Source organism: Microcaecilia unicolor, chromosome 2 (genome assembly GCF_901765095.1).
Source record: "Microcaecilia unicolor chromosome 2, aMicUni1.1, whole genome shotgun sequence".
Taxonomy (NCBI): Eukaryota; Metazoa; Chordata; class Amphibia; order Gymnophiona; family Siphonopidae; genus Microcaecilia; species Microcaecilia unicolor.
In genome coordinates this window covers 628,328,833-628,612,746 of record NC_044032.1, presented here as the reverse complement: position 1 = coordinate 628,612,746, position 283,914 = coordinate 628,328,833, and the positions used below count along the sequence as shown (strand labels likewise).

Sequence of the window (283,914 nt, the reverse complement as noted above, 5' to 3'; positions counted from 1 at the left end):
TAGTCTTAACGGATGGTTGCTGTAAGCCATTTGAAATCCTGACTGTTTAAAAAAAAAAAAATCAGTAAGATTGCCATATGGAGAGAAACAAATCAGAGCACAAAGTGTTCAAGTCCTCATCTTGTTTGGAAGAATGTTTCTATTTAGTGAATCTTAGGGGTCCTTTTACTAAGGCGCTGCGATTTGCATGCGCTCTAACCAATTTCTTGCGTGGCTGAAAAATGGCCACAGTTAGTATATATTTTTTAATGGCCACCCACTAGTTTCCCCATTAATGCATGGCCATTACCAGTGGAAGCCCTTACTGTCACCTGTTTAGGAGGCAGCAAGGGCTTCTGAACTACTCCTGCGCTAATTGGGTAGCACATGGTAATGTGCTTGTGCTACCCGATTAGCACAGGCACTCCTACTCTCCGGCCCCAGGCATGCCTTCCACGGCAAAAAAATCTTTTTTAGCGCAGGAGTAGCGCGCACTGTTGTCCGAACTACTGTGGGACGCCTCTGCGTGTCCTGTGGGTAGTGTCTTTTTACCATGCGGTAGGCCTACCGCACCTTAATGAAAGGGCCCCTTAATAGGGAATCAGGGATTGCTGATTTTTCTTCAGCAGCAAGCTCTCTTTGCCTAAAAGTTCTTATTGTCTCATTCTTCAGCTCAGCTTTGTGACGAGAAAAAGTGGAATTTACTTAGAAGGGAGGAGAGAGAACATATGGTTCAAACAGGGAGGGGGTGGGAGCGCCTTACGAGCAGTTGTGTGAAATTGTTCTGAAATGCAGTATGCTAACTATAGTAGATCTTGGCAGAGCACCATTTGTCTGTTGCTCTGCTTGGTTGACCCTACCTATGCTAATAAGTGTTTGTTGACTTGTTTGGTATCTGTCTTTACTAGCCTTTGAGCCCGTAAAAACGGGCTATTATAGGAAGAGGGGTTGAAAGGCCCGCCCCCGCCGCCGAGTTCGCCGCTGCCCCCCCCCCACACCGATCCGTCACCACCCACCTTCCACCCGGCCGGGCCCTCGCTCCGCTATTGAAACAGCGAGGGTCCGGGAACGCAGCACTGAGCTCTGCTGAGCTGCCGACGTCGGCCTTCGTTCTTCTTCTCTGCCTGTCCCGCCCTCGTGTGACGTAACGTCGTCGAGGGTGGGACAGAGGTAGAGAAGAAGAACGAAGGGCGATGTCGGCAGCTCAGCAGAGCTCAGTGCTGCGTTCCCGGACCCTCGCTGTTTTAATAGTGGAGCAAGGGCCTGACCGGGTAGAAGGTGGGTGGCGGAGCGGCGGCGACTCGGGTGGGGGGAGCGTTAGACGGCGGTGTCCCTCCCTCAGAAATGCGCAGTACAGACCCTCTGTGTTCCGCCCCCCGTCATCACGTATTGACGCGGGGGCGGGGCAGAGAAGGTCTCTACTGCGCATTTGCGAGTGAGTACGGTCACTCGCCGTTTATATGTTTGATATTAATTTTGAGTAGTTACTGTCCCTGCTGTTGAATTTGTTTCTATTGCTTATGTAATTTGCAAGTTAACCGTACAAGCTTGACTACCTGTAGGAAATCACTAAGAAATTGATGCTAAGCCAGCCTATATCCAGTGCTGGGAAACTTCCTCAGATTTTATCTATTAAACTACCTATGAATGTGTCACAGCCTGGCTGCTGTCTCATGTTTTTGTACTCTCTCTGTAAATTGGCTTTGCTGTCTCTTCCCTTTTAAAATGTTACTTTGTATATGTGACAATCCATGGTATCCTTGAAAATGATTTTTCTTGGACTTCTAAATTTGTCAGGATTAGGCCTATAGTAAAGATAAGGTTTGTTTGCGTTTTAAAATGTTAATACGCAAAAGCAATTGTATGTTTAAATTGGTGGTATTTACTACTAATCCTTAAGGGTAACAAACTGGTATAGTTCAGATTGTCCACAATGAGTAGTCATCAAATATTTTATTATTATTAATTTAAAACAATTATTCACAAGTCCAACACTTGCTTAAGAAACATGGCAGAATTAATAAACTTGAAATTAATATTAATGACTACAAATAATCAAACTCTTTCTTAGACCACTATATAAAGGGGGAGTGGATGCAGCACATCAAGAGAATACCCAAGCACAATAATTTCCATTTAATGAAAATGATTAAAGTCTCAAAAGATGATACCGTTCTGTAGTTTAGAAGGAAAACGGCCTCACAGATCCCCTAGATTATAACTATCGGAGCTTAAACGGGTCTAAAAAGATCCTCTGTTCATCGTTGGCCAAAAAACCTTCTATATATTGTGTGATGTTTAATTATATCTATCACACATTAATATATATGTAATGCTAAATTTCACTCATGGTTAAGCGTTACTGCTGCGTTAATCTACAGGGTAATGCAAAATATGGTATTGAAAGAACACTTACCTTTCAAACCGCCAGCTGCCAGCACTAGGAGGTTCTTCAATTTGTTTCTCTCTATCGCACCAAGCCAACTATGGCCAGCGTTTCGTCAAGCTGCTTCAGGGTCTTGGTAGTGGGATTGTTTCTGTAAGCACAAAAAGAAGAACTGTATTCATGCAGTCTAAATATCCATAGTGCTTTACTAATATGAGTCTCAAAATCACTGTACTGGAAACGGTCTCTAGTCCTATCGTATCTTGCCGGTGCTCAGCGCTGGAATGCTACAAAACGGCTCTCATTTTATGTAATGGGTGACGTCAGACGCCAGTGTTCAATACAACTAATCAGTCGAAAGAATGACCGGTCTGTTTAAAGGGAATCAAATCTGCTATGTAGACATGTGAATATCAAAAGAAGTGGCACCATTCTATGCGTGAATTAAGGCCATTCGGTTCTAAAGAATGTAATCAAAAAATCCATTTCTGTTCAAACTGTAACAGAGTCCAACGTGCATCCTCTCCTCTAAGAGAACATCGCACCGCTTGCAAAATGGCACATCTCAAGTCTTCAAAATTATGTTGCTTCAATTTGCAGTGTGCTACTAGCGGTAGTCCAATTTTGTCCAGATGTATGGCACTCTTGTGCTCAGTTAAACGGATTGTTAATTTTCGAGACGTCTGACCTACATCAATAGAATACATGAACCAATTAAAATAATAAGTAAAGGGCTTAGACTGAACTAACAGCCCTTAAATAGGTATAAACCATCACTCTGTAGAGTTCTGCTGGAGATCTTAACATCTAGGAATGCCCTCCATTTGTTCCCAAAGATAGCAAACTAGACATTTACATGGGTATGCCAGCAGGAATGAGGCACCCAATGTTAGTGTCTATCCTCATCACCAGAAAAAGTTTCCTTCTATCTAGTGTGGATTTAGCTACGTCAGGGTAGAACTAAACTTTTCGCTCACAGAACAAAACCAGTGAATTACAACCCCCCCCCCCCCCCCCCCCCCCCCCACACACACACACGTTCTAAGTACAACATTTAGGTCCTGTTCAAAGACAAAAGATACCAAAAATGTCCCTCAGTCAGTCACTTCAGGTAAAGAATTTTTCAGAATAGCTGATAAATTGTTTAGATCTTCTCCATCTTGCCGAACCTGACCAGCATCAGCAGGAACTTCCCCTGATAATCTTGAGGCAACAGGTATATAATAAACCTTATTCAAAGGTGGAATAGATGAAGAGGGGTATCAATATTTCCATAAGACACTAAGAATTCCACAGGGGATAAACCAGTGAACCTGGGAAAATTCAGAACTCAGAAGATTTAATCCTTGTTAATTTTCCACTTAAGCTTCTGATTATATAAGGGTGTTATCTTTAACAATTAAACCAACTGATCCCTTTAACTCCTTAATAACTGTTTATATTGGACATGCAGGTTATGAACCATAAAATAACTTTGCAACAGTAACTGAGAATTATGAGCACAGCTATGCCTCTGTGAACAGGCTATGAACAGGTTAAGAATCACTGAGAAGCTAAATCATAAGAAATTATACAGAACGTGAGTCTCATGTCAGCTTGCTCCTTCTGTTGGAGACACAGGCAGATATGGAGTCATAACAAAGATATGTGTGGCAAGAAAATAATGTAGTGTAAGAGGGAAATTTTGCTGTTGACCATGGAAGCAGATAATGAAGGAGACATAACTTTAGTTGCTGTGAAGGTGGTTTTTGCAAAGTAGGATAACCTTAATGACCTTATTATAAACAAATATGTTATGAAGAACTTTGCTTCTGTAAAGATAGAATTTGCTAGAATGGGCTGGAATATGAGAGAAATGCTGACTTTGTACTTCCAATACTAGCCTATGAGAGAAAAGAGTATAAAAGGAGAGTTATGGAGAGAGGCAACCAGAGAGCTAATGTCAGAGGTCACGTTTGTGTCCCGGTTGCTGTCTCATATGAGAATTATATTATGTATTCTAATTGTATGCCTGATTGGTAAGTGTAATAAACAAATTACTGATTATTCTCATATTACAATAGCCTTCTATGTCTTTCTGTCTTTCCACCTGGTGGTGTTAGGACCATATTCCTTGAAGTTACAGGTAACTAGTACCTTTATACCTGGGAGAGGGCAGAAAGATAAACATTTCCCCTTCAGTCTGTTGAATAGATCTTAAATACTCCTGCTTGTTTGACCCTAAAGTAGTAGAAAGCACATCCACCTTGCATACCAACAGTGCTGTATGTTGAGCAGATTTAGCCATGGTGATAGATAGCATCTGTAGAATCTTCCATATATTATCCAGAGTCACCACCGATTCATCCACAGGAGCCGAATCTTGAAGTGCTCTCAAATCCTGCAGATTGATATTTGCCTCTTTGGGCCTAACACTGCCTTCGGGGTTCTCTTCCTTTTTTGCTGAGAATCTGTTTCGTTTGCATATTGATTATCTTTGAAAAGCAGTCCTGGTTATGGCACTCAAAAGCACTGTAGTGAATACCCTTATCCCAAATGGTTCATAAATAACAAAAAAAACAATGGGTAACGTCAGACCTAGAGGATTCTCAAAGTGTAGTCCCAATATTCTTTGGGATTCTTTATGGGATAGTTGATGATTACTCCCTTGAGATGATGGCAACTTATTTATTTATATATTTGTTGCATTTTTATCCCACATTTTCCCACCTATTTGCAGGCTCAATGTGGCTTACATAGTACCGTGATGGATGCGTAGGTTGATTTATAATTTAGTCCTTTGCAGCTTGGGTAGTGAAGATTTAGGTATGTGCATGTTGTCCTTTTTGTGTTTCTGGTTGGTAAGTCTATGAGGTCTGCCATGTATACCGGGGTCTCCCCATTAATAATTTTATGGACTAGGGTGCATATTTTGAACGCTATTCATTCTTTGATTGGGAGCCAGTGCAATTTTTCTCGTAGGGTTTGGCGCTTTCGAATCTCATTTTACCAAATATGAGTCTGGCTGCAGTGTCTTGGGCAGTTTGGAGTTTCTTTATGATTTGCATTACAGTAGTCAGGTGACTTAGTACCATTGATTGCACCAAGCTGCGGAATATTTGAGTTTCCACATTGATTGGAACATTTTCTTTGTTGTAGTTTTCGCTTGACTTTCTAGCGTGAGGTTTCGGTCGATTGTGACTCCGAGAATTTTCAGGCTTTCTGAAACAGGGTGTAGTCTGGGGTGTTTATATTGGTGGGTTTCTTTGTATTGTATTGGGATGATAGGATGCGGCAGTGTGTTTTTTCGGTGTTGAGTTTTAGTTGAAATGCATCTGCCCATGAGTTCATGATTTGCAAGCTGAGTTTGATTTCATTTATTTCTGTTAGATCATGTTTGAATGGGATGTATATCGTGACATCATCTGCGTAGATGTATGGGTTAAGGCTCTGATTGGATTGGGATTTGGCAGTAGGGTCATCATTAGGTAGGTCATCACAGGGTCGGTGATAACGGTGATCCTTGGGGTGCTCCACATTCTGGTTTCCATGGTGATATGTTCGAATTTGATATCACTTGGTATGTTCTTGTGGTTAGGAATCCGTTGATCCAACTAAGTACACTTCCACCGATCCCGAAGTATTCTAGGATGTTTTGTAGTATTTTATGGTTTACCATGTCGAACACACTAGGCATGTCGAATTGTAGGAGACGTATGCTTTTGCCAGTTGCAATTTCTTGTTTGAATTTAGTTAGGAGGGTAATGAGTACTGTTTCGGTTTTGTGGTTGGAGCTAAATCCTGATTGTGATTCATGTAATATTGAGTATTTGTTTAAGTAGTTGGTAAGTTGTTTGGTTACCATGCTTTCCATCAGTTTGACTACCAGAGGGATAGATGCTACCGGGCGGTAATTGGTGATTTCATTTGCTTTTTTTCTTTGTATCTTTGGGTATTGGGGTGAGTAGTATGTTGCCTTTGTCCTTAGGAAAGAGTTCATGTTGTAACATGTAGTTTAGGTGTAGTGTGAGGTCTGCTATAAAGCGTTGAGGGGCAGATTTTATTAGGTAGTTGGGGCATGTGTCCAGTTTACAGTGGGTCTTGGCGAACCTGTTAATTGCTTGAGTGACGATTTCATCGGTAAGTAGAGCGAAGTTTGCCCACATTCGGTCTGCTGGGTATTCACCGAGGGTTGGATCGAGACAGTCAATGAATTTTTCGATGTCAGTGGAGTTCTGTGGTAATGTGTTGCTTAGGTTTATTATTTTCTCGTTGAAGTATTTATCAAGTTTGTCTGCAGATGGGGTGTCTGTGTTGTTTGTGGTAACCAATGTGGTATCTAGTAATTTGTTTACGAGTTGATATAGTTTGTTCGTGTCTTTGTAGTCTGGCCCTATTTTGGTTTTGTAGTAGGACCTTTTGGTTTGTCTTATTGCATATTTGTATTTTCTTTGCATTTGTTTCCATGCATTGAGTGTATGTACATCTTCTATTTTTTTCCATGCTCATTCAAGTCTCCTAGCTTGTGTTTTTAATTCTAACCTGAATGCTGCTGACAGGAATTGGCTGTCATGATTGGAGAAACAGCAGCCCAGTAGAGATTATTTATCATAGAAGCAACCCATATTTCATGACTAGCTCTAGGACAAATTGCACCCTGGGCAAAATTTGTTCTGGCTTGGGTTCTATTGTGTTAGCTGCTACTTCTGTCCAACCACCCACCTAGGCCTAGCTGACTTGCTCACTGCTGACCCTATGGCCCTATTGAATATAGACCTTTTGGGTTTTCTATATTGTATTACCCATATTTAAACTCTTGAGGCAGGCATCTTGCCGAAACATAGTACCATGTCGAGTCTTACATGGAATAAAAGTTTTCATTGATTGAACATACTTCGCCCTTCTGTGGTTCTTGGACGTGTCTTGTTGGTCACACTGCTCCCTCCTCCTCCCTGCTAAATTGTGGTCATTATGTCTCCTGCCATACTGTTCCTCCTAGCTCAGCCTGCTTTGCTGGGTGCTATTTCTCCTGCCCTGGTGCTCTTGTTCTTTACCAACAATGAGCAATGTTAGCTCAGAGCTTGCTATGTTAGATGCCACTTGTTCCTTCTCCAGTGTTCCCACTCCTTGGTCACTGAGGAATGTTCTATTCTCTAAGGACACCCTGCTTGAAGGGTTGTGGCACTTAAGACAGCAGCAATTCTAAGATTCTGGGCCGGAAACACCTGCAACGTTAACATAGAAGATGATTGTAAGGATTTGTTTGTTATATGTGTAAGTGAGCTCCCATGCCTTATCCACTGTACATACGTTTTCAACAATAGTGGTTCTGTGTACCCATCCAAAGTTCCTTCCCAGCTACTCAGTGGCTGCCAATCAAGGCTAGACTAATCTTCAAAGCTAGCATTATCATCTACAAAATTCTAATTGGCATGACGCTAGAATTTATGCTAGATATGATCGAACTATCCCCAAGAAACACAGGCCCAGAAACTAGAGGCTACCTACTTCACCTACTCAACTGCAAAAACATAATATACAAATCTATATGTATAGCTGAATTTAGTTAACTTGGTTCTAAATGGTGGAACTCAATACCAAGGATCACAAGTAGCATCACCAAGTATCTCCAGGTCAGAAAAGAACTGAAAACTCACCTCTTCAAAAAATTCTACAACTAAAGAACCAACCGTCAAAGAACTTTCCGCTTCCTATCTATAAACCCCCACTTCTAGTTGTCTTTTAATTGTTAATCACTTTCTAACTGTAAAAGTGGATGAGTGGCCTAGTGGTTAGGGTGGTGGACTTTGGTTCTGGGGAACTGAGGAACTGAGTTCGATTCCCACTTCAGACACAGGCAGCTCCTTGTGACTCTGGGCAAGTCACTTAACCCTCCATTGCCCCATGTAAGCCGCATTGAGCCTGCCATGAGTGGGAAAGCGTGGGGTACAAATGTAACAAAAAAAAAACAAACAGTATTTAGTTTTCTACCAGAAGACAATTGTAAACACTTATTGTAATCTAAGATCAGAATGTAAATTGTAAACCACTTTGAACTGAAACTTGTTTTTGGATAATAGTGGGATACAATGATGCATGCCTAAATAAATAAATCTTCACCCAATGCAACTTACATAAAAGTGGAGAAGCTTCCTGAAATTTATCCAACTTAAAAATCAGCCTAGCTGATGTATTCTATAAAAAGGGCATTATTTTTTTTTTAAGTTCACATTAATGGTACTATACAAAGAATTGCAGTAATCAAGATGTGGGGTTAAAATCTGCCTGAGCAACAGCCTGAATATTCTCAGGACTCAAAGATGATCTTATAACTCTCAATTTACATAAAGTTAAAAAAGAATTTTCATACAAGCTCATTATGTAACTCAAAAGACAGTCTGGAGTCTAAAATTACCCCCAAATCTTTAGGTCTGTCCTCAAACTCAAGAATCTCTCCAGAGGACAGAGTAATAATAACTGATGCAACCTTCTGTATGCCACCAAGCTAATTTAGTTTTCTGCTTATTTAATTTTTAATTTGCATGAAGTCTTTATTGTCAAATTAAAGAATCAGTACAGAGTGAAATAGGAAAGCATTATACACAAGTACATAATCTAAAGCGCTAAAAGAGAGGCCAGAAAATAGTATTCCAAACTGCAAAGAACAGCATAATAGAACTTCATTGTTTTATAAACTTTTCAGATTTCCCCCAGAATCCCTCCTCCCATCTTCCCCCCAGCCTATTCCGACCACCCAACCTCCAAGGTTCCAGTCACTGTCCTCAGTTGTACTAAATATGATTTAGGAAAGGCTCCCAGATCGCATGCCACCTGCAAGTTTGGTTACGCCGCTCTGCTAGGAGCCGCTCCATCTCACAAACATACCTTAATTTAGAAAGCCATCTCGCTATTGGAGGAGTCTTAGACACTTTCCAACAGGTGGCAATTACAATCCTAGCTGCACTTGTTGCATACCTCGTCAATATCTGCTGATCATGTGAAAGGCTTGCCTCTTTAACCGAGAACAAGAAAAAGGCAGGGCTCCAAGGGATAGGGCATCCCAGCCATTTCTGTAACCAACTCTGGATGGATTTCCAGAATGCCCGTATCTTTGCACACGCCCACCATATATGCCCCATAGTGCCCTTAACCCCACAGCCCCTCCTGCTTATTTAATTTAAGGAAATTAGACTTTGTCCAATTTTCCACCGTATCTATACAATTCCTCACTTTGAGAAGAGTCTCTTGTAAAGTGTTATGTTCGGGGCGTGGAACAACTATATCATCTGCATAAGTAAGTGAAAAAAATATCTCTGCCAGATATTTATTTGTTACATTTGTATCCCACATTTCCCCACTTATTTGCAGGCTCATAAAAACATTAAAAAGTTGTGGGGACAAGAGGAGAACCCTGTGGCACCCCACAGGAAGATAACCAACTCTTTGATTCTTTTCTACTTTTAATTGCACTATATGTATGATTTTTTTCAAAAAAGCAGCAAACCAGTCAAAAACCCTGCCCGTAATACCCATTTCATTCAACTGATAAAGCAGCACAGAGTGGGCCATGGCATCAAATGTCACTGAGATGTCAAATTGTAATAAAGTGATGCTCCTTGTTGCTAATGATTTCCTTACCTCTTGTCACTAAAGGTTTCTCTATTACAAAACAGACGGAAACCATGTTGAGTTGTATGTAGGCTAATAGATGTACCTTATCTGGAAAATTATTTTATTCATAGTGATAGTTACTTCAGGTCACAGAGTAAAAGTTAATTCCCAGGCCTTATCCACTGTACATACTTTTTCAACAATAGTGGTTCTGTGTACCCATCCAAAGTTCCTTCTCAGCTACTCAGTGGTCATGCCACTATTTTTTTTCCAGATCTCATACTAACAAAGGTGAAAGTGTGTTGCACACTTTGGTCCACTTCAGATAAAAGGCCAAAGTCCATAGAAATCCCTGATTTATGGACACGTACTATAGTTCGGCCCATTCTGAAGAAGCCCACCCTTGATCCGACTATACTCAGTCATTACTGCCCTGTCTTCAACCTCTGTTTTATGTCCAAAAGTACTATAAAAAAATTAATCAACTTACACCCTTCTTTGAAAAAAAATACTAGCTTTTCATCCCCTTCAATCTGGATTTTGATCCAACTATAGCACGGAAATAGTTATGACTGCACTCATCAGCGAACTACATTCTCACTTACTTCAACAATAACACTGTTCTAGCTCTCGGTAGATTTCTCTGCAACTTTCAACCTGGTTAATCACTCTCTTTTGCTCGCCCATCTGTCCTCTCTAGGTGTCTTGGGTACAGTTCTCTCTTGGGAAACTTCTTTTTTAACTCACCACTCTTATCAAGTCATGATAGATAATACTTCTTCTGAAAAAAAGGATTTCAAGCGGGGGGAGGGGGGAGCGCCGCCCCAGGGTTCTCCCTCCCCCCTCCCAGGGTTCCATTCTATCCTTTCTTCTTTTTAACCTCTTTTTGAGTCATCTTGCTGCTCTCATTCATTCATTCATTCTTTTGATATTTCAGTGTATTTCTATGCAGATGCTGTCCTCCTCCTATATCCTACCTCTCCGTCCTCTTCTTTGGCTCCACTTCAGGTTTGCCTTGCGTCAGTTGCCAATTGGATCAGGGAACATCAGTTGGTGTTAAATACTGATAAAACAGTTGCATGCTGGTTCTCTGGTGCCCCTCTGCCACCTTCATCCCCTGTCACTCTTTTTGGTACAGCTATCACCCCAGTACCTAGTTTCCGATATTTAGGGGGTCATTCTTGACTCCTTTCTCTCTTTTCTACCTCACATTTCACATCTCACAAAAATTAGTTTTCTGGTTTTTCGTCAACTTAGGTCTATCCAACATCTCTTTGATACTTCGAACTTCCATGCACTAATCCTTGTCTTTTTCACATTGTGCCTTCATTATTGCAACATTATTTATACTGGTCTTCCAAACCCCACACTGCAGAAATTGCGATCATTACAAAACACGGCTATTAGGTTATTATGTAAGGCTCACCGGTTAGACCATACTTTCCCCATTGTTTAAAAAATATCAAAGGCTTCCTGTTGAACAATGGGTTACTTATAAAGTTGCATTACTTAACTTTCAAGGCTTTTCGTACTGGTGTTTTTATCTTTCTTGCCTTACCATTCCTTACTGTCCCACTAGGTCCCTCCATTCAATAAATGACCATAGGTTGGTATTATCTTTCCAAGATTAGCTTACCTAGAATTTACACTGTGCAGGGCATTTTTTATTTCTTTCTCCACACACTTGGAACAGTTTACCCTTCTCTTTACCCAGCAACAGTTCTTTTCAGAGCTTTAAAGTGGAATTAAAACCTGGCTTTTCCCACAAGCTTTCGGTGAGAGTAGCTAACTTGAGAATCCCCTGCGACACTATCTTTTCTTCCCTACTTTTGCCTGCCCTTCTATGCCCATTTCTACTCCTCCTTTTGTAATTGCCTCTTTGTTTTTAAGGATATTATCTCCTCTATGTTCTATTTGAGTTTTTTCTCTTCATCCTCTGATGTGTCTGTATTGCTTTCCTATATTTTAATGGCATTCTTTTCCGTTCTCTGTTCCACACTGTGGGTGGCTAGGCATTTTGTGACATGGCTAAAAAAAGTTTGTCTTCGCTCTTCAGTTTGTCTTGTTACATCTGGGTAAGTGTATATCTTTTTCCCAAAAATGAAACTTGGGCATTACGAAAGAATAACTTCATCACAGCATTTAAATCTTAACTCGAAAACAAACAAGACTAACAATGTAGCCTGTTCAGAAGTTTTCTCAAAAGATTATGCCAGGATTTCAGATATACTTAGCCTAGAATGGGTGGCAGAGCTGGTGGTTGGGAGGCGGGGCTAGTGATGGGCAGACTTATACGGTCTGTGCCGGGGCTGGTGGTTGGGCGGCGGGGATAGTGCTGGGAAGACTTATACGGTCTGTGCCAGAGCCGGTGGTGGGAGGCAGGGATAGTGCTGGGCAGACATATACGGTCTGTGCCAGAGCTCGTGGTGGGAGGCGGGACTAGTGCTGGGCAGACTTATACGGTTTGTGCCGGGGCTGGTGGTTGGGCGGCGGGGATAGTGCTGTGTAGACTTATAGGGTCTGTGCCAGAGCTGGTGGTTGGGAGGCGGGGTTGGTGGTTGGGAGGCGGGGATAGTGCTGGGCAGACTTATACGGTCTGTGCCAGAGCCGGTGGTGGGAGGCAGGGATAGTGCTGGGCAGACTTATAGGGTCTGTGCCAGAGCTGGTGGTGGGAGGCGGGGTTGGTGGTTGGGAGGCGGGGATAGGGCTGGCCAGACTTATACGGTCTGTGCACTGAAGAGGACAGTACAAATAAAAAAAGTAGCACATATGAATTTATCTTCTTGGGCAGACTGAATGGACCGTGCAGGTCTTTTTCTGCCATCATCTACTATGTTACTTAATAGATGATTTTTGGCTCTCAAAGCCCTGTACCTAGAATTTCTTCTAACAATTGTTTTAACAGGAATACAATAAGTCTGATTCAAAGGAGGAATTGTCTCAGGGGTTAATTTTAATATTTCAACAAGGTCTTTTTAAAAAGCATCCAAAGGGGATATGCCAAGGGCCTTAGGAAAATTCAACAGATGAAGATTAAGCCTGCAATTGCAGTTTTCTATTTGCTCTAGCTTTCTATGTAACATTTTGCCTTTAACAGTGGTAGTTGTCAAGTTCTGTAATGATTTCACCTCTTCCTTAACTCCAGAGATTTACGTAGTAAATTCCGCCTTCATCCATTTGCAGACTTACAAGCATAGATATTTCTTGAGTTGATTTAGCAACTGTTATGTCCAACTTCTGAAGAGCATTCCAAATACCCTCAAGAGAGTCACCACCACAGGCTTGCCACTCTGAACTACAGGAGAACCTCCACTCCTATTACTTGCTGGACCCTGAGAAATGGTAACTTCGCCCCCCCGAGCAAGGCCTCGCTTCCAGTAATTCCTTACCATTGAGGTAGTGATTCTGACCACCGCCTTCCTCTTGGTATGGGGCATTACGGTAGCAGGAAACAGAGACCTCAGCAGGCATGAACACAAAAGAAATGCCACTTCAGTTTTTGTCTTCACGTTTCTATTTCTAATTTGTAATCCCTTGTTCTGTATCAATGAACCTAAGAGTTGTCCTAGGTTCCAAGGGTCCATCTAGCCCAGTATTCTGTTTCTAACAGAGGCCAGTCTAGGTCAAAAGTACCCAGTAGAGTAGCAAGATTCCATGATATTTCACCCCAGGGATAAGTATTAGCTTACGCAGACGACCTGTTATTAGGCCTGACAGCACCGCGAACATCTTGGGGGTCATTGACAGAGGCACTTCAGACCTATGGGCAGGTGTTGGGGTTTACATTGAACATGAGGAAATCTCAGGTACTTCCAGTAGAAGAGGGGGGGGGGGGGGGCGGTAGCAGTGGGGATTTGGGAGGTCAGGTGTCTTGGACTGAGGGTCCCATTAAATATTTGGGGGTGAAGATCCAAAAGAATCTAAAAATGTTGTATGATTGTAATGTGACCCCGCTCCTGCAGGACACGATTAGAATGTTGCGGCTCTGGACTGCGCAACCCCTATCACTGCTCGGCAGAATACATCTGCTTAATATGATGCTCGTTCCCAAATGGATATATCTTTTTCAAATGCTTCCTCTGTTTTTGAGAACCAGAGATGAGAGAGCACTTTACAGAGCAGCGCAGTCCTTTTTGTGGAGGAGGAGGGCAGCCCAGGGTGACAGTTGCTGTCCTTCAGAAGCCGAGAGCACATGGAGGCCTGGGTTTGCTTAAAATGTGCGATATCTGACGGTCGCATGCGCTATGAGAGACATTAATGACTGGTACAGAGGAGCAACTGACTTTTCGGCGACAACGCTAGAACTTGCATGTCTGGGACCCAGTCATTTCAGTTGGCAGATCCACTCCATACCAAAACGTAGTCCTGGGGGGGGGGGGGGCTTGGAACCTCCCAGTTCCTCAAAACAGTGAGGGCAGCCCGGCGGTGGCTATTTAAACGTCATAAATTCTCCGCAGCAAGCACACCATATTTGGCCCTGCAACATAACCCAGACTTCCCACCGGGTACGGATTCAGCAGGGTTTGCGCGTTGGCGTACAAAAGGACTGAGCTACTTGTATCATATATTAAAGGAAGATGGACAGCTGCACAAGTTTGTAGACCTACGGGAAAAAATTTGGTTTGCCACAGACGGACTACTTTGCTTATTTGCAATCGCATCATTATGTGAGGAGCCTGGGTTGGGAGAACTTAAGCGAGGATGTACAGGAGACTCTCCAAGAGGCACTTATTCTGGAAGCACAAGCACACGTACCTCTGAAATATCATCATGAGTTTTTTAATTGTCAACAATTTTTTATTAATGACTGCATAAAGAATACACACATATAATTTCAATGTTATAACATTCAGTTAGAAAAGGTTGTCTACAACACGTATATAGTACTTCACACCATCATCAATCTTTTCAATTCTATACTCCCTCCTCCCCTTATCTCATAGGTAACATTTGAACTACCCGGCCTTTAAAAACTAAATGTTCAACTTTTGAAAAATAACAGGCCTTACCCAATAAAGCTTTTTCAAATTTAAACCATTTACTGTGACCTATCATTTATCTTCTATCTGACCTCTTATAATGTATTATGTATTTATTGCAGCTAATTTATCATAACCTTATTCAGGCAACAATTTCAGCCTTACCAAGTGCAAAACAAATGTAGAACCATAACCCAGTATAGGCCTATTGCCTTTCCCTTTCAACCACCACTCAACAGAACATTATATGGTATAGTGTTAAGTGAACCTACCCTGTGATCCTTATCCATACCCCCTCTCTCCCTTCCCAGTGTCTCCCCTACCTGCATTCCCCTTACTTCCCAGCAAGTGTGTGTATTTAGTTATTAATCCAGAAGTATGTACCTTTATTTATTACTCTATTCATAATGTATTAAGTATAAGGCTCCGTCCTCTCTCAGATAATGTGTCCAACATAGACCCCCAACAGCTTAAGAAAACGTTTTTTTGCGGCGGCATGAACCCTTTGCTTCTCTTGCTTCCCATGTCATTAGCAGGTGTATCTGATTACGCCAATGCCAATATTCAGGGGGCTTATCCAATGTCCTGGATTGTAGAATACATTTTTTCGCTACTAAGCGAAGCTTACAACATAGCAATGTTTCATCTGTGGTTAGTCCCCGAAATGCCCCTGGGCGGACCAGTATCAATTGTAGGGGAGTACCCACTATTTTACGTGATATTAATGAAGTCAAAAAATTGTTTGATTTTCTCCCCTAATTGGAATTTAAGTGCCTCTCCATCCAAGGATTGAACATAATGCTTTATCTGGCCATAACCAAAAATATCCCCCAAATCACCTTCTACATTGGAGCTGTCTTAGAGGCTTAATTTTCCCTTCAGTATACCCACCCCCATCCTCCCACCCTGTCAGACTGTCATAGTAATGCTTGAATGTTTTCACTTATATACACTGTCAGCTAGCACATTTGCTTATTTCCGATCTGACGAAGAAGGGCAACCTTCGAAAGCTAATCAAGAAATGTATTAAGTTATGTCCAATAAAAAAAGGTATCATCTTATTTTCTTTTCCATGTTTTATTTTGTTTGATTTCTATTGATAACCCTTCAGTATCTAAAATTGTCTTCAGACATGTGAGCCCCTTTCTTGCCCATTGCCTAAAAACCGGGTTTTCCATCCTGGGCGTGAACATGGGATTCCCTCTTATGGTCAACAGTTCTGACGTACTCGGCGTGCCCCCCCCCCCCCCAATTTCTTCCCCAAAATTCTCATCATAAGTTTTTTAAAGAGACCACGGAAGATCTCAACTACGAACTTTATGTATCCAGTTGGTTGGAAGATCTGGTGGTGCAGGTATCCGGGGCACAGCTAAAGACATGCTTATTGGATACCCAGTCATGGGCACAAGATGTGCAACTATGGGAACTGCAGTTTAAATTTTTATTGTGGTTATAAAGGGCACCGACATGGGCATTTAAGGCAAAATGTAGGGCCTCGGATGAATGTGCCAAATTTGGCAGACCCAGGGCGACGCTGGGCCACATGTTCTGGCATTGCCCTATAATCGCTGATTTCTGGCTTCGGGTGTTTGCCCGAGTGTCGTCCATGTGGGCATGCAAGATCATCCCAGCACCGTTATTGTTGTTGGATAGTTTTCAAATAACAAAGCCCCTAGCACCAGGCCTGATTGGATTTTTGAAAGGAACTGTCCTGATGGGAAAGAAAACAATCCTCCTCAGCTGGTTAGATTCAGCAGTGGTTCCCCCATTGCTCTGGAGAGCACAGATGATAACATTCTTGACAATGGAACGAATGGCAATGAAAAACATAACTTCAGAAAAAGGAATTCGCTTCCAGAGGGTTTGGGAACGGTTTTGGGCCACACTGACTCCGATGGCACGGAGCTGTATCCTGAACCAATAAACCCAGGTCCTCCAGCTCATTGCTGTTTGTATATGGGAAGGAGGGGAGGGAGGAAGGTAGAAGGTAGGGAGGGTTAGGGGGAGTTAGATAGGATGTTGGGGAGGGGATGGCTGAAAATGTATGATGATGATAAACATTACCATTTGTTTGTATTGCATTTTGAATTTGGTTGTCATCAATAAAAAAGATTTCAACATAAAATTAATATCGCTAAACACTTAGAATACATTGTTCCCTCAAATCCTCTTCCTTCTGCAATGGTCTGGCACAACATATTTGCCTTAGGCTCCCAGAAGTGGCTTCACAGATGCTCTATTGATCATGGTAGCAAGTCAAGTCTCTGCTGCCACTTCTCTGATAGAAGCAAAAAAAAAAACAAAAACAAAAATGTCACTGTCCTGAAAATATCAAATACACATTTCTGAATAATTTTGAATATACAAAGACGTTTTGTTTTACTTGGCTGCTAGATGATGCAGGATTTAGAAAGTGTCTTACAAGGATACTGCAAAAGCTGTGGTCAAACTATCTTAATTCAGGATATTGATTGGGGGGGGGGGGGGGGGGGGAGGTCCCAGAAGCACCACATTCTGATGTGGTGGTGTTGGGACTTCCAAAGAAAAGAGAAAACAACCCCCTAGTCGAAAAAGCAAAATCAAAATACAACCAAAAAGAAGTGGGTAGACCAGTGGTTCCAACAAAGGATATTTATTAAAAGATACAGTAAAATAAGAAAGACAACGCAGTCTGCATTTCAGCACCACAGGGATCCTGCATCAGGAGTCAAAACAATTTCTGTAAAATAACAAAAACATCAAAACATCTTGGTAATAATAAATAATACTTAAACAATAAATAAGTGAGTAAATGAATGAATAAGTAAATAAATAAGACCATTGCAAGAACATAAAACAAATGAGTGTACACACAAACATTAACATGAGAAATAAATGTATACATTTGTACAAATAAAATATGTAAATATGAACTAATAAAATAGATGACATACCAATGAATGTTATGAGTCCAGAAATGCTGAGCACAATGTCCAGTAAACAAATAATACTACATCTATTGCATGAGACAAACATGTTGAGCAATAAATGAGCAATAATAAATGGCATACAAATAAAAAAAAAAAACTTTAAAAGGAAAGTGCAGTATGTCTGAATTAGGGAAGCCAGTGGAAGCAGTGTGCATATGAGAGCTGAATCCTGTGCAGAAGGAATGAATCCTCAGGAGCTTAGTCAATATCGGGAGGAGGGGCTGGTGGTTGGGAGGTGGGGATAGTGCTGGGCAGACTTATACGGCCTGTGCCCTGAAGAACACAGGTACAAATCAAAGTAGGGTATACACAAAATTAGCACATATGAGTTATCTTGTTGGGCAGACTGGATGGACCGTGCAGGTCTTTTTCTGCCGTCATCTACTATGTTACTATGAATAAACATACAGATCTGCACTCAAAGGAAAAACATTAAAAAGGGTATATAAAATATAGGCCTAGGTGGTGGGTAGGCATCAAGTGTTCTCCCCTTCACCCACCACAAAAAAAAATCTCAGCTGGTGGGAAAACGCTTCTTTCCACCTTAGTAGTCTACAGCAGGCATGCGCTGAAAACTGAGCATGTGCAGGTGCCAGTATCGTGGAGAATAGTGTTTTCATTACCATCAGGGGGAAGTCTTCAGCTGGCAGAGCTTGGGATCCCCACAAGCTACCGCTAAACGTGTGCTACTGTTGTGTGGGCCCCGGCCCACCCAGGCTCACCTGTGGCTACGCCACTGCTACTGTCCAACTTACTTACAACACTTGCCATTATGAAAAATCCTCAGAACTAGCCGTACACATCTTATTCTATTCTGCCTCAATATCCAATCATTGGCATTGTTGAGTGGACCTGATATACTGTAGCAGCTAAGTTCCTTTGCATTAAATAATCTCAAAAAGTTTTTTTTTTTTTTTAAAGTGTAATAACAAGTTGCATGAAAAAATGTTAAAAAATAGTTTACATGAGATATTCACTGTATCTGCTCGATTCCTAAGGAGATTTTTTTTATGCCAATGATTGAACATAGAGGCATCCTATATAATAAAACGCACCACCAACATTCTGAAGCTGACTGCACAGCTGAGGCATTCCTGCTCTCTGTATCCATCTCCTGAATTGACATCACGTACTTCTGGGTTCGTCACAAGCAGAAGTGACCAATCACATGAGGTTTCTCGGCTTCAGAATGTTGGAGGTGCATTCTATTAAATAGGATTGGTCAGTTCCTTGAAGCACAGCCAGAGCTCAGCGTCCTGCACAGTAACGCTCAGACACCAGAGAGAGAGGGGGGGCCTGACACCAGAGAGAGGGAGAGAGGGGGGCCTGACACCAGAGGGGGGGGGAGGTATCTCTGTCACACACACACTCTCTCTCACAATGTCTTTCTCTCTCTCACTCTCACACACTGTCTCTCACACACTCTATGTCTCACACTGTATCACATTCACTCTTATGTGTCACACAGTCACTCACACACTCTCTTGGTCTCATACACTCAGTCTCACAGAGAGTCTGTGACTCACACACACTCTCTCTCTTGCACACACTGTATCTGTTCGAAACACACTCTCTCTCTATCACACTGTGTCTCACATATGCACTTGCACACACTCTCATTCTCACACACACACACTCTCTCTCTCACAGACACACTCGCACCCACACTCTCTCTCTCTCACACACACACTTGCACATTCACTCTCTCTCTCACACACAGTCACTCTCACATACACTCTCTCAAACATACACACTCCGAGGAAAACCTTGCTAGCGCCCGTTTCATTTGTGTCAGAAACGGGCCTATTTTACTAGTAATAGAATAAGATGCCTATGACTAGTTCTGAGGCTTTTTCCTCCCTGGAATAAAGGTTTCCTTTCAGCAGAGTCTTCATTATTTGGAAGTTGAGGATATTTTGATTTTTTTGTTTTGTTTTAGTCTTTCTTTCCCTTAATTAGATTGTGGTTGTATAAAATACTTGCATTTAAACACCTAAACTCTAGTAGTTAGGCTGGCGTAAGTGTTCACGCCTAGAGTTAAGCCCGCAACTTAAGCTAGTATTCTACAAATGGCAGTTCCGTGTGGAACTGCTTTTATAGAATTTGCACTTAGCACACAGTATTCCAGCGCTTTATTTTGGGTGCCATTTACTGAATCTATCTCTGGAAATTGCAGATAATACATGGAATTCCTTTTCCAGTGACTGGACAAGAGGTGAGGACTTTGTTGAAGTCAGAATGATTGAATATTTTAACACCCAACAGAAAGGGCTTAACAAGGATCTGGGGTTCCTAGCCCATTATAAACCATAAAGCTGTATGTCTCTGTTGATCACCCTCCCCTCACCTATCCACACCCATCCTGTTAGAATATCAATGATATGCTTTGATGTCTCCATGCATACCTCCTACCCACCCCCATCCTCCCACCCTGTCAGACTGTCATAGTAATGCTTGAATGTTTTCACTTATATACACTGTCAGCTAGCACATTTGCTTATTTCCGATCTGAGGAAGAAGGGCAACCTTCGAAAGCTAATCAAGAAATGTATTAAGTTATGTCCAATAAAAAAGGTATCATCTTATTTTCTTTTCCATGTTTTATTTTGTTTGATTTCTATTGATAACCTTAAGAGTGGACTAAGACGGCTACCACACTCCTCTATTGAAGTTTATGAAAAGGAATTTTTAGTTTGGATCCCTGTCCTGCTATTTCCCTAACAGAAAAGTCAGAAACCCTCTGTAATTGGGTAACAAGATTTGTGAATCAATCAAGGTGACTACCCAATAGAAATGGGTAGGATAGTCCCTCTAAGCAAAGATGTAAGAAGTAGCTTGGATGTCACAGACTGCATTAATTACTGACCACTTGCCAATCTGCCTACACTTCCAAAAATAATTGAAGGAATAACAGCAACACAATTACAAGAATATTTAAATAAATATGATATATTGGATCAAAGACAAGCAAGTTTTAGACAAGCATTCAGCACAGAAACAGTTTTGACTGCAATATTAACTGAATTAACAATGTTAATGGATAGGGGAATACAAGCACTTATACATAGTAACATAGTAGATGATGGCAGAAAAAGACCTGCACGGTCCATCCAGTCTGCCCAACAAGACAACTCATGTGTGCTACTTTTGTGTATACCCTACTTTGATTTGTACCTGTGCTCTTCAGGGCACAGACCGTATAAGTCTGCCCAGCACTATCCCTGCCTCCCAACCACCAGCCCCGCCTCCCACCACCGGCTCTGGCACAGACCATATAAGTCTGCCCAGCACTATCCCTGCCTCCCAACCACCAGTCCTGCTTCCCACCACCGGCTCTGGCACAGACCGTATAAGTCTGCCCAGCACTATCCTCGCCTCCCAACCACCAGCCCCGCCTCCCAACCACCGGCTCTGGCACAGACCGTATAAGTCTGCCCAGCACTATCTCTGCCTCCCAACCTCCAGTCCCGCCTCACACCACTGGCTCTGGCACAGACTGTATAAGTCTGCCCAGCACTATCCCCGCCTCCCACCACCGGCTCTGGCACAGACCGTATAAGTCTGCCCAGCACTATCTCTGCCTCCCAACCTCCAGTCCCGCCTCACACCACTGGCTCTGGCACAGACTGTATAAGTCTGCCCAGCACTATCCCCGCCTCCCACCACCGGCTCTGGCACAGACCGTATAAGTCTGCCCAGCACTATCTCTGCCTCCCAACCTCCAGTCCCGCCTCCCACCACTGGCTCTGGCACAGACTGTATAAGTCTGCCCAGCACTATCCCCGCCTCCCACCACCGGCTCTGGCACAGACCGTATAAGTCTGCCCAGCACTATCCCTGGCTCCCACCACCAGCTCTGGCACAGACCATATAAGTCTGCCCAGCGCTATCTCTGCCTCCCAACCTCCAGTCCCGCCTCCCACCACTGGCTCTGGCACAGACCATATAAGTCTGGCCCGCACTATCCCCGCCTTCCAACCTCCAGCCCCGCCTCCCACTACCGGCTCTGCTATCCAATCTCGGTTAAGCTCCTGACGATCCTGTCCTTCTGAACAGGATTCCTTTATGTTTATCCCACGCATGTTTGAATTCCGTTACCGTTTTCATCTCCACCACCTCCCGCGGGAGGGCATTCCAAGCATCCACCACTCTCTCCGTGAAGAAATACTTCCTGACATTTTTCTTGAGTCTGCCCCCCTTTAATCTCATTTTATGTCCTCTCGTTTTACCGCCTTCGTATCTCCGGAAAAGGTTCATTTGCGGATTAATACCTTTCAAATATTTGAACGTCTGTATCATATCACCCCTGTTTCTCCTTTCACTTGTCATGCAATCAGCCTTGTCTGAAGTATTTGAATTAGCAGGACACGGAATATTATTGGATTGAATGGGTAATATCGAACAATAGGAGAGATGTTGAATTGGTTTATAGGATTTCAGAATATGCAGCTTCAAATAACAAATCACAAGATTGGCCTATATAAGCTGGAGTGCCCCAAGGCTCCAAATTATCTTTTATTTTATTCAATCTCGCTCTTAGGCTAGGTCTTAGAATCATATAATCTAATGTATTATTTTTATGCCAATGATATATTGATTAATTTCTTAGTAAGGAAAATACTGGGGGGAGACAAGGTCAAGATGGCAGCTTGTCCAAGTGTTCTTTTCCCACCATATCTGCTTCTGCTTGCTCCAGGGTTTCAAAGGTGCGCCATGCCCCTTCCCTCATAATTTTCAGAGTGGCCAGGTTATTGTAAGACGAACCTCGCTCCCTGCGACACCAGCTTAGTACACAAGGGAGAAAATCTCCGTCTCTTTTCCTGGACAGATGCCGAGTAATCTTGAAAATTTTTTATTTGTATTCCATCATATGTTAGGGATCCTTTTTTCTGCCGGTAGCCTCTCAGGATTTCCAATTTATGAATATAATTATGAACCTTTATCACCACCATACGTGACTTCTGTTTATTTTCATGTGGTCGTCCCACTCTATGCGCTCTTTCTAGGCGTAGTCGTCCTTTACTGACCGATAGTGCCAATTCTGTGGACAACCAGTGTTCAAATTCCGTTGATAATAAGCCCTCTGCTATTGTCTCCGGCAGTCCTATAAGGCGAAGATTACTGCACCTTGATCTATTCTCTAGATCCTCCAGCTTCTGGGCTTGATGTCGCAATTGCTGGGTAAGCTTCTCTATGATCGTTGCCGTTCCCGGGGCTGAGTCCTCCAAGGCTGACACTCGATGTTCTAATTCTCCTGCTCTTCTCGTTTCAGCCAACAATGTTTCCATACTGGTCATCTGATTCGAAAGCTGTTGAAACTTCTGTTCTAGTGCTTGCCCTATTGCCTTTGTGAGCTGTGCTAATTGCTGTTCAGTTAACTCCGCAGTCTCTTGCTGCCCGTCCACCATCTTTGTCTCCGCCAGTCGCGCTTTTTCTGGGACTTTCCTGTCATCTCCCCACTTAAAGTTTGAATATATCTGTCCATGCAGGTTATTGTAGCCTTGAAGCTCAAAAAATATCTCCTTGACGGTCTCCTTCGGGCGATAATTTAGGTAGAGAGAGTGGGACCCCCAGAGAGGAGAAACTCACGTCTTCTTCCCCTCACTGCATCACGTGATCTCCACGATATTAATTTTAAAAAAGTGTTACTTTCATACATTTAAAGTTCAGGTTCAAAATATTGCAAATTTCTTCTGTTCATGTGACTTATGATCAGAACTGTGGATAACATGGTTTTGGTGGCTTCATTCTAGCTGTTCTACATCAAAGTTATTATAGGAGTTGGGTGGTTTTTTTTTTGTATGGGGTTCTATACCTCATTTGTTCATAAAACAAAGGGCCTAGTGTTGTAATGTGAAATAAGATTGTGGCCTTATTGCCTAAAGGCTACTGGTAATACAGACACATAGGAGACCTGGCTTTTGTTCTTTGTGCTGGCAGGGTCTGAGAATGCTATGCAAGTAGCATTTACAATCCTTACTACTTAGCAGAAGGGAAGGAAATCTAACTATGGCACAATGCTGACCCCTATGGGCGGGATTCAGGATGCAAGTGGCTTTGCAACTAGAAGAACAAAAACAAAAAAATCCCCAAATCACTGGTTATTATTCCAATAATGCTATAAAAAAAAAAACAGGACAAATGCTACAAAATACTCCTGAAAGAAAAACAGATTTTGTAGCATTTCTCCTGGGTTTTTTTTATAGCATCGCTTTGCAATAGCACATTTATTTCTGTGAGACTTGAATGTGCATGTTTTTACAAATTAAGATTTAAGATAGGATTTCAGATACTTTTTGAAATGTTAGCATTTCCTTAAAATCACATTAAAAGACCTGAGCAACTTATGAGGCAAATAATTTTTACTGGAAATAAATACACACACATATGTTGCAGGCAACTGCCAAATAAATTAAAAATAATTAGCATGACTGTTTTACATGTCTCCGTCATGTTAAGTCAGTTCTATGTGTTATAAAAATGAACATGTCTATATCTATATATGTCTGTATCTAGATACATAGGGCCCCCTTTTATGAAGCTGCGGCAAGAGGGGGGGGGGTCTGCGATGGCGTCTGTGTGTTTTTGACGTGCGCCGAGGCCCCCTTTTTACCGCAGTGGGTAAAAGGCAGGTCTTTGGGGTTTTTTCAGGAAATGGCCGTACGGCAAGTGAAGCACTTGCCACATGGCCATTTTAGGGAGTATCACTTACTGCCACCCATTGAGGCCTTGCCCTGGGCCCGGCCCAGTCTCTCAGCAGCCCTGACTGGCAGTTCTGTGCACTGCCAGGTGAAAAGTCTCTGGTGTGATAAGTTCCAGCTTCTGCTCCCTCAGTCAGCTGTCGATGCTTTGGAGATGGTTTTCACAGCCCTGGTGGAAGCAGGGAAGAAGTGGTGTGTGATTCTTGATAAGGGCTCCTGCGCTAATCCAGCAGTAACTGGCAGCACGCAGCACTGCCCGATTACCGCCAGGTACATACCAGTGCTACAACAATAAAAATATTTTTGTAGAGCTGGATATGATGCTCACTGGGGGTGGAAACTATCGCTAGGCTGCTGTGGTAGCCCAGTGATACTTCCTTTTTAGCGAGTGGCAAGCCCCATTGGGCTTACCGCTGCTTTGTAAAAAGACCCCCATAATTTTTTATATAATAGGATGGAGATATTGGCTCACTAGCAGCATAGCCGCCGAGAGGGGGGCAGGGGGGACAAAATTCCCCGGGCCTCCAAGGGGGGCCCGGCGCCGCAGTCCCACCCCCCTCCGTCGTCGACCGTCTGTCACTGGGCCAGGCCCCCTGCATTGAAATCACAGTGCCTCTCACCTCCATGTGAAAGCGCTGCAGGCAGCAGATCGCCTCCCTTCGGGCCTCCTTCCCTCCCTGTGTCCAGCCCTCGTCTGATGTAACTTCCGCGAGGGCGGGACACAGGGAGGGAAGGAGGCCCGAAGGGAGACGATCTGCTGCTGCCTGCAGCGCTTTCACACGGAGGTGAGAGGCGCTGTGATTTCAATGCAGGGGGCACGGCCCGGTGGCGGACAGAGGGGGCCGGATGGAGGGGGGAGTGGTGGCAGCGACCTTGAGGGGCGGAGGGGGGAGCGATGGCAGCGGCAACCTTGAGGGGGTGCGAAGGGGGGAGTGAAGGTGGCAGCGGTGACCTCAGGGGGGGCAGGGGGGCCCCGGGCCCAGCCCAGTCTCTCAGCGGCCCTGACTGGCAGTTCTGTGCACTGCCAGGTGAAAAGTCTCTGGTGTGATTAAGTTCCAGCTTCTGCTCCCTCAGTCAGCTAGCGATGCTGTGGAGATGGTTTTCACAGCCCTGGTGGAAGCAGGGAAGAAGTTGTGGGTGATTCTTGGTGACCAGCTTCAGCTCCCACGATTGTAAAGCTCAGGGAAGAACCTTAGGCAAGTGTACAAGTTAAAGAATTGTCAAAGCAATGGCTCATTTTCTTTATGTTGGAGATATGGATATAAAATAGGGAAACGTTCATGGAGAGTTGCCAATGAGGGTTCATAGCGCCAGGATCTCAGGTGTGAACTAGAGGCAAAGGAGCACAAGAAAATGTCCTAATAAAAAATGAATCACAGTGTATAAAGTGCAACCTGCAACCAATGAATACCTCATTTCTGATCCTGATAATAAATCCTGGCCAACACTGATTTTTTTTTCTTTCTGGATGGAATCCTGGCCCTCCTTACAATCCTACAGAAGAGTGAGCAGTGGATAATACCCTGATACTAAATTCTCAGATAGCTTCCTGCTATTGACACAACTCATCGTGTGTCTTTTCCCCCGCTAGATTTGCTAGGGCTATTGCATTTTCTCTGTTTTTTTTTTTTTTGTTACATTTGTACCCCACGCTTTCCCACTCATGGCAGGCTCAATGCGGCTTACATATTGTATACAGGTACTTATTTGTACCTGGGGCAATGGAGGGTTAAGTGACTTGCCCAGAGTCACAAACCATTTTGCCTTTCTTCTTTTCTACTACATATTGCGCCAGAGGTAGGAAAGGTGCTTTTGCACCCTTATACAAAGCATTGGAATAAAGTCTCTGTGAGGACTTCGGTGCTGTCCCTGAGAATCAGGTGGTAAATGTCATGTTTTCTCTCGACATCATCACTGCCCTCTTCAGCTGTTCATAGGAGACGAACATCACGACATTCCAGGATCCCAGGCGGAGGAAGGAAGGCACAAAGCTGCAAGAAAGAAACGTACAATGCAGTCCTGGTATGGGTGCTGGTGAAGAAAGAGTTCGTCAGTAGCGGCATAGCCATGGGGGGGGGGGGGGGGGGGGGGGGGGGGGGCTTGGAGGCCTGCCTCTCGCCCCCACCCCCCTACACTTTTGGATCAGGCTCCCTCCACAACTGGTGTACCCATTGAATGTGAAAAATAGCAAAAGGAGGGAAAAGCCACCCTGACAAAAATAATGATTATTAATTTTATCTCTAAATGACTTTGAAAAAAAGTGTCCAGTAAATAATAGGCACATAATAATCATGAAAGAATAAGGGTGACAGGAAGGCATCAGGCCATTGGACCTCTTACAGCCCCAGCTGTTCAAAATCCCAGCTTTATGTCCTGTCAATCACCTGCCTCCACTGTACTCGGTTAAACCAGGGGCGTATCTGCGTGGGGCCACAGGGTCCTGGGCCCCCGCAGATTTCGCCCTGGACCCCCCTACTGCCGCCGTGGGTACCTTTGCTGGTGGGGGACCCCAACCCCCACCAGCCGAAGTCCGCTTCCTCCTGCCGCTGCGAGTTTTTTTAAGTTAATCGGGATTCGTCCTCCGTCACTCTGTGCTGCTGTTCAAAGAAGCTGCTAGCTGAATGCAGTTTCGGACTGAGTCTGACGTCGCTGCTGCACGTTGTACGTGCAGGACGTCAGACTCATGTACAACGTGCAGCAGCGACGTCAGACTCAGTCCGAAACTGCATTCAGCTAGCAGCTTCTTTGAACAGCAGCACAGAGTGACGGAGGACGAATCCCGATGAAGAACTTAAAAAAACTCGCAGCAGCAGGAGGAAGCGGACCTCGGCTGGTGGGGGTTGGGGTCCCCCACCAGCAAAAGTACCCACGGCAGCGGCGGCGGGGGGGGGGGGGGGGGGTGGGAAGGGGGGGGGCGGCGGGGGGGGGGGGCTATAATGTGCCCCCTCACTCTGGCTTCGGCCCCCGCTACCGCCGACTTTCAGATACGCCCCTGGGTTAAACAAACCATAAAATTTTATTTACATGTTTATGTTTCGTTCTTCATTTTCTATAATAAATCCTTGACTTAAACTAAGAGCCCTGTTTACTAAGCCGTGCTAGCGTTTATAGTGTATGCTAAAAATTAACATGCGCTAATGCTACAGACACCCATAGCAGGGGCGTAGCCACGGGTGGGCCTGGACGGGCCCAGGCCCAGCCAGTTTCCCTCCAGGCCCACCCAGCCCCGGGTGTCAGCAGGTGGGGAGGGGGGTGCTCTGCTGGCGCTGCAGTCCCCACCTGCCTACCAGCTCCACGATCGATGAGCAGATGACCCTCGTCTTCCATCCGGCATCGAGTCTTAAAAAAAAAAAAAAAGCCCGGAGAAACGCCTCGCGTCTGCTGTGCACTGCTGTAAAGCAAGCAGCAAATCGTCTCGTCGGTCCTTCCTTCACTGTGTCCCGCCCTCTGATGTAACTTCCTATTTCCGCAAGGGCGGGCACAGTGAAGGAAGGACCGACGAGACGATTTGCTGCTTGCTTTACAGCAGTGCACAGCAGACGCGAGGCGTTTCTCCGGGCTTTTTTTTTTTTTTAAGACTCGATGCCGGATGGAAGACGAGGGTCGTCTGCTCGTCGATCATGGAGCTGGTAGGCAGGTGGGGACTGGGTCGTGCAGGGGGGCTCAGATGGGATGGTGGGGTGGGGTGGGGAGGGGTTCAAATTTATAGTATTTAACTTTTAAAGTTCATGGGGGGGGGGGGGGGGGTAGAGAAGGGAAGAAGAAATGCATGCCCACCCAACCTACCCACTGGCCCACCCAAAAATCACATTCTGGCTACGCCACTGACCCATAGGCCTTTAGGATTCCAACACATATTTGTTTGAAAGCAAATGAAACATTTATTCTGCACTGTAGGAGATGGAAGTGCCTGCTATTGGATTCAGAAATGAGAGACTGGAAGAGGTAAATTGAATGGATTTGTGCTTAACCCAACACCCATCCTGTGGATGCTTACCTTCTTCTGAACCAATACAATAAGCAGGGTTAATACTGCAGCTGGGCAAACCTTTGGGCCTGAGGATCACAGTGGGAGCAATGATTGAGTTGGGGGCTGTGTGACGGGAAGAGTGAAAGGAGGTAGGTGTCCCAGGACTTTTGAGAAGGCGGGTGGCAGGGAGGGCAAAATTCCCTAGGCCCGGGCTGTCAACAGGGGCCTGGCGCCGGGGTCTCTCTCTCTCTCTCTCTTTCCTGCTCCTGACGGGACCCAGGTGATCATGTCCCGACAGGAGCAGGAGAGAGAAAACTCCAGCGCCAGGCTCCCCTTGGAGGCTGGGGAGGACCTGGAGGAACAGACACAGGAGGCTGCTCTTCTTCACAGTCTGCTGCATTGCCTTCCCCATGTGGCTGCTTTTGCCCTCAGGCCATGCATGCACGACCTGAGAGAAAAAGCAGCCGCAGGGGGAGGCCACACGGCAGAAGGAAGAAGAGCAACATTGGAGAATGAACTCCTGCTGGTGGGGCCTTGGGATCCCCACCAGCCAAAGTACTTAAGAGTTACAGCAGGCGGGTGGCAGCAGCTATCAGGGAGGGTGGGGTGGCGGCAGCAACAGCAGCGATCGGGGGCGCTGGGGCGGAGACAGCAGTAGCAATTGGGAGGGCGGCCGCGGCAACACCGATGATCCCAGGGGGGCCCAGTGGTGACAGCGACGACAATAATCCTGGGGGGGGGGGGGGGGGCGTGGCAGCCTTGCCCTGGGCCCGGATTAGTCTCTCGGTGGCCCTGAGGTGCCCGATACTGGAGAAGGAATTGGAAGTGTGCAAGCCTGTGAAAAAGGAAGAAGAAAGGTGAGACCAGATGCTAAGGGAGAAGGCAGGAGCATGCAGACTTGGGAAGAGGGAAAGAGAAGCAGGGGGCAGGGGAAGGATGCAGCAGAGTGGGTGCTGGGCAGAAAAAGAAATGGAGAGTTATTAGTAGCAATGAATAAGAACAGGAAAGGAGAAGGAGGAGCAGAGAGAAGATAAAGAAAAGGACTGGAGGAATAGGCAAGAGAGCTATAAGATGTGGAAAAAGCTAAAGAGGTGTGAGAAGATACTAAATGGAATCTGAAGAGAGAGGGAGAAAACCATGGAGACAAAAATGTTATGTGTATAACAGTGGTGCTGGATTTGGAAGAAAATGGAGGGGAAAGGGCAATGGGGGAAGGGAATTGCTACTGGGCAATGGGCAGAGGCAGAGGGATACTGGGAAGGGGTGGGAGGCTATGCCAGAGCCACCACTGCCGAAGGAAGGAGCACCATGCCAGAGCTGTAGCTGTTGGTAAGAGGGAACAGTGCTGGGGCCACCAGTGGCAGGTCAGTTAAAGGAGGAGGGGAGGCAGTGGTGTGCTGGAGCAGGCTCTCACAGGCTCTCAAGAGCCGGTTGTTAAGTTTTTAAGAATTTTGGGAGCCGGTTGTTAAGGTAGGGCCCTCCATGGCTACTTTAACAACTGGCTCCCAAAATGTGGGCTTGGGCCCCCCTGCTGAATTCTTTTTTACTTTGCTGGTGGGGATGCTGAGCCCTGCCAGCCAAGTAAATAGACTGCTGCTGCTCCCCGCTCCTTGTTTCCAGCTCTGAGCAGCAGGCTGGGATTTCTCGAGCATGTGTGAGAAGTTCCAGCATGCTGCTCAGAGCAAGACGTTGGGAGTGGTGGCAGTCCATTTATTGGCTGCCAGCAAAGGTATGCCTAGCGTGCCCCCACAAAGGGAGGGAGGAGAGAGAGAGGCAAGTGTTGCCCCCCCCCCCTGGCCACCCCTGGCCCTTCCAACTGCAGAGCTGGCTACGTCCAGAGAAAGAGCCTGTTGTTAAAAATTTACCAGCACACCCCTGAGGGGAGGGGCACAAAGATGAAGAGTTGTCTAGGGCACTTAATACCTTTTTAAACTTAATCAAGTGTCCCCTCTGGTGAAGCACTTGCAAAACTAGAATGCCATGTGTCCTCCTGGGTTTGCGTGGGTCTCTTAAGGGGTCAGGTTGCATCCAGTAACTATCCTTACCCTTTGTAAAAAGCAGTTGGTCCTTCCTTGGTCAACATGCTCCATGCACAATTCACGGCACTTCTGTATTGCTCTGGGGGAGAATTCATGTACCTGGTCTTCACTACATCTACAGGAGATGCTACCACCGTGGTGCAGAATCCAGCTCCAAAAGCTGACACGAAGTGGCAGGGCAAGTTATCTACAAATCACAAACAGAACAGCTTCTCAGGGTATGTTGTTTAAGAATGTAATCTTTGAGTTAACATTGGACTCATTCAGTGCTTTCATATTGGAGGCCAATCAGATTACATGAGCCTGACTGTTCCATGAATGACGTCACATGACCTTATAACGGCTGTACTAATCCTATGGATTGGTCTCTTTGTGTGAATTGTAAAATGCCACTCATTTCATTGATACCCACTACTCCATCTTTATTTCGGGATGAGCTTTACCTTTCTTGGGAACTTTAACAAATTAGCCACACCAGATGAAACAGAGAGAAATAGTTTTCCCAGTATTCATAAGACTGTACAATAGTGAGTAATGTCAATGCATGTCAAAATTGTGGAGTATAAGAATTGGATATTCATATTATTTCTCATCTATCATGACTTAGCATCTGTTCTACACTGCATGATTCATTTGCAGTAATATTTAGTTCTTGCTCAAGTGCTGTACGAATTCTAGCAATTCCCACTTGGAGTTCAGTTTTTCTTTCATGTCAACACCGGAGAAAATATTTCTTCACTCAACATGTAATTAAACTCTGGAATTCATTGCCAGATAATGTGGTAAAAAGCAGTTAGCTTAGCAGTGTTTAAAAAAAAGGTTTGGATAATTTCATAAAAGAAAATTCCATAAGCCATTATTAAGATGGAGTTGGGAAAATCCACTGCTTATTTTTAGGACAAGCGGCATAAAACCTGTTTAACTGTTCTGGGATTTTGGCCACGGTTGATGGACCTTTTTTTCTGTCTCAGTATGGCGATGCTTATGTTCTTATGTACTATCCAATGGAGATGCTTGCCTTGTCCAGTGAGTTCAGACCTTCTTTGTAGCAACATGGTCAAATTAAATGTTTGCATTTGAGTCGTTACTTTTATAAAACTATGAATTCATTGATTGGCACGATATATATTTCATTTATAAATAATTGCAAGCATGTGATTCAAGCATATATCATCCAATGGAAGCCCTAAATCTGCAGCACAGCTTAAGACAAGATCATTTATTTTAAAGCACATGGATCACCTGTCATTAGCTTGTATTGCAGAAGCGCCTCCTTTATTAGATCATAGGTTACTAGCTCAGCGCAATTGACGATGGCATTTCTTGTCACATTAGGTAGCGTTCCTACAAGAAAAGCAAACACATTTGTGTGCTATTATATTTCAGATAGATTTAATAAGCATTTTTAAAAATATATTTTATTTTGCAACTGTCAGTGAAACACAAAAATAGAACATTTACATCAAGAGAAAGTAGAACCATAAAAACATGAGTTAATTCACTCCAAAAAGAAAGCAATGAGAAACAGGGAAAAATACCAACATCTCAAGATACAGGACCTTGTCTGGAAGTAGTGGCATAGGTGCACGAGTATTTCTCTTAACTAGAGTGAATATGTAATAAGCAAAACACGGGCCTTCTTTCATGTCTTAATATAAAGACCCAAAGAAAAACAAATAGGAGGAACTATTTTTTCACTCAAAGAATAGTTAAGCTCTGGAACTCTTTGCTGGAGAATGTGGTAACATCGGTTAGCGTATCTGGGTTTAAAAAAATGTTGTGACAAAATCCTGGAGGAAAAGTCCATAGTGTGTTATTGAGACAGACATGGGGGAAGCCAGGGCTGGCCCAAGGCAAGATGCCGTCTGAAGCGGAGCTTACATGCCGCTCCCGCCCGAGCCAAAATGCTGCCCCCCCCCCCCAAGGCATTTTACCTCGTCACAGTAACGTTCCACACCCGGCAGCGGCAGTGATTCCCATATGCTGCCCTGCCGCAGCCAGCACCCGCCTCTTCCCTTTACTCCGGCTGCCTGAGCAAAACAGGAAATAACTTCAGGCAGCTGCAGTAAAGGGAAGAGGCGGGTCCCGGCGGCAGCAGGGCAGCGTATGGGAATCTCTGCCACTGCCGGGTTTGGAACGGCACCGTGACGAAGTAAAACGCCACGAAGCTGCTCCCCCCCCCCCCGAGATGCCACTCTTGAAGAGTGCCGCCTAAGGCCCCCGCCTCAGGTGGCCTAATGGTCGGGCCACCCTGGGGGAAGTCACTGCTTGTCCTAGGATTGGTAGCATGGAATATTGCTACTATTTGGGTTTCTGTCAGATACTGCTGTTTAAGTGAACAAAAGCAATGTTTTTTTTCTAAATTAATCCAGCTAGTGTGTGATCATCTATGTGAAATGCCTAAAAGGTTGTCCATTTTATAAAAATAACATAGATGCCTGCCTATGTGCTTTTATAACTTAGGCTGTCAGAACTATCCCTACCATTGCACAAACGCTCATTCAAATTTACACTTACTATGCAGCAGTGTTTCCTCCAAGCTATGTGTGTATGTGCACCAGGGGCATAGCTGTTATGGGGCCACGGGGGCCTGGGCCCCTGTAGATTTGCCCCTGCACCCCCCCTGCCGGCGACCCTCTCAACCCCCCCATCCGCCGCCAACCCACCGCCTGCTACCTTTGCTGGCGGGGTCCCCAACCCCCGCCAGCCGAAGTCTTCTTCCTTCATTTGGTTTCTCAGTCTGACGTCCTACACGTTGTACGTGCAGGACGCCAGACTGAGAAACCAAACAAAGGAAGAAGACTTTGGCTGGTGGGGGTTGGGGTCCCCCGCCAGCAAAGGTAGGCGATGACGACGGCGGGCGGGGGGTTGAGAGAGTCGTCGGCAGGGGGGGGGGGTTAAAGTTGTTGGAGGTGGCGGCAATGGCAGGGGGGGGGGGGGGGTTGGTGGCGGGGGGGGGGGGGGGGCGGGGCTAAAATGTGCCGGTACATCAAGCTCCATCTCTAGCTGTCTTCAAATCTAAGCTAAAAGCCCACCTTTTTTATGCTGCTTTTAACTCCTAACCCTTATTCACTTTGTTCAGAACCCTTATTTTATCATCCTCACTTTAATATTCCCTTATCTCTTGTTTGTCCTGTTTGTCTGTCCTAATTAGATTGTAAGCTCTGTCGAGCAGGGACTGTCCCTTCATGTTCAAGTGTACAGCGCTGTGTACGTCTAGTAGCTCTATAGAAATTACAAGTAGTAGTAGTAGTATTTGAGATTCCGGAATCTTGCTGCTCTTTGTCCTTATCCCTTATTTGTTCTGTTTGTCTGTCCTAATTAGATTAAGCTCTGTCGAGCAGGGACTGTCTCTTCATGTTCAAGTGTACGGCGCTGCGTACGTCTAGTAGCGCTTTAGAAATGATAAGTAGTAAGTAGTAGTAAATTTGTGCAGTTAGCTATGCGAGTGCCAGCACTGAATATTGCCAGCACCCGCATATCTGTGGGCTCCTCCCAACCTCCACACCCTGTACCGCCCTTTACCCACCCACTTTAAATGTTCACTGGCACCGCCTGGTTAAAGTACCACTGAATATTGGCGGTTGGCTGGCCCCAAATAATTTCCTGCCTGTTTAGGCCCCGGTGCTCTAAGCTCCGGCACATGCCAGCCCCATACCACGAGAACAGCGTAGAAACATAACCCTCCAATGCTCAAAGCTATGGCATTCATAAGTGTGCTGTAAGAGCAAAAGCAAGGGGGAGCAATGTGCTTGGTGCATGCGCAGACAAATTTTGCAGTAAGTGCAGGCTCTTGTGCGCATGTACCAGGCAAACCCGAAAGCGAGGCACATATTGGCGCTGCTCTTCTATGCCTTTAAATATAAGCTTCTCAAATTATTTTCACTTGAAAGACTTTTATTTAAGCGCAGAAAAAAAGGTGCCACCCTTTCGCTTTTGCTTGGACTCCCACACATTTGTTTTCAGTACTGGCGCTTACAGGCTTGCATGAGCTTCCTTCCACTTCCAAAACCGGCAGATTTTAAAGAGAAAAATCACAAAAAACTCGCTCTTTAAACCCCCGAATTCCAGCTCCGAGCTGGTGTTATTTTTTCAGTGATAAGAGCAGGGTTTGCTTATGCACTATTCTCTGAACATTGGGAGAAAATAACAAATGACCTCATTTATATGCATTTGATTACATTTAAATACAATTTGATGCTGTTCCCTGTGGTAGAGCTGGTGTTAGGTTTTGAGCATTGGGCCCTTCAATTGCTTTGAATATTGGGCCCTAAGTGTATGGAAGTGCAGTTACACGAATAACTGCTTAAGTGCAGTTACACGAATAACTACAAATTAGCGCAAATTAGCGCCAATTAACGCTACTTAAGGGCTATTGTTGGTAAGGCCAGTTAGCACCTAATTTAAGTTAGAAAACAAAAAGGCAGGCGATCCGCCCAATCCAACGTGGAAGATAAAACCAAGAAGCAGATCTTGTAAAACAACATAGTCCTTTATTCAATAAAAAGCTCCCAGTTTATCAATCATCTGTGCCCGACATGGCCATGTTTCATCAGAAATATTGACTGCGTCAGATGCAGAACAACTAAAAACAAACATACAAAAATCCATACATTTACAAATATGAAGATCATCTTAGATATGTAGATAAAAAGGTAGATAAAACATGGAGAAACTCAATCATAAACCAACTATACAAAACTTTACCAAGGCATAAAAAAGGGCAAATAAAGAACGTCAACATAAAAACCACCATGTAAAAACCACTTATCTCAGACCTCATTGCACTAAAGTCCCGTTAAAGCACTGATCGCTATTTCCAAGTTGGTAAAAATTACCGAGTTGGAAATGGCCAACGATGCTCAGAAGAAACGGATGCAAATGAGCTGCTCCCAAAAAGAGCAAGCAGCTCAGTAGTGGGGGAGCAATCGGTCTGCTGAGCATGTGCAGAACAGCCAATCGCTGAGGGTGGCTTCTCTGTGCCCGCTACAGATGTCTTTCATACACACAGACAAGGTTTCATACACACGGAATTGTTTTCCACAATTTCTGACTCATAGGTCCAGAAACAGCTCATCTGTCTTCCACTAGTTTTAGAGGGGACAATCAAATTCCCTTTCCTTAATCCCCAGATCTCCGGTTGCAAATGCAAATGGATGGACGGAGCACTCCCAAAGGGTTTTAAAGGAAAGGATGGGGGACGAATGTTCTTGCTTGAAACCCTAAATAACCCAGATGCAAAGTCAAATGGAGGAGAATTCTGGCCAGTTTTGGACCTGAGGATACTGCCGCGACAGTGGAAAGGCATTTTAAATAACAGATGCAGCTGAGATGCTCTTTTCGAGTTGCAGCAAGCAGTATCTGTGCTTGAGCTCCATGGCTCTGCCTGTCTGATCCCTGCGGAAATGGAAAAGGAGACCTTCTCTATAGAGCGCTCTTAGCTAAATGGTAGAAAGTTACCACGGTTAGCTGCAAAAACAGAGGACAGGCAGGCTTTGCAACTTCACAATGGCTGGACGGTTCGCAGCTCTCCACAGCCAGCCAGGCAGTACCGACAGCTCCTGACCACACGTTAAAAATTCATCGCTTGGGGAGGCAGTCCTTTCTGTGCATCATTAGGAAAACGGCTATGCATTACTCAGAATGCACATTTGAATGGTAATTAGCTCATTTAAATAGCTTAGCATGCAATTATCGTTAGCTGCTACTGTGACAGGAAAAGAGTCCGCAGTAAAAAAACGCACTTAGCTGGATCGTTAATTTTTGTGCATCTGGGCCTCAGTATAATACCAACTAAAAGTGAATGGGGGAGAGGAGACAGAGAGGCTTACCCAACTGATGTAAAATAGCAAACTTCACCTAGTCTGGTACAGAGAGCAAAACGAGATAGACATTGTCTAGTAAAAAAGGAAATGTTTCCATGTTTAAAAACACATAACTGCTAAAGGAACATCTGAAAAATAGAAAAGTTGTTTTTATGTTGCTGTTATTTATTTGCCCTTTTTAATGCCTTGGTAAAGTTTTGTATAGTTGGTTTATGATTGAGTTCCTTCATGTTTTATCTACCTTTTTATCCACATATCTAAGATGATCTTCAAGTTTGTAAATGTATGAATTTTTGTGTGTTTGTTTTTAGTTGTTCTGCCCCTAATGCAGCCAATATTTCTGGTGAAACATGGCCATGTCGGGCACAGATGATTGATAAACTGGGAGCTTTTTACTAAATAAAAGACTGTCAACTGGATGCACTAACTCCACGGAAAAAGCCTTTCCCTTCCCGATCCCTTAGCGATTCAGAAAAAAACAGGAATGCATGAAGGAAATCGCATGCAAATGAGCTGCTCGCTGTTAGCTCATTTGCACGCGATTTCCTTCCTAGGGAGGGGAAGCCAGTCGGCCAGCTGAGTATGCGCAGCGCAGCCAAGCATTATGCGTGGCTGCTCTGCGCATGCCAAAGACGGCTTCATACACGCAGACAAGCTGCGTGTATAATAGCCGTCTACAACCTCCAATAAATTGCCGTCTTTGGCATTGTGCAGCAGAGGGAGAGAGCAGGACCCTGGAAAGAGAGAGAACTAAACGATCCAATGGAGACCCAGGTCTCTCTCTCAGCCAATCACTGTGCATTTAGATGACACCAGTGACAGCTAAACACGCTGTGATTGGCAGGCACTTCTACTTTTTTTTTTATGCAAGAAGCATAACACTAAAAAGAAGTGCTTGCCAATCACAGTGCGTTTAGCTGCCACTGCTAACTAGACACGCTGTGATTGGCTGAGAGAGACCTGGATCTCCCTCAATCTTTGCAGTTATCTTAAACGCGCTGTGATTGGCTAAAGTCTTCCTCGATCTTTGCAGTTCTCTCTTTCCAGGGTCCCGCTGTTCTCTCCTGTTGCACAATGCCAAAGACGGCTTCATACACACAGACAAGCTGCCTGTATAATAGCTGTCTGCAGCCTCCAATAAATTGCCACAGAAGTGCTTCTTGCACCCACAACAGCTCACAGTAGCCACAGCCAGGCATTAACGAGAGGTGCAGACCTCCCGTTAGGTTTTCCACGGTAAAGGTAGGGACTGCTTTTGTGCATGGGGTTGGAAAACGGCTGTGCATCTGCTTTGCATGCACATTATAATACTAATTAGCTCATTATAGTAACATAACATGGTAACATAGTAGATGACGGCAGAAAAAGACCTGCACGATCCATCCAGTCTGCCCAACGCATTCTGTTTTCATTAGCTGCTACCGTGACAGGAAAATGGCTTGGAGGACCCTTTTGTACATGTCTCGTTTTACTACTTGCTCGCTAGACTGGCTAGAACTGGTTTAAAAACCATGTTGGTGGCTCCTTAGGTTTAGTGCATCTGGCCCTGTGGTTTTTTTTTTTTTACAAGATCTGCCTCTTGGTTTTATCTTCCTAATTTAAGTTAGGCACACAACTGATACTATTCTTTAAATTTGTGTGCCCCAATTTGTGCACTAGTTGGAAATTTGGATGCACAACTTTTTAGGATCTGGCCCTATGTGACTTAATTTTGTATATTCTGTGCTCCAAGCAAGTACTCGATTCTACACACCTTTCCAGAGCCCCCTTACGCCTTCTTCAGTGGCGATGGTTTTGTAAGCATGGAGCGTCCCGTCATATCTCTTTTTCATCCCTTGAAGATTAGTCTGTGCTTGCAACCTGACTTTCACCACATCTGTCGGCTGTGCCACAGTTACTGCCAGCGCTCCTGTGGTGCACCCAGCTAGGATCCTGCTTCCAATGCCAGCATCTGTCCAGAAAAAGTGCAAATACTTATTTTTAAAATTGCATTTCTGTGCATTGCATTTCTTTAGCTAAAATTAAGGTCCTCGAACTAGTCCGTAGGACACATCCAACCAGTCAGGTTTTCAGTATTGCCACAAGCAATATGCAGGCATAAGATAGACATAAACCCAACTGATTGGGTGTGTTCTAAGGACGGGTTTAGAACCACTAGTGTAAGATGATGCTATCTTTAAAAAAAAAAAAGATCTTTTTAAGATTATGAAAGAAGGTATATAAAATAATGAGTGGAGTGGAACAGGTGGATGTGAAGCGTCTTTTCACGCTTTCCAAAAATACTAGGACTAGGGGGCATGCGATGAAACTACAGTGTAGTAAATTTAAAACAAATCGGAGAAAACTTTTCTTCACCCAACGGGTAATTAAACTCTGGAATTCGTTGCCGGAGAATGTGGTAAAGGCGGTTAGCTTAGCAGAGTTTTAAAAGGGGTTAGACAGTTTCCTAAAGGACAAGTCCATAAACCACTACTAAATGGACTTGGGAAAATCCACAATTCCAGGAATAACATGTATAGAATGTTTGTACGTTTGGGAAGCTCGCCAGGTGCCCTTGGCCTGGATTGGCCGCTGTTGTGGACAGGATGCTGGGCTCGATGGACCCTTGGTCTTTTCCAAGTGTGGCATTACTTATGTACTTATCTACCAAAATTGTCAACAACATAATCGTTACAAAATAAAGTAATTAGTTACATATGTCCAAAACTTCACGGAGTCCTCGTTTGCATTCTACCAAATTCTAGAAATGGTGCCTTATGCATGCTAACTAGTGGCACTAATTGGCTTTAATTAGAATTTATATGCACTACTTTCTAGGTGTATTCTACAACATGATGTATATACACTCTAATGCACACAGCTGAAAAGAGGACATGGCCATGGCATGAAATGGGTGGGTCATGGGCATTTCAAAAAACCTGTGTTCACTATTATGGAATACACCTGATCTGTGCCTAACTTAGGTGCAGGTATTTAGGCCTGGTTTTAGGTGGACTAAATGGGTGCACCTAAATTTTAATCGTAAGAACAGCCACTAAGCATATTCTATAAGCAATGCCTAACTTTAGGCATAGTTCATAGAATTGCACTAAGCATGTGATTTTTCGGCACTGATTTTTAAGGCACCATGTGTAGAATTTGGCCCATTGTGTGTCAATATAACATTAAACAGATTTTTGTTTCAGTTTTGTTAAAAAGAATAAACCTTAGATGATATACTTTTCACAATCACATTTGTATTTTAAGTCTAAGAACTGTTCTAAGTTAATTGTATCTTTATTAAAAAGTTCTATACCACTTATGCCAATAACCAATTATGTGTTCAAAGTGGTTTACACACACACACACACACACACACACACACACACACACACAAAATTCAAGCAATAATCACATACAATACAATAAATTAAATCAATCATCAATAATGATAGCACAAGTCTTTACCTCAACAAATTATTTAAATAATCCAGCGCCCCACTGCTAAGCTATTTAGCATCAAAAAGGTATTTTTTAAAAACTTCTTTTTAAATTGTTGTAGATTTTCAACTTGAAATCTTTAGGGAGAGCATTCCACCAGGTGGGTGCTATTATTGAAAACATTTTAGATCTCAACTGCACTCCTTTTATCTCAAAAGGGTTTTCTAACAAGAAATTTTGACTTGATCTCAAATCACTTCCTGGACCATATTTACGCAACCTGTTAACGGTAACCTTGAGTAACATAATTTAAGGCCTTGAAAGTCAATACTGGGAGCCAAAGAATTTCTCTTAAAGGGGGGATACACTATCATGCTTTGAGTGACCCTAAAGAAATCAAGCTACTGCATTCTGTACTAATTGTACCTGTTTAGCCAACATATTGGGCAAGCCTAACACAACAGCATTACAGTAATCCAATGCTGATAAGTATAAGAGAAACAACACTAGTCACAACAGTTCATAATAATTTTTAATTTGTTTCTGTGTACCAGAGCCAGCGCAAAGAGTATAAGTATCCTTAACAAACATTCGTCATTCAATTAGCATTCATGGTCCTGCTACCTCCCCCCCCCCCCAATGAACCTTATCACCCAACACCACTTTCCCCCCCCTTCATGTCTTTGAAGGCGTAAATAAACATGTTAATAAAGGTGAGCTGGTTGACATAGAGGGGCATAATTGAAAGGGGCACCCAAGCTTTCCTGAGGATGTCCTTGCAGGATGTCCTGGCAAAGGGGCGGGAAAACCCGTATTATCAAAACAAGATGGGTGTCCATCTTTCGTTTCGATAATATGGTCGGGGACCCCCAAATCGCGAAATTTAGGTCGACCTTAGAGATGGTCATCCTTAGAGATGGTTGTCCTCGATTTTCGGTGATAATGGAAACCGAGGACGCCCATCTCAGAAACGACCAAATCCAAGCCATTTGGTCATGGGAGGAGCCAGCATTCGTAGTGCACTGGTCCACCTGACATGCCAAGACACCAACCGGGCACCCTAGGGGGCACTGCAGTGGACTTCAGAAATTGCTCCCAGGTGCATAGCTCCCTTACCTTGTATGCTGAGCCCCCCAAAACCCACTCCCCACAACTGTACACCACTACCATAGCCCTAAGGGGTGAAGGGGGGCACCTATATGTGGGTACAATGGGTTTCTGGTGAGTTTTGAAGGGCTCACAGTTACCACCACAAGTGTAACAGGTAGGGGGAGATAGGCCTGGGTCCGCCTGCCTGAAGTGCACTGCACCCACTAAAACTGCTCCAGGGACCTGCATACTGCTGTAATGGAGCTGGGTATGATATTTGAGGCTGGCATAGAGGCTGGAAAAAATATGATGTTAGTGACCACTGGGGGAGTAAGGGGAGATCATCCCCAATTCCCTCTGGTGCTCATCTGGTCATTTAGGGCACATTTTTGTGGCTTGGTCGTAAGAAAAAAAAGGACCAGGTAAAGTCGTCCAAGTGTTTGTCAGGGACGCCCTTCTTTTTTCCATTATCAGTTGAGAATGCCCATGTGTTAGGCACGCCCCGGTCCCGCCTTCGCTACGCCTCCGACACGCCCCCCATGAACTTTGGTCGTCCCTGCAACGGAAATCAGTTGAGGACGCCCAAAATTGGCATTCGATTATGCCGATTTGGGCGACCCTGTGAGAAGGACGCCCATCTTCCGATTTGTGTCAAAAGATGGGCGTCCTTCTCTTTCGAAAATAAACCTGATAGTGTGTCTAGAAAGATCTTCAGAAAGCTTTTGACAAAGTTCCTCAAGAAAGACTCCTGAGAAAATTAAAGAGTCATGGGATAGGAAACAATGTTCTGTCGTGGATTAGGAATTGGTTATTGGGCATAAAAAAAGAGAGTAGGGTTAAATGGCCATTTTTGTCAACGGAGGAGGGTTAATAGTGGAGTTGCTGCAGAGATCCGTACTGGGACCGGTGCTATTTAACACATTTATAAATGGTCTGAAAATCAGAATGACAAGTAAGGTGATTAAGGGGCCCTTTTACTAAGCCATGGCAGGGGCGTAGCTAGACAGCAGGTTTTGGGTGGGCCTAGACAAGACGTGGGTGGGCACCAAGTGTTCTACCCCCTCCCCCACCAACTTAAAAATATATCCCAGCTGGCGGAAAAACACTGCTCTCCACCTTGGCAGCCTGCCGCAGGCATGCGCCGAAAACTGAGCACGCGCAGGTGCCAGCTTAGGAAGCTCAGACTGCTGAAGTGGAGAGCAATTTTTTCAGCACCATCAGGGGGAGGTCTTCAACTGGCAGAGCTTGGGATCCCCACCAGCTACCACTAAATGAGTGCTGCTGTTAAGTGGGGCCGAGTCCAGGCCCACCTGTGGCTACGCCACTGAGCCATGGTAGAGCTACCATGCTGGGACAGTGCGGGAGCCCAGCGGTAGTTCTGATTTTGGCCTGTGCAGTTTCCTGTGGTAGAAAATCATTTTCTATTTTCTACTGCAGGGACGTTCCCAGCAGTAACTGGCCGCATCACCACATCGTCGCACACTGCCCAATTACTGCACGAGTGATGCATCAGCCCTTACAGCCAAAGTTGCCAGGTCTGCGGGTTTCCCGCCCAATTGGGCGGATTTCCGTGACCGGTTGTGGGCAATTTTTGCTGGCTGTGAGCTGCGGGAATTTGGGCGGCTTTTAAAAAGCCGGTGTGCGGATTTGGGCGCTTTTCTGGGGCTTCTATTGGTCCAATTTGGTCCAATAGAAGCCCCGCAGAGGCTGGGTTAATGATGTCGGGGGCAGGGTTAGTGACGTCGGCGGCTACATCGGGGGCGGGGTTAGTGACGTCGGCAGCTACATTGGGGCGGGGTTAAAGACATCAGAGGCGGGGTTGATTATGTCAGGGCGGGGTTTAAATTTGTGCGGGTTTTGGGCGGGGAAAATTTTTTCAATCTGGCAACCCTGCTTACAGCCTACTCAGGCTCAGCTCAGGCAGTAAATAGCCACATACTAATTTTAATATTAGCGCACGGCCATCTACTGCCCCATTTTGTAAAAGGCCTTTTCCACACCGTGTCAAAAAGTGACCCAGGGTGCCTCAAAACTAACGCAGGCCACTTTTCACCGTGGCTTAGTAAAAGAGTCCCTAAAGTTGCAGATGATACAAAATTATTGAAAGTTGTTAAAAACACAAGCAGACTGTGAAAAATTGCAGGAAGACCTTAGGAAACTGGAAGACTAGGTATCCCAATGGCAGATAAAATTTAACGTGAACAAATGCAAAATGATGCACATTGAGAAGAATAATCCAAATCATAATTACCTGATGCCAGGGTGCACCTTGGAAGTCAGCACCCAAAAGAAAAATAAAGATCTAGGTGCCATTGTAGACAATATGCTGAAATCTTCTGCTCAGTGTGCAGTGGCGGCCAAAGAACGCAAACAGGATGCTAGGAATTATTAGGAAAGGGATGCAAAATAAGAGCAAGAATATTATAATGCTCTGTATCACTCCATGGTGCAACCTCACCTTGAGTTCCGGTTGCCATATCTCAAAAATGATATAGCAGAATTAGAAAAGGTTCAAAGAAGAGCGACCAATATGATAAAGGGGATGGAACTCCTCCCATATGAACAAAGGCTAAAGAGATGGCTTGGAAAAGAGATGGCTGAGGGGGGATATGATTGAAGTCTACAAAATCCTTAGTGCTGTAGAATGAGTAAAAGTGAATGAATATTTTACTCTTTCGAAAAGTACAAAGACTAGGGGATACTCAATGAAGTTACATGGAAATACTTTTAAAACAAATAGGAGGAAGTATTTTTTCACTCAATGAGTAGTTAAGCTCTGGAACTCATTCCCAGAGGATGTGGTAACAGTGGTTAGCGTATCTGGGTTTAAAAAAGGTTTGGACAAGATTCTGGAGGAAATGTCCATAGTCTTCTATTGAGATAGACATGGGGGAAGCCACTGCTTGCCCTGGGATTGGTAGCTTGGAATGTTGCTAATCTTTGGGATTCTGGAATGTTGCCACTCTGAGATTCTACATGGAATGTTGCTACTATTGGGGTTTCTGCCAGGTACTTGTGACCTGGACTGGCCACTATTGGAAACAGAATACTGAGCTAGATGGACCATTGGTCTGACCCATTATGGCTATTCTTATGTTCTCCCTGCAAGCATTCTTGGACATCATATTTTAAAATATTTGTACATAAAGAGGGCATCTCTAAAAGATTTATATCCAGATAAATGGCTATTTGAAAAATTCCCAACATCCCAGTTCCTAAAATTATACATTGATGCTTCTTTGGGTATTTGTACCTATTGAAACCTATTCTTTTGCTTTGACTGCAATTGTTCTTTGTCACCCCTTAGAAACTGTCACCCTAGATGACCATCTAGTCTACCCAATGATTCAGCCAGCCCTGCTGCAAGCTATTATCACTATATATAGCTATAACAGGATTTAAAACAGGGAGTCTAGGGGTTCGTTTTCAAAGCACTTAGACTTACAAAATTTTAGAGGTTACTACGTAACTTCATAAGTCTAAGTGCTTTGAAAATATGCCTCAAATTGTTTGTGCTAGAGGGTTTTCTTATTGACTTACTCTCTTTCCCACGGGTGTAAAATAGTTTGACTGTGTCGTAAAGTCCAATGCGGATGGAGGCAAAGCTCATTTGTCTCTGAAGTCCAGCCACCAGCCCGTTGTACAGGCTCTTGGGTCCTTCTGTCTGTATGATGGTGGTAATGGTCCCAAAGACCCCCTTGTACTTGATGGTTTTTAGAGCTCCGTGCACTGTCGATTCACCTTGAACCTAAGATTCACCCAGCAAGAGAGAGAGATAGGAATTCAAACAAACCCTCACAAAGAACAACCATATCTCAAACAATTATCACCTAAATTGGTTATTACTCTGTTTACCATTAACTTTCTCTTTGCTTCATGTACAATTTCTCATTCATAATAGATTTTCTAAATGTTAAACATCCACAGCCATCCCAGTATGTTTATAATACTGTATTGTAAAATTGGATTCATATAACAAATTACTTTCTTATCATTATTCTGTGTTATGTATCTTATACTGTTTATTGTAAGCCACATTGAACTCAAACTTGTTTGGGATAATGTGGGATATAAATGTCACAAATAAATAAATAAATAAATAAATGTGTGATTTAGTGTCAATAAAAGCAGAAACTGACAGAGAGAACCTTATGCCACGTGCTACCTTAGTTGTTGCTTATTCATGTATTTTTAGAGGATTTTAGATTATTTATGAATATGACAAAACCCAGACGAATCGCCTCTTTACATACAGTTCTGTGGGCAAAGGAAAACTTCTCAACTAAAATGGTTCTGATTTTCTGGGGCCCTTTTACCAAGCCACAGTAGGGCTACTGTGTGGCTAGTGTGTGGCAAAACAGCTCTACTGCTCAGGCACCCAGCGATAGTTCTGAGTTTGCTTTGTGCTGTCTCCCGTGCTAGAAAATAATTTTTACTTTCTAGCAGGGGGGCGGGAATTAGGCATTCCCGGTGGTAATCAGGAGCGTGGGCACATTGCCATCCACTGCCCAAATACCATTGGGATAGCTAGCGCATGAGCCCTTACCACCTCTTAAATAGGTGGCATTAAGGGCTCAGGAAGTAAATGGCCGCAAGCTAATTTTGATATTTGCGCATGGCCATTAACAACGTCAAAACAAAAAATGTCTTTTTCCCGCTGCAGTAAAAAGTGGCCTCGGATCATAGCAATTCCATGCGTCAACACCATTGGTCAAAGCACAAAACATATTTATTTCTTTTACAACATCTGTATCAATCCAAGTGTAAGGGTCTGAAGTACAAATCAATGCATGCATCTACCTTTTCCTATACGAGCACGCAGCTCTGGAACGCGCTGCCACGTAACCTGAAAACGGTCTATGAATTGACCAACTTCCGCAAACTATTGAAAACTTATCTCTTCGACAAGATATATCACAAAGTTCAACATGTGTAACTGTATAATCTTTAAAACTTCCAGAACTGTCTTATAATGTCTTTTTGCTTTAACACTATCATGTATTTCGCCATCATGTAACACAAAACCCTCTGTAAACTAATTGTATATTTACTTCTATTTCCAGTATCCATGATGAATTGTAAGCCACATTGCGCCTGCAAAGAGGTGGGATAATGTGGGATACAAATGCAATAAATCAATCAATCAATCAATCAATCATATATTAACTAATTTTTTATGTTTTAAGCAGCAGTACTTAGTAATCATTATTACATGTCTTCTGTTCAATTTGATTTTATTCATTATTTATTCAATTAATATTGTTTTATTTGACCATTGGTTTTACGTTACTCATATTTGCTTTTATACTTTTATATATTTGTAATTTTTGTTTCTCTAGAATTATTGATTTGACCCCTGATGCAGGCATTGTGATGCGCCGAAACACGGACCGTGTCGGGTCCCTGAATATCTGCATCAATAAAGTAGTTTTTGATTACATCTCCACAGTTGGAGTCGTCCTTTGACAGTCTCTACTTTCTCCTGTTTGGCCAACACTACCATTGGCCACTTTGTACCACCACTTGGTAAAAGAGCTCCTCTATGTTCAAAGACAGGACCAGGCTTTCCTGCACATGGGGTAGATATTCAGAATTAAACCTCCACCCCACCTTGACTTTTTTTTTCAATTTGAGCTTGATTTAGTAATGAGGGTGGGGGGAAGGACTGCTTGGAACAGAGGTTCTCCTCAGGACCTGCTGAGGCCAGGTGATATGTCATCTAAATCATGAATAAGCCCAATGCAATCCTATGTGAACAGTAAAATAATTTTGATTTTAAACACAAAGATTGCTCAATCCATGAACGAAGGACATGTGAACACTTGCGGGAGGTGGTGGAGATGAAAATGGTAATGGAATTCAAACATGCGTGGGATAAACACAAAGGAATCCTGTTTAGAAGGAATGGTTCCGTGGAATCTTAGTGGAGATTGGGTGGCAATGCCGGTAATTGGAAACAAAACGGGAGCTGGGCAGACTTCTACGGTCTGCGCCCTGATCGTGACTGAATAGATAGGGATGGGCTGGAGTGTAAATTTTAAGGGGCTTTGATGTTAGCCCCACCATACTGTATGATGTTAACCACACCATACTGCTCTCTTCCCATCGCACAAAATCTAAAAATTCTTGGAGTGACTATCGATCAAAACCTCACACTTGATACTCATGTGAAGAATACAACGAAGAGAATGTTCCACTCGATGTGGAAACTCAAAAGAGTAAAACCTTTCTTCCCGAGACATATCTTCCGCACCCTGGTACAGTCAATGGTAATAAGTCACCTGGACTACTGTAATGTACTATATGCCGGCTGCAAAGAACAAACTAGCAAAAAACTCTAAACAGCCCAGAACACAGCTGCCAGACTCATATTTGGAAAAAATAAATATGAAAGTGCTAAACCCTTAAGAGAGAAACTCCATTGGCTCCCACTCAAAGAATGTGTCGAGTTCAAGATCTGCACGATAGTATACAAAATTATACACGCAGACGCCCCATGCTAAACCTTGTGGACCTGCCTCCCAGAAACGCGGTAAGATCATCCCGCAAATATCTCAATCTGCACTTCCCCAGCTGCAAAGCACTGAAATACAAACTGACACATGCCACCACCTTTTCCTACTTGAGCACGCAGATGTGGAATGATCTACCTACAGACCTGAAAGCTATTAACGAAGTAACTAACTTCCGCAAATCTCTGAAAACTCATCTCTTCCAAAAGGCCTACAAGGAAAATACATAGCCTACAAACCACTTCAACAAATCACACAATTACCACAGCTCACCTCTAACTTACCTAACACTTCCCTGTCTATCCTCCCCTACCCAATCTTTAAACAGCAAGAATTGTAATTATCATCATGAAACGACTATGCTTATCTTCTCTTACCAACATTCAAACTATAAGAAATGTTCCTGTTAACACGAATTGATTATGTCATAACCAAACTCTGTAAGCCACTTTGAGCCTACAAATAGGTGGAAAAAGGTGGGATACAAATGCAATAAATAAATAAATAAATAAACTTAGTACAAGAACAGTACTGGGCAGACTTCTACGGTCTGTGCCCTGAGAATAGCAAGGGCAAATCAAACTCGGGTAAATATAAAGTATCACATACCATGTAAAATAGGTTTATCTTGTTGGGCAGACTGGATGGACTGTACAGATCTTTATCTGCAAAAGTGGAGAGGAGGAGTAGCCTAGTGGTTACTGCAGTGGACTTTGATCCTGGGGAACTGAGTTCAATTCCCAGAGTTCAAGTCCCATTGCAGCTCCTTGTGACTCTGGACAAGTCACTTAACCCTCCATTGCCCCTGGTACAAAATAAGTACCTGAATATATGTAAACCACTTTAAATGTAGTTGCAAAACTGAAAGGCAGTATATCAAGTCCCATTTCCCTTTCAAAAAGGAAAACACTTGTAAAATCCTGGCAGCAAGATAAAGGGATGTGCAGAGACAAAATATCTTTTTGTTCATTTACAGATTTTTAAAGTTTTTTTCTCCAATTATTGGTTAATTTTATAGTTCCTTCCAGACCCTTATTTTAATAAGAATAAAAATAATAATAAATTAACATGAGAGCTTTTTAACGAGCACAAATCAAATGTATACACTTTAATTTTCGGTTAATGAGCCTTAAATCCATTTTTACATGCGCTACATTTTTTTAAGGCGTGCTAACCAATACACATTCCTAGTTTGTAAAGCCCTTCAGTGTAACAGCATGCACACCTGTAATCGGACTTTTGCTGTGTCCAGTGGGAACGTGATGAGATCGGCAATACAGGCAGCAGTCCCAGCACTGAGAAATTTTACTCCTGGAGTGGGAGGGATGTCGGAGGGCTTCAGTCCTACCATCTCTGTAGTAAAGATCAGTTCAGATCCCCAAGTAGCTCTAAAAGACGGGGTAGGAGATGTGATAAAGATGATAAAGGATGAGAACTGCATATGCAAACAGCATGCATGACTACAATAAAAGAACAGAGACATGCCAGTATTATAATGAAAAGTAAAGTATTCTACCTGCACTCAACCCTCACCTTCCCCAGATCTCTGGAGAAAGATACTGTGCAAACAAAGATAACAATAAAATATTGGAGATTGCCTTTAACTATGAAAGAACTTCTGTTCTGAACGAACAGCCCTGCTAGTTTTAAAAACTATACACTTACACTTCCAGGATTCAAATCACAGCACTATGTAGTTCATCAGGGCTGTTCCTTATCCGCTTCACTCCATTCTCCCTTTAAGCTAAGAGAACAGCTGATCTGCTGTCCTGTCATATTATAGAGCACAGGTTAGCTGTGACGTCACAAGGTCTGGCTCGCTCCAAAAGTCAAGCCGCAGCCTGGGGCTACCGCACAAATCCAGAGGCCCCGCCCCCGCTAAAGGACTCCGCCTCTTTTAAAGGGCACGCCCCAGCGTGAAACCTCAGGATGCCGTAGCTTTTTCCCGTCTCCCTCCTTTCAGTAGACTCTACCTGAGTTTTCAGTTGCTGTATATGATACCCGCAGGCTCAGCCGCTTGCCATAGAGCCCCGCCCTTTATTATAAACGCAGAGGAACGGTTCTGGGTCCTTGTGGATCTCTTTTCTGGATAGCTAAGTTAGCATCCCTTACCCTAGCGCACAAGGGGTATTGAGAAAGCTTAGGCGCTTGCCTGGGGTACGTAGAGTGGGAGCTGTGAATAACATATTTTCCCGAGTCTGAAAAGTGATCTAGAAACTTGCAGGGATGTAGCCAGTTAACATGGGAGGAACGTTAGGCATAGAGGCTGAGTAGTGTTTGGTATACTCCTAACTAATGCCTTAGATTGCACTTGATAAGGGATTTCTAAAAGTAAAACAGTCTGTCCTGCACCCTTAGGGAAACCTTGGAAGCACTGACATTTTTATGTCTCATCATTTTTTATTGAAGGTATATATGCATATGGTCACAATATAAGTAAACAACATATATCATTGTGAGATTAAATCCAAACAGATGTTTCCATAGAAAGAGCCAATTAAACAATTTTCTCCCCATACACCCCAACTTTACTCCTCCTCTCCCCCTACTTTAGTTCCCCTCCCCCTGCAGCAAGTTCCTTTTAAATAACATAATAACAACTCCCCTCTCCCTCCCATACCCTCTCAATCCCCTCCCGGTCCCCACCTTCCAATTCCCCCCTCCACCTCCCCCCCTCCTGCCTCCCCAACAACTCCCCTCTTCTTCCCATACCCTCTCAATCCCCTCCCAGTCCCCACCTTCCAATTCCCCCCTCCACCTCCCCCCCTGCCTCCCCATGAGCCCCAAGGGTTTATCTGATAGTCCAAGTCCCCTCTCCCTCCCTCCCGATGAGATGAGGAATCCAAGTTACAGGTGCCCCTTCTCACTAGGGCTGGATCAGGTTAAGAACAAGACTTCGACCTCGAGGACATAAATGTTGTAGGTTGGAGTTCCAAATTTGTATACATCGATTTTTACGTTTAGGAGACCCCTGTACGTCCCATGCTTCCCATGTTACTAATAAATATACACGGTTTCTCCAATGCCAAAAGGATGGTGCCTCCCGTGACGTCCAATATTGTAAAATGCATTTCCGTGCTACCAGGCACAACTTACGACATAAAAGGCTATCAGGTTTCAACAGCGGATAGAAAGCCTGCGGTTTATCCAAAACAAGTTGTTCTGACGAGCCTTGTATTATTACCCCCAACTATTTGATCAAAAACAACTTTATTTGTTTCCAAAAATCCCGTATAGGTGGGCATAACCAAAAAGCATGACCAAAAGAATGTGGAACCTGTCCACATTTAGTGCATACATTGCATTCCCTTCAGTCCCATGTGCCAACTGCCCCCTCGTCATATAAGCCCAGAGTACCACCCTGTACCCGCACTCTCTCAGATTTTCATCTGATGTTAATGTCAGAATATTCCGGAAGGTGGCTTCTACATCCCAGTTCACCAAAGAGATTCCTAACTCCCTTCCCAGCGCGCCTTCAGAGCGGAATAGTCTCTGGGTGATTCTCTCTTAGAGATTTATGGAGTCCTTGAACCAACAGGACTCCCTCTAATATCTCTTGAAAAAAACTGATGAACCCGACCTCCCATTTTAAGACATAGTTGCAATTTATCCAAGGATGCTACATAATGCTTTATCTGTGCATAAGCGAACCGACTCCCTCATGTGACCCTTATCCAAGTTTGTAACTCCACATAGGAGAGCAACTCTCCCTCACCATTCAGCAGATGCTCCAATAGCACAATTCCTTTTTGTTCCCAGATTCTAAACACTGAGTTCTCCAGTCCTGGCTCAAATGCCACATTTCCCCTAATGGACAACTGATCGGACACCAGAGGACAGCCCCCCCCCCCAACTTTGTCACTAGTATTCTCCACATCTCATGCCTGGGTTTAAGCAACACGCAAGAGCGCAAGTGCTTAGGCAACTGATTAGCAGGATGGTGTAATAATGAAAAAAAATTATAAGGAGCAAAAAAGGCATGTTCTAATTCTATTGGTGTGAATTTTTGTGATCTACCAAACCATTCCCCCAAGTGACGCATGAGACACGCCTGATTATATAAGGCCAAGTTGGGCAAACCCAACCCCCCTCCCTTCCTACTCCCTAACATGACCCTAAACCACAACTTTGGTTTCTTGCCTGCCCATCAAAAATGACTAAACAGCGTATAAAGAACGCCCAGATTTTTACGAAGCACCCGTAAGGGCAATGTTTGCAAAACATAAAGCCATTGCGGGAATAGAACCATTCTCAGTAGGCAAATCCTACCCGTTAAGGATATCGGTAACTCCTTCCAGTTATTTAACTGATTTTTAGTTGTCCGCATAAGCTCTGCTATGTTAAGTGGATACAAGCGTTGGACTTCCATAGATAGTCTTATGCCCAAATATTTAAATGAGTCCTTCGCCCACCATAAAGGAAAAGTCCGACCCCATCCCTGTTTTACTTGCGGAGAGGAGGCCCTCTGATTTTATCAAATTTAATCTAAAACCTGCATAGTCTCCATATTCTCCAAATGTATCCACCTGGCCCTATCAAAAGCTTTTTCTGCATCAAAACTGATGAGTATTGACGGGAACCATAACCTTTAATGCCTCCCCATTCTCCCTCCTATTACAACAAAAGTACCTTATACCAGCTCCCCATCCCCCAACTCCCCTTAACAGAGAAAATGTTAGAAATAATAATAATAATAATAAAACGAAGAAAAATAAAATACATTCCAACCTCTCTACATTCATGCCTTACAATAGCCTTGCAGATTACTCCTCCCTTGTTTCTATGATACTTTCCTCTGCTTTGTGGTAGCATTGCACCTTCTCTTTGTGCTCTCTGTAGTCCAGCGAGACCGCTATTCTTAATTTTCAACACAGTTCACCTCGCTTATTTCCTCACATTGGTGTATTGTATTAAACGATATAGTCAGTCATTTTGGCCCGTCTTGTGATGGTTCAACTACAGTCCTCTTTTTTCAAGTTGCGCCATTAGTTCCCACGCTATTTCCACCGACTCATATATCTTTGTCGCCCCTTGTAGGTAACTTTAAGAGTGGCCGGGTACATCAGTGCGAAACGAACCTTCATAGAAAACAATTTTGAGCAAATAGGAGCAAAAGTCTTAAGCTTCGCTGCTACAATGGAAGAGTAATCCTGGAAACACAGGACTTTTTTATTGTCATAGTTCAAAGTCTTACCCGATCTAATACGCTGCAAGATAGCTTGCTTATGGGCAAAGTTCAGCACCCGCAAAATTACCGCTCTTGGTCTGGGTGCATTAGTGTATTGTGCTCCCACTCAATGTGCTCGCTCCACGCGTAACGGCCCAGGGCCATCTTGCAGTTGTAGTTCTCTAGTGAGCCAGCCCTCGTCTTCCATTTGTCTTCCCCTACTCTTCTTTTTACTCATGTTTCTCGCTGTCATTCTGCCGTCCAATACCTCAACTCGGGTGCAACTATGTCCCACTGGGTTTTTAATCAAAAATTAGTACAACTGAGGAAGCCGATTCGCTGTACAGACTCAGAGGGAGAATTCAGGGGTCGGAGAAGCTCTCACCAGCGGCTTCTCACGACCATGGCGTCACATGACCGACCACACTGACATTTTTAAAAGAAGTTGCATTATCCCATAACGTAAACTTTACCATTATAGTAGACTTGAGTCTGGTCAACCTCTCAACAAACATCACAGTATCCTGGAAAATAATTACTGCAGAGGGACATATACCTCAACTTTACTTTATAAGAAATATAAACATTTAACAAAATTGAGATTAACATATATACCCAACTGGGCATTTAAAAGTCTGTCCTTTAATGATGCCGCATGTTCAGGAATCATAGCCATATAAATATGCACACACCAGAACAGGCATCTATACACACAATGCAAAAGTAAACAACAGAGTACATCCAAATCTTAATTTTTATTTTCTCATTTCCACCTTCCAAAATTCTAGACAGCAAATGTACAGATTAGCAGGACCCAAAGCAGTCTTAAACAAGTAGTCAGAAACAACACAGTTTATACCTAATTGTTCAATCACCCTTAAGGTTCACCTTTGGGTTTAAAACAAAGCTTGTTCAATCACCCTTAATGTTCACTTTTGGGATAAACGAATTAAAACAAAGTTTAAAGCAAATACCCTTAATATGTAATACTTGCTAGCAATAATGAAACAGTGATGGAATATTCTCATAGCAAGCAGTCTGAGCCAACAGATTTATTTTTCACTGAACATAATTAACTTTGTATGCACTTGGTGGCCAACAGTGTGCTGAACTGGACAATGTTGCCACATTCAGACTGACTCTGCACAGATTTTCTGCATGAAGGAAGCCCTTCCCTCATTATTCAATACCTCTCTGTGAAATAGTAGTAATAAAAAGGCAAGTGCATTTTCATAATATATCTCTGCAATCCACAAAACAAAAGGAGCAAGTACCCACATGCCATCGTTTTCTTTTGATGTAGGCAGAGGAAATAAAGATGTTAAATGCTCCCAGGTCTCAACCTAATTAATGTATTTTTTTAAAATTGTACTTATAAACAGTAAGTCTGATTGTTAAGCACCTGATACTCATAACATGATGTCTGTTTTGGCGGTCCTTCACTTGGTGAAAACACCCCTGCACGAATACAAGTGGTCCCTATAACCAGCCCCTACAAATGACACAATGATTTACAATTTAGAACTAATTACTCTATACTTCCCCTGTGTAAATCCGCATGCTACAAAGTTGGCACATTTGAAAATATAAGCAAAATCAAATAAAAATGTTACCAACAATAAAGGAAAACAACATGGATAGAGCAGCTCATAAGTTTGCTTGCTTTGTTTTGGGTGAACTGGGATAACCGACAGCTGTGCGGCGGAGAGGGAAAGGGAGATCAACCTAATTGGCTTCAGCTTTTTGACGTCTCCTGTTCTTGCTCTGTGCACCAATGTTCTTCTTCAGTTTTCTGGGTCAATGGCAGCGTCAGTGAGGTGGCCCTGGAAGCTCTCCCTCTGTTGCAGCGTCCCACCTAGGAGGGACAGGAAATTGTAGCAGAGGGTAAGTTTCCAGGCCACCGAAGGCAGCCCAGAAAATTGAAGGAAAGTGGTGCAGAGAGCAGGACAGAGATGCAGGGAGCAGAAGAGCAGCCAGTAGTGCCTAAAACATAGGCACTTGACTGGCCATCAGGGTTGGGGGGCCTGAGGCTGGAATGGGGGGGGGGGCTGGGCCCCCAAAGCTACCTGTAGCTATACCACTGCCAAGGAGATGAAAGGAGAGGAGACTGTCCAGCAGTGTAACAAACAGAGACAAAGAAATCAGATACTAGGGTGTCCGAGAGTCAATCCATTTAGGAGATCCTACCAGTGAGGAGCAAGGGGATCATGAGAGAGTGTAGCTTGTGAATGCAAGATGAAGGATATATTTTCATCTCCTGAGAAATCTACATTAATTCACTTTGTTTTTATCTATTGAAGAAATTGAGCCAGTTTGAGGCTGAGTCCAATTGAAGGAGTGGCCAGTTCAAATCCCACGGCTGCTCCTTGTGATCTTGGGTAAGTCACTTAAGCCTCCATCGCCTCAGGTACAAACTTAGATTGTGAGCCCTCCAGGAACAGAGAAATACCCAGTGTACCTGAATGTAACTCACCTTGAGCTAATACTGAACAGGTGTGAGCAAAATCCTAAATAAATAAATAAACCCCTGTGCAGCAGAATGGACTGGCAGCTCACCTCCAGAGTAGCCCCAAAATTCGTGAGGCCATAGGAGAGGAACTGCATATGTAAAAATGAATTCTAAGTCGTCTTATATTAATTTGCAAATAAAACTTGGATTCTGTAGGTCATCTGGCATCAACAGAACAGTAAGTTGGTAGGGAGATAATAACATACGACAGATTTTGTATTAATGTTGTCTGATGTACATCTCAGGTACACAATGATGCATGAGATCAAAGGCTAAGTACAGTTCCATCCACTCAGAAGGTGGGGCTAACTGCAGGAATTCTGGAACTATAGGGCTGGCTGATGATAAAAAAATGTTGGCCCAGATTTTTATTACAAGCCAGCTGGAATAAGTTATAGAGCAACTGCAAGAACCCACGTTTAGTTATAGTTTAGCTGGGAAAGTTTTGCAGGTTTTCTCAATTCAGTCCTCAGGAATCCCAAGCCAGTCTGGCTTTGAAGATATTCAGGATGGATACATATAAGATAGATTTGCATACAATGGAGTCAGTGCAGGAAAATTTACCTCATGCATATTTTCTGTGACTATCTTGAAAACCAGACTGGCTGGGAGTTCCCCCGAGGACTGGGTTGAGAAACTTTGCCCTAGGGTATTCTCATTTCTTAAACAGTCAGTGCTGTAAGCTCATTCAAATCCATTAACATACCGTTAAACTTATAATATATAAAAAACAACAAGGCAAACGATCTGCAAAATCCAATATGGAAAAAGAAGCCAGCAGATCAATATAACATCAGAAAGATTTTATTGAAGATACCGTATGTAAACAAATTGCCCAACACAGGCCGTGTTTCGCCCACCAAGGGCTGCGTCAGGGGCTAATTTGAAACCTTCTGAAAGGAGCAACTCTAAAAATGGAAAACTTGTGGTGTATAATAGATTGGAAAAAACCAGCTCATACAGCAGATGCCTAAAATGATGTGACTCTTAACACAACGCAAGCAGATGCACTGCTGTCAAACCTGGAAACACGGCCTGTGTCGGGCAATTTGTTTACATACGGTATCTTCAATAAAATCTTTCTGATGTTATATTGATCTGCTGGCTTCTTTTTTCCAAACTTATAATCTCTTCCAGCATTTTCTCTCCTGAGCCCCATTCCCAAAATGACCTAAACATGTCAGCCCCTTGGCGGCTCAGGTGACCCTTGGCTAGAAGGGAAACTTTTTTGTGAAGCTGACCTCTTCTGAACCAGGAGTACCTTCCTTACAAAACATGAGTCAAAGCAACTAGTCATACCACAGAATGACAGTAAAAGCCAAAACAAAAAAAAGGGGTAATTTCATCTTTTGAACTGCCAAGTGAATCTGAAAGGTTTTAACCTGGAGCTGCTGTTTCAGTATGACTGCTACATATGTTTGTTCCAACCAATACAGAGAGAGAATCTTCTCTAGGTGCGGAGCAGTCCCTCCTCCCTTCCTCCCATGTTCCTCCTCTTCTCCCTGGTATTCTACCTCTAAGCTATCACAGGTCCTTAACAGTATCAGTCCCCCTTGTCCTTCTCCAGCTTTGCGGCCTTGGAGGCACGTCTGGCTGACAACCAATCACAGGGGAGGCTGGTACCAGGTCCATGGTGCTATGGGGAGGAGCTCCAGGAAGAGACTGGGAGGCTGGACTGGGGTGTGTATGAGGTACACAAGATAAACAAGTCTTAATAAGTTACTCATCTTATCTTAACCCAGGATTTGCTCTTGGAAATAGAGTGCAGAATGATTGGGAAACGAATAGCTGTTTCAACCTTATTTATATTGTCTACCCCTTTACATATTTTTTATGACCAGTAGGTACAGTAGAAACTTATTACTCCGAGATCCATGATACAAATATATTGAGTAAAAGTTCTACATAATACAATATTTGTATTTGTATAATGTGAACGGTGAGTTTTCTGATTTAGGGACTGACATTATCCAAAACACTCAAACAATCCACAAAAAATGACAAATGACTAGGTTTACAGGGAAAAAGCCTCAAAGAGCTTCGAGATCAAACATCAATCCCACGGAGCTTAAGCAGAAACAATGGTCTTCTCTTCATCATAGGCAAAAAAAACCCTGATGCCACAGATCTGAAAAAACTTTATTTTCTGTGGTCAGAAGACAAATTTAAGAAAAATTTGTGCTATTTTAAAGAAGTAATATGTCTTCTGTACGTAGATCACCACTGGAGCATACCACGCTATCCAATATACACTTATTACACTTATCTTTGTTGAGTAATGTTCATTGGATGCTGCTCTCTGCTCTCCGCTGTGCGGTCCTTCACTTGCTGCCCTGAGCAGACAGTGGCCAGCGTTTCGCTGCTTCTTCAGGGTTTCAGGCTGCAAATAGGACACTCGCACAGCTCTCCACGGCAGCGTACTACCTGGCATCAGGGTTTTTTGCCTATGATGAAGAGAAGACCATTGTGTCTGCTTAAGCTCCGTGGGATTGATGTTTGATCTCAGAGCTCTTTAAGGCTTTTTCCATGTAAGCATAGTCATTTGTCATGGGATTGTTTTGGATATTATTGAGCTTCCACACCACATGCTTAGTTCTTTAGTTGGCACTGACATTATGCCATGCATCACTTTTATTTTCTAACTAGAATGGTCAATTTGACTTTGTACAATGAATAAAATGAAGTGGCTCTCTGGTGAATATTTTTTTGTTACATTTGTACCCCATGCTTTCCCACTCATGGCAGGCTCAATGCGGCTTACATGGGGCAATGGAGGGTTAAGTGACTTGCCCAGAATCACAAGGAGCTGCCTGTGCCTGAAGTGGGAATCAAACTCAGTTCCCCAGGACCAAAGTCCACCACCCTAACCACTAGGCCACTCCTCCGCTCTGTTGCAGAGTCATGCGTTTAGGGTGCTGAAATCTAAGGAAGCAAAAACTGATGGGGAAAGGAGGATGAGGTACAGATGTACATCAGACAGACAAGGAGGTATGCAACGTTACCAAAAGTAACTGATTCTCTTGTTGCTTGTGGCCTTCTTTCCTTGGCTTGTTGATTTATTGGATGGTTGGGTGACATCCTTGGGAGGGAGGAAAGTTTATGCAGAGATTGTTGACAGCACATCATTTTATAGTTATTGGGTTTGCGGTGGGGGTGGGTGGGGGGGAGGAGGATTTATTTTCATTTGGAGCTTTTGTGTATTTTCATTAGCTTGTGTTTTTCATTATGTCTTCAATAAAGTTTTCCAACTGTAAAAAAAAAAAGTTCAATAAGCCAGTGGAGATAGCCAAAAGAAATGCCAATGCCCCTGGGCACCTGCAGCAGGGGCTCACCATAAGCTTTAGTTTGATATAGCATTGGACAGGAGGACCTTAGAGGGCAAATATGTGGAAGAACGAACTGCTGTGTCACCGTATTTTTGAATGGTCTTCAACGTGTTGAGGTGGAAGGAGGTTGGGGAAGAGGAGGCTGGAGAGGTTAAGGGAGAGTCCATAGCGAGATGCTTTACAACCTGGAGAAAGAGGCTAATTCGGTGCCCTCACCCAATCATGCAATCGTTTAATATTCTTCATAAAATTAAACAATATTACAAATGCACTTCAGCAAATCAGCAGGAGACTATCAAAAACATTTTGGGCTAAATTCTATACATGGCATTTGAAAAATCCACCCGGGAAAAAAATACACCTAGGCGTATTCTGTAAAGTACGCCTAAGTTGTATAGAATAGGCTTAAATTTCCATGCAGTATATAGAATACGCCGAGTGCATCTCCATGTGACCAAATTTGGTTGTGTTCATTTAGATTATGTTTTACTTGGTGTAAATCCCAACGCCTACATTAGGGGCAGAGCAGGTGTATTCTATAATAATGCACATAGATTTTAGAAACACCCATTCCAAACCCTAACTATGCAACTTGGACTTAACACGCACCATGCCACAGAATATGCTTAGCGAATTCTGCGCATAAATCGTAATTAATGCCAATTAGTGCTGATAATGCTTATTATGCATCCAATTTCTCCGTTATGGGCAGCAAGCTCTGGAACGCCTTACCAAGACCGATTCGAATAGTCAATGACCACTTACCCTTCCGGAAGCTGCTAAAAACTTACCTCTTCAAGCGAGCCTACACAAATGACTTGACTTAAATCAGAAATCCACCTGCGCTACCCGGATTTGACTATATGACTGAACCTGAAATATGCTTCCTCATTTACCCTTTTTGTACTCATCCCTCTTCCAATCATCATTATGCATTCTTCCTTAATTAACAACACACTATCCAATTTACACCCTCTTCCCACTCCCTACCTCTATCACCTTCCTCCCTTACCCATCTTACTTACCCACTTTTTATTGTCCTCCTCTTTATATACTACTAGTAAAAAAGGCCCGTTTCTTAATGCAATGAAACGGGCGCTAGCAATGTAATGAGTTCCTGCCATTAATGTTTCCACGGTTGTATTCTGAATATAATTGTTGTTTACATGTGTAAGATTTTTTATTTTTTTTATTTTTTATTTATAAATTAAATACATTTACATTTATGCAATATAACATAAATCCAGATAACAGAAAAAATATATCAAAATAGGAAATAGGTAACCAGGAAAATTTCCAATTATTTAGTCCACAATAATAGATCCAAGATCTAGGTAATATTTATGCTCAATATAAAGAAAGAAAACATGAGCTGAAGGAGCTGTTGAGATCACAGCCGGGTATAAGCACTTGCAATCCTAAACTATTGCAGCATTATTCTTTAGAGGTAATAAATTCAGTCAATTTCCCTGGATCAAAGAAACTATAATTCGTGGAATTAAAAGAAACATAACATTTACAAGGAAATCTTAACATAAAAGTCCCTCCAACTCGAAGAACTCTCTCTTTTAACAAAAGAAAATGTTTTCTTCTTCTTTGAGTGTCTCTAGAAAGATCTGGAAAAATCTGCACTTTTGATCCAAGGAAGGGAGAATTCATGTGGCGGAAGTAAAGCTTGAATATATTATTGCGGTCAAGTTGCAGAGCAAATGTGACCAACAGTGTTGTTCTCTCTGTAATAACCTCCATGGAGTTCTCTAAAAAGTCAGTTAGATTTAAAGCAACTTGTGATTCATTTGGTAATTCTCTCCCCCCCCCCCCGGTACCAGAGATATATTGTAACCTGGTAATAGGTGGGAAACCCTCAACAGGGACTCCCAATATTTCTCTAACATACTTTTTTAACATCTCTAGAGCTGGAATGAGAGGAGATTTGGGAAAATTTAGAAAACACAGATTATTACCTCTAATCTGGTTCTCTAGATATTCTATCTTGCGCTGTTGGAGGTTACTATCTTTAATTAACATTAAGGTTGAGGAATTAACTGATTTCAAGTCCTTATCAAAAACTTCCATCTTGTTTGTTTGCTCTGCAAGTTTGTTTGTCACCCCTACTTGGGCCTGTTTTAGTTCAGCCACTTCTCCCCTTAAAGTACCTGAGATTTGCTGCAAGGTGTTGTTCACAGCTTGAATTGCTTCCCATACTGTTTCCAGTGTAACAGACGTTGGATTTCTCAAAACCTAAGGAAGGCACGCCTGAGCTTCTCTCCGACAGAAAACCTGCCTGGCTTGGTGTTCCCTCTGGCGTCGACGAGGCTGCGGGGTCTCCACATTCAGCCGCAGGGGTCCGACTTCCGGGTTCTGCGCGCTGTTCACTCGCTGCCGGTCTTTCCATTCCTGGTCTTGGGGGCGCTGTTAATGAAGGAGGGCTCAACGAGACTCCTTCGGTGCTTTGGTCAGAAAGATCTTCCGGACCACCCGAAGTGACCGCTCCAGTTCCCCGCGTTCGCAGTCCCGATTCCTCGAGTGTCATCTGGCGCGGGAGTGGGATTCACCCTGCCTGTGGAGGTAGACGAATTGGGTTTCCCTTTCCTCTTCCCCATTACGGGTCCATGGAACTCGAATGTGCAGCGTTTCACCGGGGAAAGGAGCCTGCTTCACGCACATCAGCTCAAGACGCCATCTTGGATCAGTCACGCAGAATGTGTAAGATTTCTTTGTATACTTTTTTTTTTTTTTTTTTTGTGTAAACTGTGCTACAATGTGGTAAAAGTTTTCCTTGCTCAGGCCCTTCGATCAGTTTAACAATCACATCACAAGAGGTCCTTACTCGTGAGAATGCAACATACAGTTGCCTATGTGAGAGACAGAGTGACAGTGTGTTTTACAGACAGTGTAAGAGAGAGATACACAGAGTGACTGAGTGTGTGTGTGTGTGATGTCTGTGTGGGTGTGTGTGTGTGTGTTTGAGTGACAAAGTGATTAAATGTTTGTCTTCCCTTCCGTTCTGTGCACTTGCCTCCACTGATGTTCCTACCTCCCTGTATATGATTGTTTGTTAGAGATTCAATCCACTCCACTTCCCTCCTCCAAGTTCCGTTCTGTCTGATTGGTTCTTCGTTGACAGTGAGAGCCAATGAAATGCTGAACTACAGACTTACGAACCCTACACTGCCACAGTGCCACAGAGTCAGCTTCAGAATGTTGGAGGTGCTATTTATTATATAGGATATTCAGCTGTTTTCCATTTTATGTTATCTTGTAAACCTGTACACTCCCGGGGGGGGGGGGGGGGTGCGCAGTGGCGATCCACCCCAAGTTGCAGCCGACCTAGGAACGCCACTGCGAAGGTGCGCTAGCATTTTTTGGCGCATGCTAAAATTTAGTATGCGCTAACCTCGTAGACACCCACAGGAATATTATAGGCGTCTACAAGGTTAGCATGCTAATCCTTAGCATGCACTAAAAATGCTAACGTGCCTCTAGCATGGCTTAGTAAACAGGTTTCAGCAGGTGTAAGTCAAAAGTCAAATTCGGGAACTGGCACTAAGTGCGATTCTATAAAGAATTCGTTGCCGGAGAACGTAGTGAAGGCGGTTAGCTTGGCAGAGTTTAAAAGGGGGTTGGATGGTTTCCTAAAGGACAAGTCCATAGACCGCTACTAAATGGACTTGGGAAAAATCCACAATTTCGGGAATAACATGTATAAAATGTTTGTACGTTTGGGAAGCTTGCCAGGTGCCCTTGGCCTGGATTGGCCGCTGTCGGGGACAGGATGCTGGGCTCGATGGACCTTTGGTCTTTTCCCAGTATGGCATTACTTATGTACTTATATGCACTGATTTTTTTCTGGTGCCAATTTTAGAGTAGAATTTAGAGAATTCCACCCCTTAGAGGCCATTTTATAAGCCATGGTAGGCTCTGTGTGTGCGCAACGTGCACCCAAATGAGACTAGCGCCAGGTCAGCGCGCCCTCCTGGCGGTAATTTCAGATTTGGCACATGCCCATAATGCATGGATGAAATATTTATATTTCCTCCAACACAGGCCAGTTCAGGTTCTAATTGGCACTTGGCGTGCGCCGACTGGTCACTGCATGTGTAGCACATGAGTCTTTACCGCTAGATCGATGGGTGGCATTTAAGGGATCAGGCCGGTTTTGGGCATGGCCTGGTTTCATTTTTACCGCAGGCCCTTTTCCTGTCCTATTAAAAAAAAAAGTCACTTTTTTTGTAGATGTGGTAAAAACTGGCCTGGCGCACACCCAATACACGCGCCTACACTACCGCAAGCCACTTTTTACCGTGACTCAGTAAAAGGATCTCTTAGTCTTTTTCTGCCATCGTCTAGTTTGTTTCTGTGTAACCAACTACAAGTCAGCTGCAATGAAATACTAAAGTCTGAGGTAAAAGTTGTTCGTAGAAAGCTCATTTCCAGAAGAGTATTCCTAAGATAAATATATGGCCTGAATGCATTTCCTTCTCTCGTAACATAGTAACATAGTAGATGACGGCAGAAAAAGACCTGCATGGTCCATCCAGTCTGCCCAAGATAAACTCATATGTGTATACCTTACCTTGAATTTGTACCTTACCTTGAATTTGTACCTGTCTTTTTCAGGGCACAGACCATATAAGTCTGCCCAGCAGTATTTCCCGCCTCCCAACCACCAGTCCCGCCTCCCATCACCGGCTCTGGTACAGACCGTATAAGTCTGCCCTCCCCTATCCTAGCCTCCCAACCAACAACCCCTCTTCCCCCCACCTGCTCCGCCACCCAATTTCAGCTAAGCTTCTGAGGATCCATTCCTTCTGCATAGGATTCCTTTATGCATATCCCACGCATGTTTGAATTCCGTTACCGTTTTCATCTCCACCACCTCCCACGGGAGGGCATTCCAAGCGTCCACCACCCTCTCTGTGAAAAAATACTTCCTGACATCTTTCCTGAGTCTGCCCCCCTTCAATCTCATTTCATGTCCTCTCGTTCTACCGCCTTCCCATCTCCGGAAAAGATTGGTTTGCGGATTAATACCTTTCAAATAGTTGAACGTCTGTATCATAATCATGGTTCTATAATCTTAGAACAGGGCTGCTGAGAGACTGGACTGGGCCCAGCCCCCCCCCCCCCCCCCCCCCGAGGTCGTCATCATCGTCGCTCCCCTCCATCCACCACCGGGCCGGGCCCCCCTGAATTCAAATCATAGCGCCTCACCTCGACCTCACTCTGTGTGAAAGAAGCGCAGCAGAGACAGTCTGCAGATCACCTCCCTTTGGGCCTTCCCTCCCTGTGTCCCGCCCTTGCGCAAGTTACGTCAGACTAGGGCGGGACACAGGGAGGGAAGGCCTGAAGGGAGGCGATCTGCAGACTGCCGCTGGTGTGCTTCTTTCAAATGGAGCAAGGTCGAGGTGAGGCGCTATGATTTGAATTCAGGGGGGGCCCCGCCCGGTGGTGGACGGAGGGGGACGGGTGGAGGGGACTGCGGCGCCGGACCCCCCTTGGAGGCCTGGGCCTGGGGAATTTTGCCCCCCCCCCGCCTCCCCCCTCTTGGCGGCCCTGTCTTAGAATCTGAGGACAGACAGACAGTACCCTTATGCCTTACTTGAATCTTAGAATAACACAGTAACTTTCTTAAAATTATAAAACCTACGTCCATTTCTTGAATATTGGGCAACAATATTTCTGTACAGTACATAAAAACAGAACAAATCTTAAACACAATTCTGCTTCAAATATCTTAAGATGTGTGCCATTACCTTAATAGTAAAAATTGTCAGTGTGAATACAGTTACCTTGTTTTCTTTTGTCTGTATTAGTTTTGCAGTATTGAAAGAGTTAAAACTTTTCACCTTCCGTTGTGCTAAATCAGATGCCATGATTGGCAAGGCCTAATGGTAACTGTATGCATCTAATCAATTCCGTTTTCACTTATTAGAAGCTATAAAGATATGGAAGAGGTGTGTCATGGACTGTACAGTGTTTTGCTTGCACCTCTGACCACATCAGCAGATAATTCTGCTGTTCTGATGTTCCCGTTCTCTCATGATTTAAACCCTGAACTCTGGTTTATGATGAGCTTGGTGGATTATATCAGAAGCATGCCCTGCTGGTTCTTACCTTTCCCCCTGTTTCTTGGAGAAGTGATTGCTCTGTATCAGTTCAAGGATCTCAGGGTTTATCAGATGTGGAGCCTGGCTGCTCCCGTCTATGGTGTGTGTGTGAAGGGCAGAGACTAAAATAGAACAGTCTCTCTTAATACATAAGGATGACTTCTTTTTAGGTTGATTTCCAATTAACATAAGCAAGCCTACTAGTTTTGGTTCATCTCCAGATGAAAAAGAAAAAAGGAACTTTAAAGTTCTATAGTTTCTTCTGCCAAGGTTAGCAATTGCAGGGCCCTGTGCAGACCAGTTCAGTGGGGTCCCCCCACCTGCACCCGCCCCCTCACCTGCGCCCGTGCCCCCACCCACACCTGCGCCCCCTGCCCGTGCCTCCACACCCCCTGCCTGCACTCCCCAGCCCGCGCCTCCTCGCCCCCTGCCTGCCACCATAAGCCATAATTTATCAGAGTTTAAAAGGAGGTTTAGAGTTCTCTGAACCCCACCTTGATGTGCATGTTTCAGTAGAGAGCGGCAGACAACGGCAGCGATTTTCATATCCCTTCAGCTGCCGAGCCCAGAGCCTCCTCGCTGCTAAATCCCGCCCTTGTGGAAGCAGGAAGTGACATCAAATGGGGGCGGGATGCAGCAGCAGCAAGGAGACTGAGTTCGGCAGCTGACGGGATATGAAAATTGCTGCCTCTGCCTGATGCTCTCTACTGAAATGTGGATGAACATTAAGGTACAGAGCAGGGAGGAGTTCCGAGGCAGGAGGATAGATGTGCTAGAGATGCAGGGACCCTAGGAGTGTGGGCTCCTGTGCGACGGCCCCTGTCACCCCTGCCACGATAGGAATGATATATTACGTCTCTACTTCCGCCATTTACAAGAGCAATGTTTTGGATCTACTATTTGTATATTTCCTGATCTATCTATCTATAGGTTTCTATGGAACTTTGGAAGGCTAAGTGCTTTGAAAATATGCCCAACAGAGGCACAGGAAAGAGTTCTTGGCTTTTAAGACAAGAATCCTGTCCCTGGGTGCTACCTTCTGAAATTTCCTGCTAAATGTTGTTTAACGTTTTTGGTAAAAATGATGTCTTCCTTGATCCAAAACAGTTGCAAGACTTTTTTTTTTTTGGGGGGGGGGCATGGGGAATTGGAAAGGGTGGGGACTGCTCCTCCTAGTTAGCACGAACTGGCTGTAGAATCTGTAGTCTTATTTATTTATTTATTTGCTGCATTTGTATCCCACATTTTCCCACCTATTTGCAGGCTCAATGTGGCTCACATTAAGTACATAAGTAGTGCCATACTGGGAAAGACCAAAGGTCCATCTAGCCCAGCATCCTGTCACCGACAGTGGCCAATCCAGGTCAAGGGCACCTGGCACGCTCCCCAAACGTAAAAACATTCCAGACAAGTTATACCTAAAAATGCGGAATTTTTCCAAGTCCATTTAATAGCGGTCTATGGACTTGTCCTTTAGGAATCTATCTAACCCCAATGTGGCCGCGCAGGCTTCTGCTTCTGTGAGTCTGACGTCTTGCACGTACGTGCAGGACGTCAGACTCACAGAAACAGAAGCCTACGCAGCCTTCTACATGGAATGTTGCTAGTGGAATAGCAACATTCCATGTAGAATCTCCAATAGTAGCAACATTAGTACATAAGTACATAAGTACATAAGTAGTGCCATACTGGGAAAGACCAAAGGTCCATCTAGCCCAGCATCCTGTCACCGACAGTGGCCAATCCAGGTCAAGGGCACCTGGCACGCTCCCCAAACGTAAAAACATTCCAGACAAGTTATACCTAAAAATGCGGAATTTTTCCAAGTCCATTTAATAGCGGTCTATGGACTTGTCCTTAGGAATCTATCTAACCCCTTTTTAAACTCCGTCAAGCTAACCGCCCGTACCACGTTCTCCGGCAACGAATTCCAGAGTCTAATTACACGTTGGGTGAAGAAAACTTTTCTCCGATTCGTTTTAAATTTACCACACTGTAGCTTCAACTCATGCCCTCTAGTCCTAGTATTTTTGGATAGCGTGAACAGTCGCTTCACATCCACCCGATCCATTCCACTCATTATTTTATACACTTCTATCATATCTCCCCTCAGCCGTCTCTTCTCCAAGCTGAAAAGCCCTAGCCTTCTCAGCCTCTCTTCATAGGAAAGTCGTCCCATCCCCACTATCATTTTCGTCGCCCTTCGCTGTACCTTTTCCAATTCTACTATATCTTTTTTGAGATACGGAGACCAGTACTGAACACAATACTCGAGGTGCGGTCGCACCATGGAGCGATACAACGGCATTATAACATCCGCACACCTGGACTCCATACCCTTCCTAATAACACCCAACATTCTATTCGCTTTCCTAGCCGCAGCAGCACACTATGCCGCAATTGCGCAATGCCGCAATGGCGATCACCATTAATGGAATGAGAAATTCAGAGTATTGTTACAATTAAGGTGCATTAAAAATATCAGGTAGAGCAGAAGTAAATAAATAAATAATTCATATTGGTAAATGAGATCAAGGTCAAGGTATAACATCTAATAATAATAATGTGATTAAAGTAACCAAATTATATTATATATGCTCTATCCTTTAGCAGTTTCTTACTTTTTCCTTTCTTTGTATTTCTTGTTTGGCCCTGCCTTTATATTGTGGACTAAGAAGCTTGAGCTGTTTTCCTAATATGTTATTTGAAATGATTATTTTGTGTTTCCAATTTTCAAGTAAGATTACTTGGGGGCATGTAAGGGCCTACGCGTGTCCAGCATGCGCCAAATTGGCATTACCGCCCAGCTATCAAGTGCCCCGGGTGGTAATTCTGAATTTGGCGTGTGTGCCAAAAATACGCGGTAGAAAATATTTTCTATTTTCTACTGTGTGGTGCTGACCCGGCGGTAAATGGCAGTGGGCAGGCGCTGCATACCTACCACCCGGGTAGTAAGTGAGACCTTACTGCTAAGTCAATGGGTGGCAGTAAGGTCTCAGGCCCAAAATGGATGCACACTGGTTTTTATTTTAGAAACATGACGGCAGATAAAGGCCATATGACCCATCCAGTCTGCCCATCCTCTGTAACCCCCAATTCTACCTGTTCCTAAGCGATCCCACATGCTTATCCCATGCCTTTTTAAATTCTGGAACAGTCCTAGAATCCACCACCTCCACCGGGAGGCCATTCCATGCCTCCACCACCCTTTCTGTGAAATAATACTTCCTTAGGTTACTCCTAAGCCTATTCCCTCTTAACTTTGTTGTATGCCCCCTCATACCAGAGCTCTCCTTCATTTGGAAAAGGCTCTCTTCATGTACATAAATGCCCTTGAGATATTTAAACGTTTCTATCATGTCTCCTCTCTCCCTCCTCTCTTCCAGCGTATACATGTTGAGGTTCATAAGCTTCTCCCTATAATTTTTGCATTCAAGACCGCTTACTAATTTCGTAGCTGCCCTCTGGACTGACTCCATCCTGTTTATATCTTTCTGTCGGTGCGGTCTCCAGAACTGCACGCAGTACTCCAAATGAGGCCTCACCAGAGACTTATACAATGGCACTATCACCTCCTTTTTCTGCTGGTCATGCCTCCCTTTATGCACCCAAGCATCCTTCTGGCTTTGGCCGTCATTTTTTCTTCCTGTTTGAAAGGTTTAAGGTCGTCAGACACAATCACCCCCAAGTCCCGCTCTTCCTTCGCACACTGAAGCACTACACCCCCTATACTGTACTGTTCCCTCGGATTCTTGCGACCCAAGTGCATGACCCTGCATTTTTTGGGATTAAACCTTAGTTGCCAAATATCGGAGGATTCCTCCAGCTTCACTAGGTCCTTCCTCATGTCATTCACACCCTCCAGGGTGTCCACCCTGTTGCAGAGTTTAGTATCATCCGCAAAGAGACAAACCTTACCAGACAGCCCTTCCGCAATGTCGCTCACAAAGACGTTAAAAAGAGCCAGCCCCAGGACTGATCCCTGCGGTACTCCACTGACGACCTCCTTTTCTTCAGAGCAAGCTCCATTTACCATCACCCTCTGTCTCCTACCATTCAACCAATTTTTTACCTAATCAGTTACTCTAGGTCCCACACTGAGGGCACTCAATTTATCAGTCGCCTGTGCGGAACCATGCCAAAGGCTTTGCTGAAATCCAAGTATGTCACATCAAGCACCCCTCCCACATCTTATAATATCTGCTTGTTATGCTACTATCATATTTTATCATTATCATCCTACCCAAGATCCTTCTGTAATTCTAAATGTCTATTTTCTTATATATTTCCACCATTCATGATGCATTGTAAGCCACATTGAGCCTGTAAAGAGGTGGGAAAATGTGGGATACAAATGCAATAAATAAATAAATAAACTGTTTGGTCACCCCGTCGAAGAAGACAGTCAGATTCGTCTGACACGACCTGCCACTAGTGAAGCCATGCTGCCTCGGGTCCCGCATTCCATGTAGTTGAAGAAATCTTACAATCCTCCTCTTTAGAAGCGCTTCCATTAGCTTACTCACTACTGAGGTCAGACTGACAGGTCTGTAATTCCCAACCTCCTCCTTACTTCCACTCTTGTGCAAAGGAACCACATCCGCCCTTCTCCAGTCCACCGGGACCACTCCACTCCAGTTTCTAATATGTTATATCTAATATGCTCAAACCTGCACCTGCTATTGATGTGGGTACTTTTTCTATCAAAATCTGCAAGCATACTTTTGGAAATCCAAAATATTTGTGTAAGCGCACTGTTGGCCCCAATCTCACCTCCCACAACACCTCCTTGGTATGCATGTACATTTACATATGTATTAGCTGTACAGTGATGGTTTTCACCTAGCCAGTTAGAGTTTTAGGATATCCAAAATGAATATGAATGAGATAGATGTACATAAAAATGCAGATATCTCGTGTGTTTTCATAGTGGATATCCTGAAAATTTGACTGGCTGGATATAACTCAAGGTGTGGGTTGAGAACTCCTTCTGTACACCAATTAGTGTATCTGTTGGGCAATTTTGAAAAGTCCCATTTCTTCACAAAACGTTCTGTTTTATGTACAGAAATGCCTTTCTAAATTGCCTCTGAAGGCCGTATTTACTAAAATATGGCAAGATTTTGCAGTTACCATGATGTTAATTGCTAATATTAACTCACATCAGTTATTGGGGGGTATTGCCAACAGTTTCCAGATCAGTTAATGCAGAAGGTGAAATTTGTTCTTACCATCTAATTTTGGTTCCTTGATTCCTGCTGACCAGTTCATATGAATGGGCTATACCCCCCTACCTGCAGGTGGAGGCAGAGAACACTGAGCTTTTAGTGATGTCATCACAAGTATGAAGTGTGGTGCAGCCCTGAAACTTGCCAGTATCCTATTGATGAAGCAGATCTGCGTTACAAGACGTATGAGGGGAGAATTGCGGACCTGAACAGGTATACTCTGGAGGAAAGGAGAAACAGGGGTGATATGATACAGACGTTCAAATATTTGAAAGGTATTAATCCGCAAACGAATCTTTTCGGGAGATGCGAAGGCGGTAGAATGAGAGGACATGAAATGAGATTGAAGGGGGGGGGGGGGGGCAGACTCAAGAAAAATGTCAGGAAGTACTTTTTCACGAAGAGAGTGGTGGATGCTTGGAATGCTCTCCCGCGGGAGGTGGTGGAGATGAAAACGGTAACAGAATTCAAACATGCATGGGATAAACATAAAGGAATACTGTTCAGAAGGAATGGATCCTTGGGAGCTTAGCCAAGTTTAGGTGGCAGAGCCGATGGTGGGAGGTGGGGCTGGTGGTTGGGAGGCGGAGATAGTGCTGGGCAGACTTATACGGTCTGTGCCAGAGCTGGTGGTGGGAGGCGGGGCTGGTGGTTGGGAGGCGGGGATAGTGCTGGGCAGACTTATACGGTCTGTGCCAGAGCTGGTGGTGGGAGGCGGGGCTGGTGATTGGGAGGCGGGGATAGTGCTGGGCAGACTTATACGGTCTGTGCCAGAGCCGGTGGTGGGAGGCGGGGCTGGTGGTTGGGAGGCGGAGATAGTGCTGGGCAGACTTATACGGTCTGTGCCAGAGCTGGTGGTGGGAGGTGGGACTGGTAGTTGGGAGGCGGGAATGGTGGTGGCCAGACTTATACGGTCTGTGCCAGAACCGGTGGTGGGAGGCGGGGCTGGTGGTTGGGAGGCAGGGATAGTGCTGGTACAAATACAGGTACAAATAAAAAGTAGCACATATGAATTTATCTTGTTGGGCAGACTGGATGGACCATGCAGGTCTTTTTCTGCCGTCATCTACTATGTTACTATGTAACACTTGAAAAGTATTACAATTCAGTATAAGAAATATGTATCAACTTCTTTAGTCAAAGCTAAAGCATAAACAAGAAGCAATAGCAGAGGGAAGAGCACTGGAGCAGCACAATATAATGCAGCCCCACAATGCAGCCATAGTATGCAGTTCTACCTTACTGCGCTGCAAAATGCCACCTGTATCACGTCAAACTGCAGCTTTACAGGTCTATACCAACATGCAACCTCAAGGCACAGCCTCAAGTGCAATGTTAAATACAGCAGGAGACTCCCACTTGGAGATCGCTATTAGGAACGCCACAAGGTCATCTGAGAAGCCAATTGTAACCGAGAAAGTCTAACCATAGTTTTCCCAGGTGAATCTTGGACTGGTCTGGAAGGACTCAAAGAAAGGAACTTAGCAGGTAAGCACAAGTTTTACCTTCCTTATTATCCTGCTAGATCCACCCAGATAAGTGGGACATACTCAAGGGATTCTGGTTTGAAGACTAGGCCTTAACACTCCCTTGTGCTCTCTGACCTAGAAGATTTTTATTTTGACAGAAGAGTTAAAAAAGGTTCAGAGAAGGTTCAGAAAAGGGTGACAAAAATGATAAAGGGGATGGGACGACTTCCCTATGAGGAAAGGCTGAAGCGTCTAGGGCTCTTCAGCTTGGAGAAAAGACGGCTGAGGGGAGATATGATAGAGGTCTATAGAATAATGAGTGGAGTGGAATGGGTAGACGTGAATCGTTTGTTTACTCTTTCCAAAAATACTAGGACTAAGGGGCATGTGATGAAGCTATAAAGTAGTAAATTTAAAATGAATCGGAGAAAATCTTTCTTCATCCAACATGTAATTAAACTCTGGAATTTGTTACGAGAGAATGTGGTAAAAGTGGTTAGCTTAGCGGGGTTTAAAAAAAAGGTTTGGATGGCTTCCTAAAGGAAAAGTCCATAGACCATTATTAAAATGACGTGGGGAAAATCCACTGTTTATTTCTGGGATAAGCAGCATAAAATGTATTGAACTTTTTTGGGATCTTGCCAGGTATTTGTAACCTGGATTGGCCACTGTTGGAAACAGGATGCTGGGCTTGATGGACCTTCGATCTGTCCCAGTGTGGCAATACTTGTGTACTTATGTACTAGTTTTATGCCCCAGCATCCTGGGATTTCCCAGATGGGATGTCAGTATTAGCATTGAGGGAGGGTCACCCATGCAAAGTGAATCCACTAACACAGACAACTAATTTGCTTGCTTAAAGAAGAAGTCAGACCTGAAATAGGGGCACCAGTGACCACAAGGAGCCGAGGCTAGTACCAAAACACTGCCCTGCAGACTATGCAAAAAGCTCAAAGAGGAGAGATCCTGGAGGACCTGTGGGGAGTTCAACCAAACCTCTAATCTATAGAACAGGGATGAGACAATTGCAAAATCACCAAACAGAGGGCAGACTTGCTATCTACTACTACTATAAATCACTTCTATAGCGCTACCAGTCGTACGCAGCGCTTTACAATTGAACATGAAGAAGAAAGACAGTCCCTGCTCAAAAGAGCTTACAATCTAAATCAGGACAGACAGACAGGACCAATAAGGATAAGGGTAGAAGGACACATAGGAATGATTCTAAATGGAATGTTGCTACTATTTGAGATTCTACATGGAATGTTAATGTTGCTATTCTGCTAGCAGCATTCCATGTAGAAGCCTGCCCTTGCAGATCAGCAACGCGGCCGCGCAGGCTTCTGTTTCTGTGAGTCTGACGTCCTGCACGTATGTGCAGGACGTCAGACTCACAGAAACAGAAGCCTGCGCGGCCGCGTTGCTGATCTGCAAGGGCAGGCTTCTACTACTACTACTACTACTATAAATCACTTCTATAGCGCTACCAGTCGTACGCAGCGCTTTACAATTGAACATGAAGAAGAAAGACAGTCCCTGCTCAAAAGAGCTTACAATCTAAATCAGGACAAACAGACAGGGCCAAAAAGGATAAGGGAAGGACAGACAGAAGGGCACATAAGGATAAGATAAAAGTTACAAGTCAGGAGTCGAAAGCAGCATCAAACAGGTAGGCCTTTAGCCCGGATTTGAAGGCAGCCAGGGATGGAGCTAGACGTAATGGCTCAGGAAGCCTATTCCATGCATAAAGTGCGGCGAGATCTCCAATAATACACCTTTGTGCCGCCTCCATGAGAACAGGGCATGGCTGTGCCATAACAGGAATGCAGTCCACAAAAACACAATCCTGGAAATATTACTACTACTACTACTTAACATTTCTAAAGCGCTACTAGGGTTATGCAGCGCTGTACAGTTTAACAAAGAAGGACAGTCCCTGCTCAAAGGAGCTTACAATCTAAAAGACAACATGTGCAGTCAGCTTACAATCTAATGGACAACATGTGCAGACAGTTAAATTGGGGCAGTCCAGATTTCCTGGATAGAGGTGAAATGGTTAGGTGCCGAAGGTGACATTGAAGAGATGGGCTTTGAGCAAGGATTTGAAGATGGGCAAGGAGGGGGCTGTGCGTATGGGCTCAGGGAGTTTGTTCCAAGCATAGGGAGAGGCAAGGCAGAAAGGGCGGAGCCTGGAGTTGGCGATGGTGGAGAAGGGAGCCAAAGAAAAAAAATCTATGAAAAAATCTAAAATGATATAATATTAATAAAGATTGGCATAGCTTTCATAGCAAATATTTGAGCCATTAACACAGAGTTATGTATACAACCAGTGTTTAGACTCACACTTCCATATAATCATTGAGCAACCTCTGTTAGCTTGTGCAAGGTGATAATGATGCTTCAGTGAAGATAAACACAAAGTCCAAGTTAAATACTCTTTCTTATCCAAATGCCAAAGAGCAAAAAAAACCAAAGCACTTATTTTATGAAAACTGATCTTCTTCACTTCACTTCTGTGCAAATAAGGTGGTGATTGCTTTAGTGATTGCCCCATCCCCTGATGCAATACGTAATAAATCTCCATGAGCTGGGCTCTGGAGACCACTTGTGCACACAGCAGTGAAGTAAAGAAGAGCTGTTTTCGTAATCTAAGTGGTTTTTTTTTCTTGTTGGCATTTGGATTATAGACAGGGGCAGACTGACCATACAGGCAACTGGGCAGTGCCCAAGGGTTTGGGGTGCCCAGTGCCTCTCCCAACACCTCACCCTACAGCCCTCAGGCCTACTTTGAAGTGCCCTGGTGGTCCAGTGGCCTCTTCAGGGGACAGGAAAGAACCCCACTCTTTCCTGTCTACTGTGCTGCTCTATCCAGCACTGCCACATCTTCAAAATGGCTGCCAAGCCTTCCTGCAGCAGGAAGCCTCGGCAGCCATTTTGAAGACGCAGTGGTGGCCAGCAGGAAAGAGTGGAGTTCTTTCCTGTCCCCCCCCCCCCCCCGAAGAGGCCGCTAGACCACCAGGGCCCTTCAAGGTAGGCCCAGGGGGCTGTAGTATGCAGGCATGGGCGTAGTTTGACAGTTTCATTTGGGGGAGGGGCATATTAGCATATTCATTTGCATATATATATAGGGTTACCATATGGCTCCAGAAAAAGGAGAACACATTGATCCAGTCCAGGTTTTGCTTCCATTGAAAGCAATGGAAGTAAAACCTAGACTGGCTCAATCTGTCCTCCTTTTTCTGGAGCCATATGGTAACCCTATATATATATATATATATATATATATATATGCAAATGAATATGCTAATATGGAGGAAGGAAGGGAGAAAGAGCTGGCTTTTTTGGGAATAACCATAATGAATATGTGTGAGATATCTCATACATATACATTATGGTTATTCCCAAAAAAGCCAGCTCTTTCTCCCTTCCTTCCTTCTTTCCTCCTTACCCAGCACTCCCTCTTCCTCTCCAGTAGTATTTCTCCACCCCCTTTCCCATACCATGCCAGTGTAGACCTTAGAAATGCATAAGCTCTATATGTAGATCTTTTAAGAGGCTGTGTGTCATTATTTAGGCTCTATACCCTTTCTGATGTTTTGGTGCCACCTCAGTAAGGCCAACACAATCTCTCCTCTGCAAAACACTATACACAAACTTGTACAAAAACCCACTCATAACCTTACCAAACCATAACAGCACTAATTCCAAGGACAGGATGAGCTTATAACCTTATGCGTGGAAAGGCAGCACTGTAATTACACCGGGCTCTAAAACACCCGTACACTACCTAATGAAAAACAAAACAAAAACGGCTGCAAATACTACACACTAGCAGAATACTGCACCTTGATCACACATGAAAAACACAACAGATATGACACAAGGAACTAGAAATAAAAACATATGAAGGCAAAATACTGAACTGGAAAGTTATCTCAAGAAGTTAGGCTCGTCATGCAGCAATACTAGAAAAATGGAAACTTACAAGCAAAATATCACAGGTGCAAATTTCCAAAAGCTGACATATTCCAATTAATACATTCTGAATAAAATACTTTTTTCTACCTTTGTTGTCTGCTCATTTAGTTTTTCTATTCACTTTGGTCCCAGTGTCTTCTTCTGTTTTATGCAGTGTCTTCTTTCCATTTGATATTTTTTCACTCACCATGTCCCACCATCCTCCTGTGTCCTTATGCGTCCTGTCTACCACCTGTAGCCCTGTCCCTATCCTTCCTCGAGTTTCAGTATCTGCCCTCAAAGTGTTCCGATCCAGCCCTTAAATTCAGCAGTTTCTCCTCCATCCATATCTAGCATTTCTCCTCACTTCCCTCCCCTCCATCCATCCATGTGCATGAACTTCCTCTGTCTTACCTCCCCTCCATCCACGTCCAGCATTTCTCCTCTCTCCCTTCCCCTCCATCCTTGTGCATCTCCTTCCTTTGTCTTTCCTTTCCTCCATCCTTGTCCAACATTTCTCCTCTCTTAACTGCCCTCCACTCCATCCTTGTCCAGCATTTCTCCTCTCTTCCCTCCCCTCCATCCATGTGCATCTCCTTCCTGACTTCCCTCCCCTCCATGTCCAGCAACTCTCCATTCTTCCCTGCCCTCTCCTCCATCCACCCATATCCAGCAAATTTCCACTCCCCTGCCCCCTCTATTCATCCATCCATGTCCAGCAATACTCCTCTCTCCCCTGCCCTCTCCTACATCCACTCATCTCCAGCAACTTTCCACTCCCATGCCCCCTCCATTCATCCATCCATCCATGTCCAGCAATTCTCCTCTCTCCCTTGCCCTCTCCTCCATCCACCCATATCCAGCAAAATTCCTCTCTCCCCTGCCTCCATTCATCCATCCATCCATGTCCAGCAATTCTCCTCTCTCCCCTGCCCTCCCCTCCTCTCCTGTGATCTCTTCTCTCCCCTGCCCTCTCCTCTCTCCCCCTGCCCTCACCTCCATTTCCTCTCCATGTCCAGAGATCTCCTCTCCCCCTGCCATCCCCTCCATGTCGTGATCTTTTCACTCCCCCTGCCCTCTCCTCCTCTCCTCTCCCTGTCTAGTGATCTCATCACTCCCCCTGTCCTCCCCTCCTCTCCCTGTCCAGCGATCTCTCCCCCTGCCCTCCTCTCCTCTCCATGTCCAGCAATCTCTTCTCTCCCACTGCCCTCCCCTCCTCTCCTCATCCAGCGATCTCTTCTCTCCCCTTGCCCTTCTCTCCTCTCCATGTCTAGCAATCTCTTCTCTCCCCTGCCCTCCCCTCCCATCCATGTCCAGTGATTTTCCCTGCCCTCCCTCAGCTCCCCAACAGCCCTCCTCTCCGTTCCTTCCCCCCCCCCCCCAGCGCGTTTAACCTTTTTATTTTCAGTGGCAGTGACGACAGTGAAGAAGAAAACACTGCGGGCTTGCCTCCAGCTTCTCCCTTTGCTCACACAGTGTCCCGCCTTCTGCGATGATGTATTTCCTGTTTCCATGAGGGTGGGAGGGAAGGGATAAGCTGGAGGCGAGCCCGCAGTGCTTTCTTCTTCACTGCCACCACTGCCACTGAAAATAAAAAGATTAAACGTGCTGGGGGGGGGGGGGGTAAGGAATGGAGAGGAGGGCTGTGGGTCGGGGAGCTGAGAGCTGGACGGAGGGAGTGCTGCCTGCAGCATTGCGCCGGCCCTACGTTTGGGGGGGACAATGCCCCTCTCGTCCCCCAAACTACGCCCATGTGTGCAGGGTGTGTGTGTGATGGAAACAAAGTGGGGGTGCAGTGTCAGAGGCCCAATGACCCCTTCTGTACGGGGGCCCAGATCACTGTCAGTCCGGCCCTGTAGACAGTATTTTATGTTTAGAAACATGGGACTGTGTGTTTATTTTTACTATAGCAGCCCCAAGTCTACCATGGGGGGGGGGGGGGGGGGGGGGGGAGAAAACCTGCAACCCTTCAGGAACAGGAGGCTGCTAATGAGCACTGAATCCTAATAAAAGTACAACCGGAAATCCAGATTCTGACCTTAGAGATCCCTCCTAAAATACCCTCAAGCCTACCAGGTGGTCTCTGAATGATCCACAGGGTAAAGACCAACTAAAAATCTGTCCAAGGACAGCACATAGCTGTGTCTACCTGCAAGCTCCTCATTGAAGTGCATCATGGGACCCTCGAGACTGCAAAACTTCAAGGACATCTTTACTCCCTATAAGCTCCTTACATAGAGTTTCAGAGACCCCTAGTGACTCCAATGCCTGAGCTCACCCCATATAGTGCTGTGCCACAGGATAGAGGCTCCCTCCCCTCCCCGAAGAAAAACACATTCTTGAGGTGAGGGAAGGCTGACAACTCACAGCCAAGTAGTGGGGCAACCCATTACTCTCCAACATTCCCCAACTCTCACTGTCTCTTCTTTCTTCTTTCTAAATCAAAGAGGGACAAAGGAAGGTGTGGGGGTGGGGGGGGGGTGGAGTGGAGAGCACATAGGCAGCATACCTCTCCCTGTGAGAAGCCCCTGGGCCAAAGAATGACCAGCATCTCAGCCCCTAGGCTGAGCCCAGTGACATCACAGACTATGGAGAGATAGCTGCCATCCCCCGTCTTCTCCTGACCCAAGATGGCTGCCACTCGAGTGTGGGAGCCACACCACTAACTACATTCTCATCCTTGCAGATCGAAGTGAATGAGAGGGCCCCTCAGTCTTGAGTGATTCCACCTGTAGAATGTGCAGCCCCCCCCCCCCCCCCCAGAAGCTGGCGCAATTGCTCCTTTTGACCACAATGGTCCATTTTAAATGACCCCAAGAATACATCTGCTAACTGGATCCAGATTCACTGAACAGGGTTGATTCAGTCTTGGATTTACCCCATTGCATGCAGGGACTTGTAGTTCTAATTTCCTCATTGCATTCCCTAACAAAAGAAAGACAAGTCCCAGCATGCACTGGGGTAAACACTGGACTGGATCAACCCTGTCCTGTGAATCTGGATCCAGTTGGCAGCTTTACCAAAGTACCAAGGAATCACAGCACTATCTGCTTCTGCTGCTGCAGTGGTCAGCCAAATAGCCTCACCTGCTCTAACAGCAGCAACCAGCATCACTTTCAGTGTCTCAGTGGCCCATCTGCTGTGGGAATTCCTGAGGAAAAAGGAGACGGCCTGGTCACGCCCTTTTACCACACAGCACTGTCCATGGTCATGACAAGGAACAAACAAGGAGGCTTCTCATTCCACCATATCACCAAGGCTGCTTCTACCTTTTTTTCTTTCAATTTAAGCAGCTGTGGAACAGTAAAGGGGGGGGGGGGGGGGGATTAGAGACAGCAACCAGGAGGTATGAGAGAAAGGGGAATCTAGCCCCCAAGAACCTATACTATAGTTGCCATCTTTTTAAATCTTACCATGTTGGATAGCTGTTTCTCTGCCAGGACTAAGCCCATAGACCTGATTCCTAGAGCGGGGGTGGGATTCTCATCCCTGTCCCCACTATCAGGTGTTGCTTGGAACTGCTACCAGACCAGCTTCACTACTACTACTACTGTAGCATGACTGATAAATAAATTGAGTGCCCTCGGTGTGGGACCTAGAGTAACTGATTGGGTAAAAAATTGGTTGAATGGTAGGAGACAGAGGGTGGTGGTAAATGGAGCTTGCTCGGAAGAAAAGGAGGTCGTCAGTGGAGTACCACAGGGATCGGTCCTAGGGCCGGCTCTTTTTAACGACTTTGTGAGCGATATTGCGGAAGGGCTGTCTAGTAAGGTTTGTCTCTTTGCAGATGATACTAAACTCTGCAACAGGATGGACACCCTGGAGGGTGTGAATGACATGATATATACTCATATCACCCCTCTCCTCAAGTCACTTCACTGGCTTCCGATCAGATACCGAATACAGTTCAAGCTTCTCCTACTCACCTACAAATGCACTCGATCTGCAGCCCCTCCTTACCTCTCTACTCTCATCTCCCCTTACGTCCCTACCCGTAACCTCCGCTCTCAAGACAAATCCCTCCTTTCAGTACCCTTCTCCACCACCGCCAACTCTAGGCTTCGCCCCTTCTGCCTCGCCTCTCCCCATGCTTGGAACAAACTCCCCGAGCCCATACGCCGGACCCCCTCCCTACCCATCTTCAAATCATTGCTCAAAGCCCACCTCTTCAACGTCGCCTTCGGCACCTAATCACTACATCTCTTCTCAGGAAATCTCATCTACCCCAACTTGACATTTCGTCCTTTAGATTGTAAGCTCTTCTGAGCAGGGACCGTCCTTATTCGTTAATTTGTACAGCGCTGCGTAACCCTAGTAGCGCTCTAGAAATGTTAAGTAGTAGTAGTAGTACATGAGGAAGGACCTAGCGAAGCTAGAGGAATGGACCGATATTTGGCAACTAAGGTTTAATCCCCAAAAATGCAGGGTCATGCACTTGGGTCAGAAAAATCCGAGGGAACGGTACAGTATAGGGGGTGTAGTGCTTCAGTGTGTGAAGGAAGACCGGGACTTGGGGGTGATTGTGTCTGATGACCTTAAAGCTTTCAAACTGGTGTAACACTCGTATATAGCAAGAATATTAGAAATATAGAAAAAAAGCAGCTTATCACAAAAGCATGTACCGATATGGAACTCACAGGAGTTCAATAACAAGTTCAAACAGTATCTTGGGGAAAAAATTCAGTACCACACACATTAGAGTGATGTGGATGTTGTTTCTGTGTGCCTGGTCATACTTCAGCCCACACAGCAGTCTGATTGGTCAAGTGCTGTTAAAAGGAGTTGTATGGTCACTGGAAAGTGGTGAGTCAGCCAGAATCCCACTGTACATAACCAGCTTCCGTTGACAGCACCTTGGTGGCATCACATTTCTTGCTCCTAACTAGGTTATGACTAGTGAATCACTATTAATAAAAACAAGCAGGAAAACATTTTGGTTAAAGTCCATAGGTCTGGTTGCAACCTGCTCTTGGCTCCTGTCAGAGCAGAATTATCAGCTGTCTTGATATATTACCTTGTTGCAAAAGAAACTACTATTTATGATTAGAAATAAGGGTCAACAAGCAAGTTATGACACTTCAGGATTAACCTTCCGGAGTTAGTGAGGAAACAGTGCAGTCACATTGAGTTTAAATAACACAGGGGCAGCCAAAGGCAATCTACTGCCTGAAGCCAGAGCAATGGCGCTCCCCAAAGACACAAGTACATAAGTACTGCCACACTGGGACAGACCAAAGGTCCACCAAGCCCAGCATCCTGTTTCCAACAGTGGCCAATCCAGGTCACAAGTACCTGGCAAGATCCTGAAAAAGTTCAATACATTTTATGCTGCTTATCCCAGAAATAAGCAGTGGATCTTCCCCAACTCATTTTAATAATGGTCTATAGACTTTTCCTTTAGGAAACCATCCAGACCTTTTTTAAACCCCACTAAGCTAACCGCCTTTACCACATTCTCTGGCAACAAATTCCAGAGTTTAATTACACGTTGAGTGAAGAAAACGTTTCTCTGATTTGTTTTAAATTTATTACTTTGTAGCTTCATCACATGCTCCCTAGTTCTAGTATTTTTGGAAAGAGTAAACAAATGATTCACATCTACCCGTTCCACTCCACTCATTATTTTATAGACTGGGAACAAGATGACTGGAATAATAAATTCACCAGACCAAAAAGATAGGAAAAATTATTTTATTTTCAGTTTAGTGATTGAATTATGTCGGTGTTGAGAATTTACATCTCTCTGCTTTATTTTACACAGTACATGAGCACATGCATTTCTTTCTATTTTTCTGATGTTCAAGACACGTAGATTCCTCTGCTTTCAGTTTTTGTCTGCATGCTTTTTTGCAGTTCCCTATTTTGTATCAGGTGAGAGCCATGTTTACATCTGCAACTGAGATGAAGGATTCTACTGGTATGTGGTGTCTGTGTAGGAATCTGTAACAGTCCGTCCTGCTCCATACAACCCTCTTCCCCTCTTTTTTTTCTTTTTTCTTACAGGCAGCTGTTTATAGAGTGAAGAGCCTACACCCCTCCTGTTTTCAAGACATTTGTACGAGATTGTGCCTTGCAGAGCTGGTTTCTGAAATAACCCCTCTCACACACAGAGCTGTAGTTGTTTTGCATTACAGATAAGCATAGGCAGTCGGTGGCCCAACTGTTTGGGGAGGCCAAAGGGGGCGGGGTTAGGGGTGGGGCCAGGGGTGGAGCTTAAATCCATAATTGTCTGATAACACGGAAAAAATAAATAAAAATAAAACTCACAATTAATATCTAATATCTAAATTTAATAAAAGGTATGTATCATATGTCAAAGAATAAAGTGGTTGCTCAAAGCATATTCTAAGCACAATCGCTCAACTGCAAAACACTATGCACAACTTTGTGCAAAAACACTCAGAACCTTACTGTACCATAAATATTACACTGGGCAGAACCTAACACACCAATATACCACCCATAAGGAAAATGCAGACCGTCAACAATATGAAACAAGGGATCATATCATCACAATTCTCATGTAGAGCCACAAAACACCCTAATTCATGTTTAATGTGGGATAAAATGCCATAAATAAGTAAATAAATATAAACTTTTAATGTTGAGCACCTGATTCTCAACGTGGACATATTCCAAACACTATAATGAAAATAAAATGATCTTTTCTACCTTTGTTGTCTGGTGACTTTTTCTGATCATGCTGGCCCAGTATCCGATTCTGCTGCTATCTGTCCTCAGTGCAGGTCAGGAAGTCATCCTCGTTAAATATCTCCCTGGCAACCCAGGACTCCTCCAGCCACCCCCCCCTCTCCCAGCAGTAAGGTAAACAAACCATAAACCAATTTCTACAACTGGTTACACAAGGCTAGAGGGCTTTCACTGCAGCTCCTGCTGTGAGGATGGAGGTAAATCAACAATTTAAACCCCTCAGAGCACAGCAGGGAAGGCTTAGCCTCTCCAAGCCTCTTATACCGGGCGCCTATGCAGATAAGCAAACTTACAGGGAAACTCCCTACAAAGAAATAGCGGATGTCCTGAAAGAGAAGAGGCATAGGCACCCGGTATAAGAGGCTTGGGGAGCCACAAGTTACAAACAGCAGCAGGATGAATCAGCAACTGTTTCTCATTCTCCGACGCCATCTTTATTCTTTTCCATTCTCAGAGTCCTCCTCCAGACCAGTTCTGACTGACTCCAGTCCTCTCTCTTCTTTGCAGTGCTGCCAGCTCACCATCACCTGAGCGCCGTGCCCAGTTCCGCCCACCCAGGGCTACTCGGTCTCTCACCGCCGCGCCGCGTCCCTCCTCCTTCTCTTTTTGCCTCCACACCGCCGATCCGCCTTAAACCGGCTTCCTGTCACTGTCGTCATGTGCTTGTTCGCCTCAGGCTCAGCCAGTCAGCCTTCCCTATGAGAGCTCCCGTCATGATGCAACTTCCTGTTCCGCAAAGGCAGGAACACACGGGCGGGGCCGTCACTGAGTAGGGAAGGCTCAAGGCTGGCTAAGAGTGGCTGTCTGAGGTGTTCTCACTTCCTTCCCAGACCATAATAATTCAAGAGGAAATTGTGGCACGCAGCGCATGTTGGATTTCAGGAGAGGTAGGTGCTGACTCTGAGGCAGGTTTTAAGTCAAAATAAAAAAATATTTTGTTTCATGCAGATCTCATTCTCAGCCTATGTAAGTCTCTTATATAACTAAATGGGTTATACTATAAGCCCCCCTAACGCAGTCCATTGGTTTTCTTACATTTTGTTTGTGATGACTTATACTGTGCCAAAATTGAAATTTGAAAACTCTTATCTCTATCTGGTTGTTAATAAAAGGAGCTCATTGTTGTGAATACTAATCCACCCAGTGTGGCTGTCTGAGCTTGAATACTAGTGTTCCCAGACCTAAATTGTGGTGTGTAATTCTGGTCACCGCATCTAAAAAAAAAAAAAAAGATATAGTGGAATTAGAAAAGGTAGAGAGAAGGGCGATGAAAATGATAAAAGGGATGGGACGACTTCCCTATGAGGAAAGGCTAAAGCAGCTAGGGCTCTTCAGCTTGGAGAAAACACGGCTGAGGGGAGATATGATAGAGGTTTATAAAATAATGAGTGGAGTGGAACAGGTAGACGTGAATCGTTTGTTTACTCTTTACAAAAATACTACCACTAAGGGGCACGCAATGAAGCTGCAACGTAGTAAATTTAAAATGAATTGGAGAAAATATTTCTTCACTCCATTTGTAATTAAACTCTGGAATTCATTACCAGAGAATGTAGTAAAATTGGTTAGCTTAGCAGGGTTTAAAAAAAGGTTTGGATGGCTTTCTAAAGGAAAGTCCATAAACCATTATTAAATTGACTTGGGGAAATCCACTGCTATTTCTGGATAAACAGCATAAAATGTATTGTACTCTTTGAGATGTTGCCAGGTACTTGTGACCTGGATTGGCCACTGTTGGAAAACAGGATACTGGGCTTGTTGGACCTGTCTGTCCCAGTATGGCAATACTTATGTACTTACGTTATTACCCTGTTTCCCCGAAAGTAAGACATCCCCCGAAAATAAGACCTAGTAGAGGTTTTCCTGAATTGGTAGATATAAGGCCTCCCCCGAAAGTAAGACCTAGCAAATTTTTGTTTGAAAGCAGGGCTGCCGAGAGCCACACAAGGCCACCCCCGGGCCACCCCCACACCTGAGGTCGCCGGGCCCCCCCCACCCACCCACACTCTGTTGCTCCCAGAACTAACCTAAAACGCCTCCTTTCACCTTTGCAGCAAGCAGCAGCAGGGCAGACCTCTCCTTCCTTCCATGCCCCGCCCTCGCGGACGTTACATCAGGCGAGGGCGGGACATGGAAGGAAGGAGTGGCCTGCCCTGCTGCTGCTTGCTGCAAAGGTGAAAGGAGGCGTTTAAGGTTAGTTCCAGGAGCGACGGAGGGCGGGTGGACCAACCCCGATGTTTCCCCGAAAAATAAGACAGCCCCTGAAAATAAGACCTAGCGCATTTTGGGGGGCAAAAATTAATATAAGACAGTGTCTTATTTTCGGGGAAACACGGTACATGATTTATAAGCAATGTTAAAGTTATATACTGTTGTATATGGTTGCTAGATAGGATCTTGTGCATTGCCAATAAAAAAATTTCAAATTAAAGTGGATAGGTTAAGAGATTAATTAGTGAAGGACAGTGCCTATATAACCCTCAGCAGCTATTCTGCCTTTCAGGTTTGGAGTCAACATGAGTTCCCCTGAAGCAGCTAAGCAGTGAAAGAGGGTTTCCGGTTGAGATATTGTAAGATCTTTCACAAAAGGTCTTGTGCTTCAGTGGAAGTTTGATAATTTGATTTAGTAAATTTTTAAACATTTTTAAAAAGGCAAACAGGCTCATTTTCAAGAGGACGACACCCATCTTTTGACACAAATCAAAAGATTTATTTTGTTGATTAGGATTTATTTACCGCCTTTTTGAAGGAATTCACTCAAGGCGGTGTACAGTAAGAATAAATCAAACATGTGATAGAGGTCTATAAAATACTGAGTGGAATAGAATGGGTAGACGTGAATCACTTGTTTACTCTTTCCAAAAATACTAGGACGGGGACATGCAATGAAGCTACTAAGTAGTAAATGTAAAACAAACTGGAGAAAATAGTTATTAATTTATTTACATTGCTTGCTCTGCCGCAATTTGTCGATGAAAGTGACTATGCAGTTCTGATGGGCGTCCTTCTCACAGGGTCAGCCAAATCGGCATAGTCGAAAGCCGATTTTGGGCGTCTCCAACTGCTTTCCATCACAGGGATGATCAAAGTTCATGGGGGCATCAGAGGCGTAGCAAAGGCAGGACTTGGGGTGTGCCTAACACATGGGTGTTCTCGACCCATAATGGAAAAAAAAAAGGGCACCCCTAACAAGCACTTGGACACCTTTACCTGGTCCTGTTTTTCTGATGACCAAGCCACAAAAAGGTGCCTGAACTGACCAGATGAGCACCAGAGAGAATCAGGGATCACCTCCCCTTACTCCCCCAGTGGTCACTAACCCCCTCCCACCCTCAAAAAAATATCTTAAAAAAAATATTTTGTGCCAGCCTGAAATGTCATACTCGGGTCGGTCACAGCAGTATACAGGTCTCTGGAGCAGTTTTAGTGGGTGCAGTGCACTTCAGGCAGGCAGACCCAGGCCCATCCCCCCCCCCCTACCTGTTACACTTGTGGTGGTAAATGTGAGCCCTCCAAAACCCACTGTACCCACATCTAGTTGCCCCCCTTCACACGTAAGGGCTATGGCAGTGGTGTACAGTTGTGGGTTTTTGGGGGGGGGGGGGTTGGAGGGCTCAGCACACAAGGTAAGGGAGCTATGTACCTGGGAGCAATTTATGAAGTCCACTGCACTGCCATCTAGGGTGCCCGGTTGGTGTCCTGGCATGTCAGGGGGACCAGTGCACTATGAATGCTGGCTCCTTCCACAACTTGCATTTGGTTGTTTGTGAGATAGGCGTCCTTGGTTTCCATTATCACCAAAAATCATAAACGACCAAGTCTAGGGACGACCATCTCTAAAGACAACCTAAATGTCAAGATTTGGGTGTCCCCGACCGTATTATCGAAACGAAAGATGGACATCCATCTTGTTTCAATAATATAGGTTTTCCCGCCCCTCCGAGACGTTTTGAGAGGACGTCCTCAGCAAAACTTGGGCATCCCTTTCGATTATGCCCCTCAAAGTGTCAACATTGGAATCTGTATGACATGTGATTTATATATTTGAGTGGTCATTTTGTGATGTTTTTGTATGATCATTTTTTTGATTTTTTGAAAACAATGTATTTGAGCAATATGAAAGTTTGCTACTGAGTTTTTTGGCCATTGCTAATTAATAAGCCTGTATATCTTGAGGAATCATGGCTGGCAATAGTGGACTGAGGCCTTGTTCCATCACTCTATTTTGTAAAAAATTTGTTTTGAAGGTCTTGCTACTTATGCTATAAATCAGTTACAGTGATTAGTTCATGGAGCAGCTGGTTCAGGAACTGACAAGGGGAAACAATTTTGGCTCTAGTTGGGTTTTCAGAATAGCTGCAATGAATATGCACTAGTCAATATCAGAAATTAGACAAATTTTATCTAAGGCAAACATGGATGGCAAATTAAACTTCTCTTATAGGGAAGTTTAATTGTCAACATCCTGTTACACTGCATTTATTTAAGTAACTCATCCCTCAGGAAGGCCCATATAGTATCAGGAATGGGATCCCTGTTAGAATCTGTGTCTTAATATTTAGATTCATACTGGCAGTGTTTCAAAGATTAAATCTTATAGGGACTCTATTTTTTTTAATTTGACTTCCTCTTGTTATTACTATCGCCTGTGTTTACAAAGGCGCACTATAGGCACGTCAGCGTTTTTAAACACATGTTAAACGCTAACAGGCCTATAGGAATATATTGGCACATTAGCGTTTAGCATGCCTTAACTTTAAAGGCGCGTTAAAAATGCTAATGCACATTAGTAAACATACACCTATGGATGTAGCAGAATTATATACCAATATTCCTCAAGACACTGCTATTAATTTAATTCAAAAGTAATTGCAACATACTACAATTTCTTCAGAAAACTTGGTATTTTATGAAAGTGGCAGAGAATACTTCAAAAATATTTTCTTCAATTCTAGGATAAGTACTACTGTATTTGCAAATAAAAAGCACAGCAATGGGTGCTACTGTAGCACCCTCCATTAAGTGCCTTTATATGGAACAGTTTAAAGAATATTTCCAATAATGTGAAGTGTAAATAAATTTCTCCATATGGAAGAGATTTGAATTTTTTTTTTCAGCATGGGGAATATTAACTACTTCAAGAGTTTATTTTGTGGGCAATCTCCTGTGATACCTTTTCATTCACAGATATGATTGATAGGTGCATCATTAGTTTTTTGGAACAGGAATGTGGGATATTAAGAAAAGGAGTAGTTAGTGGTCACTGGGGATGGGCAAACTGGATGGGCCATTTGGCCCTTATCTGTCATCATGTTCTATGTTTCTAAGATCAGCATTGAGCAAGGAGAATTTTGTTACAACTTTGTATAGAAAGGAAACTGATCAAACTACACTTTATCCTCAAAGTTTAAGGAATGGAATACCAGCAGGGCAATTTTTATGACATATGTACTACAGTTCAGGAATACAAGCAGCAAACCAATGGTATCTATACACAATTTCTCCAAAGGGGGCATCCTATTTGCACTGTGAAATGAACATATACACAAGCTTTAATGCACATAGAGAATGGTTACTGCAATCAAATCAGCATAAAAATGTTAAAAGCTCCATGGTACGTGTGTTACCTTATTCTTTATGTATTGGCATGTTTTACAGATTCACAAGTTTGGGGAATGGCCAACTTTTGCATATCATTGAGGGAGAAATTTGGCAGACCTTTTGATGAATTCTACTTACATTTGAACTCATTGCCTTATTGTCTCTTCTCCCTATAATAAGTTCAAACACCCAACCTTAATCACTCCTGATCTTAACTTTCCGGTCTCTGAGAGTCTAAAAATACTTGGTGTAATTGTTGATCGTAACTTATCACTCGTGAATCAAACAAACTCCACCACCAAGAAAATATTCAACTCAAACGTATAAAACCTTATTTCCCTAGAGAAATATTTCATAACCTAGTTCAATCACTGGTATTAAGCCACCTAGACTATTGTAATGGAATATACGCAGGATGCAAAGAGCAACTTCTAAAGAAACTCCAAACTGCCCAGAATACAGCAGACAGATTAATCTATGGAAAATAAAAAATTCGACAGTTCTAGACCCCTTCGAGAGAAACTACACTAGCTTCCAGTAAAGGAACGAATTACTTTTAAAATTTGTACCCTAGTCCATAAAATTCTTTTTGGTGAAGCCCCAGGTTACATGGGTACCCTTATCAATCTACCACAGGGGCAGAGCTACGGGTGGGCCTGGGTGGGCCCAGGCCCACCCAATTCCAGCCCAGGCCCGCCCAGCGCCAGCTCCCATTGCCGGCCACTGCTGCTTTTCCTGATGAGCAGCAGGGCCGGCGCTACAAAAAGAAGCGTCGCTAAGGACAAGAAAAAATGTTTTAAAAAAAAAACGCGGCACTGCAGGCAGCCTCGAAGCATTGGCTGCTGTCTCTGCAGGCTCCTCCCGTCTCTTGCATCACTGCCCCTGTAGCGAAGCAGGGGCAGTGACGTAAGAGACGGAATGAGCCTGCAGAGCCAGCAGCCAATGCTTCGAGGCTGCCTGCAGTGCCGCGTTTTTTTAAAAACATTTTTTCTCGTCAGGTTAGCAGCTCAGTCAGCTGAGCGCTTCTTTTTGTAGCGCCGGCCCTGCTGCTCATCAGGAAAAGCAGCAGTGGCCGGCAATGGGAGCTGGGGCTGGTGGGCCTGAATGGGAGAGGGAAAATGGATGGCAGGATGGGGAGAAAGAGGGAAAAATGGAAGGATGGGGAGAGAAAGAGGGAAAACAGATGGGAGGATGGCAGAGAAAGAGGGAAAATGGAAGGATGGGGAGAGAAAGAGGGAAAACAGATGGCAGGATGGGGAGAGAAAGAGGGAAAACAGAAGGATGGGGAGAGAAAGAGGGAAAACAGAAGGATGGGGAGAGAAAGAGGGAAAACAGATGGGAGGATGGCAGAGAAAGAGGGGAGATGGATGAAAGGATGCAGAGAAAAAGGGGAGAGTGGAAGGATGTGGAGAGAGAAGGGACACTGAACAGAAAAGGGTAGAGAGATAGACACTGGTTAGAAGGAGAGAGAGAGACATTAGATGGAAGGATCAAGAGAGGGTAGATGGGTGGAAGGATGGGGAGAGAAAGAGGGAAGACGCTGGATGGAAGGGTAGGGAGAAAGAGGTGACACTGGACGGAAGGATGCAGAAAAAGAGGTGAGACTACTGGAAGGATGGGGCGAGAGAGGGGAGACTGGAAGGATGGGGAGAGAAAGAAGAGAGCTGCTGGATGGAAAAGGAGAGTAGTGAAAGACTGGAGAATAAGAGGAAGGGGCATGGGGAGAATAAGGGTGAGAAAAAGATGAAAAGCCATAAGTAGATAAAGGAAATTAAAGAATGGATAGTAAGAATGAATTAAATCAGGACAGAGAGAGAGAGAGGCAGAAAAATATTGAAGAAAGCAAAGAAAAAGGAGAGAAAAATGACAAATGGCCAGGAAACCCTGGCAGAAGAGTTAAGCGAAAACGAAGGAAAGCAGAATCTAGAGACTGGGAGCAACACAATGAGAAAAAGTAAATGGCCATACAACAAAGGTAAAGAAAATAATTTTATTTTTAATTTAGGATAAAGTAATATGGTGTTAATAAAGTTTCAGAGACCAATACTTCTTTCCTTAGGTCAGGAGAGGATACTGTAACAGCATTATACTGACCTGAGGCAGGAGGTTTTGGCCTCTGAAAGCTCACTGAAAAGGATTAGGCTATTAAATAAATTGTCTGAAATCTGATGCACTGAAAAGCAGCACTTTACCCTGTGTGACAAATGCATCTGAGTGACTACATTTTGCTTGGGGGGGGGGGGGGGGGGGGGGGGGAGTAGAGAGAAAATTTTGTGCCCACCCACTTTGGGTTCAGGCCCACCCAAAATTGGCAGTCTGGCTACGCCACTGATCTACCATCTAGGAATTCTCGCAGATCATCTCATTCATACTTAAACCTCTATCACCCTACCTGCAATGGTCTCAAATATAAGTCCACTTACGCTACCACCTTTTCCTTTATTGGCACTCAACTATGGAATGCATTACCTAAACCTGTGAAAATTATTCATGATCATCTGAACTTTAGAAAATCTCTTAAGGCCAGTTTATTTGGCAATGCTTATCCTAAAGGACCCATCTTTAATCCATAACTCCTGGAATACAACTTATTTATGGACCTCATGGACTCTATTACCCTTCCCCTCTTTTCCCTCGCTCTTTGAAATTATCTTTCCCATTCACCTTATTATACTTTGTTTACCGGATTGGCGATAGGCTTTACGGTCTGATGTCCGCCACATTGAGCCTGCCAGTGGGTGGGAAAATGTGGGGTATATATATGTTATAAATAAAATGATCAGCACTGGGGGGCTTTATAAATGTGGTCAATGCATATATTGTGAATATTGGTGGGGTTTTTTTTACCGATGGCATTCTGCACGATAGCATGGATAATTATTTCACTTTGGGCAATATACCCTAACTGGTTGGTTTTTCATGTCTTGTATCATTGTATCTATAAGAACAATCTGGACTCCTGAGGCAGGCGTTTGTACGCCAAAACATGGCCCGATTCAGGTCTTTTTTTCAGAATTAAAGGACTATCTCAATCCTGAAGGCCCAGCTGTGTTTTTTTTTATGCTATATTGTGAATACTCCATAGGAACCACTTTTTAAAATTTCATCCAGTAACAGGCAAAATATATCAATTCATCAGTATTCTACATGCAAAACTGCTAACGTAGTGTACTGTGTCCGATGTCCCTATTAAATTTATATTACATAGACCAGACAGCGGAAATATCAAACAGCAGAGTGTGGGGCATTTAAGTTGTTCACGGATGCAGAAAGTTTTGCATTTGCGTTCAGCCAAGCATATATTTGACGACTTTAGAATGGATGACATGATCATAGTGGGGGGTTTTCAAACAAGTTTGGTAATTTGGTTAACCAATTGAAAATTGGTTTTGTGATATCAAGCCATCAATATACGAGCTATTGCCTGTTACTGATAGAACTCAAACTGAGCTAATGGTAAGCAGCCTTAAAATGATTAATTTGTATATGGCCTGGAATATTAGAAGAATGTAAAATTGAGAATATAACATTAAGCATTTGTGCAGGAATATACACATAAATCAAAATATTATATTTAGATTCCCCTGAAGCCAATTCATGGATCTGTGTTAATTACTGGGAGTAACTGGTTGGGGTGACAAATTAAATGATCCACTGATAAGGGAGCTTGTAGATCCAACTTTAAAGTTACCAAGGAGACAGGTTCAAGATTTGCCATCTTGTTCATGTGGCCTTTTGAAATAAAGGACTAAGAGTTCAGTGTGCAATGATAGAAACCTTGGGTTACCGTGGTCATCTCCCCACAGTAAGTATACAGGACAATTTCTGTTTTCTGAACACACACAAAATTAAAGAATATGATTGTCCCGGAGCCAAATTAATAGGTTCTAGAAATTTATGTGCCACATTTGAGGAACCCCTCCCCACCAATCTAGTTCTTTAGTCACTTGATCACCTTCCTGGTGTCCACTTTATCAGGGATGCATTCTTGCTTCAAAGGTAAAGGGGATGGGATTTGATGTACTGTCTCTCTGTAGTTACAATCAAAGCAGTTTACATATATACAGGAATTTATTTATACCTGGGGTAATGGAAGGCTAAGTGACTTGCCCAGAATCACAAGGAGCTGCAGTGGGAATCAAACCCAGTTCCCATGGTTCTCAGGCCAGTGCACTAACCATTAGGCTACTCTTCCACTCCAAGAATGATGCTTCTTTGCAGCTCCCAGGAGGAGCAATAGTCTTGGGGCTACTAAAATAAGAGCTTCTTTAAAAAGAAAAAAAAAAAAGTCAAGACACTTTTCCTCCATATTCCCAACATGATTTAACGTCATGAGATAAAATTCAAGGAACCAATATTTTGGGCCACTGCAAAACAGGGGCGTAGCCAGACACAGATTTTGGGTGGGCCTAGGCAAGAAGTGGGTGGGCACCAAGTGTTCTCCCCTTCACCCACCACCAAAAAAAAATCTCAGCTGGCAGGAAAATGCTTTTCACCTTAGCAGTCTGCAGCAGGCATGCGCTGAAAACAGCATGCGCAGATGCTAGTATCCTGGAGAATAGCGTTTTCATTACCATCAGGGGGAAGTCTTCTGCTGGCGGAGCCTGGGATCCCCACCTGCTACCGCTAATACGTATGCTGCTGTTGGGTGGGCCTGAGCCCTAATTGGGTGGGCCCTGGCCCACCTGTGGCTACGCCACTGCTGCAAAATGACAAGATATTTGGTTCTACCACATTAAAAAAAAAAATACACGACCATCACATTAGAGTACTTTATTGGTTCATATTAATTCTCCTGGGCGGTTCAGAGACCACACTTGACAGTTCTACCTTTCCTGTAAACATAATGAAAAACCAGTTCCAGCTGAAAAACAAAAGTTGACAAGTTTGGAATACAGACAGTACAAATGAAAAAAACATAACCAATCACTTGGCAAAATGTTAAAAAAATATTGATGCTGTCTTCACTGAAGGAATGATCAGGTCCTAAAACATTTAAGAAATTTTTTAAAAATCATAAAATGTGTCAAAAAGGTACCCTTTGATTGCAAATATGCAAGCTCTCAAAAAGTGCAGGTGCTCTCATTTCCAGTCATATACAAGTTCAGTAGTCGACCCAGTATAATAGACTGCATAAAGTCACAACATGATCTCAGCCAGACTTTAGATCTTGCATTATGTCATAAGGCTATTATTTTCTGGTTTTGACAAGAACTATACAATTACATTCTTCTAAACTGGGAAAAAACAATGTAAAGCTCTAATTCCTTAGCCTACAGGAGGAAAATACCTTTGAGGGGAAAAAGTTACATTTCAAGAGTTAAAATGACAGATTGTGATTCCAGGTACAGAAGAGAATATAGTCATATATAAAAACTCTCTAAACATTTCCCTCTCTTTCCTGTTTCACTTTGGATCAGCACTCAACCTCTGGATAGGATCTTTAACCTTAGGCAAGCTCAAGTGACCAGTGCATTGATCTGGGTTTTTTTTTTTCAGGAGCACACCCACTTCCTGTATGAGAGGCACATGAAACACCAGCCCAAAAGCATTAAGTCAGGCCGCCAGAATTTCCAGTCACTCGTTGGATCTAGGCTGTTTTTATACCTTTGCTTCGAAAAGTGATTTAAAAGCAGAGTTTTGAGTACAAAGTTAAAATTCACCACAATGCTACCATTTATAGCACTAGTGAGGCTCAAGTGGTTGGAACAGTTCACAGATGAACCGATGTAAATACGAACAAAAAAACCCCGCAGACTTTCCCTCAGAGGTTTTTTCCATAAGAGAACGAACCATCTGTTACATCAAACTGCTGCTGTGTTCAGATGCCAATATGGAATAAAAAATGTCTTCACTTCATTTAAAATAAAACCAAGAACCTCATCTCCCCCTTTCCCCAGAGATGGCTGGATTTAACCTGAAAAAGTGGGGATGTCACAGTCACCGACAGAAGTCAGTGTTCAGCCTATTCTCCCATCCTTTCATTTAAAATAAAACCAAGAACCCTCATCTTCCCCTTTCCCTAAAGATGGCTGGATTTAACCTGAAAAAGTGGGGATGTCATAGTCACTGACAGAGGTTGGTGGTCGGCCTATTCTCCCATCCTTGGCATTGATGATCTTGGCCATCATGGACACAGGCTTGTCGAAGTACCTCACTAGTGCTGGCTCAGTCAACAAGGAGGCCAAAAACTGCTCAAAGGTGATGGCCCAGTCACGATCTAAGCTAGTGCTATGGGGCAGAGGAGCAGAATGGCTGCTACGCACTAAAACCGTGTCCTCGCCAATATCCTCACACTGTAGCTTGTCCTCCTCGTGTGAGGCACTGCTTAGCACAGAGTAGGATGACATGGAGCTGTCATCCTTTGTGTCATCATCCGAGATAAGCATGGCGGAACCAGCTCCATTGTCCCTGGGCGAGGAATCTTCCAGCTTGACATCTTCCATCTGATCAGGGCACAGTACTTCCTCTTCTTCAGCAGCAGAACCAGGGAAGAACTCACTCTGATTCAAGTGGTACTGCTGGATGCCCTTCATGCATTGGATTGCTTTACTGCAGTGACCACCTCCAGCATCCTCCTCCTCCTTGGTAGATGGGTTGAGAAAAGCCTTGCCAACCTCCCCTATTTCCAGGAGCAAGCTGGTGACCGCAGCTGTGGCGTGGTATAACTCCTGCTCGTCGAGGTCTTCACTAAACATGTTGTACATGGTCTTGCACAACTCAATGAACTGCCCCTAGATGAGAAAAGAAAACACACCGACTCATACCAGTCATGGAAACAGCTGTTGTAATGTAGTTTTTGAAGTGTATTAGGCAATGTCTGAGCACACTAAATTTAATATTTGTAGGCTATCAATCCAAATACCCATGGTAGCTTACAATAAAAATATTCAAAACATTACATACATGAGCAAATAAAACAGCAATTAAAATATACTGGCCCCACAACAATTCTCAATTGCAGGCTTGCTGATTAGATTTAGCTTCTTACTACACAGTTCTGTTCCTCCCAAAATTGGGCTGGGAATGCAGGAGGAGTGGAGGAGTGGCCTAGTGGTTATGGTGGTGGACTTTGGTCCTGGGAAACTGAGGAACTGAGTTCGATTCCCAGCACAGGCAGCTCCTTGCGAGACTCTGGGCAAGTCACTTAACCCTCCATTGCCTGCTGCATTGAGCCTGCCATGAGTGGGAAAGCGCGGGGTACAAATGTAACAAAATAAAATAAAAATAAATTCCAGGGTCTGGGACTTGCTAAAGAAACTGCTTGGGTATGCACTTCTTAGCTGGGTCACCTGCACCTGGAGGAGCTGGAAGTAATTGTCCCAATGGAGTGGGAGGAAAAAACAAAACAAAAAATTATCCAATCCTCAAAGGAAAAACAAACCAACAACCTTAGGCCATCTCCCATTAAAGGGGACTGAATATTTGGCACAATGCCAAATTAAATTCTGTATTTATGATTATTAAAAAACACACAAAAAACTAACATGGTCTCTTTCTGAAACTCCCAACTCCCTAATAACTATGCACACTGCAGAATTCTGCACCAGTTGTAATGCTTAACCATGTGGGATTTCTATGTAGAAGGTTCTGCCTTGATTACATGGCAAAGACCTCTAGTGGCTCTATAAGTATATTGTTTTGCGACCTGTTGAGACCTTCACTGTTCTGGAAACTGAAAGCGTATACACTATGAGATAAAAGGTGGAGAGGATGACCTCTTGAAGGGAAAAAGCCAAAGACTGAAATAACCATTGGGTCATGTTTTATACCAGTCTAAGCACTCTACCACCAATATGCATGTCTAGGGCTGTCTGTCACCACCCCAGGGGAAGAGGAAGTCCTTTAATGGATAAACCAGTGCCGTCCTTGCTTACACAGGAGTGAAAGTAAACATTTCTGGAACACAGAGTAGCAGGGAGCCCCTGAACACGGAAGATGACAGGACATCCCTTGTATCTGTAACATGGGGGGGGGGGGGGGGGGAGAGAAGCTGCCACAGTATTGCCCCTTCAAATCATATTACTTCAGACTCCAGGTCTACAAGGTATTATGTGAAATAACCTAAAGATTTTTTTTTTTTGGGGAGGGGGGGGGGGTAAGGGTGAGTCCAAGCATACTCATAAAATAACCTAAAGATTTTTTTTTTTTTGGGGGGGGGGGGGGGGGGGTAAGGGTGAGTCCAAGCATACTCATAACCTAATTGACCTAACTGTTTACAGTTTCTCTGCCATTATTTGATTTTTGTCAGCAGCCTCCTAAGAATCAAACCTGAACTCAGAACAAATTCCCTGTGCTGCTATCTCCCTGAAGTTTTGCCCCGGTCTGCCATACAGCAGGAAAGAGCCCACCGCGGGCTTTGAAAACATCTACTCCTTTTTGGCTAAACAACAGGGATTGCTTTTCCCTTTAAAATATTTACTTTTAATAAAAGATCAAAATGTATTGGACAGTGCATTGCATTAAGGGTGCTGGGTAAAACAAATGCACAGAAGATTGTGTTCCAACTACCAGAATTCTGAAGTTCTTACAGCCTCGTTCGGTTTGGTATTCTCATGACATGAGCACAGGTCTATTGTACTTGATCCTTAAAGTCAGACTGGTCCACTACTACTACTACCACCATGACTTACATTAATTGCACATATATTTTACTGGTGGCTTACTCCACTTACACACCTGATTCAGCTTTGGCAGCTCTTTCGTTCTCTTTGCTTTGAATGACTCTTGGCTCCATATTCGCAAGTAATTCTGATTTTCTTGCCCGCTTTTCTTTCCTAAGTTAGATCAAAAAGGAAACAGCCAAGAATCGATAAATGTGCATCACACTTGTGCCTTCAGAAGTGATCATCTGTGTCATGCTTATCAAGAGGATATGACCGTGGTTGCAAACGCCAAAATGGAATGCCAGTATGCATGAGGATAGAAATAGCCAGAAAAAAGTGGGTGATCTGTTTGCATAAATGTGTCCCAATTCAGAGCCCGTACTAGAATGGATGCAAATCAAAAGAAGAGCTACAGAAATAGCATGGTTTGCTCCATTAGAAAGAAAAATATGGAGGTATGCTGGTAATGAGGCAATAACCTCAAATATATAAATTTATACATAACTGTGAAAGTGGAATTTTGCTCTACAAAGACATAACTCAGACTGAGGAGCAACATGAGGAAAACTCTTCACAAAGGGTACTGGACATATGAACAGCCTTCTAGAGGAAGCCATGGGGGAGAAAACAGTAAAAATCCAAGAGACAGGAGTTGATATTCAAAATGATATATGCAATAATCAGCCAACTCCTGGTTTAAACTTAACACCCTAAATATTTCAAAGTTAACTGGAAGAGGCTGGCTGGAGGCATGGTTTAAACAGCAGATATTCAGCACTTCTCAGTGAAATTTAAAGTCAGACCACATAAAAAGCAGGTTTAAGTTAACTGGATATCTATCAGTTTAACTTGAACCTTCAACACTCAAGGTATACTACCTTTACTGGATATTCAAAATGATATTTATCAATCTTTAACCATATACCCCCCTCCCCACCTTGCCAAATGTGGACCTCAGTGTGATGACCAAGAATTAAAACAGGAGATAAGTATAAGTTTCTTAGTAATGTTGTAATAAGGGGGGAGGGGAGATGTGCAGTGGGTCTTCTGGTTTTTGCTTCATCAACCTGTAATCCAAAAGCTATAACAGCTCATTCTGTTAAGTAAAATGTTTTACCTTGGCTTGTCTTCAGGCTCACAGACACAAAACCATCATCTGCTCCTTTAGTCCTAGGTCCCACGCCAACTCCTGGGGAGAAGTAGGGGGGGAGGGAGGGTGAGAATGGAGAAGGAAGGAGACAGCTCAGATATAGTAGGTATAGGTGGCATTTACCTAAAGTGTAAACTCGCTCAGATAAAATTCCCAAATGGAATAAGCTGGTATATTCAACTGATCAAAGACTTTCTGATAAAAATGTGATTTTACTGGATTTTGGTATGCAATTAAGTTTTGCAGTTTCAGGTACAGAAGGCAGTAGCAAAATGTTTCCTTTTCCCCATCCCTAAAATCTATGGCAAACCAGAGCTCCCACACATCACTGTGTTTAACTAAAATGTGTATGTGCCCCCCCCCCCCAAAATAACAACACTCTGCTAGAAAGAAAAGCACCCGAGATATCTAATGATAAACAATGTTTGAGGCAAAAAGGGTCACTTCTCAGGAGCATTCCTACCTCATCCATTCAGAAGATCATAAAGGCTGACGTGTGCTAGGCAGCAACATTAACTAGGTACATCTTAAATCCCTAAAGTGTGAGGGCTTCTCTCCAAGATGCTGAGTATGCCATAAGATGGTTGCGGGTATATCCTGCATCCTTCCATGTAAGCCCGTTTGGAAACAACAAAAATACATAGCTGTGCCATCTATTGACCCCGGGGGGGCTTGCAACTGCCTCTTTTGTTTTAAACCAGAGCAGTTCATATCTTACCTGATAATTTTGCTTCCTTTAGTCCTGCCAGATCAGGTCAGAACCTCTGGGATGTGTTTATTAGACTGCAGATGCAGCGACATGCTAGAATATGTTGTAGGAGGTGGAAGGCCTCCAAATATTTAATATACAGAATTAATTTTCTCATATTGGACAGAGAGGAATGAAGGCTTCTCTCCTTCCAAATCATGAGAAACAGAGCTTGCTGGAATAGCAATTACACTTTACCTCCCCCCTCTTGCCAAGCCAGGTGAATTGTAAAGCTGAATTGCCCCCAATCTCACCCATTAAGTGTGACCGGTCTCAGGGAAATTCAGGTGACAGAATTCTTTTCCCATGCCCCTTGGAAGTAAGGCTTCTTCAATCCAGGAGAGAATTACCTTCTTTTCAACTATGTGGAGACATAGCAGGTAAACACCTTGCAGAAGAGATCAAACACTGTGTCTCTCTCTGAGAAACAAACACTGTGGAACCAAGTGGTAGTGGTTTTATGACAGGCAGCAACATGCCATAAATTGACAAGAGAAACCTAACACCTCTATAGCAACTGGAAGCAGTAAACTTTTGTCTCCTCTTTTAGAATAGGGGAGATATTAAATTAAAGGTTTAAGAAAGGTATGTCCAAGACACGTGGACAGCAGACCAAATGCATCTTCAAAAGGAAATAGAAACAGATGCTATATATGTCTTTATTGTCAGGAGATCCTGCCTGACTATGGTATGCTAATTAAGGGGGGTGTGACAACCCCTCCCCCTTGTGCTCCCTTTTTGTCTTGTAAGGGAAAAGAAACCCTATATAATATTTCTCTGCCAGATAGGAGGGCGGGCAGTGTACATCTCTTTTGGCTCCCAAGCCAGGGAGTCTGAAAGAATGTCCTGCTCCCACTTTCCAGTGCCATTTCCATTTCTATATATGTTCTCATTTCTGTCATATTCTAGACTATACGTGAATATTTTCTTATTTTTTTATCCTAATCTCTGGATAATTAAATAAACCTGTGTTAACCCCAGGAAGTGCTTCCTTGATCTCTTTTTGTCTTGGTTACAGTCTAAAATAGTGCTACCAGTTGTCTGGTTCTCTTAAGATATCGATTGAGAGGAATTGTATTGTGTAAGTAGTGCTGACCGTGATTAGAGACTCTGGAGGCAGCACGAAAAAGCACAAACAAAGTGGTGTTTCTGCTCCGGTTAAACCTGAGTGGACTTCGACTGCCCTGCAGCATTGGACCAGAGTCGGCCGTCTGCTAACAAGTGCACGTGTTGCAACGGCTAATATCCAGTGAGTGGGCCTCGACAAGCAATCGACCAAAGGAAAAGTGTTTGGATCTTAAGAAACGGTAAACTACCGGCGAGGCGCAACCGGTAGGCGAATAGTGATAGGCGAACGGTGAGAAGTGAGAAGACAGCGTGGTAAGTACGTCATTTCATTTTGTGGGGATTGTTTTTTGTATTCTTTTTTTGTGCTCTCTCTCTCTCCCTCTCTCTCTCTCTCTCTTCATTTTAAGACTTCAGATTAGAATCTGTTTAGTTGTAGTTATGCAGACTGCATTGGAGCAGGTCTCCACGGCAGTGCCGGCCTACAGAAATGAAATTTTAAAGTACCACCAGAAATGGGTTAATGGAACTAAAAATCCGAGCATCATGTGGCCTCAGTCAGGAAGTTTTGACAAAGAGATTTTAAAAGCTTTAGGGTTGTGGATAGAATGTACTAAGACAAAAAAATATAGCAGGGAGAGACATTTAAATTTGTGGAGACTATGGGATAATATGGCAAACAGTAGTTATGATCAGGCAGTCCAAACCCCTCCGCCCTATGCGGCAGTCTCCAAGCAGTGTATGATAGGGGAAGGGTCTGCAACACAGCTCACAGATTTCAGCAAGGAGCTTCAGCATTTATAGCTAAATTTGAGCAGATCACATCTGACCACATGGTAGCTGTCGGCGATGTGAAAGCACTACCAGCCAGATTGATAGGAGGTAATACAGATGAAATCTTTAGAATGGCAGGGTTTCCAGGGGTGACATTACAGAACACTAATAGCGATGGTGCTGAGTTTGGTCCCATGCATAATAAGCTTTGGGAAGCCCTGAGACAGCGATACAGGGACACCCGCAATTTTAGCAATGTATCTAGCAAGGTGATGGCACCAGGGGAAGATATTCATCAGTATGTAAAAACACTACAGGAAACAAGTTTATTTTGTGAAGTTTAAATATTGGTTACACCTTTGAATTGAAGCAGTAAAAGGAACCCTCTTTGTTCTGTTTACCTTTGTGCAGTTCATATGTATTTTGAGGCATCTTGTTGTTTGACAGGTCTAAGTAAAGTGTAGGGGAGGGTAGAACTTTAGAAAAAAAATAACACAGCTAAAAGACTTGTGCTTAATATATAGGGCACTGACAGGATCAAAGAAATGTATATCTCTACTCCTCAGTATTTCTAAGATTACCTGAGGATTGAGTGCTGGACTGCTTATATCCTAAACTATGCGTTTGTGCATCCTTCATTAACTGAATTTTGTAGAGACATTTAAGGGCTAATATTATTCATGATCTTTTCCTTTCTCCTCTCTCTCCCTGCATTTTCCACTGTATTTCTCTGCTCCTCTTTCAGCCATGCTGGCAAGAGCAAATTACTTTTCCCTCTACTCTGAAGACAGGGGCAGGGTCTGCTCTGCCCCCCTGTAGAGTTAAACAAGTGTGCCTTAATAGGGTGCTCAAATCTGTTGTTTACCTGATACAAATTCCATGTTACTTTGCCCTTTGTGTATAAGGTCTCTAATTAAAAGTTTGTTCCATGATAGGCTTGCTAAATAAATATTCTTAAGTGTTACTTTCAGAGTGCATTTAAGCTATTAGGAAATTAATTGGTCCACATTCCAGTATGATTAAGTTTATTTTTGCAAGATTGATAGAAAAATATGTGGTTCCATCCCTTTTATAGGGAGCCTTTAGTTTTAAAATTAGAACTAATAGGATAACAGAAATTGACACTAAGCGTTTTTTCTTGAAAACAAAGTAAGACCTATAGATTTCTACAAATAGCAAGCAGCCCTGACACTTAAATGTTAAAACAAAGTGTTAATACCAACAGAGCTAGGAACCAGAAAAGTTAATGCTGCATTTCAGCTGGCTTTATATTTATTGTGACCTCTTGTCAGGCAGGTTTTGAGTCTTCTCAGACCACAGATAGGGGTACTTTGTGAAAAACTAAGGGGAACCAATTGAATAATTTGTTGCTCAGTCATCAGACTTGTGCGGCTTTTTTTTTTTATTTCTAGTTCACAGGTATTTCTGCGTACTGCTGTTCATGTACCAATTTTGGAAGAAATGGGGTTTTCTCTGAGCAGAGAAAATATGAAGGAATCTGTGAATGAGGGTCTTAGGAATGAAATAGCCAGAGCAGTGGAGATATGTGACCTTGTGAATTAATTTCTGAATGTTTTTTTTTTCCCTTTCAGACTGCAAATTACAAATTTAGGATTTTTTATTATTTTTTTTATGAAATCAGGGTTTCATTCATACATGCCATCCAGATAATTTATAAAGAAATATTTTCTGACTTTTAATTTTATTTGAATGCGCTCCAAAGAGCTTCTCTTACTAGCTGCAGAGGTAAAAGATTCTCTAAAAGAGCATTTAAGAGCATTTAAAATTGTACCTTTTTTATTTCTGGAATGGCTATGCTATGCTTTTATTCATTTGTGCACATATGAGCTCACAGAAACTGTTTTGGTATCCACTTGGATACCATACATAATTTTATTCTGTATAATGCTGTGTTTATTTGCAGATTAAGTCCACTACACTACTGAATCCGAAAGGACAGAACTCATATATGGCCTCTTCAAACTATGTTTTTTGTCTGTTTGTGTGTTTTGTGGGACCCATCAGATACATTCAGTATAAGTGACCATTCCTGATCTTTTTAATTTTGTGGATAGTACAATCAGTATGTAGAAGTAGTTTCTCTCCTGAATACATATTGGTTGTGTGTGAAATTTAACAAAAGAGTGTTCTCTTCTGAATGCCATACTAAACACATTAACTATTTGTGTTCTGCCACTAATCAACAGTTTTAGTGAACACAGGCAGGCTATAAAGTTTCCTTTCCCGCCCTCTGCACTGTAAGGGTCTATCCCTCTCTGAAGTATACCTATATCTGATACTACCTTTTACCTGGATAGTATCTTTGCCCCATTTTCTCTGTCTCCCAGAATACTGATGATGTCTCCTTATTTCTCAATAATACCCAGAACCAGAAGTGCCATTGGTGGCAATTTGTCCCTACCAACTTGCGGATCGGGCCTACCTGAGAAATCACCGATCCCGCCTATGAACTAACCTTGATCTAAGAGTCCACTGAAAGTCTGCAAGTCCACACCTTCTGTTGTCCAGAAGCAGAACTCTGATGCTTGCTACCACCTTTCCACGCTGCACTGCCTGCACCAGACTGATCTTACGCTTTGAACATCTATACACCACTACTGCAGAATGTTATTTGCTTTTTGTGGACTTAATGGACTCATTTAAATGACCACTGCACCTCCCCTTCTCAGTACTATTTTGCCTGATGTTGTATTTCTTAAGCTACAGTATTTTGTGAAGCAGTTGAAGTTTTATTTTCTGGTAGCTACTTTTCCTCTTTGTGCCTCTGTTGTCCTGTGTTTTATTTATTTATTAGCATTTGTATAGCGCTATCAGACACATGCAGCGCTGAACACCTGACACAAAGAGACAGGTCCCTGCACAATAGAGCTTACAATTTAAGTAATACAGGCAGACAAGATAGTTCTGTGTGGACCCCCCTTGCATAGTCCCTCATTCTACATTTAAATTTCTGAACACTCACTGGTTTTGCATTTTGTTTTCTGGGAAGGTTATGTTTGTTTTTGAATTACCTTTAAAGTTAAAAAAAAAAAAAAATGCAAATTATACTCTATCCCTGCCATGTATTCTCACCCTTATCTTTTCATTCTGCTATTCTTTTCGGTGCCATACATTTTAAAAAATTGACCTGTAGATCCCATGCCTGGCCAGTCCTGCACATCTCTCTGATTGTGTGGGCTGTGCACCCTTTGTGCCTAGCTCTAACTTGGCCATCCCCCTGTCTCCTAGTCCATTACTGATAATTTAATTGTTTTCTCTCTAAAGATGTTTTTCCTACTTACACTCTGTCATGCCATAGTGGTTCTGTATATGAACATGCTCAGTTCTGATCTTTCCTTTAATTTGTTCTCTTTTGCTTTTTTTCCTTTTCTTCTTACCAACAATGGCTCAGTCCCAGTCATCTCTTAATTACTCTGCTTTCTTTTCCAGTTACCTAGGCCCCCTCACTGCCTGCTTGGCAGCCTCTAATATGCACTATGTCCGCACTGGTAATCCTGGCCTTTCTATGGTCAAATAATTGGAGGCCTGCCCTATACCTCCTCCAACAATCCTTACACTTTTTGTAGATTCTAGAATGAATGCACATCTGTTGCATTGTCTATATAGCTAATGCACATGCTAGGTTATGAACCCCAGATAGGTGGTAGAGAGGTTGGGAGGCGGGGCTAGTGTTGGGCAGACTTCTACAGACTGTGCCCTGAAAGTGGCAGATACAAATCAAGGTCAGGTATGCACACAGAGTAACACATAGCAGGTCTTTCTATGCCGTCATCTACTATGTTGCTATATTTTTAGTGGGACACTAATTAGGTTTGTGGTTCTTGGGCTCACCAGGCCTGGCCTCCTAATGGAAAGATACAATTACAAAGGTCTATTGGACATGTCCGGTTGGGATACTTTCAACTCATGGTTCTCTAGTTTAGGTTACCATTTAAGATCTCTCTTTATTGGTTTATTGTGCATTATTGTTGTTGTAATTATATCTTGCTGTTTGTTAGGATGCATTACTCCCTGCTTGAGAAAAGTATGCATTCCACCCAGAATTCTGTTCATGTCTGCAAATTATGCTTCCAGAGGTTCCTATACCACTACACTGACTACAGACCCAGATACACTGAGTCATTCTCCTTCTACAGGTGTTTAATTAATTTTCACTTGTAGTGACAGGTGTCTCTCTTTCTTTGAAGTGCCTATTTTTTTACACTAACTACAGACATGGGCTCTGCTTCCTGAAAGTTCCCCTTTGCGCCTGGTCACTGAAGCTGAGGCAGTAATTATTATTGCAGAGGGGGGGGGGGAGTTGTTGTAGGAGGTGGAAGGCCTCCAAATATTTAATATACAGAATTAATTTTCTCATATTGGACAGAGAGGAATGAAGGCTTCTCTCCTTCCAAATCATGAGAAACAGAGCTTGCTGGAATAGCAATTACACTTTACCTCCCCCCTCTTGCCAAGCCAGGTGAATTGTAAAGCTGAATTGCCCCCAATCTCACCCATTAAGTGTGACCGGTCTCAGGGAAATTCAGGTGACAGAATTCTTTTCCCATGCCCCTTGGAAGTAAGGCTTCTTCAATCCAGGAGAGAATTACCTTCTTTTCAACTATGTGGAGACATAGCAGGTAAACACCTTGCAGAAGAGATCAAACACTGTGTCTCTCTCTGAGAAACAAACACTGTGGAACCAAGTGGTAGTGGTTTTATGACAGGCAGCAACATGCCATAAATTGACAAGAGAAACCTAACACCTCTATAGCAACTGGAAGCAGTAAACTTTTGTCTCCTCTTTTAGAATAGGGGAGATATTAAATTAAAGGTTTAAGAAAGGTATGTCCAAGACACGTGGACAGCAGACCAAATGCATCTTCAAAAGGAAATAGAAACAGATGCTATATATGTCTTTATTGTCAGGAGATCCTGCCTGACTATGGTATGCTAATTAAGGGGGGTGTGACAACCCCTCCCCCTTGTGCTCCCTTTTTGTCTTGTAAGGGAAAAGAAACCCTATATAATATTTCTCTGCCAGATAGGAGGGCGGGCAGTGTACATCTCTTTTGGCTCCCAAGCCAGGGAGTCTGAAAGAATGTCCTGCTCCCACTTTCCAGTGCCATTTCCATTTCTATATATGTTCTCATTTCTGTCATATTCTAGACTATACGTGAATATTTTCTTATTTTTTTATCCTAATCTCTGGATAATTAAATAAACCTGTGTTAACCCCAGGAAGTGCTTCCTTGATCTCTTTTTGTCTTGGTTACAGTCTAAAATAGTGCTACCAGTTGTCTGGTTCTCTTAAGATATCGATTGAGAGGAATTGTATTGTGTAAGTAGTGCTGACCGTGATTAGAGACTCTGGAGGCAGCACGAAAAAGCACAAACAAATACTAGGCTCTACCCTATAAAGGCACCATGCAGCCTCAAAATGATCTGTATTTCATCTGACAAAGCAATGGTGTTTACGATCTTACTTTTGTTCAACTGTTATTCATTCATTACCTTCAACAAACAAGGTGCTCTTGCTCTAAGAATTTCTGCAACTGGATTACTGCAAAGCTCTTTATTTTGGAATGTGTAAGTCCAGGATTAGAGCATTGCAGTTGATACAAAATGCACTGGCAAGGTTGGTTATTGGATTACGTAGGGTGACACATATCACCCCCTATTTTGGGAACAGTTGCACTGGTTGCCAGTTCATTTAAGGATAGAGTACAAAGTGCTTTGTTTTGTGCGTCAAGTAATATATTTGTCAGCTCCACAATATCTGAAGGATTGTCTTTTTTTTATGTACCGTCCCAGTAGGAAGTTAAGATCAAAGATGGCAATAGATCTTTCCCTTGATTCATCTGCTCACGCAAGCTACTGTGACACAAGGTTTTCAGAGTTTCTATAGATGGGATTTTCTTGCGGAATTCTTTGAAGAGGCACTTGCATTTGTGTGCAGAGTCTTCACAACGATTTTTAAAGACTTCTTGATTTGAGGCATTTTTGTGACCAACAGTTGAGTGGCACTGCAACAGTATGCTTTAATATTAGCAGAATTAGTGTTTTAAATTTTTTTGTTTTATGTTTTTAGTTTGTATTTTATGCATACTTTTTGTTTCTTGTAAACTGCTTGGATTTAAGCAGTATAGAAATCTGGAAAATTAAAACCCAGAAAGTTTAAAGGTACTGAAAACTAGAAGCACCTTTAGCTGTAAAGGTATTGGAATATTCCAAAAATAGAAGATTTTTCATTAATATTCAACTAGGGAACATCTCTGAACTAGTGTGGTTGGACTAAAGGAAAGGAGTCAGCTAAGAATTTCTTCCTTAGCATCTTTACCACACTAGTCAGGTACCTATGGGATGTAACATATCCTTACAGGGTAGGAATTTACTTCCTGCTAAAACTACTTGGTTCCAAATTCAGGCTCTGGTCATGCACTTGTACGAAGCCTATAGTACCCTAAAATATGCAATGTGATAAGCCTGTTAGAAGTAATTGTAAATGGTTAAAGCTATTAAACCTGCCCCTACAATGCAGTTAAACACTAATAAGCAGAATGGGATTGACCATTCCTCAGACTATTGATGAAATATTGATATTCTTAAGCTTAATAGCCTTAGAAAACCCTAAGGTTTCCTGGTTTGTTGTACCACCAAATAAGAGCAAGAGAAGGTCAAACTTATGACACTGAACAGCTTCAGAAAGCTGTAGGGAAGGTAGCAAATAGAAAATTTCAGACCTCCTCATGGCAGAAGATCAAGTAGTAGACTGAAATCAAACTAGGCACCTTCCACAAGAAACAGGGAGGAAGTTTATCCGATAGAATTTCCTCTCAAGACAAGTGAATGTCTGCAACTGAAAGCTTCTATGAGATAGTAATCAAATTCAAGCCACTTCTGGTACTCCTGTAGCTGTGAATGTAAGATTGTTAAAAAAAAAATCTTCACCCCCTGACCACAAAGGGTGGAGCTGAAGGTTTTGACAGTAGGAAGGCCAGGCCTCTACTGTTCACTTCATGTTCCCTGCTGTACCTGACTGTTGTAATGAGATTCCCAAACAAAAGGTTGTGTGTCCTGAAAATATCCCTGCTACCAAAGAAAGAAAAACTTTGGAAGAACTGAAACCTCAGCTGTTCCCAGAAGAGCCATGTAAAAAGAAAAGAAAATGCCCAGTAAGCAGAAACAAAACTCCAGTAAAACTAAATATTCCTGATCCCAGGGAAAGTATTAAAGAGTTAAGGACTGAAAATGCTCTCGAGCGGTGGTTATTGCTTTAAAAAGGACCCATTTCAAACACCGAGCCATGGCCTAAGTACTGCAACTCTCCTCCAGAGGCAATGAATAAGTGCCTCAGAAAAACATGGGTGGTAAAATTGCAACCTTCCAGTGGTTTCCGTGAGCAATGCAATACTGAACTGAAGCAGCTGACTATGCTTTAGTTCAGATAAATAACGCCCTTTCATCTACAGGGCTCTCCCCTCCCTCCAAACATGCAACCAGTGAAAAGCTGCCGAGACCAAAGGAGCACACTGTCTGCTGACTTCAAATCAGGAAAACCATGTGGTGCTCTCCACTGGAGCTTCTCACTGAAATGCATCCGCAGCGCATGTCACCTGAGGCACGCGTGCCACTATCAAAAATTTAACCTGGTGCTGCAGGATGAAGTCTTCCACAGGTTAAGCAGACAGCTGTCTGCCTGAGCTCCCTTGTCAGTGGCTGAACACAGCAAGGGCCCCTATCAGCGTTCAGAGATTCTTGCTGGTCAAAAATAAGTAACCCCCACTGTACTCCTACCATAAGATGTTTTGTCTTCTAAACAGCAGAAGATGTAAAATCTTCTGCAGTTCACATTCCAAGGTAAGCTGCTGATGGGGAGAAGGATGGGGAAGCATCTCAGACTCTTCAGGTATCTCCTTCACACCACAAGGAAAGTCTTAATTGCATTCTAGTTTTCCACCAAAATTAGAGTGAAGCTTCAGTAACTAAAAATCAGTATTTCCTGCTCAGCTGAGATTAGGAGCACCAGCCTGCTCAGAAGCTGCATGGTGCCCTTAATAGCAAGGGTGGGCAACAACCCAGCCAGGTTTTCAGGAATTCTCCAATGAATATGCATGAGTTTTGTCTGCATCCATCTGTATTATTTTATGCAAACAGATCTCCTGCATATTCATTTGGAAAATCCTGAAAACCCAATTGGGTTGTGGCCCTTGATAACCAAGGTTGCCCAACCCTGCCTTATAGTACAGTCCATAATTCTAGAATCTGGTCTAACAATTTCCCTTCTTTTCAACATATAAGCTAATTCACTCACGTATACGTTAAAAAGAGCAGGAGAAAGAGGGGAAAACTTGTGGCACGCCCTGTCATATGCCCAAGAATTAAAGATCTTTCATCTTGAGCCTGCAGTTTAGTCCTCAATGACTTACACTTGTGATAGGTATAGCTGACAGTGTTTTCCTCTTAAAATATCAGGGGGGGAAGGGGAGGATTCAGCATTAATCTGTATAGATTGTAGGGAGTTATGAGTCCAGGCACTCTATGTCATATGACTCATTTTTGAGCAGTTATAATTTTTTCAATAAAAAGATTTAAATATAAAATATGGCAGAAGCAGCTGCGTGCCATCTAGGGAGCTGTGGCAGTGTCATTTGATAGTAAGAAAGAGACCACAATTCTTCATAAGCTTCCAGTTACAAATGCTGTTGAGCTCAAAACGGGATATTACTGCCAAACTATTTTACTGAATGAATATTTAAACTAAATGGGAGAACAGTGTTACCCTGACTCTACAGTTAACTCAGTTTTCTTTTAACACTCCCAGACCAGTCCAGATCTGTGGACTGTACCTGTCAGCGGCTGCTGGTGTAAGCAAGAATAGAATGTGAGGCAATGACTAAGATATACGGATTGAGTCCAAGTTATCTGAATCCTATGATTCTGATTTATCAGCCTCAATGTCTTCAATCTTCATAGCAGTGACGTACCAATGGGGGCGGTCCGCCCTGGGTGCACGCCGCTTGGGGGGGGGGGGGGGTGCCGCGCACCTGTTGGCCGAGTCCACTCGTTCCCTCCCTGCGGAACAGGTTACTTCCTGTTCCGGGGCAGAGGAAGCAGCAGGGAACGAGCGGACTCGGAGCCGACAGGCGCGCGGCACCCCCCCCCCCCCCCAAACAGGTAAAAATGCACCCGGGGGGGGGGGGCGCATCGGCGATCCGCCCTGGGTGTCAGCCAGCCTAGGAACGCCACTGCTTCATAGGAGCTTTTGTTAGCCTTCTCATCTGTTAAGTCATGTCAGTTGCTTAGTATGAAAAACAAGAGTTTGTATGGGAAGGCCCCAGAATTCTGGAATAGCCTACCATCCTATAGTCAGGGGCGTTGCACAATATATACCTTCTAGGACATGGCTGTTTAAGGAATATTTATCCTATCAATTGCCATTTTTATGTTTAGTTCATGTTACTTGACAATGTGGTTATTGTATTAATCTTGGACGTAACCTGCTTTGAATTTGAGGGTTTAGCAGTATTCAAATGCTGATATTAAAATAAATGAAAATATGTTAACTCCCAGATAGACCAAAACTGTTTCTGTTTCAGTGTGGCTTGCATCTCGTGCTTCTAACATTACAAAATTAAATGCATTTCCTCCGTTGCAAAAAATTAAGTGGTTGAGTTTGATTCCAGTTTTGTAGAATGCATTTTCCCCCACTGTGCATGCCTTGCATACTAACATATGCCCCATCAGGAAGAGGGCCAAAATGGTCCATTTCCCCAAATAAAATACCCACTAGGGAAAATAAGTGATTTATCAAGAATTCTCCCCAAGTCAGTCAGCACCTGCTACTAATTTCTATAGCGCTATCAGACATACACAGTGCTGTACACTTATGTAAGCATCCCTGCTCAACTGAGCTTACAATTTAATCAAGACAAACAGGACAAATAAGGGATTAGGGAATTACTTATGGTAGGAATTAGAAAACAGACATGGGTACTGAATAAGCAAATAGGACCTTGGAGTTAAAAGCAGCCTCAAAAAGGTGGGCTTTTAGCCTAGATTTAAATATGGCCAGAGCTGGAGCTTGATGCACTGATTCAGGAAGACTATTCCAGGCAAATGGTGCAGCAAGATAAAAGGAATGGAGTCTGGAGTTGGCAGTGGAGAAGAGTACAGATAAGAGATTTACTTGATGAACGGAGTTCCCAGGGAGGAGTATAGGTAGAGAAAAGTAGAGAGGTACTGAGGAGCTGCAGAGTAAATGCACTTGTAAGTCAGTAAAAGGAGTGAACTGTATGCGGAAATGGATAGGGAGCCAATGAAATGGTTTGAGAGGGCTAATATGAGCCCAGCGACACCAGTGGTATAGAAGTTGTGCAGCAGGATTTTTAATGGATTGATGGTTTAGTGGGAGACCTGTGAGAAGCAAGGTGTAGCAGTCTGAGGTGATAAAAGAGTGTGGATAAGAGTTTTGGTAGTGTGCTCAGAAAGGAAGGGACAGATTTTGGTAACATTATAGAGAAAGAAAACGGGTTTTAACATCCGTTGGTTATGTGCAGAGAAGGGAGTCGTCGTCAAAGATGACTCCAAGGTTATAAGAGGATGACACGGGGAGGATGAGTGTGTTATCCACAGAACTAGAGAATGGGGGAAGAGAAGGTGGGTTTAGGGGGAAAGAAATCCAAAAATGTCAAGTCCAAAAACGCTGTATATGATTGTGTTAAATGTGGCATGCTAGTTAATGTTATCACATGCCTTTTGGTTATGCAAATAGGGAAGCCAACACTTCCTGCATTAACAGGCCTGTTTCTGAGAACAGTAAGCTATAGTAAACGAGCAAAAATGACTATAAACTGCATTGTGTACTACCAATGAAATTTGTTTCAAGGTCCGATGGAAATCCAAGGTTTGAAGTCTAATGTCAAATTCATTATTCCATTTCTCCACTAAGGGCACAAAATTCTTTGGGAGGCGAGTAGAGTTTTATAGAGAGCTGATACCGAAGTCTGATTAATGCTGGACCGAGTGAAAAAAAAAAAACCAAGTAACTGAGCAGATACTTCTATTGAACAGAAAAACATCTCCACTTATTAGCACTCAGCTGGATTACCAGTTTTATCATGTGTTGATTTATGGCAAAATTCTTGTAAACAGATTTTCTGCATACAGATACACTCAGCAGCGTTTCTCAATACAGTCCTTGGCACACACACACCCAGTCTGGTTTTCAGAATATCCACAATGAATACGCACGAGGTGCATTCGTATACCAGAAAGGTGGTGCATGCAAATCTCTAATACATATTAGGAATACGCTGAAAACATGCCTGGCTGGGTATGGCCCAAGGACTGGGTTAAGAAGCACTGCACTAGAGTATATCAGCTCTTAGATCATTCTCAGATTATGGTATGCCATAATACGCTTACACCCTAGGGCAATTCACCCTGTTTTACACTAAATACACAAGTATTTAGAGAAAAATGAGGCTAACACCACCCCCTGCACAACACTAGCAGCCCTCACCTACCACGTGTGCACTCTGGCGTGATATCTTCAAAGAAGTACTGGGTCGCCTCAAAGGCAGAGTCTGGCTCCTCTTGATCCGGAGACAAATCTAGCCAAGAGAAGGGAGAACAGTTAGCACATTCTACATGGGTAAGTCAATAACCAAACAAAAAAAACAGCACCACGGGCCTTTAAAAATGGAACACAGTTCTTTAATGAATGAGCCTCTACAATATATTATTCCTTACCCCACGTCTCATGTAGTAAAAGCTACAAAGCACCAAGGCACTTTCACTTTCTGTATCCAAATGTTTTTCATCCATTTGGATACAGAAAGTGAAAGTGCCTTGGTGCTTTGTAGCTTTTACTACATGAGACGTGGGGTAAGGAATAATATATTGTAGAGGAATATATTCGAGTTATTCCCCAAGTTTTCCACGTCATCACTGTGACCCCTGACGCAGGTGCTAGTCACCGAAACACGGCCCGTGTCGGGTCTTTTTGTCAAGGCTAATTCATTAAAGAACTGTGTTCCATTTTTAAAGGCCCGTGGTGCTGTTTTTTTTTTTGTTTGGACTTTAGTTTGTACTTCGTTCCCTCTCTTTTGTTATATCTAAGTCAATAACCAAGACACTAAGATATAGTTCTAAGTTAAAGCAGCAAACGTTAGAGGTAGAGGTACACATCCCACAGGAAAAATTCTTCATCATCCTTTGAATGAAACAGTAGGAAGATTAAACATTTTAGATGTTAATGATGGTGGGAGTGAACATTTAGAATGACCTATTATCTAAATCAGTTATTGTATCAATATTTAGCATGTATTCCCCACTTTTAAAAAGTCTTATTAGAAAGTTAGGTAGGAAAAAAAACCCCTGTTAGACCACCAAAATAACTCAAAAAAATAAAATCACGGTAATTCGGTACAGAGGACACTTAAGCTAGCAGACAAGAAGAGACTTCAAGAGATCACACAGCGTGGATCCAAGATGGTGTCTGAAGCAGTTGAGCGTTTTTAGTGCTCCTGACCACCCGTGAATGAGCCCAACGTTAAGGACTTTCCCCTGTGCTGGTAATGGGGGAAAGAAAGGGGAAGACTAAGGCTTTTACCTCCTTGAGCCTGGTGGAGTCCCCTGCCTCGTGTCAGGCTACCCTGGCCAGTTTTGGAGTGCGAACGCTGGGAGAGCCAACACTCGCTTTGATGGGTTCCACGGTGGTTGAAGCGGACCGCAGCATTGAGGGAGTCTCACTCAGTCCTCCCTCTGACACAGCCCCCCACGACCCGGAAGCAGTGTTTTGGCGATAGGGTTACAGCAAGCTGAGGCGCCTGGTATGGAGCAAGCTTCTCTAGCTGAAAGAGGAGGGCCCGTTGCTATGTCGCCCCTGGTGAGATTAACAGCGGAGGAGAGGCAAGTTGAACAGCCTTCCTCTCACCTCATACAGGGTTCTGCTTCTAGAGGGAACGATGTTTTGGGCAGACTGGCTGTGGTGACAATGGAGTCGCTATGGGATGCAATCTAAGGTTTGAACTCTTCCCTTCTACAGGTTTCTAATTCCTTTAGGGGAGAGATTTTGGAACTGAAACAATCTTATCAATCCCTGTCTGGCAAGACTGAGATACAAGTTACTAAAACTAACATACTGGAAGGTGAAATTAAGCAGTTACAGAATATTGCCTCAACAGTAATTTGGGAAAAAGATATTCAAGCTTGTAAACTTGAATATTTATAAAATCAAGGTCGGAGGAACAACTTGAGGTTTTTAAACTTTCCTAAACCACCTTTAAATGTCAGCTTTTGCTATGCTAAAGAAATACTTTGGTGAAATATTGGGAATTCCGACAGAGCTATCCACCCATAGTCAGAGCCCAATATATATAATGGGGACTTCAAGATCTTTAAACGAACAACCTCAACCTGATTTAAATTTGACAATTTTTGGAGAGTTCTTTAGAAATCATAACAGAACGGACTACCCTTCTAGTGACTTTTGCCTTAGAGCCGGACAGAATATTTTTCGTTCTTACTTTCAACATATAAATGCTGTTTTCCTGGGATCTAAAATTCAGATTTTTCCTGACTTGGCACGGGACACGCAAAAAAGAAGGAGAGAATTCTTGGCTTTAAAACCAAGAGTTCTCAATTTAGGTGGATTGTATCAAATTTCCTTGTAGATGTTTAGTGTCTCTATTCTTTGATTCCAAGAAACTGCTAGAATTTATTAATTCTAAAGAAGGAGCTGTTTTTATCTTTAATTTCAATCATCAATAGGGAACTATATTGTGCAATAACAGGCCTACTGATGACATGAGAACAAATCCAAAATTTCAGATTTTATCCTGTCATTTCAGGTCAATAACTTCATGAAATGATTTGTGAAATGTTAACATGTGTGTCAAATGAATGCACATCCCTAGTTTTCAGACTGCAAACGTCCTTGTGGTCTCTTACTGAAATCCATTCTATCAATGGTATCACCCAGTTCCAAGCACTCCTGTAGATGTGGGTGTTATGAATGTGCCTGCCAGTAGATATATGATGACCTCTAGAGGGAGATGGAGCTTGTCTTAAGGATATAGATCAGTGATTCCAAAACCTATCCTGAGGGACCACAGCTAGGCAGGTTTTCAGGATAGCCACAAAGAATATTCTTGGGATTGATTTGCATATATTGCTTCCTTGGTATTCAAATTTCATAAGTATATAAGTACTGCCACACTGGGAAAAGACCAAGGGTCCATCGAGCCCAGCATCCTGTCCACGACAGCGGCCAATCCAGGCCAAGGGCACCTGGGCGAGCTTCCCAAACGTACAAACATTCTATACACATTATTCCTGGAATTGTGGATTTTTCCCCAAGTCCATTTAGTAGTGGTTTATGGACTTGTCCTTTAGGAAACCGCCTAGCCCCTTTTTAAACTCTGCTAAGCTAACCGTCTTCACCAAGTTCTCCAGAGTTTAATTATGTGTTGGGTGAAGAAAAGTTTTCTCCGATTTGTTTTAAATTTACTACACTGTAGTTTCATCGCATGCCCCCTAGTCCTAGTATTTTTGGAAAGCGTGAACAGACGCTTCACATCCACCTATATTGTGGATATCCTGAAAATCTGACTGGCTGGGGTTCCCCAAGGACTTGGTTGGAAAACCCTGATAGAGATATCAGAATATTTTCCAGGAGTGTTCCCTGAGAACAACTATGATAGTTATGAGCTGCAGAAGCTTGTCTCAGTGGAGGTTCATCTGGTTGCAGTACCTGTTGTGTCTCAGCTGCCAATCTGCAGGTTTAGCTTAGTTACTGGTCAGATTGTTGCATGTCCCTAGTAGAAAGGATCTGTTAGTGGTGGCCGGTTTAAATCCCACTGCTGCTCCTTGTGATCTTGGGCAAGTCACTTAACCCTCCATTGCCTCAGGAACAAACTTAGATTGTGAGCCCTCTAGGGACAAGAAAATACCTAGTGTACCTAAATGTGTGAGCAAAACCTAAATAAACTACATTTCCAGGCATAGAGAATGTTCTAGTACAGAGAAATTGTAATCTGGTATTCTGCCACTAGGTGGTAGTGCACAACTTTGGGTGACAATTTAGTCGATGCTTTACCCTGGCAGGTAAAATAACTGTCTCTGATGACTAGGGTATGCTGGAAATTAGAATGCTGTCTTTAAAAAGAGCTAGAACACTACAAGTGTACTCTCCCACCTGTTTGACTTACATAGGGAGATCCATGTCATTTTGACTTGACCCACTGGACTGGAAAGCGGTTGAAATGTTCAGTGCTAGAAATTTAAACACTTCCAGACCACATTTTCTCTCACGAAATGTAAGCGGTATTTAAAAAAAAATCCAACACCAAAACACAGTACAAATAGAAACGCACAAACGCAAAATACAAGTAGTTCCATCAACAAAAGTAACTTAAAATTTTAGTTCACCTACAACCTATTAAAAAACAAAAACACTACACTATAAACCTGTAGTCCTAATCTACACACAATTAGATACCAAGACTCCCAAGACTTGTATATCCAACTCTGCAATTTGTCCCATAGCTGAGGGGTAGCTTTCGAAACACTTCCTTTCTTTGTATCCTGTCAAGTCTTTAGAAGAGGGAATTGTCCAATATATGACTGGGAACAAAAAGTATTTTTGTTCCCAGTCATATCATTGGCAAGGTATGTTGGACCTATATCATGATGAATCTTGAATACTAAGAGTCAGTTTTAGAAGATAAGTCTATATATTTGCTGGAAGTTAAGTTTTCTGGGATGAAGACTGGAAAAAAAAATCCAATCATCTACTGCTTAGGATAGAATGTACAAGTTCCTAATTCCTTGCTTTAAAATGAAACTAAGTTTCTATAGATAAGTTCAGATCAAGATAGTAACATAGTAGATGACGGCAGAAAAAGACCTGCACGGTCCATCCAGTCTGCCCAAGAAGATAAATTCATATGTGCTACTTTTTTTTTTATTTGTACTGTCCTCTTCAGTGCACAGACCGTATAAGTCTGGCCAGCCCTATCCCCGCCTCCCAACCACCAACCCCGCCTCCCAACCACCAGCTCTGGCACAGACCGTATAAGTCTGCCCAGCACTATCCCTGCCTTCCAACCACCAGCTCTGGCACAGACCATATAAGTCTGCCCAGCACTATCCCCGCCGCCCAACCACCAGCCCCGGCACAGACCGTATAAGTCTGCCCAGCACTAGTCCCGCCTCCCAACCACCAGCCCCAGCACAGACTGTATATGTCTGCCCACACTAGCCCCGCCTCCCAACCACCAGCTCTGCCACCCATTCTAGGTTAAGCTCCTGAAAGACTTTACATCTAAGTTTCTAATTGATAGAAACAAGTTTACATTAGACCTTCAGTCTAAAAGTTTTAGGGTTGAGTTGGATAATTTATTAGCAATGCAATCTTATGTCTCAAGGATCAGGAGAAAAACCTTGAGAAAATTCAGATCAAGAGGTATTTTGCAACAGACACCTTCAAATTGTTCTTACAGGCGAAAGTTTTGACCAGATTTGATTAATTTGGCTCTAATTGGCTGTTCCATAAAATTATTAGAAGGACTACAAGTAATGTGGAACATGGTAGGTAGTGTTTTAAGCCATAGATTAACCTATGACTCTGTGAAGGAATATTCAAAACTATATTGGCTACCTATTAAAGAACGTATTCGTTTCAAAGTGTGTACAATCTTTAAGATCCTGTTGGGAGCGCCTCTGTATATGTTGGATTTAGTGAACCTCCTTCACAGATCTCTGACACGTAATCAATTCCATTTACAATTTCCCAGTGCCACTGCTTTAAAGTCAATTAGACACTTTTCGTTACTCCATTACCAGGTGGCTTCATTATGGAGCTCACTTCCCTTATTCTTACAATGTTGTTCATATTACGCATTGTTTAGAAAGAATTTGAAAACACTTCTGTTTCCACTTCTGGAGTCTTGTCACATTTAATGGATCTAATGAGATCTCGTCCACGCTCTCATTACCTCTCGCCTTGACTACTGCAACTTACTCCTCACCGGCCTCCCACTTAGCCATCTATCCCCCCTTCAATCTGTTCAGAACTCTGCTGCACGTCTTATATTCCGCCAGAACCGATATACTCATATCACCTCTCTCCTCAGGTCACTTCACTGGCTTCCAATCAGATACCGCATTCAATTCAAGCTTCTCCTTCTTACCTACAAATGCACTCAGTCTGCAGCCCCTCACTACCTTTCTACTCATCTCCCCTTATGTTCCCGCCCGAAACCTCCGTTCACAGGACAAATCCCTCCTCTCAGTACCCTTCTCCACCACCGCCAACTCCAGGCTCCGCTCATTCTGCCTCGCCTCACCCTATGCTTAGAACAACCTTCCTGAGCCCTTACGCCAAGCTCCCTCCCTGCCCATCTTCAAGTCTTTGCTTAAAGCCCACCTCTTCAATGCTGTGTTTGGCACCTAACTCTTACCGTTCAGGAAATCCAGACTGCCCCAATTTGACTGCCCCTATCGGACTGACTGTTCACTTGTCTTTTAGATTGTAAGCTCTTTGAGCAGGGACTGTCCCTCTATCTTAAATTGTACAGCGCTGCGTAACCCTAGTAGCGTTTTAGAAATGTTAAGCAGTAGTAGTAGTAGTTTTAAAGGAACTCCCAGAATGACTGTTTCTGGTTTTGTGTAACGCGCCTTGAACTGTTAAGGTATATGGTAAGAAGCTGTGTTATGAACATACCTTGGGAGCTTGCCTGTTTACCTTTTGAGCAGTATACACTGAAAAACGTTGATGTTTGGACACATTTCTTTGCATTAAAAATAACCAAGCTACAAGCTGTGTCATAAGCAGACTATTGGCGACACAAGATTTCCCATTCCTGGAAAGTAGGCTCACACAAAGCAGAATTTACTAAAAGTAGAATATAATGCCTCACAAAAAAAATGGTGTATGCATATACCTTCAGCAGGGCAACAGACTTTATCTGAGTAATGATTCAGCATGGAAGAAAAGAGGAGCACCAATAGATACCATGTTGGAAGTGGGTCGCTGAAAGCTATATTCTCTTGTACTGACATAGGCACATACTGCACCTGCATTATGAAAATAGAGTTTGACATGGCAGAAATGAGATCTGGGACACAGTGCAGGACTGACTCCTCAGGAGATTCTATATTATATAAAATATCTTTGCCAGTAGGAATTTTTTCCACCTCCCTCTTCCACATTTACTGCTCCTAGTTAAGTGTACAGTAACAAGACACAATGGCAACACTGCTCAGACACTTCATTGAAGTGAGGATTTTTACATGTTTTGCAAAGTAACATTTAGAAATTATAGTTTTGAGGTATATTTTTGTAAATAGTAAAATAGATCACAAAGTAGGCTGGAAAATGAGACCCTCAGGGCTATATACCTGTAGGAGAAGCCCAATAATATTGTACGAGGCACAAAAATTATATAGAAGGATAAAGCATCTGCTCCTCTTGTAGTGACAGGGTGCTACAAGGAAAATAGGTCCTTCATAGTAGACCACCAAGTGATGCAGTGCTTCTTCCAATAGCTCTGCATAAGGAGAAGCCATTCTTCATCATAGCTGATGGAATGAAAGGACTTGAAGTTTCAGCAGTCCTAAAAAAAAAGGGGGACTGTTTAACCTACCCCATATGATGGGGTCAGAGTAGCCCTAACTTTTCACACCTCTGAAGGCAGTACTTCAAATGGCTGACCAGAATGGGCTATGGCAGGACTTTGACGTGTCACGTGGATCAGAATTATGCTGGCAAAAAAAGCAGACCCCCCCTCCCCCCATTGTTAGTTAAATATTTTCCTGATCACTGTTTAGTTTTGAAAAAAATAGTTAAGAGAATTTGAAAAAAAAAAAAAAGTCTTCAGCAGTTTACTCACCTGGTAAAACATGCATTCTGTACAGCAACCTCAGCTTTTCTGTAAGATCTCCATGACATGCTGTACCTAAAGGAAACAAGATGGTCACTGATGAAATGGACAAACTCAGGGACCATAGACTTGGGCGCTATGATCCTACATCAGAATTATGGACCCACTGTGAGCGTCTAGTTCAGATTTCCTAAGAGTTCAATAGGGGTGTGGGGGGGGGGGGGAGGAATGTGTTATGAATTTGGTGTTTCTGGGATGGGTACTCTGAAGAATCCACCAAGTGCTCCAGGATATGTTTGGGGGGGGGGGGGGAGATTGTGTTGGTCTTTGGGGGAAGGATTTGAAGGGGTTCAGGGATTGGGAGGGGAGTATTAGTTTCACAGGAAGGATTCTCTTTTGTATTTGATTGTTCTTTTATCACCTACTAGTAAAAAAGGCCCGTTTCTGTAGGCAAGGAAACGGGCCTTAGGCAGGCAATCCCCCCCCCCCCCCCCGTGCTACAGCCCCCTCAAACCCCCCCCCTTCCGCAAACCTGTCGTTCCCCCCCCCCCCCGAGCGAAAACTGTCACCACCGCCGCCGTGTTGTTCTTCCCTTCCCGTAGGTTCTTCAATCATCTTGTCTGGAAGTTCCTCTGTGTGCGTCTGACGTCAGATGCACGGAGTTAAACTTTCTGAGAAGATGATTGAGGAACCCACCCGAAGGTAGTGCACAACAGCGGCGGGAGGGGGGGTGCGGTTTTCGGTGTTCCGGGGGGGGGGGGGGGGGGGGAATCGACAGGTTCACGGGAGGGGGTGGGTTTCGAGGGGGCCGTAGCGCGGGGGAGTGACAGCTGATTCCGAGGCAGTAGGAGGAGTAGGGAAACACGCGCAGTGCGTGTCTGCCTCGCAGACCACTTGCAGCCAGGGAGCCACGGTCCCAAGCATAGAACGTTGGAGGTGAGAATTATTATATAGGATTGACACTTTTCAGCTTAATGTAAAAACATTTTCAAAGGGATGGTCACTGATGTCATTCCCTTCCACTCCCCACACATTCCAACCCAGCCCTTGATACTGCATAGGGGCAATGTAAAGTCTATCTATTCAGGGTGATAATACGCTGTGCTTACCACTGAGTATTACTTAGACAAAAATATACAAGAGAAATTGTGTTATTTTGACTAGGAAAGAACTATGAATACATAAGTTCTAGGTTTTGCTTACATTTTATACTTGAAGCATGTGCTTCAGGGGACAGGGAGCAGTGCTTGAATACAGGAAATGTACTGGCTTCTTGAGAAATGAGAGGTGCTGCTGAAAGGCCAAAGAAAGGTTAAGGGGCTCATTTTCAAGAGAAAACGTCTCAAAAAAGACAGCATAAAGTGGCATTTAAACATTTTTCTCCGAAAAACATCCAAATCAAGATGTTTGAAACTCAGACTTGAGATATTTTTTCTCTGCAGTGCGTCCAATGCATAACAGGGTGTGTTGGGGGCAGGGTTTGGTATTCCCAAAATTTGGACGTTTTTCTGCCATAATGGAACAAAACAAAAACATCCAGGGCTAAAAGTTAGATGTTTTGGTTTAGACTAGAGAAAGTGATGCTGGACACAGGGGTTGAGGATACAGTGGTGATTATGAATTGGGGGAAGATGGACACGGGATACGCTGGATGGGGAAATATAGGGGACACAGAAGGGAGATGCTGAACATAGGGAAAGAGGTACACACAGATGAAAGATGGATGGGGAAAATAGAGAAAAATAAATGGGCAGGAGACCCTGGTGAGTTATGAGAGTAGACAGAGGGAAACAGAAACCAGAGCCTGGAACATGATTTGAAAAATAAAATTACAAAATAGAAAATTTTTCTTCTACCTTTTGTTCAAGTATGTCAGATTTGAAATGTGTATCCTGCCAGAGCTGGTGTTAGACATGTCTGGGGCCCAGGCCAAAAATTTGGGAGGGGACCCCAAAGCCTACTACCAGGATGTGCCTTCCTTAGTTTCCAGCAGGCTTAGGGCTCTCTCTGGTCAGGGGGCAGTTATCCTAGTTGCACTCCCCTAACATCATCCATGACGTGTGATCTTTATATTTTGCATTGTAGAGAAGGAAATACATATCTTTTTATTTCTTTGGTGTGGCTTCTTGTGGTTTGGGGTTAATATATGTTTATCATTTTTGGTCAGCTATTATGTATTTGGCATTTGTGTTGTGTGTGTGACCAAAGTATTCTGTTAGCATAAATTTCCTATGTAGCTTTCTGTGGTAATTTGACTTGTTCAGTTTTCCCCCCCGATAGTGGAGGGGATATTTGTGAGAAGGGACAGGATTTATAAAAATGACAGTTGTACAAAATATTGCTTTTTATATTTTAATAAAAATGATTTAAATATAGAATCATAACTGTTCAAGACTTTTATGGATGGGATCAGACAGAGCTTGTGGGGACGGGGACAAACTTTGTTCCTGCATCATTAATCATGCCTGTTATAAAAAGTTGCCCTAAAAGACAAGATGACCACAGGAGAGATTAATATATTTAAGAAAAAACAAAACAAAACACAACTCCCCCCCCCCCCCCCCCCCCCCCCAAATGGATCTTCAAGAATGGAAGGTTCATCAGTCCTTTAATGAACTGACCTGACATGGGCTGTGTTTTGATGTGTATACGCCTGCATCAGGGGTCAGAGTCTGAACTCTTGAAAACACAGCCAAAAAGTTACCGTTCCTCAATAAAACATGCGATTAAAAGCAGAACAGCTAAAAGCGCTATACTGTACTGGTTACAAAACTCAGCTCAAACGTGGGAAGTCCAGTCAGCAAAATAACGGACAGCATGCACAGAATTAACCGCGTCGATCCCTTTTTTCACCAATACATGGTGGTTGCTTTGTATTGGTGTTCTGCAAGCATCATATATACTGCAGATACTGCTGTGTCTACCAGCATCTCTGCACCACACAACTAGTAGCTCTAACAGAGTATTGTTGTGACCCCTGAGGCAGATGGTTCCATCCCCTAAAACATGGTCCATGTCGGGTCCTTCTCCTGGTGCTCTGAAAAAAAAAAAAAAAAAAAAGATTTGCCCAGCAACATCTCCCGCGTTGGCTCGTTATTTGGATAACCTCTATTCTCTCGGTTTGGTTTGCAGCAAAAACTGCCATTAAGGGCTGCTAGCACTAACATTTATAAAAGGAGATAGAGCAGACTTTAAACTAGAATGTGGGGGAGGGGAGGAAGCTGTCACTCAAGGCTGCATGGCTCAGACTGGGGTAGCTTTAAAGGATACTATTAAACCAGGACATTTAGGGAATCCCAACAGCGAGGTTTCAACAATAGTGAAACAAAGCCAAGCATGGCCTAGTGGTTAGGGTGGTGGACTTTGGTCCTGGGGAACTGAGGAACTGAGTTCGATTCCCACTTTAGGCACAGGCAGCTCCTTGTGACTCTGGGCAAGTCACTTAACCCTCCATTGCCCCATGTAAGCCGCATTGAGCCTGCAATCAGTGGGAAAGCGCGGGGTACAAATGTAACAATAAATAAAGGAAACAAATTATCCCTGTCAAATTGTAAGGGGCTTGTAGATGCAGAGAACCTCCTCCCCCCCCCCCCCCCCCCCACACACACACAATTTGAAGTATCTGTATACAAATGCTAGAAACCTAAAAAATAAAATGAGAGAATTAGGAATATATAGCACACAATGAAGAGATAGCTATAACCTGGTGGAAGAAGGGCAACGGGACACTTATCAGGGTACAAAGATTTGGACATGCTCTTGGAGGAAAGTCCATAGTCTGCTATTCAGATAGACATGGGGGAAGTCACAGCTTGCCCTGGGATCAGTAGCATGAAATCTTGCTACTATTTGGGATTCTATCAGGTACTTGTGACCTGGATTGACCACTGTTGGGAAGTAGTGTACTGGGCTAAATGTCTGATCCAGTATGGCTATTCTTATGTTCTTATGCTGAGAGCTTACACAAGCCTTTCAGGAGATCCCTTTAGTACCATACAATAAATAGCAGAAAAACATGAACCCCAGACAGTAAGGTCACATGTAACAGGGGTTTTCCATAAACAGGTTAAAAATCAGGCAGCAATGCAGTGGTTCCAAACTGTAGGTCAGGACCCCAAATTGGGTCAGAAAACAAGGCTGCTCCCCTACCTTCACTGTGACCTACTGTATGCCTAGTGGCAGTCAGCATGGGACATGTAAGTTGGTGAATTTTAACAGGCTCTGCACCCTCCCCCGTGTGAACTTCCTGTTATGATGGGAGTCAATGAAGAGTTCCAAGGTCTATAAGTGCACACACACACAACCATGTCCCGACTGCTATGTTGCCATCACTTCTGTTGCTGTTTCTGTCTTCTTGCTTTGGCTAAGTAGGGGAAGGAGAAGTGAAACTATTTTGTTTTCATAATCTGATCACATGAATTAGGATGCAATAGTCAGTGCTTGCCAAACTTTTATCCCTTATGACAACATTTTAGCACTGTCATCTGACAGCACCGACTCAGAAAAAAAACAACTGAGCATCTACCTTCCTTCCTCTCAGTTTGGTACTAGAGCTTAGAGGCTGACTACCTGGGATGGTAGGCCAGTGTGTGTACTGGCTTTTATTATAGTCATGAATATGCATGAGATAATTTGCACATAGTGGAGGCAGTGCAGGTAAAATTACTCATGCATATTCATTGTGGGTATCTAGAAAACCTGACTGGCTAGGTGTAGCCCAAGGAGTGAGTTGAGAACCCCTGGATCTACACAGTAAACCACCTTTCTTCCAAGCAAATTCTATTTACCACCACTCTTGCCTGTCAACCATTTATGATCCAAGTTAACCACTGGATATCATCCTCAAGCTGCCCAATTTATTCATGAGCCTTCTATGAGGAACAAAATGACCAAGGTTTTGCTGAAATCTAGTAGACCACATTAGCACATCCCTGATCCAATTCTGTCACCCAGTCAAAGAAAATCAGATTTGGCATGATCTACCTCTGGTGAAGCCACATTGCTTCAGATCTTGCATCCCATTCAATCGTAGGAAGTTTTAGTACCCTTTCCTTCACCAGCATCTCTATTATCTTTCCCACCACTAATGTAAGACTTAATGGCCTGTAGTTTCTCATTACTGTGAAGAGGGACATCAGTCTTTCTCCAACCCTGTGGAACATCTCAATTCAAGGATCTATTAACGCACGCCATTTAGAGGATTTGCCAATACTTCTAAGCTTCCTCAGTATCTCAGTGTATGTACCACATCCCATGGCTTTATCCACCTTCAGCTTTGCAAGCTGTTCATAAACACAATTTTCTGTGAATGTGTAGCATCTGTTATCTCTATCTATATCCAATCTAGTGTTTATGGAAGATAAGTGGAAATGCTCAGTGAATACTGTTTTGCAGACCACCTCCAGGGTTCTCATTTCTTTCCATTCATCGCTCCTTGAAAAACTTTACCTCTGGTCTTCCTCCTTTTCCCATGCCTTATTACCTCCTTTTCTTTCTTTAGCCACTTATTTGTCCATGCTTTTGCCATCCTGATTTCTCTTGTACTCTTTCAGCTTTATGTAGAATTCTGGTTTGCATGTCTCCTTTTGACCAGAGTTTAAGAGTTCATCTTGAATTCATTTTACATTTCTGATTTCTTCAGAATCAGTATTTGGAGTAGATATGTAGGAATATCCCCTGTATCATCTTTTGTAGGTCTGAGGCCTGGATAGGCCATAAACCATCTTTTGTGAATAATACCATCATGGAATCTGCATGACTTCTTGGAAGCACTGTGCTAGCCGACATCATTCAGGGACATGCTGTCTACCTGCATTAATTATCCAGTCTCTCTCGTATGAAGTAATCTTCGTTAGCGAGGCATCCTGTACCATTCCTGATAAGATGGACTGTCTGGAAGCCAAGGGCCCCTCGTTTTGTGACTGTATAGAACCTGGACAGATATATACTGTTCCCGTCCCAGACTGTCATTAATGACCATCAGGGTAGAGCCAACACTGAGCTTAGGAGGGAGTTTTGGATCAGAACAGAAGAGACAACCTGATGGTGTACTGAACTGACTGAACTGCAGTCATTCTCCTTGCAAAGCAAGTCCACTGATCTGATAAAGTATGGCTATTCTTACGTTCCCTTTTTTGATATTCTTCAGGGATACCTCACTCTGAACCATGTGCTCCTTAGAAAGTGTTGGGTTTTCCCCAGGTTCCAGTTTAAAAGCTGCTGTCCTTTTTAAATGTAAGCACCAGCAAATTTAAGTACTGTATAACCCCCTCCCCCCCACACACAAAAAAAAAAATTAGGTTAAGCACCTTCACTACAGCATGCTCTTATGTACTGTAACATTACACTTATAATGGCTATAGTCAAACTATTTGCAAAGAGTTAATTTCCTCCCTACATCTCTAGAAAAATATCAGTGGAGTTGAACGGGTAGATGTGAAGCATCTGTTTATGCTTTCCAAAAATACTAGGACTAGGGGGCATGCGATGAAGCTACAATGTAGTAAATTTAAAATGAATTGGAGAAGATTTTTCTACACTCAACGTGTAATTAAACTCTGGAATTTGTTGCCAGAGAATGTGGTAAAGGCGGTTAGCTTAGCAGGGTTTAAAAAAGGTTTGGATGTCTTCCTAAAGGAAAAGTCCATAGACCATTATTAAATGGGGAAAATCCACTATTTCTGGGATAAGCAGTATAAAATGTTTTGTACTTTTTTGGGATCTTGCCGGGTATTTGTGAACTGGATTGGCCACTGTTGGAAACAGGATGCTGGGCTTGATGGACCTTTGGTCTGTCCCAGTATGGCAATACTTACGTACTTAGAGTCTCATGCTAGGATCAATCAACGGCAGTGTAAAATACAAACATTTTATTTTTTGCAACACCTGCACCACTTTCACATGGTGTCAAATATGTATGTACACAAGAGATTCCTGTACATGAACTTGATGTTACATAAAGTAACATCAAGGAGTGGAGGAGTGGCCTAGTAGTTAGAGCACCGGTCTTGCAATCCAGAGGTGGCCGGTTCAAATTCTGCTGCTGCTCCTTGTGATCTTGGGCAAGTCACTTAACCCTCCATTGCCCCAGGTACAAACTTAGACTGTGAGCCCTCCTGGGACAGAGAAATATCCAGTGTACCTGAATGTAACTCACTTTGAACTACTACTGAAAGTTGTGAGCAAAATCTAAATCCTATATAATAAGTCTCACCTCCAACGTTCTGACTTGCCTGGGACCGTGGCTCATTCCAAGTTGGTCTGCTAGGCTCTGTAGATCAGGCTGACATCACCGTAACCATTATGATGTCAACTTCAGAACCCAGGGGGAAAAAAACATGCCTCACAGCTGATCCATGTCCAGAGGAGGGTCGCTGGACATGGGTGGCAGGAGGGGGGGGGGGGGGCAGGGGAGAGAGGAAGGTCGCTGGACATGGGTGGCTGCAGGGGAGCCGAGGAAAACCTTGCTAGTGCCCGTTTCATTTGTGTCAGAAACGTGCTTTTTTTTTTTACTAGTAAATAAAGCACAGTAGGCACTTCTATCTATCTCCATTTAAGCTTTGAAAAAGCCGTAAGTTCAAGGGAACTGAAACCTTCACGTGGCATCTGTATACCTGCAGACTGCCTTCAATGACCTATCAGTGGAGTCAGCAATGTTTACATTCACCTCCTGAATATTTTCGAAGAGCTGTGCAACAGGATTTTAGGTCTTGGCATGCTCTTCCTTTGCAGCCTGGTGACATTGCCTGATTACTAGTCATGCCTGTTGCTTTCAGGCTCAGATATTAATTATACTAAATTAGTGTCAAGTCATTAATCAAGAGGAAGAAGCACAATTGAGCTGAGAGGAAATGAGTATGCTGGATTTCACCAAGAAAGTATTTCAGAAGTGTGGTTAAGTTTCCAGCTATAATGTTTAGAAAAAAAATATTCCATTGTGGAGCTGCGGTTTACAGCCACCCTTTCTCCACGTGAGGGTGAACAGCTGTGGAAGGGATGAGCAACCCTATTCACAGAAGATTAATGCTTTTATTCACTCATGACTAGAGTTACAGGGACAAAAATCAGGAGATCCCCACAGACCTATTTTAAAGCCTCTCTTCCTCCCAGCTGTGTAAATGGCTGAATACCTGAAGATAAGTGGCATACAAAAATGCTTCAAACAGCTCACCTTCTGTGAAATTGAGTTGCTGGAAGAACACAGAATTTAATCTGAATACCGGCCTATATGAATAAGGCTCTTAGACAACGCCAAACAATATCTGCACCCAACACAAGGGACAGCGTAAGCAAATGCCTTTCAAATAACTAGGCAGTAGGGCTGACACCTTTTTTCCTGGGGGGAGGGCAGCAATCGGGATCCCAAAACATGGTGCCAGGGGCATGGATAGGGTTATTACCACTGAATCAGGTCAGTGATGGTTGGCGTCTGCAAGAAAATATTCCAGGATAGACTCCTTTTTAGAAAGGACAAGACAGGTTAAAAGTGGAGCAGCAGCTTTTTATAAGCCAAGGTAAAAGGAACTGGAGATAGCAAGTAAACAGGAACAGCTAAGTTGCTGTGGATTTTGAAAAACGTTTAATCAATAGGCTACTAATCACAAGTACATAAGTAATGCCATACTGGGAAAAGACCAAGGGTCCATCGAGCCCAGCATCCTGTCCACGACAGCGGCCAATCCAGGCCAAGGGCACCTGGCAAGCTTCCCAAATGTACAAACATTCTATACATGTTATTCCTAGAATTTTGGAGTTTTCCAAGTCCGTTTAGTAGCGGTTTATGGACTTGTCCTTTAGGAAACCGTCCAACCCCTTTTTAAACTCTGCTAAGCTAACCGCCTTCACCACTTTCTCCGGCAACGAATTCCAGAGTTTAATTACACGTTGGGTGAAGAAAAATTCTCTCCGATTTGTTTTAAATTTACTACACTGTAGTTTCATCGCATGCCCTCTAGTCCTAGTATTTTTGGAAAGCGTGGACGCTTCACATCCACCTGTTCCACTCCACTCATTATTTTATATACCTCTATCATGTCTCCCCTCAGCCGTCTCTTCTCCAAGCTGTATAGCCCTAGCCTCCTTAGTCTTTCTTCATAGGGAAGTCGTCCCATCCCCGCTATCATTTTAGTCGCCCTTCGCTGCACCTTTTCCAATTCCACTATATCTTTCTTGAGATGCGGCGACCAGAATTGAACACAATACTCAAGGTGCGGTCACACCATGGAGCGATACAACGGCATTATAACATCCTCACACCTGTTTTCCATACCTTTCCTGATAATACCCAACATTCTATTCGCTTTCTTAGCCGCAGCAGCACACTGAACAGAAGGTTTCAGTGTGTTATCGACGACGACACCCAGATCCCTTTCTTGGTCCGTAACTCCTAACGTGGAACCTTGCATGACGTAGCTATAATTCGGGTTCTTTTTTCCCCACATGCATCACCTTGCACTTGCTCACATTAAACATCATCTGCCATTTAGGGAAAAGGTAGATATGGCCATGATAAAAGCCATCCAAAGGATAGCACACAAATGCAAGGTGCTGTTAGATGGGAAATTCAAATGTAGATTAGAAAGTATAACATCTGTACAATCAGTTGTTTGGGGGTGGGGGGGGGGGGGGGGGGGAGGAGGAAGAAAAAATTTGGCATCTATGCAAAAGGCACTTTTTAGCCTACTAGTTGAGGAGCCCACTCATGACGACTAACACTTGATCTAGTAAAGACAAGAGACAGCACCACCAAGATTATGGTAGGTCACAATATGAAGTCCAGTGAGACAGAGCTATTCAGTGTTAACACTGGACCAGAAGAAAGGCAGGGTAGGATTAAAGCATAGGCAAACTAGGCATATGACTACGTCCTAAATATTTCTGAGGTGCCTTCTCAGATATGCTAATTCTATGACTCCCAAAGGCAGACTGCTACCCTGGTAAATCAGCTGCTGTTAGTGTAGGAATGGGCAGCCAGAAAATGTCTCTTCCAAGTTTCTTCTTCATTCTGGAACAAAAGTTACGAGTACACACTATTGTACACCGCCTTGGATGAATCTCTTCATAAAGGCGGTTAATAAATCCCAATAAATAAAAAAAAAAATAAAAAAAAAAAAAAGAGTACCCACTATGTGCACAGAGTGTTTAGTCCTATATTTGTGCTCTTGTTCCTGCAAAACCAGTCTCACGATCTCAAGCCACAAATCTTGCACATGGTAGTCCTAGGGCTTATGTCCCGTCTTTTGTTCACTCCTCCCTGTTGCTGTGCTCACAATGTGGAATGTTAGATAAGAACTTCTGCTGGGAGTTTTGTCTATGAACTCCTGATGACCTTATCTTGCTGTTTTACGGAGAGAAAAAGGCAGGCATCTTAAGGGAGTTACACAGTGGCCCGCCATCTTATGGACCGCATATTTATACAGAAGGCTCACTCTTTCCTGATAGTACGCACATGCATGACCATTGGAAAAACAGTACATCTTTGTAGAAAGCACATGCTAATGCCATCAAACCTTTCATCACAAACTAACAATCCATCCCTACAAGAACGTTGAGTGGGGAGAGGATTGAAATCAGGGCCACAGCTGCCCAGCTGTCTATTCCTCACCACCCCCTGTGCATTGTCCTTCATTTGGAAGGAGTCATCTGAGCTGCTGCTACTGTACCATTTTTTTCTGGCATCAGAACTATGCAGAGCCCAAAATGTGTGGGAATTTTAAATTATATTCTTAAGAGGGACAAATTTTCACTTGTCTAGGACCCAAAGGGTCAATGCTACCCTGACCAACAGTCCTACATTTCAAAAGGATTGACATGTTTAGATTAGGGAAGCCTACATAGAATAGTGGATCTAAGCCAGAGGCTAAAAACAAAGCAATAAAAAAAAATGGCAACTTGATCTTTCTTCCTAAGACAACCACTATGGTGCAAAGTTGTAGAAAAAAATGTGAAATAAAATAGCAATGAAAAAGTCATAGGAGGAAGAGGAAGACGGACAAAAACTTCCACGGAAAGATGAGCAGTCTGACAGGAATATATTGCCAAAGCCTTCCTCTCGGGGCAGACTGACCATTCGGGCAACTGGGCAGTGCCTGAGGGCCCAGAGGCTCTGCCCGGATGTCCAGCATGCCGCTGGTGACCTAGTGGCCTCTGCAGGAGGTGGGGAGGATGGGGTAACATGTTCTTTCCTGCCCGGGCTGCCGCTCTCCCCCCCCCCCCCCCCCGTATTTTACAAATGGCGGCCAAGGCCCCCTGTGGAAGCCTTGCGAGACTGTTGAGACTTGCGAGACTGTGGAAGTCTCAGCTGCCATTTTGAAAACACAATGGCGCCGTCAGGTGGAGGAACAGTGGCAGCACAGCGGGAAGGAAAGAACATGTCCCCTCGCAGAGGCCACCAGGACCCCTCAAGGTAGGACTGGGGCAGCGGGGGGTCCAGACCACCCTCAGTCCGCCCCTGCTTCCTCTCTACTCTTGTATCAAAGGAGGAACACCGGGAAATGTGTGTTGCTTTCTCTAGTATACAGATATTCCTGATGTGCAGTACAGCAAGGCACACTGAAAGCTGCATGGCAGTATGGATGAATAGGTCTTCTCCATCTCCCTTTTCCCTCCCCCCTTAAAATTCACAAAATATATTACAGAACAGTGATGACAGGATAAGTGAAGAGAAGCAAAATGGGTATCAAACTTAACATTCAGGTTTGAAAAGAGGATACGTGGAAAAGAGAAAAAGTAAGACCATTATGGGACTCTGGCAAGGACATATGCTTGAGAATGCAGTATTCTGAATACTGAGAAGGCTATGGGACCCCATCCAGAGCAGAAAGAGCCATATGAGGTACTGACTATGTCTCACAGCTCCGCCTGTCTTATATTTCAAAGAGGAAGAGGTTCTGAACAGCTCAGCAGTACCATCTGACCATCTTCAGGAAAAGATGACTAAAGCCTCCAGAGACAAACGAGATTTTAATGAATTGTTAGGGCAAACAATTTGTGGTACAACAGTTCAAACATTATCCTTTTATGTGACTAGATAAAAAGTTACGTAAGTTCAAACATGTAACTTTCAGACTGCTTATGGACCAATGATATTTGGGGGGGGGGGGGGGGCAGCCATTCTCAACATTTTAAATCTGATATTTTAGTCACCTTGACCCAGAGGTGGTCACATATCACAAGGATAGAACAAGGATTGGGAAACCATGTGGTCTCTTGGCCCAGCAAGGCAGACTGATTTTATTTGGGGGTGGGGGTGCACTCTATTAGATGTGGTCAGTTCTGCCAGAAGTAGTCTGGAGACTAAAATAGTAAATTTCTGGGCGCTGGACGAGACTACTCCCTGATTTGACTAGACAGGGTAAAGATCAACAGCTGGGGAGCCTCCCCCCACTGCTATTTTAACTTGTATTAGTTGCAGGTGCGACAGACACTTCACCGAGACATCCTACCAATGATGTAGCACCTCAGAATGAAGTCAGCACTGGTAAGTCAGCCCAGGGAGCACACAAAACAAAAGAGATCTACAAGAGTCTACACGGCTACTCTAGGTTATTTCGTCCTTGACGTAAAGAGCCATAATGGCAAGGATTATCCCTGTTTAATTGCACTGAGTATTAAGAAATGCTTTATGAAGTTAAAGGAGCCCAGACCAAATCTGGACAGAACTGCATCCAATGGACTTGATCAAAGGCCTTCTCGGCATCAATGCTGAAAAGGCACATTGGAGTCCAAGTTGAATGAGCAATTGTGACCAGGTCAATAGTTCTACGGATATTATCAAAGGCTTGCCTACCTAGAATAAAGCCTACCTGGAATAAAGCCTACCTAGTCAGGATGGATTAAGGAAGTTAGGATTGCAGCAAGCTTATTGGCCAGAGCCTTTGCCAAAATTTACACATCTGTGATCAACATTGAGCTAGGGTAACAAGACTGGCAATGCTGTTCTGTGGCTTAGGGACCACTGCAATCCAAGCCTCCATCAGACAGCGGCAAGGGGCCACCACATTCAACAGATCAGTAAGTAATGGGGCAAGCTCGGAAGCTAAAGTTTTACAGAATTTCCCTGAAAAAAAAAAATCATCTAATCCCGAAGACTTATGATTAAGTAGGGATTTAATAGTTTACGGCATTTCTTTAACCCTGATCTCACCATCCATAGAAACATGCTGTGCAGGGGTTAAAGCTAGAAGAGAAAGCTCAGATAAATAAAAATCAACGGCTGCCAAGTCAATCCGAGAGTCCACAGTATATAATCCCCTGTAATATTCCATAAACCGCTCCTGTATCTGAGTGTACGGGTCAATAAAATGCCAGATCTTTGATTTTATGCATGCTTCCATCAGCCTATGGTTATGCAGGCGCAAAGTCAACATACGGCTTACCTTGTTTTTCCTCATAAGCCTGATGTTGCAGCCTGGCAGAGGCATAGGCCACTTCAATGTAGTAGCTATTTAATTGCAATCTGGCAGCCTGTAGCTGCCAAAAAACAGATTCAGAGCCTGTAAGTTTATGTTGCTGCTTTAAGCTGTTAATGAGAAGTGCAGTCTTGTATTAATCTAGTCTTCTGCCACTTACATTGGGAAGCAGCTTTAAAGGAAAAACTTCCTAGAAACTGCCCCAGAATGAAAAAAACCCCCAAAACCCCAAAGTACTGTCATCACCTTCCCAAACAAAAAAGCTGCTCTGACAACCCCTTACACTGCAAGGAAATGGAGATCCTAACCAACAAACCCAGTCCAACCAACTCTGCCCCCCTCCACCCACAATGCAAGAAGAAAGTAAAATAAATCTCTTACACAAAACAGAGTTCAAACAATTCACACAGCCACACATGCTCAACAGTGTATATAACTGAATACAGCAGAGAGCATCCCTGAAGCTAGATCTCGAGCCCTCTTTTGCAAACACTAGAAGTACACCCCGGCTGCAAGGACTCCTAACTTAGACAGGGAATCAGGGCCTGTGGTCTCATGGCACTAAAAGGTTTGGGTCCCGGCTTATGGGGGAGCTTACTGCCCTCCTTAGTAGCAGATTTAGTTTGGGAAGCCATAACATCATCTCTTAACACTTCAGAAGCACAGGGAAGGCTAGTGCAAAAAGGTGGATGGCAAGGGATTAAGCAAGTTAGTGGGGAAGCAGGAGCTCAGGGATCAGGATGCCATTCAGAGCTAATATTGTAGTTCTTTGTTGGTATTTTATGTGATTTTAATATTGCACACTGTTGGGATTTTTTTCCTTGTAAAAAGTTACGCAGTATAGGAAATTTAATAAACTGTAACTGATGTCACTTCTTCCTCTAGAGCTGGCTCCATTTTACATTTCATAAAGCTAGTCTAGTTGTGAAACAGCTTAGAACTCAGTGGCTTAGAGGTCAAGATCGTTTGGAACTGGCAAATAGCCTGGAAGAAATGCGTTTTTACCTGCATATCAGATGTATTTGACATTGGCCAGTCATGACCTTGGCAACAAAGATTTCTCTTCTAAAACCGAGGCAGAAACATCTCTTTACCATACTGAGGATCTTAGAGAAAGTTTAACACAACTGAATTTAGGTTTTCACCTTTAAGCCACGCAACCTAAAAGTGATCTATGAACTGACCAACTTCCGAAAACAACTGAAGACCCATCTCTTTGACAAGGTATACCACAGAGATCAACATATGTGAAATGTTTAATAATGTCTTCTACTATATTACTATCATGTATTCTATTACCATGCAACCCAAAATCCTTCTGTAAAACCAAATATCTATTCTCTTCTTACTCCCACTATCCATGATGTATTGTAAGCCACATTGATCCTGCAAAGAGGTGGGAAAGTGTGGGATACAAATGCAATAAATAAAATAGAACACCCAATCAAAAAACAGTTCAGAGATATTTGTTGGATAAACACTTGAAAAACTAATGTTTACCCCTCTCAGCTTGATTTGTACCTTCAGTTCAATTTTAACGTTTTTTTTTCTGCACTGACATTACTGAAGTACTACTACTACTACTACTACTATTTAGCATTTCTATAGCGCTACAAGGCATACGCAGCGCTGCACAAACATAGAAAAAAAGACAGTCCCTGCTCAAAGAGCTTACAATCTAATAGACAAAAAATAAATAAAGTAAGCAATTAATCAATTAATGTGAACGGGAAGGAAGAGAGAAGGGTAGGTGGAGGCGAGTGGTTACAAGTGGTTACGAGTCAAAAGCAATGTTAAAGAGGTGGGCTTTCAGTCTAGATTTAAAGGTGGCCAAGGATGGGGCAAGACGTAGGGGCTCAGGAAATTTGTTCCAGGCGTAGGGTGCAGCGAGACAGAAGGCACGAAGTCTGGAGTTGGCAGTAGTGGAGAAGGGGACAGATAAGAAGGATTTATCCATGGAGCGGAGTGCACGGGAAGGGGTGTAGGGAAGGACGAGTGTGGAGAGATACTGGGGAGCAGCAGAGGGAGTACATTTATAGGTTAGTAGAAGTTGTTTGAACAGGATGCGAAAACGGATAGGGAGCCAGTGAAGGGTCTTGAGGAGAGGGGTAGTATGAGTAAAGCGACCCTGGCGGAAGATGAGACAGGCAGCAGAGTTTTGAACCGACTGGAGAGGGGAGAGGTGACTAAGTGGGAGGCCAGCAAGAAGCAGATTGCAGTAGTCTAAACGAGAGGTGACAAGGGTGTGGATGAGGGTTTTGGTAGAGTGCTCGGAAAGAAAGGGGCAGATTTTACGGATGTTGTAAAGAAAGAAACGACAGGTCTTGGCATTTATATTTGATTGCACTAAGACTAAGATACCCAACAGCAGCTGTTGCACAAACCCAGAGATGTTTTTAGTACCTTCATAAACAGCCCTCAATTAGCTGGAAAATAAACATCTGAATTTACTTAAGCATAGAAACCATATAACTAAACTCAGTGCAGAGGTGTGGGGTTGTCCAGTGTCCTATCCTAATCTAGGGTGAAGAGGATGGGTCACATAAGTGCCCACACTTACTATATCCCAAAGATGAGCAAGTTAACCAGTCTGAAAGTTAGAAGGAAAAAAATCAACTACTTTCTTTAAAGGGGTGAACAACATGTGGATAAAGGTGAGCCGGTTGATATTGTGTATCTGGATTTTCAGAAGGCATTTGACAAAGTACCTTATGAAAGACTCCAGAGGAGAGTCATTGGATAGGAGGTAGTGTTCTATTGTGGATTAACTGGTTAAAAGATAGAAATCAGAGTAGGGTTACATGGTCATTCTCAATGGAGGAGGGTAATGAGTGGGGTTCCCCAGGGGTCTGTGCTGGGACCGCTGCTTTTTAACATTTATAAATGACCTAGAGATGGGAGTAACTAGTGAGATAATTAAATTTGCTGATGACAGTTATTCAAAGTTGTTAAATCGCGGGAGGATTGTGAAAAATTACAAGAGGACCTTACGAGACTGGGAGACTGTGCGTCTAAATGGCAGATGACGTTTAATGTGAGCAAATGCAAAGTGATGCATGTGGGAAAGAGGAACCCAAATTATAGCTACGTCATGCAAGGTTCCACGTTAGGAGTCACAGACCAAGAAAGGGATCTAGGTGTCAGCAATGATATGTTGAAACCTTCTGCTCAGTGTGCTGCTGCGGCTAAGAAAGCAAATAGAATGTTAGGTATTATTAGGAAAGGTATAGAAAACAAAAATGAGGATGTTATAATGCCTTTGTATCGCGCCATGGTGTGACCGCACCTCAAATATTGCAATCAATTCTGGTCGCCGCATCTCTAAAAAGATTGGATAGCAGAGCCGGTAGTGGGAGGCAGGGCTAGTGCGTGGCAGACTTATACGGTCTGTGCCAGAGCCAGTGGTGGGAGGCGGGACTGGAGGTTGGGAGGCGGGGCTAGTGCTGGGCAGACTTATACGGTCTGTGCCAGAGCCAGTGGTTGGGAGGCGAGGCTAGTGCTGGGCAGACTTATACGGCCTGTGCCCTGAAGAGCACAGGTACAAATCAAAGTAGGGTATACACAAAAGTAGCACACATGAGTTGTCTTGTCGGGCAGACTGGATGGACCGTGCAGGTCTTTTTCTGCCGTCATCTACTATGTTACTATGTTATGTTATTATATAGCAGAATTAGAAAAGGTGCAGAGAAGGGCGACGAAAATGATAAAGGGGATGGGACAACTTCCCTATCAGGAAAGGCTAAAGCAGCTAGGGCTCTTCAGCTCGGAGAAAAGGCGGCTGAGGGGAGATATGATAGAGGTCTATAAAATGAGTGGAGTAGAATGGGTAGATGTGAAGCATCTGTTTACGCTTTCCAAAAATACTAGGACTAGGGGGCATGTGATGAAGCTACAATGTAGCAAATTTAAAACGAATCGAAGAATTTTTCTTCACTCAATGTGTAATTAAATTCTGGAATTCATTGCCAGAGAGAGAATGTGGTAAAGGCGGTTAGCTTAACGGAGTTTAAAAAAAGGTTTGGATGGCTTCCTAAAGGAAAAGTCCATAGACCATTATTAAATGGACTTGGGGAAAATCCACTATTTCTGGGATAAGCAGTATAGAATGTTTTGTACTTTTTTGGGATCTTGCCAGGTATTTGTGACCTGGATTGGTCACTGTTGGAAACAGGATGCTGGGCTTGATGGACTTTTGGTCTTTCCCAGTATAGCAATACTTATGTATTTATTCAGATGATCAACAGGACTCAGTCTGTGGAGTCCACTACTGAATGGAAAGAGACCAACCATGATCAGTGCTAGACCTGGTCCAGTCAATGTGTCACTGAGGAAATGTTAGAATATGGACAATGAAAATCTTCAGTCAACTTGTGTAGGAAAGACATTGATGAAAATGAAAAAAACACAACCCAAAAACCCTGTGGTCAATGGATTGATAAAATGCTGAAGAAACGTGACAACCGAAACTAAAAATTAACACCAATTCAAAGAACTGTTAAATTCATTGGTGCATGGAAATTCAAGGTTAAAATATTTTGAAGGTGAATAACTAGCAAACAGGAAAGAGCTCTTGAGGTCATATTAACTCCGAGAAGCCATAACGGTTGGAAAAGCTAGTAGTGCACAGTAATATTACATCCATAGATTTCGTACGCTATTCAGTTCTGAAGTCCATATCTATAAGTGGATATTGATAATATGGAAGCGAAGACCAGGAAAATGGTGCATGGCCTGCACTTTCAGCCAAAGGTCCCAAAAAAAACAAACAGGCAAACGATCTGCAGGATCCAGAACAGAAGAAAAGCAGACCACGTAAAATAAAATATTTTCAAGTCATCAAAACAGCAAACAATTTCCTTTGATCACCCAACATGGCCATGCTTTGTCCTACAAGGGCTGCATCAGGGGCTAAACAAACAGGAGCAGTCCAATGTTTTCCCTGTCTGGTTACAATACAGCACTAGATACTAGCAAGAGGTTTGCCTTTAGAAGTAGCAGTTACAGCAGACACAGCAACCTGGCATACAGGCTGCCTTCAAATGCAAACAGCAACCAGACAGGGAAAACACTGGACTGCTCCTGCTGGTTATTTGTTTAGCCCCTGATGCAAAACATGGCCATGTTGCTTGATTAAAGGAAACTGTTTGCAGTTTTGATGATTTCAAAATAAATATTTTACTTGTTACGTGGTCTGCTCTTTTTTCTGTTCCGCATTTTAAGCCATACACAGGCTAACTGAGCTTAAGATTTACTCTGAGGTAAAGGGGTGACAAATATTCAAATATCAAACTTCAGTTAAACAGGTGGTATGAAAAAAAAAAAAGTTAGTCATAATATGAAGGTGGAGGAAGGCTCAAAAGGAAAGGAAAAATATTTAAAATGGGTGCGTGGACATCTGGAAAAGTCTTCCAGAAGAGGTGATAAGAGCCAAGACACTGACAGAATTTATGAATGCTCAAGAAAGCCTAGTGGAAAAGACTAGAAAATAAAATTGACAGATTAATGAGCAGACTGGCTGGTCCTAACAGTCTTTACCTACTGATTTTTTGTTGAAAAAGTGACCAGTAAACCTGTTTCTGAAAGGACAATACAACTCCTAGCACAACAGCAGCCCAAGGATAAACAGTGAAATGTAATAGGTTTAAACAAATGCTTTAAGAGATAAGCTAAGCATAGGGGTGGGGGAGGGAAATAGTATGGGGGACAGATGGCAGGAGGAGTTGGTGCTGGAAGTGCTTCTGTTGCTAAATTAACTTCTCCCACACCAAAACAAACCTATATCAGGAGTATGCACTGGAAATGCAACCACCCCCCCTCTTGAGATTACTAAAGCCCCAACGTAGACAGGCGTCTCTTACTTAGCCCAGTGACAAACTCTCGGAAGTTGATGAGCGAGTCTCCATTCTCGTCAAGCAGTCTGAAGAGGCGTGCGGCCAAGATATCTGTATGTGTACCACAGGCCCAGGGGAAGAGGAGAGCAAACATGCACTTGAACTGCTCAAAATCGATGCGGTACTGCTCCAGGTACGGAAGGCTGGGGTCATAACGGACAGAGGCAGTGCCGGGACCTCCCCAGTAGCAATTGATCAGATGTTCAGCCTGAGTTCAAGTATTTAAAAAAGTCAATGTATTAGTTTTCATAACGCTCAGCTTATGACTTAAAATCAAGAGCTATTTTAGGTCTCAAAGCAAAAATTGTCAGGCTCTAAGTAACCAGACTGGGTAATCTTCAGGAATCCTGAGGCAGACTATTTCTGGGATCTGGGTCAACTATTCTAGCTACCCATCCCCTCTCTCGTGACTCTGCTGGTTCCAGTGGAAGTTGGGCCATGCCATTTCGGAATGGCGGCTGTCCTGGCGATAGGAACACAGCCATCAATTCTGCTTCCCCCACTCCAGAGGTGGGAGGTGTAAGGCTGTCACCAGGGACCCTTTTAGTCCTGCACTACATCTTCTACTCTGACTTGATGCTGAAGTCACAAATTAGTACCATGAGTAAAAACTTAAAATCTAGCATAAAACAAGATCACAAGCCATTTGAAATTCAGCATTTTGCATGACTGTTAATCTTGAGAACACAGTGGTTTTACTGCTGATTTCCCTATACTAAATTTTTACAGCAGATGAGCACAGAATAAAATCAAGAGTAATCTGCTTACTACGTTTTGGGTCTTGTACATGAAAATGGAGAGGTTGCTACGCAGACTTGTCAGACTGAAGTAGTCACCTTGCTAATATTCAGGTCATAGGAAAGGCAGGGGGCAACGCAGCTTTGATAGAATCAGTCTCCTAGAGCTCAGAGTGCAGGGACACTGAAGCAGAAGAGACCTGAACCCATCAAATAGTCTTAGTCGTCTTAAGACGTTTGAGAGCCATAAATCAGCAGAATTATAAATGTCCTGTTAGGATATAATCAAGTGAAGGTCAGAGATGATCCATCTATCACTAACAGATTTATACTAAAGGACTAAAAGTAGCATTTTATAATTGGTCAACTTCACCAGTTTTGGATTTCCGATGTTACAGCGAAAGTAGTCTATATTTTTAGCAATTTTTGTATTTATAGACAACTGGTGGCTCCAATTTAGGTTTTTCTATAACAGATTACTGCATACGTTCGTTGTATTCTGCCTGCCACTGTACCTTGAAAAATGCATACAGCTCCTCTAGTTCATCCATGGTGAAGGCAGTCTCGGTAATGATGGTCCGAACCTTTGCAAAAATTTAAACACACAATTTAAACTTAAATGCGATTCAGTTGCTCAAGTCATTGCTGAGGAACATATGGATGATAAAACAGTATTGAACACAAGTCCCCAATTCCAATCCTATATTTTAAGATGTATTTACTGGTTTTTACACTGTTTGACCAACATTAAGTATCTTGGAGGAGAGGTTCTCAACTTAGTCCTCAGCACTCGCCCAGCAAGGTTGGTTTTCAGCCTACCTGCAACAAATACACATATGAAGAATGGAAGCAGTCTACATTGTATTGTAGAAAATCTTTAGCATCGTATCTATGTTAGTTGAATGCTCTAATGCATGCTTATTAGGTGTATCAGCATATTATGCTAACATGCTGTCACTGAATTCTCTCTCTGGTATTTGAATTCCAGTGCTGTCAAATATGTGTATTTTTGATACTGTTTCATAGTAGTTCTATTATTAGGTTTCAATTTACTGTTTTCACCTCATTTATTGTATTTATGTTTATTCTTGGTTATTTTACTATTGTTATGCTGTTAACAACATTGCAAGTTTTATGTTAAACAATACCTGCTGTACACTGCCTTGGGTGAATCTCTTCATAAAGGCGGCTAATAAATCCCAATACATACATACGTTTTTCATATTCATACTTGTTACAGATACTCTGACACCAGAAGAGCTGGGTGGGTCCCAAGGACTGGGTTGAGAACCCTTCTTTGAAAGCCAAAGTTCTAAATGCTCACACATGTATGTTATTCTACGTCAAAAGTTCAAAATCCTTGAAAGGAAAAAAAAGGAGAAGTCAGTATTCAAGAAATTATGGAACACAAAGGGCCACTAGTTTTGAAGTGTATGGAAAACAGAATTCAACTGGGACTTTTAGCTCAGCAACAAGGGGTACACATTGGTAGATAACAGATCATAAGGCCCATCCAGCCTATATACCACAGTATTCTGATCCAAATGTTTTTCCTCATCTCATCAGAATTAATCATATAGAGCAGACCAGCTGCACGTACTATAAAGCAGGCTATATTTATCCACTCCTACCTTAGCTAAGATAATATTCAAGCACCTAAGCCACATTGAACCGAAACTCGTTTCTGGATAATTGTGGGATACAAGTATGAATAAATAAAATGTACAACTTTCGTTAAAAGCATGGAATGTTACTGCTAGGTACTTATGATGTGGCTTGGCAACTGATTGGAAAACAGAATACTGGGCTAGATGAACCATTGGTCTGACCCAGTATGGCTAAATGTTTATGTTTTTTTATGTAAATTAGTCCCTATTTTCTAACTCCTGGTACTTACATTACCTATGTTCCACCTTTGCTTACATCCTATGCTATTAATGCTTTATTGCATATTGTGTTGACATATTCAATAGTTATTCAAACACAAAGTATCTATTGCTTATGTTTGATTTATTCCTGCCGTATACTGCTTTCAGTGAATTCCTTCAAAAAGGCAGTAAATAAACCCCAAAAAGGAGTACTGAAGTTTGACGTACAAAATCAAAAACCTTAACAAAAAGAAAAGAAAAAAACAAAAAAAAAAACCCCACCATTGTCTTAATATGTAGAATTTCTATAGCTTTACTCATGCATGCAGTGCTTCATCCAATAAAAGGTATTACAAACTGCAAAGAATCCATTTACACCTGTCTGTATACTAGAATAGTTTACTAGAGCAAAAAAATGTAGGAAGTTTAAAAAACAAAATCACGCATATGCATGCTCTTCACTATTTGTAAAATTTATCAAAATATAAGATACTAGTAGGAAATGCCGGTTTTGGAAAGAAATGAAATGGGCGCTAGCAAGGTAATTTCCCGGCCACCATCCTCCCTCCCGAGTTCCAGACCCCCCCCCCCCCCTCCGTCACTTGGTTGCGAGTTTGTGATTAAAGTTCGCAGCGCTGTCCCTGCTGCTGTCACTGAATGTGTGGGACTCCCTGCTGCCGTCACTGAATCTGTGGAACTCGTGCGTTGTGCGTTCCCCGCCCTCTACATCAGGTTTTGACACGAGGGCGGAGTTACACTGACTGCAGGCCCATCCCACCCTCTGCGTCATTGCGAGGGCGGAGCTACACTGACTGCACGCCAAACTGGATATCTCGGGCGCCTCAAGTTTCCAGCTTGAGGCTTCAATGGAATGTTGCAGGTGCCTTTTATATATATACTAGTAAAAAAGCCCCGTTTCTGATGCAAATGAAACGGGGGCTAGCAATGTTTTCTTCTGTGTGCATGTGGGAGTGTGTGTGTCCCTGCCCTCTGGCCTCTCTCCCCTCCCCCCTCTGAGTCCTTCACTGTTACAGAGCCAGCGATTTGATTTCGTGCTCTGCTGTTTTCCTTCACTGACTGTGTTACAGAGAGGGCGGAGCAGACACTCATAGGGAAACCGGATATCTCGCCCCCTTCACACTTCCGGCTGGAGGCTTCATAGAACGTTGGTGTTGCTTTTTATATAGAGAGATAGATAGCTCTGTAATCCACGGTCCGTTCAATAGATTATGCTTACCATCACATAGTGTGTGCTTAACACTACATGAAGAAAACAAGCTTGATCCCTCCTGCTTCCCTTCCCAGTTGACTTTATTCCATTTTATCATCTAAAAGCAACCCCCCCCTTCTGATATATAAAGCTACCAGATACATTTTCAGCTGTTAATGTTAAACACAAGCAATCCTTTGTCAGGTCAGAGGAAAAGGCCTTGGAATTTGTAAAAAATGTTTTACTACATATAAGCTGGGTGCATTATTCAGTGACAGAAACATACTGTACCTTCTCAAAAGGATGAAGGCCAATTATAAAAAGGATACTATCAACCTACCACATTACGCTTTGTAGCATCTTCTAGGGTCTGGATAACCTTCAGTCTCTGCTTGAATCTCATCTGCTCAATCAGGTCCGCTCTTATGGTTCCAAATTTCTAAAGGGAGCCAAAATAAAGTTTCCTTTCAGCGTTACAGAATCAGATTTGCAAAGAGCAAATACTTAAAAAAACCTCCAAACAGCCCAGAACACGGCAGCCAGACTCATATTCGGAAAATCAAAGTACGAAAGTGCAAAACCCCTACGTGAGAAGTTACACTGGCTCCCACTCAAAGAACGCATCGCGTTCAAAGTATGTACCCTAGTTCACAAAATCATCCACGGTGATGCCCCAGCCTACATGTCAGACCTTATAGACCTACAACCCAGGAATGCTAAAAAATCATCTCGCACATTTCTTAATCTTCATTTCCCCAACTGCAAAGGTCTAAAATACAAATTAATGTACGCATCAACCTTTTCCTATACAAGTACGCAATTCTGGAATGCGCAACCTAAAAGCAATCTATGAACTGACCAACTTCCGCAAACTACTGAAGACCCATCTCTTTGACAAGATATACCACGAAGATCAACATATGTAAAACTCCGCACATATATCCAGAAATGTTTAATAATGTCTTCTATTACTATCATGTATTCTATTACCATACAACCCAAAATCCTTCTGTAACACCAAATGTATATTCTCTTCTTATTTCCATTATCCATGATGTATTGTAAGCCACATTGAGTCTGCAAAGAGGTGGGAAAACGTGGGGTACAAATGCAATAAATAAATAAATAAAAATATATAATTTTTTTCCAAGTTTGACTTTGACCAAACAGTTAATGGAGCTCTCCTGGGGGCAATTTCTCCAAATGGGTTAAGTTTTGTGCATCAACACAGCAAACAAAGGGTAGCAACAATCTTCAAAGAAATAACCAACAATATTGTCGCTAAAATAATATAATCACAGAGTAATGTGTTTAAAGCCAACACTGCCCAGATACATTAAAATATTGATCAAAGAGGAGAGCAACCCTTATTGGTGCACTATGTAGAGTGCTAACATATTTTCTGGACCAGAGATGTGCTGTGATTGACTGTATATCTGTTTCTACGAATTCGGAAGATGTTAAGTGGGAAGTTACATCAGAAAGAACAAACATGGATTCATTCCTTTGATTCAGAGTGGCCGAAGGGATTAAATCGGAGAACAGAGTGGTTTGCATTTTTTTTTATTTCCAACATCAGCTTCCTGAGAGCGAGTGGAATGGCGTCCTCCTTAACCAGCCGCTATTTTTGATCAGGTTGTACACCGAGATGAGAAGGGAGTCCCTGAAGCGAGAGTACTGTCAAAACAGATCTGTCGAGAATAAATTGATTATTTGTTTAGAAAAAGAATGCATCTGCCTACCTTGGGGAAATTTTTGTGTGTGCAACTAAATAAATGATTGCTGTATGTAGCTCAGAAGTGCAGATAAGTGACACTTGTTCTTAGTGCATCGTCAAGGGAGGTTTATGTGATTTTTTTTTTTTTGGCTTGCAGTGCTCTTAAATTATTATAATGGAGTTTTTCTTGCCTATGATTGTACTTAAGTGCTGCCATGTAATTGAGGCTTTTTTTTTTTTACCCCATTCAGGTATAAGGTATCTAGGCAGTGCTGGCTTTACACATTACTCTGCGATTAGATTTTAGCAACAATATAGTTTTTTTGGTTAGTTTTGTGCATACCATAACAGGAAAGAACGTCACTTCTAAGCCAGGGTATAAGATTATGATCTCAGTCTCAAATTTACTGAGAACGCTCGCCGTAGTACTTGTATTTTGCCAAAGAGCTTTTTTTCTGGAATTCATAAGATGCAAAATGTATAGATAATTTATCCAGGTGCACTTGGAGGTTTTTTTTTTTTTTTTTTTAAATCAAGCCTGTGGCACCCAAAATGACGGGAAATGTTTTGTATCTTTCTGCTACATTTTCTTTGTTAGACTATTTCTTGGTACTTGAGGATCTTCCCTCTCTCCATGCGATTCAGAGTAAATCGCTTCGGAACAACAACTCTATAATCAATGCCGTTTTGTCGTTTCTTTTACCAGTATATCTGGCTTCCTGGTATCCAGATTTTTATAAGTTGGGATGGGGATGTTGCAGGTGACTACAAAACAGCAGCTTTAATGTACATTACTGCCAGGGCAGTCAAACATGTGCCCCTTTCCCTTTTGGGCTCACCCAAAGGAGTGATGCAGTGTCCCCCACTCAAGTCTGGCTCATCGCGCAGGCAAGCCATCTTGACAACGCCTTGTAATAAACCCTCTACTACTAAACATTTCTAGAGCGCTACTAGAGTTACGCAGCGCTGTACAATTTAACAAAGAGAGACAGTCCCTGCTCAAAGAGCTTACAATCTAATAGACAAGTGAACGGTCGGTCTGATAGGGGCAGTCAAGATTCACTGAACGGTAAGGGTTAGGTGCCGAACGCAACATTGGTCTAACATGCGGTTTGAAGATAGATCATTTTAATTAGCTCAAACTGACATCTGTGTGTAGTTCACTAAACTTCAGCTTGCACATCTACAAGCAGAAGTTAAAAAAAAAAAAAAAGGTGTTGCAATGCAATCATGGAGGAATAAAAAGAGAGACCAAGAAAGACTTGACCACATCTTTGTCCAACATACAAGCTCACCCCCAGAGAGCTAGCATAACAAAGCAGCTAGACGGACTGTGAATACATATCATGGATTTTTTACCAGAAGGTAACTTCCATCTTGAGTAGAGAGGTGTGGTAGCCGTGTTAGTCCACTTTTAAAGGTAATCAATAAAAATAAAACAAAAAACATTTATTGCATTTGTATCCCACATTTTCCCACCTTTTTGCGGGTTCAGTGTGGCTTACAATATGATATAAATGATGGAAATACAATTTGTTACAACTTGGTTATGGATTACATTGTGTAGATTTAAGCGAGACAGTCAAGTAACGTTAAGGAATATAACAATGGAACACAGACATTGAAACATTGGAAGGGGACAATGGGAGGCTTAAAGGGCAATATTAAGGCATGAAGACATATGGTATACATATTTCTCTGAGTAGAGGTATGAGTGGTGTGAGATTACGGGGAGAGGATTGTAGAATTGGATGTGTGATGCCTTAGTGAACAGTGAGTATGGACTTCACCTTACTTAAAATCTTATTTTACAAATTTCATACAGAACGCTTTGCAACATCATTCCAATCATCTACAATTAATGAAGATTGTAAAGTTTATTTATTGCATGGAAAAGAAAATACCTTTTTTACTGGACATAACTTAATATATTTCTTGATTAGCTTTCGAAGGTTGCCCTTTGTCAGATCGGAAATCAGATTTCCGATCTGACGAAGGGCAACCTTCGAAAGCTAATCAAGAAATGTATTAAGTTATGTCCAATAAAAAAAGGTCTTATTTTCTTTACCATGTTTTATTTTGTTTTATTTCTATTGATTACCAGAAGGTGAAACAGTGATGGATAGCGGACTCCGAAAAGCAAAGTCTGCATTAACTGAATGGAGGAAAAACAGCCCCCTCCCTTTGAAAAAGGTATTTAGGTGATTTGCCTGCACATGGATGTGTATATAGCTATGATGGCTGTGTTCCTGATTTAAGGAGAGAAGTGAAAAGGTAGTTGAAAGAAGTCATTCCTAAATGCTCTATTTCACTGTATTTAAAAGCTTCTATGCTGTAGAAGCTGAACTGCTTCTCCCACAGAAATGCATTGGGCTTTTTTTTTTTTTTTTTTTAGGTGGGCTTATTTCTCTGGAACCCCCAGTCCATTCAGGCCCATTTTCAAACTAGGTGTCTTTTCACTGGTTTTTCCCCACATGCCAAACTCGGCCCCTTATGTATAATTTTCAATTTGTTGGTTTGGAAAGAATAAAGCATTCATGACTGGTGTGCACGAACCAGCAAAAATATTCCATCCATCCTGAAAATGCAATTACCACCCTTCAAGCTAGTCTTAGAGATCTTTGCTTCAACATAAATTATATTCTCTACAGAATTCTAATATATAAACTTCTGAAAACTGACTTGTGTCTTTCATTTAAATTTATACTGTCAATCCACTAAGTAGTTCTCAGTGGTTACAAAACTAGTCGTGGTAAAAAAAGCAAATTACAAGCACACAATTATTTGGTACCAAAAAACAACAAGGCAAACGATAGCCAGAGGGAATGTTAATGCAAAAATGAAAATGACGGTCTCCTCCAAGAGGTCAACCTAAAGGTGACAGCTCTTTAGCAGTCATGATTTATATTTAAGTCCTCTGCAACAGGGGTAGCGGAGGTTCAAGAATGTGCGTGCTGATCTTTTTGTGTTCCTGGTTGGTAAATCTATGAGGTCCGACATATATGTCGGAGCTTCGCCATGAATGATTTTATGAACCAAGGTACAGATTTTGAACACAATGCGTTCTTTCAATGGGAGCCAGCGTAATTTTTTCTCTTAGGGGTTTGGCGCTTTCGCTTTTCCAAATACGAGTCTGGCTGCAGTATTTTGGGCAGTTTGGAGTTTAATGATTTGTTCTTTGCATCCGGCGTAAATGGCATTACAGTAATCCAAGTGGCTTAGCAACGCTGATTGTACCAGGCAGCGGAATATTTCCCTTGGGAAGAAAGGTTTTGAGTTTCCACATTGCATGGAACATTTTGTTATTTGTTTGTTACATTTGTATCCCACATTTTCCCACCTATTTGCAGGCTCAATGTGGCTTACAATTTTTCCGTCATGACTTATGTCATTTCAGAGAATACATATACAATTGGTAATATATATAGAACATGAGTGCTAAATGAAGAGTCAGGTAAAAAAGGGAAAATATACAAATGGTATCACATATTGAACATGGATTGCACATTAAAATTAAATACGGTATAGGAAGAGAGTAATCCTATTAAGTAAATGATGGTGAATTACAGTCCCAATTATAAGTCATTATGGTATGTCATATTAAAGAGATGTGTCTTCAGTGCCTTACGGAAGTTAATTAGGTTGTGAATTATTTTCAGGCCCAATGGTAGAGCATTCCACATTTGTGAAAAGTTATATTTTTCGCATGGTTTTCTAGTGAGAGATTTCGGTCAATTGTAACTCCTAGTAGTTTCAGGCTATCCGAGATAGGAAGGGTATAATCTGGGGTGTTTATAGTGGTTTGATCGTGTTATACTGTGATGAGAGGATAAGACATTGTGTTTTTTCTGCATTGAGGTTTAGTTGGAATGCATCCGCCCAAGAGTTCATTATTTGGAGGCTATGTTACACCTTCAGTAAAGGAGTAGGATTTGTCACTACTAGTGGGACAGCATTCTGTGGATCAGTATTTCATAGAGTGCAATGTATCATTAATGGAGAGAGGTTAAAGTTTAACACACTTTGGTATAACAGGACATTGCTTATGTTATAAAACATCAATTGACCACTGATCCAGCAGCTTTGGGATTGTTGAGCTTTGCTGCCTCTTGCTCTTGAGATATTTCCAGCTCTTCAGTTCAATGGAGGATGGAGTTGGGGGACTGATTTTGCACGATCTGGTGATCTGCGTCTAGTTGTCCTCTTTCTATATAAGATCTCCATGATCTCCAATCCCTTTGTTGGAGATTCAGCGCCTTGAGATGCATTTCCAGGATGGATTTCTGGTCATCACAGATGCTTCTTAGTCTTGCCACCTCCTCAGTTCTTGTACTTCTTTCGTGAGGGATCCAATGTGCAAACATTTAGCACATAAAACCAGTCCTTCGCCTTGGATTCAGCAATCAGTCTGGCCAGAAGAAGCTGTAAGGAGAGCAGCAGATTTGGGGGCCTGATGTTTTAGCCATACTTCAACTGTAGATGCTTTTTGTACCAGAAAGGGAAAGTCCTAAAGGCCTGATCCTATTTTATCCTTCACCTGTTCTGTAAGTTACAAGAAGCAGTTATATTAATGTGAGATCTAAGCATCAGCTCTGATTCCCTCTGTGGGTGTAGTTCTATGTACTTTCTTATATATTATCAGGACAAACAGTGATTTAGCCTATTATTTCAGGCTTTAGAATTGTATTATACGATTCTGATGTGTAGTGTAGTGTGTTTGCTTTGTAGGCTTTAATTCAAGGGATTAGTCTTGCTAATTAGAGACCTAGAAAATAAAACCTGATCACTATTAATAGCTAATATGTGACTTAGTGATTTGTTTGATTATCCTTCCAAGCAATACTAATGCTGTTAAGAATTTCAATAGAGCTAGTTCTTTAAAAAAAAAAAAAAAGAAAAAAAAGAATATAACTTATTTCATTCCTGTTAAAGCAGGGGTAAAAAGAGAAGCCTTTTTTTTTTTTAAAGAAAAGAGAAAGTAAACTAATAACCTGCTCTGAGATATATATAAAGAAAGGAACAGTAAACCTGGTTTTATATATAGTATATATATTTATATTACAAAGGAAAACCCCTGTTCAATCGAAAATCAATAACTGCACCTGATAAAAAGCAGATAGCTCAAAGTAACAATCAATTTTTAACTTGGCTGCAATCTAGATAGAATTATTTGAAGGGGATTGGGCAGATTATATAGGAGTGTCATCCTTGGTGTGGGTGGGCTGAGGTGCAAGGTGGTTGGACCTAAAGAACCAAAGATCTGTGGACTTTGAAACCAATCTCCAATGCTGAATAGACATCTCACTACACCTCTGCTATTCAACAAAGCCTGCCTAGAAAAGGTGAAGGAGGGGCAGGAAGCTAGTGCAAAATACTTTGAGGACATAAGGAAATAAAAGTAACTAGGAAAACCACAGATAAATATCTAAAATTTAGTGGTGAACAAATTTCAGAGGAGATTTAACAGTTTTTATGTTTCAACAATTTTTTATTCATGACCTTCAAGTACAATATTCATTGAATATTGGCATCTGTTACAACAATGACAAACTTAATACATTCCAACTTTGAAAACAGTCAACTTTTATATTAACTTTCCCCCTCCCCCCTCCAAAAACACAAAGATGTTTCGCCCTTGCACAATGGGCTCCAAGGGACAGAGCTCTGTTGGTCCTCCGGAGCCAAAGTCCCATGGTGTTTCTGATGTGATAGCGACAATACTCTCTGGGACTGACTTCCATCCATTGTGGTAAAGGTTCAGAACCTGGTATCAGTGTAGTGCTGGTAATGTTAACCATATAATACTCCCCATGCCTCTGTACCCCAGCATTCAGCTATGATGTAACAACTGCTCAACCAGCGCGATACGCTTTATTTGTCAGACTATAGAACCTAACCTCTTAAGGGTGTAAACCTAAACAGCGTTAATTACAAATTACCCATAATTCCCCTTACCCCTCCCTCATACCACTCCCCTTAGTCCCATTGTCCCTTCGATCTTCCATCACTCTACCCCTAACCCCCCCCCCCTTTCACCCCCAAGCACTACTTATTAATTTTATATTTAGCCTCATTTATTCCAAGGAAGCATATTCAAAAGGTGACTCCTCGCTCTTGGTGAGATGGCATTTATAAGACCCCCCAAACTGCAAGGACCCTCTGCTGCCTTCTCGGCGACAAACCTGCTCCTCTAGATTCCCAATTCAACAGTTTGTAGAGTCTGTTCCTCCAATGCCAGAAAGAAGGTGGGCAATCCTGAGTTCAATAAGAAAGGATGCATTTCTTCCCTAATATACAAGCCTTCCCAAGGAACACTCTCCCCCCCTTTGTTACCCCCACCACTTTCTAGGTGCTCCAAATATAGCTAACAGTTTTTAAAATGCAGTGTACAGGTTCAGAACTGTCTTCACTTCGTCTCCAAAGAGATTCTCCTGTGGAAGATGCAGCTGTAAGTTTACAATGTACATCCTCATGCAATCTGGAGGCATCTGGAGGCATGAGCTAAGCATCTGGCTACAACTGTGGAAGCAGAAATCCTGGATAATTCAAGCATTGTAGGTGGCACATAAGACTCCAAGAGGTGTCTCCACATCAATCACTTAGAGCTCAGGGGGATTTATCAAGATTTAGTCAGATCAATACTGTGTGAACACAATCCACATATCTGAACTAAACCACAGGTCATAACGTGTGCGTGAATTTTGTAAGAAAAAGAACTCAAGATACCAAAATAGGAACCAATATTTAAAGTCTGCTGAAACATGGTTCCCATTATCTTTCATAGGTGAAGAACTCATTTATTTTGTTTCCACATATGTGCATCAACATGCAAACTTAGTGATTTAAATCAATATGATTTTAACCTCTATAATTACAATCCATTAAATAACTATGCCACAGCCTACAGCATTAACAGATAAGCGTCTAGAAATCACAGCAGGGCATAGTACAGTTTTTATTGCCACCCACCCTTAGCACATCTCTTCATTTATAGTCTTAAAAGTAAGTTATTCTAATTAGGATAATTACATTTAAATTACTTTCTGAGAAGCAAACACTAAAGACCAATTATCGGTGTTGCCACTCAATCTCCGCTAAGATTTAAATGAGTGAATCCACAGAATCTTAGCAGAGATTGGGTGGCAACACTGGAAATTCAGAAGCAAAACTGTGCTGGGCAGACTACTACGGTCTGTGCCCTGATCGTGACTGAATAGATATTGATGTGCTAGGGGTGTAAATTTTAAGGGGCTTCAACGTTAACTTTAGAAATTTTAGTACAGTGCTGGGCAGACTTCTACGGTCTGTGCCGTGAGAAAGGCAGGGACAAATCAAACTCTGGTATACATACAAACTATCGCATACCATGTATAATTTTATCTTGTTGGGCAGGCTGGATGGACCGTACAGGTTTTTATCTGCCGTCATTTACTATGTTAATATGTAAACAAACACATACCATATAATCTGGAAGCCCAGACCAGATGTATTCCACATATTAAAGGTGTTAAGAACAAATGGCAGCCAGTATGGTTATAAGGTAAAATGAAGATGGCAATTAGAGCCTAAAGAACATCCTTCAAAGAATGGAAAAATGTTCCAAATGAAGAAAATAAGCAACAACATACACACTGGCAAGTTAGATGCAAAGCAGATAAAGAAGGCTAAAAGAATAAGAACAAAAGCTTGTCGCGGAGACAAACTCATAGTAATACCTTTTTCAGATATATCAGAAGCAGAAAGCCTGCAAGGGAATCCGTGGGACAGATCATGAAGGAGCAAAAGGGGCACTCAGGAAGGACAAGGCCATAGCGTAGAGGTTGAATGAACTAGGGTGAAGGTACGGAAAACTGAATAATCAGTGAGCCCTGAAGACGTACTGAGCCAACTCAACAAGTTAAAGAGAGTGATAGATCACCTAAGATTGGATGGAACATACCCCAGGGTACTAAAAGAACTCAAACATGAAACTGCTGTTAGTGATCTGTAACCTCTCATTAAAATTTTCCGTAATGATCTGGGAAATTAGACCGGTAAGCCTAACTTCAGTGCCAAGCAAAATAGTAGAAACTATTATCCTATATAATAATTCTCACCTCCAACGTTCTGTGCTTGGGACCGTGGCTCCCTGGCTGGAGGTGGTCTGCGAGGCAGACACGCACGGACGTCACCGACGTCAAGACAGCTGATTCCAAGGCAAGGCGCAGCGTGTTTCCCTACTCCTCCTACTGCCTCGGAATCATCTTTTACCCCCCGCGCTACGGCCCCCTCGAATCCCCCCCTTCCGCGAACCTGTCGATCCCCCCCCCCCGGACCGCCGAAAAACGCCCCCTCCCCCCACCGCCGTTGTGCACTACCTGTGCTGACAGCCCAAGTGTTGTTCTGCCATTCGCGTAGGTTACTCAATCATCTTCACTGAAAGTTTATCTGCGTGCGTCTGACATCAGACGCATGCAGAGGAACTTCCAGACAAGATGATTGAGGAAACTACGCGAATGGCAGAACTTCCAGACAAGATGATTGAGGAAACTACGTGAATGGCAGAACAACACTTGGGCTGTCAAGCCCAGGTAGTGCACAACGGCAGTGGGGGGAGGGGGAATCGACAGGTTCGCGGAAGGGGGGGAAATTTGCCTGCCTAAGGCCCGTTTCCTTGCCTACAGAAATGGGCCTTTTTTTACTAGTAAAGAATAAAATTACAGAACACAAACACGGTTTAATGGAACAGTCAGCATGGGTTTCCACTATTTTGCCTGGCACTGACGTCAGGCTTACCGGTCTGTAATTTCCAGCAATCTTCAGTACTACGGCCGGTTTTGATGACAGGTTACATAATAGTAACAGCAGATCATCAATTTCATGCTTGAGTTCTTTGAGTCCCCTTACATGTATGCTATCCAGTCCAGGTGATTTACTACTCTTTAATTTGTCAATTTGGCTCAGTACATCTTCCAGGTTCACCAATTTTTCAGTTGCTCTGCATCAGTACCCTTGATAACCATTTCCGGTACAGGCAGATCCCTTGCATCTTCTTCCGTAAAGACAGAAGCAAAGAATTCATTCAGTTTCTTCACTGTGACCTTGTCCTCCCTGAGTGCCCCTTTTGCTTCTTCGTGATTGCTAATACAAAATTTTCCCCTCCCTATTCTTTACATTTCCTTCATCTTCAAAAATTCTCCCATTTCTGTGATGTCAATCTACCTTGTTACATCAGGATCCCTTTCTATCATACCCTAAAACTCCCTGACAAATTAAAAATTTACATTTAAATTTGCAAGCCAATAGAAAAAGCTTTCAAAGAACTACAGAAACTATTCCACTGAACCTTCTGTTTGACCTGATGAAGGAACCTGGTTCAAAAACACAATGGAAAACTTACTACTGCAGATCTCCTGTGGAAAAGTAACCCATCTATCATGTAAAGTCAGGTCTGTTTGAACCTACACAAGCCGAGCTGCCCGAGACTGGGCGCATAGTCATGGTACATAAGTTAACCTGGTTTTTATACCCAGCATATGCAAAATATGCCCCACACATTATGGATCCTAAAAACTAAGTCAGTTGAGAACCACTGCTGTATGTGATCCAGCATTAAAACTCAGCAATCTAATTTTTGCCCCCCCCCCCCCCCAAGGGCACGTACCTCATATGATGTCCTGATAAGTTGGAAAATATCAACTTCTGGGTAAGGCTCCCCTTCATCACCAACAATTGAATGCACGTGAGGTATTGGTGGTAAAGTACTATCTTCATTGGTGATGCTGTCCAAATATCTGGTGGGGAGGAGGGAAACCCAGAACAATTAGTAATTCAATCTCAACAGATTTTGGGGTTACTCTCTCCAGGTCAGTTTATTGACGGGACTGGTTCTTTCCACCTGCTCTGGGCACTACTTTCTTAGACAATTGTTCTGATTAGACCAAGTGTCTAGTTCTTTCTAGGCTGATCTTAAAAGAAAGAAGGGAACTTGAGAGGGAACTCAAGGCTGCAGCTTATCCATCCAGAGAGTAATGCCCCTAAACCTGCTAAGCCACCTAGACGTGATCCATGTAGATTAGGAGCTTCTTCCTAAGTTCACACATTTAGTGCTAACACTTCCTACAGTTGTGTGAGATATGGTGACATTGCTTCTACTTTCGCAACAATAGGAGAAAGTTGGATGCTCTCAGTAGCAGCAGAAGAGGATGCAAAACATCTAGAAATACATTCATCGGGAGGGTAATTTATCCAACTGGATAACTGCCTTGAATCTTTAGGCAAGGAAGGATTTTCTCAGTGAATAAACTGATCTTGTACTATGGAAGGGACAACAATTCAGAGCATACACTAGTTCAATTATAGCATATAAACTTATCTAATCTGATGAACTTACTTTCTGGAGCAGGACCATATAGATACCAGTTAGCCTTTGATATGTCAGACAAGATACAATCAATCTCTGGCAGTAGTAGTCTCCAAAATACTCCTGTCATAAGACTACTACTGGAGAATTTGGTCTAGAAGTGTTCTAGCTCTCAGCCCATAACAAACAATCCACAAACCACATACTCAAGTGACTCAATCTTCCACTTTTAAACTTGTTCAAACGTTCTTTAAACCCAGATACACTAACGACAACATTCTTTAGTCACAAAAATTCCACAATTGTACACTGACAGAAAAAGTAATTGCTATTTTAAAGTTCAACTGGTTGGGTGTACCCCAAGGACTAGGTCAAGAACCACTGCCATGGAGAAGGCAAAACTAAATTAAACAACTTCCAATGACGACTATGCAGAGTCACAGGAGACTAAAACCTCCTAGCACATGTATAGTTCTTGGTCTTGAAAGAAAATTACCTTCCAAGGACTGTCATAGCTTCTCCATCATCTTTACAGTTCAGGAGGTTGTCCACGTTGGCATCCAGCACAGCCAAAGCTAACTGGAAGATCACTTTTATTCCTTCATAGAAGAAACAGTCCACAACCACAACGGCACTCTCAAACGGCATTACACTGAGGAACATGGTGAGGAGCCAGGACAGAGAGATGGTGGAGATTACACCCAGGTCCTGCATACACTCGTACAGCTGAGGCACATAGTCATGTGCCAACTCCTCAAAAACGCCTTGATCCACCAATGCTCCTGTAGGAAAAAAGAAAACTAGTTCTAACCCGTTTTATTGAGACATCAAACAAAAACAGCCTTCACTGTTACTCCTTTCACATATCAACCTTAATGGCCAACAAGGACAACTGGTTCTGCATAAAAATGTTCTCCATACACACCTATTCCCTTCCTCCAATGCAGGTGTACCTGGGTCCCTCAAAAAATCTGTACACCAAACCCTATAGATTTGAACCTAGAATATGAAGTATAGTGCCTAAGAGTGATGTAGGCCCTCCCATACCCCCCCACCCCAAGATACACATGACAGGTTGGGGAACTCAAGGCACCCATATTTTCCATCCGCATCAGTTCTTCAAATGAGTTAGGATGGAGGTACAGAGCCCTTCAATAACAAAAGAATCCTTTTCTTCCAAAGAGACCTTTTGTAATAAGTCTTGGGACCTATCATTCTCCTAGGTTAACGTTAAAAAAAAAATCATCAATCATAGAAATAATTGTCACAAACACCTATATAGGAGTACAAATGAAAACTGGAAAAAGCAAAAGAAATTACATATCCAAATACATACATCGTCCGCAAACAGGAAAATAAATTATCCAAGATATAAAAAAAATATAAAAAAGGGGGGAAAAACATTAGTAAGGAACACTACTGAAGTCCCCTCCACCAGCCAACCCTAACAGTGAGCATACAGAATCACACACTATGAACTTCTTTGGATTTCAAAAATTCTTCCAATTGCTTGGGATCGAAACACTGAAATTGCTTAGCCTCAAAAATGAAACAAGGAAATCTTAACACAAAATTAGCTCCTAAGGCTTGAACTCTAGGCCACAAGGCCAAGAAAGCCTTACGCTTCATTTGCATTTCCCTAGCCCAGTGGTTCCCAAACCTGGTCCTGGAGGTACCCGAGCCAGTTAGGTTTTCAGGATATCCACAATGAATATTCATGAGATTTGCATGCTGTGGGAACCACTGCCCTAGTCAAATCAGGAAAAACTCAATTTTTTAATCCCATAAACAATGACTCAAGATACCTTAAGGGAAGGTCTCAAAATTTTATTCTGGTCCAGTTCCAAAAGCAAAGTCACCACCAGGGTAGCTCTGTGTAACAACATCTAACAACCACTTCAGAAAAGATGTTAAATTCATACCACCCTTCTCCCGGGCCTGCTAACCAGAATTTCCAACCTCCTATTACCCGGTATATATTGGACCCTGGTAATGGGGGGGTGGGGTGGGGGGGAGAAGCGATTCCAAAGACAGCTTTAGAACATCCACCATGTATTTCTTAAACATTCCACAGGCAAAAGGAGAGGAGACTTAGAAAAATTGAGAAGTCTCGGATTGTGTTTCCTGGTCTGGTTTTCCAGGTACTTAAGGTGTCTGTGGATAACATGCCTATTTTTAATAGATACCACCTCTGAACTTCCCACTGTCTGAACTCTAGATTTCAATAAATCCAATAAGAGATGGTGGCCTGTAACTTGTACCAGAGTCAGGAGCGCCTCAGAAATCATAGCTATGTCTCTAGAATGTTGCCTAGTAGTAGATCCCACAGAAGAGTGTATATTGGTGATAGCATCCAACAGTCTCTCCAATGTAACCACAGATGTTCTACCTGACCCCTGAAACTTTTCGGCCCCACTCTTACTCAGGCTACTTATGGTCTGTCCCAGGACTGCCTGATTTATGCTGGGATCAGTTAACCCCCCCCCCCACACCTAGATGTTTTGTCTCCTCATTTTAAAAGGACCTATTTTCCTGTATGTCATTTCTGAACTTATTCACTACAGCTAAGACACCTCAACATCTAAAAAAAAATAAAAAAGCCTTGCACATACCAACAACCCTGGTATTGTAGTAGTCTGGCAGCATTCGCTCACACAAAGCCACAAGCAGCCAAAAGGCTTCCTCTTCTTTGGCATACAGAAGTAGAACGGATGTCACAATATTCATTGCCTGCAAAAAAAACACAAAAGGTGGAAAAAAAAAATTTACATTAGCATTGTTACTGCCAGTATCTCACACACTGAGGCTTAAGTGCACTTATTAAAATTCCACCTATAGGACATGAATTAGTACATTACGTCAGACAAGTTTGATCTGTAGACCGACAATGGCTAGCTCAGTACTACTGTACAGACCTCAAATACAAACAGACATGCTCAGTATCCTTAATCCCATGTATTTTGGGACTAGCACAATTATGGTGCTACTGGATGTTCACATCAGTCATTTCCACACACATGAAGTCTTATCACACCTGTAATGGCTATATTGCTCTCCAAAAATAGGTTAAAGATACTGCAATTTTACAAAATTTAGTTGCATCATATGCTCAGATCATCTCTCTCCATAAATTACATATTTACTGGTTTCCAGCAGGAACAAAAATTGCATTTGAAGTATTGATAACAACACTACTTGTGGTTCAATATGGATCACTGTGCAAAGAAACTGGACATTTCCAGGACAGTTTTCAATCCACACATTTATACAATTACTACACTAACTGAAGAATGTATAAGACTAAAATCATTAAAATTCAAAACATATTTCCTGAATAAATAGGCTTTGATTTGTTTTTGAAATAAAAACTAACTTGTGGCAGAGATCAATGAAGTTTGAACACCTTTATCAAGACGGATGTGGCTTGAAAATATCTAGTAACAAACCTTTTCAGAATCTTGGGAAATGTAAACAGTCATTTTTGTAGCCAGATTTTGTAAAATAGACAAAATGATCAAATACTATGGAGCTAGTCCATGTAAGTAAGGCAAAAAAATCTGAACTAAAAACTCTGGCATATACTGGAAGACAGGTCACTTTGTACAGTGAGACAGTATCATACCTCTTCTGGAAGTCTTATTGAACGAAGCACAGTGTTTTGAATGGACTGTATTTAACAATTGTTTAGAAGACCCCAAATAGTCCAAACTTAGGATCAATGATTGGACTATAAGACAAAAGTGATCCTGATCAAAATACTCATGCACCCTCCGAAGAATGTGCATAATGAAGAATGCCTAATAAAGAACGCCCTTTGAGTAAGCAAGTTAATCAGTGACTCTAAAGACCCTGGTATCACAATGAACAAAGCCCATCTGCCTAAAGATTAGGAACATTATATACCTGCCACTGGAAAGTGTGGTGCAAAAACAAATATCAAATGCAAAAATATATAAAGTAATCAATGCAGGTAATGCAAAACAACATTGGGTCATACATATTGACATTCTCAAAAGTGCAAAATGAAGCTATGTAACTTGTCAGTAAGAGAAACCCTCCTTAACAGACATTTCAGAAAATCTTTTTCATCTGCACATTAGATCAGATGTTCACAACCCAGTCCTCAGGACACAGCAATCCAGTCAGGTTTTCAGGGTATCTACAATGAATATGCAGAAGGATTTGCATACAATGGAGGTAGGGCAAGCAAATCTCATGCATATTCATTGTGGATATTTTGAAAACTTGACTGGATAAGGCTACGATGCTGTCTCATCATTATCAGCCAGCAAGTGTACACTATAAAGTTTCTGCATGCACTGGACAAATGACTTTTCAAGCAGAGCTTCCTCATATGTTGAGCTTGCTTCCTTTGCTAATGACTGCCATTACAGTACTAGCATATACTTTTCTGACTGGCTTCTAGTCACTTGAATTCCCAAAATGCTTGTGGTCACCAGTAGCGCAGCCAGAATTTAATTTTTAGATGGGCCTGGAGGTGGACTGGGTGGGCACAGGCCTCGCATTTCCTCTCCACCCGCTACCCCCCCCCCCCCCCACGGTCAGTTCTGGTCATTTTTACTGACCTGAAGCGCCGTTCTCCCTCCAGCACCGGCGATTCCCATAGCCAGCCCTCTGTTAGTGCATGTCGTCGGAGCCTCTTCTCAGGCGCATCCTGCCTACTCTGCAACTTCCTGTTTTCCACAATGGTGGGACGCAGGAAGTTGCAGAGTAGGCGGGACGTGCCTGAGAAGAGGCCCCAACGACGCGCGCTGGCAGAAGGCTGGCTATGGGAATCGCCGGTGCTGGAGGGAGAACGGCGCTTCAGGGCAGTAAAAGTGAGCAGACTACGCGGATGGGGAGAGCGGGCAGAAGAGGCTGGGCGGGCCTGGAGCAAAAGTGGCTGGTCCTGGGCCCGTCCAGGCCCACCTGTGGCTACTCCCCTGGTGGTCACCTGTGCTCTAATGCTGGGACAGCTGCTGGGCAACCTCATTCACATCGCATACCACGCGATGGCATCACTCAGGGTTAGCTTTTTTTGTCTGGAGAAGATTCCACCAAGCAGCATCAATCCTGATGCTGATAAATTCTATCCCATATGATGGGAGCATTATAAATCTCTGTACTTACACGATTTTTGATGCTTAACTTGTTAGATATGCATCGGGAGATTCATTTGTTTCCTGTAGTCCGTTATTCAGTGTGTATCTTTAAAACACGTTTCTCCAAAAATAATTTTTTTTTTTTTAAATAGAGCGTCCAGGATTTTGTTCGAATCAGTTTCATCTGCATCACTATCAAAGATTAGGGCATTATACAGTTCATGCACTTCTGCATTAATGCATGCCAGGAGAACGGAACGGAGATGTGTTTCATCAGTTGTTCCTCCAGGTCAGTTGTAATTTCATAATTCTGCCACTGCCTCTTGAAAACGAGCCATAGCACAATCTCCTGCCAAACTCAGTAGCAGTAGAATTAGAATGTACAACCTTTCATTGCTATTTAATTTGGCACTATGTAAAGCAATCTGTAGCAGGTATTCTCCGAGGACAGCAGGCTGATTGTTCTCACATATGGGTCAACGCCCACATCGGCATTTTGCCAGCAAAATAAATCAAAATTTTGCTAGAGTCTTCTAGTGCACGAATCACACGCACCGCGCATGCGCGGATGACTTCCAGCCCATTGCGTGAGCGTGCTTCCTCAGTTTAATCAAAAAGCATAGAAACAACAAACAACAAGAACAACTCCAAAGGGGAGGAGGGCGGGTTTGTGAGATCAGCCTGCTGTCCACGGAGAATACCTGCTACAAGTATGTATCTTCGCTTTCTCTGAGGACAAGCAGGCTGCTTGTTCTCACATGTGAGGTATCCCTAGCACCCAGGCTCACTCAAAACAATGAACATTGGTCAATTGGGCCTCGCAACAGCGAGGACATAACAGATTGATCTGAAACCATAAACAACTGAGAGTGCAGCCTGGAACAGAACAAAAATGGGTCTAGTGGGGTGGAGTTGGATTCTAAACCTCGAACAGATTCTGCAGCACTGACTGCCCAAACCGACTGCTGCGTCAGGTATCCTGCTGAAGGCAGTAGTGAGATGTGAATGTGTGGACTGATGACCACGTTGCAGCCTTGCAAATCTCCTCAATGGAGGCTAAGGGAGCCACTGACGCAGCCATGGCTCTAACATTATGAGCCGTGACATGACCCTCTAAAGACAGCCCAGCTTGGGCATAAGTGAAGGAAATGCAATCTGCTAGCCAATTTGAGATTGTGCGTTTTCCGATGGCGACTCCCCTTCTGTTGGGATCGAAAGAAAAACAACTGGGCTGTCTGAACGGCTTCATCCGCTCCATGTAAAAGGCCAATGCTATCTTGCAGTCCAAGGTATGCAAACTGCTTTCGCCAGAGCGGGTTTGAGGACAGGGAAAGAATGTTGGCAAGACAATTGGCTGGTTCAGATGGAACTCCTGACACCACCTTCGGCAGGAACTTAGGGTGCGTGCGGAAGACTACTCTGTTGTGATGAAACCTGATATAAGGTGCAAGCACTACTAAGGCCTGAAGCTCACTGACCCTAAGAGCTGACATAACAGCCACCAAGAAAATGACCTACCAGGTCAAGTACTTCAGATGGCAGGAATTCAGTGGCTCAAAAGGAGCTTTCATCAGCTGGGTGAGAACAACGTTGAGATCCCATGACACTGGTGGTTTGACTGGGGGCTTTGACAAAAGCAAACCTCTCATGAAGCGAACAACTAAAGGCTGTCCAGAGACAGGCTTACCCTCTACGTGGCGATAAAAACTAATTGCCCCAAGATGAACTCTTACGGAGTTGGTCTTGAGACCAGACTCTGACAAGTGTAGAAGGTATTCAAGCAGGGTCTGTGTAGGACAAGAAAGAGGATCTAGGGCCTTGCTGTCACACCAGATGGCAAACCTCTATTTGAAAGAGTAACATCTCTTCGTGGAATCTTTCCTGGAAGCAAGACACAGGAGACAGCCTCTGAAAGACCCAAGGAGGCGCACTCTAAGATCTCGTGGCAATGTCGAGAGGTCGATGCCCAGTCCGACTGTGGTGAAGCTCCCTCCACAGACGTCAAAGGAGAGTCAACCTGGGTGGCAGCTGGGGACCTCACCACAGGCGAAGGGCCAGACACCGCTGCAGCAGCAGGTACAGAAGGCGCAAGCACCCCCGACACCGAAGCGGACTGTCGTAGCAGTCTCTCCAGAAGTTCTGGAAACAGAGCCCGGATGCACTTGTCAAGAGCCGCCATCGGAGAAGGCTGCAGGGTTGGTGGGACAGGTGGTGTCAGAATCAGTGAAGGCTCGGGAGCAGGTACTGGACTGCTAGGAGACAGACACATCGGCACCTCCTGTATCGAGGGGGAGCGATCCTCTCGGTGCCGATGCGTCTCGGGTGCCAACTCTCTCGATGCCAAGGAGTTCCCGGTACCGTGTGTCGAAGGAGACTGATGACGGTGCTTCTTCGCCTTCGTTCGATGCCCGTCATCAAGACTCCTCGGTACCGATGAGGAGGACGTGGAACCCTCACGTCTCCTCGGGGCCAAGTCCGACGAAGGTCGGTCCCAGAGGGCCTGCATAACAGAGGCCTCGAGGCAGGTGGCAACCCCCTCGACGCCTCACTGTTCCCAGCCAAGTTGGTCTCTCAGCAGCTATTACCTTTCTTCCCGACATCAACGCTCCTGTCGATGTCGCCGACCTCGGTACCAATGTCAAAGGGCCGGTCTGAGCCCCAAAAAGTTTTTCCCGTTGGGATTCTTGAGAAGCTTGAGTCAGTTTCTTCATACGAAGACACAGACTACAAGCGGCTGGGCTATGGTCGGGCCCAAGACACTGGATGCACCAGGTGTGGGTATCGGTACCTTAGATAGTCTGGTTGCACCGTGTACAATGCTTGAAGCCACTGGGTGTCTTCGATGACATGGAAGGAAAAACGACTTCGGCGAAATCAAACGACGCGATTGTGCTTTGAAAAGAAAAAAGGGGCCCAAAAGAAAGGGAAGAACCCGGCCGTGTGGTCTGAAAAATCGGCCACGCTGAAAAAGAACCTTACAAAAAGGCACTAAAACCTAGAAAAATACGTGAAGTGTTTTTTTTTTTTTTTTTTTTAAATAAAATGAGGGAAAGAAAAAGAAAAGTTAGCAAACACGTCAAGACTCTTTCTCCTGGGCCAAAAGTGAAGAGCAGAAACGCTGCCTCTCTGCCGCGGACAAGAAAAAACTAAGGAAGCACGCTCCGCGACAGGCGGGAAGTCATCCTCGCATGCACGGTGCGTGCAATTTGCGAGCTAGAAGACTAGCAAAAAAAACCCTTTGATTTATTTTGCTGGCAAAATGCCGATTCCTGGGCCGACGCAGACGTCGACCCACATGTGAGAACAAGCAGCCTGCTTGTCTTCTGAGAATGTCTTAAGACATTCCTAAGCTACTACAGCATGCCAATATCTGAACTCAAATACCTCCTACAAATTACCTCTTCAAGTCACGGTCTGGCTAAGTGGATTATACACCTGGGGGTGTTCCAAGTACAAACAAGACGTGCTCAATGGTAAACAAAATCGCTATTGAATAGAACTGAATGAGAGAAAATTGACTTGCTTGTACTCAAAAGGAATTTTCAAAAATGTATTCTAACTCTTACAAATTTGTTAATAGAGAGGTGTGGTAGCCGTGTTAGTCCACTCTTAAAGGTTATCAATAGAAATCAAACAATAAAACGTGGAAAAGAAAATATACCTTTTTTATTGGACATAACTTAATACATTTCTTGATTAGCTTTCGAAGGTTGCCCTTCATCAGATCTGACGAAGAAGGGCAACCTTCGAAAGCTAATCAAGAAATGTATTAAGTTATGTCCAATTAAAAAAGGTATCATTTTCTTTTCCACGTTTTATTTTGTTTGATTTCTATTGATAAATTTGTTAATGCAACAGTTCTGACTTTCACTTTCTTCAACTTTACAGATTATGTAAAGTACAGATTTTCTTTGCCAGAAACAAGACTAAATTTGACTGTACAGCAGAAAACACTATCAGATAAGTAAAATATAATCATTTAATTTTTCCTATTTTTGTTTTCCAAAAGCACTAATTCTATCCCTTCACAGACAGGTTTCCAGTTTAAGAATGATGTTTGTAGTTTTTGTTATTCTACGTTACCCCGGTCTGTTCTTTTTTTGAGTGGTTAGGTTCTGTGCTGTATTTGTCTTTTTATGCTTTTGTGCACACACAAAAAGCTTGTGGTTCAAAGAGGCAGTCACTTGGTTATTTTGCAGGAAAATTTTGTCTTGTGGTGGTTGGCATATGCAGCAGACAGTCCTCAAAAGGTCTCTCAGGTTAAGTATGGCATTTCAGGTCTGTCTTCTCTCAGTTTCTCACGTCCCTTTCCCTTCCTTCTCACCACTCTTTAGTAGTTTAATTTTCAAGAAAACCATTTAGCCAATTCAAGTCAGCTTGTGTGTAATGTCTGAGAAAGTCTTCCAATTTACAGCATTTTAAGCTTAAAATTCAGCAATGAGTTTTCCAAATTACAATGCACTATTCCAGTCTCAGTGGCTGAAACACTTCACTGTCAGCCTCATTCAAATTTCAAGATTGTTAAGCAATTTTGGTATTTAAAACAGGCTTCCTTTTTATGCTGGGCAATTGCTTAAGAATAGATATCAGAATAGGTATGCATGTTACATTCCATTGATGTATCCCCCAAATGATATTCTGAATTGACTTGGTCTTCCCTTAATTCTCCACAATGTAACCAATATTGAATTGTAACAAGCTGTACTTCCATCAATCACAATGTATTGTAAGCCAACACTGAGCCCGCAAATAGGTGGGAAAATGTGGGATACAAAAAGCAATAAAATAAATGTCTTCTCAGCTCCCTCTGAAAGGGAAGTGTCAAATTTTCCAATAAAAAATTAAATTTTTCCCTTATTTCTAGCCCTGCTCTCCAACTCTCAACCATTCAAGAGACCTAACAGCACATTGGCTCTTTTCACTTAGCAAGGCATTCACCTCCACGCTCACTCACCTTGACCAGTTAAAATTTTAAACACCAAGTTTTTCCTCCCCCCCCCCCCCCCGCCCCACACTCTAGCTACTAGGTCCTATTCTCAACTGTCCAATTTGAACCCAGAGTGGATAATTGATAAACTGTTTAACAGCACACGCCCAAGTCTCCCTCTCAACTGTCAGTTCAGGGCAATGGCAGCAGATAGAATGTTACCCCATCACTAAGGCAACCAGCGGGCACATGCATACCTGCACTGACATGTCCCTCTACCTTGCAACCTCTGAGCTGCTTATGCCTCAACAATAAAATAAAATCCACCCCCCCCCCCCACACACACTCAATGTGCCACACCTTGCCAAGGTTTTCATATGGGTTTCTCTTTTCTCCTCATTTTCAGGGTCCCTTCACTGGAAACACAAGCTGGCATACTCTCCACTGCACAGCTCTTCTCATAAGCCTGCCTGCAACATGGTTCTCCCGACTTGTGCCCCGGACCTGGGAATACCTCCCTCCTCCATGCAGCCAAGTAATTTTTCCTAACCTGTCACACTAGTTACAACAGCTTGCTTTATTTTCTAGCACAGCAATATATTTAAAAAAAAAACAAAAACATTTTAAAAGTCTCCACATTTTCTCTTTGGCACAGTTTGAAAAGGAAACCGAAATGGCAAAAATGTGAGAACTAATCCATATTCCTTTGATCCTAGTCTGTACAGGTCACCGTCTGTTATAAAACTTGAAAATCATTTATGTAGCTGAGCATCTAGAACGTAACGAGGACTTAGATAAAATCCTAGTCAGGAGATAAGAGGATACACCCAATCTGACACCATTTGCTTTATTCTCTTTCAAAAGACATTCTGGCTTCAGGAAATGGACAAAAAGAGCAATGAACTTCTGTACAAGCAAGTTCCCCCCATAGTATATGACACTATACTGGGATTGGCTTGTTGATACATACTGCTAGAGCCAGTGCTTTTTTTGTAGAAAAAAAGGTGCCGGTACTCATTATGGGCAAGGTCACCACATATGGCTCCACCCCTATGATAGCCACACCCACATTAACCACACCCCCTATACCAGCCATGGCGCATATAAACAGACATCATTGAAAATATTATAGTACTATAGGAGAAAAAAATAACGTGATTTTTTTTCATGATAAATAATCTCTGTAAGCTCTTACAGCTCCAGTATACCCAGTGCAAAATAAGACAGCCAATGTAAATTCTCAAATTGGACATATTACAAACACTAAAATGAAAATAAAATGATTTTTTTCTACCTTTGTTGTCTGGTGACTGTTTTTCTTTCCATATTAGTCCCAGTCTGTGATTCTGCTTTCCTTTGTTTTCGCTTAACTCTTCTGTGCCATTTGTCATTTTTGTCTCCTTTTTCTTTGCTTTCTTCAATATTTTTCAGGCTCTCTCTCTGTCCAGATTTAATTCATTCTTACTATCCATTCTTTAATTTCCTTCATCTACCTGTGGCTTTTCATCTTTTCCTCACCCTTATTCTCCCCATGCCCCTTCCTCTTATTCTCCAGTCTTTCTCTATTCCCCTTTTCCATCCAGCAGCTCTGCTTTCTCTCCCCATCCTTCCGTTTTCCCTCTCTCTCCCCATCCTTCCATCTGTTTTTCCCCTCTCTCCCCATCCTTCCATCTGTTTTTCCCCTCTCTCCCCAATCCTTCCCTCTCTCCCCAATCCTTCCCTCTGTTGGTTTCCCTCTTTCCCTCTCTCCCCAATCCTTCCCTCTGTTGGTTTCCCTCTTTCCCCAATCCTTCCCTCTGTTGGTTTCCCTCTTTCCCTCTCTCCCCAATCCTTCCCTCTGTTGGTTTCCCTCTCTTCCCAATCCTTCCCTCTGTTGGTTTCCCTCTCTCCCCAATCCTTCCCTCTGTTGGTTTCCCTCTCTCCCCAATCCTTCCCTCTGTTGGTTTCCCTCTTTCCCTCTCTCCCCAATCCTTCCCTCTGTTGGTTTCCCTCTTTCCCTCTCTCCCCAATCCTTCCCTCTGTTGGTTTCCCTCTTTCTCTCTCTCCCCAATCCTTCCCTCTGTTGGTTTCCCTCTCTCCCCAATCCTTCCCTCTGTTGGTCTCCCTCTTTCCCTCTCTCCCCAATCCTTCCCTCTGTTGGTTTCCCTCTTTCTCTCTCTCCCCAATCCTTCCCTCTGTTGGTTTCCCTCTCTCCCCAATCCTTCCCTCTGTTGGTTTCCCTCTTTCCCTCTTTCCCTCTCTCCCCAATTCTTCCCTCTGTTGGTTTCCCTCTTTCCCTCTCTCCCCAATTCTTCCCTCTGTTGGTTTCCCTCTTTCCCTCTCTCCCCAATCCTTCCCTCTGTTGGTTTCCCTTTTTCCCTCTCTCCCCAATCCTTCCCTCTTTCCCTCTCCCCAATCCTTCCCTCTGTTGGTTTCCCTCTTTCTCTCTCTCCCCAATCCTTCCCTCTGTTGGTTTCCCTCTCTCCCCAATCCTTCCCTCTGTTGGTTTCCCTCTTTCCCTCTCTCCCCAATCCTTCCCTCTGTTGGTTTCCCTCTTTCTCTCTCCCCCCAATCCTTCCCTCTGTTGGTTTCCCTCTTTCCCTCTCTCCCCAATCCTTCCCTCTGTTGGTTTCCCTCTTTCCCTCTCTCCCCAATCCTTCCCTCTGTTGGTTTCCCTCTCTCCCTCTCCCCCCAATCCTTCCCTCTGTTGGTTTCCCTCTTTCCCTCTCTCCCCAATCCTTCCCTCTGTTGGTTTCCCTCTTTCTCTCTCTCCCCAATCCTTCCCTCTGTTGGTTTCCCTCTTTCCCTCTCTCCCCAATCCTTCCCTCTGTTGGTTTCCCTCTCTCCCCAATCCTTCCCTCTGTTGGTTTCCCTCTCTCCCCAATCCTTCCCTCTGTTGGTTTCCCTCTTTCCCTCTCTCCCCAATCCTTCCCTCTGTTGGTTTCCCTCTTTCCCTCTCTCCCCAATCCTTCCCTCTGTTGGTTTCCCTCTTTCTCTCCCCAATCCTTCCCTCTGTTGGTTTCCCTCTTTCTCTCCCCAATCCTTCCCTCTGTTGGTTTCCCTCTTTCTCTCTCTCCCCAATCCTTCCCTCTGTTGGTTTCCCTCTTTCTCTGCCCAATCCTTCCCCCCCCCCCCCCCCCGCGACACTCCGGGCGAGTCCTGCACTTAGTTGTTTTTTTTTAAGACTCAGAACGTGCGAACGATGCACCCAGCAGCGATTGAAAGAGGCTGTCTGGGCTGGCATCTGCGTCGGAGCTTCCCTCACCCTCTGCGAGTCCCGCCTTCATTGTTACAACTTCCTGTTTCGCGGGACTCGCAGAGGGTGAGGGAAGCTCCGACGCAGACGCCAGCCCAGACAGCCTCTTTCAATCGCTGCCGGCTGCATCGTTCGCGCGTTCTGAGTCTTAAAAAAAAAACTAAGTGCAGGACTCGCCCGGAGTGTCGCGGGGGCGGGGCGGGCAAAAAAAAGGTGCCGGTACGCCGTACCGTTGCGTACCGGCACAAAAAAAGCACTGGCTAGAGCATAGCTAAGTGCTCCTACAGAGAACCTATTTGACGAAAAGACAAGATCAGAAATTTCTACATGGCAAAGTTTGTCAGCATGTCAACTGTCCTGAAGGGGAAAGTTTGTTTGGTTTTTTTTTATTTGTATTTTTTAAAACTTTTGAAGTTTCCTCCTCAAGGCAGGCAGGCATCAGGTAATTCCAAATGTGACAGCTTCTAGACAGCTCCAGTATAATTGTTTGGAAAAGTCCAGAAATAGTGGTAATGAGCTGTTTAAGTTGTAGGCATTAGTTTACGTTAACATATAAGCCTTGTTTCTACACAGATAGGTGTGAAGAAACCGTGTTTTATGCCTGTACAATTGCCTTTATTAATTCTGAAGTGTATTTCTCTAGTTTAGCCAGCAAGTGGTGCATGTTGATGCTTAAAGCTGTTACAGATAAATGAATGATTCCTTCTTTAGTTAACACAGATAACTGGAAGTGACTTGCAGGAGTGTAACCGGCATTTTTCAAATGTTGTTCTAGGCTCTGATTGACCTGGAGTTTGAAATTACCCAGCAGTTGATGGATGTTGCTTCAATTTTAGCCTCAGAGAAGAGAGAAAGCTCTTTGCTGAAGCTTTGTAAAAAAAAAAAAAAAAAAAGTTATATTTGATAACTGGTGAGCAGCTTTACATGTCCTGATCTCCCCAGGTACTTGCTAGAAAGTAAACATACGTTTAGTTAGTTTTATAATTGATCCATATTTCAGTTACCTGTTACTGTTTGCTGATTGTTGTCTTAAACAATGAACAAAAAATGTGCAAACAATTGTTTATTGCCTCTGCCTGTCTGGACTGATAAAGAATCCTGGTGGTTTGTGTGTTGGGTCTGCGAGTGCTTTCTGGGAACTGTGGGATCACTGGGAGTGTGGCCCCAGTAACCTAGAAATCACTGGGGATAATTTGAAAGCAGGAGACTCATTCACAGGCGGTAGTCACCCAGTCGGTGGGAGGAGGGTGCTAGTGTAGAGCAGAAGCGGGAGGTGCAGGCGGACCTGAGCCATGCTGGGGATAGACCCTCTAAGTGGCCGTGGGATAACACCAGATGGGTGGCTTGGTGTTTCGTGACAATCGGAAACTATTCTATGATTTGTATTCCACCTAATTTTAACCATGGATCCAAATTGGATCACAGTGAAAATTTCAACATGAAAAGATAATCAAATATCGATAAGTACAAGATTTCATGTTTTATTTAGCAAACAAAAAAATGAACACCTTTAAAGCTTTTTGAAAATGAAAATGATGGATGTTAACTTATGCAGGAATATTGTTCCCAATTTTTATAGCTGAAAGGGGTGGAGTAGTATAGTCAACAGGACACTTCCAGAAGAAAATATGTAGACGATGGAAATACATCAACACAAGTTTACTGCATAAAAGGGGCTCGATACGGCAAAGTGTTTCGGCTAATGTTCCTACATCAGGAGTAGTTTATTCTCTTGCTTCCAAACTACTTCTAGGTAGTTAGCTGTAGTCATCAGCTGTAAAGGGAGAGAACAATCAAACCTACCACAGAACACTCTCAAACACCCAGCAGGAGATATTTTACCAAATATTTTCCATCACAGGATAGTTTAATCTTAAATTGGATTGAAATCAGAAGTTGTCAAATGTTTTAAAGTCTAAAATTTGAATAAAGCCTAATGCAAAGATTTAAAAATTAATCTGGGAATTCCACTGATCTTATATAAAATGGGAAACTGGGAAAACTGCATATACAGGACGAATTCCTTATTCTCCAATTTGTTATTTCCTGCAGTCAAAATCCTGTCTCCTGGGAAAGTACATTACAGTAGAGAGAGGAAAGCACTTTGCCTATCTCTCTGGGTTACTAAGTACATCTCATCTCCTGTGCTTTGAGCATCTCAGCTTAGAAATATGATCTATAACTTTGGCATTATCCAAAAAGTACATGAGAAATGAATGCTCCTTTGAACGTCACAACAGCAAGCCTCCACTTATACACGTAAACCCACATACCTGGCAGTATCCTATGTTTGGATTTCTAAATGCATATGCCGTCAGTACCCTCCTGAGCGCAGCGATACCCATCTCATTTTGGAAAGCAGGATGCTCTGGCAGGGAGCGGTGCAAGTCCCTCTCAATCTCTTCGGTTGCAAGGTTGTACTTCCCCATCGATTTCTCCACCAGCTCCTCGTAGTAGCCACGGTGGGTGGCCATTTCATTAATGGCTCCTAGCGATAGAGCACAACACAATCAAATCCATTATAAGGGTATTTCATACAAAGCTACAGACTAAGGAAACTTATGGCATCACCCCTTTTTTTCCTCCAGTTGGTGTGCTACGTTAACTCGAACTGAGACTACAATTCAGAAGAAAGACTTCAAAAACAAAGCCACATCTGAAATATCAGCGCATTTGCCATGCCTGAAGAGGACTCAACTCCCTAAGAATCGAAATGCTATAGTATTTTGTGCACCTTTAAATTTTGTTATGGTCTTTGTTAACTAGAGAACTCTGGATATCTATAGGACTACAACACTGTCCACTTCACTGAGGAGCCTCCTCCAGTACTCTTAGCTTAAAGTTCTTCCGTTCCATTTGTAATGATCAGAATTAAGGCAAAAAAAAAAAAAAAAACCCCAACACTACAAATTATGGTATCAAGTTCAACAGCAAGAAAACATGAATGGAGGAGTGGCCTAGTGGTTAGGATGGTGGACTCTGGTCCTGGGGAACTGAGGAACTGAGTTCGATTCCCACTTCAGGCACAGCTCCTTGTGACTCTGGGCAAGTCACTTAACCCTACATTGCCCCAGGTACAAAAAAGTACCTGTATATGTAAGCCGCATTCAGCCCGCCATGAGTGGGAAAGCACAGCGTACAAATGTAACTAAAATAAAAAATAAAAATAAATTGCAAACTGGACTGCAAATCGAAAGGGAGTTGGATTTCAAGATCAAAACGTGGCCACAACAGGTGTCTTAATAAAATTGATATGTTACCATATGGCTGGATGGAGTGTGGGTGCAGGGACGGGGGCAATACAGTATATGAATAGAAGGGAGATAGGAGAGGCGAGGGGGGGGGGACATGCTGCTCATGGATGTTTGCTTTTTTGGAAATGTAGATATTTTCTAATTTTGTATTTAGCAGAGTATGGAAGAAAATGCATCGGTTACTTTTAATAGTAGAATCTGCTGCAAGGTCAAGGTGACTGTGCGGCAAAGTGCAGCAGGCATGGGCAGCATTTTAATTTTTTGTCTCCTTTTTTGTTTCTGCAAATATGGTAACCATATCAATTTTGATATCATCCTCAAATAGCAACTTCCCTTTAAAAGGGAACCTACTGAAATTTTAGATTGCTATCTGAAAACTACCACCAAGAGACTGAAAACATTTTAAAAACCCATGTGGTGTTTCATCTAGATAGGAAAGAGACAAAATGTCTGAGGATCAAGGCCTTTAACAAGTCTCTCAGCCACAAAGCTACTATTAGTAATCTCAAATCTTTTACTTTGGAGCCTGGATGCACAAAATGTGATTTTTGCTCACAGATCTGGAAATAGATGAAAAGTGCATTTTAGGCACTATGGAAGCTATAGAATATGTTTCACTTCCACACTGGGAGGGTGGGGAAGAGGGGCAGGAGAGCTAAGATTCCTGAGCTATAACCCAAGCTCTATTTAAGATTCTCTTTTTGGAGCGAAATAAACACTTGGTTTTCCAACTGACTCATGCCATTGCCTGTCTGGACTGCAAGAATCCTGGTGGTTTGTGTGTTGGGTGCAGGACGTCAGACCAGTGGCGTAGCCACAGGTGGGCTTGGGTGGGCCAGGGCCCACCCATTTATGGCTCAGGCCCACCCAACAGTAGCACATGTTTAGTGGTAACTGGTGGGAATCCCAAGGTCCGCCAGCTGAAGATTTTCCCCTGATGGTAACAAAAATGCTACTCTCCATGACACCGGCACCTGCGCATGCTCAGTTCTCAGTGCATTCCTGCTGCCAAGGTGGAAAGAAGCATTTTCCCACCAGCTGAGATTTTTTTTGGGGGGGGGGGGGGGGGGGAGAAGAACACTTGGTGCCCACCCAATTCTTGCCTAGGCCCACACAAAATCTGTTGTCTGGCTACGCCCCTGCGTCAGACTCACAGAAAGAGAAGCCTTGCAGATCAGCAACGCAGCCCCGCCGGAGAAGGTACCCGACGGCGACGGAATGTTGGCGGCAGGGGGGCCAGGGCCAAATCTATGGGGTCCCATGCCCCCGTGGCCCCACGTAACTACGCCCCTGGGATGATCAGATACTGAAACTAGTGCCTACCTGAAACCAGAAGCCAGAGCTCTCCTCTCATGCTTTCAGGAATGCCTTTAAGCACCAGATCCCTCGTTCTCTCTGTACGATACATGCAGATACCCTGACCATACTCAGCAAAATGGCTTTTCCACGCTTGCTCTTTCAGACACTCCTTGGCCTGTACAAAAGAATTTTATTTTTATTCTGCAGCAATAAAAGCTGTGCTAATTTAAAGAATCAAGAATGTATATAAGCAGTAAATAGGTTGCTATACTTTAGGAACCACTAAAATTTCTTCCATGCGGGTATACAATGAAAACAGCTTCAAACGATGTTTTGGGATTTTGTTTAAAAAAAAAAAAAATACTGCTGAAATGCTCCATCTGCTGTAGACTAATTATGTCTGCAAATGCATTTTACGCAGATTTAATCAATCTGCCTCGTGAGCATTAAAAAGTGAGAAATGCCCTTTTAAGTTTGAATTTCAGCAAGGTGGCACAGATGGTAAAGAGCATTGCAAAGTATGCTACCACCAGACAGACCCACAACCCCTGTGATCACATTTTCAGCACTCAATATCATGGAGAGTCCAGAGCAAAGGGGAAGACCAGCATTGAAGTATCCAAAATGTTTTACGACAGAAAAAAAAATTCAAAAGGTGGTTCTATCATACCAAGTTTCTCACCACAGTAATTCAGTATTGAAAATAAATGCTCTGAATTTCTGGCATAAATCTTGCTGTTTTCAGCCAGTAACATCTGTGCAGCCTCTGAAAGTCCCATCTTAGCACGTTCAACTTGACAATAGGCAAAATAAGCACCAATTGTGTGTGGAGTACATTATAAAGGCAACAGAAAATGCCCTCTATAAATCTAACGAGCTTGTCCAAGTTCATTCTGAGGGCTGAAAGCAGACCAAGTTTTCAGGATATCCTTAAGGGTGGGGTAGTAAATTCTAAATAAACTTGGAAACTTAAGATATCCCTAATATGTACAAAAGAGATCTGCTTACAATGGATGTAGAGGGCATGCAATCTCACACATATTAGGGATAGCCTGAAAACCTGGCCTGTTTGCAGCCCTCAAGGACAGAGCCTGGACAAGCCTGATCTAAGTAGTGCAAAGTATGAGGGTGTTATCACAATATCTCTCGAGTTCCCCAGAATAATTTAGACTGCAAGCATAGTCAATACTGATATCTTATTTATAGTGCGCTCATATTCATATTGCTCACAGGATTAACACCGACCACAAGGCTCTTTGTCCTGCTTTCAACAACTGCACACTGTGAAGCTAGAAAAATTGATTTTCTTCAGCTTTTGCACACTATTTTTGTGTTTTCTTTTATAGATTTATTTTATATAACAGTGTCAACTGACATACATATGATTCTTGGGTCCTGACATGGACCATGTTTCACTATTGCTTTCTCAAGGTACCCAACCAAAAATTTCCTTGCGTTTGTGTTGGTCTCTATGAGTAAATGCAGTAAATATTTCATACAGTTCTACATTACTCTTGACAAAAAAAAAAAAAAATTTGAAACACATTGAGGGGCATTTTCGAAAGGGACATTTTGATTTGGATGTCTTTGCAAAACATCCCAATCCAAGGGCGGGGAAACCTGTATTTTTGAAAGATGGACGTCCATCTTTCGTTTCGAAAATACCATCAGGGATGTCCAAATCCTTAAATTTGGTCGTCCTTAGAGATGGACATCCCTAGACATGGTCATTTCTGATTTTGAGCGATTTTTGAAACCAAGGATGTCCATCTCAGAAACAACCAAATGCAAGCCATTTGGTCATGGGAGGAGCCAGCATTTGTAGTGCACTGGTCCCCCCGACATGCCAGGACACCAACCGGGAACCCTAGGGGACATGCAGTAGACTTCATAAATTGCTCCCAGGTACATAGCTCCCTTACCTTGTGTGCTGAGCCCCCCCTCCAAAACCCACTACCCCCAACTGTACACCACTACCATAGCCCTTACGGGTGAAGGGGGTACCTATATGTGAGTACAGTGGGTTTCTGGTGGGTTTTGGAGGGCTCACATTTACCACCACAAGAGTAACAGGTGGGGGGGGGGGGGGGGGGGATGGGCCTGGCTCCGCCTGTCTGAAGTGCACTCACCCACTAAAACTGCTCTAGGAACCTGCATACTGCTGTCATGGACCAGAGTATGACATCTGAGGCTGGCACAAAATATTTTTAAAGATGTTTAAGGGTGGGAGGGGGTTAGTGACCACTGGGGGAGTAACGGGAGGTCCTCCCTGATTCTCTCCTGTGGTCATCTGGTTAGTTCGGGCACCTTTTTGTGCCTTAGTTGTAAGAAAAACAGGTCCAGGTGAAAACATCCAAGTGTTCGTCAGGGGCGTCCTTTTTTTCGATTATGGGTCAAGGACGTCCAAGTGTTAGGCACGCCCACGTCCTACCTTCGCTGCGACATGCCCCCTTGAACTTTGGCCGTCCCTGCAATGGAGTGCAGTTGGGAACGTCCAAAATCGGCTTTCGATTATACCGATTTGGATGACCCTGGGAGAAGGACGTCCATCTTCCGATTTATGTCGAAAGATGGGCGTCCTCTTTCGAAAATGAGCCCAATTGTCAGCCGGGATTATAGCACAATTAGGGAATAACCATACCTCGATTCTTTCCATTCTAAAAAGAGTAAAAAGATGCCAGAGTAAATCTGGAAATGACGACAGACCCGTTAAATTCTATTGGGGCTGGGCAAAGTCCTTCCAGAATATAAAATGAGTTGAGAAAACATCTGTTATTCAAGTCACAGGAACGTCCACTATTTCACCTCTCGGATGATTAAAAAAAATAAAAAATAAAAACAGGACAAAGACAGACCCTTGTGGTCGGTGTTAGTCCTATGAGCAACATGAATGAGTGCACTATAAATATCAGTATTGACCATGCTTACAATCTAAATTATTCTGGGGAACTATAGAGATGGTAAAATTAGTCCTTCCCTGATAATTTTCTTTCCATTAGTCCCCAACAGATCAATCCAGAGATGAGTGGGTTATGTCTCTGTACCAGCAGGTGAGAGAGAGAACACCAGAGCTCTGCCATAAGGGATATTGTGCAGCAGCATCTCTTTCAGTACGATCGATACCAAAGAAGAAATGAAATCAGGTTACCATGCATCAAATTTCTGCCTCTGCCACGACCAGCAGCCCTGTGGCCAAGTGACTGCGACCTTACCCCTGTGACATCCTGGCATGGAAGAGTCGTCCAGAAGGACATGAAACATCTGTGATAAATAGAATCCAAATCTGAAAAGACAAATACACCACACACTCGTAACTAAGAACAACAAAGGGCGGGCCTGTGGACTGATCTGTTGTGACTAAATGAAAAGAAATCTCAGGTAAGGACTAATTTTACCTTCCATTGCGTCCCACAGATCAATCCAGAGATGAGTGGGATGCAGCAAAGCAGTCCCCAAGTAGGGTTGGACCGCAGAGCCAAAACAAGTCCTAACAGGCAGTGCCAGCATCAAACCCCCGACATGGGAACAAGAGTGGTGATATCTCAAGAGGCATATTTTCAAAGCACTTAGCCTTCCAAAGTTCCATAGAAACCTATGGAACTTTGGAAGGCTAAGTGCTTTGAAAATATGCCTCCAAGAGAACTCGTCAGCCCAAGACAGCATAAGAAAATTCCCTCCAGAGCCAAGAGCAGTGGCTCTGACTACAGTCGAGAAAAAGGAACCTAGGCCCAACCACCGTAAGGAAGAAGACTCCACTAACAGAAGGTGCAAAACCTTCCCATGACCTAACTAGAAAGGCCGACACCCAGAGCCTAAGTCTAGCCCGACTTCCCAAGACAGAACCACACTGGAACCTGAAACTGCAGAAGTAGTCCAGCTTCAGCGGCAGAAAAACCGCGCAAGCCCACAAAGGAGTAAAGTACGACAGCCAGCAACAGCATAAAGGCCGACGAGGCCCGAAAGCCAGAGATGGGGCCAGCCTCAAATCAGCAGAGAAACAATGTCACACCAACCAAGCTAGCAAGGCACAGCAGCCATAGCTGAGTAGGACAACCAGAAATGGCCCAAGGATTGACAGCCAGGGAGGAAAACCCAGCCCACCCAGACGGAGAAAGGCTCAAAATCAGGACAACTCATACTTCGAGGCTAAGACCCAATATCCAAAGCCAGATGAATAGGCAGAGATGGCTCCCAGTATGCCTTCCAGCGAGCAGGGAAGGCTCGCTCACCAGAGACGGACTAAAGTCCGAGAAGTGACCCTGGCTCAAGAGCCCAAACGGATCCAGACATGACAGGGAGTCTGACTTGACTCCGGAGATGAAGCCAGGCATGGACAACAGCAACGGAGCCCGGCACAAAGGCCGGAGACAGAACAAGCCATGACCACCAGAGACTGGGAAGGACCAAGAGCTAGAGACGGAGCAAAGCTCAACTCTCAGGAAATAGAATAAGGCATAACCTGCCAACATATGCCCGGTACCACCAGGAACAACTGAACAATACTCAAATTCTAAAAGCGGAGTAAGACAAGGCATCAATTTCAAAGCCCAGACTTTAATCCACAAGATAATACACGGAGAATCTCCGAACTATATGATAAATCTGGTCGACCTTCCAGCAAGAAACATGTCTGTATCCTCAAGAAAGTACCTCAACCTGCACTACCCCAGCTGTAAGGGTCTCAAGTACAAAAATTATTATGGATCCAATACCTCCTTCCTGGGCAGCCGTCTATGGAACGCTCTCCCTAGACCTATCCGAGCAATCCATGACCACCTACCATTCAGAAAAGCACTAAAAACCCATCTATTCAAACAAGCCTACCCAAAAGACCCAGATCAATCTCATGAACCCATCTACCTTACATATACTGAAGAGAAAACGACAGATTCTGGGTCAATCTCCCACCTTACCCTTCTCTATCACCTGTCTCTACCTACCTACCCAACCTATTACTACCCATCCATCCTTCTATTATGTTATACTTAATTTCCTACATTACATAACAAAATTTTGTGTTGCCTATTACTATGTAAGCCGCATTGAGCCTGCTTTTAGTGGGAAGTGCGGGATACAAATATAATGAATAAATAAATAATCCAGAGACAACATCCAAGAATGAAAGGAGACTTGACTTCCAAAGACAGACCTTGAGTCCAAAGCGAAGCACCGATTGGTAGGCAAAGATGTACTCAGGACACTAACTGGAAATGGTCTAGCCTGACCACTGTCCAGCAAAGACAAAGGAGGACTTGACATGTAGAGACACAGCTAAACCTGTCCTTCAGAAACAGGGCAAGACTACCTCCGGAGAAGGCATTCGTCTTGACACCCAGAGGCAGAGCCATTAACTACCTCAAGATCAGGGCACAACCTGCAGAAGGCCCGCTGTCCAAAAATGGTGCAAGGCCTGGCAGGCCAGGATGGCTAGATGTACCAAGAGGTGGCAAGGCAGGACCAATGCCGTCCAGAGACAGAGTACTGACCTAAATCCAAAGATGGGATGTTGAGCCTTGCCCAGAGACGGAGCATAGACCAACATCCAAAGACTGGACAAGGCTCGCTGTCGTAAGACAGTCCAAGGCTCAACATCCAGAGATGGAGAACAAAACCCCCCCCCCAAAGACTGGATAATGGTTGACATCCCAAAACGGAGCTAGACAAAGTCCATCAATGGAGCACTGACCTAAATCCAAAGACTGGACAAGGCTCAATATCCAAAGACAGAGCTAGGCTCAACATTCAAAATGGAGCAATGTCCACCAACCAAGCCTACCAGAATACTGCTGAGAAGCAAAGAATAAGAATGTTGGCAATTGCACCCGAAAGGACTGCTGCTACCAAGCCACATGTTATGATGCTGCGATCAGGCAGCTACTAGGATGCCCCAACGCAGAGTATAATTTGTCACAATGCAGTCCAGTAGTGTGCCCCCAGAAGCTGCTCAGCAACAGCCCACTGGAAGCTGCAACAGCTGCCACAGGGATAGTAGAATATAACATGAAAGCGGAAATGCCATCATGGTGGCAACTGTACCGCCAGACCAATCATTCAAGGTGGCACTCACCGTTCAGAAGGTGCTGCCAACACACCAGATGCTGGCAAAAGGATCAATGGGAATGTCACAAAAATCACTACAGGTGCTACCAGAACATAGGATAAAGTGTATCATTAGACCAGATTCTGCAAGAAGCTGGCACTCACAGTTCAGAAGGCACTGCTACCTACGAAGATACTGCCATCCAGTAAACCAAAGAGAGAGTTGCCAAGGCACCATGGAGGATGTAGGGAGCTTGCTGGAAATCACCAAAGAACATCACCGAGTATAGCATAAGAAGAGGTTGTCAAAAATTAAAATCATGCAACCCAAACAAATTGAAGAGTCCGAACCACACAGTCCGAAATCAGCTGTGCCACATATACCACTGAGATTATAGCTGCCCCTACAAAGGAACATTGCCAAGGGAGAAAAAAAAAAAAAAATAAAAAAAAAACAAACCCACCCCGCTATGCAGCCCAAGAGTTTGAAACCTGCTAAGAAATCCTGGGTTATGCGCTCTGGGTAACCAGTGTCCCCTCAGCTTAGCGAAACCCCCCCCCCCCCATAACAAAGGAGATCAGCTTGTCAATGCCCAGCTAAGGGAGACATGCCCCAGAGCCAATGTGAAACACACGGAAGCTGCAGTACCAAATTGCAGCTTCCTACAACTGAAAACATCTCTCACTAGCATGGTCCCGATCTCTTTTCATGAGGAATAAATGGAAAAAAAAATATTCCCCTGAAATAAGGCAGAGTGACAAGGACCAAAAAAAAAAAAAAAAAAAAAAGGGCCCTACCCTTCTGTCCCGGGAGGCCCAAGGAGAAGCCCGTCTCCCCTGTTGACAACCAGGAACAGGCAGACTCCGCAAATGGCTCCAAACTAACGGAGGCCTAAGTAGCCCCAGGGGACCAGCATCTACCGACAAAGTAACCTTCAACTCAAAGTAGACCACACTGCCTCTTTGAACACAGAAAAGTGAAAACAATTCAGCAAGAAAATCCTCCTCAACACCCATCAGCCAAGGAAATTGCTGGAAATGTACAAGTCGCCTGATCTGCACAAGTAACAATGAATAAGATGAAGCTCCATATAAGTTGGTGCTGTTTACTTTTTTCTTTTTAACCTCCAAAAAAATGAGACCACCGAATTCAGACACTGCCAAGAATCTGGCCAGGCTGGAATTCCCAAGGGTAGAACGCTCGCCAAAGAAGCAAAGAAACGCGGACCGCATCTGATCCATAAACATCAGCCATGCAGGGATTTACAAAGAGCGCCAAAGCGTAAAAGGGGAGCCTACATATTCTCCCAGCGCATCAGCGAAGGAAATATGCATAAGGGAATCAAGAGTGCAGGAAAACTGAGCCGACAGCGTGTGTGGTCTGTTACACGTATTGCTCCAAGATGGTGGCTAGGAGCGCAGCCCGCTAAAAGAACAGACTCTGCCAAGTCAACTGCCGAACACTGCGAGAAGGGCCCAGAGCTGGAATGATGAAAGTGGAGCCAGAGGTCATTGTAATAGTGATCCAAGCACTCTGATACCAGCAAACGAGAAATTAGGCATTACCTGCTAATTTGCTTTCCTTTAGTCGTTGGATTTCTTGTGAGGTCTTGACAAAGGTCTGGCTTGGGCCTCTCTTGGTACAACTTGGCACCATGCCCTGTTTTCCGTAGTCTAGTTCTATGTAAGGCCTTGATCAACCATCCGGTTGTAGCCGGGGATTTTTTTTCTACAGAACGAACTTTTTGAGTCGTCCTTCCCGGTCAGTGGTTTTCCTCATTGGGATCTTAATTTGGTACTCTCGGTTCTAACCAGGCCTCCGTTTGAGCCTTTGACTCCCAGTACTTTATAACACTTGGCACTTGAGTCAGTATTTTGGTGGCTATTGCTTCAGCTTGGCGAGTTTCGTACCTGCAGGCTCTTTTCTTGCGAGTTTCTGTATGGACTTGTTCAGAACGAGTGGACTTACTCCCCTTTCCCTCATTTCTTCCCAAGCTCGTCTCAATTCCACTGCTCAGTCGGTGGTGTTGTCTGTGCTCGGCCTTCTTCAGGATTGGAGGACCGGCATCGCTTGGAGTGTTTTGTTGTCTGGAGCCGAGGTTCTACTCCTTTTCCTTCTGCTTGATAATACTGGATCTTTCTCTAGCTGGCAAGGGCTCGTACTGGCTCTCTCTCTAGAGTCACAGTTCTCAGTCTCCACCAGCTGGAAGGTGTGCACAACCCATCAGTCACATTCTGGGCCGGTCCAGAGGGACGCTAAGGAAGGAAGGCTTTTTTTTTTTTAATAGGTAGGAGTTCAGGAACCTTGCGGCAGACGAACAGCACAGGTCCCAACCCTGGAGGTGGACAATGTGTGTGTGGGGTGGGGGGGGGGGGGACCAGGCACCAACCAGGTATACCCCAAGAGTCTGGCATATCTACATCAATGCCCCCAGCTCGACTAAGCCTGAGGGAACAGGCTAGGAGCAAGCACCAAACCAGAGCCGCACAGGAGATGTCCATCCACCTGCTGAGATAGAGAGAATACTAAAAGAGAGGCTGCTGCACAGTATCCCTTATGGCGGAGCTCTGGTATTCTCTATCTCCACCTGCTGGTAGAGGTACATAAATCATTCATCTCTGGATTGATCTGTAGGGCGCTATGGAATATATCCCCTAAATAATTCCTTTCAGATATTGAAATATTTACCCGCTCGTTTATATGCTGGTATTGACTGGTGTTTATCACAATGACAGGGATTCTGTTGGTAAGCCATGATACTACTCAGCTACTAAATAAGATGAAAACTATACTGCAAGTGTTTAACTAAAAACGCCCAACAGCAGCAGCTACCAGTTTGGGGTTGAAATCCTCTGGAGATCTCTTGCGGTACATGGTCATCAAGGTCTGTGTAGCTGTGGGTGCACTGCCACTGTTCAAGTTGAACTGCCGCTCACTATCTGCTTCTGAACTGAGCTGCCGGTGAAGATTAGATGAAACCAAGCTGCTTGCTCTGGAGTACGCCTAAAAAGAAAGCATTTGCAAATTGTTCAAGCTCCTTTGATTTCTTGCATGCAGAAGTGTTAGAAAAAGGAGATTAGAACAAAATAAAGGGAACACACATATAAAAGCCATCTTTCAAGTGGTTACCAGGCAGTGTAAGTCCTGTTGTCAAATGTCATTAGATCATACATTCAAATTTCTACACAAAATAATAGTAGCCATACTGGGTCAGAACAGTGGTCCACCTAGCCCAGAATCCTCTTTTCCAAAGAGTGGCCAAGCCAGGTCACAAGTATCTGGCAGAAACCCAAATTGAGGCAACACTCCATACTACAGATCCCAGGGCAAACAGTTGCTCCCATGTCTGTCTCAATAGCAGACTATGGACTTTTCCTCCAGGAATTTGCCAAAATCTTTTTTAATCCCAGATACACTAACCACTGTTACTACATCCTCCGGCAAGGAGTTCCAGAGCTTAACTATTCGTTGAGTGAAAAAATATTTCCTCTTATTTGTTTTAGAGATATTTCCAAGTAACTTTGAGTGCCCCCTAGTCTTTGTACTTTTGGAACAAGTAAAAAAAAAAAAAAATCAATTTACTTCTACTTGTTCTACACCCTCATCTCCATCAGCATGCACCTCCTTCCTCTTTCTTCCCTCATATGCATCTCCTTCCTCTCTTCCCTCTCCTCCATGCCCAGCATTTCTCCCCTCCCCTTCATCCATGCTCATCTCATTTAATCTCACATACTCTCTCTTCTCTTCCCTCCCCTCCATCCATGTCCAGCATTTCTCCTCTCCCCTAAATCCATGTGCATCTCCCTCCTGTCTTCCCTCCCCTCCATCCATGTGCATCTCCTTCGTCTGTCTTCCTTCCCCTCCATCCATGTCCAGCATTTCTCCTCTCTCCTTTCCCCTCCATTCGTATGCATCTCCTTCCCCTGTTCTTTCCTTCCCTCCAACAGTTCTCCTCTCTTCCCTGCCCTTCCCTCCCATCCATGTCCAGCATTTCTCCTCTCTCCTTTCCCCTCCATTCGTATGCATCTCCTTCCCCTGTTCTTTCCTTCCCTCCAACAGTTCTCCTCTCTTCCCTGCCCTTCCCTCCCATCCATGTCCAGCATTTCTCCTGCCCTCCCCTCCATGACCAGCGATTCCCCTCTGCCCTCCCCTCCCCATACCCAGCAATTCTCCTCTGCCCCGTCCTCCCCTCCCATCCAGCGCTTCTGTCCCCTGCCCTCCCCTCCACGTCCAGCGATTCTCCTCTACCCTCCCTTCCATGTCCAGTGACTCACCCCAGCCCCCAAGTTTCCAACCCCAGCCCCAACTGCCTGCCTTCAGCTTTCAGACAGCCCTCCTTTCCTTCCAGCTGCCCTGTGTTTAAAAAGTCACTGTGGCAGCAGTGAAAGTAGCAGGTTCACCTCTAGCCTTCCCTTCTGTGTCCCGCCTTTCTCTGATGCAATTTCCTGTTTCTGTGAGGACGGGACACAGACAGAAGGGAAGGCTAGAGGCGAGCCTGCTACTTTTACTGCCACCGCTGCGACTTTTTAAACGCAGGGCGGCTGGAAGGAGGGCTGTCTGAAAGCTTACGGCAGGCAGGTGAGGACCGAATGGTGGGGAGCAGGAAGAAGTGCAACGGGGCCCCTGGAGGTGCTCCTGTCGCCCCTGCCTAAGACTGGCCCCGACTGTAGATGTCCAAATAAATGCATTCTTTGGAACAAGCTCCAAATCACCTTGACAGAAATGAACCCCTGCCATCAACAATCTCCCTACTCAACAGAAGGGAAAGGGGACTTAGAACCAAGAGCCAGATGCACTAACTCCACGGAAAAAGCCCTTCCCTTACCAATCCCTTAGCGATTCGGAAAAAACGGGCATGCATGAAGGAAATCATATGCAAATGAGCTGCTCGCTGATAGCTCATTTGCACACGATTTCCTTCCTAGGGAGGGGAAGCCAATCAGCCAGCTGAGCATGTGCAGAGCAGCCATGCGTTATGCGTGGCTGCTCTGCGCGTGCCAAAGACAGCTTCATACATGCAGACAAGCTGCATGTATAATAGCCGTTGACAACTTCCAATAAATTGCCGTCTTTGGCATTGTGCAGCAGAGGGCAAGAGTGGGACCCTGGAAAGAGAGAGAACTAAACGAACCGATGGAGACCTAGTTCTCTCTCTCGGGCAATCACAGCGCATTTAGCTGACACCAGTGACAGCTAAACGTGCTGTGACTGGCAGGCACTTTTTTTTTTTTTAAATGCAAGCAGCATAACACTAAAAAGAAATGCCTGCCAATCACCGCACATTTAGCTGTCACTGCTGTTAACTAAACGCGCTGTGATTGGCTGACAGACCTGCTTGTCTCCCTCGATCTTTGCAGTTCTCTCTTTCCAGGGTCCCGCTGTCTCTCCATCTGCTGCACAATGCCAAAGACGGCTTCATACACGCAGACAAGCTGCGTGTATAATAGCTGTCTGCAGCCTCCAATAAATTGCCACAGAAGTGCTTCTTGCATCCACAACAGCTCACAGCAGCCCCAGCCAGGCATTAACGAGAGGTACAGACCTCCCATTAGGTTTTCCACGGTAAAGGTAGGGACTGCTTTTGTGCATGAGGTCGGAAAACAGCTGTGCATCTGCCTTGCATGCACATTATAATACTAATTAGATTATAATAACCTTTTAGATGATTTGCATTCCGTTTTCGTTAGCTGCTACCTTGACAGGAAAATGGCTTGGAAAACCCTTTTGTGCATGTCTCGTTTTACTATTTGCTCGCTAGACTGGCTAGAACTGGTTTAAAAACCACGTTGCTGGCTCGTTAGGTTTAGTGCATCTGGCTGCAAGTTCCTCTAAGCCGTTAACTTTCCTCCAATCGTACCTCATCATCTGGACTGCTCTCAGCTGCTTCTCGGTCACAATACATTTTTGACGTTGTTTGTTGTAAGAAGTCAGAGATTCTCTGTACTAAGAAGTCGCGGTCCTTCAGATTGGCAAAGAGAAATGTCATTCTGTTTTTAGTGCTGATGGACAGTGGACTGGGTAACACACTGGAACTGTCGGCCTTTTCTACTATGGTCACCTAGAAATAACGGAAAGACCAATGATTATTTTTCAGTAAAAATGCCACAGGCCAAAGAACACTGAAAATGTCAAAACCCAGCACCAAGATATACGAGTTATGCAGTCACTCCTAACCAAACCTCACTGACTTGTTTCACATGAGTTACACAGGCTCATGATTCACCACAACCCTCACTGGTTTGGTGAAATCAATTTTAAAGTTTTCTAAACTGCAGTAAGAAATCCTTTATCTTATTTGTTTTCTCAATGATAACAAACTCATCAGTCCCATTAATAAACATTTTTATACTGCCACAAAATTGTACTTATCTTTAAAAAGTTGCAGCAGCTAATTCCCTTAGAAATGTATCTGTTACCTCTAACCTCCATTCAGCTTTCTCTTCCACACATTAAGATGTTATTCTGAGGATCTCAGATTCCAAATAGAGAATGACACGGGGTAACTGCAGGTATGGGGACAGAGCTCATGGGGACTAGGCGGGGTTGGGAACAAAACTTTGTCCCGTGTCATTTTCTATTTTGAAGCCTGTTAATGCTGGACCAGTGGCGTAGGAAGGGGGGAGTGGCAGTCCGCCCCGGGTGCACGCGCTGGAGGAGTGTCGGCCCCGCTCTCTCTGCCCTGGAACAGGTTACTTCCTGTTCCGGGGCAGAAAGAGCAGAGAACCAGCGTAGACGATGCAGCTCCGAGCGACGTGCACTTGGGGCGGATCAACCCTCCCGCCCGTCCCCCGCAAGTAAGAATGCGCCGCAGAGGGGGGTGCGTGCCGTGCTGCACCCGGGGGGCGGTGCGCAGCGGCGACCCGCCCCGGGTGTCAGCCGGCCTTGCTACGGCACTGTGCTGGACCATTATTTATGTCTGAGTGAGGCAGACAATGATTGGGAAAAAAGAAAACATGCTGGCCACAACTGGCAAAATTTGCATGGGGGATCCTGGACATTCCTGCTACCAGCACATCTTCCAAGAAGACATCTTTTATTGCAGGAAGGACTGTGGAAGACAGGAGAGCTAGACCGAATCCTGAGACTGCTGATGAGTTATTCATCCACAGATTTAAAAAATCATAATAGTGCTTTATAGGACACATTTCTTCCCCACTAGTGCATACAAAACAGGTTGTATTTTGTACCGCTGGACATTTTAACAGGGTGGATTAGGACTCCTTAGGGTAGTAGAAGTCAGCTATTGTTGGGGTTGGAAGGGTAGAGAGTGGTGCTGCTCGTTATTATTGTTTTCTATTTGTGATTTATAAATGAACAGTTGCACAGCATATTGTTCTTTTATACTTTAATAAAAAAAAGATTTAAATATAAAAATCATAAGTGTTCAAGGTTTCTGCAGATGAAGACACAGCCCATGGGGATGGGGCAGGGACAACCTCTGTCCCCTGTCATTCTCTAATGCCAAATACTGAACCACCCCCAGACACTATCACAAATTTGTTAAGAGTACTGTGCCGCGCTCCCCCCCCCCCCCGATGCATAAGTGAAACGGAGAGCCCCGTTGAGCAGAAAGTTAAGCTAAGTGCCTTCAAATATTTAAACTATTTCTGAGTAGAATGTTAAGCTAAGTGCCTTTAAGTATTCAGAGTATTTCCTTTGATGAGGACTGAAGATATTTGAAAGCATATACTAAAAAATTCATAAGATTCACAAGAAATCATTAAAAAGATATAAAGAAAATGGAGGTTTTTGACCGATCATACTGGAGTCTGAAGAGCCGGCACTTAAAAACGTTATCTGATGCCAAGTGAGGACTTTTGAGGTCTTTTCCTCCATCATTTAACATTTAAAATTAAAATTAAATTTAGGTGGAGGGGCTTCCATGTTTCAATGACTCAGAGGGCTATGCTGTAGGGTTACCCATATCAGACAGGCCTCTGAGGAGAAACCAAAGAGTGTCCCAACCTGGAGGATCCAAGATGGCGTTGAGGGAGGACGTACGCTAGTTGAGTTCCCATTTTACACCAGAATGCTGGAAGAAGAAGGCGCGCTCCCCAGAGAATGGGGAAGAGAAAAGGCAAAGCCGTGGTGCTGTCCTCCTCGAACACGGCTGGGGTTCCCACCACTTCTCAGTCTGTTTTGGAGAGATTCGGGGTCATAACGTCGGGGATATCGGTTCTTGCTTCGGGGAACAGCAAGGCTTTATTGCCGAATCTCAGTGGAGGGAGTGACTTTGAGTCCCCCTGTTGGCACGACCCCTCCAAGACCCGGAAATAGTAATGCTTCGCTATGGAGGTCAATAATGGAAACGCCCGAAGTGGGTTAGGATTTTCATGCAACCCGAGGAGGTCCTGGTGCAGCATCGACTCCGGATAATAAACCAACTGGGGGATTGGAGTATGAGCTCTTCCCCCCGAAGATATCTGGAGTGGTTTCTGTGAAGAAATTGGACTTGGTGAAGCCAATAATGTCATAAAGGACATACTATAGGAACTGCAGCAGAATGTGAATAACTGTCTTCTTCAGATGTTTAAAATTTTTCACTATGTGAGTTAAAGAATTTATATTAATACTTAAAGTGGAAGTCCAAGATATAAAAAGAGACTTTTATTACGGAAATGGCTTCTCTATGAAAATTAGATAATTTGGTAATGAAGAATAGTTATTTTTCTTGTAAAAACTGGAATTTCTGGAGAACCAATTAAGGGAAAATAACTTGAGAATGATAAATTTACCTATAATATCCTATATATTAGCTACTGAATTCTTGAAGAAATATTTCTCTGATACTTTGCTAATACCTTCTGATAGCCACCTTTTGGTGACTAAAATTATATTTCCTTAAAATCTTCTTTCAGAGAAAAGAGATGTGTTTAACTGACATTTTGGAAAATTCAGAAGTTATAGTTATATTATTAGTGACTTTCGTCTTTGATTAGATAGGAACAACGTTTTGAAATTGTATTTTCGATACATGGTTGATAGTTTTTTGGGTTCAAAGATGCATATATTTCCTGACACATCAAGGGAATCGCAGACTGGGAGGTGTGAGGTCTTGGCTTTTAAGCCAGGAATCATTGCCCTAGGTGGGACCTTCCTAGCGCGATTCCCTTGTAAGTGTTTTATTTCCTTATTACTTATTTGTTTGAACCTAAGAAATTATAAGAGTTTGTGGAAACAGATGAAGAATCCTCTGCAGCAACTTCCTTCAGTTACCACTGTACCGGCTGCAATAACCGATTAACCTTCCTCCCTCAGAAAATGTGAAGTGTAAGATTAACCATTTTGAGTTTTTCTTATTTTCTTTAAGATTGTTTTCCTGATCTTGGATCTTCCAATTGTGGACAATTATGTAAATATATATTGTTGAGAGAAAATGTTTTCCTTTTTATATTTCTGTATTTCCTTACATTTATGTGATAAATGTGACTAATTAAGTAAAATGATAAATAAAATTTAAGAAAAAAAATTAAATTTAAACAAGTCTCATGTCTTCAAATCTAGGTTTAAAGCCCACCTCTTTGCTACTGCTTTCAACTCCTAACCATGACTCTCTTACTCAGCACCCTCACTTATTGCCCTATCCTTTATCCTCACCTCTTTATTCCCCTAGCCTTAATTGTTCTGTCTCATGTCTTATCTAGATTGTAAGCTCTTTGAGCAGGGACTGTCTTTTTTGTGTATGGTGTGCAGCGCTGCGTATGCCTTGTAGCGCTATAGAAATGATAAGTAGTAGTAGATTCTCAGCTTGGTAATTTGTAGTTCCAACTGTAAAACACAAATACAACAAATTTAACCTGTGCTTTTGATAACTTCACACTGGTTATCAAAACAGGTGCAATATGGTTCCAACATGAAACCTTGGCTATCAGGTCTGGCTGCATATCTTACAAAAGTAATCTTGGGCAAACCATTACAATAATCCAAACTGGCCAACACAAGTTCACAGAATTTTGGCAAAATCTTCCATGAATAGATAAGGCAATAGCCTTAATTTGGAAAAGGCTTGTTTAAAATTACCCCAAGGTAATGGCTATCACAAACCAAGTCCAAAATTAGGGTTTTTTTTTTGTTTGTTTAGTCACATACTTGTACAGGATTCCCAGCAATATTAAGACAAACTGGACACGTATCTGACCAGTAATGTGTCACATTTTTCCAGCAAAGGTTCCATCAGTAGCGCAATTTGTTATTTCTCAGTTAATGCGGTTAGTTATACTGAAAAAAAAAAAAAAAAAAAAAAAAAAAAAAAGGTTTCCATCAGAACCTAGTGGCAGCTTGAGCCTCCCTCTATAAAAGGAGAAACCACCACCCGCTAAATTTGCCCCAGATGGACATTCAACCCCTTTTAGTTCCAATTTTGAAAAAAAAAAAAAGGCCTATAGCTGCTTTTGTCTTCATGAACTAGGCTCCGTTTTGATGATCTTTACAAAAAAAGACTTACCTGCAAACTGAACAGAAAATCTTTTCCAATTGCTCCTAAGCTGTCTTAATTAAGCCACTGATAAAGAACCTTTTCTTTACTTACTAGTAAAAAAAGGCCCATTTCTGCCTGAAATGAAACTGGCGCTAGCAAGGGTTCCCCACTCCTTCCGTTGCTGTCTCCCTCTCTGTCATCCGAGTCCCACGCCCTCCTGTCGTCGGAGGTGGGCACGGGACTCCCTTCCCCTCCCCTTATGCGACTATCCCTGGTGATCTAGAGGTAACTTCGGTTGGGGCAGGAAAGAAAGAGCCCCCTGTTTCCTGGTCGGAGCGCTGCTGCTAGCTGCCCTGCTGCATCCTGTGCGAGTCCGGCTCTCGGCGTTTCAAAATGGCCGCCGAGAGTTGAAGTCTCATGAGGCTGCTTCAACTCTCGGCGGCCATTCTGAAACACCGAGAGCCGGACTTACACATGATGCAGCAGGGCAGCTAGCAGCAGCGTTCCGGCCAGGAAAGCGGGGGCTCTTTCTTTCCTGGCCCGAGCGAAGAGGTACCTCTAGACCACCAGGGATAGTCGCGTAAGGGGAGGGGATGTGACAGGGGGGAGGGAAGGTGATGGGAGGGAAGAGGGGGCAAACAGGGGTGGGGCGATAGCGTGAAAGGGGCGGGTGAGGGTGTGAAAGGGGCAGGGCAGCTAGCAGCAGCATTCCGGCCAGGAAAGCGGGGGCTCTCTCTTTCCTGGCCCGAGCGAAGAGGTACCTCTAGACCACCAGGGATAGTCGCGTAAGGGGAGGGAAGGTGATGGGGAAGAGGGGGCGACCGGGGCGGGGCAATGGCGCGAAAGGGGCAGGGTGAGGCCTTGAAATGGGCCGGGGCAAGGGTCCTCGTTTTATGAGGCCGTCTACAGCGATTTGTTGGAAGGGGAGGAGTAGAGAAACACGCGGAGCGTGTTTCCCTACTCCTCCCCGTTCGTTCATTTGCATTGTTCTGTATTTGTTCCGTCCTCGACGTCATCACGTGTGATGCGAGGGCGGGGCATGGAGACATGGTGAGTGTTGTGGCTTCACCACCATGAACTTACGAACCAGTATCTGAGTAGCTGCAGTGACGTCAGTGTCTTCAGAACGTTGAGGGTGTGTTTTATTATAGTAGATTGGGATTTTGTTCACATCTTTGTTTCTCCAGTAGATGCTCAAACTGAGTTACATTCTGGTGAAATAAATATTCCCCTGTCTCTGGACGGCTTACAATCTAATTTTTGTACCTGAGACAGTGCAGGGTTAAGTCACATGTCCAAGATCACAAGCAGCAGCAGCAGAGATTTGAACCCAGAATTCCCCGGTTGTGTAACTACTAGGCAACTCCTCTATTTCAAGAAGTGGTGTGGAGTACCACCTTAGCAATTTTGAGCAGTGTGCCGAAAGCCAGGCAAGCCTGGTTCAAATCCTGCTGCTGCTCCTTGTGATCTTGGGCAAGTCATTTAAACTCCCATTGCCTCAAGTATAAAACCCTCCGAAGACAGGGAAGTACCTAGTATACTCAAATTTAACTCGTCTTGAGCTTCTACTGAAGTGCGATTTAAATCCAAATACAGCAAACAGTTAAAAACTGGGAATAAAGAACACTAGGAATTGCCATACTAGGTCAGACCAAAAAGGTCCTTCTAAATCCAGCATCCCACCACCAACTGTGGCCAATCCAGGTCACAAGTATCTAGCAGAATTCTAAAAAGTAGCAAGATTCCATGCTACCAACCCTAGTGGCTTTCCCTGGTTGTGGTCTTAGTTTATGGACTTACTCCAGGAATTTATCCAAACCTTTAAACCAGCTATGCTAAATGCTTTTACCACATCCTCTGGTAAAGGGTTCCAGAGCTAAACTATTTGTTGCATGAAAATAATTTTCTTCTATTCTAAAACTCCATGGCATGTCTGTTTACTTTTTAAAAAAAAAAAAAAAAACAATTTGCACTTACTCGTTCTACTCCACTCAGGATGTTATAGATCTGCCCTCAGCTAATTTTTCCTCAAAGCTGAAGAGCCCCAACCTCAAGCCTTCCCTGAGAGTAGTTCTGCACCTACCATTTTAGCCATTCTTTGTACCTTTTCTAACTCCACTATATTTAACTTGTTGCAACCAAAATTGCACATAATTCTCATGGTGACGTTGCCCCATGGAGGATACAGAGGCATATTCTCTGTTCCTTTAATTCCTAACCTTTGATTTCTTGGATTCCATCACGCAATGAGCAAGAGATACCTAGATCTTTTTCTTTGGTGGTAACTCCTAACGTGGATCCTAGCTTCACGTAGCTTCTGGGTTATTCTTCCCAATGTGCATCACACTGTACTTGGCAGATGAAATCTATTGTGGACATCTGGATGCCTAATTGTAGTCTCATATAGTCCCTCCTACAATTTAACAACTTTGAATAGTTCTTGTCATCTGCAAATTTAGTGACCTCACTTGTTTCTCTTTCCAGATAATTTATTACTGGGTTAGAAAGCACCAGTCCCAGTACAGATCCTCGTGGAATTAGTCCCCTTCCACCATTGAAGAAATTTGTCATTTCACCCCACTCTTTTCTATCTTTTAACCAGCTCCCAAACCACAACAGAATGTTGCCTCTTATTCCACAGCTTTTCACTTTCTCACGAGTGTGAGGAATTTCTCAGAGTTTTCTGAAAATCTAGACAAACTTCAACTATCCACATTTAATGCCTTAAAAGTAGTAGTAACCTGGTGTGGCAAGATTTCCATTGGCTGAAACCATGCTATATCCCATTAAACCATGCTTGTATTCAGTAATTTTGCTCTTATGATTTTGCCTGGCACCAATGCCAGACATTAGTGCTTTAACTTCCCAGATCATCCTGGAACTCTTTTAAAAATTGGCATTACGTTGGCCACCTTCCATGGACCATTTTAATGACAGGTTACAGAGATCAGCAATTTCATTTTTGAGTTTAATACCTTGGGGTGTAAACCATCCAAGTTTGAAGTTATTTACTATTTACCTTGTTGATTTAGCTTATTTCATCTCCAGGTTCAGAAAGATTTGTTTCCGTTCCTCCATATTATTACCCTTAAATACCATTTATGGCACAGAAGGAACAGAGGGATTTGTATTCTGGCTCCCTCGGTTTTCATCCTGTGGCTACCAAACTAATCCTGGGGTCACCCCAGCCAGTTGGGTCTTCAGAATATCCACAATATGAGAAATTGGGGGAGGGGGGGGAGTGTCAATATTTGAGAATATCCTGAAAACCTGACTAAATGGTGGTTTCCTAGGATAGGTTTGGGAGCTTTTATCTGTTACTCCGTTATTCTGCATTGCTGTCTAGGATTTTTTTTTTCCCCCTTTAAACCTTTTATTGCAATATGTACAGTATGACAAGTCTCAAGCTATGTCTCTAGTTACTGACTTACTGGGCTCTGACTGTTGCTCCTCCCTATGTAGTAAGAAATCAGTCCTAGAGTACCCCCACAGCCAGTCTGGTTTTTCGGCTAACCAAAGCTAAATAGGATTTGCATATACCTTGTACATATTACCTCCACTGCATGTTTCTCATGCACATATTTCTTGTGGTTAACCTAAAATTAGGACTGGCTCAGGAGGGAAGGAGTAGGTAGCAAGGACTGGCTTGTCAAACACTACTGTAAGGCTACAGTATCACTATGCAAGGTCAGCCTGTCATTCTGCTGGTTGCCAAGGTGCTTTCGGAGATCTATGTAAGAGACCACAGGCAGATCAGGTTGCAGCCAAATGGTGGGATGCTGGATACGCCCCACTACAGATCTGCATGGCTCAGAGGAATGTACAAGTGTAGCAAAGCTGGCCATCAACACAGTACAGACTTGACAGCAAAATAGCATTTTCTATCTGAGCTCGGGAGCCCTGCTCACTTAGAAAAACAGAAGAAATTTAAAAAAGCCCTGAAGGCACATGCGTCATATTTGGGCATTAACCCTCTTATAAGGATGCACACAAGGACGCTTGATAACGGACTCTTTTGCTTAAGAGTGACAGCCTGTGTTTAGTCTTGTTCCAGAGTTAACATCTTTAACATCAGCAAAATTCGCCCTTTCCTCTCTGAACACACCATCCGAACTCTCATCCACGCCCTCATTACCTCTCGCCTTGACTACTGCAACCTTCTCCTCACTGGCCTCCCACTTAGCCATCTATCCCCACTTCAATCCATCCAGAACTCTGCGGCTCGTCTTATATTCCACCTGAACCGATACACTCATATTACCCCCCTCCTCAGGTCGCTTCACTGGCTTCCGATCAGATACCGCATTCAGTTCAAGCTTCTCCTTCTCACCTACAAATGCACTCAGTCTGCAGCCCCTCATTACCTCTCCACCCTCATCTCCCGAAACCTCCGCTCACAGGACAAATCCCTCCTCTCAGCACCCTTCTCCACCACCGCCAACTCCAGGCTCCGCCCATTCTGCCTCGCCTCACCCTATGCGTGGAATCAGCTTCCTGTGGCCCTACGCCAAGCCCCCTCCCTACCCATCTTCAAACCCTTGCTCAAAGCCCACCTCTTCAATGTCGCCTTCGGCACCTAACCTTAGACTGCCCCAATTTGACTGCCACTACTTGACTGTCTGTACATTTGTCCATTAGATTGTAAGCTCTTCGAGCAGGGACTGTCCTTCTATGTTATATTGTACAGCGCTGCGTAACCCTAGTAGCGCTTTAGAAATGTCAAATAGTAGTAGGATTTCAATAAAATTTACTGAACCCATTTAGAAAAAAACAAAAGGCACCAAAAGGGTAGATATTCATTATCACCAATACATTGCCCTCTTCAACACACTACAGACGTTTTCTAAACAGGAACACAGCCAGCCCACTTCTGAATGCCTTAAGATCAGCTTAAGATCAGAAATTTGGTTAGTATCCCAGCTCCTGCTCACCGCTGCCACCCCCTCCCCCCTGGTGCAGAACTTAAGAGCACCTTCTACTCTCTCTCTCTCTCTCTCTCTCTCACCTCTCGCAGTGGAACTATAAGACTACACAAGTTCTTCTCTTTACTGGTGAAGCAGATGTAGTTTGTGGATACAAACATTTGCCCTACGATCTGCATTTTGTTGAAGGGAGTCCACAGGGTGCAGTCCGTGTGCCCGTCTAATTTCTCATCCTTGGGGAGTCTGAAGAGTGCACGATACCTTTCGCTCTTGGCTCTAGCGTCAAGATCCCTGAAAAAGAAAAAAAAAAAACACACCTGATTTATCTTTAAATCATCATTGTTGATAACATAAGCCCCCAAACAGTATAAAACACATCCAGTTTTGCTATGTAAACAACTTAAAATACTGAATACAAAATCAAAGAACTATACATGGGAAGTCCCCAAGCCTCGCTGTAGAAAACCCCCCACCCGTCCCATTTCGTCAATCCAGGAATGTATCTAGAGCTTAAACAGTGGCATTCCTTAGTTGAGAATTCTACTGCGAGCTGCAAGCTGAAAAAAAAAAGTTTCCCGGAAATGCTCCCAGATGCGCTGAAAGGCCACGCCCCTCACAGAGGAAAGATCTCCCAACATCTCTCTGCTCCAGGGAGAGCAAAGTCATCACTTGCATTTCTCCAGGTTGCAGAAAGGAGGCAACGAGTCCCTCCAAGACATCAAGATCACTTTCTTCTTCACACGCGTCGTGCGACGAAGGAAACCCCGCAGTCCTAGTGGGGCAGGTAACGATAACGAGAGTCCATACTGATCAAAGACTAGCGGAGAAAGCCCCACTGGTCTGAACCACTGAGAAGAGACAGAACGCCAATACCTGCGCCCAAAACAACTGAATCCAAGGGCAGTCCCAGAACATATGGCTCAGCTTGACAGCCGGATGTTGGCACTTAGGACATGTAGCAGAAGATCCAAAAAAACAAAAAACAAAACCCTCTGTAGGCCTGAGGGAGAAATATACATAGTACAAATTTGTATTGTAACTCCCATAGCACCATACTGGCAAACCTGTGCTGTACTCCAGGAACACAATCCTGCACCTGAGCAGCAAAAATGTCCACTCCCAGTTCTGACATCCAGACGACCGTGGCATAATGCGCATAGTCCAAATCTTCCACAGTTTCCTGCAGAAACTGACAACTGGCTAAGCGCACAAAGCTGGGAGCCCAAAGTAAGAGCCATACTTAACAGATCCCGGACATCCTCGTTCAGACTGGCTCAGCCAAGGCTGCGCATGTAATGATGTAGTTGTGCGTATGCAACGCATATTAGAGGCAGGTAAAGAGTATTCAGTCTGTAAAGTTGCAAAGGGCTTCAGCTCGCCATCCACAGTGAGAAGTTGATATAAAATACTGACTACCCTTCAAAATCGTCAATGGGCAAAAGTTCCTGAAATTGGAACCCGCAGGGAAATCTGGATTTCTGTAGAAATAAGGTGATGCTGCCGTTTCTCCGACGCTGGCAGAGCCACCTCCAGGGAGCTTGCGCCGACAGCAGAATAAAATTGCCATGTAGGGCCTGGGGCTTATGGCCAGGCATGGTATGAAGTTGCCAGTTGAAATGTTCATTAGGGTCAAAAGAAGTTTCCAAAGAAGTCACCAAGAAAGCTGTAGCCCCCCCCCCCTCAAACCAGTCATTAATATGACGCATAAGGCATGCCATTGTCAAATACTGGAGATTTAATAACCTCAAGCCCCCATGGCCCCTGAGCTGCTCATCCCGGGTTGTAAGATACAAGGAAAACACCTGAAAGAGCAAGCATCATGTTAAACATGTTAAAGCCCCCTCCCTGCCCGTCTTCAAGTCTTTGCTTAAAGCCCACCTCTTCAATGCTGCGTTCGGCACCTAACCCTTACCGTTCAGTGAATCCAGACTGCCCCAATTTGACTGCCCCTATCGGACCGACCGTTCACTTGTCTATTAGATTGTAAGCTCTTTGAGCAGGGACTGTCTCTCTTTGTTAAATTGTACAGCGCTGCGTAACCCTAGTAGCGCTCTAGAAATGTTAAGTAGTAGTAGTAGTAGTAGTAGTAGTAAACAGATGAATTCTTCCCAGCAGAAAGACCGGATAGGCACACTAGAGAGCCAGCCTATGCCTCAGATCTAACAGCAGAGGTCGGGCACAAAGTGTATAATATGTGGAGAATTTTGAGGGCCTGGAAATATTGCTTAACACATTGATGTTTTGGCCATCGGTTTGTGATACTGAAAAAGCATTTGATCTTGTGCAGTGGCTTTTTCTATTTAAAACTCAATCCCATTTTGGGATGAAAGGCTATTTTCCTTTCTGCCCTGAAGGCAATGTATGCCTATCCACAAGTGTAGGTGTCTGTGATGGCCAATGGTGCGATCTCAGGTGTTTGATGTTTGGAGAGCCTACATGTCAGACCTAATAGAACCACCACCCAGGAACGCAATAAAATCTTCTCGCACATTCCTCAATCTTCATCCTCCCAATTGTAAAGGTCTGAAATACAAATTGTTGCATGCATCTACCTTTTCCTATATGAGCGCACAGCTATGGAACGCACTACCACGCAACTTGAAAACGGTCCATGAACTGGCCAATTTCCGCAAACTACTGAAAACTTGATCTCTTCGACAAGATTTATCACAAAGATCAACACATGTAACTGTACAATCTAATATATATAGGAATGTCTTATAACGTCTTTTGCTGTAATACAACCATGTACTTCACCACCATAAAACCCTAACCCTCCATAAACCAAATGTATATTCTTTTCTACTTCCAATATCCATGACGAATTGTAAGCCACATTGAGCCTGCAAAGAGGTGGGATTAATGTGGGATACAAATGCAATAAATAAAATAAACCGCCAGGGCTGCCCACTATCCCCTCTGCTTTTCCTTTTTTTTTTGGGGGGGGGGGGGGGGGGGGGGGAAATGTTGTGCCAGGATAGAGCAATACAAGGTATTAGAATCGAAAACTCTTCTGTTAAAAGTACTTGCATTTGCTGATGACTTTTAAATGTTTATGATCTGCAAGTTTATTTAAATGTTATACTGCATTAACTATAACTATGTTCAATCACTGGTATCAGTGCCAGGGTTTTGGTTTTGTTTTGTTTTGTAAACAAAACTGGATGCGGCTCAGTTTGGCTCTTTCTGGACAGAAATTAAAAATGAAGCAGCCTTACCCTAGTTATTTATTGAAATTTAACTGCCTTTATGAAGAGATTCACCCAAGGCTGTGTACAGCAGATAAGAGTTTAACAAACTTTACAATTTAGTTAACTGCATAATAGAAAAGTGACCAAATAAGCATAAAATACAAATCAATGAGGTAAACTTGGAAACAGCAAATTGAAACCTAGTAATAGGACTAACCTGAAACAGTATCAAATATACACAATAGCACTGTAGATCATAAATATCAGTACAATAAAAACAGTATTATAATAGACAGCATTGAAGAACATTCAAACCGATAATATGAGGCCAGCATAACACTTAATACGCACACAGAAAATTCAAACAGAAATGATGCTAATGCTGTTCTTATAATTAGTTATTTTACAATGTAGCCAGGTGCCAAGTTCAAATATATAGCCAGAACAATTGGGATACATAGATGGTAGCTAAACTCAAGGCAAGTTGTATGTACAGAAATTAAAAAACTGACGAATTGGACTAAGTTACAGGGTATGCAGCAAGCTAGTCCAGGTGTGGAGTGAGTGTATGGTTAGCCTTAAGAGAAGAGCCAGGCTTTCGCTTGTTTTCTGAAGTACAGTTAGTCTTGAGTTAGACGTAGCCCTTCTGGGAGTAAGTTCCAGAGTTTGTGTGTGTGGTGGGGGGGTGGGGGGGCAACTGAGAAGGCTCAAAAAGGTATCACATCATGCAGTTTCTTTTGATGAAGGTACAGAGAGTGATATCAACTCCTCGAGAGGAGCTTAGGTGGTCTCAAAGGTGCTAACTTGAAGAATAAAGTACTCTGGTCTATTTTGTCTGATGGTGTAGCGGCTTCTGAGCAAGAGAGACCCTCAGTTACTCTGGTCCCTGCAGGTTCTTCAGCCAAAATGTCTACCAGGACTGGGGATCATTCTTGTCCAGAAGCAGCCACTAGGCCACCAGGCTGTTTAATGCAAAGGAAGGCCCAGGGAGGGCCTTCGGGTGGTGGGAGAGCAGAAGGTTTAGGGTTCAGATGGCTCATTGGTCTCTGTCGGCTGTAATTTTTAAGAGTTTAGTGGGAAACTAAGGTTCCAGGAGTCACTCCCTACTCTGGAATGGCCCACCACACCCCATTCAAGCTTCCCTTTATGGCGAGGACATGGTATGAGGGCTACACACACAATGACAACATATATGTTTTTGCAAGCCATCTCATGTAAACTCAACCCTTGTCCTGGAATAAACTAACTAGTCATGCTAAACATTAAATTTATACAGCACATAGTGAGTCAAATATAGAACTAATGTATCAATTTTCAAAGTATACATCTGGATTACTTCTGGGGAAACCCATATATGAATGAATATGAATAAAAAAAGGTATGCCAACATCTTTTGACTCTTCTAAAAGGCACAACCAGAAGAGGTTCAAGGATCTACTCACCGTTTTAAAGATGACACCTTTTTGGGGGATTTCTTCTTCAGCTTTGGTAGTGACCTGTCCTGCTCAAATCCCTCATTATCCAACAGCTGCCTCATGGCAATGTTGGCCAGTTGCTCCATCAGCTTGAAGGTCTCACCAATGTTGAGAAACATGGAGAAATAGTGCTCACTTGCCCTTATACTCACTTTGATGTCCGGGAAGAGTAGTGTGGCATTCTTTTCAAGCTGAGTGATATCAACCCAGCGGATCACTAATTTTGCTAAAAAGATAAGGAAATAAGTCAAAAGAATGAGCTTTGCACCAATTCTCATCTGGAGTACTCTAGCACTTGTGTTCAAAGAAATATCAAGTTAAACCAAAATAGTTCTGAGGCAAGCATTTGCTTTCACATCCCATTACAAAAACAGTCCCCATTTCATTCTACCTCATTATGTGGTCAGAAGTGACTTCAGCATTGATACAAATGCCAACAGAACACAAGATAACTATTTGCAAGAACTGACATACAATAACTGGTATTGGTGTGTAGTATACAGCCCGAGGGAAATATCTGGCACACAAATCCTTTAAGGCCATAGACACATGGTTATGCCTGAGGGAAATATCTGGCACACAAATCCTTTAAGGCCATAGACACATGGTTATGCCTGAGGGAAATATCTGGCACACAAATCCTTTAAGGCCATAGACAACACATCGATATGCCTTAAGTATCTGCTACACACTTGTAAAAAGGTGATGCTGGACACTCAACATCCTTCCTCCCCTTTTACAATTCTTTAACATTTTTTTTTGTTTCACAGTGACGTAACATTTAGCATGACTAGCATCTTCGCTTTGACCAAATATCCTTTTTCAGGCACTGTCAGGTTGATATTCAAGTGGAACTAGCCTGATCAATACATTGCATAACTACCATAGTTAACTGCATTATGCAAATAGTGCTACTGAATATCCTTACAGACCACCCAGGCAGTCTTGTAAGTGGAGCGGGGTGGAGCTCATCACTGCTAGTCAGATAAAAACTAGATCAACTAACTGAATATCAATATTGCTGCTATCTGGGTAGTAGTGCTGGTCACTGCTGAATCTTGATTTTCAGTGCCAGCCACTATCCAGATAGAGGTGCTGAATAATCTGGATTTTATTCAGCCTTGCCTACCAGCAGTTAAAAGATGCACAAAAAATATAAGACACCTTGTCTGAAGATTGAATATACATAAAAAGACTAGATGGATCCAAAATGTTCTCGATCTCATGTGCATTAGAACTTTTTTATATTGAAATAAGAACAGTATTTTAGCACATGGGTTTTGGAGATCAAAGATTTCTCCAGGTGAAAAAAAATGAAGTGCAGATTAACAATGTAAGGATGGGTCTATTAAAAGTACCGGGGAAATCCCCAAGCAGCTGCCAAGGGGGGGGGGGGGGGGGGGGGGGGGGGGGGGGGGGGGGGAGGGCTCATAACAGGAGCCAAAGAACTGGTTCCAGCTGAACTGGAAGAAAAAGGAGAACAAAGAAATTAAACATAGAACTCATAGGGTAATGTCAAAGAGTTGATACACTTGTAAACCATGTAGATATTTGAACACTCTTCTACATACCTTCTTTTCCAAGGAGAAAAGAAGAGAAACAAAGGTGGTTGATACTGAGGTACATCCAGCCCTGGCGGGGAACCTTTCCCTTCCAATAGCTACAGGAGTAATAGTTAACCAGCTTCTCTTCCTCTGGCATTCCAAAAAGCTTATGGAATTTAGCAGTAACTTCCTTGAACTTCTCGGTATCATCGTCCTCCTTGATATTGTTGATTTTATTATATTCAGCAATGATGCCCTGAAGAAAAGGATCACTAGAACATGTTTAAATATTCTTGACATACATGTAAACACTACATCAACAAAATTCACAAATCTAAGGAAACGCAGCACTAATTTACGTCTCATGGTAAGGACAAGTGCCCAGGCCTGAACTATGGTCAGAAGATGGGTGTATCTCAAAGAAGTTTGGAAATCTGGTCATGTTTTCAGGATTACCACAATAAGCAAGCCCAAGATATGCATACACTAGATCTCTAACATAGTACTGAAGGGCTCTGTCTGCAAGGCTCAACTGGAGAACCTTATGATGTGCCTCCAGGAGAGGTTTAAGAAACTAGTCAAAAAAAAACATCCAGTTTAATTGAGCCCCTTCCCTTTCTTCAAGAATCTTCCTGGTGATATTTTAACTATTGCACTCAAAGAATTACCCTGTCTAGGCTAGTGTGGCTATAAAAACTAGCAGAACAAAATCATGCATAATTAGTCCAGCAAGCTCCTCCCTTCCCTGGTTTGTCATCTCCTAAAGGCTAGAACCTATTTCAGCACTCAGATTCTCATGTGCAAATCCCTGTTGTGCAGTAATATTCAGAAAACAGAACACAGTTTTTTAGGCCATATATTGCCTCAAGCTTTGAACCAGCAAACTTAAGCTAGGGCTATAGAGTACTACTGGAGAGACCATTCAACCCAAACAACTTATTCCATGAGTACAGCTCTATACTCTTAGCCACCGACAAACAGAAGCATATGTGACAGACGAAAATACAAATTCTCTTTATTTGGAAGTGCTGCAGACCTCAGCTCAAACAAGAGCTCTAAAACAGGGTCTGCAATACAAGTCTTGGAACTACTGGAATCTTGTACTAGCAGCAAAAACACCACAAAGGTAAAATTAGTCCTTACCTGATAATTTTCTTTCCATTAGTCTCAGAGTCGAGAGGGGTATGTCCTCTACCAGAAGGTAGAGTTAGAGAGAACGCCAGAGCTCTTCCATAAGGGATACTGTGCAGCAGTCTCACTTTCAGTTATGATCGATACCAAAGCAGTAAGGAAAATCAGCACCATGACAGAACCAGGGTCGATAGGTCACAACGAAGCCAAAACTTAACAGCCAGAGGTGGCGCCCGCCATCAATCACAGAAGGCTAGTCCACCAGAAATGTTGCAAGACCTGCCAGACAGAAATGAAGCCAGGCTATCGGCCAAGGATAGCCCGAGGGACAACAGACACGGAGCAAAGTTCAACCTCCAAAGCCCGCACAAGCAACACCCAGAAATGGAGCAAGCCTTGACAACCGGACCCAGCACCACACTCTACAGCCAAAACCATATCAAAGTGCGAGCTAAGGTCGATGTCAGACCAGCTAGGCCCGATACCCAGAGGCGGATCAATGGTCAACATCCCTACATGGGGCAAAGCTCGGTAACCAGAAATGGAGCCAGAGCGAGGCCCTAGGGCACCACCCACAGGAGGCAGAGCATAGCAAAAAAGGGGCATGGACAGGCAAAACAAGCAAGAGGGCTCCCAACAAGGCCCATGGGGACCGAGGGCCAGCCAGTTTCTCTCCAGCATCCCAAAACACCACACCAAAAGCTACATCAAGAACTGTAGAATAGAGAGATCACCCCCACAGTGCGCCAGGTGGCTGGTCCCAACACACACATCGCTCCCGGAGGCGACATCACCAGAACAAGTCAGGAAGGATTTCTGATACCACCACATCAGCCAAACAACGTGAGGGTAGATAAAAACCTGAAAAGCGCACTGAGAAGCATGCCGCAACAGAAGAGGAAGGGCTACGTTGTACCCTTCCCTGTTTCCTGCGTGATCTGTTTATTGTGGTTGGGTTTTTTTTCCTTCTTTTTTAAAGACATGCCAGCACTGCTGACAAAGTGGTGAGACAACACTGCCCACCAGGGGGTTCCTAAGAAAACAGCCCCAAAATGCTCTACTGGCGCAGACCAAGGGAGGAAAACAGAAAATACAGCTCTAGGAGTCTGTAGACAACTGAGGCAGAGCAACTACAGGACTAGCATAAAGACATCTGCTGCCTAACACCCGGACATCTCTGGCAACCGTTTTTTTTTCCTCGGAGGCAATAGATCAACTTCCATGGTAAAGTCTCATGCACAGAGAGGTGGGGAAGTGGGTGGGGAGGGAGGGACCTGGCCCCACCGGGTGTACACCCCAACAAGTAGGCAGAGAAAGCCAGGACCCCCAAAGCTCAACTAGACCTGAGGGAACAGGCCAAGAGCAAGCACCATTCAAAGAGCTGCACAGGATATAATCCACCTGCTGAGACAAGAGAATGCCAAAAGTAAGGCTGCTGTACAGTATCCCTTATGGCAGAGCTCTGGCGTTCTCTCCAGCTCCACCTGCTGGAGGAACAAAACCCACACATCTCTGGATTGATCTATGGAATGGGGCAATTCTATAAAGTGGTACTTAGGCACCATTGCAGGTGCCTATGTATACTACATGCAATTCTATAATGGCGCCCAACTGCAAGCGGGGTGTACACAGACAGGGGGTGGACTATGGGCATGTCTCCCAGGTACATGTGCAGTTTACACCCAGGCATCTCAACATCCACTGCCATTTACATGGTGTAAAATGTTGTACCAATGCTCACTTACACCAGCATTCTATAACAGAACCTTGGTGCCACAATGCTGTTATTGGTACTAAGTGCACAGCATGGGAGGTGCCTAGACCAAGGAACCAATTTATACAACTGCCACCAAAAAAAATATATAACAAGTGCATTAGTACAGTGCTTCTCAACCCAGTCCTTGAGGCCCGAGTCCAATCAGGTTTTCAAGATGCCCACAATGAATATGCATGAGGTGAGATTTACATACCAAGGAAGCAGTGAGTACAAATCTCAATCATGCGTATTCACTTTAGATATCTTGAAAACCTGATGGGACTAAGTACACTTCAAAAACTGGGTTGAGGAGCATCGCAATAGTTGATCAAGAAGAAACATGGCAGCACGTATTAGAGGGCTAGCAATTAATACAGTGGATTAGGAACAGTGCGAGATCTAGCCTTTTTTTATTTTTAAAGTGATAGGATAATGGTACACTCAGCCTCTCTTTTCAGTTAACTTACTAAGCTCCTAGAGAACAGACGTTCATAGCAAGTTACCTAGGATAACGTTTTGATAGCACTATATATGTACTATACCTGTATTTTTCCTCTCACAAAAGTTGTTATATCGTTTTCGTTCTCAAAAATGGAGAGCGTCTGCAGCAGGTTCTGTTCAAGCCACTCCCAGTGCTCTGTAATCTCCTTCCGGGAACCACCTGTCCCAAAAAGTGTCAGTCTGCTGATTTCGAAACATGGATCGATTAATAGAACAGAAAGATGGCCAAGCCAAGGCTCAAGCTTGCACTCCACACTTGAGAAATGGGATCCTGTATAAGGATCTACTTGGCTGGACTATCTTGATCAAAATCAATTAAAGACTTTACAGCTCAACAAAAAAAAAAAATAAAGAGATTACATAATACCCGTAATATTTGACTAATTCAGTTTGCCCAACATTGCAGGTACAGCCCATTGAATGCTTTTCCAGGAGTTGGAGGATTGAGCATTACTTACGCCACTGGTTCTCAAACCAGTCCTCAAGACGCACCCTGCCAAGTCTGCAAGATATCCTCAATGATTATACACCAGATAGATTTGCATACCAAGGTGGCAGTGCATGCAAATCGCTCTAATACATAGTCATAGTTATCCTGAAAACATGAGCTGAGAAGCACTAACTTATGATACAAGGCTGGAATGGGGTTACCCAAGCAATATCCAAACAGATGCCCAAATGATCAACAGCAAATGCGGACACTAGAGACCATTAGCGCCAGTGTAACAACGCGTTTGCCGGCTCTGAACGCTAACTGCATGCAAATGAATGTTAAACAGGGACATTATTATTCCTCCTCAATGCTCAGCGGGCAGAGTGCCAAATTAGCACACTGCTACCGCTGTAAACCCTAAGCCAGCTCAGAGCTGGCATTAGGGTTTACAGAGCAATGGGGAGGAATGGGGATCCCTAACCAGAATGCACCTGCATGCTAGCAGCCCCCCCCCATCCCTCTCCAACAGATGTGACCCCAAGCCCCCCCCGTCAGACAGCGACAAAGGGCTGGAGGTCTGGTGGATCTCCAGCTACCCTAAACCCCCAACACCCAAAAAAGAATCCCTGGTGGCCCAAGTGGGCTGCCACCCCAACCCCCATCCTCCTTGGTGGTCTACTGGAGCCCTCCCACCTGTACCTCTCTGATGGGAGGAGGAGGGAGTAGCACACTCCTTCCTCATCCAGCAGTACCTTCAAAATGGTGGTGCCCTGCCCTGTACATCCTGTGATATGCTTTGTAAGGGAGTAAGGTTTCCCTTATATGGAAGCCATGCCCACTGCAACCCAGAATGCACTGGGCAGAGTGCCGCCATTTTGAAGGCGGCGCTGGACGAGGAGGGAGTGTGCTATTCCCTCCTCCAGAGAGATATAGAGCATAGGGGGGAGGGCTCCTCTAGACCACTAAGGAGGATGGGGGTTGGGATGGCAGCCCACTTGGGCCACCAAGGATTCCTTTTTGGGTGTTGGGGGGGGCTGGAGATCCACCGGATTTCCAGCCACCTGTGCCTTCGGACCTCCAGCCCCCATGTCACTATCTGGGGGGGGGGGGGGGGGGTTGCTTGGGGTGGCACTAGGCCACGGGTGGCAGAAGTCTGGGGGTCCCATGGACCGCCATCTCCTCTGACAGCCCAGACCTGTCAAACTAGTGCTGGAGGATTGACCTTTAAAACATGCTCAGGCACAATCCTCCTGCACTTTTCCCCAATGATCAGAGCAAATAGTGTGCCAATATTTGCATGCTATTAGCTCTCATAGGGGCAGTATAGCCCCGAACCTTTCTGGCTCTATTTTTAAGAGCTGTTTGGAAGCATGGGCTTCTGATCATCTTTCTGGGAGCCCTGCAATGTTTCGGGTGACTGGAGTTCTGAGTGAGAGGAGAGGATAAGCACAACATTCAAGAGAGAAAATGAATAGCAAACCTTTTGCAGATGGTGCTAACACTTAAGGTTTGGGATTTTAAATTTCTTCTGGTGGTTTCACAATGGCCTGAATGCTTTCGTGAGCCACAAGTTAAACTACTCCCTTTTACAACTTTTCTGTGAACTTTGTCACCTCACATTTAAAGAAGAGAGGCTTAAATCTGCAAGGTTACAGAACCGCAAACATAGCAGGCCACAAAGAAAAGAAAACCACATAAATCTATGAAGAAGGAAAAAAAAAAAAAAAAAAAAAAAAAAAGTTACAAGCATGTGTGACTCCATAACAGATTAAGAATTCATCGGGACCTACGCAGAGGGGTTAAAGTTCTTGTTTATTGATTTTTAGATGTATGTGGACTTGTCAATGATTTCTCTCTCTCATGGATTCATAAAGATGCTTATGACTTTATACATTAGTCTATCAATGTTTTAATTTGGATTGTTTTGGTATCATATATGGTCTCATTTTTTTTTTTTTTTAATATGATTCAATTTCCTAGAGTGCCCCTGACACAGCCTTTCTTGGCAAAACATGGCCATGTCAGGCTTTTATTTGTGTACCCTTGCTGTAGTCGATTTGAACATTGTGGTTTTGTGTTCTTCATGATCTCGCATTTAAAGAAGAGCCACTTTACATTATTACAAAGAATTTATGGTGGCACTAAAGACTAAGAAATGCTTTTCCCCCATTCTTGACCTGTAGCATCCTGCACCTAACACCTCACTGGATACCGTCTACCCTGTCCTAATTTCCTGCTCCCATACCCTTCTGGACATCATGTGCTTCCTTATGTGCTAGTTCTTTGTAATTTTAGTAATGTAAACTGCTGTGATGTGGGGCTACTGAGCATCTTTACAGCAGTACAAACGATTGTAATAAAATGTTTCAAGGTACAGCAACACCTGGCTGTTGCACGAAGTTGCAATGCAATCTAAATCATGGGGGGAAAAAAAATCCAAACACACCAGATGCTACAGACCTCATTTAGCGGGGTCTTTTACTAAGGTGCACTAGCGTGTTTGGGATGAGTGTCCTAGACATGAGGTTAACAAAAGGTTTCCATCCAAAACAGTCTTCCAAAACATTGTAAAGAATACCACAGCAGCTCTGTTCTCCCATTTTGGAAAAAGCATCAAACTTCTGTTAAGGAGAAAAGCAGCCCATCAGCTGTGCTTTCAGCTTGTTAACAAGTTTAGCTTACTAGAATCTTGGGAAAGTAGATATGTAGCGTTAGCTATTTTAACAATCCCTATACATCACAGAGAGCTATTTTATCAGTTCTGCATATTTTAATTTCCTCCCAGCTATACAAGACCCAATATAGCTTTGATTCATCAACACAGCTTCCAGCAAAACATTTCATGTGCGCTTATATTCCCTTACCACAGGCAATAGCCCAGTATATCAAGGAGTCTGGTGTCTGATAGAGGATTCTGAAAGGGACCACTCTGGCACTGGAGTCCAAGACAACATCAAGAGTACCAACAAGAAGACCTGGAAAGGCAACAGAAAGTTATGTTAATACCAAGAGACCGCCTCTACTGCTACTACATTATAAAAGCTACTACATAGTAACATAGTAAGTGACGGCAGAAAAAGACCTGTACGGTCCATCTAGTCTGCTCAACAAGATATCTGCCATTTTCAGGGTACAGGTCATAGAAGTCTGCCCAGTACTAGCCCCACCTCCCACCACCGGTGCTGCCACCCAATCTCTGCTAAGCTTCTGAGGATCCATTCCTTCTGAACAGGATTCCTTTATGTTTATCCCACGCATTTTTTTATCCCGTTACCATTTTTATCTCCACCACCTCCTGCGGGAGGGCATTCAAGGGTCCCTTAAACAGAAAAATAACTTCAGCAACTATAGGCACTGGAATGAGGTGGGTCAATGGGCCATGGACCAACCAACCAACCAATTGCCCCACACTGCAACATCAAATTAGAAAACGTTGGGGTCAGAGTGTAGTTTGGTTAGTTTTCCCTCCCAACCAAGTATGTTGAATTTCTCCTGCTAATATCCACCCACATAGGGGTACATTCTATATATGGTGCCAAAAAAAGCACTATTCTACAAAACGCGCTTAAAGTTAGGCACAGCTTATAGAATAGTGCTTACGCCCGGGAATCCCGTCTAACTTTAGGCGCGGTCATTTGCAACAATAAAACGTGGCGCGTACACTTATGCCCTTATTCTCTAACCTAACTTAAAGGAACGCCCTCAGCCTGCCCATTTCCACACCCCCTTTTTTGACTCACGCATAAAATTTAGGCACGGATCCCACGCCTAAACTAACGCATACACATTTCAATTAAATCTAATTAATGTCAATTTCACATCAAGCCAATTCTCAGCACAAATTAGCCGTTTATACTATCTGGTGAACTTTTGTTGAGTTTAAGAGGAACAGAAAGATAAGGCATTATAATTAGGGGTGTGCAATTAATACATAAAAAATTTTTAACACGCTAATTTTAATGCTGCAACTTTTTTTTTTTTTTAATGCACCCCCCCCCCCCCCCCCGCATTTACTTTTACAGCTGAGCTCCGGATTTTTCTCCTTCCTCGCTGCCTCAAAGTTGTCTTCTCCTGCACGGCCAGGCTCTGCAGATACGTGACCCGCACTGTGTGCAGGAAGTCTTGCGATTTCAGGTCCCATGAAACTTCCCTAACTTCCTGAACGGTGTGGCTCAAGTATCTGCAGAGCCCGGCCATACAGGGGAAGACAGACTGACGCAGCGAGGAAGGAGAAAAAAAATCCAGAGCTCAGCTGTAAAAGTAAACATTTTTGGGGGGGGGGGGGGGTGGGGATGCCGAGCTGAGCCAAGCCCTGCAGCAGCCATGCTGAGCATTACTTGGGTGACCAGCGCTAGCAAATAGTGGCGATTTCTGGATTGCTCAGCAGTTTTAAGGTAGGACAAGCTTTTTGCTGTCCTGGTATCTGCATAGCTCTCTGATGGTGGCTGAATAGCACCGACTAATTCTGTTTTACTGAGAACGAACCAGTCTCCACCCTCACGCTGTTTGCATGGTGCATGTGGGAAAAATTAATTCTTACCTGATAAATACTTTACATTAGTCCCAACAAATCAATCCAGAGACTTGTGGGTTGTGTCCCTCTACCTCTGAGGTTTCCTATACGTGGACCTGTGCAGCCAGCTGAACCTCAGTATGAACGAAGCCGTGGAATGGAAACAATAGAAAACTCTCCTGACATTGTCAGACCAATTGCCCAACATACTTCCACCACTTCTATGTTTTATTTTTTTAATCAAAGGAACACTCAGAACAACGGAGCCCGAAAAAAAAACCTAACCAACCGCAACAAAACCGCAGACAGTAAACCCAAGGGGGGACCTCTGGATTGATCTGTTGGGACTAACTGGAAAGAAAATTATCAGGTAAGAATTAATTTTTCCTTCCATGGCGTCCCACAGATCAATCCAGAGGCTCTATCTTAAGTGCCAACAGTTAAATTTTCTGTCCAGATATTTACCATTACATAAATTTAGATTCCCAACTTAACCAAAATAGCCTTCTTTTTGTATGTGTTTTTTTGGTTATTATATCGCATCACAAGTTTTAGGATTATTACAACATATATAAACTTATATTTACACGTGTGTGTATACATTTTTTTAGAAACAAGATTTGTCACATTTGATGGTGAAAAATATAAGAATTGACAATTGATGGAGAAAGGTAATACATTCATTCATTCTTCCATTCCAAATTAGCTTTAGATAATTGTCACACACATGGTTAAGGAGATCCACAAGATTGTTCCGTCTGATATTTTTTTCCTCTTATGTCAACGATTACTATATTTCCATTGTTCTAAATGCTTATTCACGCTTGCACTCATTCACATTGATTGGGGTATGTCTTCAGATATAATTTTCAATACACTTTTTAATGTTAACGGTTATCTATATATGTTTTATCTCAATGACAATGGCCACCACTAAGATTTTTTAATGTTAACGGTTATCTGTGCATGTTTTACCTTAATGATAATGGCCACCACTGTATATCTACAAATTTTCATGTACTTTATTATTATTATTAACATTTGTATAGCGCTACCAGACGCACGCAGCGCTGAACACATGACAGAGAGTCTCTTTATTATGTCTTATTATTACAATTAATCTTAGACTTTCATTTAAATGCTGATATCATTGAATCTTACATATAACTTTATCTTATCGTTCATGGTAATTTCTGTTGCCATGTTTTTTAATCTTAATTACTTAATTTAATAGGCATTTCTCTCTGTTATTTATATATCATCTTACAGACATTTTGATCATTAAGCTATTTATGTATTGCTCATTCTACTAATCATGGTCATTACTGTATCACCATTTAATTCTGGAGATAATTCTACTCTATTGTTTGCAGCATTTTTCAGTCAATTTAATAGGTTTAATTCCTTACATATGAAATTGACACATACTTACTGTCTTTACATGATACTTTTATATGATGTTGTTTTCAATAGACTCCTGATGCAGGCCGGATAGGCCAAAACACAGCTGTGTCTAGTCTTGCTCATCGACCATCCAATTTGTTATCCTTGGAATTGTATTTTCCATTAGAAGCGTCATCCTTTTTTTATTTATTTTTTTTTAGTCATCTTCGCTGTTTTGTTTTGTTGTATTATTTTTGCAAAGACTAGTTTCTTCTGTTTTTTTGATTATTTAAGTACCTCAAGCCATTTGCAGACCACTACAATAGCAAGATTTCACTTTTCTTCTGTGGGGCATAGGCAAAAGAATGTGATGGGTCAATTGGGAGCTTGTGGGGGGGGGGGGGAAGGTTGAAGTTTAGTGCGTACCCCCCCCCAACCCCCATTTGAAACATAATCCGCTTGACTGTCAACTTCTAAGTGAAATACAAATCAACTAATTCTACATTTAAACCATCAGTTATCCAGAGAACCTTTAGTACAATAAACATTACAATCAAAAAAGAAAAATATTTTAATATATCAACAACTAAAATATTTGAATGTGTCAATTAAACATTCTAGACACGAAAGGTCTAGGCGGTCAGCCTTACATAATCAGGGTGTACACACACATGCATTTCTTGCTATTAAAACTTCTTTAAAATTTTTTTTACTTTGGTTTCAATTTTTAAATACTCTGTTCTTGTTTTGCTGCTACACTTTCCTTGTCTTGCTCAGTTTGAATAGCTTTGATAAGAATGGGAGGAGAGAAATGAGATGATAGCTGGAAGGGCAGGTAGGGGCCAGTGAAGTTTGAGGAGTGGTGTAACTCAGCATGTTTGAAGGAATCAGGAACAATTGCAATGGAAAGTAATAGATAGAAAGCACAGCAGTAGAAAAGGGTGGTAGAGGTTTGGCAGGTGGTCCCCTCCAGAGCAGGTCTAACCGGTTAACGCCGATTACGGTACCATGTAAGCCACATTGAGCCTGCAAAAAGGTGGGAAAATGTGGGATACAAATGCAACAAAAATAAAACCACCACCACATACAAAGGGAAGAATGATTAAATTTGGGCTTTCCCAGCTTATAGGATACTTTGCAGATAATCCAGCACTAAGTCTTCATAAAATTTTTTAACAAATTGAAAATGCAGTTTCACTGAAGGTGCAACTGCCTTCCATTTAAAGGAAAGCTCCTCCCTTTTAAAAAGGGAATTACTGTACCTGGGGGCTCAAATGACCTTTCCATACCACAGAGGTCAGAAGAGTGACACTAAAAATTAAGCTAGCAGTCTAATGCAAAGGTAAGCAGATCAGGGTCTTGGAGGCAATAGAGGATCCAGGTTTCAGCAACCCTGCCTGAACTAAAGTCTTCATGTTTACTATGGTCATAATTTCAGCACATAAAAATAATGTCTGAACGTACATTATAGGGAATTTGTGCATGCTAATTAATGATTTTATAAGAACAAGAGGAAAGTTAACAGGGAACTAATGTATCTTTAAAGTTCACAAGTGAGCCAAATATATTATGCACAATCTGTTTTTCCTGTTTATCTGCATTAGCTCATATGTGATTACAACATAAGTGCTCTTAAGGAAGCCCTCCACTTAGAACTGAACACCAAGTCCTTGTGCAAACACATGACTCAAACAGAATTAAATAAGTCTATTGATTTTCTTCTCTGCAGTGATCTTGCCCTTTCAAAAAGTTGAAACTTTCAACGGTTTCTTTTTTATTGATGACAGAAGACTTCAATCACATTGTAAAATATACAGAATGTCCAGAAGCAATACAATCATAATATAAATAGCAAGGTAACAACTGCCGTCAATTTCAAGATGTTCCCCCCCAAGCTCCCAACCCTCACCAACCAGGTCTACCCTCAATTTTATGTCCAACACATTGCAATATTAAATACAACAGTGGAGTTGAGACTACAATGACAGAAGTACAAACAAGCTACGTCTGAGTGTCTCCCACCATCCTTAAACAACTCAAACCCAGTAAAAGAACTATTGAAGTGTAATTCTTAATTTTAGGTAGGACCGACGTCCTTTGGGTCCCTCCCTACCTAATGCCATGTACAAATCCCTACCCCCCCCCCCAACTGTCCCTACCATCCCTGGTGTGCAATGCCCGACCACCACCCACCCAAGCCGCCCTCAGCACCCCAGTAAAAACCTATTCAAGATCTGGCTACGTGCCAGTGGGGACATCTTGTTCAAATAGGCCTCCCACACTGCAAGGAATCTCTGCTGCCTCCTAGGGGACAGGTGTGCTCCCGGATCATAAGTTCATGGAGCTATGATGTTCATGAAGTTCATGGAGCTTTGGCAACTAAGGTTTAATCCCAAAAAATGCAGGGTCATGCACTTGGGTCGCAAAAATCCGAGGGAACGGTACAGTATAGGGGGTGTAGTGCTTCAGTGTGCAAAGGAAGAGCGGGACTTGGGGGTGATTGTTTGTGCAGCGCTGCGTACGCCTTGTAGCGCTATAGACATGCTAAATAGTAGTAAATAGTAGTAGTAGTGATTGTGTCTGACGACCTTAAAGCTTTCAAACAGGTAGAAAAAGTGACGGCCAAAGCCAGAAGGTTGCTTGGGTGCATAGAGAGAGGCATGACCAGCAGGAAAAAGGAGGCGAGTGCCATTGTACAAGTCTCTGGTGAGGCTTCATTTGGAGTACTGTGTGCTGTTCTGGAGACCGCACCTACGGAAAGATATAAGCAGGATGGAGTCGGTCCAGAGGGCGGCTATGAAATTAGTAAGCGGTCTTGAATGCAAAAATTATAGGAATAGGCTTATGAACCAAAACATGGAGAGGAGGAAGAGAGGAGACATGATAGAAACGTTTAAATATCTCAAAGGCATTTATGTACAGGAAGAGAGCTTTTTTCAAAGGAAGGAGAGCTCTGGAATGAGGGGGCATACGACAAAGTTGAGATGAAACAGGCTTAGGAGCAACCCGAGGACGTATTATTTCACAGAAAGGGTGGTGGAGGCGTGGAATGGCCTCCCGGTGGAGGTGGTGGAGTCAAGGACTGTTCCAGAGTTTAAAAAGGCATGGGATAAGCATGTGGGATCGCTTAGGAACAGGAACAATTAGGGGTTACAGAGGATGGGCAGACTGGATGGGTCATATGGTCTTTATCTGCCGTCATGTTTCTATGAGCTTGTTCCTCCAATACCAGAATGAGGGAGAGTGATCCAATACCCAGTGGTTGAGAATGCACTTCTTCCCCAGGATACAGCAGGATTTGCCTAAAAATATAGTGTTTCTCCCACAGTGCCAGCTCCCCACAAGCTAGGGGAGCTAAACATTGATCTTTCAAATGTAAGAACCACTCGGTGTCCCAACACCCACGGTTTAATTTCCCTACACTGCCACATTCCATGAAAAAAAAAAAAAAAAAAAAAGAGGCTTCTGCCATCGCACATTTCAGACAACTAGTGGTGTCCACTGCTCCCACATCATAGGCCTGTCTCTGGAAGAAGTATGCTCTGTGTACTGTCCGGAAATGGCATTCCTGCAGTTCTCTGCTATGTACCACATTGGGACTACTTTTAATGGCTGTCAGTAAGAGCTGTGCTGAAACTGGCCGACCTACATCCTGGCTCCAACCAGCAGTGACTTCCTGTAAGTTTCTAACTGGCCCTCGCCTACCAAGCTCTTTATGGAACCATGGTACCGAGATTTGGCGTAAGACGTCCCCCTTCTAAAAATTCCCGCAACTGCTGTCCAAAGCTCAAAGATAAGCTACCCTCAGGGAGGGTGCCCAAACAGTGAGAACTGATAGGCAAAAACAGCCGCAGGGCCCTGCGCATATTAAAATATATAAGTACATAAGTACTGGAGTTCGATTCCCGGCACAGGCAGCTCCTTGTGACTCTGGTCAAGTCTCTTAACCCTCCATTGCCCCATGTAAGCCGCATTGAGCCTGCCATGAGTGGGAAAGCACGGGGTACAAATGTAACAAAAAAAAAAAAAAAAATTGTCACACTAGGACAGACCAAAGGTCCATCAAGCCGAGAAATCCGTTGCCAACGGTGGCCAATCCAAGTCACAAATACCTGGCAAGATCCCGAAAAGTTCAATATATTTTATGCTGCTTATCCCAGAAATAGCAATGGCTTTTCCTTAAGTCAATTTAATAATGGTCTATGGACTTTTCCTTTAGGAAGCCGCCAGACCTTTTTTAAACCCCACTAAGCTAACCGCCTTCTCTGGCAACGAATTCCAGAGTTTAACTACACGTTGAGTGAAGAAAGATTCTCAGATTCATATTAAATTTGCTACTTTGTAGGTTCATCACATGCCCCCCTAGTACTAGTATTTTTGGAAACAGTAAACAAATGATTCACGTCTATCTGTTCCACTCCACTCGTTATTTTATAGACCTTGAGATGACAGAACAGACAGATCAGCCTTAACTAGACTTTCCACCAAAGACACCCCCCTCCCACTCCCCTAATTGCCAGAAAATCCGATTCTCTCTACCCGGTAGAAGTCCGCATTACCTTGCAGGGACAACAACATACTGCTAGACGGATTCTGCCTCCACAATGGAAGCAAATCTCTCCATACGGACCAAAGAGGCCTAAGCAGAATGCTCCTGCGAGCTCTCTCAGGCAAACGTTTTAGGGGAGCATGGAGCAGATAGGTCAGATGCCAAGGTTGAAAATAGGCCCGCTCCAAGACTAAATCCGTGTAGGCAGTAGTTCCAAGTAGTCAATCCCGTAGATGCTGAAGCAGACAGGCCCGATTATATCTACGCATATCGGGCAGCCCCAAACCCCCTTGATTCTGAGCACCTACCATGTGTTGCCACTGCAGTTTCGGTTTCTTGCCACCCCAGCAAAACTTTACCACTAACCTTCGGAACATTGCTAATCCCAATGCAGTAAATGGATAGGCAGCGATTGCAAACATAGAACCACCGATGAAAAACTTCAAAAAGTTTTAAACTGCTAGGTTATCCAGTCTGTTTATTATTCCTGGTTCAATGCTACAGACCCCAGCTGATGTCTAGCTTTCCCTCTCCACAAGAAATTGTGTTTATTCCATGTTTAGTTGGCTCAATGGATTAAAGATAAAAACAAGGTCCATTGACTGCATCCATCACCCTTTCAGAAGGGTTTCGCTCCCCAGGTCCAAGCCCCAAACCTGCAGCCAGGTACCTCAACCTCATACCTGTCAGCTTTTCAGGATATGCACTGAGATCTATTTGCACGCAATCTTTTTGTACGCACATTCATTGAGGAAATCCTGACTGGGTTACAGCCCTCGGAAGACAAGGTTGACACCCCTGCACTTGAACAGGGTGGGCCACAAGGTCCACTGTCGCACCAATATTTCACCCAACATAGTATCAAGCATCTTGAGAGCTTGGGGATGGAGGTGGTTAGAAGGGTCAAAGGGGCTCCACTGCCCCTATACTACAAGTCCTTAGGAGAAACAGCCCTGGTGCAACAGGCAACCTTCCTCCACCCCGTTACTATTCAACTCCCTCATTCCCCTTACGTTCCCGCCCGTAACCTCCGCTCACAGGACAAATCCCTCCTCTCAGTACCCTTCTCCACCACCGCCAACTCCAGGCTCCGCTCATTCTGCCTCGCCTCACCCTATGCTTGGAATAAACTTCCTGAGCCCTTATGCCAAGCCCCCTCCCTACCCATCTTCAAATCCTTACTCAAAGCCCACCTCTTCAATGTTGCTTTCGGCACCTAACCTTTATACCTTTCAGGAAATCTAGACTGCCCCTATTTGACTGACTGTACATTTGTCCTTTAGATTGTAAGCTCCTTTGAGCAGGGACTGTCCTTTTATGTTAAATTGTACAGCGCTGCGTAACCCTAGTAGCGCTTTAAAAATGTCAAGTAGTAGTAGTTGTAATATTAAAGAGTGGGGGTTCAGTTGGATAAAATTCTGAATCTGTCTCAGGTACATAAAAAGCTGGTCCCAGCTCCGGCTTTTGGTACAGCCCATGTATCATTTTGGTAGCCTCTCTAAACTACCCCTACCATTTCTATATTTCAGGAGATAGTCTTCAGATTTGGACATGGTATTCTAGGGGGATTTCACCCAATGGACTAAAGAGAAACATCATCCATCAGTGAAAAAGTGTCTTTGTACCCCAGTAACCCTTGGTTACTGCCTTATGCTTTGCTAAAGGGGGGATATCCTCTTCAAATCTTTTCTTGCCTTCAGTTCAAGGTCACCCCGACTCTCCCCCTTGGATTTCTGTACCAACTGTACGACTCTGAAGGGTGGTTTTTTTTTTTTTTTTTTTTAATGTTTGTACTGAATTGGGTTTTTTTTTTTTTTTATATTTGCGCTGAATTAAAGCTTAACTGCCAAGCATCTGACTACTCCAAGTTTTAGGACACTCACCGTTTACCTCCCCAGGGGTACCCCTTATCAGACTACTGTAAACCATAAAAAGATTTTCCTTTAAATATTGTGCAGAGACAAAACCAGCTTTACAGATCCCTTGAGGCACTCCACAAGTTAGTTACCTTCCATAAGTGAAAGGCATTTACCACAGCTTCTCTGCCGTTCAAGCCCTAGGATGCTCAGTTTAGTTATGAACCTCCAATGTAGGCAGGGCTGGCGTTCATGGGTGGCAAACAGGGCAACTGCTCTGGGCCCCCATACCATAGGGAGCCCCAAATCTGCCTCAAGCTAAAAGGAGGTACAGGCTGAAGGCCAGATTTTGGGCTCCCTCCCTGGTTTCTGCCCTGGGCTCCTGAATATGGGACATCAAGAACTTACTAAAAAAAACTAAGTACCACCATACTGAGTACACACCCTTGACCTAATTCTTTTGTCGGTCATAAGAATCAGCTTCATTTTACCCAATGCCCTTCTCACATAACCATGCCACCTTGGATTGTTTTAGGTTTAATATACTCTGCTACCCTTTTCTCCTCATAAAATTTCCTACCCGAGAGATAAAACTAGATGCTTTTCCAAAGAGAAAAGGAGTCTACAGGTACATTTAGATTTACTGTAGCCTGACGCATGACCTTTCAAGGAATATGCATCTGATAACAGGCTTGTCCTTGAAAGCTTATACCTCAGTTTAAAAAGGTGCACCAGTCTATACTATAGGCTCTCTGCAAAGTTTTATCTGCCTGTCTGAAGATCTACTGAGCATTAAAATAGAAAAGACTAGGCAAAAACACAGCTTCATTAACAGGCTAGGATGTATCCAATAAATCCTCAATAGCTTTGTTTTCTTATATAGTTTTAATCGTTCTGTTTGAACCCTGTTCCAAATGGCACATTTACCCATTAACATGTGCTCCTGACAAAATCCAGCTACTTACTAAGTACAAGCACCCAGATTAACAGAGAAAATTCCAACCCTCTGAAGCGCGACATTCATTTTTATCTGATATATTTGCACCTACTGTATTTTTATACGTATAGCACGTGTCATATGTGTTTACACAAACCAGGCCACACCCCTGCGCACTATCAAACAAATAAATGGCAAGTGACCAACTCACCTGCAAATGCGCAGTAGACACTTCCCTCTCTGTCCCGCCCTCGCGTCAAGACGTGATGACGCCAGAGGGCGGAACAGAGAGGGAAACGGAGTTGGACTGTCGGACGCTGCCACTGCCGCTGGAGCCTGGAAACGAACATCGCGCGCACCAACCTCCCCCCTCCCCCCCATCCCCGCCGCCGCTCCCGCTCCCCTCCGTATCGGGCCCCCTGCACTGACCTGACAGGGCCTCTCACCTCCGTGTGGAAGCGCTGCAGGCAGCAGCAGAGCGATCTGCTGCTGCCTGCAGCGCTTTCACACGGAGGTGAGAGGCCCTGTCAGGTCAGTGCAGGGGGCCTGGCACGGAGGGGGAAGGGAGCGGCAGCGAGGAGGGTAGCTGGATATCTCGCCCGTTTGAACGGGCTTAACGGCTAGTAGTAACATAGTAGATGACGGCAGAGAAAAACCTGCACGATCCATCCAGTCTGCCCAACAAGATAACTCATATGTGCTACTTTTTGTGCATACCTGACCTTGATTTGTATCTAGCTAAATCTACAAAATGAAGTGGTCTCCTCTTACAATAAACCAAATATCCAAAAATATTGGGAGATCCAATACACTAGCATAAGGCGTCTCGAGCTTACACTCAGGTAATTAATCTCACTCTCTGATGAAAAGGCCTCAAGAAGCCCCCCAGCTTATACACTTTTAGCTTCGGGGGCTGGACTGTTTCATCATTGGCCAAAAACCTCAATTTTATTGATTTAATGTTTTTTGCATGTACTATTGTTCAAATCTTCGTGGCTATGCAGCTCTATTGTTTTCACACCCAAGTTATGGGCAAGGAAATAACTTAGCTTATCTGTCGTCTCCTCTTTTTCTTCTCGTTCTTCCTTACACCTCGAATCTTGACCACGGCCTACGATGGCCAGCGTTTCGATCACCTGCCTCAGGGTCCAGTGGTCTGCATCGATCTGGTGAGTGTAAGCTCGATACGCTTTATGCTAGTGTATTGGATCTCCCAATATTTTTGGATACTTGATTTGTATCTGCCATTTTCAGGGCACAGACTGCAAAAGTCTGCACAGCACTAGCCCCGCCTCCCCTCCACCGGCTCTGCCACCCAATCTCTGCTAAGCTTCTGAGGATCCATTCCTTCTGAACAGGATTCCTTTGTTTATCCCACGCATTTTTGAATTCCATTACCGTTTTCATCTCCACCACCTCCTGCGGGAGGGCATTCCAAGTATCCACTACTCTCTCTGTGAAAAAAATACTTCCTGACATTTTTCTTGAGTCTGCCCCCCTTCAATCTCATTGCATGTCCTCTCGTTCTACCGCCTTCCCATCTACGGAAAAGGTTCATTTGCGGATTAATACCTTTCAAATATTTGAACGTCTGTATCATATCACCCCTGTTTCTCCTTTCCTCCAGGGTATACTTGTTCAGGTCAGCAAGTCTCTCCTCATACGTCTTGTAACGCGAATCCCATACCATCCTCATAGCTTTTCTTTGCACTGCTTCAATTCTTTTTACATCCTTAGCAAGATACGGCCTCCAAAACTGAACACAATACTCCAGGTGGGGCCTCACCAATGACTTATACAGGGGTATCAACACCTCCTTTCTTCTGCTGGTCACACCTTTCTCCATACAGCCTAGCAACCTTCTAGGTACGGCCACCACCTTGTCACACTGTTTCGTCGCCTTCAGATCCTCAGATACTATCACCCCAAGATCCCTCTCCCCGTCCGTACATATCAGACTCTCCCTGCCTAACACATACGTCTCTCATGGATTTCTACTCCCTAAGTGCATCACTTTGCAATTTTTTTTAAACAGTTACTGTCTTTGGGCTACCCCCTCCCCAGAGTCCTCTGCACACCAGCATCTCTTCTACCCTTTGGCTTTTCCTGCTGTCCACTCTTTACTAAAATAAGGGGGGCTGTGGGGAGGGGGAAAGTAGCCTTGGGCATCGGAGGCCTCCAATTGCAACTTCCTGCGTATGCATCAGAGAAAGAAAATTCCATCACCTTATTCCTATGGGCACTGAATTTATCTAATGATTTGGATGGGGGGGGAGGGAATGGAGAACTGAAACAATGAAAAATCCTCAGTGGTTTAACCCAGTCCTCAAGGTACATCAGAGAAATTAGAGCTTACCTGCTAATTTGCTTTCCTTTACTCCCTCCGGACCAGAATGTGACTGATGGGTTGTGCACACCTTCCAGCAGGTGGAGACAGAAAAAAAAAAACTGACTCTAGAGAGCCAATAAGAGCCCTTGGCAACAAGAGAAAGATCCAGTAACAAAGTACCAAAGCAGAAGTAAAACCATAAGTAAATGGTCTGTGCATACAAAAACCTGAGCAGCCACTGGCACATTGCCAACACAGGGTGTATGCCACCAACAATAATGTGACCCATGACATGCCCCTGCATATCATGCACAAAAGGTTACATACAGAACCATAGAATTTTGGTGTTTTTTTTTAAACAATGAAACCAGAAACCAGCAACACAGCTCCCAAGAAAACAATATCACTTAACTCTTGAAGACACAGAATACCTAAAGGGAGGGATCTGGGCCGGTCTGGAGGGACTAAAGAAAAGCAAATTAGCAGGTAAGGTCTAATTTCTCCTTCCTTAGCGTCTCTCCGGACCGGCCCAGAATGTGACTGATGGGAAGTAAAGCAGTAAGATTATGGGAGGGACCCTAACAGCCCCGCTGTCAAAACGTGTGCCCCAAAAACAACTTGCTGATGATTCAGGAGGTCCAACTGATAGTGCTTAGAAAAGGAATGCAAAGAAGACCAAGTCGCCGCCATACAAATGTCCTCCAGAGGCACCAGACAACACTCTGCCCAAGAAGTAGAGTGAGCCTTAACTTCTTCTGGAACAGCTTTCCCAGAAAGAAGGTAAGCTAATGCAATAATTTCCTTAAGCCAGCAAGAAATAGTGGGCTTAGAAGCCATAAGCCCTTTGCGTGAACCTCCGATAAGAACAAACAAACGATCGGACCAACAAACCTCCTCCACAGACTTGACAATGCTTCAGAACTCTTTTGACTTCCAAACGCTTCAAGAGACACTGCTCCTCTGACCTGGAGAAAGAACCTAGAACAGGCAGCACCACCAGATGTGATGAATGAAAACAAGTCAATACCTTGGGCAGAAAAGAAGGAACTGGTCTTAAAACCACTCGATCTGAACTGAATTCCAAAAACGGAGACCTACACGAAAGAGCCTGCAACTCAAACTCTCCTAGCTGAGGCAATAACCACTAAAAACAATGCCTTCAGGGTTAAGCCCTTCAAAGTATAGGAAGATAAAGGCTCAAAGGGAGGCTTGGTAAGAACTGAAAGTACCAAATTAAGATCCCAGCGGGGAAAAGAACAGCGAGACGGAGGATGCAGGAGGTTAACCCCTCTTTAAAAAACGGTTGGAAGTGGAACTCTGGGGGCTGAAAAGGGGGGGCAGGTGGAGGCTGGAGCAAGTCACTGCACATGCATGGAAGAAAGGAAGAGAGATGAACATGGATGGAGGGGAGGAGAGAGAGAGGAAGTGAGATGAGCATGGATGAAGAGAGGGAAGAGAAGAAAGATGTCTTGTGAGGCTGCCCTTGTAAGTCTTGGCAGCCATTTTAAAGAAGATGCGACAGGAGGAGGGTCAGTGCCGGCAGCGGGCAGGAAAGACTGGGGATCTTTCCTGCCCCGAAGAATCCACTGACCACCAGGGATACTGCCTTCAGGTATGCACTGGGAGTGGGACCCTTCGGTTCGGGGGGGGGGGGGGGGGGGAGGAGGTCTGCAATAGGTAGGTGAGGTGGGGAGGATACTGTAAAAAAAAAAAAAAAAAAAAAAAATTAAATGCCGCAGTCTTGTGCATAGGGATGTACACAGAGGAAGTATAATAAAGGGAAAAACTTTTCATAGGTAGAGTAGTACTTTGTTATAAATCGTAATCAGTGTGTCATTTGGAGGGGCTGGTTATAGGGACACCTAACCCTGTTAGTGGTGCACAGATTTTTTTTTTCCTGGTAAAGGGCTTCTAAAACAGACATCATGTTATGGGAATCAGGTGCTCAACATTCATCCAGTTTCTATTTAATTTAGATATGGCATTTTATCCCACATTAAACATGAATTAGATTGGAACCTGTGAACATTAAAAAAAAATTTTTTTCCTAGAGAGAGTACTACTACTACTAAACATTTCTAAAGCACTACGCATTGCCCCCCCTCTCTCACCGGGTATAGCAAGCTACAATTTGGGGGGGTGCTCAGAGGTGGACCGGGGAGACTGTGTTAAAAATTTACCAGCACACCACTGCACGGCAAAGCTCAACATAACCATCTGCAAAATGCATTCATCTATAGAAGGCGACTGAGCAACTGACAGGGTTGTTTACCATGCTGAGGCCCTCTCATACAGGAGGATTAAAGCCTCCAGCAAGGAAGATTCTGGTCGCTAATTCTGGGTGACCACACACACACAGTACTAGCTAGTTAACCACAAGCCATAGCCTCATCTTAGTAAACAAGTACTTCTATCACCTTTTAGTACCACCATTCACATCAAAACAGGATGTGTTCTATGTAAAAATTTCTCTCGTTATGGAAACTGCTATTTGTTTTGAAGACTACCAAGAGGAAATGAAATAAAAATGCTAAGACAAGTGTTTCCACTTTTTAAAATGTTCCATGGTGAAAGAAAATGCTTTAAACACAGATTAAGAAGAGAATCCCATTTACAGTGCATTTTAGCCCACATGCAGGTTAAGTTCTGTGGCTGCAATGACCCATTCAGTTCTCTCTCTTACAGAGAAGCAGAACAGTTGCACAGAAAGCACAAATTTCAGCACATGGACAGAGTCCATGGGGACAAATCCCATGGGAATAAGGAGACAAACTTTGTCCCTGTGTCACTTTCTGCTTTGAAGGCTATCAACTGGACTGTGGCCTGTTATTTAAATTTGAAGCAGGCAACCGTTTTTATTTTTTTTGGAAAAACAAGCAAACATGCTGGCCACAGCTAACAAAATTTGCACGGGGGATCCTGTACATTCTGCTACCAGCACATCTTCTAAGAAGACATCTCCTATTGAAGGGACAGTGGGAAGACAGGCAAGATAGACTGAATCCTGAGATTGTTGATGACTTATTCATCCACAGATTTTAAAAAAATCATAACAGTGCTTCATAGCGAATATTTCTCCCCTCTAGGGCATACAGAACAGGTTGTATTTTGTACCCCTGGACATTTTAACAGAGTGGATTAGGCTTCCTTGGGGTAGTAGAAGTCAGATATTGTTGGGGTTGGAAGGGTAGAGAGAGTGGTGGTGGTGGGAGGGTTTATTAAGCTGCTCATTGTTATTGTTTCCTATTTGCAATTTACACACAACAGTTGCACAGCATATTGTTCCTTTTTATACTTTATAATAAAAAGATGTAAATATAAAATAAGTGCCAGAGGTTTCTGCAGATGAGAACAGAGCCCACGGGATGGGGCCAGAGACAGAACCCACAGGGACAAATTTTATCCCCGTGTCATTCTCTATTGTTTAAGTTTGGCCAGCAATAATCAAGGTTGAAGTTTAATATTCCTGATTGTTTAAGTTAATCTATCATGATTGAAGTTGAATCCAATACCTTTTATTACTTACTAGTAAAACATGTCCGTTTCAGGCGCAAATGAAACTGGCGCTAGCAAGGTTTTCCTCCCGAACCCCCCCCCCCTCCTTGCTCACCTCTTCGGCGTTGTGAAGGCACTGACTGCCATTGTTGCGGACCTCGTCAACGCACGCCAATGCCACCTTCAATGTGCTGAGTCGTTGGTTGTGAAGCCACTGACGCCATTGCTCCGCCCTCGACGTCATCACGTTTGACGCGAGGGCGGGGCCCCAACACAGTGATTTCGGTGGCTTCACCACCACGAACCGGAAGGAAGTGCCCGGAGGAACTGACAGTGACGTCGGTGTCCTCAGAACGTTGAGGGTGAGTTTTATTATATAGGATTATGAAAATGAACTTTATCTGACTGCCTAATCCACTCTGTTACCTCCATTTTACTATGTATTTCTCTTTTCCAGAATTGATCACCACCATTACGGAACAATGTAAGCCACATTGAGCCTGCAAATAGGTGGGAAAATGTGGGATACAAATGCTAAAAATAAATAAAATAAATATTAACAGTGGCTATTCCCAAATATACAAGTTTACCAGAAACTAATTCAGTATAACATAAAAAAGGCACATTATTGGGGCAGAGGTTCCCTAGGACCTAGGGATCTGTTCAGCTTGACTATTCTAAACCTTCAACCAGACACAGACTTAGTACAGCACTATTTATATGCAATGGACTAGTTGCCTCAAAGGCAGCTGCCCAAGTCTTACTAAAGAGGAGCTGCTGCTTTAAGATGTTCAGCATAGCTGTGCCAAGCTCTATATCAAGGGATGGCGGCAGACACACTCTGGCACCGTATCAAAAACTAGCACCAGAAAGTTGCCTAAATTGCCTTTGCCTAAATGTGTCCCAAATGGAAGCTGAGAAGAAAAAAAAAAAAAGCATAGGGAGAGACATGGTGCTCGCACCTTCCGTTGATGCCATGGTAGAAACTGCCCAAGGGTAGTAAATGCCCTAGGTCAGGGGTGAGCAAGGATTGCAATATGATTGAGATCTACTTGCATACAAGGGAAGCGGTACATGCAAGTCAATCTCATGCATATTCATTGTGGAAATCCCTTGAAGACAACTAGGTTGTGGCCCTTGAGGACTACAGTTGCTCATCCCTGGCCGAAGCAAGCCTTCAGGCTATTGTCTCCTACACCTCAACTATTAAACATCTACCCCACCACCAGCCTACCTCCGTATTCCAGAGCTACAGATGCATAAGGGTGGTGGGCTTTCAATAACACACGTGCATGGTTTGCTAGGTTTCACACTGTTCAACACCAATCATCAAGGACTTCACTCCTACCCTCCCACATATGCACATGGGTGCTCTTAAGGCTTGACACATACTGACAGCAGTTTGCTGCTCTGCTGACCTTCTACCAATCCCCTCAAAGTCTGCCACTTTAGATAGATGCCTAGTGAATGGGCCAGCTCTGTCTGGGGTGAGGGACACTAAAGAGCACAGGATGGAGGAACCCCTTCACTGCTCAGTTAGGAAAGTTACCTGAGCAACTGTGGAGCTGGACCGAGGGTGGGGAGGGGGAGGGAAGGCAGGCAGGTGTACTTGAGAATGGAAGCTACAGGCAGCAGTTTCAGCACTGCAAGGCAGCCGGAGGGAAGGAAGGAACATAAGGCTAAAGATTCAGCTAGTAAGTAGTTAACCTTAAAACAAAACAAAAACAAAGACTACCACTCCAAGGAACCTTTTGGGTCCACCTTTCGATTCAGACCAACTAGAAACTACAGGTGGAAACGCAGAACCCTTAAGGCTAAATCAGGACCAGTGCTACGAGACTGAAAGACCTAAGGTCATTTACCATAGCACAGGGAAACTGTGAAATGAAGGGGGAAGTAGTGAAAAAATGGTGGCACAGAGGAAGGAAGTGCCTGACGGATAGAAGCCAGCTTCACAATAGAGCCACAGCTCTACTGTGAAATTACCAATGGATAGTCATGGCATGCTTAAGCCATAAGCATGCAAATTACTGCCACGTTAAAAAAAAAAACCCCCAAAACTCACAACCCCTCCCCCCCCACACAGCAGTAATCCACACCTCATTGCTAATGTCACTTTTCCTGTCTTAAGAAGCACCCTCACCACACTGTTCATTGCCCAGCGAGTGCCAGCATCTACCTGGTTATTTTTATGATTTTTACAGATGTTGTAGTATATTTGTAGAACACATTGCTCCTCAAACTCAACTTGAGCAAAACCCTCTAGCATCACACATTTGGAGGAGCCAGGAGAAGGCACATGCTGTCACCAACTGCTGGTAGGTGAAGATGACCTAGGGGGTAAAGGGTCTGGGAAATTTAGGAGGGGCTCCCTGGTAGGAATAGCACTTTACCAAAAGAAAAAAAAACACTTCTGCAAATATAAAAAGTGCTATATACAATCATAAGACTTGGGCAGATACTGAAAAGATGCCATTTCCATTACTGTGTTTTATGGTGTAGCGCTGCATATGCCTTGTAGTGCTACAGAAGTGATAAGTAGTAGTAAGTAGCAGTAGTGTTTTCAGCTTTAGAATCGTCATCCTGTAATATTGGCTCCTAACCGTAAAAGGTGATTCCAAGGTTCATCTCATCTAGTCTAGAATCTCAAGTGTTGCTTCACCTGAACTACAAAAAGACTCAAAAAAGGGGTAGTCAAAGTCATGTTAGCCTGGTGCAGGGATGTAGCCAGACCTGTCATTTTGGGTGGACCTTCCAAAATCCACTCCCCTCCTCCTCCTGCATCTGTCTCCTCTGCCCCCAGCATCAGCATCCCCCCACCCCCCAACAACTCTGAAATTCCCCATACCTCAGTATGTTTTACATCAGCAGCAATGTACTTGTACTGCCTGTGCCAATCCTGCAGGCTTCCTTCTATCACATCCTACCAGAGGAAACAGGAAGTGACTTCAGTGGATGCAGGACATGGCAAAGGGAAGCCTGTGGGTCCTGCGCAGGCAGCGGATGCAGGTTACCATATGGCTCCAGAAAAGAGGATTGAGCCAGTCCAGATTTTACTTCCATTCTCATATAGTGTATCCTGTTCAGCAGTGATCGCGGAATACCAGTGTTTCATCCTTGCCAAATGCCGAGTGTCTTTTTCAAGACACCTGTGGTTTATACAACCAAGTTCATTCATTCACAGTTGATACATTTCCAACATAAAGGCCCCTGAAGCACCCTGAAGCAGGAATCTGGCCCAAACACGGTGCCGTGTCTGGCACTATCAATAAAAGTTTTTTTCTTCCATAACTCAAGTCATCCTGTTGTTCCTGAAGGTTTCCTGTTGGTCTCACTATGCCGTTTTGCTCCTTTTTCTGGAGCCATATGGTAACCCTAAGCGGATGTGCATAGCTGCTGCTAGGGAACATGCTGAGGTAGAACAGGAATGGGGAGTGTTGCCAAGCTGCGGGCAGTGGGGGGGGGTAGGAAGAGTGGAGTGAGGCAGCTGCTGTTGAACTGTTTTGGAGGCCAGACAGCGTGGGCCTCAGCCAAGAATGGGAAAGGGGATGAGATTTAATATACCGTATTTTTCGGACTATAAGACGCACCTAGGTTTTAGAGGAGGGAAATAGGAAAAAAATTTTTTTTCCTTTTTCCCTCTAAAACCTAGATGCTCCGGTGCGTCTTGTCCGAGTTCGGGATCGCCCTCCCCCCGGCCCTGTCACCACTTCTCCCCTACTCACATCACGCGATGTTCCCTGGTGGTCTAGTGACGTCGGGGCAGGAAAGAGGGGGGTCTTTCCTGCCCCGACGTCACTAGACCACCAGGGAACATCGCGTGATGTGAGTAGGGGAGAAGTGGTGACAGGGCCGGGGGGAGGGCGGGAACTCGCTACCTTCGGACTATAAGACGCACCCCCCATTTTCCTCCCAAATTTTGGGGGAAAAAAGTGCGTCTTATAGTCCGAAAAATACGGTACCACCTTTCTGGGCTTACAGTCAAAGCGGATTATATACAGGTACTTATTTTGTATATGGGGCATGGACGGTTAAGTGACAAGGAGCTGCAGTGGGAATTGAACCCAGTTCCCTTGCTTCACAGGCCACTTCTCCACTGTGCTCATGCCCACCCATAGCTATGCCACTGGCCTGGTGTAGCAAAAATGGTTAATTTATAAAGTATCACCTACCTCTGGCAATTTATGGAGGCATGAGCTGTCAAGGACTAGAGCCCACATCTGATAGATTCTGGCCATGAAAAGCTCACAGGTTAGTCCATAAAAGGTGCCGCCCGCCTCATTTATGTTGAAATTGAAGTATATCTAAGGACCCAAAATCACAGAGGCCAAATGCAAGCTTAACTGGCTTTAATAGGTGACAGAAAAAAAATATAGGGCGTTAAAACAACATCTACTGTACAAATTGTTTCTTGGTCAAAAGATACAACTATTCCCTGATATCTCTAGAGAAACGCAAAAGCGTCGAAAACAATTTCTTCTAATGAAACCAGGGGTTATACAGCTGGGTGCTACATTTTACTTGAGATATCCATGTAAATACATAGTCAGATACCAATCAAATAAATATGTTTTCTTTGACCCAGCTCAGTTAACAGTGTTTCTAGCATCAAGGCAAAATAGGGGGTGCTTAAAATGTTATTCTCCCTTTTAACTGAGAAATTTAACACTGAGTAATGTTACCTGTTAGCTTTAATCTTGAAATTTTTGCCTAATATATATTCCATTTCTTAATATCTTGCTCCAAATATGTGGACTTGAGCGAGAAATTTCAAAACCGTTGCTTTAATAATATTGTATTCCTGACTAAACTATATGTGAAATGTATTGCTTCTCAAAACAAGCTTTGCTCGACTATAAAAGTTATAAATAAAATTAAAAAAAAAAAAAAACATCTACTGTACCTAAATGTGAAAGCTTCCAGGTTCATAGCCAGTATGTAAGAAATTAAAATACATTTTGGAGATATCAGATGAACATGACTGCTGTGCGCTATGGCCAGTGCCGAATTAAGGCATAGGCAAACTAGGTCCAAACGTTTAGGGGGGGCCCTGTCAGATGTGCTCAGGATTCAGGAGGCTTGGATTGCCAATTGTCTGGATAATTTTTAGGATTCTAAATATTTGTACATTATCTGTCTCAAAGTGTGTGTGGATATTTTTCAGAATTTATCCCATGTCAGCTCTCCAATGCCCCCCCCCCCCAATTCCAATGCAGAGGCTGTGGTAGAATCCAGCCAATGGGAAGGCTCTAGTAGTCACAGGGAGGGGCTGAGCTGCAGGGGCTGTGTGTGTGTGTGTGTGGGGGGGGGGGAAGCTAAACTCTGTACAGGGTCTTTGGAGAGAATCAGTGAGTGTTCTTGGGAAAGGGGGGGATATTGTTGCAAAGGAGGGGAAGTGTAAAGGGTCTGCTATACCAAAAAAAAATAAAAATAAAAAAAATTGAACCCCCAAAAAGTAAGGACTTGGTGACAAACTTCAAACCGAATGGTAGTAGAATCTCAATGTTTTTATTTAGTAGATTATTAATTTATAAATTTTATAATGGGTGAAATAGAGAGTTCAGTATAGGCTGAACCTACAGCCGAGCACTACTTCAGTGAGTCACCCCGCCGCAAAAGCGGCTCACATGAAATGCTCTATACATCATAGCACACTCACCCTAACTTTCAACCCACAATTTTTCAATCAAGTGAATAAGTGTCAATATGAAAACAACACGCTACAAAAATTCCCTATAAGAAAATTCTATTACTGTTCTGGTCTCGACCAAGAAAACCTTAAGGAGGCACAAAACACAACAAAACTTCTGATAACGAGTGAATCAAAGTTTTTGGTTACTTCATTAACTCTAATCCACTGTAACCTGAAGGAACAAAACACGAGTTGAATTGATTTGCTCCTTTCTGACACTGACAAGTCAGATTATGACCCATGAACTGAGACTCAGATGCACAAAACCTAACGAGCCCACAACTTGCGTTTTAAACTGGTTCCAGCCAGTTTAAAACGCAAGTAGTTCACCCCGGGCATGCACTAAGGGCATTTTCCCTGCCATGGTAGCTTGCAACGAAAACGGAATGCAAATGTTTGAAAAGCTATTATAATGAGCTGCAGTACCGTTGCAGCCCATTATAATCAGATGCACTACCGTTTTTCCGATTCCCTTACCATAGGAACCCTAACGAGATGTCTGACCTCTTGTTAGGGCTCCTGTGAGGGAATCGGAAAGGAAAAGGGCCCCCAAAAAAGGTAAAAAAGAAAAAAAAAAAGCAGAGAGCGCAGGTGAGGGGCGTCCTTTAAGGACGTACTCTCCCTGCGCTTCTGAGAGACTTTTTTTTTTTTTTTTGCAATTTTTTGTTCTGCCGGCGCTCGTGTTTTTTTCCCCCTTCTTGAGAGTCTTCGCCGCGCCACTTACCCCTACACAGCGAAATTCTTCTATTTTCCTGGTTGCCGGAGAATCGGGACGTCCCTTTAGATTAGGCTCTTCTTCCTGGTCTCTTCAGCCAATCAGAGCGCGTTTCGCTGACAACAGCCAGCTAAGCCCACTTTGATTGGCTGAAGAGACCAGGAAGAGGAGCCTAATCTAAAGGGACGTCCCGATTCTCCGACTCAGGTACTGAAGGACTAGAGAATGCAAGTGAGCTACAACGAGTAGCTCATTTGCATTCCCTATCGTTGATGCATTCCCGTTCCCTACGGAATCGGTAGGGAACGGGAATTACCAATGTCTTTCATGCATCTGGGCCTGAATGTCTAAAGGCTCAAACTTAAGAATCCTGACAGCTGCATCTTACTGGTTAAAAATCTCTGCTTCAGCCTTCTGTGTAGCCAGAGCCCTTACAGCAGCAATTTCTATACTTTCAGCTGAAAACTGTGAATTCTAGGTCATGCTGACTCTTAACAGTACTCTTCCCCCTCCCTGACAGAAATGGTGCCACTGATTCTACTTCACAAAGTTTGAAGGCGAAAAAGTGTTGAGGGTTTTAGATAACACTATGATAAACATGGGTGCTAAGGAAATTCCTATAACGAAACGGCAACTACAATCTTCAGTAAAAGAAACCTTGGAAATGCTGTGTTCTATAAACAAATGTGTGCTATAACATTTAGATAGTGTTTTTACATTTTATGTAAACAAGAGAGAAATTAGCTGAAATTGCAAGTTGGGAGGGGACTGATGCCCAATCCACTGTATATAAGGCACTGTTGTGTTGTATCTAGTCAGAGGGGTGAGATGATCAACTGAGTGATATCACAGTGGTCTCTCTCTCCCTCTTGTAACAAATTGCTATTGCCTGATTTCTTTGCTATTTGTTACTTTACCTAATTACCTTGTCTAATTGCTCTATTGCCTGATTGCTTTGTTATTATCTATATTGGAATAAAGACTATCCCTTTGGAAGGAACATAGAAAAGACAGAAAGGAGGGGGGAGGAGTCAAGATGGCACCGACACTCTGAACGCTGCGAACTGCTCGGAGAGATTCCTCTGCTAAAACCTGTTATTCTTCTTTTAAAAATGTCCCATACTAAACGAAAGGGGACGGTGAGAACCTTACCTTCCCAGGCTTGCACGTCCTCTCCGGTGCAGCGAACTCGCGATGAATTCGCAATTCGGCGTCCACCGTTGGAAAGGGGAGGAGGAAACCCGATTGACGCTGGTGCAGGGGCTCAGACGTCATTGGAGGCTGAGATCTCATTGTCTCCCCCGAATGCTGGAACTCCACTCTGCCCTGCCACAATTCGTGAGGGGGTAGCTGATCTACACAACCCGGAAGTTGGAGACGGTGTGGCCAGCGGAGAGGGTCCCCCCCCCCCCCCCAAAATTGGAGATGGCAGTGGAAGGTAATCTAAAGCGGGGAAACCCGCCAGGAGTGGTAACACTTGATATGCTTTGGCAATCAATGCAGAAAATGCAAGATTTAATAATCAGTTCAACCCAAGAGACACAAAAACTTGCAAATACTGTTGATCAGCTGTCCAAATCTATGGAAAAGTTGAAATAGGACTTAAACCAGGAAAAACGCTCTCAGGAAGAAACTGTGAATGTTAAAGAAAAAGTTTCAGCAATTATGAAAGAATGTGAATATGCGTCAAAGGATTGAACAAATTGAAAATTATAATAGATGATTGAATATGCGAATTCTCAATTTCCCCAAACCAATAGGAATTCCACCATAAGATTTGTTTAAAAAGTTTCTTGTGGAGAATTTAAAATTTCCTGCACAAAGTATTCCGCCGATTAATAAGATTTACTTTTTACCCACAAAGAAGGATTGAGAAGGAATTTCTGAAAACTTGGAGTAGAGGAGTGTGGTAGCCGTGTTAGTCCACTCTTAAGGTTATCAATAGAAATCAAACAAAATAAAACATGGAAAAGAAAATAAGATGATACCTTTTTTATTGGACATAACTTAATACATTTCTTGATTAGCTTTCGAAGGTTGCCCTTCTTCGTCAGATCGGAAATAAGCAAATGTGAAAACTTGGAGAAAGTTGAGGAATTGAAGGATATTTCATTGATATTAGAGGACTCACTGTCTGAGGTAGCAGTTAGAGCTACCCTCTTAATATCCTTTGTATTTGAGGAAGACTGATGCCGCATTAAAATTATACTTTAAAAATTTTCAGCAAAAATTTTGTGGTCAAAAATTGTGGATATTTCCGGATGTGACTAAGACCACTCAGGAGAGGAGAAAGCAGTTTCTGGAAATGAGAGAGGAAACCAGGTCTTTGGGGGCAACATTTTTACTTGCTTACCCTTGCAAGTGTGTTGTAAAGTATTTAGGTATAAAATATGTTTTTTTTTTGTTCCCACTCAATTGAGAGAACTTATAAATGGGAAAAAGCTTGTCAAGTCATGAATCCAGTTTAATGTATTAATGGTGGTAGTTAGGGCTATGCCTTTCTTTTTGCAAATGTCTTTAATTTAGATTCCTCCCTACTTATTGTGGTCTAAGGAAGATATGATTTAATATTTTTTCTGTAATTATGAATGTGACTTATCTTGAACTATGTTTCACTCATATCTGTATTACTTGTAACAAGTTTAATACTTGTAAAAGTATATAAATTTCTAAATAAAAATTAAAAAAAAAAAAAAAAAAAAGAAAAGACAGAAAGGACAGAAGCTATCATGGTATCTTGGGGTGGATTTAAGGAGATAGAAACCCTGTTACCATAAGAAATATACCATTTGGACAGGTGAGGCAAGTAGAAATATATCAGAGAAATAATTCCCACATAATTACAGCTCTCTCTGAGACTAGGTTGTCAGGAGGGGGCCATGTAAGAACAGACTCCACTATAAACAGAGTCAACTTATCTGGATTCTATGGCCAGACCGTGCTCATTCACTGTAAGTTCCAAAACATCCAACAGAAATTTCCGTTTCAAAAAATCTTCTTCAGGGATGCCAGTGGTAACATATTGTAGAATATACATACGACCCTTATGAGGGTAAGGCAGATTGTTGTTTTTTTAATGGCTACAAATGCTCAAAGCAGCTCAATATCCACGAAACTAATACACAATACTAACTTACATTGTTGTTAAGGCATCAGACAAATTAATGACCAAGAAATCACAGCACAGGGAGGGTTCTAGTCTGATCTGGAGGCACTAAAAGGAAAGCAAATTAGCTGGCAAGATCTAATTTCTCCTTCCTCAGCATCCCTCCAGACCAGAAAGATATTGATGGGATGTAAAGCAGTACAGCTAAAGGGAGGGACCCTAGTAATTCCGCCATAAAGGCCCATGCTCCAAAAACTGCATATTGACGACATTGCACATCTAATCTGTATTGCTTAGAAAAAAGAATGCAAGGAAGATCACATTGCTCCCTTACATACATCCATGATGCTGCTTGCCCTCTAATAGACAGCCTTTACTCCTTCTGGAATACGTTTTCCGGATAGAAGGTAAATAGAAGCAATCTTTTATTAGCCATCTTGAAACGGTAGGCTTAGACACCGTTAAAACTCTTGCGGGTGCCTGCAATAATCAGAAAAAGACGGTCCGATTGTCTGAAATCCTCTGTAGTTTGCCAATGCTGCTTACGAACTCTCTTGACATGTTTCCGCAAAGTCCGCTGTTCTTCTGACCCTGAAGACGAACCTAGGACCAGTAAAACCTAGACAAAAACCTTAGGAAGAAAAGATGGAATAGGGCACAAAATTACTCATTCCTTAGAAAACTCCAAAAAAGGAGACCTACAGGAAAATGCCTGTAACTGACACTCACTTAGCCGAGGCAATGGCTACCAAAAACATCACTAAGCGCCAAATCTTTCAGGGAGCAGGCTACCAAAGGTTCAAAATTCAACCTAGTAAGGGATGAGAACACTATATTCAGGTCCCGAGAAGGGGGAAAAAAAATAAAATCGCTCTAGATGAAGGACGAAGTAACCCCGCACCTCGAAGGAAACTAGCATCTGGATGACTAGCCAAAGACTTGCCTTTGATTCTGCCTCGAAAAGATGACAATGCTGCAATCTGCACCTTAAGTCAAGCAATTGCCAAGCTCTTACCAAAACCTTCCTGTAAAAAAAATCTAAGGTTTGGACCACGGATGCACAAAATGCAGAAAAAGATCAAGCAGCACACCAAGCCTCAAAAATACGCCAAGTGCGAATGTAATTCAGAGAAGTTGACTGATGCCACGAACAAAGCATCTTAACTGACAGAGGAATAACCTCTTAGTTAACTATGCCCTTTCAAGAGCCAAGCCGTAAGACAAAAATTGAGCCAGATCTGGATGAGCTACTGGTACTTGAACTAGAAGGTCCCGAGAGTCCGGGAGCTTGAGAGTAGAGTAGACTGAGGCATACTAGATTGGCATACCAAGGTCTGTGAGGCCAATTGGGCACTACCAGAATTACCAGACCTGTGTGTTTCTCGATTCTTTGAATGAGCCACCCTAAGAGGGCCACAGAAGAAACACAAAGAAGGCCTGATGGCCACATCTGAAGACCATCTATTCCCTGTGCTCCGAGATCCTTCCAATGGCTGAAGAATTGAGGAAGTTGTGCACTGTAGCCATCAGATCCATGACTAGCAATCCCCATCGACTGAGAATCATCTGAAAAGGTGTTGCACTGAGCTCCCATTCTCCTGGGTCTAGACTGTGACGACTGAGGAAGTCCACTTGGACATTCAATGTCCCCGCAACATGAGAGGTTGACAGATCCGAGAGATGTAGCTCCACCCAAGACATGGGAAATGCCCCCGCCTCCAGAGACCAACATGATTAGACAAGTGAAAATGACAAAACGTAGAAAAAAATGTTCCATTTGGTTATTTGAACGTTGATTTTTGGAATGTAAATCTGCAAATTTTGCACAGTTCAGGGAGAGTTGCAGCTCCTATTTCTCTGGTGTGCTGCATACAGAGTGTGGCTTCTTATAGGTTCAGTTTAATTTGTGTATATTTCTATTTTTAATTTATAGTCACTTATTCTGAGGGTCTATATTCTAAGCATGACTGAGAACAGGTATTCTGTTAACATGGAAATTGTGTGTCGGCGTGGTTAGTAATTTAACTTTAGATTAACACACCTACTGGGAAAACCATCTAGAGCCTTCTTCAAAATGATGGCACTGATCCCTAGCACCAGTCTTTCAATACTACCACTGGAGGCTCAAGCTGCCATAGAAGGGATTTTTTCTCTTTTATATGGCAGCTTAAACCCCATAATGGTACCATTTTGAAGGCAGCAGCCACCAGGGCAAGAGCTGGGGATTGACCCATGGGTCGAGTCAGGATTATGGCCGACTGGCTAGAAGGGAGCCCTGATGTGAGGAGGTACACATCAATACAGGGGAGAGAGGTGCTCCAAATGCAAAAGTTGACTTGGGGTGCCAGAGTACCTTGAGGCTGGCCCTGCCGAGACTTGAGAGTGGACAAAAAATATGAATAAAGTTTTAGTTGCTGATTTGATGCTCCAGATGCATTTCACCTTGAATAATACCATATATGAAGAGGCAGTCCTGGAGCATCACACCCACAACAGAACTGCAAACCAATGGGCTGATGATGATCAGAAGCAAACACGGGCGATAGAGGCCAATACTGCCATACTAGCGCCTGTGTTTGCTCCTGCCCGATGACCAGAATTGGTGAGTGCATGTAATAACGCGCTTGCCGGCTCTGAATGCTAATTGCATGCAAACAAGGGTCCCAAGCATTCATCCCTCATGATCAAGCAGGTCGCCAAACAAGGGCACTGCTACCGCTGCAAACCTTACGCCAGCTCGGAGCTGACGTTAGGGTTTGCTAGCGAGAAAGGTCTTGTTTTGGGAGAGGGGGGCAGCAGGCTTATGTATGATAGCTCCGGGAGAAAGTTCCGGAACTGTCAAACCTCTTCTGTTTGACAGCTCCAGGTTTTGACAGCCCGGACTCAACTTCTGTGGGAGGATTGTGCCTTGGGCACAATCCTCCCGCAGAAGTACCCCTATGATCAGAGCTAATAGCGCACATAAATTTGCATACTATTAGCTTTGATCACAGGGGCGTTATAGCCCTGTGCTGTACCGGCGCTATTTTTAGAGCACTGTTTAGAATAGCGCCGGGCTTCTGACCATCAGCACTCGAGAACCTCTTTGGCCTCTGCCCAGCACCTATTGTGTGCAACACCTGTGTAAGTCAATTAAATTAACCCCCCCCCCCCCCCAAAACCATCTAAGGAGGTCAGATGGTTGGGACATTGTACAAGAATACCTACAGAACAGGGTAAGGTGGGGGGATTAAATAAACTTCCTGGGTCCAGGTCAACTTGTAGCACTGCAAAACGACCTGACACGGGCAGACTCCCTTTCATCTCCTGTCAGAAACCAATCCAGCGTCCAAGACACAGAAAAACAGCCCTAGCGCATCTCTTCAATAAGATGCAGCTGACCTTCCTCTTGGCTGCAAAGGTTAAAAGACCTACTATAACGCCAGATTGTGGCATAACGCTCTCCCCCTAACCCTGGCCGCTTACCCGCCAGCCCGCCGCCACCTCCGTCTCCGTGGCCCTTCCTCCTCTGCAGAATGAAGTAAGGGTTGGCCCTCTCGGTGATCCACAGGGCGTTCGCTAGCAGCACCTCCTCTGGACTAACCCACATGGTCTGGCAGCCCCAAAATTAATCACAGCAGCCTCTCTCGCGCTTTTAAGAGTCATAGGACAGGCAGCTTATTTAGCAGAGACCCTAAGCACCTTGAGTCACCGCCACGACCAGGCAAGGGAGCAGAAGCAACAACAATAAACTAATCCTCGAACGCCGCCCGAGCGCGAGCCAGTCCGTGCACCTGCAGCTCAGCAGCCATGATGATGTAATCCTCAGAATGACCCCGGGAGCGCGAGCCGGTCCCTACACCTGCAGCTCAGCGCCTTAGGCAGCACAACAGCAGCGGCGATGACGTAATCCTCCGAATGTCCACGGTCGAGCGCGAGCCGGTCCCCCAACACCTACAGCAGCTCACAGTCATTTAATCCTTCCAATGACCTCGGAGCTCGAGCCGGTCCCAGCACCTACAGCTCACAGCCCAGTGATGTCATCCTTCGAATGACCTCGCAGCTCGAGCCGGTCCCTGCTCTTGCCGCTCACCGATCTACTGATGATACAGCAGCATCAACACACAGCTGCACAATCAGGAGGAGGGAGAGGGGAGGAGACGGGACAAAGAGCCGTGACAACAGCAGCACAGATATTCCTCACTCATTGGGCCTTCCGCCTCCGCAGCTTCAATTAAAAAAAAATAAAAAGTTTTAAGTGCTGTGCTACAGCGATTACATCCAAAATTAAAAGTGCATGGCTTTTGCGTCTCATGAGCGGGCTGAGGTATTTATTCCTGTCCCAGGAGACCTAGAAGCCCAAGGTTCTAAAACCTAACAACCAAGCCAGCCAGCTCCCTGTCCAGTAACTGAAGGGTGCACTCTCCCCAGGTCAAGTGTAATATTAGGCAAACCACTATTTTTGCACAACCTCTGTGTCCCACACACCTACCCAGTTCGATGTCCCACAATTACCTTCCAAGGCCAAATCCAGACTATACAAACACACTATCAGACATTTTGAAAATAAATGCAAAATATTCCAAACCTATATGGCAACAGGGCAACTGTGGAGCATTCTGAAAAGTGGTGAAATTGTGTTCCAGGCTGCTTCACATTAAGCCCTGTATGGCAAGCCTGCCATGTACCTTAACAGCACTAACTCCTGTTACACCAAACCAACTACATCTCCAGAAGGGAAAACAGAACAGGTCAGCTGCTAAATGAGATCCCTATATAAAAAAACCCACACCCTAACACTCAATTAGGGATTACCACTGGCACCATATTTTTCAGAATGGTCCTGTTTTACATCATGTTGACTTACCCTACTGCATTTCCCTATGAAAGGAAAGGCAAGTCCCTGATGCAATGGACTAAACCTGGGGATGATCTGTACCCTGAAGTTTGGGGCCAATTTAGAAGGGGACGTGTCTAGCAGGCACAATCTGAAGTGGTAAAAGTGGCACATATACCCACACACTTGCCAGAGGGGTAACCACCTCAAACTACTACAGATCTGTGAGGGGGAAAAATCTGATTGCTGTGCTCTCTGCATGGACCAAGCCCCCAGCTGGCACCAAGAAAGGAGCTTGTGGGAAAGGGGAATAGGTAGAGGTAGAGGGAATATGGACAAGATGTCACTGGCACACGTCAGTTAGCAGCCTTACATCAGAAGGTTTGTCAGCTCTCTTCCAGCCTCTGAGTGCAAAGTAGCCCTGCTAAAACTTAGTTATGAACATTGTCATAGGTGTCTGCGCCTTCCTACAACCTGTAAGCACCCTGCCACTTTCCACACAACAGCTATCTATAGTGGCTGGCATCATACCTCCTACACACATCGTGATATATGCTAGGAGGGGCATAATTGAATGCCCATCTCCATGGGCGTCTATGTCCGAGAACGGGTATGTGAAGGGGCGGGACAGACCATATTTAAAAAAAAAAAAAAAGGCACCCATCTTTTTTTTCGATAATACGGTTTGTGCCGGGCAAATGCATCGGATATGTGCGGATTTGAGCTGGGCGGTTTCGTTTTTCAGCGATAATTGAAACCGAAGGCGGCCAGCTCAAAACGAACAAATCCAAGGCATTGGGTCGTGAGAGGGGCCAGGATTCATAGTGCACTAGCCCCCCTCACATGCCAGGACACCAACCGGGCACCCTAGGGGGCACTTGTAACAAGTTTAAAAAAAAGTTAAATACCTCCCAAGTCCATAGCTCCCTTCCCTTGGGTGCTGAGCCCCTCAAATGCCCCCCAAAGCCCACTGCCCATAACTCTACACCATTACCATAGCACTTATGGCTGAAGGGGGGCACCAAGATGTGGGTACAGTGGGTTTTGGAGGGCTCAACATTAACCACCACAAGTGTAACTGGTAGGGGGGGATGGGCTTGGGTCCACCTGCCTGAAGTCCACTGCACCCACTAACAACTGCTCAAGGGACCTGCATACTGCTGTGATGGAGCTGGGTATGGCAGTTGAGGCTGGCATACAGGCTGGAAAAAAAAGTTGTTAAAGTTGGGGGGGTTTTTTGGTGGGAGGGGGTTAGTGACCACTGGGGGAGTCAGGGGTGGTCATCCCCGATTCCCTCCAGTGGTCATCTGGTCATTTAGGGTACTTTTTTGGGACTTGTTCATGAAAAAAAGGGTCCAAATAAAGTGACCTAAATTCTAGCTAAAAACGGCCCATTTTGTTTTTCGATTATCGGCCGAAGACGCCCATCTCTACTCGGCTGATAAACATGCCCCAGTCCCGCCTTCACCACGCCTCCGTCAACTTTGTTCGTTCCCGCGACAGAGTGCAGTTGCAGGCGCCTAAAAATCGGCTTTCGATTATACAGATTTGGGCACCCATCTCCTGATTTGGGTCAAAATCTGGGCGCCCATCACTTTCAAAAATAAGGCCGTAGGCCTCCTTAAGGAAAAGCCACACATCAAGGAACCACATTCCCCTTGACCCCTCTTTAAAGATTGCTTCTTGCAATCAGAATAGAGTACTGTATGCCCATCATCAGCTGTGCTTAAGTAGCATAAAGAGAAACACACCCTTTAAATCACAGGACAGTAGGAAAAAAAAACTGAAATACAAGCCTCAGACGCTCATTGCTTGACAGAAGTTAACAGCGGAGACCAGCCCTACTCCTGAATCTGGCTCTCTGGAATGAGCATTACTATCCTTGTGGCAGCAACTCCTCCCAGGGCTTTCCCGTTTGACTATGATTTTTTTTTTTTTACCCTGTTAAATCTGCTCTAAACCTGCTCTAAATCATACCCATAATATATTGTATATTTCTACAATACTTAGTTTGATCACCTGCATCATCTAGAATTTTATTCTTGGGCAGGAGGGAGGGAAGATGGACAGCCACATGATTCCCTCATCTAGATGGCTCCTGAAATCAACTAACCCTACCTGTTGCTCTAGAAAGGTCCCTTTCCCAGGATGTTCACGAAAAGTGATGTAGCTCCTTTCTGATGCAAAGTAGTATTCTAAGTTATGTTGTGTATTTTAGCATCTCAGACTAGGAACCTGGTTAGCAAGACAAGTCCTTGGCCTGCAGATCTGGAGCATTTATAGTGGGATGAATCCCAGAATACCTGCTCTAAAGACACTTACATGCCAAGAATACCCACTGGTACTAAATGCACTTGCAAAATTTAGGCTCATCACTTAATTTATGTTTCCAGCAGCTATGTACACATCCCACCAAAAACCACCCATCTACCTCTCATGTAGCTGTTAGTCATCACTTATTTAAGAAACCCTTGTAGAAAAGTGATACTGTTCTCAGTGGTTTATAACCCACAGAAAACACTCAAAACAAAAGCATAATGAAGGTCAGGTAAACAAAACTAATCACATTAAAAAAACAAAACCATGAAAAGAGACAAATAGGGGACATACAGGAGGCTAAGGCTCAACTCTACAGCATAGCAGAGGAAAGAGTTTTGAAGAGGAAAAAAAAAAAAAAAAAAGATTCTCCCAAAAACCACCAAGTTGGCTTTTAAACACAGAAGAGCTGGTAAATAATGCAGCTCTTAAAGAAGGCCGGAGAGCTGACAAGTGAGCAGCCGCACGTAACATGGCGGCTGCAGCTTCCCGGCCCGGGCCGTCCTCCCGTTTCTGGCTTACCCACCAGAGAAGTGACATCAGAGGAGATCCCACCTGTGATTGGCGGGGAGGCCGGAAGGGAGTGGGGCCAACCCGACGGCAGCAAATTTGAATAAAGAGTTGCCGGAGAGGCAAGGGAGCCTCTTTGGCAGTGGGGCAGCAAATTGCAGGAGCAGCACAAGAGCATTAAGCAGGCTGCCAACTGAACTGTATAATCAATTCCTGATCCACCTGCTCATCTCCTACCATTCTTGATATTCAGCATGCCTAGGCGCAACAGCAAGGTCCCCTCGTTTGCATGCCAACCTGTTCCGCAGAGGGCCTCGCACTGTACAACATTGTCTCATCGCTCATCCACAAGACAGCGGAGACCACCAGAGCGCTATATCGACAGCAGATCTACTGCTTCCTCAAGCGCCAATGATCTCGATTGCAGCAAATCCAGCTCACCAACACGAAGCTTTGTTACCCAATGAGCCGGGAGATGACCACGCAATGCAGAATATACCCATCCAGCCTCTAGAGCAGCATTGCACAGCTGAATCAAGACTCAGGGACGAGTCCACACTTTTGAGCAACATACAACATGCAGAAGGCCGCATGGCCTCCCCCACTCCTCCTCCTCAGCCCGTCAATACACCACCTGCTTCTGCATCCAGCACTAGACACCACGGATCAAGGTCTTCAGAGAGGCATTGACGCTTACGATACCGCAGGGAGTGGTACCATAGGAGCCAACTTTTCAAAAATTATTGGGGGTGCTAAGCCCAATGGAAATGACCCCTCCCTGGACACATACAAGGAATTTTCTCAATATTGGGGGTGCTCAAGCACCCACAGCACCCACAGAGTTGGCTCCAATGAGCGGTACGGATCCCGGTCAGCATCCCCTGACCACAGAAGCAGATCCGGATCTATGCGCTACACATCAGACAGCAGTTCAGGGCACCATAGATCCTGTCCCATTGAAAGGAAACTATGTTTTGGCTCTTCTCCTACTAAACAATATTCTAACCTTATGCTTGCCTCAAAAAGGGTTTCTCAAAACTGCACTGATGAATCAGCAGCTAGTGAAGACAATATATTCTAATTAATCTCACAATTGATTCACGGGTTGATTGCCCAGAAAATTATACCTTTTGGGGCACCTTGCTAGCTTTCAGTATGGTTAATTCTATATTTCAGATACACACATGTCAGGAAAAAAAATGGTCAAAAAATATAATGTAGCCACACAGCTTAAGCTTCCTGGAAAGCACAAAAATAAATAAATAAAAAATTTGAGTCTAGAAAGGATTTGCAAAGGGGGAGGGGAAATGTGTGTGTAGCAACAGAAAACGTTGACAACCAAACCTACAGCCAGATCATATACTAGGCCAGTAAGATAAGCGTTAGAGAAACAATGAGGAGGACAACATAAGGTCATTGAGATTGTACAGACTGGATCCTGCCCGAATTTTAGCAGAGAGAGGCAATTCTAAACTAGTTTCAAACAGCAAAGTTGTCAGGATTGAGAAAATATTATGTGAAAACAATAAGCCACAACAGCACTAGTACAGGACAGGAGATTTAGGATGTAGAAGAGTCTATAAAAATGGAGTTGCAGTGATGAAGCCATTAGGACAGTAAATCAAGAGCAGCCTAAAGAAGCCAGACATGAGCAATATTGTACTAAAAGGCAGATTTACAGCTATTAGAGAAAGATAAAAAGGCAGAGCAATCAAGGATGGCACAGATCACAAGAGTGCAACACAGCAAGGATAAAGCCAGAGTAACGAGGGGACCGGGAATAGAATGTTGCAGCTGGGGGGCTGTGCTCCAGAAGATTCTCAGTCTCCCAGGTTTGGGAAGAGTCAAGATTCTGCTCAAGTGGATTAAGAGACAGGATTCACGATATAAAAATAAGCTGTCTATAGAGTTTCTCCGATTTCCTCTGGACCACACTATTACAGGAATTAGGTTAAGTAAGCTAGAACCGTACCAGTGAGACCAGCATCGGACACAGCAACGGTTTTCATAAGAAACTAATTCAACAAACATTTCTTGCATCATTAAAATCAGCAGTGTGACATCAGTAATGCTCAGGCTGCTTATACCAGACTTGAACTAAACAGATCATATTTGATGCTAGCTTGAGTTGCAACAGAATCCCATTCTGTAAAAAAAAAAAAAAAAAAAGATAGGCTTTTCAATTTTCAGTAGAAAACTAGAATCTGGTCTACATCCAAGAAATGGAAGGGAGCAATCAAAAGATTTTCCTATGCACCATATTTAGCATTACCTTATGACTAATACATGTTCTCAAAACCATGAGGCTCCATCAGTAGGAAAAACATTAGGGTACTGCCAATTACTATCATCTACTCCACAAGAGCCACCGATTTGTTTGAAAAAGTTCAGTTCCAACCATGTACTACTTTCTCCTGGGGGAACAGCATAAGAAAAATCCTACGCTGTCCATTAGTAATTTGTGCAGAATTTCATCAAAAAGGCCTCGCTATTCCTGCCCCAGGGATGACACCCATCTTCCTCCCTTATATCTCCCTCATCAGCAATTCTAGCCTCCCCCCACAAAGCTCATCTTGAACACTTTCCTAAGCATAATCTCTCTTCCCTTACATACATAGTAACATAGTAGATGATGGCAGATAAAGACCTGCATGGTCCATCCAGTCTGCCCATGATAAACTCATATGTGAATACCTTACCTTGAATTTGTACCTGTCCTTTTCAGGGCACAGACCATATAAGTCTGCCCAGCAGTATTTCCCGCCTCCCAACCACCAGTCCCGCCTCCCATCACGCCTCCCAACCACCACCCCCTCTTCCCCCCAACTGCTCCGCCACCCAATTTCAGCTAAGCTTCTGAGGATCCATTCCTTCTGCACAGGATTCCTCTATGTATATCCCACGCATGTTTGAACTCCGTTACCGTTTTCATCTCCACCACCTCTTCCCTTTGCATGACCCATCACCCCAACTCTCTTTAACCCCTTCTCCAAAGGTCATACCCCATAAAGGCCTTCAGATTAATCTTATGTTTCAACGGTTTTTACTGAAAACAGTGTACACTTTTATCAACAACAAATATTCAATACGTACAACCAGTCATGAAATTCCATTGTAATCAAGCAGTTCGGGTCTACTGCTTTCTCTTATTTTATTCCCTTTCTCCAACCCCCCCTTCCTAATTCCCTCCCCCCGCCCCCAACAACTCCCCTCCGCTGACCCTCCTAGTCTCTCCCTCCCTCTCCCTCCCCATGAAAAACTCAATCATCCTAAAGAAGGAATTGACCCGTCTTCAGCTTCAATATAGTGTCTACAGCACATTAAGTACAAAACTCTTACCCTTAGCTAATAAGGTATCTATATATTTTCCCCAGATCTTCAAAAACTTGAGTTTTTCGTTTTGGGGATCCTCTGGCTTCTCTTGCCTCCCATATCAGCAGCTGGTGCACCATATTCCGCTAGTGCCAACATTCTGGCACTGCTTCTGAAGTCCAGTTTTGAAGTATACATTTCTTTGCTAGCAGACACCCCTTACGAAAGAGCAATGTTTCCTCTGAACGACCCATATATATCCAACAACATCTGTGAGGGGGTTCCTGCTACTTCACAAGACAGCAGATTTGACATAAGTGGCTACTCTGGACCAGAAGCCCTGTATGGTTTCACAGCTCCAAAATGCATGATAAAATGTGTTTTATGCTCTTTTACATCGCGAGGCCTTCAGATTAATCTTAATCCATCACTCCCCCTCCTCCATATGATGTCTCTCTCAACCCCCCCCCCCCCCCCCCCACCACACCCCTCATGCTGATTGTTACAGGATAAGGAGAATGATATTCTGCTCCTCCTCTTTTACTGCCCATAGTATATCAGTATACTGCATAAAATACAAATCCTTAGTGTGTAGAGTATTCTTATATGCAATAGTAAAGTGTTTCTGTAAATAAATTGAGTAAATAAAGCCTAGTTTTAACACCCTACGGCCTACCAGAGGAAGTTCAGCCCTGGCCTGTGTCCAAGCTCAAGTAAGAAAGATTGAGATTTTGTGGACCAGGTCAAGGGGTGCCTGACCCCAAGAGTGGACCCAGGTTACATTATTTCATTTTAGAACTAAACAACAGCTGGGTCAGACCAAGGGGTCCATCTAACCCAGTATCCTATTCCCTACTGTGGCAAGATTCCATGCTGCTTAATCCCAAGGATAAGCAATGGCAGTTATGGACTTCCTCCAAGAACTTATCCAAACACCCTTTTTAAGCCCAGCTACATCAACTGAGTTACTGAAGTTAACAATATTTGTTGAATGCTTTTAATATACCGCTTAAGCCTACACATATGCATCCAGCAATTCACACACATATCTGTACAGGTACTTTGTCCCAAATGGGTTCACAATTTAAGTATTATTTGTACCGGAGGCAAAGGAAGATTAAGTGCCTTACCCAGGGTCACAAGGAGCTGCAGTGGGAATCAAACCCAGTTCCCTAGGATCTCAACCCACTACCCCAATTGTTAAAGCAGAATAGCAGGAATTAAACCCAGTTCCACATGTCCGAACCCCACTGCACCTAACCACTAGGCCACTCCTCCACAGTTGCTACATAGCACATTGAAAATAAGAGAAAATGTTTGTTAATTATCCCCCTGGTCTTAATACGTTTTGAAAAAGAGTAACCAGTTTTACCTATACCACTCTGTTCGGGATTTTATAGAACTGTCATCTCTCTCAGCTGTCTCCTCTCCAAGCTGAAGAGGCCTAACCTCTTTAGTTTTTCCACATGCAAGAAAGAGCCCTTCCATCCCCTTAATCATTGGTCACCCTTCTTTCTACCTTTTCCAGTTCCACTATATATTTATTTGAAATACAGCACAGAACTGCATTCAATTCTCAAGGTGCAGTCTCACCATGGAGAGATATAGAAGAATTATGATGGTGCTAAAAGGAACAAAGGATGCAACTATTAAACTATTTAAGGAACCAGATAAAAACACTAAATGAAAACCCATGAGAACCGGAGAAGCTGCATTCAAACCTCCGCTGCAGCTGCTCCGTACCTCAGGTACAAGATGTAGATTGTAAGCCCTCCATGGTCAGCCAAACACAGACGTTTTCTTATTTAAAAACAAACAACAAAAAGGCCTCACCTTGCGCTTAGACACGTTAAAAAAAAAAAAAAAAGATGTGCACTAAATCCAAAGTCCCTTCCCTTAAGTCTGATCTGTTCCTTAGGCCACAGCTCTTATTAGTTACCTAATAACATTAAGCAGTTTCAATAAGCTGTAATATTGAGTTTACTATAAACATTAAGATTTACAAAGAACCACAAATGTAACAAAAATAAAATAAATCTCTCTTAACAGCAGCACACCTTAAGCTTTTCCTGCAAGAAAAATAAACAAAAAAGAACAATGCTACAGCTATTCAATTGTGGCTCAATAAGTTTGATCAATGGCCAGGTCTTACTACTACATAAGCACAGTCTATTCCCAAAGACTAAACACTACATCCTAGAAGCAGCCTAACAGCTCAGCGCCAGTACCTGCCAACCACCACCACGTTTTCCAAAGGCTAAAGCTGTGTAGTACTGCCAAGTAAGGTTGCATCTAATCCCTCCCCATTTCTGATTCGCCGCTCATCTCGTCCTTCACTTCCCAAACGCCAATCATCTCGGGATTTCACACCACTCTATTTCTCGCCCCACCCCCCGTTTTTTTTCTACTTAATTACGGGACAATGGTTGTTCCATCCATGATCGTTGAGAACGGCTGCCTCTCGTTCCCTGTAGGCATAGAAAAGTGCAGTTGTTTTTTTCTCTCTTAAAGAAAGTAAAAGATTACCACAAGAAAGCTATTCCCACATAAGACTTTTTTTTCTGAACCACACTCTATAAGTAGTTTTCAAAACACTTGCCATGCAAGGGATTCTGTTGGATGAATTGATGGGCTGGGACAGTGCTTTCCTTTAAGAAATCCCTAATACTGCTGCTGGGATTTGTTCCGGAGTCAGAAGAGTTAATTGAGCGCTGTTCTATTGGATAGGCAGAGGCTGGGGGGCGCTTCCTGTGACATTCCGACCTGTGATGAGCACAAAACGTCATCACTCACACGTTTCTTTAATTCTTTAGCTCTCCTGCTTCAGGTGTTTACGTTTAATTTGCACTGCAAGCAGTTTCTTTCAGCGGCACAGGTTGAAGTAAGCTATTATATAAACCCTAAGCATAATAACATAGTAGATGACGGCAGAAAAAGACCTGCACGGTCCATTCAATCTGCCCAACAAGATAACTCATATTTGCTACTTTTTGTGTATACCCTACTTTGATTTGTACCTGTGCTCTTCAGGGCACAGACCGTATAAGTCTGCCCCGCACTATCCTCACCTCCCCACCACCAGCCCTGCCTCCCAACCACCGGCTCTGGCACAGACCGTACAAGTCTGTCCAGCACTATCCCCGCCTCCCAACCACCAGCCCCGCCTCCCGCCACTGGCTCTGACACAGACTGTATAAGTCTGCCCAGCACTATCCCTGCCTCCCACCACCAACTCTGGCACAGACCGTATAAGTCTGCCCAGTACTATCCCCGCCTCCCAACCACCAGCCCTGCCTCCCGCCCCTGGCTCTGGCACAGACTGTATAAGTCTGCCCAGCACTATCCCTGCCTCCCACCACCGACTCTGGCACAGACCGTATAAGTCTGCCCAGCACTATCCCCACCTCCCAACCACCAGCCCCGTCTCCCACCACTGGCTCTGGCACAGACCGTATAAGTCTGCCCAGCACTATCCCCGCCTCCCAACCACCAGTCCCGTCTCCCACCACCGGCTCTGGCACAGACCGTATAAGTCTGCCCAGCACTATCCCTGCTTCCCACCACCAGCTCTGGCACAGACTGTATAAGTCTGCCCAGCACTATCCCCACCTCCCAACCACCAGTCCCGTCTCCCGCCACCGGCTCTGGCACAGACCGTATAAGTCTGCCCAGCTTACTCCAGAGTTGAAAGAAAGCAAAAATTTGGCAAAACTTAGAGCTCTTTCAGGCAAAAGACACGACTATGTGGTAAAACTAAATCGGTATTTCTGTCTTTAAAATTAATTAAATTTGGGGTCAGGAAACAGAAATCGATTTACAGCTTCCTCTTCTGCAAAGCTGCAAAGTTACCCAGTTCCAGGAAGAAGATTTTGAGCCAGTCCTGGATTTCTGACCACCCTAATCTGGTGCCTTATGGGACCCGCAGTGCTGATTTGAATGGATACCATCAATGACTACAGATATCCAGTGGCGTAGCCAGCATAGTTGTTACCTGGGGAGGAGCACCCCCACCAGCAGTAAGGGGCGCATTGAGCAGTCACAGAACTGCAGTCTACATGGGTGCAGCTGTTGGCTCTGTCAGTCTCTTACGCCCTCTGATATCAATGTCATGCTTCAGGGCAGGGGAATGTGTGTGACTTGGTATGTCTGCCAAAGGAGGGCACCTGGACCCTGTAGTGAGGGGTCACTGGGCCAAAGGTTGCCTAGGACAGAGGACAAGAATACCACAGAAGCCTCCAGAGCCTGAGAGGGAACCAAACGGAAGAGTATTGTGCTTTACAGACACTAAGGCGCTCATTTTCAAAAAAGAAAAACATCTCAAAAGTGGCACAAAATGCCAGATGGATGTTTTTCACTGAAAACGTCCAAGTTACAATTTTTGAAACTCATACGTGAGACGGATTTCTCCGCAGTATGTCTAAGTCACAAGGGGGTGTGTTGGGGATATGTTTTGGGTGGTATTTGAGTGGGCCCAGAACCTTGATGTTTAGGATGTTTTCCTTGGATAATGGAACAAGATAGAAGCATCTAGGGCAAAAATTGGCAAGTTTTTGTGTGGACCTATTTCAATCGTGACTAAGGGGGAGATGTGCAAAGCTTACCGTGCTTGCAACGTTTGCTTTAGATTGGTTGTAGCCATCTAAAGCAAACATTGTTTAGCATCTAATACAAAGGGGTTCTGTGTGGCTTTAACCATTTGCTGTAGCAGCTACAGATAATCCAATGCAAATATATTACAACAAACTCATCAGTATTAAAATGAGCATTCTGTGCGATGCACAGACAGAAGCACCAACCTTTAATGTGCAAAATTTTGTGGCAAGTCAGGAGCTGTCCTTGTTGGATTATTTGTAGTAAATAATTAGCAGATTTTAGTACACACAGCTTCAGCTTTAGAAATGTTAATTTCTTTCTTCATCTCTCTCTCATTCACCCCTGAATAATTCACTGCTGAGTCACTTTAAAGTTGAAGTAACAAAACATCTGTTTACTCACAGTTTGCAGTTAGATTATAATCAGACAGGCTTTTATATACATATTACTATACATTTGTATTATCAGCTCCTTCCATGTGCTTAGATGGTAATGGATGCTCACACCACCATAGATCCTCTCAGGTTAGGAGAGATCATGAGCTCCATGTGCTCCATGTGCTGCATCTGCTGCATCTAACCCCCAACAGGAAGTTGCATAGCTGTGTGACCTCTCTAAGTAATTCACATCAGAGGTCACAGAGTAATCACAGAGAAATAATAGGTGACAGGCAATGCATGTAAAATACAATTACATTCCAACAAACCCCTTCTCATGCATAACTGTCATGCAATTATTTATTCATACAAAGTCCAAGCTTTATACGCAGATTCACAAAATGTTCTCTGGGTAACGGTTTGGTCATGATGTCAGCTGTCATCTCACTGGTGTGACAATAGTGTAGACTGATGACCCCTTCTTTTGCCAGCTCTCGCACGTTGTGGTATTTCGTTGCGATGTGCTTGGTGCGTGACTGAACCTTGTCATTCTGTGACAGTCTGATGCAGCTCTGATTATCTTCCATTATCTGGATTGGTCTCTTTTCAGCTATTCCAAAATCCAGCAAAAGTTTTTCAATCCACATCAGTTCTCTGCACGCTTCCGATACAGCCACGTATTCAGCTTCTGTAGAAGACAAACTCACAATACTTTGTTTATGACTGGCCCATGAAATTTGTACATTTCCATACATAAACACATATCCACTTGTGGATTTATAATCAGAATGATCCCCTGCCCAATCTGAATCACAGTAACATATTAGTTTTGGATTACTATTGGCTGAAATCTTTAATTTACAATCAATGGTACCCTTTAAATACCTTACCATCCTTTTAACTGCAGTCCAATCTGATTTGGTAGGTGAGCTGACCCTTCTGCTCAAAATTCCTACTGCATTTGCTATATCAGCCCTGTATGTGGTAGCTAGATATAAAAGCTTACCTATGGCTGATCTATATTGGATGTTATCTGGTAAAGGTTCTCTTACTGTTTCATCCTTCAGAAAATCAGTGATCATGGGAGTGCTTACAACTTGGGCATCTTGCATACCTAAACTTTCAATAAGCTCATTTATTTTCTGCTTCTGGCTTAGAAGATAAGAACCATCATTTTGTTTCTCAATTTCTATACCAAGATAGTATGACACATTACCAAGTTCTTTTATCTCAACATTCTGGTTTAAATATTTTACAATGTCCTTGTACTCTTGCTCACTTTCGCTTGCAATGAGCAGATCATCAACAAAAGCTAAAATGTATGCATATTGTCCATTTGTGCACCTAGTGTACAAGCATTTATCTGCTTCACCTTGCTTAAATCCTAAATTTGTCAATATTTCATGCAATTTTTCATTCCAACATTTTGCACTTTGCTTTAATCCATAAAGACCTTTGTTTAATTTACACACTAGCTGTCTTTGTTTTGTATTTATGAAACCTGTTGGCTGTTCCATGTACAAGTCTTCAGTTATTTCTCCATGAAGAAACGCTGTTTTCACATCAATGTGGTTGACTTGCATGCCTTTTGAGACTGCAATGCTCAGAAGTGTTCTTATTGTCGTGTGTTTCACTACAGGTGCAAACACTTCATCAAAATCTTCTCCATATTTTTGAAGATATCCCTTTGCGACTAATCTGGCTTTATACCTTTCCACTTTTCCTTGTGCATTCCTTTTTAACTTGAATACCCATTTGCATCCTATAGCTTTCTTGCCAGGAGGTAATTTTGTAAGAATCCAAGTATTATTTTTATCCAATGCATCAATTTCTTCTTGTGCAGCTTTATGCCATTCAGCAGCTTCTTCTGCTGGCATTTTCTCAATCTCATCCCATGTTAAGGGCTCTTGAGCTTCTGCTGACTTTGTTAGGTAAGACAGTCTTGGGGTTGGAACACCTTTGTTTTCCCTGGATGAGCGTCTGACAACAGGTTGGTCCGACCTTTCTGCATCCTCTATATCTGAGAGTTCTTCTCCAATTGATTCCCCTTCTCCAACTGTACTGTCTTCTTCAATGATCCTTTCTGTGTCTGCTTCCTCTGCCTGTTCCTCGTTAGATACAGATGAGTTGCTTTCAGACATCTGCCTTGGTATGGCATTTATATACACTGGCATGTCTATTATGGTTCTAGTTTCATATTCTGGATGATAAGGCTCATCTGGGATAATCCAGCCTTTATCAACCCTTTTGTTTTCATCAAAATATGTAACATGTCTTATGCCAACAATGCCAGTTTTCAGATTCAAAATTCTATATCCTTTGTGTCCTGGAGCATAGCCAACTAAAATGCCCCTTTCTGTTGTGGAATCCAGCTTATGCCTTCTTTGCTTTGGTATATGAGCATATGCTGTACTTCCAAATGTTCTTATGTGTGACAGGTTTGGCTTCCTACCATGCCATGTCTCATGTGGTGTGCGCTCAGCGCCTTTAGTTGGCATTCTGTTTTGTAGGTACACTGCTGTGAGAATGGCTTCCCCCCATAGTCTTTTAGGGAGATTGCTATCTGACAGCATACACCTGGTCATTTCCACAAGTGACCTAAATTTTCTCTCTGCAACAGAATTTTGCTCTGGTGTATAAGCTACTGTTGTGATATGCTGAATGCCTTCTTGTTCTAGAAATGTGCGCATGCTTTGTGAAGTGAACTCACCACCATTGTCGGTCTGAAGAACCTTTGGTTTTCTTTCAAATTTATTGCTCACCATGGCTACGTATTTCTTCAGCATGTCTGTGACTTGACTTTTCTCTTTCAGCAAATAGGCCACACAGTATCTAGAGAAATCATCCAAGAATATTAGCACAAATCTGTTATTTCCCAATGATGGGATATTAAACGGTCCACATAAGTCACTGTGTATTAAGTCCAGCACTTTATTACTCCTATTTCCTGTGTATGCAGGAAATGAGGGTCTCACACCTTTTGAGTAACACAGTCTATGCATTTCTCCATTTTACCAGCATCTGCACTTATCTGAATGCCGGTGGCCAGTTGCTTACTGTAAAGATCCTGGATCACCTTAGAATCACGATGTCCCAGGCGGCGGTGCCAGATTTCCAGACTACATTTACCATCATTCTTCCTTACTTGCGCCATATGTGAGGCTTCACCTGAAATGTTCAGCTTATAAACATCATTATGCATAAAAGCTTCAGCATACACTTCATCATTTTTAGAGATTGTGCACTTACTGTTTTCAAAATGAATCGCAAATCCCTTCTTATCTAATGTAGATACACTAAGCATATTGCAAACTGCTTGGGGAATATACAAGACATCACTTACAGGAATTTCTTTAACTTCATTAGACACTTTGCATTTTAAGAATCCAATACCTTTTGCTTGGATCTTAGCAGTCCCTGCGTTTGCAGTTTTAAGAATACCTTCCTCTGGACACATTTCCTGAAAGAAATCCTTACAATTGGTTAAATGGCATGTGCTCCCTGAATCCAAAATCCAAGTACTTTCATTTGAATTATTATTTACCATAGTCAAAGATTTTTCTGCCATTAGAAAGCCCTTGTGTTTATCTTTGTCCTTCATACATTTCCTGGTTTGAAAATTCTTTAGTTCCATTGGCTTAGGTGAGCTAGAGGGAGTGTTTTGTGTTTCCTTACACCATTTAGATACATGTCCCTCCTTTCCACATGAGTAGCAAATCAGCTTGCCCTTGGGTGGAGTTTTCCCATAGCTCCGCCTTCCTCTGTTCTTTGCCAAGAAATTTGTTTCATTTCTCTCTGACTTGCTTTGAGAACACATCTCCTCAGAATCATTTATTATGCATTCCTGCCTTAGTTTTGATGTTGTCTGTTCAAAAGATTGCCCTTCAATGGCCTCATTTACAGACCTAAAAACATCAAACTTCTTTGATAGTGAGGTAAAAAGAAATGCTCTTTTCAATGCATCACACATGGGAATTCCAGAAAGTTCTAACTTTTGAAATGAAGACATAAGATGCATAATGTGATCATTACATTTACTTTTATCCCTTAATTTGGTTTCATTCAACTCTGCCAACCAAATTGGTTGCTGCTTTGCATATGTAGTTGCATACATAGTTCTCAGTTTATGTAAAATGTCCTTTGGTGTATCTTTTCCCTCCACTAATATGGCTTGTTTCTCTGAGAGAGCTTCCAAAAGCATGCACTTCACATAATAGTTTGCATTGTCCCATTCAGCCATATTTTCAGCTGTTCTGTCTTGATCTAAGCATATATTTAATCTTTTTGCTCGAAGGAGACATATGAATCTTAATTCCCAGTGCTGATAATTAAACTCAGTTAATCTAGGCACCTTGAGAGAATAGAACAATGGTGAATTTCTTCCCTCAGCCATTTTCTTAGCCTTCTGTCTGCTGTGTGGGGGGAGAGAGAGACAGACTGAATCTTTCCTTTAAAACTTAAGAGAAAAATGTGGCCTTTTTTTCTGCCTGGTAATATTTCTCTTCTTTTTCAATTCCTGAGCCCTGGGCCCATAACCCTTTTGTTGGATTATTTGTAGTAAATAATTAGCAGATTTTAGTACACACAGCTTCAGCTTTAGAAATGTTAATTTCTTTCTTCATCTCTCTCTCATTCACCCCTGAATAATTCACTGCTGAGTCACTTTAAAGTTGAAGTAACAAAACATCTGTTTACTCACAGTTTGCAGTTAGATTATAATCAGACAGGCTTTTATATACATATTACTATACATTTGTATTATCAGCTCCTTCCATGTGCTTAGATGGTAATGGATGCTCACACCACCATAGATCCTCTCAGGTTAGGAGAGATCATGAGTTCCATGTGCTCCATGTGCTGCATCTGCTGCATCTAACCCCCAACAGGAAGTTGCATAGCTGTGTGACCTCTCTAAGTAATTCACATCAGAGGTCACAGAGTAATCACAGAGAAATAATAGGTGACAGGCAATGCATGTAAAATACAATTACATTCCAACAGTCCTTGTGTGACTGATCCCAGCCCTGGGACTGTGAACAGAGAGCACCCTACAGATTGGGTGGTGGCACATAACCCATGAGTGAGGGGGGGGGGGGAGGAGCCCGCTTCATATTCGGTAGCCAACTCTGGGTCTGACCCCTTGTCCAGTTCCCTTCTCTCCTTCAGCCTCTGCCTCACAATCAACCCCCCCCCCTCCGCGGCCTAGGCACAGGCAGAAAGTGAACCCCCAGATTTGGCACAGGCAGGATCTGAGTCTACCAGCAGAGCATGCAGCAGCGATTTCTGGGCACGAGCAGAACACGGACACTTATTATTATTACTAGCCGTTGAGCCCGTAAAAACGGGCTGGTATTGAGGTTTTCCTCCCCCCTCGGTCACCACCGCTCCCCTCCCCCCCGCGAAGTCGCCACCGCTCCCCCCCCCTCGAAGTCGCCGCCGCCGCCGCCACCCCTCCACCTGGCCCGGGCCCTCTCTTCACTTCTGAACTTACACATCCATTCGCCGAACACAGCAACGCACATCAGCTGAGCTGCCCCTTCTTTCTCTGCCTGTGTGTGTCCCGCCCTCACTGACGTTACGTCACAGGAGGGCGGGGCCACAGGCAAAGAAGGAAGGGCTCACTGCAGCTGAGCTGATGTGCGTTGCTGCGTTCGGCGAATGGATGTGTAATTTCAGAAGGGAAGAGAGGGCCCGGGCCGGGTGGAGGGGTGGCGGCGGCGACTCCGAGTGGGGGGGGAGCGGTAGCAACCTCGGCGGCGCAGTTTCCCTCTCTGTCCCGCCCCCCCCCCCCGTCATCACGTATTGACGCAGGGGCGGGACAGAGAGGGAAGTCTCTACTGCGCATTTGCGAGTGAGTCGGTCACTCGCCATTTATATGTTTGATTAGCATTTGTATAGCGCTACCAGTTGCACGCAGCGCTGAACACCTGATACAAAGAGACAGTCCCTGCTCAAAAGAGCTTACAATCTAAGTAATACAGACAAACAAGACAGTTACGGGTGAGGGAAGTAATGGGTGAGAAGGGAGGAAGGGACAAGGGGAGGGCAATTGTGGCTAGGAGCTAAAAGCAGCAGTGAAAAGGTGGGTTTTCAGCATAGATTTGAAAACAGGTAGAGATGGAGCTAGACGTATAGGTCCAGGAAGTCTATTCCAGGCATAAGGTGCTGCGAGGGAAAAGGAGCGAAGCCTGGAGTTAGCAGTGGAGGAGAAGGAGGACGACAAGAGAGATTTGTCAAGCGGGCGGAGTTCACGGGGAGGAATGTAGGGAGAGATGAGAGCGGAGATGTAATGAGGGGCTGCACATGCCTTAGGTGCTTTTCCTCACAGAATTTCTGTGCATCTAATTTGCATGGAATTTCTTATGTGCATCGGTCTCTGTTTACATATTGGTAAGTTCAACCGTGGCTACCATATTTAACGGTGACCTTTGAGCACTGGGCCTTAAGTCACAAAAAGGTGCCTTAACTGACCAGCTTCATTTCTTTGAAGGTGTGGATAAACATGTGGATAAAGTTGAGCTGGTTGATGTAATGTATTTAGATTTTCAGAAAGCTTTTGACAAAGTCCCTCATAAGAGACTCCTGAGAAAATTAAAGTATCACGGAGGCAATGTTCTGTTGTGGATTAGGAACTGGATAATGGAGAGAAAACAGAGGGTAGGGTTAAATGGCTATTTTTCTTTGTGGAGGAGGGTGAATAGTGGAGTGCCACTGCTATTTAACATATTTATACATATTGATCTGGAAGCCAACCTCCCTCAATTATGTCCAGAGGCTACAGATTCTAAATCAACCTTTTTCAGGCGAAAGAAATTCAACAAGCAATTAAAACGTTGAAACTTCATTCTGTTCCAGGGCTGATGGCTTTAAGGGGGAATTTTATGTTTCTTCTCCCTAAGTTTAATACTTCCCAGACCTTCCAGCTTCTTGGCTGTCTCACCCTTCCTATCTTCCAGCTCATGCTCTCCTCCCGCCTTCTGTTTCTCAGCCCCCTAACTCCTGCCTTCTTCCTCTCACCTCTGATGCTGTCCCTTCCTTCTTCCTCACCTACTTCCCAGCACCTTTGCCTTTCACCACCACTTTTCCAGCCTCCCAGCTTCTCTGCTTTTTCCTCAGCTGCCTCCTAAGATCCTCCATCTAACCCTTACTTCTAGCTCCCTGCTTCGGAACTCTTTTTCACCCACTTCTAAGTTTCCTGCTCTTTCCTTCTGCATAACACCAGGAGAAAAGGGTGTCCCGGGAGACAGTGACTATACATGCTAGCCCTCTCTCCTTCCTGCACTGTACTAAGGGTAATGGAATTTGATATACCGCCTTTCTGTGGTACAACCAAAGCAGTTTACCAATTATTATATGCCGGTATTTTCTCTGTCCCTAGTGCGCTGACAATCTAAATATTGGATCTGGGGCAATGGAGGGTTAGGTGACTTCCCCAGAGTCCCAAGGAGCTGCAGTGGGAATCCAACCCAGTTCCCTATTAGGCCAGTAGTTCTGTTAGTGTGCAAAAAACAGGAAAGGTAGCCAAATTCTGATGCAGCCTCACTATCTGTTCCCTTAAGATCAGTGGCGTAGCCAGGGGTGGGCTTGGGTGGGCCCAGGCCCATCCACTTTGGGTTCAGGCCCACCCTGTAGCAGCACATCTATAATGTGGCTGACAGGGATTCCCAAGCCCCACCAGCCGAAAACTCCCAACTGTCCCTCCTGCATACCTTTTAAATAGCAGATCTTTGCCTGCAGCAAGCAGCGATTGATACATACTGTTTGCACCGGCCCTGCAGCCTTCCCTCTGATGTATTTTCACCTTTACAGAAACAGGAAGTTGCATCAGAGGAAAGGCTGTGGGGCCAACATGAGCAGTGTGTATTAGTTGCTGCTCGCTGCCGGTGAAAATCTGCTATTTTATTCAGGGAAGGGCGGATGTCTGAGAGACCATATGGATGCAGGCAAGAGAGGGAGAGATGAAATCACTTGTGGGACAACAAGGCGGAGTACTTCTGCCCACGCATCATGGGCCCAGGCCCACCCAAATTTGGGTGTCTGGCTACGCCCCTGCTTAAGATACGGAAGATCAGGCAATTTGGAACTCTTTGCCTTTGTCTCTGAGATTAGAAAGGAGCTATTAGAGTTTGTAAACAAGTTAAATCATCTTATTTTACTTAGAATAGGCATTATTTTTACCCCCTCCCCCCCCACACACACAATTTTTTTCTGTCCTTTATGTAGCCCTTTTATTATTATTCTGTTGTGCTTACATGATTTTGTATTTTGTTTTTTTACTTTGTATACCACATCGGACCCAACTGGGGAAAGTAGCGGTTAGTAAGACTTTATATTAACTGTCTGGTGCATTGCTGATGATGCTACTTTCTGATGTTAGGGGTCCTGTTGTAGCAGACAGATAAAAGCATGTCTGTGCAAAGTGACTGGCTCCAGTTCACAACCACATCCTTTGAAGCTATAGCAGAAAAGCCCTGATTACAGCATTTCTAAAAGCTGAGTTTCCAGTTCTGAATGCTCACTGCTTTTGTTGGCTCGCTTATCACTAGATTCCCCTGGTGAAGCACTGTTCAAGCTTTTTAGAAAGTGTCTTATTCTGTAACAAGTACAGTGGGCCTGGAATGAGTTGGTGAGAGAAGCTGTCCTTTCTGCGTGGAACTCACAGTCTGCCAGGCGAAGTAGAAGGAAGTGATCTTTCTGTTTCTAGAAGTCCCTGCTTCTAGCATTATAGCATGCAGGCAGGCAGGGAAGGAGATGGTGCCTTAATTGTGATGGAGACCCTGCCCCAGCCTCCTGTCATTTTGAGCTGTCAAAGGGGCAGACTGAAACAATATCTCTTTACTAACAAAAAAAGAAAATGTGTCCTGCATCCTTTCAGATGATTTCAAGGCAGGAAGCAAAACTACAGTACAATATTTCTTACCGATATTCCAAGGGACTGACATGTTTAGCAGCTGTAGATAGTTTATAGTTTATTGAAACTTACTATACCATCTAAGCTAACTTACAGAACTGGGTGGTTTATAGGCTAGGGGCCCTGTTTACTAAGGTGCGTTAGTGTTTTTAGCACGCTTACACTTAGCACGCACATTAACCATGTAGGCGCCTATAGGGATATTGTAGGCACATACCTGGTTAACGCGCGTACATGCTTAACGTGCGTTAAAAATGTTAATGCGCCTATAACGCTGCTTGGTAAATGGGGCCCTAAAATAGCAACTAGGAAAGGAGTTATCAGTCATCAGCAGAACAATCCATCAATTACAAGGGAGGTAGGCAAAGGGACAGGAAAGAGAGGGGAAAAGTTACCCGGGAAGGGAAGGGAGAGAGGGGGATTGAGTACAGAGCCAGGACCAAGGGATAAGGAATAAACAGTGAGAAATGGTACAGCAACGCTCAGCCCTTTTTAGTTGACCTGATTGAATGCTTGTTTAAATAGTCAGGTCTTTAAAGCTATCTTGAAGTTCTTAAAGGATAGTTCTAAAAGAATAGACAGCGGGAGGGAGTTCCAGTGAAAAGGGGCTGTGAAGAAGAAAGTGTGGTGGTGGGTGAATTCAAGCTGGGCTGCTTTGGGGTTTGGAAAAACAAGGTGATGATCATTAATGTGGAGTGGAGGAGTAGCCTAGTGGTTACTGCAGTGGAACATGGAATGTTGCTACTATTGGAGATTCTACATAGAATGTTGCTAATGGAGGAGTGGCCTAGTGGTTAGAGCACCGGTCTTGAAATCCAGAGGTGGCCCCTTCAAATCCCACTGCTGCTCCCTGTGATCTTGGGCAAGTCACTTAACCCTCCGTTGCCTCAGGTACAAACTTAGCTTGTGAGCCCTCCTGCGACAGAGAAATATCCAGTGTACCTGAATGTAACTCACCTTGAGCTACTACTGAAAAAGGTGTGAGGAAAAATCCAAATAAATAATACAGAAGAGTATGGGATAGTAAGTCCCCTATCTGTTAATTATCAGCAGCAGTATACAGATAAAAGGCAATTCTATAACTGGACATGTGCAGTTACGCACACCTTATGCAAATAAGTGCATAGAACAGTGGCAGTGGGAGCGAGGCGTGTGAGATCCATCCACTGGAGTGCGAAGCACTGTTTCCATTGGCGGTGTCTGCTGTCATCAAAGGGTGCTGCCCCCCAGGCATAAGGCTCACTGTTTCTTCATGTTTCTGCTGGTTGCGAGGAGTGTGAAATCCACCCACTGGACTGTGAAGCGCTGGTTTCCATCGGCGGGGTCTGCTGTCATCAAAGGGCACCGTCCCTGGCATAAGTTTGCTGAGTCTATGCTGTGTCTGCAGGCGCAAGGCCATAGGGATGTACCTGAAAGGGCATACCCAAAGGGGCTTGCCTGGCCCCTTGGGATGCCCTCAGGCCCCATGTAGGAGTCACATCTGAGCTTGAAGCTGGACACTCTGTTGGAAATCCTGTCTAAAGGTACTTTTTTTTTCCCTGTTTGCTTTATGTGGAAAGGTCAAGCCAGAGTGAGGGGAGGTATGGTATCCAGCGCTCCTCGGACTACCGGACCAGTGGAGAAGCATGTGACTATGGCAACTAATCCTGTGTCTTTAGAAGATTTGGAAGTCTCTGGACCCATTCTAAGTTCAGGGGCAGGACCCCCCCTTCTCAACCTCAAGCCTCTTTGAATTTCAGTTTGGGAGAGCTTTCTCCAGAGGTTCTCCCCACTCCCAATACTGGTTCACCTCAGAAAATGGTGTCTAAGTCCACAGTGCGTCTTCCCGCTTTGGTTCCATGCTCAGACCTGACTTCTGGAGCCCCCTTATCTGCCAAAGATATAACGTTGACGGATGTGTCATGTCTGAAACAAACAATTCCTCAGTTATTTACTTTTTCTCAGCAGATGGTGGCCAAGTTATCAGATATGGAGACTCGAGTATTATCGTTTGATAAATCTTTAGATCAGAATATTGCTCTGGTTAAAACTTTGCAGGGTGCCAGTATGGCTGCTATCAAGGATTTCCTTTGTGCACTTGAGGCACCTAGAAAATATGGAGAATATGTTTAGAGTGAAATTTTTAATTTTTAAAAAATTTCTGATTTGCCATCTCCCGGCTCCTGATATTCTTCTGAGAAAATACCTCAAAGAGGTTTTACTTATGGGTGATGTAGATAAATTTCTTTTTCTTTTTTGAATTGCTGTTATGTTTATATTCTGAAAACAGGGAATGAGGTGCAAGCAGAGTCGCCCTCCTTGAACTTAACAGAATTTTTGGAGATTTCTCAGGATCTTATTCATACAAGGGCAACTTTCCTTGTAACCTTTCATAAGGGACAGGAGAAAGTTAAAATCTTGAAGTTATACTTTAGGAAAAAAGATGTTTTGTTTTGCGGTCATTCTACACAGGTTTTTCCAGACGTAACTAGAGCAACTTAATTAATGAGGAAACAGTTTCTCTCTTATCAAAATCATGTTTTAGTAGCTCTAAGTGCATCCCTTCTGCTCCGTTACCCTTGTAGATGCTTAATTTCCTTTCAAGATAAGAAATATGTGTATTATGGTCCTACTCAACTTGAATCTTTTCTGTTATTGCGTGAAAAGGAAAAGATGAAGAATTAGACTTAAAAAATGTTGTGGATCTGTCATAAGAGCAGAGTCTATACCATTTATCAATGTAGGGGTCAATATTCAGCTGGTGGTGGTGGGCATTTCTTTAGCTCCGCTGGCATTATTCCCGGATATTCAATGCCGAGCTATGTCCAGGTTCCGGCGTTGAATATCCAGGTTTAAGTGGCCTGCTATCGTTTAAGCAGTTAAGTGCAAGATTTAGCACGTAACCGCATCAGTGACACTGCATAAACATAAAACTGACTTTTTAAAAAGACCTTTTTATTGATTTTCAGTTATGAAAAAGTATACAGAACTTTGAATAAACAAGTACAGTTATAAAATGTAAACAATATTTTAAAAAAACATACAAAGTAGCAAACCTATTACACCACCCTGATTGGATAATTATTCGGTCTGATTTAACTGCTAAACGTAGGCTGACGCTGACACTGTCCATGGACCACCCACAAAATAGTTGGCTTTGAGTTTAGTAGTCTGTGCTGACATTCAGTAGCACTAAGGGGGGGGGGGGAGATTCTATATATGGCGCCTAAAAAAATCCACACGGAAAACATTTTCGCTTAAGCGTATTCTATAAGCAGTGCCTAGATTTAGGCGCGGTATACAGAATATGCTTAGTTGATATCCCAGTTCCTAAAGGATCCTTCATAAAAGACTTGACGTCAAAACTTTACCAGAATAAGTTAACATTGAACTATTTTTATTGAATTAATTTAATCACAATGTTATTATTGAACGTTATACATTACCAATGATCTCAAATACCTGAAATTTACTTTATATTTTCTGTACTTTAATTGCAATAATATTCTGTACTTCTCATTCCGGAAATGGCGATCGCCACTAGGGCATAATGTAAGCCACATTGAGCCTGCAAAGAGGTGGGAAAATGTGGGATACAAATGCAGAAATATAAATAAATAATAAATAAATAAAACCATATGCATCCACTTACACCAATGAAAACATGGCGTAAATCCTAGCACATAGATTTAGGCACACGGGGCCATATTCTATACGCGTGTAAATTTCAGAACACCCACGAAATGCCCATTTCCCTTCCCATATCCACACCCCTGTTTGCGTGTATTAGAAGTTAGGCACAGTGCAGTACAGAATATGCTTAGCGTAAGTTCTAATTATTGCCCATTAGTGCTCATTATTGCTTGTTAAGTGCTGTTATCAACGCTAATGATCTGGTTAAGCCAATTAAGTTAAGTGCGTTGTTATAGAATCCGCCTGGATTTTGGTGCAGATCATCTAACATTCAGGAAATCTCTGAAGACCATGTTGTTCAGAAGTGCTTATCCCACAGCCTCTTCCTGTGTCTCCACTGCTGGAAGCGCATCGATCTAGAGACATTTGGATACATCCCCCTTCCCTCTTCCCTCAAAGTTTCCCTTCACCTTCTGTCCATTCCTACTCTTCCCCATTATCTCTTGTAGGTTTTCTGCTGTATTAGCTTCGTTTTACTGCATTGGCGTCTGCCTCTGTGGTGCATTGTAAGCCCCATTGAGCCTGACGCTGTTGGGAAACTGTGGGGTACAAATGAGATAATAAATAAATAAATAAATCTCTAGCCGTGCTATATAAAATCTGGGGGTAATCAATTAAATGCCACTGAATATCAGTGGATAGCCCCAAACGAGCAATTTAACTGGTCAGGAGCCATTTCTGGCTGGTTAAATCACTTTGAATATTGACCCCTTAATAGATAAAACCTGGTATGGCCATATTTTGGCATTTTCCTGTGTTAGAGGTGTGTTATAAATAAAAAGAATCATGAAGATCTCTGTTATTAAGCAGTAAGTATAACCTAAATAATCTAACTTTAAATCTCCTAAACCAGAGGACAGTTGAGCAGGGCTGCATGCTGCAGGAAGGAGATGAGAATTCTAAACGTGACAGGGTTTTGGAGCCACACACCAAGGGCCACAGAGCAGCTGGGAGAAACTGTTGCTCAAGTGGAAAATGAGATTTAAAAAAAAAAAAAAGATTTTTAAAAAAGAAAAAGAAACCCTCTTTAAGAGCAGTTGTGAGATTGAAATCCCAGTCAGTGTACCGTAGCTGACCAGGGTGCTGAAGTGTGAAAACTATTTTAGACTGAGTGAAAGGGAGTGATTTAGAACACAAAGGCAAAGATTGTTAAGAATGGAAGAGAGACAGATTGTATTAATCTTAATTAAAAAGCAGATTGTAGACTATTCCTGCTCTAGAGCGGAGGAGTAGCCTAGTGGTTAGGGCAGTGGACCTTGATCCTGGGGAACTGAGTTTGATTCCCACTGCAGCTCCTTCTGACTCTGGGCAAGTCACTTAACCCTCCATTGCCCCTGGTACAAAATAAGTACCTGAATATATGTAATCCGCTTTGAATGTAGTTGTAAAAACCTCAGCAAGATGGTATATCAAGTCCCATTTTCCTTTCCCTACTTGAGATTCTACATGGAATGTTGCTACTATTGAGATTCTGTTGCTACTATTTGAGATTCTACATGGAATGTTGCTACTACTTGAGATTCTGTTGCTACTGTTTGAAATTCTACATGGAATGTTAATGTTGCTATTCCACTAACAACATTCCAAGTAGAATCCTGCCCTTGCAGATCAGCAACGCGGCCGCGCAGGCTTCTGTTTCTGTGAGTCTGACGTCCTGCACATACGTGCAGGACGTCAGACTCACAGAAACAGAAGCCTGCGCGGCTGCATCAGTAGTGGAGGAGTAGCCTAGTGGTTAGTGATTCTAGTAGACTTTGATCCTGGGGAACTGAGTTCAATTCCCACTGCAGCTCCTTGTGACTCTGGACAAGTCACTTAACCCTCCATTGCCCCTGGTACAAAATAAGTACCTGCATATATGTAAACCACTTTGAATGTAATTGCAAAAACCTCAGAAAGGTGGTATATCACGTCCCATTTCCCTTCCCTTCCCTCTAGTAATTCTGATTGTATATTGCTATGAATAGCAGTATATTGACTGGTCATAAGAATGAAAATGGAAGAAGATTTAGGGCTCTGTTTACTAAGAAGACATTCATTACACACTTCCTGAACTGAATTTGATGAGATGATATGAATGTCCGGTATGTAATATCTGTGGAGCTGATATTGTGGTGAAGCTTGTTGTTTGTTTTTACATGAATTAGGTTCATTAGCAAGAAGACAAGGAGGTAGTCTCAAAAACCAAGCGAGAAAAACTTCAAAAAAAACCCCTTCATTTAAATTCCAGGGCTAACCTCTGTTAATTTTACGGTGCTCATAAGAAGTGGTTACCAAACATGGCATCTTTCAATTTAAAGTGCCCACAATTCAAATTGACCAACAGAAATATAGCTGGTAAAAGCTTAGCTAATAGCAGACTAACCAATGAAAAAACTGAAGGAGAACTGAAAGCATAAACAAAATTAAAGAATACTTTAAAAAATATTTTACTTCTAAAAATTTTTACTTCAAAAAATGAAGACCTAAAGAGTACTTTAAAAAAATGATACTTCAGAAAAAATGACTACTACTACTACTACTTATCATTTCTAAAGTGCTACTAGATGTACGCAGCGCTGTACACTTGAACATGAAGAGACAGTCCCTGCTCGACAGAGGTTACAATCTAATTAGGACAGACAAACAGGACAAATAAGGGATAAGGACAAAGAGTAGCAAGATTCCGGAATCCCAAAGAGTAGCAAGATTCCGGAATCCCAAAGAGTAGCAAGATTCCAGAATCCCAAAGACTACTACTTTTACTACTACTTATCATTTCTAAAGTGCTACTAGACGTACGCAGCGCTGTACACTTGAACATGAAGAGACAGAGCTTACAATCTAATTAGGACAGACAAACAGGATGAACAAGAGATAAGGGAATATTAAAGTGAGGATGATGAAATAAGGGTTCTGGTAGTGTGCTCAGAAAGGAAAGGGCAAATTTTGCTGATATTATAGAGAAAGAAACGGCAGGTTTTAGCAGTCTGTTGAATATGTGCAGAGAAGGAGAGAGAAGAGTCAAAGATGACCCCAAGGTTACGAGCTGATGAGACAGGAAGAATGAGAGTGTTATCCACAGAAATAGAGAATGGGGGAGGAGGAGAGGTTGATTTAGGGGGAAAAATAAGAAACTCAGTCTTGGTCATGTTTAGTTTCAGATGGCGCTGAGACATCCAGGCAGCAATGTCAGACAGGCAGGCTGATACTTTGGCCTGGGTTTCAGCTGAGATTTCTGGTGTGGAGAGGTAGAACTGGGAGTCATCAGCGTAAAGATGATACTGAAAACCATGGGATGAGATCAGAGTACCAAGGGAAGAAGTATAGATGGAGAAAAGAAGAGGTCCAGATCCCTGAAGTACACCAACTGACAGAAAAAATGAATCTATCAATCTTAGTATTTAATCCCTGGGCTACTAGCATATGTAATCTGTAAATCTAGCGCTGCTCAAGCCGCAATAAACTCCATCTACGGTTACACCCTCGTTGCATAGGAGGCACATAATCAATGGTAAAATATCAGAGGGATGAAAAATCTTAGTTTTCTTGAATACAATGCATAGCCAAAGGGGCTTCTTTGCGTTGAAGATTTAGAGTACTTTTTTGCTCATTTGTGCGAACCCTAAAGTGTATGTCAGACAAACATAAAGGGTCTTTTTTTTGCAGGGGCAGATAATACAATATACCACAAACTCTGTAGACACCTAGTAGAGTATCTTAACTTATACTTCCTTTTACCCACTGAACTCTCAAAATCTGTAAGAGTCAATGACATTAGACATGTCTGACATCTGCCCCAAGGACTATCAGCTGGATTCTATACAGCACGCCTAAAGAAACGCACAGAACTCCAAGCATATTGTGTATCTTAATTGGTTTAACAAGCTAATCAACGTATTTAACAGTACTAAAGCAATAATCGACATTAATTAGAACATGTGCACGAATTCCTAAGCATATGTAATGAATTGCGCCTAATTTGTAATGCACGCAGGCAGAAAGGGGCGTGGTTATGGGCAGGGAAATGGGCATTCAGTGGGCGTTCTGAAATTTAACATGCGTTGTTATAGAATATGGCCCAGTGAATGTAAATCTGTGCACCAGGATTTAAGTTCAAATTTTTGTTGGCATACATGGACGCACCTAGATTTAGGCGCTATAACAACAACTAAGCATATTCTGTATACTGCACATAAGTTTTATAGAATATGAATGTGTTCCGCACAGTTTTTTAGGTGCCATATATATAGAATTAAGTCCTATGTCCCTTAATAGAGGGTGTAGTAACAGTCTTGGAATCTTCACTAGAGGGTAACTGAGAGGGTCATAACAATTCTTTAAGATTCTTGCCTCGATTGTAAGTGATCGGTAAACTGAATTTCTGAAGAGTTGGATGTATTTTAACTACATGCCAGTGTTACCATATTACTACTACTACTACTCATCATTTCTATAGCGCTACGTATGCAGCGCTGTACACCTGAACATGAAGAGACAGACCCTGCTCGACAGAGCTTACAATCTAATTAGGACAGGACAAATAAGAGATAAGGGAATATTAAAGTGAGGATGATAAAATAAGGGTTCTGAACAATTGAATAAAGGTTAGGAGTTAAAAGCAGCATCAAAAAGGTGGGCTTTTAGCTTAGATTTGAAGACGGCCAGAGATGGTGCTTGACGTACCGGCTCAGGAAGTCTATTCCAGGCATATGGTGCAGCAAGATAAAAGGAACGGAGTCTGGACAAAACACAGGTTAAATTGATGGCCTCAGCAATAAATCCCGATTATTATACTTAGCACATTTTAGTGCTGTGGGCACTACCTTTTCAGGATAACCTCCACTGATGAATCATGACTTAAGATTCACTGACTGTGCTTTAAACTTGTTAACTTCTGAACAGATTCTCTGATATCTCAGAAACTGGGAGAAAGGTAAACTATTTTTAAGACTCACCGGGTGACAGCTGCTATAAGCTAGGAGTGGCCTAGTGGTTAGGGTGGTGGACTTTGGTCCTGAGGAACTGAGTTCAATTCCCACCTCAGGCACAGGCAGCTCCTTGTGAGTCTGGGCAAGTCACTTAACCCTCCATTGCCCCAGGTACAAATAAGTACCTGTATACAATATGCAAGCCACATTGAGCCTGCCATGAGTGGGAAAGTGCGGGGTACAAATGTAACTAAAATATAATGAAGAAATGTATTCCAATCAGTCAGCTTGCTATAAACAGTAGTCTGATACCCAGTGGCTGTCTTCAAGAGCAAAAAATGAATATTTATCTGTATCAGAACACATTGTGAATGTTAAATTTTGCTGTGTTTGATTCAGCCACAAACAAAATGTTGTAAGCTGTTTACTTTACCGTCCCACAGGAAAAAAATGTTGTCAGTTTGTTTATTTTATTTATTCCAGATTTTCTATTCCGCTTGAAATGGCAGGCAGGGCTAAGCGGTTTACAAACTAAGGGCTTAGTTTACTAAGCCGTGTTATAGGCGCGTTAGCATTTTTAACGCGTGTTAACCATGTACATGCCTACAATATCCCTATAGGTGCCTGCACGGTTAGCACACATGCTAATTGTAGGTGTGTTAAAAATGCTAGTGTACCTTAGTAAATAGAGCCCTAAGAGGTCATTTTACTAAGGTGCGCTGAAATATGGCCTGCAGTAGTGTAGGTGCTTGTTTTGGCCGCAAGCAGAATCATTTTTAGTACATTTGTAAAAAAAAAAGCCTTTTTTTGGCCAAAAATGGACGTGCGGCAAAATGAAAATTGGCGCGCGTCCATTTTGGGTCTGAGACCTTACCGCCAGCCATTGACTTAGCAGTATGGTCTCGTACATTAACCGGGATGGTCAACGCGTGTTCAAATGCTGATTACAGCCCGCGTGCCAGAAAATAAAAATATTTTCCGACGCACATAAAAAATGAAATTACTGCCCTGGCCACTCGGTAGCCGGGCGGTAACTCAGAATTGACATGCATTGGGTGCACATACGCGGCTTAGTAAAAGGGAACCTTAGGCCCCTGTTTACAAAGCTGTGTTAGTGGCTGCCAATGCGGTAATGCCGACACAGCCCATTCACTTTGTAGGTTGATGTGCTGCAGGCAGAGGTTGATCTGGGTGGGTGGGTGCGTGGTGCTACAGGAGAGTGTAGATCTGGGAAATTTGTGTGCTGCGTTGGAGGGTGTTGATCTGTGGAGGTGTGTTGTGGGGTGGGGGGGAAGATCAAACAAGGTGAGAACTGGCATCGGGGGGGGGGGGGGCTTGATTGGGGGAGTGCTGCTGCTGGGGGAGGGCTGTCAGTGCTAGAATTGGGGCCCTTTATAGAGGGAGTAGTGATTTTAGGAAGCTGCTCCCACATTTTTGTATGGGGGGAAGGGGGTTCCGTGTTGCTTTTTCCCACGTGCAGCTTTCCAAAATCACCGCTCCTTCTGTACGTGGGAGGGCTTTGCCTGCGGTCGTGCACCTAATTTACAAGACGCTCTACATTTGGCAGCTTCTCTTGTAAAATAACATGGGGGTTCCTCACATCCTGACTGTGACCTGTGAGTTCCCTTCTCCACGTTCCATCTAAAATCTGCCTGTGAAGTTTCTAAAGATGCTCCTGATGAATGGAATCACACTCCAAGTACAGATGGGTTCCTTCCTGCTACTGATACATCTTTTAAGTATAGCTGTAAATGCAGCTTCTCAGGTCTGACACTCCTTCTGACTCCTGGCTGACATCAGCCTTGTGGGCCGCATTCCAGCCCTGGGGAGGTGTGAATTTTACACTGTGTTAGTCACCAGTGTTGTCAAACATTTGGAACCCGTGTTTCTTCAATGCTGTGCCAAACAGCTTTTGACTCACGAATCAAGATTCGGTTCACATGAGGCCTGAGACAGAAAGCAGTGAAAATTCTTAAAGTATCTCATTCAGAGATACGTCCACTGCAGAACGGCAAATAGGTTTATTCGCTTATCTGTAACGCCGTATATGTGGGATGCAAAGAACAGATCTTAAGGAAACTCCAGACCGCGCAGAACAAGGCAGCTAGACTCGTTTTCGGAAAGACAAGATTCGAAAGTGCTAAACCCCTTCGCGAAATACTGCACCGGCTACCAATCAAGGAACGAATAGCCTTCAAAATTTGCACTCTGGTTCACAAAATAATCCATGGTCTGGCCCCAACCTACATGACTGAGCTTATCGACTTACCAACTAGAAACATCATCGAATCATCAAGAACGTTTCTAAACCTGCATTACCCAAACTGTAAAGGACTAAAATACAAATCAACATATGCATCCAGCTTTTCCTACATTTGCACCCAGCTCTGGAACGCTTTACCTAGAAACATTAGAACTGTGAACACCCATCTAAAATTTCGAAAAGACCTCAAGACTCACCTCTTCCGGAAAGCCTACCCAGCAGGCCCGAACTAATTCGTGAACAACGCATCACATCTTTCGATCTAAGAAATGAACAATACCCCTTCCACATAATCCTATTACATCAAAGTGTACTAATTTTACCACTCCAGTTATAATTAAGTGTACTTCTACCCTTATCCTACTCTGTATTGCTCACTAGAAGCTGTAGTCCCATCCCCGGAGACTTATCAGCCTCATTGGGATTTCTTTTCTCTATATGCTACTATATATTTGTCCCAGAGTTGTATTCTCTTTTCCGGAACCTTATCAGCTTCTTTTCACCTACTGTTACTCTATTTTCCACTCTGTATATATTTCCGGAGTTGGCACTCTCCTCTCCAGAACCTGTAAGCCACATTGAGCCTACTGCTATGCAGGAAAATGTGAGATACAAATGTAATAAATAAATCTCTATGCCGAGTACACAGCAGCCCTATCCATTTATGTGGTCCTCAGCTTAAACAGATAAGTTACCCATTAAAGATAGGACAGCTAAAAATAGATGTATTTATCTGAATAGTAGCTGGATAAATGTTGGCCTCTCCTAAATTTAAACAGATAAATTTTGTCCACACATCAAGCTGTCCAGCCAAAATTTATGCATTAGCGCTAGAAAAAAATAATTAGTTTAGAAAATAATCATGTATGCAGCTACGATTGGGTACTGGGGACTAAATTCAGTACATGGCACCCAAATTTGGGTGCTGAAAAAAAGGTTTATCCACTCCTACCTTAGTTGAGATAATATTTAACCATCTATCTGACCTCATGTGCAACTTTCTCTAAATAAATCACCTTATTTTCTAACTCCTCTTACTCTCTTACTTATCTATGGGGTCTTTTTACTAAGGTGCGCTGAAAAATGGGCTGCCCTAGTGTAGGCGCGTGTTTTGGGCGCATACAGATCCATTTTTCAGCTTGCCTGTAAAAAAGGCCTTTTGCAAAAAAAATTTTGCTGACAATGGATGTGGGGCAAAATAAAAATTGGCGTGCATCCGTTTTGGGTCTGAGACCTTACCACCAGCCATTGACCTAGCGGTAAGGTCTCACGTAGTAACCTTGCGATAATCATCTAAGCACATAGAATGACGATTACTGCCCTGTTTCCACCATGCACAGAAAAATAAAAATTATTTTCCGGCGTGTAGCGGACGCACATAAAAATGAAATTATCACCCGGGCCTTGCGGTAGCCACACGGTAACTCCAAATTGACACTCATTGGGTGTGCATAGGTGCAGGGCCGGTCCTAGGGTCTCTGGTGCCCCCCTGCAGACTATCAGTTGGCGCCTGCGCCCCCCCCCCCTGTCTAGCATCTCCTTTCTCTCTTCTCCCTCCCTCTTCTCCCACTCTGCCCCCTTTTTCAGCCCAGTGCGATTCTCCTTCGCCCCATCCCTCTCCCATTTATGGCCACCTGCCCGCCCTCTTCTCCGACTCCCCCCAACATCCCCCTTTTTCTTCCTGCAAACCTGCGTGGTTTAAGTCTTTTTTAATTTACCTCCGTCCCAGCAGCCGCGTCATTTCAAAGCCCTGCCTGTCTCTAGCCTTCCCTCCCTTCATGAGTTCGTTCCCTCAGAGTCCCTCCTTCTGATGTCATTTCCTCTTTCCTCGAGGGCAGGACTCTGAGGGAACGAACTCACGAAGGGAGGGAAGGCTAGAGACGGGCAGGGCTTTGAAATGACGCAGCCGCTGGGACGGAGGTAAATAAAAGATTTAAACCCCCAAGGGTGGCACGGTATGGCACCGCAGCGCCACAGCAGCGTCCTTGAAGGTAGGCGCCCCCCTGCGGTGCTTACCCCGCTTACCGGGTTTGACCGGCCCTGCATAGGTGCCTACACAGTTTAGTAAAAGGGCCCCTATATGTTCTATCTTTGCTTATACCTATGTTGTCTATTAAAATGTTCTATTACGTATTGTGTTGACATTGTAAGTAGTATACTATACTAATCAAGGAACAGTTTGAATCTGATGTATTATGTAATGAGGAACTGAGTTCGATTCCCACTTCAGGCACAGGCAGCTCCTTGTGACTCTGGGCAAGTCACTTAACCCTCCATTGCCCCAGGTAAAAATAAGTACCTGTATACAATATGTAAGTCGCATTGAGCCTGCCATGAGTGGGAAAGCACGGGGTACAAATGTAACAAAAATAAAAAATAATGGATTTCCCAAACACTCCCACTACTTTCAAAATGAAAATAGTACGTAGATACTAACACACAGAACCTCAAACTTCCCAGTAGGGAAAGTAGCAAAAGGCACAAGCAAATCCACTACTCTTCAAAGGGAACAGGATAATATCATTGGTTCTTAATAATACAGGATAAGAGGAAAAAAGAAAAACCCGGAAAAACTCCACATTAGGGAGAAAACCTGGGTGGTTAAAAAAAAAAAAACCTCAATTCCAGATAATCCCCACTAAAACCAGCACCTAAGCATTTCCTACTCTGTGCTAGAATTCGTAGCTGCTGGAATGTACCGGAGATGTCCTAAAAGTGACTAACAGCAAACAGGTCACAAGGAGCTGAGCAGAAGAAAGACACTGAGGTCACTGGGTGAGAATAGAAAAAAAAGAGCATCAGAACAAAAGAGGAACATGATTTGGTCTGTGGTCAGCTGTTGAGTACATTTTGAAATCAAGATTTATTTCCAGGATGAGATAGACACGTATCTCTCTTTATCAAAACCTGTGTAGCAGAATTAAGGGACTGTTCTCAATCTCAGCTTAAGAAATTTGTCTCCCGCACGCAAATTTTGACCATATTTCTTCTTTATTCTCTAAGCACCATTGGCTCCCTGTAGATAAACAGGTAACCTTCAAAACTCTTACCCTTGCCTTTAAAGCCCTCAGAATTGGTCTTCCTTCATAGCTCTTTAATCTCACCATACCTTACTCCCCAGCACGACTTCTTCGCTCCATTAATGATAACTTTCTCTAGCTTTACATCTGCTCAGTTGGAATTCACTAGGCATCGTGCTTTCTTCTTCACTGCTCCCTTCCACTGGAACTCCATGCCCCTTACTATACGGACCGAACATTCCTTCAATAAATTTAAATATGCCCTTAAAACCTGGCTCTTCCACCAAGCATTTGATCTCACCTAGGTTGGTTTTTCACAATTTTTCAACGTCCTTCCCTCCTCTTCACTCCAGCTCTCCTATCTGTCCTAAAACTCTTGTCGATTTCTTTGTATGAGTGGTTCCTTTTCTATCCCTAAATTGTAGTTCCTTTTCTTTGTCTAATTTTTTGTTGGTTTTAAAATTCTAAACCGCTGTGATCTGCCAGTTAGTTAATGACAGTATAGAAAATCTCAGTAGATAAATAAAAAGGGCTCCAGAGAATGAGACATTTTTCTTATTCTATTTTAAATTTGGCCTGCTATTTTTGACTTCTGTGTCAATTGGAGCCAATCTCTACTGGGAAACAAAAACACGGAACATGGACCTTCATTTGGAACTGTCTGGTATAACCTTTCCTTAACTAGTTGTTGCAGCGATGACCTTTGACCTCCACAGACAGCAGTTCCCTCCAAAACTGTGGCATAGCCAGACACTCAATTTTTGGTGGGCCTTAGACCAAAGTGAGTTGGCACAAGAACCCTGCCCGGCATCTTTCCTCTGCCTCCCACCCCAGCATCTCTCCCCTGGATCGCCTGCAGGGGACTTCAGCTGGTAGGACTTATGGATCTCAGACAATCATATCACAGGTGCACCACTGCTGGGTGGGCTTGTATCCACCCATAGCTACACTTCTGCTACAACATTAGGTGCATGTGTACCCACCCTGCCATTTACATGGCTAAGTGATAGTGCCTAAATGTTGGAGCGCAAATGATGACTTACACGGGTCCTTATTGGAGGCTCTTAAATAAACTTGACAGGCTGAATTTAGGACCCAACTGGTGAACTGGATTAGAAACTGGTTGACTGATAGATACCAGAGGATGGTGGTCAATGGAATTCACTCGGAGGAAAGAAAGGTGAGTAGCAGAGTGCCCCAAGAATCTGTACTGGGTATGATTCTATTCAATATATTTGTGAGTGACCTTGCCAAAGGGTTAAAAGGTAAGGTTTGCCTTTTTGCGGATGATAGCAAGATTTGTAATACAGTGGACACCCTGGTGGGAGTGGAAAACATGAAAAGGGATCTGCAAAAGTTAGAAGAATGGTGTAATGTTTGAAATGCAGAGTGATGCAATTAAGGAGTAAAAATCCAAGGGAGCCATATGTCCTAGGAGATGAGAGGCTGATATGCACAGACAGGGAGAAAGACCTTGGGGGTGATGGTGTCCAAGGATCTTAAAGTAACAAAACAGGCCTCACCTGGAGTATTGTGTTCGGTTTTGGAGGCCATATCTTGTAAAGGATGTCAGAATACTAGAAGCGGTCCAGAGGAAAGCAACAAATATGATATGGGGCTTGCGCCATAAGACATATGAGAAGCGACTGGAAGATCTGAATATGTGTTCCCTAGAGGAAATAAGGGATAGGGGAGATATGATACAGTCATTTAAGTACTTGAAAGGTATTAATATAGAAACAAATCTTTTTCAGAGTAGGGGAAACAGTAAAACTAGAGGACATGAGCTGAGGTTGCAGGGTGGTAGACTTAGGACTAATGTCAGGAAATTCTTTTTCACGGAGATGGTGGTCGATGCTTGGAATGCTCCCCCGAGGGAGGTGGTAGAGACAAAAATGGTGACGGAATTCAAAAAGGTGTGGGATGAACACAGAGGCTCTCTATTTAGAAAATGGATGGTATTTAAAATTTTTTTTAAATAAAACCTTAAATGGCTGCAGGTGTGTGGATGTGTGAGTGGTGCTTGGACGGTGACTCCGGCTGTGAAGACCTAAGGCTGGTGCTGGGCAGACTTTGTAGGTCTGTGTTCTGTATATGGCAATCCAATTTAGGATGGGCTGGAAAGGGCTTCAACGGCAACTTCAGTAGCCAGAACTAAGGCCAATGCTGGGCAGACTTTTACAGTCTTGGTCTCGCAAATGACAAGATGGGTAGGCTGGAGTGGGCTTTGATGGCAACTCCAGTAGTTGGAACATAAGGACAGAGTCGGACGGACTTCTACGGTCCATGGCCCAGAAACACCAAAGAAAGACCATGATCAAGTATATAATATCATGTTTATTGTTGATTTAATCATGAATGGATAATGAGTGTGACTGTTGGGCCGACTGGAAGGACCATTCTGGACTTTATCTGACATCACTTACTACATTATTATATACAGTGTATGTTACAATTCTATAACAGAGTCTGGGTGTCCAGATGCTGTTATAGAATATTATCTAAGCACTCAAATTTTTAGCACCCTTTGTAGAATTTTCCCTTTAGTGCAATACTTATGTACTTACAAAGGAAAAGTTCATAGACCGTTATTAAATAGACTTGGGGAAAATCCACTATTTCTGGGATAAGCAGTATAAAATGTTTTGTACATTTTTGGGATGTTGCCGGGTATCTGTGACCTGGATTGGCCACTGTTGGAAACAGGGTGCTGGGCTCGATGGACCTTTGGTCTTTCCCAGTATGGCAATACTTATGTACTTATGTAGAGCTGAGTTAAATGAGCAACACTTTATTTTAGATGTCTAAGTCCCAGTTAAGCTTTGGAAATCTTACCCCTTCACCCCTAATTCTATAAAAGTCACCAAAAATTGCATGCGCCCAATTTTTGCATGCAATTCAATTAAATAACGAGCTTATTAGTGCCAATAGTTGGCTTTTTAACACGCAATTATTGGCACTAATTAGATTTAATTGGAATTTATACGTGTAAATTTAGGCACAGGATCCGCGCCTAAATTTTGCATATGAGTAAAAAAAAAAAGGGAGTGGAAATGGGAGGGGGGTCTTAGGTGGAACAGGGATGTTGCTAGCATTTACATGTGTTGTTAAAGATTAAGGGGGGGATACACACCTGATTTAGGCATGTACGTTTGCATCACGTTTCAGCTGGTGCAAATGACTTTGCCTAAAGTTAGGCTCAATTCCTGGGTCTAAGAGCTATTCTATAAACTGTGCCTAACTTTAAGTGCGGCTTATAGAATAGCGCCTTTTTCAGTGCCATATATAAAATTCACCCCTTAATGTACATCAGTGCAAATGTTGGGAAATGTCAAATACCAACAAAAAGAGGGTCCAAATCTCCCGCAAAAAACACAAACCAACAAAAAAGAGCGGAAGAAACCCAAAAAAAACCCAGACCAAAACCACAGACGGTAAGAGCACCAAAGAATTTTATTAGGGCCCAAAAGTTAAGCGAATAAGTGCAAAGCAGTATTTTATAACTTTAGCACTCAACTTACTTAACATGTAAATGCAAGGGGGCATTCACGGGAGGAGGTGCATGGGCATGTTCAATATTTATGTTGGATACCCCCTAATTTTACATATGGCGCTCAGAACTGCGCATGCAAATTTGTGCATGCAATTTTATTGCTTTTATCTTTTGCGATCCTCACAATGGGATCTTCTAGTTGTATCATCTTTTCATGATATTTATTCTCTCACTTTGCACCTCTTCGTTTTTTCTGTGCAAGCTCCTCAGCCTTGGAATTCTTTGCCAGAAGATTTGAAGATCCTCCCCACTTTATCTCAGTTTAAAACTGAGCTAAAGGGGGAGTGGGAGGGGGAAATGCACCACCTGTAAAAAAAAAAACAAAAAAACACGTCAGTACCCCTAATTTATTTATTTATTTGTTGCATTTGTATCCCACATTTTCCCACCTATTTGCGGGCTCAGTGTGGCTTACAATAAGACTTGAATAAAAGAAATACATTTGTTACAACTAAGTTATGGATTACATTGTACAGAGTTGTGCGAGGCATTCGAATATCGTTGGTAGTATAACAATGGGACAAAACACAGAGACATTAGAAAGAGACAATGGGAAGAAAGGGCATTATTAGGCGCCTAGACATATAGTGTGCATAGTTCCGTGGACGAATGTATGGTTGACTGGATAAAGGGATGATGGATCAGATGTGGATGTGTATTGCATTTTGGACAGTGAGTGGTCTCTATGTGTATTGGCTCTTTCCATAAGTTTGTTCGAACAGGTGTGTCTTCAGTAGTTTACGGAAGGAGGCTTGTTCGTTGATCATTCTTAGGTTGCGTGGTAATGTATTCCAAGACTTCGTGCTCTTGTAGGAAAAGGTTGACGCGTGTATCGTCTTGTACTTCAAGCCCCTGCAGGTTGGGTAATGAAGGTTGAGGTGAGTTCGGGATGATCTTTTGGCGTTTCTAGGTGGTAGGTTTATTAAATCAGACATGTACGCTGGGGCTTCACCGTAAATGATCTTATGGACTAGTGTGCAAGTTTTAAAAGTAACGCGGTCCTTGAGTGGAAGCCAATGTAGTTTCTCTCGTAGTGGTTTTGCCCTTTCATATTTAGGTTTTCCGAAGATGAGCCTGGCTGCTGTGTTCTGGGCTGTTTGAAGTTTCCTTAGTATTTGCTCTTTGCAGCCAGCGTATAATGAGTTGCAGTAATCCAAGTGGCTAAGGACGAGGGATTGCACTAGGCTGCGGAAGACGAATCTTGGGAAGAATGGTCTAATTCTTTTCAGTTTCCACATGCTGAAGAACATCTTCTTGGTTATGTTGTTTGCGTGAGTTTCGAGTGTTAGGTGGCGGTCGATAGTCACTCCAAGGATTTTTAGTGTTTCTGAGATTGGAAGTTTTAGGTTTGGTGTGTTTATCACGTTGAATTCTGTTGTGTTGTATTGGGAGGTGAGTATCAGGCATTGGGTTTTTTCTGCGTTCAGTTTCAGGCGGAATGTATCTGCCCATGTGTTCATGATGTGTAGACTTTTATTGATTTCGCTGGAGATTTCTTTGATGTCTTGTTTGAATGGGATGTATATTGTCACATCATCGGCGTATATGTACGGGTTGAGGTTATGGTTTGATAGGAGTTTTGCTAAAGGGATCATCATTAGGTTGAATATAGTTGGAGAGAGAGGTGATCCCTGTGGGACTCCACATTCAGGTATCCATGCCTTGGACGTGGTTGAATTTGATGTGACTTGATACGAGCGCAGGGTTAGGAACCCCTTGAACCAATTCAAGACATTTCCTCCGATGCCAAAGTATTCAAGTATGTGTATTAGGATTTCATGATCAACCATGTCGAAGGCGCTGGACATGTCGAATTGTAAGAGGAGTATATTGTTGCCGGTTGCAATTCTTTGTTTGAATCTGGTCATTAGGGTGACTAATACTGTTTCTGTGCTGTGATTCGAACGGAATCCTGATTGGGCATCATGCAGTATTGAATGTTTGTCTAGATAGTTTGTGAGCTGTTTGGTTACCATACCTTCGGTTAGTTTGGTTATTAGTGGTATGGATGCAATTGGCCTGTAGTTGGTTATTTCGCTCGTGTTTTTCTTTGTGTCTTTAGGAATTGGTGTGAGTAGGATTTTTCCTTTTTCTTTTGGGAAGAGTCCATTTTGTAGCATGTAGTTTATGTGATTTGTTAGGTTTGTTATGAATTGTTGAGGAGCAGTTTGCATGAGGCTATTTGGACATATGTCTAGTTTGCAGTTGGATTTGGCATATTTTTTGAGAGTTTTAGAGATGAGTTCTTCTGGTAATAGTTCAAATTCGGTCCAGGTTCTGTCTGCTGGGTGTGTTCCTTCTTCTGGATCTAGACAGTCTAGGAGAGTGGTGTATTCTATAGTGCTGGCGGGTATTTTTTGTCGTAATTGTACAATCTTCTCCTTGAAGTATTTTGCAAGGTTGTCAACACTTGGTGTATCTTTGCCATTGGTTGTAACAGGTGTGGTGTCTAACAGTTTGTTCACGAGGTTGAAGAGTTTATGTGTGTCTTTGTAGTTTGGTCCTATTAATGTTTTATAGTGTAGTCTTTTTGTCTGTTTGATGGTGTATTTGTATTTTCTCCGAAGTTGTTTCCAGTCGTTTAGTGTTTGTTCATCTCTCTTTTTATTCCAGGCTCGTTCAAGTCTCCTGACTTGTGTTTTCAGTTTTTTCAGCTCTTCGTTGAACCATGGATTTGCATTTTTCCTGTGTGATGTTCTGGTTTGGACTGGGGCGATTTTGTCTAATGTTGTTGTGCTTATATCGTCCCATTCTTGGAGGAATTGGATGGTGCCAGCGTTTGCAGTCCATTCACTCTGGTAGATCTGTTGCCAGAATGTTGTGGGGTCTATTTTTCCTCTTGTTGTGTAGGTTGTTCGCTCATGTTTGTTGATTGTGTTTGGTTGTGTTTTTTTTTGCCAGTAAAGTGTGACATTTGCTTTATGGTGGTCTGACCATAGTGTGGGTGTCCATCTTGTGTTGGTGAGTGTGATAGTTGAGTTCGGTTCGAGTCTATTTGTTATGATATCTAGTGTGTGTCCTTTTTCGTGTGTTGGTTGTAAGTTGGGTGTTTGCAGATCCCAGAGTTGTAGGAATTCTTTGAATTCTCGTGTACTTGGTAGGGTGTCATCTTCTAGGTGTAAGTTGATGTCTCCTAGTATGAGGATGTTTGAAGTTGATACGCAGGTATTCGAGATGAAATCCATGAGTTGTGTTTGGGCGTCTTGCCATTTTCCTGGTGGCCTGTAGAATAGGATTGTGTTAAGGTGTCCTATTAGACTTGGATGGTTGATTCTTGTCGATGCAATTTCAAGTTGTGGTGAGGTAGATTCGCCTGTGATTGTGATGGTGAATTCAGGTTTGTATATTAAAGCTATTCCGCCTCCTCTTTTTTCTCCATTTCTTGTCCAGTGCGTGATTTTGTATTCTGGTGGGCACGTTTGTAGGATGGCGGGGTCTGTAGGACTATGGAACCAGGTTTCTGTGATAAATAAGAGGTCTAGTTTCATTTTGAAACGTTGGCTCCTATGGCTGGCAGTACTTGTCTTGAGCTGCCGATGCCACCAGCAGGCTATGCAGGTATGAACACTGAGCATATGCAGCAGGTCCAACGTCAGCGTCAGCTTGAGGCGAGTGCTGCTGGCTGCCCAAGGAGGAGGAAATCTTCATCAGGCAAGGTTTAGGGATCCCGCTCAGCCACAGTAACAGTGCCACAATTTTGAGTGGGCCCCGAGTCCATGATGGGTGGGCTCTGGCCCACCCAGACCCACCTGTAGGTACGCCACTGTGTGCCAGTTTCCAGGTCAATGAGTAGAACTCTAGCATACAGTATTACGATTCTGTTTTGTTAATGATGCCAGGTTATAAAAGTGTAATAAAGACTGCAACAGCCCGGTGGTAATTCCCCCCCCCCCCCCCCCCCAGCGCACCATCATATCCGGCACTACAAAAATGTATTTATTTTTGTAGTGTCGGTGATTACTTGGCAGTAATTGGGCAATGCCATGCGCTGCCCGGTTACCTCTGGGTTAGCGCGGGAGCCCTTACCGCCACCTCAATGGGTGGTGGTAAGTGGTCCCCCTCGAAATGGCCGTGTGATAATTGGTTCACTTACTGCACGGCCATTTCTTGTCCAGGAAAAAAAGACAGCTTTTTACCGGCTGTGGTAAAAGAGGGTCTCAGCAGGCGTCAAAAACACGCACAGGTGCTAGCGCAGGCCCCCCCCCCCCTTTTCAGCAGCTTAGTAAAAGGGTCCCTAAATAAATAAATAACTGGATAACACAAACGTAACGCGAGAATAGTTACCCAGATTTTAACACGTTTTAGTGAAAGGGCCCCTTCATTTTAAGATATCTTTATTTAAATGTTACTCTAGCAGCAAAGCATATGTTGAGTTCTGCTAATAATATTGCTGATTCTTTATCTCGTTTGCAGTGGTCTCAGTTTTGCTCGCTTATGCCTGGAGCTGGCAGATGCCTGACAGCTGTTCCAGTGGGACTGTGGGATATTATTCCAATCTAATTTGGAGTATGCTGAAGTGTTCGCTTACAGACAATACATGGAGATATTATGAGAAAGGTTGGCAGCAATCCTTTGCATTTTATTCTTGGGCCAATTAATAATCAGGCTATCATTGAGTTTGTAATGCATGCAAAAGAATTGTGCTTTTTCAGGCCCATGTTATCTTCTGCAATTGCTGGTGAGGCACTTCTGAAGACCCCACTAGGTCTTTTTTTTCGGTAAAGAAATTGCTTCATGGTTTTACGCATTCATGCCCCAATGCTCAGAAGCAAATGCGTGCGCAAGAGGCCATTAGCGTCAAATTAGCACCCGCATTTGGTACCGTTGAACGTTCGGAGCTGGTGAATGTGTGAAATAATGAGCTCACGGGCTCTGAATGCAATGAGCATGCAAATGCATGGTAAACGGGTCATTACCCATTCCTCCCCAATGCTCAGCGGGCAGCGGGCCAAACAAGGGTGCCCTTTCTACGGCAAACCCTACGCCAGCTTTGGGTCAGCATTAGGATTTTCCAGGGCATTGGAGAGTATTAGGGGGACTCTGTCAAAAAAAAGCCCCACACAGTGCATCCCAGGATGCACCGGGCAATTTCAGAAGATGCTGAGCCCAGCAGGAGGAGGGAATAAGTCCTAGTCCCTCCTCCTTCAAGGTAGGGGGGGGGGTTGGGGGCCACTAGCCCACTAGGGCTAGCCTTCAGGGGGCGGCCAAGGGTCCCACTTGCTTTCTTAGCTGCTGCCGCACACTGAGCAGAGGGTTTCACTATAGCAGTGGAGAAGGGTAGATAGTGGGGTTCCACAGGGGTCTGTGCTGGGACCACTGCTTTTTACATATTTACAAATGATCTAGAAATGGAGGGAATTAAATTTGCTGACAATACCAAGTTATTCAAAGATGTTAAATCGCAAGAGGATTGTAAAAAATTACAAGAGCACCTTATGAGACTGGGAGCCTGGGCATCCAAATGGAAGGTAAAATTATGTATCATACCTGATAATTTTCTTTCCATTAATCATAGCTGATCAATCCATAGACTGGTGGGTTGTGTCCATCTACCAGCAGGTGGAGATAGAGAGCAATCCTTTTGCCTCCCTATATGTGGTCATGTGCTGCCGGAAACTCCTCAGTATGTCGATATCCAAGCTCCATCCGCAGGACTCAGCACTTAAGAGAATTACACTCACAAAGGGACACTGTGCCCAGCTCACCACCGCCGAAACGGGGGAGGGGAATTAACCCAGCTCATCCCCACACAAGTGGGGGAGGGGAATCCGCCCAGCTCATCCCCGCGGAGCGGGGGAGGGACACCACCCCGCCGATGCGGGGGGATCTAGCTTATCCTGCAACCGTAACCGTGGGAGGAGCTGACTGACCCTAACACCGCCGAAGCGGGAGGGGTACAAAGCTGCCCTACAGCCGCACGAAGCGGGAGGGAGCGCCGGCAGAATTTATGTCTCAATCCAGCCCCGTAAAACGGAGGGGAGAGGAATGCAGCAGCTCACTGTAACACAAACTCGTCTCAACTCTTGAAGAATCCAATTGAAAAAACTTGAACACGAAGTCCTCCTGAACAGGAACTGAAGACTAAACTTGAATCTGAAATGCAACCAGAATATAAACAGTACAGATATCTGGGAGGGGCTATGGATTGATCAGCTATGATTAATGAAAAGAAAATTATCAGGTATGATACATAATTTTACCTTCCATATCATCATGCTGATCAATCCATAGACTGGTGGGATGTACCGAAGCAGTACTCACCCAGGGCGGGACATTGAAATCCCTGACCGCAACACTGAAGCTCCAAACCGGGCCTCCGCCCGAGCAGCCACAGTCAAGCAGTAATGCCTGGAGAAGGTATGGGCCGATGCCCAAGTTGCCGCCTTGCAAATCTCTTCCAAGGAGACGGACCCGGCCTCTGCCATCGAGGCCGCCTGAGCTCTAGTGGAGTGAGCCTTCAGCTGGATAGGCGGCACCTTCCCCGCGGCCACATAAGCCGCTGCAATGGCTTCCTTGACCCATCTTGCCACTGTAGGTTTAGCAGCCTGCAGACCCTTACGAGGACCTGCAAACAGGACAAACAGATGATCCGATTTCCGGAAATCATTGGTCACTTCCAAGTATCTGATGATGACTCGTCTCACATCCAGATATTTGAGAGCAGAGAATTCCTCTGGGTAGTCCTCCCTACGAAAGGAAGGGAGACAGAGCTGCTGATTCACATGGAAGCGAGAAACAATCTTGGGCAGGAAGGAAGGCACTGTGCGAATAGTCACTCCTGCCTCAGTGAACTGCAGAAAAGGCTCTCAACATGAGAGTGCCTGGAGCTCGGAAACTCTTCTGGCTGAAGTGATAGCCACCAAAAAGACTGCTTTCAACGTCAGGTCTTTCAGAGATGCCCTCGACAAGGGTTCAAAAGGCGGCTTCTGCAAGGCTCTTAGCACCAGGTTGAGATTCCACGCAGGCACCACTGAGTGCAGAGGAGGGCGCAGGTGATTAACTCCCTTGAGAAAACGTACCACATCTGGCTGCGAAGCCAGGGAAGCACCCTTGAGGCGGCCCCTGAAGCAAGCCAGAGCCGCTACCTGGACTTTAAGGGAACTGAGCGACAGGCCTTTCTCCAGACCTTCTTGCAGGAACACCAGCACTGAAGAAATTGGAGCAGTGAAGGGAGAAAGTGAGCCTGCTTCACACCACGCTGCAAAGGTACGCCAAACCCTGGCGTAAGCAGTAGAAGTAGAGCGCTTCCTCGCTCTCAGCATAGTGGCGATGACCTTGTCTGAGAAGCCCTTCTTCCTCAGACGCTGCCGCTCAATAGCCAGGCCGTAAGACCAAAGGGGGAGGGATCCTCCATCACCACGGGACCCTGATGCAACAGGCCCTGCTCCACTGGCAGCCGCAGAGGGTCGTCCACTGAGAGCCTGATCAAGTCCGCATACCAGGGACGTCTGGGCCAGTCCGAACCCACCAGGATTATCCGGCCCGGATGCTTTGCCACCCTGTCTAGTACCCTGCCCAACATGGGCCAGGGCGGGAACACATAGAGAAGCTCTTGTGTTGGCCACTGTTGGAGAAGAGCATCTACTCCCAGAGATCGAGGGTCCCGTCCTCTGCTGAAAAAGCGCGGCACTTGGCAATTGGCCGATGACGCCATCAGATCTAGGCTCGGCTGGCCCCAGCGCTTCGTGATGTCCAAGAACGCCTGAGCCGATAACTGCCACTCTCCGGGATCCAAGGTATGGCGACTGAGAAAGTCCGCCTTGACATTCATGACTCCGGCAATGTGGGCAGCTGACAGCTGTTCCAGGTTCGCTTCCGCCCACTGGCATATTCATGGCTTCCTTGGCCAGAGGGGCGCTCTTGGTACCTCCCTGGCGGTTGACATAGGCCACAGCCGTGGCATTGTCCGACAGGACCCGTACTGGCTTCAACGCCAGTACCGGGAGGAACTCCAAAAGCGCCAACCGAATGGCTCTGAGTTCCAGGAGGTTGATAGACCACTTTGCCTCTGCAGGAGATCAGAGCCCCTGCGCTGTCCTTCCCAAGCAGTGGGCTCCCCAGCCCGTCAAAAAGGCGTCCGTCGTGACGACAATCCACTCCGGGGTCACAAGAGGCATCCCTGCAGACTTGTCTGTCTTCAGCCACCAGCTCAGCGCCTTGCGCACTGCTGGGTCCAAGGGAAGGCGCACAGCATAATCCTCCGACACCGGAGTCCAGCGCTGCAGCAGAGAGTGTTGTAGTGGTCTCATATGAGCCCTGGCCCAGGGCACTACTTCCATCGTGGCCGTCATAGAGCCCAACAGCTGCACATAGTCCCAAGCCCGAAGCGGAGAGGCTACTAGGAACTGGTCCACCTGAGCCTGAAGTTTGACAATCCGATTGTCCGGCAGGAACACTCTGCCCACTTGGGTGTCGAATCGAACTCCCAGATACTCCAGGGACTGAGTCGGGCGCAGCTGGCATTTCTCCCAGTTGATGATCCACCCCAGGGAGCTCAAAAGAGCAATCACCCGGTCCACAGCTTTGCCGCACTCTGCATAAGAGGGGGCTCGGATCAACCAGTCGTCCAGATAAGGATGGACTTGTACTCCTTCCTTTCGCAGGAAGGCCGCGATGACCACCATTACTTTGGAGAAGGTCCGCGGAGCAGTAGCCAACCCGAACGGGAGGGCTCTGAACTGGAAGTGTCGGCCCAGGACTGCAAAACGCAGAAAGCGTTGATGAGGAGGCCAGATGGGAATATGCAAGTACGCTTCCTTGATGTCCAAGGATGCCAGGAACTCCCCTGCCTTCACTGCCGCTATAACAGAGCGGAGAGTCTCCATGCGAAAGAGCCGAACTTTCAAGGCCCGATTGACCCCTTTGAGGTCGAGGATAGGCCGTACAGAACCTCCTTTCTTTGGTACCACAGAGTAACGTCCCTTGCCAAGCTGATTTTCTGGCACCGGAACGACCGCACCAAGGCGGATCAGATTGTCCAAGGTCTGCTGCACTGCCACAGCTTTGACTGGAGACTTGCAGGGAGAGAGTACAAACCCGTCTCTTAAGGGTCGGCAGAACTCTAGCTTGTAGCCGTCTCTGATGACTTCCAGCACCCAAGCGTCTGGAGTTACCCTGGTCCACTCGCCCAGAAACGAGGACAGGCGTCCTCCAATCTGCACTGGGCCATGGACCAGGACCCCGTCATTGGGTACGAGACTCTGGGGGAGGACCGGAGGGCGCACCTCCGGGACGGCGGTCTCTGCGAAAGGAATGCTGCTTGGGGGAGAAATTCCTCTTGAAGGAAGAGGGGGCAGAGGAGCCCGACTTGCCCGGGCGGTACCGACGGGCTTCCTGAAACCGTCCTCTGGAGATACCGGGGCGAGCACTGGCCCGAGCCCTGACCTCTGGTAACCTCTTGCCCTTAGACGTGCCGAGATCGGTCACAATTTTGTCCAGCTCAACCCCAAAGAGCAGCTTGCCTTTAAAAGGCAACTTAGCCAGGTGGGACTTAGAGGCGTGGTCAGCAGACCAATGTTGCAGCCAAAGCCAGCGCCGCGCAGAGACTGTCTGAGCCATACCTTTAGCCGAGGCTCTCAAGACATCATACAGTAAGTCTGCCAAATAAGCCAAGCCCGATTCCAGGGCCGGCCAATCAGCCCTCAAGGAAGGATCCGAGGGGGAAGCCCGCTGCACAATCGTCAGGCACGCCCTGGCCACATAGGAGCCGCAAACTGAGGCCTGCAAACTTAAGGCAGCCGCCTCAAAGGACGACCTTAAGGCCGCCTCCAATCTTCTGTCTTGGGCGTCCTTTAGGGCCGTGCCACCTTCCACCGGCAACGCTGTTTTCTTAGTCACTGCAGTGATTAAAGAATCCACGGTAGGCCAAAGAAAGGCCTCCCGTTCACTTTCAGGCAAAGGATAGAGGCGGGA

At 43.7% G+C, this 283,914-nt stretch overlaps 2 protein-coding genes and 1 long non-coding RNA gene across 5 annotated transcripts; 1 reads left to right on the top strand and 2 right to left on the bottom strand.

Moving 5' to 3' along the window:
- Positions 1-9,435: 9,435 nt before the first annotated feature.
- On the top strand, positions 9,436-26,183 carry LOC115462703. Its single transcript, XR_003940927.1, has 3 exons — positions 9,436-9,449; positions 12,209-12,211; positions 25,927-26,183. It is a non-coding gene; the product is annotated as an uncharacterized LOC115462703 (long non-coding RNA).
- Positions 26,184-26,358: 175 nt separating this feature from the next.
- UCP1 (uncoupling protein 1) lies at positions 26,359-49,234 on the bottom strand. Its single transcript, XM_030192705.1, has 7 exons — positions 49,131-49,234; positions 48,685-48,847; positions 44,488-44,695; positions 38,192-38,389; positions 31,856-31,957; positions 30,620-30,800; positions 26,359-26,595 (listed from the first exon to the last, which is right to left on the bottom strand). Exons 2-7 carry the CDS (start codon positions 48,808-48,810, stop codon positions 26,481-26,483), a joined length of 930 nt encoding a protein of 309 aa, XP_030048565.1. The 5' UTR covers positions 48,811-48,847; positions 49,131-49,234; the 3' UTR covers positions 26,359-26,480.
- Positions 49,235-92,297: 43,063 nt separating this feature from the next.
- Positions 92,298-245,015, bottom strand: TBC1D9 (TBC1 domain family member 9). Of its 3 annotated transcripts, none has more exons than XM_030191703.1 (21): positions 244,932-245,015; positions 206,039-206,149; positions 202,783-202,901; positions 199,381-199,609; positions 197,777-198,035; positions 193,227-193,434; positions 183,662-183,862; positions 180,637-180,807; positions 171,789-171,939; positions 169,485-169,699; positions 156,560-156,677; positions 154,444-154,729; positions 153,249-153,378; positions 142,229-142,327; positions 139,326-139,394; positions 138,041-138,281; positions 118,783-118,848; positions 111,412-111,498; positions 97,264-97,335; positions 96,220-96,317; positions 92,298-94,274 (listed from the first exon to the last, which is right to left on the bottom strand). In XM_030191703.1, exons 1-21 carry the CDS (start codon positions 244,993-244,995, stop codon positions 93,579-93,581), a joined length of 3,690 nt encoding a protein of 1,229 aa, XP_030047563.1. In that variant the 5' UTR covers positions 244,996-245,015; the 3' UTR covers positions 92,298-93,578. The 3 variants fall into 3 exon arrangements, with proteins under 3 accessions (XP_030047563.1, XP_030047561.1, XP_030047562.1); XM_030191701.1 differs by lacking the exon at positions 244,932-245,015 and adding an exon at positions 235,215-235,353; XM_030191702.1 differs by lacking the exon at positions 244,932-245,015 and adding an exon at positions 235,215-235,353 and having other exon boundaries at positions 97,264-97,332.
- Between the last annotated feature and the right edge of the window lie 38,899 nt (positions 245,016-283,914).

Excerpts from the sequence above, each read along its gene's own strand:
- UCP1 (XM_030192705.1), bottom strand. The coding sequence starts at position 48,810 with ATGGTAGGACTGAAGCCCTCCGACATCCCTCCCACTCCAGGAGTAAAA. Across the intron at positions 38,390-44,487 it reads TTACACCCGTGGGAAAGAGA|ATGCTGGCATTGGAAGCAGG; the intron begins GTAAGTCAATAA and ends TTTTCTGGACAG. Across the intron at positions 30,801-31,855 it reads GCAATACAAGCTAATGACAG|ATAACTTGCCCTGCCACTTC; the intron begins GTGATCCATGTG and ends TGTGATTTGTAG.
- TBC1D9 (XM_030191701.1), bottom strand. The coding sequence starts at position 235,338 with ATGTGGGTTAGTCCAGAGGAGGTGCTGCTAGCGAACGCCCTGTGGATC. Across the intron at positions 97,336-111,411 it reads CACGCCAGAGTGCACACGTG|GAGTTGGCGTGGGACCTAGG; the intron begins GTAGGTGAGGGC and ends ACTTCTCCCCAG. Across the intron at positions 96,318-97,263 it reads GAGCCTGAAGACAAGCCAAG|GAAAGAAAAGCGGGCAAGAA; the intron begins GTAAAACATTTT and ends GATCTAACTTAG.